At 39.1% G+C, this 288358-nt stretch overlaps 3 protein-coding genes across 8 annotated transcripts; 2 read left to right on the forward strand and 1 right to left on the reverse strand.

Moving 5' to 3' along the window:
• Positions 1-1987: 1987 nt before the first annotated feature.
• LOC121527130 (disco-interacting protein 2 homolog C-like) lies at positions 1988-116309 on the forward strand. Of its 4 annotated transcripts, none has more exons than XM_041813866.1 (38): positions 1988-2378; positions 35796-35867; positions 36419-36523; positions 40842-40967; positions 45093-45389; positions 46285-46407; positions 49769-49915; positions 52912-53031; positions 57892-58089; positions 59029-59120; positions 61719-61829; positions 64341-64464; positions 66711-66820; positions 67647-67749; positions 67835-67899; positions 71100-71193; positions 71331-71450; positions 74815-74929; positions 75522-75661; positions 81339-81475; positions 81602-81810; positions 85253-85367; positions 87543-87744; positions 87846-87946; positions 88698-88778; positions 90551-90674; positions 90788-90909; positions 91222-91333; positions 92238-92347; positions 92662-92792; positions 93968-94136; positions 98737-98907; positions 99146-99207; positions 99295-99352; positions 104478-104552; positions 106107-106281; positions 106367-106490; positions 109356-116309. In XM_041813866.1, the coding sequence occupies exons 1-38, from the start codon at positions 2300-2302 to the stop codon at positions 109606-109608; spliced, it is 4872 nt and encodes a 1623-aa protein (XP_041669800.1). In that variant the 5' UTR covers positions 1988-2299; the 3' UTR covers positions 109609-116309. The 4 variants fall into 4 exon arrangements, with proteins under 4 accessions (XP_041669800.1, XP_041669801.1, XP_041669803.1 ...); XM_041813867.1 differs by having other exon boundaries at positions 45114-45389; XM_041813869.1 differs by lacking the exon at positions 52912-53031.
• A 2257-nt stretch (positions 116310-118566) lies between these two features.
• LOC121527633 (vasoactive intestinal polypeptide receptor 2-like) lies at positions 118567-159357 on the forward strand. Of its 3 annotated transcripts, XM_041814656.1 has the most exons (13): positions 118568-118994; positions 131062-131161; positions 135206-135313; positions 140646-140743; positions 149214-149311; positions 150115-150253; positions 150658-150808; positions 153161-153221; positions 154131-154200; positions 154982-155073; positions 156025-156163; positions 157019-157060; positions 157579-159357. In XM_041814656.1, exons 1-13 carry the CDS (start codon positions 118935-118937, stop codon positions 157750-157752), a joined length of 1332 nt encoding a protein of 443 aa, XP_041670590.1. In that variant the 5' UTR covers positions 118568-118934; the 3' UTR covers positions 157753-159357. The 3 variants fall into 3 exon arrangements, with proteins under 3 accessions (XP_041670591.1, XP_041670592.1, XP_041670590.1); XM_041814657.1 differs by lacking the exon at positions 157019-157060 and having other exon boundaries at positions 118567-118994; XM_041814658.1 differs by lacking the exon at positions 131062-131161 and having other exon boundaries at positions 118567-118994.
• A 24431-nt stretch (positions 159358-183788) lies between these two features.
• Positions 183789-185530, reverse strand: LOC121527336 (putative protein TPRXL). Its single transcript, XM_041814269.1, has 4 exons — positions 185299-185530; positions 185077-185185; positions 184617-184691; positions 183789-184507 (listed from the first exon to the last, which is right to left on the reverse strand). The coding sequence occupies exons 1-4, from the start codon at positions 185375-185377 to the stop codon at positions 184222-184224; spliced, it is 549 nt and encodes a 182-aa protein (XP_041670203.1). The 5' UTR covers positions 185378-185530; the 3' UTR covers positions 183789-184221.
• Positions 185531-288358: the final 102828 nt, after the last annotated feature.

Consider the following 288358-nt stretch of genomic DNA (forward strand, 5'->3'; position numbering starts at 1 on the left):
GCCACTGCCACATTAGGCTTGTTCAATCATACTGGACTTAATTAAAGGCTGCTTGACCCTTAATATTAATCACATTATTGTGTTGAGATTTAGTTTCCACATGCAGATGATGAATAAAGAATGACCACTTTAAAAGGTACAGGCCAGGGCAATGAGAACAACAGGGAATATCACTCCATATAATACGCTGCAGACTGCTGGGCTGCAGAGAGCAAGATAAAAACTTTTGAAATATATAAATAAAAGGCTTAAAATATAACGAGATGAGTTCTGTTTGGTTTAAATGTATTAATCTCAGAAGCATGTAGCAGGAAGATGGACAAACCACAGATAGGACAGAAGATACAAGACTTGTGACTTCAGATATTGTCATTTTTTAGTTTTTAATTGGTTGTTTTTAATATATAGGTCTTTATTTTTGTATCTTTGTGCTCTGAGGTAATAAACAAACTTTTACAAAAATAAGGTTGGGATAAAGTGTTGATAAAGGTCTCAGGTTGTGTCCGAGAGTGAAATTAAGAAAGTCTGTGACCTTTTGGTAAGTTTTCAAACAAGAGAACCATCCTAATTTGAAATAAACACATGATACTTGTGCCCTAATGAAAGGACAAGTGCTCTGTAGAGGAATCCCTACACCCAATTATGCCCTTATTGGCTCCCATAACTCAGCTGTGTAGACTGCCACTGGGCATCTTAATGCCAGGACACCTCCAGGGTTGTCAAGTAGGAACTTCCCCTTACTGGTGCTCCATCCAATTAGTCCCGTGACACCTCAGAGAGGCCAGATTGGGAGCTTTGGTGTCCTCGAGCTGCCATTCTTCATGCTAGCCTTGACCGCCAGTCATACCGAGAGGCAGACAACCTTTAGCTACCCTACCTGACCACATGGCCATCACAGCCCTAACATCACAACCTTCAAGAGACCTAGACGAGCAAAGCAACAAATGTCGCATAATTTTTACAAATATATATGCATTTTAATGTATTTCATGTATTTCAATGTATTTCAACCATAATTGCTTGTAATTTCTGAGTTTTTTTTTTTACTATGGCTAAATTAAATTTACTTGCATTATTTTGTAGTGCTGGACCACACTATTTGGACATTTTTAAGAGAGGAGCCCCCGAGAATTGTATTTTGCTCAATTTGATACAAATTTAAATCTGTTGACCGATTCATTTAGTCACTTTTGATACAATAATGACACTAATTATTTAGAAAAATTACCTAAAAACACACTTCTCATTGTAGGCATATGGATGCCCATTTCTACCACTTAAAAAAGAAAAATGTGGAACCAAGGAAATTTAAAAAAAAAAATCCAAAGTCATAATTATAAGCGTAAAGTTAAAAAAATTTGAGATAAAAATAATCATAATTAAAAGATACAAAGTCGAAATTATGAGATAAAAAAATCATTTAGTCAATTATAAAATTCTGTCATAATTTTGACTTTTTAATTCATTATCTTGACTTTGTATCCCATTATTATAACTTTTTCCCTCTAATTCTGACTTTTTATCTCATAATTATTACTTTTTATCTTATAATTATGACCTTTTGTTTCATAAATATGACTTAGAATTTTTTTCAAGAATTGCTGTACTTACACATTTGTTTCTTTTTTGTTTGACCCAAATGGGCTTCCATACAGGCATCTCGACATGATTTTTAGTAATTTGAATATTCAAAATGTAAACATTTGAAAATGTAATTTTAAAGGTTCGGAGACAAAAAAGTCGTTTTAAATAAAACATTAAGTTATAATTAAATAGGCATTATTTTTAAATCTAAATGTTTTAATATAATTTAATGAATAAGGATTTTTGTACGTAAACTAGTCTGTCACTGTACTGTAGGTGTGGTTGCTCACTGCGCCACCTGCTGGTGATGACCAACACTCCCGCCCCCCTCCCCCTTCTTCATTCGTAGAGTCACGTGATACCAGCGGCAAGAAGCTGCAAACGGCTCTGACTGTGGGGCTGCGCGAGCCTCATCATCATCATCATCATCACTACCACGGATACAACCACCGCAACGGACCGAGCAACCGGGCTCTTTACCGATTCGAGGAGCCGGGCGCCATGGCGGGCCTCCGCTAAAACGAGACCGAGATTTATCCTCTTTGTTCTCCCTCGACGCCTCGTAGTCTTTCCGCGCCTCCGCCGAGGAGGGGCCGCCGAGAAACCGCTCTCCCTTTCCGAGCTCAGGAGGAGGAGGAGGCAGGAGTAGAGACAGCAGCGGCGGAGGAGGCGGCAGCGCTTTAACCGGGGAGCTGTTTTCTATCGCAGGAGACGAATGGCGGACCGTGAGGCGTCGCCGATACCGCTGGAGATCCGAGCCCGGCTGGCGGAGCTGGAGCTGGAACTGTCAGAAGGTAAGAAATGACTCAAATCATGGCGAAAAAAAAGCGCAATCTTCTCCCTCCTCCTCCTCTTGTTTTCCCTCGTTATCCCATTTCCTCATCACCATCATCATCATCATCATCATCTCCATCCACACCGGGAGCCTTCATACTAACGGAATCTAACCGTTCATTCCTGCGGCCCCCTCCTCATCCTCCTCCTCCTTTCGTCTCCTCCCGCTCCTCCCATCCAGATGTTTGTCAGCCAGATACCGGCCTGTCCAGCTCTCTGTAGCCGAGAGAGGATGAGGGCAGAGCGGGAACACACTGCGGGATTGGGCCGCTGCTCTTTGTCTCCGCGGAGCCGCAGCTTTAAAAAAAACAAACACCCGTCACACCGGGCCTGTTCGCCCGATTTGGGTCCGAAATCCAACCCAATGTTTGACCTTGAGATGTTGACACAATCAGCCGAGCCTACCTGAGTGTGTGCGTGGTCTAGGGCTGGGCAATAGACTGAGTTTTTAAGATTTATCTAGACATTTTCATAGGAGAGGCAGGGAAAGGTAATGATGTTTATACTGATGGAGTTTATGTTGGTGTGAATTGAAAAAATAGATGCCAGGTAGGGCTGTACGGTGGCCAGGAGGTCTCATATGAATGCCTATCCAAACTATTTAGTAAAAGGCCAAACAACTGCATTAACAGGCAGGACTAACAGCCACAACACGAGTGTGAAAAGCTGCAACATGAATGCAGAAAACGTACCTAGAATGCAACACAGAAGCAAAAGGATGCAAACGATTGGAACATGAACCAGGACGCCACAACCAAAGTATGACAGATTGACGAATACAAATAGCCACAGCATGAACTCAGGGAACTAAAACACAACTCAAAGCTGCAACAAAAACATAAACAACTGAAACTGAAATCCAGATAACTGCAGCAAGAGTGCAAGAAGTCACATGATAAATGTAAATAGTTACAAGAGAAATAGTTTCAGCGCAAACATAAAAGGCCATAATAGGATTGCATCACAAAGCTAAAGTCAAACAGAGCGACAAATACAAATAGCTAAAACAAACTCAAACAAACCTCTAATAGCTGCAGCAGGATCACAAAAAGCCACAAAGAGAATGAAGGTAGCTGGAACAGCAACATCACTGCTGCCATATAAACCCAAATAATTACAACAAGAATGCAAGAAGTCACATCAGAAATGTAAATAGTTGCAACACAAGTGCAAGAAGCCACACTAGGAATGCAAATTAACAATTGCAGCGCCACACGAACAGAAATAGATGCAACAAAATTGCAACAAATGCAACTTGTCAAAATAAGAAACAAATAGCAGCAAATGATTGCAAAAGGTATAACATTAATACAAATAGCTCAAACAGCTGTAACACAAATTGAAGAAGCTGCTACATTCATGCAAGTAACCAGAAAAAAAAAACGCAAAACGCTACAGCAGGATATCAAATGATGACAATACTGAGCATAGAGCCGCAACATGATTGCAAATAGCTGCAATACTAATGCAAGAAGCTACATCAGAATTGTAAATAGCCACTCCACAATTTCAAATCATGTCTGAAAAACATCCCAAGATGACACAAATCGATGCAACATAAATGCAAGATGCAGCACACTGTGACTAATGCAGATAGCACCAATAAAACCATCTGGGTGCTTAATTCCAGATGGACACATGAAGTCTGAACCAGCCAACTGCTGCTGGTTTTTACAACAGCTGATGTACACAAGAAGAAGACTAAGAAAGTTGTTAAAACATTGTTTATAAAAAATTTACCATAAACAATATCACAACTACCGCTTTGTGATATTCTACTATTAAATAGCGAAATATTCCTCTGTATGATCTTTAAACATATGAAAAGGTTTAGTTACATTTCACATTAAAGAATGGTTTCAGATGGATTAGTTATGGCAAGAACAAACGGCCAATAATGGGTGATTATGATTAATATGTTTTGCCGTGATTTCAAACAGGTTTCTCTGTGGACTTATTTTCACAAGAATCATATCAAAGTTTATAACTCCAGTAATTCAACAACCATTTTAATTTTCTTACCAACAAAAATCTCATTATAAATCAAACACTACCATTCAACTATGAAATATTCTGATTTGATTCAGTCCGTATGACCCAGCCCTAGTCCGACAAGGTTTAATAATAGCATTGCGATGAAACACTGCGTGACAGAGGAGCACAGAGGGGCAGTTTGGCGTTTGATGCCCGTGATCTCAGCCTCCTGCCTTGGTGTTTCTGCGGCCTGCAGAGCAGATGAGGAAGAGGAGGATGCTCTGGAATATTTTATCCCTCTCGTCTCCTTCTGCTCTCTTATTTTCCTCTCTTCCTCTCTACCAACAGACACAAACCCTCCTTCTACGGGCTGTTGAATCTCAATCACAGCAATAAAGCCTGCTGTTATTTCAGCATCTGAGATAGGAACAAGGCATTTCTGCCTTATATAATGGGGAAGGCATATTTTATTCATACAGGCTCGGGAAGGCCTACATTGTGAGGGAGGAAGCCTAGATACATGCTGGATGTGAGCCACCTTGTTGCCTGAAATGTTTCATTTACTGTGGATAAATGTCTGCTAAAGCTATGAGACACACGTGTTGTTGTGATCCTGGAGCTAGGGTTCATAATGTCTCTGCTGTAGGGCTGCTCGACTACAACAGAATCATCATGATTATTTTAACTGATAATGAAACCAGGATTGTTGATGAGGATTAGACACCAGCTCTTCGAAAAACCAGCCAAACCCGTCATGTATCAGACGGATCCATGTCATTCTCACCGCGCTGCTTTAATGTGAACCCAAATGGACAAGGATGTACACCATGGTTCATTAGCTTGAAGCTAACACTTCATGGACATTGCCTTTAAGAGGCTAACAGATTTAGCCTTGGGTAGTGCTAACTTTACCTTAAGAAACAATTTATGCAACAGTTCCCAGTAAACTAGATCCTTGAATGGATGATTTCCTTAATAATGTTGAGTAAACTTAATTGTATCATAAGGGAAGTCATGCTAAATTACTTTCTTAGTATCTCTCCTGTCTTTTTGTTATTTTTGGCAGCTAGTGAACAGCACTAAGGTCCACTACTGCCACTCTCTGGCAGTATTATTACATTAAAACCAGCCACCAGTAAAAAAATAACATAAAAAAAGTGATGTGATAAAAGTGTTGTGAAATCTTCAATCCATAATGAATATTTGGAAATCCTTCCCTATCCATACTAAAAACTAGTGATGTTCTTCGACGAATAATTTCACATCGGATTAAAGGGATACCATAACTGCAATTAGTTAACTAATTTAAAGTAAAAAAAACCACCAAGTAAACAGTCGTAATCTATTAATTTAAGACAAGTCACAGTGTTAAATGGTAGCTTTTCTAGGCATAAAATATGTTATCGTTCATTTTCTGACTAGCACTAAAAGCTATCTGCATTTTGTAAATTATTCACAGAAATATCTTTATAAGATGGCAGTTGAACATGGCAACTTAACACATACATCACACAAGTTCCAGCACATATTTCTTGCATTTCAGTCAGTCCTAAAGGTGTCGAAATGAAGTATCAATCTGTGTTGTAATTTGATCTGGTAGGTATCGGATGTGTTGGTACCGGTATCATATTGGTACCTGATTTCAAGACCCATCCCTACTTATGACCAGCTTAAGCATAAGTTTTTCTCACCAACTAGCTCCACTAATAGTTGATAACGGTAGCCACTGTGTCAAATTCACTCTCTGGAGCGATGCATATCCATGCATGCTGTATCGTATGCTTTGTCTCTCTGACTGACCCATAATGAACGAGACAAAATATTTGTTTCTCCAAAGGTTCTGACTTGCACAGATGGATTTAAGACATGTCCAGTGCTATGTATATGTGAAATTGTCTGGTGTGTCAGGTGAACAGTGGCCACTGCTAGCTGTTAACTGTGGAGCAACTGACTGGGACTGATGGAAAAAAAAAAAAAAGTTTAACTGACTAATAATTCTGTTCCTGACTACCAAGGAGTCAGACTTAACTGTTGTGTTTTCTAAAAGATTCTCTTGGGGCTTTTGCCTTTATTTGGACAGGACAGCTGAAGAGAGACAGGGAATACGGGTAGAGAGAGCTGGGGAAAGACATGCACCAAACAGCGCCAAGACTGGGGAATCAATCCCATGACCAGTGTGCTTAACTACATCCTCTACATATAGGCGCCTGCCCTACCTATCAACTAAACTGGCACCCAGATTTGAACCGTTTAGCCAGCTAATCCAGACACCCCTAAGAGTGTCCTTTTAGTTGAGATGGTTTTGCATCTTTTGTTACCAAATGTCTGCATTTCTATCCCACTCTTCAGCTCTATCACTATCCAAACTAACTGGAGAACATGATTGTGCTCCCTCTGCTCCTCACTTAAATTAAAGTGAGAGCTATTTTGGTGGGAAGGGCAGAGCCCACGCTGTGCTGTAAAGGAAGAGAGTACGTGCTGATAAAACGTCAGGACAAACAATTGTAACACATCATGCCGCAGAGTAATCGTTGGATCTTGATTATCTTGTTTTCATGGTCGAGGGAAGCCATCTGGAATCAAAACTGGATCAATCGCCCAGCTCTGCTTTGCTGTGCAGAGAAAATCAGTCTAACTCATCACTCTCATCAGGTCTGCAGTGAAACCTGCCTCACCTGCAGTGATGTGCAGCTGTAGATACCGTCTCATACCAATGAAGATGAAGCACCGTTTCAGGGTGTAAATTCTGGGGCAAAATCTGAATAAATTAGTGTGAAATTTCTACGTTTAGACAATCAGGAATGTGCAGTTTTAATCCCCTGTAAACATCCGCATGAGCCTTTGAAGCAGTCGACAGATCAAACTGTCCCCTCTCCTTCTGATCTGCCTCATGCTTCATAAAAGCCTTTATTTCCTCCCTCTGCAGTGACACAGACAGGCGTTAAGGTAAAAGTGAGGCAGCTGCAGGCCGATCGGAGCTCCTAATCCAGCTGAGAGTGTTTATCAGAGCAGAACCTGCTGGTGGCAGATGTTATTAATGATGGAGACGGCGGGAGGAAGTGGAGACGTCACGCCCAAGCGTCAGACAGCGTGAGACGCTCTAAACACTCAGCTGTATGAAGTGTTTGTGTGAGTGTTCAGGAGTGTCAGGGTTATTGGTGGATCACAGCAGGATGAAAAGCTGACAGCTCTTCTGACAGCGTGATGGACATGGCCGTGTGTGCGTCTGTCACTGCTGTTCATCTAAAACAGAGGGCCGGACTGGCTCCTCTGCTGTGGGTGTGCTGTTCACTTAAGGAGAGTGTGTGGTCCCTTCAAAATAAGAGCACAGTGTGCAGGAGAAATGGATCCCTTCTTTTATGAGGAAGATTTAAATTTGTCTGTTGAACTTGGTTTACAGTTTTTTATGTATTTAGATAGAGGTATAGATCATCCAAGAATAAGAAAATTCACCTTTTTTGACACTGTTTCCACCAAGTGGTCTGGTTTGGTTTAGTAAATCATGACCCTTCTTATGTTTCTAAGGACATCATCCATCCTGCCTTGCTTTAAGAGAAGGGAATTCTGGCTTTATTTAGAGATCTGAAATGTTTGGCTCAGCTCAGTAGTAAGAGCTGTTCTTTTGGCTCCCAAATGATCCCTTATTTGATAGCATTTAGACTTTTTAACATCTATTAAACAAGAGGAAAAAATGAAAAAGGAAATCTGGTCTTATATGGGAGCCAGCTGCCAGAACTGTCTCCCTTGTAACTTTTCATATTGAATTGTTATTTCATTCTAAACGATGCCCTGCACTATATTGACTTTTTGCTGGTATGCTGAGGTGTTTCAAGCTGCTACTGAAAGCACCACAGTTCCTGATGTGGGCGTTCACAATTACAGCTCTCAAACAAGTTACAAACTGTAAACTTTAATTGTAAAAACTTGCCTGAAATAGAATTTTTGTCAGTTATTTAACTTACCTTTAGCAGAGGTACCAGAGCATATAAAGAGCTACAGTGTTTATAGCGGCTTCTAATCATCATGTCAGCCATGAGTTAAAACACACCTTTAAACAGCTGTTTAAGCCATTATTAAACAAATCATGCAGTGCTGGGCTCAAGATGAATGGAGTTGATCCATTGCAGTCCACAGCTTGTAACCTGACATGCCAGATGGATTTGTTTCACACATCCATCTGGTAAACCTCTCATATACAGCGTTTGGGAAAGGGCAGAGCCTTTGAAAAAAAAAAAACAACTCGGAGAACGTTCTGTCTGTCACATCTTTACGGGCCAATCAGAGCAACAAAACACGTGACGTAGCTGCTACCAAGGTGCGCCCCTACTGAAGGAGTAAACTCCATAGAGAACTGCATAACGTGATCCACGTTGACTGTAGACATGTCAGTACATGACTTTTGTCATTTTTGAAAAGAAAACAACTCAATGCTGTTCTTTGTTCTTCTGTTAATGAAGAAATGTCGTCAAGTTCTGATAAAATGGCCGCTTTAGCGGCATCCACGCTAATGTCTTCCTCCACAACTGCACCAGCCTGTTGCTGCTGCTTGCATACGTCGCGACTCCGCTGTACCGAATCTAATGCCTGTCCTAGTGCCTGTCGCTTTCTAACCGGGCTAAAACGGTTCAGACAGGAGCTTTGCCAGTGAGAAACACAGAAACAGGCGTATCCATATGCTTTGCAAGGTTACACAGCTCATGTTAAAGCTGCAAACAGGCTGACAGACGTTTTGCAAAGTGAGTACACTCACTGCATGTTGCTGTTATTACTAGGGCTGTAGTCAACCAAAGAAAAACTTGTTCGACTAAAATCGCACCAGATCAATTAATCGATTGGTCGTGTGACGGACTCTCCTTTTTAACAAAATCTTGCCTCGCTGCTAACTTTTTTGACATGTTGTCAATTAACAGGAAATGGAGTATAAACACGCTTCACGGGCTTTGCTCTCCTCTAAGGTGGGAGGGTCCTAGTGATGTTGTTTTGACTTTCCAGGTATTTAACCTGTAATTACTTACCATTAAAGGCACAAGTAAATTATATTTGAATAGTTATATTCATAGTTTTTTTTTGTCAGTTCTAGTTTGTAACACTAGATAACTAAAAAAATAAAAACACATGACGTCTCCCTTCTCACCCCTGCAAAAAAATGGATTCTTCCAATTAAAGTAGCACCTGCGATTGTTCGACCAATTGGATTTTGGTCAGACATGAGGTCATCAGCCAATCCACTTGAGTCTGCCAGCCCTAATTATTACAAGGATCAAACATGGAGAGCTGAGAACACATTTGAACTTATTACTCTGCTTCAGTTTAATTACACTGACACAAATGGGTGATGTTTGGCTTGTTACCTGCTTCTCTAGTGTCAGAGTGAAAGAGTCTGATGATTGAACTCTGGCCGATTTAGCCTAAATATCATATCACAGTATTTTTCTTGCCCTTTACAGTAACTGTAATATATTGTCTACCTTGACAGTGGAATCCAGTGATCCGCTAACTAAGTTGAGCAGACTTGGCCTTGAGAATGGGGTGATAGCTTCATGTGGCGTATCTGAGCATGCAGATGAAAGTCAGTCTTTTGCTCCTTGCCATTTTTGTGCCAGTGGTTCAGTAAGACTGTGTGTCTAATGCTGACATGCTCAGGAGAACAGGGACAGGAAGGGTCATCTGCTTGCTATCAGAATGGCAGCTGTGGTTTTAAGGGCACCTGGCTTGCTTTCCTGGGCATACTTGGTGGCTGGTCCAGACACCAGGGGTAGCTGAGTGCGCTGTGGAGGGGTTAGCTGGGAGGTTGCTTGGAGAGATGGGGTATGGGCCTGGTGCTGGTGCCATCAGGAGGCCAGAGCAGGACAGGACCAAAGTTGATACAGCAAAGTGTCGAACCGTCATATGCCCCCATATCTGAGCTACTATACTGTAGTATTACAAATTTAAAACAACCCATTTAAATGCAAATTCAGGTGCTTTATACCCCCTCCTCCTAAAACAAACCTGTGACGGCATACTCAACTCATGTCTGTGCTTAAGATTACAGAAAATTATTTTACTAGTCTCTCTGTGTTCATTTCTTTGACTGGACTCAGACTGAGCTGTCTGTCACACTTTCATTGTCCTGCTTTGATGTTTTTTGATTAAATAACAGGCAAGAAAACATGCGAAGAGAACATAAAAATCAGAAAGCTGTTGGGGAAAAAAGAAGCAAATTTCTACATTTGAATGGCTGCACAGACAGGATTCTGTGATTTTGCTTCAAAAGTGACTTAAATGATTGATTTTTCAGCATCAGAACAAATCATTCATAAGACAGTTCAACCATAAACTCAGGAAAATAAAGACATCATCTCCTACAGATTGACTTCTGTCAGGGACATGTGATGGAGTATTTAAGAAACTTTTTAAACCCAGAAGGTCTCTGACTCTGAAAAAGCCGAGCGTTTGAGGCTCAGCTGTTATTGAAATGCAGAGTGATGAACCTCAGGCAACAATTTCCTGTCAGGTTTGATGAGCAGTGCCGCGGGATGAAACTTTCTCTCCTTCTTCTACGTCTTTGAGAACCTGCGCTCCACCTGTTTATTAGATAAACTCAGCAATCAGCCGAGCTGTGGCAGATAAGCCTCAGCCGCTCCCTCGCTGAGTGTCGCCTAAATCACATCATCCCCGCTGTGTCGCTGTGACCTCCAGGCATTACGCTGCTCTTCTCCAGCGTTTGGCTGCTGCTCTAATGCAGATGGGACAAACAGGGATGTTTGTGGTCGGCGTTTCTGTTACAGGACGGCCTATATGTTGAGCTTTGGCACTGAAAACTGTCCTAGTCAGTTTAAAAATTGACTATAACTACAGAAATGTTCCCTCAAATATTTCCAACAATTTTCAAGGTTATAAGTGTGATGGGACAAATGCAACATGTTGGTCATTGCTATACTGGTTATAACATCAAATGCTCAGTCAAAGATTTATGACTGTCTTACAGCGCTGCAGCTGTGTGACTGATGGTGTTGGCAACAGCTGGTTTTATACCGTATGGCGTATCGTGTGTTTCAGCAACCAATCAGAGCCTCAGCTTGCCTTTGCTCTGCCTATTAGAGGAGATACAAGTACCTCCCTAATTAGTCATCCCTGAGGCCAAATTATGTCAGTAAAAGCCAAGCCAGGGGTCACAGGTCTGAATCGTATCTTCTACTGCTCAATTCAAATCCTATATGTAGATATTTTTTCTTTGAAAATGATAATAATAATAATTATACATTTTATTTATAAGCACCTTTCTGAACACTCAAGGTCACTTTACAGAAAAAAAACAAGTATAGTAAAATAAAAATTGTTGTATAATATTTATTATTACCAATGGTAAGTGCCAGTGGTTCTAACCTGGGATTTTGAAACCTTTTATTAACTGGCACACAAGGGAAAAATGTGTGCCGGATGAACTTGTGCTGTTAAATTCAGCCTGGTGCAACTGGAATTGCAGTTGGGATGACAACCTGTGCTTCGCATAAAAACAGCTGCAGTTATATTTACTTAGCAAATCTTAAAAGGTTTACAGAAATGCCTGCAGAAAGGTAACCTTGCATAGCAGATGGATACGCTCACCCCGTGTTTCTCACTGGCGATCCGCTAAACCGCCAGTTTTATCAGAGCTTGACACAATTTCTTCATTAAAAGAAGGAAAAAGAACAGCATAGAGTTGTTTTTTTTTCCAGAAATGACAAAAGTTGTGCACTGACATGTCTACAGTCGCTATGGTTCATGTTATGCAGTTCCCTTTGGAGTTTAGTCCTCAGCAGGGGCACAGCTTGATAGTGGCTATGTCACGTGTTTTGCTGCTCTGATTGGCCTGTAGAGATGTGACAGAACATTCATCCAATCACCCTCCGAGTTTTTTTCAAAGCCTCTACCCTTTCCCAAATGCTGTGTATGAATGGTTTTCCAGATGGATGTGTGTCCATCTGACATGCTAGGATAGTAGAAAGGCCCTTTAGTCTAAATCAGTGTCAGTAATTTAAAACGCAGCTTTATTTTAAAACAAGGACTTTAAAAAAATATTTTGAAGGCAGAACTGTCAAAACTTCAGGTTTTGTATATTTTATGCTACAGAATAAAGCCTAGCATTAGTGCATGCAGGACACGGTAGTCTTACGCCCAGCCATGATCAGTTGATGGCCAGCTGATCCCAATTATCACCTCCCACAGCCAATCACAGCTCTTTCTCTCAACACAGCCGTCCATTTAAAAATGACATACCTCTCACTAGTCCCAGCTTGCATTAATGCTGATGCACCACACTGCTGCTGCTGGCAAAGATTAACCTCCTCCACCCCAGCCTCCTCCTTCATAGCAAAAAGCTTGTTGCACCCTCATATTGATATTCAAGCTACTGTGAATTAATTTGTTTTGAACTTGTTTTGTTATATTCAGTACATGTTATCACATGAATCTATCCATACGTGGGTTTGTAGTTAAAGCATGCCGCTTGAATAACCCAGTCAAGCACAGAGCCTCCTCCGCCAAGTAAAACTGTAGATCCATTTTGCAATAAAATGGTTAAATTTATGACAAGAGTGTTCCTGACTTTAAAATTTGTATGTTTTGAGTCGAGAAAACACCAGCAAGTAGACTAATGACAACATTTATGTTTTATATCACAATCACAATATTGTCGAGTATAAATGCAATTGCACATTATTACCAAATCATGCAGCTCAATGATGAACTTACAAAAGTAAATTTACATCAGCCTGCAGTAACTACAAAGTCAGCCTTCTCCTATTAAACTTTCTGGCTTTCAGGGAATGTTGTTTACATATCCACCTCATTCCTGGTGGCTTTACTGTAGATATCATTATGAGTGGAACTTCCAGTGAGGAGGATTTGGGAAAGCACTGTTTCATTTTGTAAAACAGAAGCATCCAGTTTAATTACATCAAAAGCTGCAGGTTATAAGTGATATTTTCTGAATTTTCTAGCTCAGGTTCCTGTTTCAAAACTAAAGAGAAAAGATAATGGAAGAAGAAGAAATACAACTCCACATTTTTGTTACCTGGTAAATCAAGTGTGTCTTTTCTGCAGTGAAGCTGTATGCAGGGCAGTAATGCAAGATGGCATGACGGGGAGAAGCATAGCAGCTTTCTGCTACAGACAGAGGCAAAAAGTGCAACATTGAGGCACTGACAGCAACAGTACACAAAGCAGCAAGATCCAAATGTGACAACAGGAAGTGTAAAGTGCATCCCTAAAAAGCATCTAAGGTGCTCACATGATGCATTTGAATGCGCTAAATGTGAATATTAGGGTCAATACCAATTCATCACTTCTTGTGCCTCTTTAGTGTTTGATTCAGCAGCTAGATGTACCAGATGCTGCAAAATTGATGGGACACAACAGTTCAACTTACACTTCTGATATCTGTCCATGCCACCTTATTCTGCTGATGGTCCATGGTTGTAAACAGGATCAGCTGGTGTCAGCCAATACCAATGTAACCTGATGCATCTGCATAGTCTCAGTTGTCATATTAACCCTCTGGTGATTTGCAGTAATAGATATTTTTCTTCATTAGCAGTTCTTGACTTGCACGTATTGCTGTCATTTTTTGGCTGTTCTAGGATCCCCCATGTCCTCCACACCTACTTGGAAAGCATCAAGCAGAAACAGCAAAAGTTCCTGCCTTCATGTGTCTACAAGAAGAGCTTGAGGCAGGGGGAGAAGCAGTAGTACACTCAGAGCAGAGCAAGCAAAAATAAGAACAGAATGACTCTGATTATTCAGAAGCAAAATAAAAGAGGGGCTGGGGTGGAGGAGGACTGCAAAAGCAGCGGGCAGAGAGAACGGCAAAACATTGTCAGGTTAGTGCAGTTTAAATAAGGCAACATGAGTACGATTAAGCAATAGCGTGCTCAGATTGAATCAGCTGGCTGTCAGCTGATGAGGGTTTATGTTGGATCAGCTGATCTCAATCATATTGTAGCGCTTGACTCTATAAAGCTATACACTAGATTTTTGTCCACAAGAGTTCATTTTTTAACCTTTATTTTGTGGTTGTTTTGTCTGTGTTGCTACATATGATTTATTTTTAATATATATACAGAGACTGGATTCCCTAATGCACTGGGTGCTGATCAATTCCCTATCCTGGTGCTGTTTGCAGCCTATCGTCCCCCACTCTCTAATTTAAAAATAAAACTTCTTATTAAAAACCTTGTGAGTTAGTTGTTATCACTGATGGGCCAGTATGGGCCTGTTGGTCTCCAGTTGTCAACCCCTACTTTAGATACAGCTGTTGTTTTGGTTTATTTGGCCAAAAACAGGGTCAGGATTTGTGCGAGGTGTCTAAAGTGTTAAATATTAAACCGTCTGACCAACAGAACAAAGACAAACGGATTTAAAATGTCCACACATGCATTTTTAATCAACAAAGTGCTGCTCAGGTGTGAAAGTAACAGCACATTTCGCTCCTCTGCTGAATATTTCACATCCTATCCAAGCATTTTTATCTTCTGTATGTTGTGTTTCATAAAGAAAAATCACTGGAGATGATTGCAGATGTCTGCATTCATGCAGATTTAGTAAACAGAAATATTGCAGTGTCTGTATTTCCCCCCAACAACACTTGTGTATGTACAGTTTCTGTACTCGTGAGTAAAAACAACAACGTGCAGCTGTTGCCTGAAGCGATGCATTTTAGGTCAGCTTAGCCTTGTTTTTCTGTATCTGCAACGCCTCATGATGCACAGAAATCACCATCATACAGCAGCGGTGTAGATGAGGAATCTCTGATGAAAGATATTAGGTTATGTTTTCGGGTGATTCAACTAAATAAATGTAAGTAAGTGGTTATAAAACTGATTGAAACTGTAGTAGGAAAATTAGAGGACTTACTGTAATGTTAATCTGGAGGCATGCATGGTTTGTATGAGCAGAAATAAACTACAGTCTGAGTAAAGATGGTGTATATCTACAGAAGAGTCAGTAGGGATTTGTCTTAGTGGTTCTCTGCTGTACTTACAAGCAGTATAATGCTCAGAGAACCTGTGGAAGTATTTTTTATGCCAAAAGAGATTCTAAAATCTCACATCTGTGCTGAGTGTTAACCTTTTGAATAGAGCAGTAGCAGACATTTTAATCTTGAAAGATTTGATGCACTAGTGTAAAATGAAGAAATACTCCAAGTTTATTCAAAAGCAACAGCATGGAAGTCCGTAGACTTAACATCCACTCCAGACCTTTCGTTTTCTGAGATTTAAATCTGCATTTAACCATCGGTTGATGGACTACACTTTAGTATGAGTGCCCCAACTAAAGGTCTTTATAAACTGGGTTTGTTATTTTCAGATGCCTTTTTTTAGATCTGTAAACTGAAAATCATACCCATGAACCTTGCACACAGACTCCGTTGCATTTTTATTTGCCTTCACTGTGAAAGTTTGTAGAATGTGGCAAATTGTTTTTTTTACCGTGAGCCTGTGGCTCTAAAATTACTCTGGATCCATCCATCCTGACAGAGAGCTTCATATAGCACATACTCATACGTCATAGCGCTGAGCCGAGCGGGGGCGATATGGAGAACAACTTTTTTAATTCAGTCTCTGTTATGACCTGTGAGTAGGCTACAAACTTCTGCCTTTATCTGTTATATTTTCATGGTTGATATCCACATAATACACTGGCAAAGTACAGTGAGAGAGAGGAGGGTGTTGAGCAGGAGTGAGTGAGCAAGAGAGGAGGAAGCAATCACCATTGGAATGACGGGACCTGATGTAAAAATTCACATAAAATTGAACCTGTACTGACAAAAAAAATGACTAATAAAAAATTTGGCATCAGTGTGCAAACATGATCAGAACAACATGAGATTGATTTTCCTGCAACCCCAAACAGGGTAAGCGGTATAGAAAATGGATGGATGGATGGATGGAGATTGATTTTCTTCTTTAACATGGGAAAAATTCAGATGACATCAACAGACTCGGTGTGCAAAGGCCTTATCTATTTATTAATAGGTCTACAATGATGACCTGATGTCAGAACTCAACCAACAGCCCATTCATCATCTCTGTGTCTCTCTGTGTGTCTTGGTATCTCTGCTGTGTGCAGTGAAGCTGCTGGTGATAAGAATGAATGGGGGTGAATTAGCCTAGCCGAGCCTCTTCAACAACTTTCCCCCCTCATGTTGTCATAAACATATGTTTAAACTTATAAAAGACATTTTGAATTGCTATGTAAATACACTTTGTTTGGTACTGGTTGGACTGAAATGACAAATTTAAAGACGATAAGTAAAAAGTGAAAAAAAGGCAAAATAGTTCTGAATGAAGATCAGTTTTGAAGCCGAAAGACCAGCTCTTATTACAGGGACTGGGTATGGTTTGGGTTTTTTCTGATACTGATGCTAAATCTGTACTTTTCAAACAGTCCCAGGGCCTGAACGATGCCTGAATCAGGACTTTAAACACAAAAACAGCAGATGTATTAAAGCTGTCTCAGCAGATAAGGAAAGGGTGTCACTTCTTTATATAAGAGGCTCAAACAAAACTTGTGTACTAGTGTTGCATCAAATACAAACAAAATAAATTTGTTGGTCAGTGTGACTGTGACCTTGGTGAGAAAAGGCAGAGGACAGACAAGATGATAAAAGATATTCATGCTCTGCTGAAATAAAGCATGAATCACACAATTTCCACAACATACTTGTCGCTTTCATCTAGACAGGCAGGGGGCATGTCTAGGTGAAGTATAAAAGTCTGTGTTGTATTCTGGTCCAGTTGGTATATTACCATGTTAGTACCGGTTTTTGATACTCATCCCTATACATCACTGAGCTCAGACTAATAATTCAGATCTGTAAAAGCAGCCGTGATTCTCATAACTCTGAGCGAGGCTGGGTGGACATGAATGAAGCAAAGTTTTTTGTTTACCAGAGGAATACTGCTGGCCATGTCAGCTGACAGGGTGATCTGTGATGCATGCCTGTATGTGGTTCATCTGTGCAACCAGTCCAGTCCAGTAAAAGACATCCCAGACCACGTCTGTATGCAATCTGAGCTATCAGACACCACACCGTTTTCAGAACACACTGGGGTTCATTCACACAAAGCATTCAGGATTACTACTTGGTATCTGAAGGCCCAAAACAGAAAAATCCCTGTTAGTTCTTTGTATCGAAGGGGGCGAAGATTCATTGTTTAAAGATATATTTTTAAACGTTTTATGCCTTTATTTACAGAGGAGGACAGCAGATGGAGGTAGAAACAGAAATGAGAGAGTGGGGGAGAGATGTGCTGGGAAGGAGCTACGAGCCGGACTTTAAACTGGGCCCCCAGCATACATGGGTTGCAACCTAACCATCAGGCCATCTGCACCCCAGGGATCAAAGATTCTAACCCCTAAATTTTCACTTCCTCTGTCTGTGTGGCGATCTGAACGTGCAGCACTATCACTCCCTCTCGTCTATCTTTCCACTTCCACTGAACATATTCTGGTCTGTCTCAGGTGTGTTCCAGAAAGTGCAACTCCGTTGCTCAAGATACAAACCAGACCTTTTTTCAGCCCCAGCTGAGGCCAAAACGTATCAGTCCAGGCAGAGCAGATCGATCCAAACAGCAGGAAAAATATGCAAAAAATCTAGTCAACTCAAAATACAACACATTACTCAGACTCCAACATAACGTCTCATCCCATGGCACAAGCTGCAAGAATATTTCTGCACAAAGAAATGACTTTCTCAAATATGTGATTCTGGCTTAAAACAGAAAGTTGATTAATAACAAGAACAAACATACGTAAGACAACTGTTTTACCGACTAAAGGAAGTATACAAGACAGTTCATGTTGAGGCATTTATTCCCAGCCTTTACTAAATGACAGTTTTTCGAGTGTTGAGGTTTGATTCCCGCCTTATCGATCACTAATAGATTCTGAATTTGACAGAGACATCCCAGAACAATAGGTGTGTGCGTTTCCGGTTTGGAGCTGGAAACAAACCAGTGACAGCTCACAGAGGCCTGCGTCGGCGTGTTCTCAAAAGAGAGCAGCTGTCAGTCATTTGGTGGAGATGACGTCTGCTTGGCTCCATCTGACTACAATGAGCAGAGCTAAACTGTGGGCTGCTTCAGTGGGTGTGTTGTGTTTTTATGACTAAGAAGACAGAGAACAAAAGATTTCTGATTGACCGAAAATCAATATCATGATTTCACAGTCCTGGATTATAAAACAGAAGCATCATCAAGGCTCCAGAAAAACTGGAACCCTGCTTTACATGTAACATCGACTGAAAAATTCTGTTTTAATAAAGCAAATTAGTAAATTAATGTTTCTGCTTGTTTCAAGATAACGAGTGAAAGTGTTTATTAGATATTTCTCTGGTCATAAGCAAAATTCAGCTGCAGTTGTCAGAAATTGATGCTTTTTAAAAGCATTCTTTTTCATCGTCTCAGAGCAAAGTCACAGTCATGTTCTCTTTGAGTGCAGGTCAGTGGGGGACTGGGAAGGGCATGGTGTGAGGCAACTGGGCCCAGTGTGAGTGTGCCCTACGCCAAGAAATGTCTACTTAAAGGAGCCACCACTTCATACAGTACATTCGGAAAGAATTCAGACCCTCTTCACGTTTTCAGTTTTGTTTTGTTGCAGCATGATTGTTAAAATTGTTTCCCCCCTCATTAATCTACACTCAGTACCCCATCATGACAAGTTAAAACAGAATTTTAGAAATGTTTGAAAATTTCTGAAAAAATTAAAAACTGAAGTATCACATTGGCATAAGTATTCTTAGCCTTCACCAAAACACATGAAATTTCACTCAGGCTCCTCCCATTTCTCTGGTCTTTGCTGTGATGTTTCTACACCTTGATTGGAATCCACCTGTGCTCATTTAAATTGATCATACATGATCTGGAAAGGCACACACCTCTCTGTAGAAGACCTCAAAGCTGACAATGATATCAGAGCAGAAACCAAAGGAACTGCCTGCAGAGCTCAGAGACGGGATTGTTGACAGGAACAGATCTGAGTAAAGCTAGGGTGCAGGCTGCAACACAACCAAACTGAATAAAAAGTGAAGAGGGGTCTAAATACTTTATGAATGCACTGTATGCCTACTATTCACAGCTTTTATGTGATGTTCCACGCTCATGAAACCACCCCCTGCTGGACAACAAGGCTTGCTGCTGCTGAATGCTATGGAGAAGTTGATGGTCTTGGTTGCCACCTGCTTAGCCTGTGTTTTCAAGAAAGAGAGTGGTTTTAATAGAGGAGTAATAAGCACATTAATGCTCATCTGTCCTTTTAGGGTAGTGTCTCTCAGATGCTGTGGCCAGGCTCACTAGTGTGCCTTGAGACTAGTCTTGGTGTGCCATGGGGATTTGTAGAACCATATGTTGTTACTGCAACAACTACAGTAAAAAGGCTGTTTTGTATGGGTTTGTTGTGCCATGAGCTTTTGGCTTGATTTGAGGTTGAAAATCACTGCTCTGACTCATTAGACTCATTCTGATCCTGATATCTATTTAGCTAACTTGGGTAGAATATGACTGTCTTTAACTAACATGACAGCATCAGAACACCGACTGACAGCTGACAGTGATCCTCATGTTGTCATTATGTAACATATTCTGGCTAATGCTAGCTAATTAGCAGTTGCTATGCTTTAATGAGGATGAATTTCTTTCTCTCCATGTACCAAATGACCCAAACACACCATAACTACTAAATTGTCTATGCTTTTGTAGACTTTCATTCTTACGGTGGTGTAAGGAGAAACATTCTCCTCTGCTGTAGATATAGCGCTATGTAAACATCACTCGCTAACTTCTGAGTGGGGCTTTACTGATTTTAGGGATTTAAATAGTGTCTCTGTAAGGTGCAAATCCCCAAAACACACTGGCGGCATCCAATGTGTGTCAAAACTTTCGTTCCCACTATTTTCTGTTAGTAAACCACACTGGCGGCAGCCAGACGCTGCTGCACTTTGGGCCACTGCTCTGTTACCAGTGTTGCTGCCCATGACTGGTGGAATATTTCCCAGAGAGAAGCTCTTTTGTCCATCCATAGGAGCAGCTCTGTTTGAGGTTGTTTGAGGGTACAGGAAATGAAATTTAGCACAGTCTTTTGTTTTAGGTGTAGAAAAGACATGAGGCCTCAGCTGCTGGTGAGATACCACTACTCCTGAGGTGGGGAGGCAATCCTCCAGTGGGCTTTTCTGCTCTGGATTCAAGCACCTGGCCATGCAGTGGTGGGTGAGGAGGTTAACTGTTGCTGCACTGTTGTCAGTGAGTGTTGAAGGGACATTTCAGTATTTTTTAAGTTGAGTTGTATGAGGTACATAGTAGTAGATGTGGCATTAGCCTCCGATGATTTCAGTGAACATTGCTCCTTTAAGAAGGTTGTACCGGCCAGGAAGCTAGGCTATACAGCGTAACAGATGGATACAGTTTCTCTGCAGAATTCAGCGAGTTTTTGGTAAAAATGGGCCACAAAACAATGTTGGCTCAAAGGTACGCACTATCACAAACTTTTTGAAGCATTTTCTGTGTCTTTGTCACTATTTTGCAATGCAAGGGCATGTAACAGTAGCCAAAGCCTGCATTGCACTCAACCTAAAAATACTGATAAATCCCTTTTGAACAGTAATCAAAGCGCGTCAGATGAGGTGACACACCAGTCTGGTGCTGGTGTGTTTCAGGTTTAAGGGTCCAAAGTGAATAAACAAAACTTAACAGTTGAATTTAATAACTCTGTGATGTAAACATGTCGTTTTGAGGAGATGGAGACTAGAAATGAGCAGTTTTGTGGGGGTTTTTTAACTTTTGAAACTGTAATTTAGAAATCCCAGATTAATCTCATTTTAGGCTAATTACCATTTCCTTAAACACATCAGCCCTAATTCCAGCAGCCATTAAGAGCAGAATATAATCAATATGTCAGTAAAAAAGCTGAAAGTAGTCACATTACAATCAGAAACAAGCAGATGTTTGACATGTTCTGCCCTCTGCTCCTCCATGGAGCAGAAGAAACATCTCCTACCTTGATGGACATTATTGTAGCATCTTTACACCTTTAGCTCATTTTCTTTGCTCTAATACAGGTGATAAAGTGATGCACTGTTGTCCTTTTTCCCTTGGCTTGTTTCATGTTCCCTCTGCAGTATTGTAAAGCCAAAGCTCACACTAGTGAAGGGTGCTACATCTAGGCCTGCTTCATCCCACTGTAGAAGTTAACAAGTGCCATGTGTACTAGCTGCACTTTGCATTGAGTGAGAGCGCAGTTGCTGTGTTCACATACGTCCAAATGAAACAGGACAGGGAGGAAACATTACCTTATTTGGAAAATTGGAACAGCTTCTTCAAACAGCCCAGGTGTGACAGCACCCTTTAATGAAATGACATCTTAAAAAATCAACAAAAGCAGAAGCTCAGAAACACTCCTATCCCTTTTGTTTGTTTGTGTCTGCTATAATCTGTCAGTTTAACCTTTTAATGAGATTAAAGCGAGGAGTGGGAGAGATGTGGAGAGAGGTGTCAGGCTGAGGCGCTGAATGGATTAAGTGTTCAACACAAAATTGAGTCTAATTCTGATAATTGATGTACCATTAGTGTCATTTATGGAGTGAAAGCACCAAACCTTCGGCTGTTTTAGCTTCTTCACAGAGGAGAAAGTGGCGTCTCGACGGGCAGAAGAAAAGGAATACTCCAGTTATTGATTGATTAATGAACAGTTCAGCCTTTAAAAAGGCAGTGAATGACAAATCATGATCAGTAATGGAACAGGCTGATAATTTTAATGACAGAAAATCTAAAAGTTCAGAGAGAGCATTTAAACAAGCATGTAGTGGTAAATCTTGTGTTGTTTTTAATCAGTAAGAAAGATTGTTTTTTGTCTGCAGATTTGCAGCTTTAAATGAACAGCAACACACTTTCTCTGTGTGGGTCTATGTCGAATGTATGACATTTGGTTGAAATATTTCTTGTTCTTTTTCCCCTTTTATTCAGTCATTTTTCAAATTTTTATTAAGATAGAAAAGCACAGTAAAAAACACATTAACTGTCAAATCTGGTGTTAATGCTTATTTTTTTATTTAAAAGGTGGCTGCATCCTTTATACTGATGCAACAAACATATCAGTAAAAAAAAGCTGAGACAAGGGCCATTGTGACCTCAAGTGCACCTCACATAATCACCTTTACATGACTGAACCTAACTCCCATTTTGAGTATTGCTAATGACTACTTTATAGCCGCCAACGTGCTGTAATACACAGCCATGCAGATCAGACTGGCAGGAATTGGCACCACTTTTTAGCGTATTTTCTCCCTAATGAGGACATAATCCAGCATCAAAAGGAAGCAGTGGTATGACTGTAAAGTTAATCAATCTTGTGATTTGCTGGCTTTGTTGAAGAGACTCAGTTAAAGACAGGTGATGAGCTGAAATTGGTAGATGGACTCATGGACAGTGAGTCAGTCTCTGCAAGCTGAGAGCTCAGCTACCGTATTATAGCTAATAGATGCACAAACTCCATACGGCAAAAACAGATGGTGCGAGAAGAGTGACACAGCTGCCCAGTAAATGCATGTTTGCTGAATTATTTCGCAACAAAAAGATGAAGTATTATGCAGGGCTGTATGTTAACTTTTTTTGCCCATAGCGCTGGTGCTACAGAGGTTGACAATCTTGTAGCACCAAACAAAAAACCTGTAGCACAATATATAAAATGTTTGTTACATTTCAAAAACCAACATGTAACCAAAATATATGCTTAGTAAGTGAATGTACTTGAAAAACAAAAACAAAACAGCCTAAATTACAGCTCTCATTAATGTCTACCAAAGCAAACAGCCAATCACAGAGAAGAGAGACGCTGATGGTTCATCTCCACATTCAGACACAAAACGAGCAAACTGCTGGAAGCCGACTAACTTTACAGTAGTGTGGTGCTTGAAGATGATTAGAGCAGTGTGATTTAGAAATCAGACCTTGAGATCAGACAGAGGAGAAAATGAGCTCAGTTTGTGCTGCTATTTGCTGCTGGAATCCTTTTGTTTGTATTCATCATTTTTTTTCTACTTTTGGCAGGACCAACAGACAGCTAATGTCTTTTTCTGTGTTCATCCTTATTACTTAAACTTTTGTGTGTTCTAGAAACTGAAGTATGTTTCTTTGTTCATCCTTAAACTGTGTTTCAAGGACTGAAGTGTTAGGTCTAAACTAAATTTATATTAATATATGTAAATTTTTATGTAATGATATTGATATCAGCTGAATTTAATTTGTAAATATCCCCATATTGTGTAAACCCCAATATTGTGCATTCCCAATCAAACTAAGAAATATAGTAAAGTTTTATGTTCTTAATGGGGCCTTTTTTAATGGATTTCTTGCAGACCAATTCAAAAGGACCAAGGGCCACAGTTGGCCCACAGGCCATAGTTTGTACACCCCTTATATATTTACTGATACTCAGAGTAATAGGAAAATATTCCTAACATTAGTAGAGATTAATTAAACACTGTTAGAGTTTGGTCCATATTGTACTATCACACTGGGGTCTGATGTTTATAGAGCTAATGTAAATGAACAGACGCTCTTTTCTCTCTAACAGTGTAATCATAACATCAGTACTATTTAAGTTCAACAGTAATTAAAAAAACTATCTCCAAACCGCATCTTTACCCTAACAATAGGTACACACAAAGTTTATGCAGTGTTGGATGTATTATCTTCTCCTCCGTGCTCCTCTCTCTCTCTCTCTCTCTCTCTCTCTCTCTCTCTCTCTCTCTCTCCCCCTCATCTCTCCCTCATACACTGTTGTCTGTCTGTCTGTGTCATATCAGACATGTATTGTCTTGTTAACCAAACAGCAGCAGCTATGATATTAGTGGAAAAAAATGCATCGTTTTATACATTAGTTTTAATCAGAAGTTAGCGCAGACTGAGAGCTCTGTCCTCTCATTGGCAGCTACTCACTGCGACCGTCGGTGCATAATTGGAAAGGACGAGGCTAATGGAGAAGTAAGCTAGTACAGGTTTAACATCGTCTAGCCTACGTGCTTTAAAATAAAACTGGGAATTATAGCAGCACTCCTCTTCAACATAATGACACCTGTACTGCGTCTGCCCTGAGCCTGCCCCGTCTGTAAGAGCAGCAGTAGGTCCCTCTCACCAGGGGAGAGCGTGGCCTCTCGCGCTCCAGACGCACAGGATTGCACGTGACGAGAGGAAAAAAACATTCCGCTTGAGTCTAAAATGTACCAGAAATAAGAAATAAATGGACTGGGCATGAAATTCAATTCTCAAATCAAAGTGGAGTGAAGTTTTTGGGGCAACAAGTCAAACCTAAAGTCTTATCTTTGCGTCTGGCATTCACACACCTCTCTCACTTTGTCATAGCACCTGTGCTACAAGGAGTGAAAACCTCTTAGCACAGACCATTTTTCTCGTAGCATTTGCGACATATATGTCGCACTGTACAGCCCTGTTATGGTAAATACTTGGAAGTGACACTAGTATGCTTAAAATGTTTCAGGACGTCATGATTTATTTTTACTAGGGCTGTAGGCATTAATGCAGTCTGCAGACACAAACTGACTGCTGCCTCACATCGGCAAGTCATGCAGGCAGTGTGTGAACACGGAGATGTGTATGGCAGGGTCCGTGCAGTCTCTTTACTCTCTGTGGAAAACTTTAAAAAACGTTTTTAACCTTTCGTTACAACACTGCTTCACTATGTCAGTATAATGCTGTAATTGCCATAATGCCACAGACAGTAAGTGCGTACAGCATGTGTACTTTTCAACATCACTGCATTCTCTTTACTGCATGTTACATTATGGCAACAATGAGAGTGCTTGCATTGTGCTCACAAATAATGGTCTGTATAACACAGTACGCCATGTGACACAGCGTGATGTCTGTGCTTAAAACGTGGGCATCTATAGGCATTGATGGATTTGAGCGAAGCCCCGAGGCAGATAATTTCCTTGAGGAATTTTGTAATCAAGAGACTTGAATCACTTGAGGAATCATTTCAGTCGTAGACAGCAGTGACACCAATAATGCTATAGCTGAATGTCACAGTCTGATTTGAATTCTATCTGCAGGGACACCCTACCATCAGATGGTTGCTTTTTATTTGACTTCTTGCCTTCTCACTCTGAAGAACATAACGTGCAAGAGAACCATGGCCTTCAGCCAAAGTTAGTGCTGAAAGCAGAGGGACATGGCACTCTGTGGATATGGGATGGACTTCCCCATTAAAAGTGTTTGAAACAACAGTTTTAGGTGTAAACATTCAAGATTGTTGCTTTAAATATTGTGCTGCTTCTGCTGGAATCTTCTGGAATAACAGCCACGCCTGTTATTTCTGAGAAAAGTCAGAGCTGGTGTGTATACCACAGCTGATGTCATTGTTTTGACCTAAAACATGCCAAAATGAGTTTTTGCACTTTTTCAGACCTTTTGGCTACACACCCTCAGCAGGAGGAAAAAGTCCAATCTGCAGCAGAGCACTATCGATCCCCTCTCAGCTGTGTGCCGTTAAAAAAGCCGAGTGTCAGAGAGCAGAGAGGAGAGGGAGCGACGAGAAGCAGTGGAGTAATTAGGCTGCCAATACAGAGTGGTATAATATACACATCACACACACAAACATATGCACTCATCCTGGCAGGTATCATTAGCCCACTTCTCACATCTGACGCTCCAAATCCAAGATGGCTGTCTCGGCTGCCTTCTGGAGAACCGTTGCTAGGCAACTCCCTCCCTGCTCTGCTGCGCTGCAAGTGGAAGATGGCGTCTCCCTACGGACGAGTGTGTGTTTTTGTATGTGTGTGAGAGAGGAGAGAGAGAGAGAGAACAGGCAGGAATGTTGTTATGCTGCGGTCGATCTGAGAAGGCCTCACTCATATTAAACACAGAGACACGCAGCAGCAGCACAGATGAGCAGATTGGACCCAGATGTTCTGGCCATCCTCCACTGTTAGATTGTGAAAACACGAAATCTGTTCATTCTCACTCTATCTATCTATCTATCTATCTATCTGTCTGTCTGTCTGTCTGTCTGTCTGTCTGTCTGTCTGAATCCAGAAATCCCTTAAATAGAACCTGTCTGACAAAGTGACATAGGCTAAAATACCTCCAACACACCATGCCACCATCTAAAGAAATTAAATAATAGATGAGAAACAAAGTCACTGACATCTGTCAGTCTGAAGGGTTACAGAAACATTTCTAAGACTTAAGGACTCCAGACAACCATGGTGAGGGCCATTACCCACAAATGGGGAAAACTTGGAACAAAGGGCCTCTTTCCCAGAGTGTCCGGCCTACCAAAATGACTCCGAGAGAGCATGGAGGACTCATCTAAGTCACAAAAGAACCCAGAACAACATCTTAAGACCTTCAGGCCTCGCTTGACTCAGTGAAGGTCAGTGTTCATGATTCAACAATAATAAAGAAACTGGGTGAAAATGGCATCATGGGAGAGTTCCAAGGCCAAAACCACTGCTGACAAAAAAGAACATGCTTGACTAAAAACATCCTGATGATCTCCAAGACCTGTGGGGAATATTCTGTGACTGACCAGACAGAAGTGTTAGAAGGTGTCCCATTACTAACACAAGTAATGGGACACCACCGTCAAACATGGTCGTGGCAGTGTGATAGTCTGGGTTTGCTTTGCTGCTTCAGGACCTGGACCATTAATTGGAACTCATGGAACCATGAATTTTGCATTCTTCCAGAAAATCCTGAAGGAGAATGTCCAGCCATCAGTTCATGGCCTCAAGCTCAAGCACACTTGGGTTATACAAAAGGAAAATGATGCCAAACACACCAGCAAGTCCACCTCTGAATGGACTAAAAAGCACAAAGAAGATTTTGGAGTAGGGCTGGGCAACTATTAAACAAAATTATTTCAATATGACCAATATGCAATTATTCAAGTGCCATTTTTTAGAACTGTTAACAAAAATCCTACTTCCTTCATTTTTGTACATTTTTCTTATTAAATATGAGAATTACATAAAATGATCACTTCCTTCAATACAACAATTCATATCCAATTTGCAAAATGAGTCAAATCATCACAATTGGCTATTTTTTCAAACTATTCAGCCCAATTTAATCTCATACCTTGGTGATTATAATATAGAATGATAAATTGCCTGTGCTTGTTGGAAAATAGATAAGATGAGGAACTTGAGAATGATCACATATATCAATATTGGGTAAAAAAATGACAATTTGATTATTTTCCCAAATCATTCAGCCTTATTTGGGAGTGGCCTAATGAAAATCTGGACTTAAATCTGATTGAGATGCTGTGTTATGACCTTAAACAGGCCATTCACGCTGGAAAACCCTCCAATGTGACTGAATTAAAACAGTTATCGCAAATGCTTGCTTTCAGTCGTTGCTGCCAAGGATGGAACAACCAGTCATTAGGTTTCAGGGGTAATGACTTTTTAGGGCCAGGTAGGTTTGGATGGCTTTACTCCCTTCATCCCTCCAATCATCATTTAAAAACTATCTAGTAAAAGCAATAAAATCTGACACTCTTTCCTCCTTTTCTCTGTTTTCCATCATATTTCTTACACTCCTCATTTTTTCCAAACCCTAGCACTCTGCTGCAGACTTGTATTTTGTTCAGTTTAATTATATCACAGCACTGTGTTGCATCCTTTAATTTACAGAAATATTCAGACAGTGGAAAATGGATTGGTAACAGAGCGTTCTCAGTGGAGATTATTGAACATGATTTGCAGTCCAGTGACTGCACAGGGATATTTTGTTTATGAAGCTGACAAAAATATCCTCTCTCTGTCTAAAAATGTCTCTTCCCTGAAACCCGATTATGACAATTTCAGTAGACAGTTGTCAATATTTGTTTACAGTCATATTTGCTCCTATCTGCAGAGCTGCAACTGTTCCCTGGAGCCATGTGCTCACAGAAACAATCTGTGTGCAGACAGCTGAGTTCATCGTTGAGCAAACAGAGTCATTGAGTCAGTGCCCAGGTGTGATAATTCTACTTTAGTGAGAGGAAACAGCCGATTCATACGCAGCCAAACGCCATAAAAACAAATCAAACAGGTGACTGGAGATGTGTCAGAGAAACTGGTGGAAAAAGTCAGCAAATTTCTAACCCTTTGATCAAAGTTTTTCCTGCTTTATGTTCAAAATCCTAAAATAATCTAAAAGAAACTGCATTTTTTAGGCTTAAAAGAGCAAAAGAGTGTTTATTAACTGATAGGGGTGGGGGCTCCTAGGAAAAATGTCTGAGAAACACTGCTCTAAATATGTCCTGTTTGATGATTTCTGTTTCCTTCAGTGAAGTCCAAACCTGACGTTTCTGTGCAGCTGTTGCCCTTTCACCTCTCGTCTTTTTCCCTCCATTACATCTAGAGTGCTCAGGGTCGAATTGCTGCATCCAAAGGAATCAGTTCACTTCTGTCTGTCTGTCTTTAGAGGTCTTTTGTGCACGTCTGCACTGGGAGGAGACCTTGGGATACCCAGAGTTTGTTGGAGGTATTATATTTCTCATCTGGCTGAGGAAGGCCTCAAGATCTCCCAGGAAAGGTTGGAATATGTTGCTAGGTAGAAGGATTTCTAAGTGAAGCTACTTAGCCTGCTGCAACTGCAACCACCCCCTGATGAGTGGATGGAAATGGTTGAGTGTTTTGCATCTTATTAGGTGTAATATGGTAGTTGAGGTCTCAGCTTGTCACCTGTTGTTTTTAACTGAGGAGTCTTTTCAATCAACCAGCACTCTGCAAGCTTTACTTCACAGAAAACTTCTGTTGTCTTTGATGACAAATTATGACCCAATGAGGGTGAAATGGTGATTAGAAAGTGTCCCCAACCTCCAAGTGTTCAGTCTGTGTCACTGTACATCTCATCGCATATAAGCTGCTTTCAATACATGATAATTAGGAGCAACTTTCATCCATGCAAGGATGATGGTGGTGGTTGCACTTGATTGTAATTGGCTAAGATAATTACCCTTCTTATTAAAAATATGAAGGGTATGGGGTCAAGTGGTTTCAAGAGACGTGCCTTGATGCAACTCTTGTGTAGCTTCAGTCTTCAGATTTGAGGGGGATGTTTCTTTGGGGGGGTGTCCTCTCCCAGAACATTTTTTTGGCCTGCCTCTCTATTTCCTGTCTTCTGGAGTGTTTGTATTTGTATTGTACTTATTTATCATGAAAATGTGTTTAATTTTGTAAGGAAAAACACATTTATTTCATTTAAATAATAACCTAGGTGTGCTGCTTTCCCTTCCTCAATAAATTCACAGTCTAATAATAAATGATGTGAAAAAGTATTTGCCCCCTTTCTGATTCCTGAGATTTTAGCATATTTATCACACTTCAGTGTTTTGGATTGTCAAACCAATTTTTATATTTCACAAAGAAACCTCAAGTAAAAAGAAAATGCAGTGTCTGAATGATTATTAATTTTTTTTTTTTTTGGAGGGGGGGGGATCCAAATATATCTGGCCCCTAAATCATGAGTTAACTGTGATTAACCACAGTTTTTGGAAAACTGAGTTCAATTTCACTGGTCACACCCAGGCCGGATTTTTGTTGAACCAAGAAATCACTTCAATAGAAGCTGTCAGACAAAGTGAAGTAGGCTACAATATCTCAGAACGAAACACACCATTCCACAAGCCAAAGAAATTGAAGATCAGATGAGAAACAAAGTGATTAAAATCTATCATTCTGGAAAAGGTTACAAAGACATTTCCAAGGCTTCAGGACTCCAGCCAACCACAGTCAGAGCCATTATCCACAAATTGAGAAAACTGGGAACAGTGGTGAACCTTCCCAGGAGTGGTTGGCCAACCAAAATGACTCCAAGAGTGCAACGATGACTCATCCAGGAGGTCACTGGAGACCCCAGAACAACATCCAAAGAACTGCAGGCCTCACTGGCCTCAGTTAAGGTCAGAGTACATGACTCAACCATCAGAAAAACACTGAGAAAAAAATGGCATCATGGGAGAGTTGAACTTTTTTGAAGGTGGACAGCCTGTAAAATTGGGCGTAAATATAACACAGCATTTGATAAAAAGAACAACATACCAACGGTCAAACATGGTGGTGGCAGTGTGATGGTCTGGGGCTGCTTTGCTGCTTCAGGACCTGGACCACTTGCTGTGATTGATGGAACAATGAATTCTGCTGTCTACCAGAAAATCCTGAAGGCCAATGTCTGGCCATCAGTATGTGCCCTCAAGCTCAAGCACTCTTGGGTTATGCAGCAGGACAATGACCCGAAACATACCAGCAAGTCCACCTCTGAATGGCTCAAAACTAAATGAAGGTTTTGAAGTCCAAGTCAAAGTCTGGACTGAAATCCAATTGATATGCTGTGGTGTGACCTTAAATGGGCAGTTCATGCTGGAAAACCCTCCAATATGGCTGAGTTGAAACAATTCTGTGAAGAATAGTGGGCCAAAATTCCTCTACAGCAATGAGACAGACTCATCACCAGTTATCGCAAACACTTGATTTCAGTTATTACTGCCAAAGGTGGCACAACCAGTTATTAGGTTCAGGGGCAATAACTTTTTCACACAGGGCCAGATAGATTTGGATTTTTTTTCCCTTAAAAAATTATAGAATCATTCAGACTCTGCATTTTCTTTTTACTTGGATTGTCTTTGTGAAATATAAAAATTGGGTTGATGATCTGAAACACTGAAGTGTGATAGATATGCAAAAAATCTCAGGAATCAGAAAGGGGGCAGTTACTTTACGTCTCTGTAGCTGTGACAAAAAAAAAATGACAGAAGAGTTTTCCATGTCACTTTAGAGATTTTAACATGATAAGGAGATCAACCTAAAAAATGTGGTTTTCAGTCAGAGCCAGACAACTCAAATCTATACAAATTATGCATAATGTCCAAATCTCTCAACCATGTTTTCTGTATCACTAATTCTGTAAAATAAAGTTTCTACACAGACACAGACCTGGAAACATAAAAGTACTGAGAATTAGATCAAGGCCAGTATTTGCTGTTGATATTAGCCTCTTTATTAAGATTAAATAAAGAGCAGATCTGTCAGTGACATGGTAAGCCTGGCTGAATATGATGTTTTATAATTAGTCCCATTAATGACTTCATGCATTCAAAGCCTGTTAAACAGCTTCTTCTTTTTTTGCTTTAGAGCCTGCAAAATGATTAATAACACATGGAGAACCTAGACTTTTCACTGAGTTGTTCCATCATCCAAATAAACACAATGCAGCATATATAAACTCCATCCCACATACATCCTCCATCTGCCCCAAATACTCACCAGAGCACCAAATGTGGATTAAAGCACCGCTGAAAATAGACCCAAACAAAATACATTATTGTCTCTACTGAGAAACACAGTGTATGGACATTATCTGGCTTTTTAAACAATATTTATGACCTATGTCTTCTGCTTTTATGGCATTTATGGGAAATAGTTTGATCTCCGGTGTTTTATCATAGCTCTGTGTGTCTGAAAAGAGTTAAAAAACATCTGTTTCTGTGGTTAACACTTCCAGTGGAGCTAATCCCTCCTGCTTGTCTGTTATTTCCCTTTATTTCAAGCAGAATAAAATCTCTCATTGCGTAAAATGATGCACATCTGTCAGCTGTCTTCCTCCTGGCTTATTATCACACCAGCGTGCTACCATGCCCGGCCGTCTTTTGCTGACTTTCTTTCCCCCGTTGTGTTTGATTTATTCCCTGTTGTTGACGAGTTAAATGTCTCTGTGGCATCAAATAATGATCAATAATTAGAAAACCGGTGTGAGGCACTTCAGCAGAATTAAATGGGGATAGACAAGGACGTGTTCGCCAATGTGGAGGAAGCCTGGGGTGCTGTGATTGGCAGGTGGTGGTGGTGATTGTGAGGGGGAGGGGCATCAGTGGGCGCCAAGACAGCAACCCCCCCCCCCCCCCCCAAAGGGACTGTAATGGGCTTGTCTATGACTGAAGCTTCACACTGACTTCTCTGTTTGTCTCTGCTGTCATTGTGTCAAGTTCTGTAGTCATTCTAACTCTTTAGAGTCAAATATTTACATAAAAAACAACACTTAAACTTATTTTTCCTCTTCTGTAATGCAGTTTTGGCGATGTTTGAATTATAGCTTGGTTGGTCTTTGTTAGCAAACTCTGTAAAGAGGAGAGGGGGGATTTTAAAGGATCATTTGATGTAAGAAATAATACACCGTGCCATCACAGATTCCCTATTCATCTTTGGTCAGGACTGCACAGTTTGATAGTTTCATCTGAGTTTCATGACCCTGATGTTTTACTCTGGACAAACTACGTCTTTTATATGTGTTGCTTACAATTCAACTAGCAAGATGAAGGGGAGACTGCTGTTACTGTTGAGAGACAACATCCAATAATAGTCATGCACTGATACCACTTTTAACCCCGAGACCAAGTACAGGTGTTTACATCTGGGTAGTCTCCAACCTGAGTAGATTTTTTTTTTTTTTTTTTTTTTGTTCTGCTGTGCAGTAGGGCTGGGCAATTAATTGCAAATTAGATTAAATCGCAGTATGGCCTACTGCAATTTACAAATTGCAGAAGTTGCAATAGTTCTTGAAATGTGTCAAGATACCAGTATAATAAATCAGTTTTTGCAGAGATTTTATGCACATTATGCAAACATTCAAGTGTCATTTTTTTTATAATGGTTTACAAAAATCCTCCTCTTTCGTGTTTTATATGTTTTTTTAATCAAATTGAGTGACATAAAAATGACAATGTCCCTAAACAAAACAAGACATCACATTTGCAATATGAGCAAAAATAGTTAGCTCATTCTAAATAAAACTGATGAAGCCTAGTGTTACTTCATGAAAGTCATACCTCAGCTGGTAGCCAGAGTCACCTCCCCCACCCTAGCCACCTCCTCTATAGCTTAAAGCTTTTTGCAACCCCATATTCAGATTCATGCTACTATGTTTTAATTGCTTCGGAAATAATTGCATTGCTTTTAAATTTTACATAACTGTAGATTGTGTAACAACAGACAGTGCTCTTTACAGTTTGACTACTGGAAGCATGGCGGCATCACCAGAGGTCGAAATGTGAGATTGTGTCTAAATTCCTTTTTGCAGGTTTTTTATTTGACATATCAAGGCTTCTTGATTTAAAGAACTCTGTCATCATTTTTTAGCATCATTTTAAGACAGAGACAGTGATGCTGCTGCACTTTACACAGCAGATGTTTTCATGACTGTGGTCAAAGTGATGCTGTGGTACCAGGATACCTTATTACTTTACTTTTCCAACCATAGCACTGATCTGATGCTGGTATCAGTGCATCCCTGCTGTTCATAGATGTAAACCAAAGCTAAACTGTTGGATAGATAGAAGTAAAGATTGATCAACTCACTGCAGAGTATGTCCTTTTCTGCACCAGCAGATCGTTTCCTGCAGAAATAGTTTGCCTGTACTTTTAACTGTCTTTATATCAGCGCTTTCTTTTTCATGCGTGCTAGTCAGAGCTTTGTTTGAAGCTCTCTGAGGTCTTTGGTGCTGGTAATAACATGGATTTGGTTCATGGTGTTTTGGGCACGTTTTGCATAAAAATTGGCTTGGAGAGCAGTCTGACTCACTTGCTTCCCTAACCCTCTACATCTGGTTTCTTCTTCCTCTCCCTGGCAACGATGTGACCCTCACTCCAAGCTTGGCTCGCTTGTCCGTCACAGTTCTCCACAAGGTCTGCTCTGCTTTTCAGATATTTATTAGTGTGGAGGAGTCAATCGGCAAAATGGAAGGAACGATGGGCAAGAATTTGTTAAGATGAGAACTTCAGGTTTTTGAGTTGATGTAAAACTGTCTTGTAGAGGATTTTATGCAAATGCTCATCTTGAATTATGAAACATTAACATAAAAACAGACCATGATAGAGATTTATATGGGAGCTGCAGGAGGAGGTGGACTAACCCTAACCATCTACACTACACATACTACATGTTTCTTTATGTCTCTTCATCTCCATCTGTATTCATCACATCTTTTTTATGTTGTTTCAGTTCTGTTTTTTATTTTTGTTTATATTAACAGCCCAGAAAGAGACGTTCAAAGACTGGGAGAGACAGAAAGGTTGGCTGACAGGAGACAAACTGAGGGTGTTGTGCTTAATATGGTGACCGTCCAACAATCCATTGCACCGCCCTTCAAAAAAAACAGACTTAATGAACTAGGGATGCCCTGATCATGTTTTTGTGTTGTGGATCCCAATACTGATCATTTGTGAATGAGGTCATAGGTCATGCAGGTCTATTAAAGCTGCAAGATGTTCTTTCCCTCTGCCCTGAACCAGTACTAAGATGGGGCTTTCTGAACTCTTTGTAAACTCTGCATTTAATTTATCTGTAAAGAGTGATGATGACAGAGCCGGCACACCAAAATTTTAATCTAGGGATGCACAAAATTATCTGCATGATATCAGTCAACAGATATGAAAATTATGCTGTTTTTTACAACTGATATTTTGGCTATTAAAATCTGTCTATATCCGCTGGTGCCTGCCTAAACTGTGTACTTTTAAGTTTCTTGCTAAAACCTAAATTTGCTTAACCTGACACGGCAGATGGATTTGTTTCACGCCCCACCTTTCAGAAAATGTGTGCTGAAACAAGCCATTCTCAGATTTAACCCTCATGTCCTCACATGGGGAGTAAGCAACGCCCCCAGGTTTGGTTGGTCCCTCCCCTCTTGGATGAAAGCTCCACCCTCCTCTCCTGATCCTCCTCTCAGCTGCCAGCTGAGATGCTTGATAGCTCAGTGGGTTAACCTGCCAACTTTGATCTGGGAGATTGATGGTTCAAATCCCAGCTAGGTCCTAAACTTTGGATAAAAGTGTCTGTAACATTGTAACATCACGAGTGCCACATCCATTTCCTGAGAGGGGTGTGGTCAGGAGCGGAGTCAGACCGCTCCTTAACATTTAAAGCCACAGACACAGAAACGGCTCGTTCTGAGAGGGGCTGTCGAAAAATGGACGATGTCACCTGTCTTACTAATTCTGATCTGTTTTATGGTTAAAAAATGTTGGCATTTTGACTCATATTTTTCATACTTGGTGCATCTGTAGAATTTTCAGTGCTGCTTTTTGGCTCAATCCATTGAGCCTCTTTAGTTACACTACAGTCAACACAAAGGGCTTCTCTGAGCCTCAGACACCAGAGTATTAACCACAGGCGGTTGGTTTTGGTGATCAGTAGCTAGAAGCTTTAAAGATCACATATTTTTAAATGAAAATTGGCTGAAAAGGTTCCTGATCAATCGGGGCATCTCTATGTTCACCCATACAACCTGTCTTGTTAATGAATAATTCTCTGACTAAATCAGACCTCAGCCCACACAGCCGTCGCTGGCTCTCTCACTCTCTATCTATCTCTATCTGTTCGCAGGGGACATCACTCAGAAGGGTTATGAGAAGAAGAGAAACAAGCTGATCAGGGCATATGTTCCACATGCTGGAGGTAATTTAGCAACCTCTGACCCCCCTACACACATAGCCCCCCCTCCCTATCTGCTAGAATATTCTCTTATCACTAGGAGGAAATCAATCTGCTATCATGACAAATACAGTATCGCTGATACTCTCCATCGATTCAGTCTTCAGCCGCCGCCATTAGTGAATGTAGGCTAAGACTCCCTGGAGCTCAGCTTGGGCCTGCTCCTCCGTATCTGAGTCTCTCCCCGCCTCCGCACTCACTCATCCAGGCACACCGAGGCCTGGCTGCTGTTACAGCACACTCACATCCATGACAGGATCAGGACTATTCTCCATCACAGGGTTTCAGATACACATCCTTCTACTTTATTTCATGTTGTTTTTTAATTCTTTTCTTTTATGAAGTCAGAAAAATATCATTTTTCTGCCGATTCAATTCATCTCCATGTTTGTTTTCCCTCTTTGCACTCTTCTTATTGCTTTTGTGAAACCGGTGTGTGCATATCTGTGTGTGTCTGTGTGTGTGTCTCTGTATATGTGTGCGTCTGTCCGCCTGCTTGCTGCTTGCCTCTGTAGGTATGGAGGGGCCCATGTCCCATCGGGCTCCACTCGGCCCTCCCTCTGCTGCACGATTCCACCGGCGGCGGACCTCCGGCACCCGAGATGAACGCTACAGATCAGGTACAGAGACTGCACCTTCACAGCCGACATAGGCAGTCATAAATATGTTTAATTTAGCATAAAATGATTATTTTATTGATAAAGAGTTCAAAAACAAGAGTTCACAAATTATTGTACGAAGGAGGCAACAAATGAAATGAGGTACAATGATGATGAGACAGTTTTCTGAAGTTATCAGGGTTAGTTCTAGGAAAAGGGTTTTAAGAAAGAGCCTCAAGTGTGAGTAGTTTTAATGTTATATAGATTGATAACCTTTAATTCAATCAAACTAGACTTCTTTATTACTTATCACTATGGCTGGAGTTAATGCATTAATCACAATTAATTAAGGTCCATGACTAGAGCATTCATTTTTTTAATAACATGTTATATTGTCCTTCTCTCCGCACTTTGGTTAATTCACATCAGCATCTCCCTGCAGCCACAGTGATGTAAAATAAGTCCACCACTGCTCCTTAACGTCTCATTTCACTTTAAAAACACACACACAGCTCAGCGGACAAGTCAAAAGTCGTTTTAACCTTGAGTTATCAAACATTTACCTTTTCACCTTTCCTTATTTCCTTTTCAATCCATAACAAGTTCTTTTTGTGGTAGTTAAGGTCATACCATAATCTTCAGTCTGAAGGTCCTTATTAAAGCAGAGCTGCATCGTAACAGGAAGTCAGTTGTCTGTAGTTTAAGATAGCAGAAAAAAATAAAGAAATTTGTAAATGCAAAATAGTGAATTTCAAAATACAACATAAAGGGGAATTAATCATGTTTAGAACTTTAAATTGTTTAAATATATGGCTATTGGCTATTAATTATGTTTTACTTATATTTAATGTCAAGCCAATCAGTTAGTGTTGTGGGCAGGACATAGAAATAAAGTGCAATTGTGATTATACTGGACAACACAGTTGGAAACAGACACCTGCTAGCAGCCAAATGCCAGTGCTTTTTTGAAGTGGTGTGTGAATTGATTAAACCTACCAGCCCCACTGGCAGGAAAATAAATGCCATACAACAGAGTGATAACTGACAGAAAACAACATCATTTATTTTGCTTGTTCTGTTTTGATTTTAAGAGCATCGCCAAAAACCTCTAACCTTGCAAAGCAGATGGATCTGCCCGTTTCCTTGTTTCTCACTGGCAAATCCATCTTGCAAAGCTGCTGTCTGAACCGTTTGGGCCCGGTTAGAAAGTGACATGACCAAACAGCAATGAGGGGCAGTGCTTTGTGGTGCGGCTGAGATGTGACGTAAGCAAGCAGCAACAAGAGGCCGGTGCAGTTATGGCGGAAGACATTAGCGTGGATGCTGCTAAAGTGCCAGTTTTAACAGAACTTGATGACATTTCTTCATTAAAAGAAGGACAAAGAACAGCACTGAGTTGTTTTCTTTTCTTTATTTTTGGCATTTTTGTGCATTTATTTGACAGAGGAGGACAATGGATAGGACAGGGACAAGAGTTGGGGAGAGACATGCGGTAAAGGGCCTCAGGCCAGATTCGAACTCAGGCTGTCTGCGCACATGGACACGCCCCAAACCACTTGGCCACCAGCACCCCATTGAGTTGTTTTCTATTCAAAAACGACAAAAGTCGGGTACTGACATGTCTACAGTCCATTTATTTATTTTTTTATTTATTCCTCGGTTGTGGTGCACGTGCACCTCGGTAGCGGCTATGACGTCACATTTTTTGTTGCTCTGATTGGCCCATAAAGATGTGACAGACAGAATGTTCATCCAGTCATCTTCTGAGTTTTTTTTTCAAAGGCTCTGCCCTTTCCCAAATGCTGTCTATCAGTGGTTTCCCAGATGGATGTGTGAAACAAATCCATCTGGCATTTCAGGTCAACAAATCTCACTATTTAAGCACATACACTTTGAACTAAGTTCATCATCTTTGGTCTTGGTCTAGGTTTAGTTACAGTTAAAAAAAAAACACATTTTAGGACATAACCATTAAACTAAAACAAGCAAATACTTTTATTTTTTCTGCATTATATGGTAGTAAATGTAAAGTCTTGATTATAATGACATATGTCATTACATTATACTGCCCATTTAAATAAAGTGGCTGGTAAAAAACATGATTGGCTGAAAGGTAAATTTACAACCCTGCTGGACAATATTGTGAGTGGCAATTGTCATTATGATACAAAACATAAATGGTGTTACAAGTCTACATGCTTAGTTATCAAGATTGTGAGGCAACAGCGCTAACCCCTGTGCCACTGTGCAGGCCGGGTTTTTGGATCATTTCTGAAAGTAATATCTGTGTCCAATGAAAGTGTATGAAATGTACACGTTTTGTTAATAAAGATAATCTTCATAGATTAATAATATAAGCATCATATTTGATTCGTAAATGTAACTGATGAAAGTAAAAAGCTAAAGTCATGCTATATTGAACAACAACACGGTCAACTGCGGATATGAGTGAGCAGCAGGCTCAGTTGCCACGCTTGGGGTGATGACGTCACGTATATAGTCCTGACAAACGCTGCAGTCCTTGTTAGCTGTCCTTTAGCAACCACCTGTATTAAGACATGAAAAGATATACAACTCAAAGGTGGGGATTTTTCAGATGTATTTATGTCATAGAATAAAAAATTAAAATCTCTTGAGCTTGTGCCCATTGCAGACCTTATTTTAGGCATTTATCTGAAAATTTAGTCCAAAAAAATCCATAGACTTTCAGACCATGGAAGTGCTAAACTGCTAACTCACTTCCATGTTTTAGGACTCATTCCTGCTCCACTCTATTGCACAGCCTGCTGCAAGATTGCAATTGCAGACACAACTCACTGCGGAGCCACACAGTAAGACTGAACAGTTAAAAGGCTGTAAAAGAATTAGTTATGTTCACTGAAAAAAGCCAAAATAGCTATTTCAGCTCAGTTTTTCTGAGCTGATAGAACATGTTTTTAGTGTTAAGTAAACATTATTCAGTCACTCTATTTTTTGTCACTATGCTCAAATTATTTGAAAATCATCCCTTAATCGGCAGTTTTCCCTGAATGCCTTTGAGCATTAGAGACGTGTGCGTCATGAGTGAAGTTACCCGCTCAGGTAGACAAGTCCCGTCAGCGGGGACCAACTTTAACACAGCAAGGTTGATGTAATGAACTCTGTGGAAGAGCACTTCCTGGGTCAGAGGTCACTTTTCAGTCTTTGTTAGTTGTGATCAATCAAATTATCTTACTTTAGGTGGTGTGATCTTTTTAAGATTTAAAATATGTGAAAGACAAGAAAATTGAAGTGGATGAGAAACATATTAATTCTATATTTTATATACTATACTTGAGTCACACATAAATAATTTATTTCCACTACTTTTACATAATCAATCATGACAAATATTTAGAGAGTTTTCAGCTTGTTCAATTTTACGGTGCAACATAGCACACTTTAATTATTAAGGGAGCATAAAATGCTACTACTTAAAATCAGCTAAATGCTGCATATTGGCTCAGATAATCAGTCAACCCCTAATTTTTGTAAACCATCTTTACTGATCTGTTTTGATACTTGGGCAGAAAAACTAGAAGACCTTGTCACTCATTTATGGTTAATTTGTTGTTTTTAACAACCAAAATGTTGGGAACTTCCTGCTTCAAACATTGACAACAACTTTAATTGAAGTTAAAGTTTATTTGATTGTCATTTGTCCATATCTATTTTGCATAGGTACACCTCCGGTGAACTCATAAGACAACCCAAAAAGTATAGAAATAACATTTTTAAAGTAAAAACAACCCAAGACAAAAAGGGCAAGAAAATAGTACAATCAGTGCAAGAATTAAATTAGGCATTGAAACAAATTCTTCAGATTTTTTTTTTTTTTGTAAACAGATAATCCTCATTTTTTTAATATTCCAAGATATGTTGTCCTTTCTACTTCAGAGTGACATGCATATTTCTGTGTGGTACCTTGACAGATTTTACATCTCATTAACATTACTTCTAATTTTAAATGCCTTCACTACACTGAGCAAACTACTACTCAGTGTGATTTCTTCTTAGCTGTTCTCTTTCTGGTTATTTTTTACTAATCCAACAAATTCAAACCTGCTAAAACTGAGAAACACTGGAAATCCCAGTTAGTGTTTTTATGCTAATTTACTACTGTAATTCATGGCAGCTGCTGTATTTACAGTGTGTGGCTCTACATAACATGATATTTGGCTCCTTCCTTTTAGGTTTAGTTCTGCTTCCAGTCTGTTGATTCAAAGCGTTCAGAAAAAAAATACACACACCTACTACAACAGTAATCTGAGCCAGAAATACTCTTTGTGTGAATGAATCCCTCTGTTTCTCTCTCCGTCAGACGTCCACACCGAGGCAGTGCAGGCCGTGTTGGCGCGACATGTGGAGAGGAAGGTGGCCGTGCCGATGCCTTCAAAGAGACGCTCGCTGGTAGTGCAGACATCCATGGATGCTTACACACCTCCAGGTGACGAGACACACACCAAAAACAAAAACACCTTCATAAAGAGGGACTGTTTTACACCTAGGCCTTGATCTCATATGTGTAAAAGATATAGGTAAATCAGAACTCCTGTACTTTTAAACCTAGGCCTTGTTTTCATGTATTTTGGGTCTAAATCATCAACTGGTACTTAAAGGTTTGAAGTGATCTAGGCCAAGGGGAAATGCACCCTAATTTTGGACACCCTTAAATATTAGATACAAGCATTTATTTCTGCAAGGTTTCTTCACATGGTGTTTTTTTTAAGAGAATGATAGCTAAGTCCTTTGATGTAAAAAAGATGTGTAGAGGAGAAAAAGAAGCAGCAGAAGAAGGGGAACTCATCTCGATTAGGAGCATTTTTTACAGCCTGTCTTGCAACTTTTGGCTGCAGCAGTTAACTGGAGCTATTCCAAACCTTTTTGTTCCTATTAGACATTAAAACCCCCAATTATGTAAAACAAATTGATCGAGGGTCAAAAACAGCAGAGAGGTTTTCCAAAAGTCCGATAATTGTTTTTTAAAAAGGAGGTTATTTTCACTGTATTACTCACTTTTAGAGAACCTTCCTCAAACTCACTGAAGTGAACATTACTTGATTAAAATTTCCTTTGACTCTGAATTAAATGTGCCATTTTAAAAAGCTTTGAAACAGGAAAAGACATGCTCACACAGACATTAGTTATCTGTACTGAACTGGGTTATGCCAAGCCTAAAATTTGCCCCTGGAGAGGCTGCCCTGTGCCCAGACAGGATTAGTTTGTAATGCTGTGGATGGATTTTTATTCTGACACAGAAACACACTCACTTCACCAAAAACTGCAAACACGCACATTTCCTGAGGCATGCATTTACTGACAGATTTACAGTAAAAACAAACCGCAGACAGCCAGTCAGCTGCTGTAAATGTGTCCCATCATGGACAAAGGAAAATAGGGATTATTACCTTTATGTTTTAATGCTTGAGAGCACTCTGGAGCCACAGGACGCTGAGACATGAAGTCATCCTTTACCTCACATCCCGGCTCATTAGAATCACATAATCAAAGCTGAAAACATAATTTTGGATCTGATTGAATCTTAATGAAGGAAATGTAATAACTTTGTTCGCCATCAATTTCCTTGTCAACCTTTGAGGAAAACTTTAATAGAAGTGGGCGCCTCTGCAGAGCTTCACATGGACCTGAAATCAAGTTAGAGATATTTTCAGAAGAGAGACGAGCCGGGTGAACGTCTTTATATAACTTAAGATTTCTGTTTAAATTAGGGTTTATTTAGGCCGCTCAGCCGTGCTCAGATGATTACCTCTTGTTTAAAGAATTAAAATCTGTCTCTGTGGCTCTTTTCTGATGTGCAGCCTGAAGCCAGCTTTAAACCTAATTGCTTCTTGTTGCTCTTCTACGTAAGCTGACTAATTATTGACATTTTGGCTCTGCCAGCTTAAGAGCTGCAGTCTGCCGCTTCTCCTGAAACGTCAGTGTTAGAAGTGTTTAATCATGCTCTGCTGCTGTGCTCTAAATCATCGGTTTATTGACTTAAGACAATAAATGTAGAAATGCATCTTCTTATCATCACAAGGCTCATATGTGAGGCTGCTTGCTCACTGACCAGCCTTTGGAATGTCTGGATTTTAAGGAGGACATTTAATCAGTTTAGTTATATTCTATTACGGACCTTTGTAAATACAATAATCCAAAACAAACTTAAATACTTGAATGTACAACAAATTAAACATCAGTTTGGACATTTGCAAATAGAAAAATCCTCCAAATCCAAACCTTAGAACTATAGTGCTCTAGGTCTGTTAGAGTGAGGAAACAGAGGAAGCGTTTTCATTGTTTAGGTCAAAAAGTGGCAAAAGTGACAGCATAACAGAAATTACCAGCAAAGAAAAAACTAAAGTTGTTGCATTTAGTCTTAACATTTTGGAGGGCTAGTTCTGTTTGAACTGTTTATAAGATATTATGCTGAATGATTTTTTTTAAAGTCATTCATTTAACCAAAAGTCAAATTATGAGCTTAAAAAAAAACGGCCTGTAAACGCTGTATAAGTATCCACCTGTGTCAGCTGTAAATATTAGCCACTAAATTCGTACTTATCAGCTTATAGAAGCAGTACATATCAGACTACTGTATATGAGCTGTAAATATTGGCCTAAATCAGCTGAAAATATCAGCCTATATATCAGCTGTAAATATCAGCAAAAATCAGCTGTAAAGATCAGCATATATCAGCTGTAAATATCAGCATATATCAGCTGTAAATATACGCATATATCAGCTGTAGATATCTGCATATACCAGCTTTAAATATCAGCAAAAATCAGCTGTAAATATCAGCATATATCAGCTTTAAATATTAGCAAAAATCAGCTGTAAATATCAGCATATATCAGCTGTAGATATCAGCATATATCAGCTGTAGATATCAGCATTTATCAGCTGTTAATATCAGCCTAAATCAGCTGTAAATATCAGCATATATCAGCTGTAAATATCAACTTATATCAGCTGTAAATATTGGCCTAAATCAGCTGTAGATATCAGCACATATCAGATGTCAATATCAGCATATATCAGCTGTAAATATCAACCTATATCAGCTGTAAATATTGGCCTAAATCAGCTGTAAATATCAGCATATATCATCTGTAAATATCAACTTATATCAGCTGTAAATATTGGCCTAAATCAGCTGTAAATATCAGCACATATCAGATGTCAATATCAGCATATATCAGCTGTAAATATCAGCATATATCAGCTGTACATATTGGCCTAAATCAACTGTAAATATCAGCCTATATCAACTGTAGATATCAGCAAAACTCAGCTGTAAATATTGGCCTAAATCAGTTGTAAATTATCAGCATACATCAGCTGTAAATATCAGTATATATCAGCTGTAAATATACGCATATATCAGCTGCAAGTATTGGCCTAAATCAGCTGTAAATATCAGCATTTATCAGCTGTAAATATCAGCATATATCAGCTGTAAATATTGGCTTAAATCAGCTGTAAATATAAGCGTATATCAGCTGTAAATATATTTCCCTATATCAGCTGTAAATGTTGGTCTAGATCCCATTAAATATCAGCCTGTATCTGCTATAGATATTGACCTATATCAGTTAATATTGGCCTATATGCACTGTAAGTATTGGCCTTTTTCAGCTGTTAATATAGGCCTATGAAGCTGTAAAAACAGTCTATATCAGGCATAAATACGTGCTTATAAATGTATAAATATCAGCCTGTTTTAGCTGTAAAAATATTTATCTTTATATCTTATAAACGGGCTTATTTCAATTTAAATATTGGCCTTCAACAGCTGTACATATGGGCCTCTAAAGCTATCAATATAAGCCTGTATCAATCAAAGGTATAAGCCTTTATATCAGCTGTAAATATTTGCCTATAATAGCAGTAAATATCTGCTAATACTGCTAATATCATTAGTACATATCTGTATCACCAGAAGTATTTGCCCATATCAGAGTTTGATATCAGCCTATTTCAGCAGTGTTAATAATTTATAAACATCGGCCTATATCAGCAGTGAATATTTTGCATAATCAGCTGTAAATATGGGCCTATAAAGCTCTTAATATCAGCCAATAGCAGCTGTAAATATGAACTTTAAATATAAGCCTATGGAAGCTGTAAATGTCTGCCTCTATCACCAGTAATTATTTGCCTAAATCAGCAGTAAAGATCAGCCTATTTCAGCTGAAAATACCAGTCTATATAAACTGTCAATAAAAGTCAGTATCAGCATTGAAAATCTGCCTATATCAGCTGTAAAGTTGAAGGTCAGAACTACATTATTATTCTGGTTTTGGCTAAATGAAGGTAAAAATAATGTCACATCAGCTCTTGGCTGAAAAAGGAGAAAATATTTCACTCTAGGTGAAACTATCCGCTTAAATAAAGGTTTAGGTAAATGTAGCCTTCTTTAGTCCCTTTTACAGTGTGTTTTATTAGTCATGTCTGAATGTGTCAGCTGAACTGATAGCCCCTTTTTGCCTCCATGCTCAGATTGTGTTGATGTTGTTTTGATGTTGTGCGAATGTTTGACCAATAATGGCTGACACTGACTCTCACTAGGCCTGTCCCCCCTGTGCTCAGACTCGTCGTCGGGCTCAGAGGAGGAGGCGGGGCCAGGCGACGACATGTCAGGCATGGAGCACTGGATGAGCCGCCCTTCCCAGTTAGGCCCCGCCCACCTGGGCTCCACCTCCTCCTCCTCCTCGTCAACGCAGAGCGGAGGCAGCGGCAACGCCGGGCGGTTGGCCGACTCGCTGGCACATGCACACATCTCGCACCTTGCGCACTCACACCTGGCGCACACTCACATGGGCCAGTCCCACCACCAGCAGAGCCACCTGTCCCAGTCACACCACGGTAAGACCAGATCTGGTTCAGTTGTGTTTGGGAGGGTCAGGTTTGTGCGGGGAATATTAAAAAGAGAGAGAAGAACACACTTTGCTCCGTTTTTCTGTTTTGTTATTATTTTTGTTTGTACATATATGTCAGTCTTCTGTCCTTTTTTATTTATAAACCTTAGGTTTACTTAAATTTGGCCTACTATCTGTGGATAAAAATATGGCCTAAGCTGTTTTGCATGTGATGAAAATGTACTAGTAGGAGTTTTTGAAGATACATTCCTAAAACTGTGAATCATGGCAGCTCTAGTTATGCAGCTTTTTTCGCTGCTCAGCAGCATTTTCTGCCATTATTTTAGTCATGCATTGAAAAATATCAGTGTGTGTATTAAGATGATCTTAAATGCCAAAATACAATCAGATGTAACAGGACATTTCTAAAATAATCAGTGTGAAACTTATTTTAGGAGGAACTACCTAACTTTAAAGGATTATAAATCTTTGCAATATGTGATGTAGCCCTGTTAATTCTTTGTGCCATGGTCATTTTTTTAATCATTAAAAAAAAAAAAAAAAAAAAAAAAAAAAAGGAGTATAAAATCATTGATTGGTCTGAGGATTTATAGGCTTACAGCTGCTACAGGTGTCCCATTGTTACTGTTCCGTTTTCAGATTACATAGATTATTGTGGACCACCTTTGGGATTTAAAGAATATTTGACCCAGTAGAACCAAAATACTGGATTACATTACCCACCCTGCCTTTGGATAAAGAGGCTTGCCCTCTTTATCTGCATCTATTCGCCAAGTTTTCCTCATTTTGAGCAGCTGCTTTCAACCTTGTTGTAGTTTTATGTTAAATTCTGACGATGCAAACTGGATTATCACTCGCTTGCTCTGTGTGTGTTCCTACAGGTATCGGCCACCTGTCTCTGAAGAGGAAGGGAGCTCTGAGTGTTGCAGAGAACGGAGGGTCTCTGAGACGATCCTGTGAGTTTGGATCTGACATGCTGTGGCCGCCACCGCTGGAATCAGACGGTATGTTCAACCAAAACAGTGTGCTTTAAACCGAAATGTTTGACCCATTGTAAAAAGTTATTTAAACAACTGGACATGCTGAGAGAGAAAGCAAGCTTATTCGTCTCAAGTAATTTTCATCTTTGGTGTGATAAATTCTGACTTTTTTTGTGCAAAAGCTCATATTGGGATGATGACTATGCAATTTATTGTTCTGACATAATTTAGATCAACATAAGCTTCATACTAAACTACTTATTGTAGTTACTGAATAAAACTGTTTGAGGTTATCAGCTGTTCACCTATTTTCTGCTGTTGACATGTTTAATGCTGGATTATAGGGAAGACACCAGAGCTGTATGGCAAATGCTTTGTGCACAGTGGGCTCTTAAACGTTAACAGCTGCTCGTGCAAGCTCATTGTACTAAATTCACAAAAACCCCAATGTAAATTTAATTACAGCATTCTTTAGTGTACATTGATGCTGTTTTATGTCCCTATTTTAATATGTTAAGAAGCTAAAGCAACTGAAGGTGTTGTTCGCTCGTCTTGTTGTTCAGGATATTTATGTTCAATATACTAAAAATGCTAGTCTCTTGACGTTTTAATCAGATTAGCTTTCAACTAGGTTTGTCAACAATCCTTTGTTTAAAATCCCAGTATCTATACAAAATTGCCTATTCAAAAGATGTTACAGTAAATCGAGCATATAGCATTAGTTCAGGCAGGCCACAGAGTCAGGCACTGCTATATAATTGAGATCAGCTGATCTCACGCAAGCCCTCCTCGGCTGACGACCAGCTGATTTGCTTTTAAGCATGCTGTTGGCTAATCACACTCATGCTGCCATCTTTAAACTGCTCTAACCTGGCTGTGCTCTGCTGCTCCCTCTCCAGGCCACTTTTTACAAACCTCATCCACTCCAGCTCCTCCCTCCCTGAACAGCTACATGTGAATAATGTCGATAATTGCAAATTGACAACTAATTATAAAGAAAAAACATTTAATGACTACAAATCATGTGTGTTTCTTGACTAAGAAGTCCTGACTGTTGTAAAGTTGCTGTAATTATTTATGGTTGTACAAATTGCTACGGCACACCATGACCTGGCTCAGGGCACACCAGTGTGCCTTGCCACACCATTTGAGAGCCACTGAAATAGTGAATCAAATAAAGGCAATGACATGTATGTAATGATGTTGACTAGGTAAGAGGCAGTTTTAAGATGCTTAATCTGTCAAATATACTAGTAAACACTTGTATAGTTAAGAAATATGCAGGAGAGCGTGTACAAAATGACCCATTAACATCCAGTCATCCTTAGTTAATATGATGGCATTTGCACTTTTCAGGTGATCATATTTACTTTCTCTGTGAAAGAACCCTTTTATGGTTTATTTGATTTTTTTTTAACAAATGAAGCAAACCTCCAATTATTTTGAATTTTAAACACACATATACAGTCCTGTGCATAAGTTTTAGGCATGTAGGGCACTAAGGATTCACATCCACATCCACCCCTGATTCTGGGCTAAAGGTGCTAATTTTTTTAAAATTTTGATTTATTTATTTATCTTTTTTTTTTTTACAGACTATTTTCCCATGTCCCTGCTAATATGCAAAGACATTCAGAGCATAACCTGGATTGTGCCTATCCTCCTTCCTACCCAATGTTGCCCTCAGGCAGCTTACCTAACCCTAACCCACTCGCCATCACACGACTTACGTCAGCCTCAGTTTTCGGCCCAAACATGCCTAAAAGTTCTGCACAGTGCTGTATATATTTCAGCAGATATACTGGCTAAAAATGTGTGATGTTCCTTGGCAACTCAATTCAAATCTGATTAAATGCAAATCATAATAGGGCTTAGTTGCCTAGTCTGAGGTTAGGAAGACACTCAGGAAAAAGTCAAAACTACTGCTAAATGAACAGACAGGTTCACAGCAGCAATGGGGGAGGTGTTTGCAGAATGTGGCTAACATTAGCATTAGCATTAACATATCAGCAGCAGCACCACTGGCTTTCAAGCCTCTTTGCAAGTTAACATTCACATTCCTGTGCTGAATGACGCTGTTATATTTGAGCACAATCTAACACAGCTTACACACTTCTTTATGCTCATTTCATGGATCAAATAGTGATATTGGGGCTCTCTGCGGTTAAGTTTGAGGTTAAAGAGTATCAAAGTAGTAGCCCTTAACTGAAGCAACTGTAGCTGCTAATGTCAGGCAGCTGAATTACAATTTTAATCACGGATTTGATCCGGATTGGAGGACAGATATGACTAAAAATTTTAGGAATTATGTTATCAGACTTGTTATTCTGGTGCCAACTACCAGGAGACCAGGCATTCAAGCATTTAGTCAGATTATCATGCCCAAACCTGCTGGGAATATCTACAAATATAGTCACATATCAAAAATGGACGGCAACTCCAAAGCTATTGTCTGCCAATGCAGATATTATGCAGATAAAGTTATGCAACCAAAATTAATTGATTCATGTCAGGTCTTTGTAAAACAATATAACAAAGAGGATGGTCTAGACTTGCTCTTTTTGTAAGTTTCTTGAGATTAAATCTGTCAGGAATTGGTGCCAACAAAGAAAGACTGATTGACTGAATGGAAAAATTTTTCTACATGAATAAAGATTCACTTGACTAGATCTAAATCTGCAACACTGACTCATCCATGAAAAAAGAGCTTGCAATGGACCAAAGAAGTAAATGAAAATAGCCAGATGGAATGGGAAAAAGAGAAATGTTTGACATTACAAGCTGCAGATGTCTTAATGACTTGTCCACTAAGCTATCTGGGAGTTTTTCAAAGTAAAAGGAGACATTGAGGAGCAGTGGTGAACTTATTTTATATCCCCATGAGAGCAGGAAGAAGCTACAGTAAATAGTATACTGATGCTACTCTGCTATTGCAGCTTAAGTAGGTGCATCTCAAAGGAGAAAAGCATGAAATTATGCAATTAAAAAACTAAAGTCTTTAATTTTGGACCTTAAACACATTGTGCAAAATGCTCACAGCCCCATTTTTGAAAAATACTTAAGTTTTGTGCAGAAACTTGACACATTTGATGATAAACAGTGCTTTTATTTTAATGTAGAGCACACAAAGGCAGCATTGTTTATAGCACGTATTGTGTTGAGTAGATATCCCATCGTGTGAGACCTCATTCTCTCTCATGTGTGCCAGGAATGTGACCTAAATTAAAAAGCCACCAAACGTTCATCATAACGTGTTTAATAGTCCGTTATGGCAACAAAACAAAGCACTCGACAAATGTAGCAGTGATGGATCTGAACAATGACTCACCGCTGGCTGTTTGTCTGTTTACATCTCTCTCTCTGTTCTCTCTCCATCTGCCTGCAGAGAACCACTCGGCCCCCCCGGACGTGACGGGCTACTCGTCCGACTCATCCCACTCCCACACGGAGCGTCACCACATGTCTAACATGGGAACCATCGCCAGGAACACACAGAAGTACGGCAATGCAGAGCGCATGGAGACCGGTGATGGTAAGAGTCCTTGCCCCCCGCCACCTCTGTCCTCCTGCTGTTGAACCTTTAGCTGCTCCCAAACGGGGCCCTGTGAATAAAGACGGCAAAGACAGTTGGACAGAAATAGAAACTCCTTAATCAGGAGACGAGCTCAAATTGGACCATCGCCTCAGAGAACGGACCAATTACACCGTGTCTGTTCATGTCACTCCCCTGGATGAACAGATTGGTCTTTTTTATTTTTTTATCCTTTATATTTTTAAGAAAAGCTGAGTGAGCATCTCTCTTCTTTTGCAGCATGCTTCACATTCACGCAGTCACAGCTAGAGGAGTGAGAGCTGATCACACTGATCACAGCCTGTGGTCCATTCAAGCTGAGAATTGAATGAGATGCTTAAGAAACACATGGGCCTCATGCAGGAAGTGATACACCAACACATCTCCTCTTTTTTCTGTTTTTATCCATGATCTTGTCTCGTTTAAAAGCTCTATGTAAACTTCTGAGATCCATGAAAGAAGGACTCAAAAGGAGCAAAAAGAAGAACTCAAACGGTGCAGAATTGTTTGTGTAGTATAGAGAAACGTTGAAATATCTCTATTTATATGGCGCCATTTTAAAGCAAATGTTATCTTAAGACACTTTACAGAAAGAGCAGATCATTATCGTTGTTATATTATTTAAAAAGCCCCAACCAAAAAACATTTTGCAGATTACAATGGCAAGAAACCTCTCTTACCAAGCAGAAAGCAGATGTTGAACAGCCATCTACTGAAGCTTTGTCGGGCTCACAGGAGCAGAAATGGAAAGCCACAAACTAACAGACGCAACAATAACAAATCAAACAGATACAAAGCTACAGTACCGGTAATAACGGTGAAAGTATGTATGCTACTGAGATGGATTTATGCTTCTTCATTAAAGCTAAACTATAGCCTTCCAGCTGGCCCACATATCTCGGAACAATACAGAAAGGCTTACACCTGCAGCCGTTGTGCACCTTTTCAAAAATCTAACCACATGCGGAAATGACGCAAACTGCACACCCTGTAATTGGCCTGCTGGAAAACTGCTAGTGTCTGTGTAATTACAAACATATCATGTACACTCTAGAGCGAGATACAACCACTGAAATCTACTTAACCATATTGATAAAATATCAGATATGCATGTCCTCATCCATGTCTCCCTCAAAGGCTGAATGAGTGTGAAACATTCCCATCCTCTGCCTTAGCTGATTCAGCACCGTACTTTCCATCTCCTCCGATGTCTTCTCTCTTTCTTCTTTAAAATAACTGCAGTAAAATAAACTATTCAATATTTATCAGTTCCGAATCCAACTTAACACTGTGTTTGCATGCGAGTGCAAGATATCGCAACGCATGCATACATGCTCACTGTGCAGGACACTATGGTAAAAAGCTATGACATAGCACTGATTGAAACGAAACTTAAAATTTTAAGTTGAAAGTCAAACCACTGTTTTCAGTTTGGTTTCTTGTGAATTTTTGACTGTACACTATACTTTTTATACTCAGAAATTCTGATTTACAACTCTTTAAACTTAAAAATTCTGAGTCTATTTTCTTCTAATTATATGACTTTACAATCTCAAATTATGTTACTTTCGTAAAATATGTTGCCTTTTCCCCTATAAAATGAGTGGATCCTCCTTATTTCTCAGTCTTCTAAGTGGCAGTAATACACCATCAGTATGTTCCTGATCTTTTTTTTTTTTTTCTTTTTCTCTGAAAATATGTACATCTAATTTTGTCAAATCAGAGCAGTCAGGGCCCCACAGCCCCCCTGAGCAGAAAAGAATCAGCGTCGCCCCCTAGGGGTGCCCAGGGCCAAGGGCCCAGGTTGGGAACCAAAGCTTTAAACATAAATTATCTGAAATTTTTCATTCAGTAGTACTGAAAATATCGAACGTATTGATGTTAAAAACAAATAAATGATGGTCTTTTTAGAGTGAGAGTAACATCACACAGCAATATGTGATCAAAATAAGATTAAATAAAGAGAGGGAGTGCTTTAAGCAGTGATATAGAGAAGCAGAAGGTTATTTTGTGATTTTTTTCCGAGTGGTTAGGCTCTTAAAAGTTTGAAACATGTCGACACCTCCACAAAAACGTGCAGGGAGGTGCAGGATTTCGTTTGATTGCTGCTGAGAAGGCGCCTCTTTCTGCCTGTTGTGTCTGCCCCCTGCTCTGTCCTAGACACTATTAACTGGTGCACAGTGAAGTTTTGTAAAGTCCTTTAAGCATCTTAAATAGATGGAAATGTTAACAGTAGTGTCTGTTTCAGACAGATAGAGAGAGACGAGGAAGACAGGGATGTCTTCTGGTCCCTGCCAAGTTTTTTTCTTCATGCCCCAACGTGCAGACTGATGACAGCAAACACCAAAATCAATAGAATATGCTAGATTAGAAAATAAGAAATAACAAAGAAGAACCACAAATGTAAAAAAAAATTAAAACAAAAAAACAATATTTCTCTGCAGCAGGGCGATCCCAGCCTTTTTGGCTGATTGAACTCACTAACATGCAAAGAGATTAAAGCAGAAGTTTATGTGACCTACAGACTCCTCAGGTGCACCTCGGTGAATTACCATAGGAGTGATTACCAAAAACAAATCAACACCTAAAACCAAACATCCAATAACAGACAATAAACCAAGTACCTTACATTTGTTGGAAAGTAGGGAGGAGTTTGAAGGCAGATAAAAGTTTTTTTGCATCTATAGTTTAACATAAATTTGAGAAAATGAGTGAATTATCACATAATGCTGTTTCATGAGGCCCAGTGTTTCTTAATCATAAATACAAAGCCCAAAGTTCAAGACATTTGGAGAAGAATTTGGGAGACTGTAGCCCAATAAAACCTCAGGTTTGAAGCAATTTTAATTTGTCAGAAGGTAATCAGGACTCTCTTTTGAGCCATCCAGGCCTTCACTCTTCCTCTCAGCCCAAACCTTTATCCTCACGGCGTGTGTATGTGTCTGGGGTTCTTACAGGTGTTCCAGTCAGCAGTCGTGTGTCCGCTAAAATCCAGCAGCTCGTGAACACGCTGAAGCAGCCGCGCAGACCTCCACTCCGGGAGTTCTTTGTCGATGACTTTGACGAACTTCTGGAGGGTTAGAGACCGTCTTTGCTCCTGCATGACTCGTGTTTCTGTCTGTCTGATTATTTGTTTTAAGTTTCACTGTGTTTTTCCAATCTGTCTCTTCATACATGGGAGTCATGAGAGGTTCTCTGAAAGTCTTGTGTTAGACATGGGAGAACCCTGCATGGTCCTTCTGTTCAGGTACTCCGCTTCACTTCACCTCATTGTGTCAAAATGATTCTTTGTTGAGGGAGAAACATCCACTGAAAGCGTTAACTGCATCCATGATTGCAGAAATTTACAGGTTGATTTACTGAATCAATACAGATTTTTTAATTGTAGTTATTTAGATTTTGATTCCAGGTACTTGAACTGTCCATAATCAGCTTCCCTTCACCCTGTTTTCTACTTTAAGATTTTTGCTGCCAAAGAGTTCATTTACTATCCTGTTTTTCTAATGATTTAACCACCTAACCACTTATACAGGTTTATATCAAGATATTTATCTGGCAACAGCCTCATATGCAATAGATTTATGGTGTGCAGCCTTTAAGGGTGCACTTACTCTACGCTACTTCCAAATTATTATGCAAATGATATTTTTCTGTGGTTTTCCTCAATAGTCGATGCAAATGACAGTCTGTATAATTTCCATTTCATCAACCATTAGAACGTAATTCAAATTTTATTGAACAGACCTCCCAATGATAACTATTTTTATTCAAAAATAAAAAAGCATACTATTATTATGCACAATAGAGTTTCAAAACATTTTGTAGGTTGTAAAGAACTGAAAATGGTAATTTGTTGAATTTGCAGCATTAGGAGGTCATATTAACTGAAATCAAAAGCTATTCAATCAAAAACATCTTAACAGGCCAAGTTCCATGTTAAAATAGGAACCCTTCTTTGATATCACTTTCATAATTCTTGCATCCATTGAACTTGTGAGTTTTTGGTGAGTTTCTGCTTAAATTTCTTTGCAAGATGTCAGAATAGCCTCCCAGAGCTGCTGTTCTGATGTGAACTGCCTCCCACCCTCATAGATCTGTTGCTTGAGGATGTTCCAAAGGTTCTCAATAGGGTTAAGGTCAGGGGAGAATGGGGGCCACACCATGAGTTTTTCTCCTGTTATGCCTATAGCAGCCAATGACTCAGAGGTATTCTTTGCAGCATGAGATGGCTCATTGTCATGCATGAAGATAATTTGTCTACAGAAGGCACCGTTCTTCTTTTTGCACCATGGAAGAAAGTGGTCAGTCAGAAACTCTGAAGACTTTGCCGATGTCATTTTCACACCTTCAGAGACCCTAAAGGGGCCTACCAGCTTTCTCCCATAATTCCGGCCCAAACATGACTCTGCCACCTCCTTGCTGACGTCGCAGCCTTGTTGGGACATGGTGGATTGTGGCTTCACTCAATTCCTGGCTCATTTTGAGTCATTTTGGTCAGATATAGCTCTTCAACACTCTGTCTTTGTTAACTATGATTGTGCATGAGCCTCATTCTCTGCTGACGCCACATCTTCCCACTCTGCCAGGGCCAAATAAGGAAGTAAGTGTTCTTGTACCCAAATGTGCCGCTTGAGTGAGGTGTAGCGCTCTCGGCCTTGTCAAACAAAAAGGACACTGAGGGTCAGACGTGCTTGGGTACAGTACAGATTGCCTAGTGTGGATGCGCCCTTAAATATAGCATAAGACAGGCACAATGAATCCAGTTTTTAACACTGTCAGGGTTTTGTCCTTCCCGTGATCAAAGAAACATGATTGACCACGATTATCTAAGTAACAAATGCAAAACTCTACAGAGGCTTCAGATGGAAATTTTTTTACAATTTTACTCCTGTGTATAATCAAGCTGCTTAATCCAAACTTTTTGTGCTCTGTGCCTACATTTGCACCAGGATTGTGCTTCTTCAAGATAGAAAAATATAGACCAACACACCCAGAATGTCTGCCAACCCTACCCTTTAGATAGCATGCTATATGCCATCAAATAGAGCATTATTATAAAACATTCTTAATAAAGAGGAATTATACTTTGCTTGATTATGGATACTTACAACAGGATGATTGTAAGGAGCTAATGTGAATCAAAAACAGCAGATGAAGGTGGTGGTTTAGCTCAGTGGGTAGAGCAGGCATCCATGCACAGAGGCTGTAGTCCTCAACACACTGGTCACAGGATCGATCCCGGTCTCTGTGCTGTTTGGTGCATGTCTCCCCCCTGCAGCTGAAACAGCAACTGAGATTTAATAAATCTTATTCCAACCCCGGTAACCATTGAGTAGCAGTCTGTTTTAAACCAGACAATGCCACTAAAATCCTTAAATAATCAATAAAAAAATCATGATAAATATGTCAGAATAATCAAGGTTGTCATTTTTGTCCAAAACCATGCAGCCCTACCACAGTATTGTATTTTCAGCTTTTGTGGCACCATCAGTTGTCCCTGCAGCAGAGTCCTGTGCACAAAGAGGAAGATTGTGGAGTGGTGATAGCAGATATTTGTCCCCTGGGACTGAAGTCGGAGCCTGCAGGTGGATGCTGGGGAGGCAGAGGGGATGGATAAAGAAAAGAATCAGCATCAATGAAGGTCGCAGAGATATTGCAGCACTTGTTGAGCAGAGGGAGAAAACCTAATCCGGCTGACCAGTACACTCAGGACTTTTGTTGTTCAGGGTTTTCTATTGAAGAAAGGCCAGTTATCTGCTGAGAGAATGTTGATATGTATTATTCTCCATTTGTGTCCTGAACACTTGATTAATATTTAGCCAGACAGCGCTTAAATTTTCATTAAAAAATCATTAACTCTGTAAGTTTTTGTCTTCACACCTTGATAAGTTTCCTTCACATCTGTCTAACACCCCTAATGTCAGAATAAGGAATCACTTTCTTTAAAAATAACTTGAGCTGAGCAAGAGCTGAGTGCTCTATGGAGAACATAAAGTTCCTCTGACTATACTTCTTCAGCTCTGAGACGTCTGCAGATCATCATGTCTGTGTCTTGTTTAATTCCCTCCCACCATCTGGCTGCTTCTTCTATCTTTGTCTTGACTCTTCTTCTGTAGAGAACCTTGTATTTCAGATATGTGCTGTCTCATTGCATGGTATACTACTTCCCAGCACTCTTTTCACATTTTCTGACAATGGCATAAAGTTGACTTCCTCCAAATCTTGACCTTTGGCTGCCTTCTCTCATCATTACCGGGGAATTTGAGTATTTTATTTTGCTTTTGACAGGATGAAATCGAGCATGCATGCATTAAACCTTTAGCGTACAGTGTATACCAGTGTGACAGCTTCAGGGCCACACTTTGCATCAGTAAGAGCTACTGCTCTCATTTAAAGCTTTGAATGTTAGGGGTTGACTGATATCAGTTTTTCAGGGCGGATACCAATTTTTTAAGAAACTGATAACAGATATTTTTCAACTGATATGCATGTATTATGATTTACAAAAGGTATTTGAAGTGTCACAAGTAAAATATTATGTCATAAAATGAAGGAAGTTAAAGAAAGCTGTTGCTCTATTAGCATGAGAATCAGCACAGAGCAACACAGAAGTGATGTTAATTTTGTCGACTGAAACTGTGACTAAAAATGTTTGTGAAACACGTTTTTTTTTCCATGAGTAAGACTGGACTAAGACTAGCCAAAACAGATCTTTGATGAATAAAACTGACAAAAAGTAAGTTCAGTTTTCGTCAAGATGACTAAAACTAGACTAAAATGTAATTTAGCTTTCCCTGGACATTAAAAATCCACGATATTTCTCCACTGTTGGTAATCTGTGAAAATACAATGCATCTGCTGTAGAAAGCAGGGACCCCAGGTTTGGCAGGATGCATAAAACGCATTAAAATGACAAAAGACTAAAATGTAAGGACTTTTTATTGACTAACACTGAGACTAAAATGTTTTTGATTTTTTTTTTACTTAAACTAGACTAAAACTATAAGAGTAGAAATGACTGAAATGTGACTAAAACTTAATGCCATTTAACCTAAAGACTAAAACTGAGACTAAATTTAAAAGTATCTGTCAAAATTAACACTGCACAGTAGCGGCAGGAAAACCAGGCTAAAGTGTTGATTGGCCAGTAGTCATGTGATATCTAGCCAATCAGATTGTGTTGTATACATGACATTTGGTGAGACTGTGGAGAGTGAAAATTAAGCTAGAGGGGAAGACACATTTTAAAGTTAAATCATTCATCCATCCATTTTTTACTCTGCTTTTCCTGTTCGGGGTTGCTGTGGATAAGCGCATAGTGCAATTGTTGATTAATTTACTTTATAAATTATTGGCAAAGTAAAATGCCGATACCGATAATCGGCCAAATGCCAAATATTGCCTCCAATAATGGGGCTCGACTGCTTTGCTGCTGTACTAATGGTGCACTGAATAGCAGTAGCCTAGGATCTGTGGAGGTAAAATAAGACCCAAAGCCTTGTAAAAATGTAGTCCATGACCCCTGGTGCATACTGTACCTTCTCCGTTTACAAGTATGTAGTCAGTTAGATCATGGTAATAATTGTAGATGTTTTCAGTATAATACTTTGAACAGACACTAAACACATAACATCTGTGTTTTTGTGGGTCCTGACCCTGTGGGGGTCATCAGCCTGTAAGGGGGTTTCAGAAACTTGGAAGAATAAGGGAACAAAAATTAAAATAAATTGTGTTATTGTTGACAAAGGTATTTTGATATGTGTTTATGTTTTTATCACTGCATTTCACAGTTTGTGCTCTTTTTTCTATGCCAGTCCTCACATGTTAATGAGTTTTCATGTATTTAATGAGGGTTTTCATGATAATAAATCAAACTGTGAGCTATTAAACGTTTCTGAGTCGGACATTGACAACTTCATCTGTCCTCTGACCTCCAGTCCAACAGCCTGACCCCAATCAGCCGCGGCCGGAGGGGGCAGAGATGATGCCAGTGCGAGGTGAGGCGCTGGGTGTGGTCACCAACTGGCCCCCGTCTCTGGAGGCGGCGCTCCAACGCTGGGGAACCATCTCTCCTAAAGCCCCCTGCCTCACCAGCCTGGATACAGCAGGGAAGCCCCTCTACGTGCTCACATATGGTAACCAGGCACTCCCATAGTTCAGTTCCACTTCATTTCATTTGATTTTAAGGCAATAAAATAAGGTAATTAAGTTTATTCTGCTGTCACACTCACTCTGTCGCTTTAAATGTTTTTACAGGAACAAAGAAGATTTACAGTCGATGTTTGTGCAGTTTAGATTCAAACAAACCTTGTAGAGGCTCAGACTAATTCACTGTTATACAAGAATATCTCTCTGCTGTTGAGGCCTGTTGCCTCACATAAATTCAAATAAACATGTGCATATAATTCTGTCACTATATCATCTGTCAGAAACATTTAAAATGTTGTCATAGCTGATAAATGGACAATAAACTCAACCAGACTTAAAGTCACAGAGACAATAGACATAGCTGTCATTATGGGTCATGTATTTTAAGCAATTAGAAGAGCTTTCCTGGACTTAAACACTGGCTCAAATCTCAAATATATGTGTCAAATCTGACCAGCTATCAGTAAACTCTGCTTCATATATTTTTCTCTGTTAAAGAATGACCTGAAAACAAATGTTTACAATGTAAACAAGTAAATATGAATTGTATTTCTGTCTTTTTCTGAAGGATAATCTGACGCCGCTCTAAGATGATGGTGCTCAGGTGTGCAGGAAAATAAAATCATGCAGAAGAAGAGCTTAGCTCCAGCACACTGTCAGCAGGGAATTAAACACTTTTATTCTGTTTTTCTATAAAAAATATTTCTTGTTCCTCTGCACCTGTCCACCACTAGTGCATTAGGCAGCATTCACTTTTAAGTATAATCCAGGTAAACAAGGCTGCCTCTCCAGGTACCTCTTCTGACTGCTTAAAAGTCTTAAATGTCACTTTAAGAAGCTTTTTTCCCCTCATCGACTGTGTCCTTAAAATAGAAGTCCAGCATCACACACTCACACATTTGTATCCGTTGTCCTTCTCCCTGCAGGGAAGCTGTGGTCTCGCAGCATCAAGCTTGCCTACAACATCCTCCACAAACTGGGCAGTAAGCAGGAGCCGATGGTACGGCCGGGTGATCGGGTGAGTCACGCTCACTCCTCCAAAGAAAAACAACGAAACAAACAAAAAAAAAAACTCAGTTTTTAGTCCCTGAGCTTTACATGGTCATTTCATGGGAAACAGAAATGGATATTGTAAGGTACCCCATGATCTGATACAATACATTTTACAAATTTTCCGGATAAAAATAGGAAACAGTGATTTATAAATCTTTTTCTGTGTTCAGTTTAATACAACACAAAGAAAAGATATTTAATATTCAACATTGATAAACTTTATTTTTTGGAAATAAATACACATTCTGAATCTTATCTGCAATATGTTCCAAAAAAAGTTGCTACAGGAGCATGTTTACCAGTGTGTTACATCGCCTTTTCTTCAAAAAAAACTCTCTGAGCTTCTGAAGGCTGAAGACACTAATTATTAATGTATGAAAGTGGAATTCTTTCTTGTTCTTGCTTTATGTACATGTTTTAGGTTGCTCAACAACAAGTATGGACTGCATGCAGGCCAGTCTAGACCCAGCCCTCTTTTACTATGAAGCCATGCTGTTGTAACTCATGCAGAGTTTTGGCATTGTCTTGCTGAAATAAACAGGGATGTCCCTGAAAAGAAACCCTTTGGATTGAAGCATATGTTGTTCTAAAACCTGTATGTTCCCCTTAGTATCATAGAAGTACAAGGGACCTATGCCTTGGCACTAAAACACCCCCACACCATGACAAATGCTGGCTTTTGTAACTTTGCATTTGTAACGATTTGGATGACCCGATTCCACTTTAGCCTGGAGAACTCAACAGCAATTATTTTAAAGAACTTTTGATGTGGACTTGTCATACCTTACTTAATCTGGCTCATAACCTCCTGCCGGGGTACAGGCTTCTGATGAGATCCCTCTAGCTTTGAGGTTCTTTCACAAACATTTCTATAACATGGCGGATATTACAGAATGGGTTTGTTGGCCCCATGCCAAAGCCCCAACCTGCAGGACCAGAGGGTCACTCTTTGTCTGACCTCTACCCTTTGACCTATCCAGCTTGTGCAGCCCTACCAGGAGTTAAAACTCCTGCCTACATAGCTCTAGGGTCACTGAGGTACACAAGCTCCCTGACCATGACAAGGTGGTGACCCAACCAGAGAGAACTCTTCAGACCACAGCACACTTTTCTACTTTAGGTGGGATCAGCTTTTTGCCTCTTACATGCAGAGATTTCTCTAGATTCTCTGAATCTTTTGATGATATGTACTGTAGATGGTGAAATCTTTATGTTAAGGAATGTTGTTCATTAACAGCTGGACTGTTTGCCAACAGTCTTTCACAAAGTGGAGAACCTCACACAGTTTATTGTGAATGACTGATCCTTTCAGGAGTGCTCCTTTAAGACCCTATCATCATCCCTTCTTTTTTTTTTTTTTTTTCTTGCTCCTGTCCCAACTTTTTTGGAACATGTTGTTGGATTTAGGATTTAGAATATGTGTATTTTTCCAAAACACAAAAAGGTCTATGAGTTTGAACATTAGAAATCTTGTCTCTGAGCTGTTTGCAGGCAAATATAGGTAGAAAACGGTTTGCCAATTATACTTAAGCGCTTCTGCAGCTGTATGGCTTTCGTCCACATTACTGGTATGCTAGCGCCCATGCATTAAATGTCACATTAGTGTAACTCTCGCATACAGCATGTAAGCTGTTGCGTCTGTATGCACAGGGGAAAATTTGCCCCCTTTATATGCTTATTTGAATCATTGTAAAAAGCATCTAACTCACAAACACTGGCATTAACAGAAAGCACACTTAGAGTTAAGTGTGCATTGTAAAGGCTGTGCTGCAGAAACACTGATGAATTCAGCTCTCCAAAGTGGCTGATGGGAGTAAGAGTGGTACCCACATTTGCTAAAATCTACCTGCTATCGTTGGGTTTACAGGTGTCAAACCTTGAACACATTTTTAAAAACAAAATCTTCGTCATGTTTTTGGCTCTATTGAACTGACAATGCTGATACCACTTCAACGTTTGCACATTAGGATAATCACCCCAGTTTAGCTTAGCATAGTGACTGGAAACAGGTGGAAACAGCTGGCCTGGGCTTTCTCCATGTAAATAAACTCGACCAACTTTACAAGCGCTGCTAAAAATCACTTCTTACCTCTCTTTTGTGGTTTAGAAAAAGTAACTATTTCTAGCCCGGATGCTAAGCTTACCTAATCCTCTAATAGCTCCAGATTCATCTTAAATGGGAAGATTTAGAGCTACATAGATCAGTGAATCATCTGCTGTAATGTCTCTGATACATTTATGCAAATAAAGCTATTAAAGTCAATGGGCAAATAAGATTTTGGTGTGGATCTTGTTATCTGACTTCTAAAATGTCAAATGATTTTAACACCTAACAAGTAAAAGTGCACCCTTTTTATTTTATCATTGGCAGTAATTTACAAAGAGAGGGAAGCATGAATGAGTCATCAGGCAGATTAAATAAACACCATCTGGATTTAGCTTTCAGATATGGTAACTCGATAACAACTCCTTCTTGTAGCTTAGTGACTGTTGTGATGAGTTTTGTCTGATCCCCTCACTCTGCATCTCTAACCTTTGTTTCTGCCCCCCCTCCTTCCCTCAGGTGGCACTGGTGTTTCCTAACAACGACCCCGTGGCCTTCATGGTGGCTTTCTATGGCTGTCTGCTGGCCGAGGTGGTTCCTGTTCCCATAGAGGTCCCTCTAAGTCGTAAGGTACGTTTTTAAATCCTTCTCCAGCTGAATATTTTTCACATTGTCTGTCAGCTTATCTGTACCCTACGCTGCTGCTGTCGGTCTTCCTATAGTTTTCAGTCTGACACAGGATTAGTTTCTTTATTCGGGTCGGGTAATTTCATTCTTTTAAAGCCCTGAGGTGCATCGTTAATCCTCTCTGCTTCAGCTACAATCAGTGTTTCACCTCGAAGTCAGGTTCTCCAAACTCCTGCAGTGTTTTATTTCACTTCTGGTCTGTGTCAGGACTTTTCTGTGATAATGGGTATTTCCAGACTGGCTGAGGCTTTTTCATAGTTACTAGAACAATAAAATGACTCTGCCTTTTTACATTACAAGAGAAAGGTACAATCAAGAGTTCTTGCTCATGCTCCATGAACTCAGTGGGTTGTTTTAAAGCACAAGAGACACTTAAAGTGACCATTGGTCTGACCAGTGACTGTATCGTCAAAGCTTTCTGTCCCACTACAGGCCCAGAGGCCTTGAGGATGAAAGGAGCTCAGTAAAGCGACAGCTACCATTCACCACTTTGTGGAGCTGCATCTCTTGTAAACAACACATATTTACTAGGGCTATGAATCTCTCCTTTGCAAGACAATTCGATTTGAGTCTAGATTCACTGGCTAGGATACACGTCAGAAAGCAAGTGATGTTATTTGAGCGCCTTTGTACAAATGCTGCTGATGAAATCTGTCAAAAGAGGAGGAACACACAAAAGATAAACCTACAAAATGAGGTGGGATAGAATGACCCCCTCTGCCACCCTTACTGCCCATTTATCATTCTGTGGGAAACACTGAAGCATGAACAGGGTGTATTACACATTATGCATATTGCACAACTTGATCTGCATGGAGATAGTGATGATAGTGAAATGAAACGAGACACCCTGGGGAGTTCACCATTAGGGCCATTTCTCTTGAAGCTCCAGACAAACTCAGAGTGTTTTGGGTTCAGTCTCAGTTATTTGCTCACATCAAGTATTAAAAAAACTGGTGTCTGAGCAGAGAGCAGAAAAACAAGTCTGAGATCCACGCTGTCCCGCTGCTCTGCCATCACACACAGACTGCTGTCGTCTCTGCGGTCACAGCTCTGGATCTGTGAGTCATCACCTCCTCACACCAGACACGTCTGAAGGGTAGAAGTGCCGACTTTGTCAGAGAGGTTTCTGAAGGCTGGGAAACCAAATTCCTGTTACATTTTTCAGCTGCTGGCTGTACCGCTTGTGCTCACTCCAGAGTCTGGGAGAGACACGGCGGCTCGTCCTTGCAGCGCTGAGAGCACAGGGTCGGCATGGTTACACGGCGATTACTGCTGCAGCAGAAAATGTCTTTTGCTGCACGTTGGTCACCCCTGCATTTCTGCTGCAGGATTTTCCATAAAATATCTCTTTAAGCTGCAGAATGAGAGCAGCAGCTTTGAAGCAAACATCACGTCTCTTACCTACACCTGTGCTGCATGTTTATGTATACTAGTATTTGTTCATTAGAGAGACACTTCAACACTACTGAAGAATTTGAAACAGCACAAAGGAAAGAGTGAATTCATGCTGTCTGTGAAGGTTCATATTTATCCAGGTCATGGTTTTCCAAAGCTTGATCCAAAGAGGTAGCTAGACCTGGGAAGGGTTCTTGATAATGTTCAGTTTCTCTATAAGGGCTTCTTTGATTCTACAAATGACTGGATCCAGGGCCACAGATAGAGCCCCTGTTGACCTTGAGTATTAGAGGGGGAGAATGTCCTAATAGTCATTATTTATAAAGAAAACATTAAAAAGGATCAAATCTGCTTCATTTTTTTTAACAAGGGCTTGGTTGTAAAGCAATAATACCATCAAAGGCTGGCTGTGTAGAACATCTGATTATGGTTTACCAGTCTCTATTTGATATCTAGACCTTACCCAGACTTAAGTACAATATCCAGTCCAGTCTTAAAAGGCATTAGAAAGATATACACTTTTGATGTATCATCCATATTCTAGAAATATGGACATAGTCACAATTAAATCACCTTTGGGTTCTGATGCAGCAGTTCAAAGTCAAATGATAATAGACACAATATTGGGCATGCTCCCTTCACAACTGATGAATCCAGAAGCAGGTGAAGAAGTGGACCTGAGGCAGGCCTTAAGCTTCCTAGCACACAGCTTCAACACCTCCACCTGTCAATCAAGTCATCCACGCCCATCATTATGCATGTGTATCTATTAGTCTTTGTCTTAGTATAGTTCAGACAGATATAGCGTCAGTTTTATTAGTAGCTATGGGTGGAATCTGCCATAAACATGTTTATTTCTGCTTTTTAAAACTTGACATTTTAATATGAGATTAAATCAGGATTCATTTACTTTTGGAGTCAGCTTCAAGTGGCCACTTGGGCCACTTTTAAAGCTTCTTTGGTCAGCATTGAAGGTTGATTTTCTGAACCCTGAAGTAAGAGTCTCTCCCCCCTTCTCTCTTTTTTTTTTTTTTTTTTTTTCTTCTCATCCAATAGGATGCCGGCAGTCAGCAGATTGGTTTCCTGTTGGGCAGCTGTGGTGTTACTGTGGCGCTGACCAGTGATGCCTGCCATAAGGGTCTGCCTAAGAGCGCAACAGGGGAGATCCCTCAGTTCAAAGGTGAGAGAGAAAATCATCAGTCATTGGTGAACTGTGAAGGGCTGATGATGTCTGTGGGGGAGGGGCAGATCACATAGTAAGAACACCAGTATTGCAAAAAGAGTGGGACATGAAGGCATTTATGTTTGGAGACTGTAAAATAATTATTAACAGTACACTGAAAACAGCTAGGAAACAGGACGTTTAGAAAACATCTAACTGTGTTTATGTGTTAATGTTGGCTGTTATAATTAAGGTATTAATTGTTATTTTAATCCTGTGCAATACTATAAAAACCCTGGCTTCTGTTAAGTAATTTAGAGAAACTGAAATATTAAGTATTTCTCGTACAGAGGAAAAGTCTCTGTTTCTATTTTTCACACCAAAACAAACCCTGATTTATACCTCTATGCTGTAGCATAGACTAGATTGACTAATGTGAGTGCACCCTATGTTAGGGCTGCAAAAACCAATTACTTTTTTTATATATTGAGATCACAATTATGAAGCACAATTATCCATTAGTTTAAAAATTTCTGCATCTGTGCATGAATTTCAGATGATCAAACTAATTTGTCTTGGGGGCAGCTACAACCGTGCAAACATTTTGTAATTTAATCTGCATAGTTCCAGGGCTATCTCCTTAAAACCATCCCTATCTTGTTGGTGTCTTAGAGTTGTATAAGTTTTGCACGTAAAGCCCCTGCTAAAATCTTATTTGTATATTAATGTTATTTTGGTGACTTCTGGGGACAAATCAGTGCTTTTTTTGCTGATATTTTCCTTTGAAATAGTTTGTTGTTAGCAAAAACACTCAGTGTCCCTCAGTATCCTTTCAAGAGTCAAATATAAAAGCTTTTCCTGATGTGGGCAGGTTACCTGATCCTGACCCCACTTCAGAGGTAATATAAACATCAATCCTGTCCCTGTTTAATGGTGTTCTGAAGTCTTATGTAAAGTTTTTTGAATTGCCATATGCTGAGATGTGCTGCACAATAAAACAAACTTTGTCTTGCCTTTTGTTGGTAAAAGAAAGACATTAGTATTAATATTAATCTGTTTTGTAAACATGTAAAAAATGCACAGAGATGCTTAAAAATACTACCACATAAAGATTTTAACAGCTGGATCTCTTGCCATATGAATCAGTGGTTCTCATGTGGTCTGGACTCAGAACCCATTACCAACTCCTTAATGAGTAATTGAGACCCACAATGATTGTTTTTAACCAGATTTATTTATTGAAACATAGAGCTGATGGACCACAGACTCTACAGAACTTGGCAGAACAACCAATACTGTCCCAAAGTTTCTGAAAAAATATCATAGAAGATTTTTAAGACTGTCTCAGACACATTCCAGATCATTTTCAAAAAGAGTTTTTAGGAAGGCTCCCAAAATTCCCAAATATTTCCAGTGAAAATTCCTGAAATATTCCTGGAAGCCTCCTGGAAAAGACTTAGGAAAGTTTCTGTTCTAATAATTACTCTTGAAAATTCCAAAAAATCCAGTAGCCTTGTGAAATTTCATCAGATTTAAATAACAATTCCTGGAAAATATCACTGTTGAAAGAATTTATCAGTCAATCTTTATTTATATAGCACTTTTCATACAAGACGATGTAGCACAAAGTGCTTTACAAACAGACAGATAAATTAAAGGAGATAAAAGGAAATGTGACCCTAACCCACTCTCCCCAACCCTCTAACCCCCCAACACTCCATCCCATAATTCATACGAGATATTGGCAAAGTACATCCTAAATAAAAGACACTCTAAGAACAGGAACTTATGGACCAAGTACGTACCAAGGAATACCGTCTTAAAGGTTTAAAATGAGGAAACACTAGAGGTTAGGTAAAGTGTAGAACAAAGTATCATTAAATTAAATACAATAGAATTAAAGGGTGCTGAAATAAGAATAAAAACACTAAAAGGTAACTTAGAAAAAAACTAAGAAAAGAAAAAAAACACTTTAGGAAAACTTAGTGAAATACTATTAAAAAAAAGAGGCTAAAGTAGATAAAAGACAATTCTGAAGATAAACTACAGAAAAAAGAAAGAAAAAATTAAAGCACTTCATAGACTGTCTTACAGTTTTTTCCCCTGGTACATGTTGGTACATGACCCACTGGAAACAACTCTACAAACCGGTTTTGGTGCAGACCCACCAGTTGAGAACCACTGATCTAAACTATCAAAAATAATTCACTTTTTTCCAACCGTCACCTCCTTTCATGTCTTTCATCTCTCCTCTTCCTCTGCAGGCTGGCCTAAGTTGTTGTGGTTTGTCACCGAGTCGAAGCACCTCTCCAAACCTCCCAGAGACTGGTTCCCTCACATCAAAGATGCAAACAACGACACTGCGTACATAGAGGTGAGCACACAGTTATATATGTTGTCCCTATAGAGGATCCTTCAACACAAGCTGGAGCTCTGTTTGAAATTCCTCTGGTTTCCTTATCAACCATCAGGCTGTTCGAGCTGTTTGTGTAAATTGGCGCTGCTGCTTTTTATAGATTTAATGACTAATGCTGCAAAAATACAGAAAGGTAAATGATTATCCTTTTTTGTGTATGCAAAACAAGAGTTTGTTCATTTTTTAGCTGCTTTGTTTTAATTCAAACTGAAATTTGTCATGTTTTCTCAGCATGTAGCCTGCTTTCATCTCACTTTATTTAAACTTATTTAGTAAAGCATCACATATTTTTCAGGAACCTGTAGAGCTAGGCTAGTATTTTTGTCACCGTAAGGCTTTCTACCCCAAAAATCCCATCATTAATATTAATAGATGTTAATATTTGGAGTAAGCTCAAACATTGTCATGGTGTACCCTCCTTATTATTAGTTCATCAGTCTTTTTAATCATTATTACATTTAAGTCATTTCTAAAGCAGAAATGTACCTCTTTTATTTCCAGGCTCACAAACATGAGTATCTGTTGCCATTAGCCGTTTATTCAAGATGTATCTTTTTCTACCGTAGACCATTTTTGGGACAATAACAACACAATTATATCACAAAATGAATGTTTAAAGAACAAAATAACTGGTTGATTGCCAGATGGTAAGAGTAATCCGTAGATGCAACAGGTGTCTGAAATTTTAAGGTTAGTTACAGATGTTCAGCATGTCTGTTCTGTAGAAGTTACAGGATACTAACTGGCCCAAACACCTCTGTCTCCTCTGATGTTTGTGTCTCAGTATAAAACCTGTAAAGATGGCAGCGTGCTGGGAGTCACAGTGACGAGGATCGCTCTGCTCACACACTGCCAGGCCCTCACACAGTCCTGCAGCTACACTGAAGGTAAGAGAACACAGAAAAACACTCAGACAGTTCACTATAGAAGTTATGAAAAAGTGTATAACTCTCTCATCCTTCCTCTTTGTAGCGGAGACCATCGTGAATGTTCTGGACTTTAAGAAGGATGTGGGTCTGTGGCACGGCATCCTGACGGTAAGATTGAGCTGTTGTCTTACAGTTATGGACGAAATTTGGCAACCCTGGAATTTTTCCAGAAAATACTCTATTTCTCCCAGAAATTGTTGCAGTTACAAATGTTTATGGTATACACATGTTTATTTTCTTTATGTGCATTGGAACAACACAAAAAAAGCAGAAGAAAAAAGCCAAAATTGACATAATTTTACACAAAATTTGTATGCACCCTCAAATAATATTTGGTTGTACACCCTTGGGAAAAAATAACTGGAACCAGTTGCTTCCTATAACCATCAACAAGCTTCTTACACCTCTCAACTGGCGTTTTGGACCACTCTTCTTTGGAAAACTGCTCCAGGTCTCTCAGATTTGAAGGGTGCCTTCTTGCAACAGTAATTTTGAGATCTCTCCAAAGATGTTCAATGGGATTTAGATCTGGACTCATTGTTGGACACTTCAGAACTCTCCAGCGCTTTGTCTCCAACCATTTCTTGGTGCTTTTTGAGGTATGTTTCGGGTCGTTGTCCTGCCGGAACACCGATGATCTCTGATGCAGACCCAGCTTTCTGACACTACATTGCAGCCCAAAATCTCCAGATTTCATGATTCCTTGCACCCAGTGCCAGAGGCAGCAAAACAACTCCAAACATCTGTGAACCTCCACCATGTTTGACTGTAGGTACTGTGTTCTTTTCTTTGTAGGCCTCAATTAGTTTTCTGTGAGCAGTAGAATGACGTGCTTTTCCATAAAGCTCTACCTTAGTCTCATCTATCCACAAAATGTTCTCCAAGTTGAGGCTTACTCAGGTACATTTTTACAAACTCCAGTCTGGCTTTTTTATGTCTCTTTGTCAGCAGTGGGGTTTTCCTCGGTCTCCTGCCATAGCGCTTCATCTCATTCAGATGACCATGCATGGTCTGAGCTGGCACTTTTGCACCCCGAGTCTGCAGGACGGCCTGAATTTGTGTGGAAGTTGACTGAGGATGTTTGTCCACCATTCAAACTATCCTGCACTGCATTCTTTTGTCAGTTTTTCTTTTCCATCCATGTCCAGGGAGATTATCCACAGTTCCATGGGTCATAAACTTCTTGATTATATTACGCACAGTGGACAAAGGACTTTCAAGATCTCTGGAGATGGTCTTGTAACCTTGAGATTGTTCATATTTTCCCACAATTTTGCTTCTTAAGTCCTCAGACAATGCTCTGCTCTTCATTCTCTTCTCCATGCTTGGTGTGACAAACACAGGCACACAACACAAAGGTTGAGTCAACTTTGATACATTCTTTCTGGCTTCAGGTGTGATTACTAGATTGCCAGCACCTGTTACTGCCACAGGTGAGTTTAAATGAGCATCACATGCTTGAAATAAAATGATTTACCCACAGTTTTAAAAGGGTGCCAATAATTTTGTCCAGCCCATTTTTGAGTTTTGTGTAAAATTATGTCAATTCTGGCTTTTTTTTCTTCTGTTTTTTTGTGTTGTTCCAATGCACATAAAAGAAATAAACATGTGTACCAAAAACATTTGTAATTGCAGCAATTTCTGGGAGAAATGGTTTATTTTCTGGAAAAATTCATGGGTGCCAGTACTTTCGTCCATGACTGTATGTAGGTAGCAAAGGAGGTTGGTGGGTTGGCTTGGAATTAGGTAGGGGGATAAGAAAGGATGGAGTTTTAAGCTAGGAATGTAGACAGGGAGAGAGGTTAACAGATAGAATGGTCCTGTATGTAGGTAGGTTGGGAGGGGGGTGGGAAGATAAGGATCTAGGAGAGAGGGAGGCAGGGAGGTAAGAATGTCTGGAGGTAAGTTGATAGGAAACAAGTGTGGGCTAGAGGAATGTAGAAAGGTAGGTTGTTATCAAGGAAGAGCCTGTAGGTAGGTAACTTGGATGGGAGGGAGAGGCTAAGGAGGGGTGGAGGTAGGTTTTAAGCTAGGAAAGTAGACAGTTAGGGATGGAGGGAGGAAGGTAGAGTGGTAGAAATTTAGGAAAGGTTGTAGATCGATAGGTAAGTAGGTAAGTGTCTAGGGAGAGAGGGAGGCAGGGAGACTGGAATGTCGGGAGGTTAGTGGATAGGAAAGGAAGCCGGGCCAGAGGAAGGTAGGTAGAAATTTAGGTTGTCAGCAAGGAAGTAAAAGATATCAGGAAGAAAGGTAGATAGGGTGGTAGGTAGGAAGGTTGGGAGGAATGGAGGTAGATAAGAATGTGGGGAAATGAAGGAAGGTAGGTCGGGAGGTAGGGAAGTGGTAGGAAACATAAGAAGGAAGGACAGGCAAGACAGAGTGGAGAGAGGGAGGTAGAAAGGTAATAGGTAAGTTGCTGGTAAGGAAGATAGGTGGGTAGGTAGAGAAGGATGGAAAGAGGTAAGAAGTCAGGAAGGGAGTTAAGGAAGTAGGATGGTAGGAAGGCATTTAGTAAGGAAGATTAGGTAGGGAGGGAAGAATGTAGGTGTGTTTGGGGGTGGACTAGATGGTAGATTGGTATATAGGTTGGTAAGTAAGTAGAATCATCACTCTGAGCACTAATTCAATGACTGCTGAATGATGAACTCAGCTGTCTAATTGTTTCTGAACACATGGCTCCAGGGAACAGTTGCAGCTCTGCAGATATGAGCAAATATGACTGTAAACAAGTACTGACAACTGTCTACCCCAATTTTCATAATCGAGTTTACCGAAAGAGTCATCCTCAAACGCAGAAATGACATTTTTGTCAGCTTCATCAACAAAATGGTCCTGTGATGTCTTTGGACTGTGAGTTATGTTCAATAATCTCCACTGAGCACACTCTGTTACCAATCCATTTTCCACTGTCTGAATATTTCTTCAGAAATCAAACATGCAAATGGTGCAGCAACTGACAGAATTAAGATAAACAATGACAGTGTGGAGACATGTCTGCTGCAGAGTGCTGGGGCACACAATCTGTAAAATAAAATACCAAACGGGTACTCTGGCAATGCAAAGTATCACGCCTAATAAGTGGCCTGCCCAAGGTTAACCCTGAGACATGCATGCATATATGGTTTTAATCTGTTTCCTGTGATAAATTTCTGTTTTTGTTTGTTTGATTTGTCCTGAGAATTTTTAAAATTTTTACACGTTATTATGGGAAAAGTAGCTTTTTTATTTCAGTATAATGAAATAGAAAAGGCATGAACTCTCTAAATGCTGTCTCTCTAAATCTGACTATTTTTGTGTGCTTTGTGCAGAGTGTGATGAACATGATGCACGTGATCAGCGTCCCCTACTCGCTGATGAAGGTGAACCCTCTGTCGTGGATCCAGAAAGTGTGCCAGTACAAAGGTCAGACTCACACTCCACCTGCCACTCCACACCGTCACTTCTCTCCATTCAGCTGTCAGTCAAACAGATTAAATGCTAATGTCTGCTCTCTCTCTCTCTCTCTCTCTCTCTCTCTCCCCCTCCCTCCCTCTCTGCAGCTAAAGTAGCATGTGTGAAGTCCAGAGACATGCACTGGGCTCTGGTGGCCCACAAAGACCAGAAGGACATCAACCTGAGCTCGCTGCGCATGCTGCTGGTGGCTGACGGATCAAACCCCTGTAAGGTCACGCTGAGCCTCCGTGCCTGAATGTTTCTCTAACTGCAGAGTTTAGAGAGGTGTATGAGATAGAGAATGTCAGAGGAATGGATAAACTCTCCAGGGATTCAGCTAACTGGGTCACTTTACAGGAATAGAGCAGAATGTGTCCGACTACGAACATTTGGTACAATAAATGCTTTTCAGCCTGACTGGAGAAGGAAAGGATAAAATATAACCCTGAGAACCCAGGGGATATTTTCCTGTAGTTGTGCATTTTTATCCTAACGTTAACTATGGTTAGAGCTGAGCGATATGGCCGTAATTCTATGACATGGTGGGTGTTTTTGCACTTTTAGTCATGGTCTCATATCCCAGTATTAAAAAATTATAAAGAGTACGAGAGTGCAGATGGTCGAGTGGTTTAAGGCGCTACCCATGTACGCGGGCGGCCTGGGTTCGATCCGGCCTGTGGCCCCTTATCACATGTCTTTCCCCACTCTCTTCCCTGTTTCCAAGTCTATCCACCTTCCTTCCTCTATCAAATAAAGGCATGAAAAGGCCCAAAAATAAATCTAAAAAAAAAAATTTAAAAAATTATGGAGTATGCATTTAAATTCACGTTCAAGCTCTACAACCCTCTCAAATAAACTTGTGATCGTGTACTGAAGTCATGTCTGAGCAGAAAATCACAGAAAGATGTTTCCGTAGCTCTTGTGTGTCCTCATTATGTCATAGCTTGTAACTGAATTAGCCGTTTTGAGTTTCTCTCCTGTTCAGTTTTAAGCTGCTACCAAAAACACCCAACTTCCAGATATGGCTGCTTCAAAACAAACACACTTAAACAATATAACAAGTGGGGACTTTTGTTGTGAAGAACTTGTCGGAAATGACATTTGCCACTACCTCTGTTTTATAATGGCAGTGGTGGCAAATGTATGGACCTATAATAATAATAATAATAATAATAATAATAATAATAATAATAATAGCAATAACTTTATTTGTATAGCACCTTTTAAAACAGAGGTTTACAAAGTGCTTTGACAATAAGCACAATCACAGATAAGACAAAGCATCATAACAAAACATAAGCATAAGAACACAACAAGAAAGACAAAACCCAACAACAGAAGAACCCATGAAAAACTCAGCCAGCATTATCACCCCAACATCATAACAACCCAGGGAGCACATTATAAAAACCAGAAAGACATAATAAAAACTCAGAAACTAAAATTCAGAATTAAAAAAAAAAAAAATTAGAATAACCTAAACAAATCCAGGCAACACAGGAACACAACTACGTTAAAGAGACCTAAGGATCAGAGAAGTAAGAACATAAAAAATATTAAGAAGAGATGGAACAGAATAAAGGTCAAAATAGATTTAAAAAAAAGGCCTACACCTACACCTCCTGCTTTAACCATGATTAGAGCCACAGCCCATTTCTTTAAATCATGGGCTTTTTACTAGAGATGCACTAAATATGAAAGGTTGTGTTAATGCTGATAATGTTAGAAAGTACAGTTCAGCTGATAGCTGATACTGATGTTTTTAATTACATTTATAGGAGTTAAATTCTAACTACCAACATTATTTCTCATGTTTGATCATGAGAAAAGATCAGAGTTGTCCTACAGGTGGCCCTTTTCCACCCTGTAAAGCATTCCTTATTTCACCCAGTTATATTGACCTGATGCCACTAGAGCTGGGGGATATGGCCTGAATCCAATCTATATTGCAGTATGTTTTTTTTAGTATTTTATTGCAGTATTACAAAATTATAAAGAATAATGCATCTAAGTGCATGCTTGGGCTTTACTTGCCGCTTTCCCCCCTTTAAAAAACCCCATGTTGGCATCCTGAATTCATACCTGAGCATAAGATCACAAAAAGATGTTCTGAGTCATTGTACTTCCAGTTCTCAGTTACTGCACCTACTTTACTGAATCACATATTGATCAGAGGTCTTTTTCCGGCTGTAAGTATAGAAAGCAGCAGATGTTAACAAAAATGTAGAATTTTGTTGCCAGAACATGAATTCGACTATTAATTAATTCTTGTAAAATAACCTAAATGGACCTTAAAACAACCCAAGAGCTCCCCAAACCTTCTCCTATCATATAACTCATTTAAACATGCTCACATTAGCTCAATAATTGTTTTGAAGAGCTGTCCCAGTTATGAACGACTCACTGGCTGTAAGCAGCTTTTGAAATGTGAGTACGCTCAACCTGAGCCTGAGTTCAATCCACTGATGGAGAGTGATGCAGAGAAAATCACCTCATGAAGTGGACCCTCCAGTTGAGATTGTTTTTGAGTGCTCACATCATCATAAAGAACACAAATGATATGAAGAGCTACTCACAGGAGGGAAATTATTTAATCAAACTGTGGATGATGGCGGTAAAAACTTCTGGTAGATTCATCAATACAGTTAGCAACTATGCAGTCTAAAAACAGAATAACAGACGTGATAACCTTCACAGTTCTTTATTATGCTCACAATCTGACAATAAACCGGGCAGAGGAATAGAGTTTTACACACAGGCTGTGCGTAATACGGTATGCTTCAAAAACAATACAACACAAGCTTGTGAACTTCTGTTACAACATGAAGTGGTCATCAAAATTTAAGCATTAGGGATTAATTCCAGAGCATAATGCCATTTTTTGCCATCTTAGTGACTCACATAGTTTCATGCAGCTTTGTTTAGCTTCCACTGGCATGAGGCTATCCGCTAATTAGGAAAGGAGAAACAGAGACAATAGTAAAGAAGAAATTGAGTTTACAACATTTTAAATTCAGCAGATGGTCACATTTTGTCTCTGTTTTTGCAAAAATACTAGTATTCAGTCATCACAAATGATAAGTAAAATGTCAAATAAGCCAATGCAGTTCTGTTTATGGTTCGCCTATGTCTAAAAACATGAAATCTGACAGTCTGTTAAGAATTGGTGCATATTGTGATATCAATATGAGTCATTGTAGGAACACTTGCTGCTCACCTGATATCTCCAGCTGTAAATCTCTAGTACACAACTATACTGATGTTGGCACATCCTTGGGAAGAAAGAGGCGGGGTTAGAAGGAGCACATTTGAATTTAAAGAGACATACACTAACACTGAATGTTGTTTAGAGCTGATGTATACAGGGCCAAAAACCTCTCTACTGATGCTTTATCCCTTATGTTTTATTTTAACCAGTACAAATGTTTTATTTAGACCACAAAAGCCTGTGGTAGAAGCCGACATAAAGGGTGTCATCTGTCCCCTTTATAGGCTTTGTGATTTCGGTGAAACGTCAGCAGTTTGAGTGAAAATGAGTCATCACATGAGCTGAACCATTTGTGACAGTTTGTTTGTGTTTCTGTCCGTCAGGGTCCATCTCCTCCTGCGATGCCTTCCTCAACGTCTTTCAGACGAAAGGGCTGAGAGCAGAGGTCATTTGTCCCTGCGCCAGCTCCCCGGAGGCGCTGACGGTGGCCATCAGGAGGTACACGCTCACACGTCCAGGCTCTGAGCTCTGATTTACGTACACTGATTATGCAAACATCTGCACATACACACAGAGAAGTTACACAAATATGCAAACAGACTCATGCACAGACACCTATTCAAACACACCCACAGAAGCTACACACTTTAGGCACACAATCACACATATTCAAATACACACAAAGGACGACAGTCCTGTTTATTCCCTCTGCAGCTTACAGACTGTGATCACAGCACAATAACTCATCGGCCAATCACAGAGCAGGATAATGCTGCTCAATCAAACATGCACAAACATTCATTTACATTCACAGTGTGTGCACAAGTCATCACATAAAGCTGCTCAGTGACAAACATTTAGACAAATATTCATGTTCAGCAGCTCACTGTATGAATGTGCAGGTCTGGACTAGGGATGGGGATATGTCCAGTTTTTGAGAATTATTTTTAAATGAGAACCAGGAGAGGACAAAATAGTTTTTATCGATTTATTTCATTTTTATTTTAATAAAAAGATATTTCAGGCCTGTTTATCAGTATGGTACAGGTTAATCATATTTAGTAAATCTGTGTCTGTGCTTTGTGTTCAGGCCGGTGGAGGACAGCAGTCAGCCTCCGGGCCGAGGCGTTCTGTCCATGCAGGGTCTGTCATACGGGGTCGTGAGGGTCGACACAGAGGAACGCCTCTCAGTGCTCACCGTGCAGGATGTGGGGACTGTCACACCAGGCGGTACGTCTCTTTGGGGTTATGTGTACACTGTGTTGTTGAGGGAAAATGTAGCATGTTTGGACTAGAGTTGGGGATTAAAACCTGGTTCTCCAAGGACCTGGTTCTGCATTTTTATAACCCAAAAGTCGGATGGGGGGGGTAGTGGTAGAGTTAGGTAGCCTGGGAGGTAGGTGAGAAGAAAGAGAAGGGAAGTAGGTAGGTTGGAAGGTAGATAGCAAGTTAGAACATTAGGGAGGTAGATAGGGAGTGAAAGAGGTAGGTAGGAAGGTAGATATGTAGAGTTATTACATCAGGGTGCTGCTAGGGATGGATGATGAAACTCGGGTATGTAAAAACCTGCCTCTGCATTTTTCAAAAGCAGGGAATCAATAACAATTCAGCTTATCTATACTGCTATTAAGTCTAATTTTTCTGTGACACGTCATTTTGTCTTATCACTGTATCAAAAACATACATCAGGTTTTCCATTTTGAAAATCTTTTTAAAAACAGTGTTTAAATTGACAGAATTAAAGTAAGTAGGGACTTAGTGAGCTGATGGAAAGTTATATTATGATGTGTTCAGGGTCAGTTAAGGGAAAATGAATTTTGGGTGGATGTAAATAAAATGTCTTGAAGTGTTCAAGTGTAATATGTTGAAAATACATTTTTTGTTTAGAAACCTGGGTAAATAAAGTTGTAAGGATGGGAAAGTTGTTTTCAGCAGTAAAAGGTAGATGTAACAGATGGAATCATTATATTTTTGACATTTTAACTAAAACTCTGCTCAGTTTTTTAAAAATATATTGTCCTCCCTATACAATCGCTCCACCTTCTACACCACTTATCCTGTCTCGGGTCCCGGTGGCCTGGAGTCTATCCCAGCTGTCATTGAGTGAGAGGTGGGGTACACCCTGGACTGATTGCCAGTCAATCACAGGGCTGATATACAGAGACAAACAACCAGGATGGTCAAATTCACACCTACAGCCAATTTAGAGTCACCAATCAATCTATGAAGCATGGTTTTAGTGGTGGGAGGAAGCTAGAGTACCTGGAGAGAACCTGTGCATGCACGGGGAGAACATGCAAACCAACAACAACAGAAAGACCCTGACTGGGAAGTGAACCAGAAACCCAACACAGTGCAAAACTATCAATCGTGGTATCAAAGCTGTTTGAGCCATAAAACATTCATGCTATTACCAAGGGTCTGATAAATGTGCCTAGATCACAATATTAACTGCATGTAGTGCTGTTACTGTCCAATTATTATTGTTCTGTGGTTTGAAGTTTTATTAAGCCAGTTTTTCTCAGACAAATTCTGATACAGTGATCTGTCAATTAACAGCGGAAATCAACATCAGTTTATTTAATTTTAGCTTAGAAAACCTACAGTTTTTGGGCAAACAGATGGGCCAGCGGTTAGGTTGTACCCCATGGACGTGGGCCACCGGGGTTCAAGTCTGGCCTGTGGCTCCTTTCCGGCATGTTTATCCACTGTCTTCATCTATAAATGTGTTCCATGTCAAACAGTAAGCCCAGCCAAAATGGGCTGATACGAATGTTAAATGAATTGATTTATTTGATGATCTAGATTCAGGATACAGCAAAAGAAAATTGTTCTAGATCAAAAGTTACTTGTTTTATCATAAGTCCATATAACAATCAGAATCAAAGTTTGTATGATAAGCAGAGGTGTGTGTTTTCTGTGTGTTAATGTCATCAGTGACCACCTGCTCTCCCTGCTCCTTAAACCTTCGTCCGTTAGCATTTTCATGCACTGAATAACAAAAAATTCATTAAGTCCATCAAATCGTAAAATTACTTCTAAGGGCGTGTGAATGTGCAGCCTCTCCTTTTTCATCAATGTCCAATTTTAAGAGCGCTCTCTCCTCTTGACCGGGCAAGCTACGTGCCTCAGTGCCTTTAAAAAAAAAAAAAAAAAAAAAGTTCTCAATATGGCTGCCATCTCTCGTAATCGAGGCACAAAGTCACAGCGATAGTTGAAACAAGGTGATAGAGAACATAAAGAAGCTTTTAGGAGGTGATAAATCATCGGATCAGCTCCTAATGAAGATACACAGACAGCAGGGAGAGCATTTATACTGACTGATACAACACAGGGAAGAAGCCCTGGCTGTTAAACAGGCTTTATGCTTAGAAATAGCTCTGTCCTCCTCTATGCTGCTTCCACCTCCACTGAGGATTCACAGCAGATAGACATCACTCACTATTCCCTATTTTTAATATAGGTGTTTACTAAAATAGGTTGGTGTCATACAATGACAAAAAATGCATTTTTTTTTACTTCATTTCAGACATCAAGATTACTGCTCCATTATTCAAAAACATGTTTACACTGCTCTAATGGTTTTGTTTATTCAGTAAAATTATGTAAAGAGAGTAAGAAAATGAGGAAGTCAGAGTCTCTCTTTGACTCTGCAGACAGAAGCGTGCAAACCATCGTGATCAAACTGCTGCAGTGAATCAAACATCACTGTCACAAACTCTGAGCTCTTTTTTCTCCACAACGCTTCATATTTCTGTCAAACTGCACCACCAAGTGTTCAACACAAGAACTGCATCCACTGAAACACCTCAGAGAGTAATCTGTTTGCTCTACTAATCATCCATTATTCAAGATTACATCCATCCTGTAAAAATAGAACTGAAAATCAATTAATTTGCAGCACAAATTCAACCACTTAAAAAATCCTATCTGTACAATAATTATGTACATATTTGAAAGATACGAGGCATGATTGAGTTATTGTAATCCTGAAAGGAATTCAAACGCCTGGTTGCTCCTAAATAACTGTACAACAGTGTTTATTTTGTTAACAAAAACTGTGACGAAAAACGGTCGTTAACAACCTTTTTTCACGACAAAGACGGGACGAAGATGGGCTAAAAATAGATTACTGATGATAAAAGCTCTGACGAAAAGTAGATTACTTTCTGTAACAGATGAGACGAAAATGTAAGTACCAGACTGATGGACGTTCAGATTCTGGGACATTTTCTCCTTTCTGTGTCTGACCTGACAGAGAATGGAGCCGATATGTAGATTAAACATGTTGCTCTTCTCTGTATTCTAGCAGTGATCTTTACAAGAAATTATGCTAAAATGCTGCCAGCCTACTTTTGAATTGTTGAAGCTGTTTAGTAACAGACTCCTAATATTAGCTTCTGTTTCTGTTGTACAGTAATCCTCCTTAGTTTTGGTCAGAGTTGCAGTGATTAAAAAAAGTTTAAATCTGCGTTAAAATCTGTGAGTAAAATGCCAATTAGCGAGCCAAGGAAGGCAACATACTGTTACATTATGATGTGTTTAAAGAAGGCTCAGACTTCTGACAGTTCAAGGAGGATAAAGCTAAAGAGGCTGTAAAGTGAAAATAAATCTGTATTAAGGTTTGTTTGTTGTGTTATGAATCCCCAGGTCAAATTTCAGTCAAATAAAACATCTCTAAGTTTATGAAATTTAACTTCAAAATCATGAAAAATGAGGCAGTAAAATCTGCTCCAGGATGGTGTGGGTGTGTCTGTTGAATAAGCTGAAGCCACGCCCACTCAGGAGAAATACGATCCTCTCAAATAAAAAAAATGCTAAAATCTGAATTTAGGAAAGCACTCACACCTTAGAAGAAGAGACAAAGTCCATATTCTGGCCCAAATCTCTGTTATGATTCTTTAAATGATCCATAGGCCACTGTGACTGATAGATTTGGCAAATTTACCTCACAATGAACAGAGAAACAGCATTTAAATGACTGTTAACTTTCAGTAAAGGCAGTGACATCAGCTAACAACAGACTGTACTGAGATGAACTGCTCTGTGATTTTATATGGTAGTGTTAGAGGGGTGGGGTCATTCCCTACTGTGGACTCATGACATCATGAGCCTACATATTGGCCCCGCCCAAATTAAACCAAGAGGTGTTTCAGTCATATGTAGATCTCAGTGTTTTCACATGTTTACAACAACCATATTCCAACATATCTTGTGTTCAGACACAAATTTTGAATTTTACTTTACAGGGTCTTCAACTTACTGTGATGTGTTCAAAATCCCATGGAGAAAATGGAATTTTAGTTTTTATCAAGACATCTGAATAAATGTGCTTCTTTAAAGGAGAAATGTTTGTTAATCAACAATATAAAATAGATATAAAGCATGAATTCAGTTAAAAACATATCATGTCATTTGTCCGACCCAAATGCACCAATATTCCTATTAATACTAATATTATCAATAAAGACTTTGATATTTAAGATCCACTAATAAGAGTACCATTATCAATAAAAACCTCATCCCAAAAGTCTGTTAGGTTAGCCTATGTAGGCTATTGGTTGTGCAAAATGAGTGTTCATCTACAATTTGGCAAAAGTAAAGACTAAAATGTAAGGACTTTTTATTGACTAAAACTGGACTCAAATGTTTTCAGAGTTTTCGTCGACTAAACCTATGAAGGGTAAACAGGACTAAAATGTGACTTACACTAAAACTGTTTTTGTCTAAGGACTAAAATTAAGACTAAATCTAAAAACGGCTGCTAAATTAACACTGCTGTACAAGAAAGGGAATAATTCAAAAATGCTGAAATATATTAATACAAAAACATAAAGACATTGAAATATAAAAATTAGATGAGGGTTAAAGAGGGTTCCATGTAAAGGGAGAATGCTTTAAATCTCAGTGGTAGGCTGAAATTAACCTTGCAAAGCTGATAGGTGTGTCAAATTCCATGTCTGTCATCTGGCAACACTGGAAGCTAAAACAGTCGTTCCCTGTCAGAGAAGTTTAATGACTGGACCAATCAGCATCATTTCAGGAGAAAGAGGCAGTAACTACAGGTGTGGTAGGTTTAAGCAACTGCAACAATTGGACATTTCTGCATTGATAAATGAGCAGAGAACAACATTGAAAGCTTTATTTTTGGTAAAAATATGTTTTTGATCTTCTCATGACTGGCTTCAGCAAGAGTTTGATTTACCAACTGGCTCCACTAACATGACATGACAGCAGCTGCCTGTTGAGCTTGCATTTTGTAGTTTACTCTTGCCTATTATGTGATATGTTTTCTCACTCTGATTGGCTCATAGTCAATGTGGCAGAAAGAATGTTCATCCAGTCACTCACAAAGTTTTATTTTTAAAGATTCTGCCCTTCCCAAACTCTGTCTTACACCCTGGAGATATAAAACAGTCAATGTGGCGTTTAAAGTTACCTGGAAATTTGACTGAAGTTTAAGTGTAACCAAACCCCAAACTTCTGACTGATGTGCATCAACCCAGTTCATTCAACTCTTCAAAGTTCGCTGAGTCAGATGACGTAGTTTCTCTACAGTTTGGTAAGATCGGTCAACTGAATGATGCAATTTCAAGTGCCAGGATTTGTACCTGGAAGGATCAGCAGCACTGCTAAATAGAAATATACATCACTTTTCATCTAAAAAGGTGATCAGTATATACCCTACTTTTTCAAGTAGCCTGGTTTCGCCTCGACCCAGACATGAGTAGACATTATAACTGGGTCAGAAGATCCTACTTTAAGCTCAGTGACGCTATCTCCACATATTCACTTAAACAGGTGCATGAGGAGATGAGGATGCTGGTCTGTTTCCCCTGTATTTTCTTTGTGTTAACCCTATCTCTCTGTCTTTTCTCTGTCTGTCTCTGTGTCTCTCACCCCTCAGGCCTGGTGTGCGTGGTGAAACCAGAAGGCGTCCCTCAGCTCTGTCAGACGGATGAGATTGGCGAGCTTTGCGTCTGCTCTATCGCCACCGGCACCTCCTACTACGGCCTCACTGGCATGACCAAGAACACCTTTGAGGTGAGGCAGCCTGCTCTTGTGTTTGTCCAGGAACAGCTGTTTTTACATTTTCACATGTGATTCTTTTTGACTTGATTAAGAGCAGCGGTGCATTAAAATACAGATTCTGACTGCGTGTGTTTGCAGGTTTACCCTGTGAGCGCCAGCGGGGGGCTGATCAGCGAGTACGCCTTCGTGCGGACTGGCTTGCTGGGCTTCATCGGCCCTGGTGGCCTCGTCTTCATCACTGGCAAGATGGACGGACTCATCATGGTGAGTGGGCGGAGGCACAACGCCGACGACATCGTGGCCACGGCGCTGGCAGTGGAGCCAATGAAATTCGTCTACAGGGGCAGGTAAGAGGAGGATACTGTTCTCTTTACCCAGGGGAGCGTTCAAGAGTCACACAACGTTTTAATCATTCCCTTCGACAGCAGTTGAAAACCAGCCAGATGTCCAGTACAGGCACATTTACTGTCACAGTGATTAATGAGCAATCCTCCCACACATAATAAATTGAATAAAGTAGAGCAATAGTGGATGAATCCAGAAAGAGTAAAAGAGGAAAGTTTAATTGTGTCCATGACCACCGAGGAGGAAATTCATCTTTTAGCTGACAGTCTGATGACGTTTCCACAAACGTTTATGTAGAAACCATGGACCACCAGAGACTAAGACTCTTTTCTTCCAGCGAATCTAGTTAAGTTTAACTTGGTTTTACACTAAAATACACACATCAGTCCAGAGAGACTTTATTATGATTTTACTATTTTTACTGAACAGTTTTGGAAAGAGATGATGACTTAGCAAAATTTATATTGCAGATTACAAAATTCAAAGGGATAGCTCATTTAGATGCATATTTAGGTGTTACAACCCCTTTTCTCTCTGAAACAAGCCTATGATGGTGTACTCAACTCATATCTGAACATATGATATCAGAAATAGGATTTTAAAAGTCTCTCTGTGTTCACTTCATTGTAACTTCATCTGTAGTTGTAAGTTTCATTTCTGTTGTGCTGAGGTGTGTCAAACTACTGCTGATGTCTCCTAATTTTAGCTTTTCCATTTCCATTTCTCAAAGCAGTTCCTGTCTTCAGTGACACAGAGGGACACATCACAGGCTCTCTGTCTCTCTTTCTCTCCATTATGAGCTATTCAGGCAAAGCATGATGTGACGACAGAACAGGCTGCCATTGGTTGTCATAGCCTGCCACAAAGCATTGTGGGAAACAATATGGCATTTGGCATGCAAGGCTAGCAGCAGAAACAAATTTGATAATCCAAATGGATGAAAAAATAAATGAAATGATGTTCAATATCGGCTTTACTGGTGTGGATTTAATCTTTAAAGACCATGGAACGTCATCCAAGTTCCAAACTCACTAGAAAATCTTCCATAAGGTATTAAGAGATATGGAGAGCATCATTAGAATGGCAAAATAGCAACCTCCAAGAGGGGAAAAAAGTAAGGGGCTACGATGTATGGTTTAAGTTCTCAAAAATGGTGTCACTTCTTGTCTTAAACAACAGCGCTTGTCTCAGAGAGTTTCAAGATGAATTGCTGCAGTGCTGGGCTCAAGACGAATCGAGTCAATCCTTTGTAGCTCACAGCCCGTTTTAAAGCTCCAGACTGGCTGACAGAGATGTTGTGCAAAGCAAGGACACTCACTTCATGTTGCTGTTATTATACAGATTAAACTTGGTGGGGAAAGTACAGATTTTACCTGCTTGCTTTGCTTCATGTTAAATACACTGACACAAGCGGGTGACGTTTGGTTTGATTCCTGGCTGCCCTGTAGTGTCAAAGTGAAACATATAGATGCCTGCACTCAGACTGAGCTGTCGTCTGTATCATATCACTCTTTTACCCTAACAGTGGTATTGATAATGCCTCTACTGTGCACGACAGCACAACACATATGTTTAAAGCAGTGACGTCAGTGTTGCAAAAATCCATTCTGTGGCTGATATTATACCAGTTACTATAATTATCAGTTTACCACCCACTACAATAAGGCTGAAAGCAGCAAGGATGATTCACCAGTGGTACCCTAACATGTGTGTGTCCTGCAGGGCTTTAAGTAAGAATAGGAGTATTGAGCTCTTGGGACAGAGAATTAAGCTAAAGGCATGAAGAGGTATTTCCTTCTGAAGGGGAATCAAAGCCGTAGAAGCTGCATTTGTAGGCGTATTGTTGTGCCAGGATTCCATGTAAATAACAGATCTAAATTTAGAGGTAGTGAAATCAGAATTAACATTTATTTTGTTGACAGAGAGCAGGAAATACCTTCAAATGTAGAGTGTATATAGATAGGCTGACCTGGAAACACAAAAGAATCACATATTTTATCCTAATTCAGCATAAATTATGTTTAAAGACACGATTTAAGATGATCTAAGGGGAATCTGGGTGCCATGGCGGATGTCTCCATGTCATGTATGTTCTTCAAGATTTAAACAGCTAAGAGGCAGCACATCTAAAAATATTCAGTTTTGAAGTTTTAAATCATACTTGAAAAGGATAGCCAGCAAATCATCCACAAATGCTAAACAGAAAGACACTGTTAGCTAAAGTGATGCTAGTCCTCAAACTAACGCTCGATCTGATGTGGTCTCTTAAGGCCAAGTAAAGAGCTGATTGAGGGTATCCTGAAAGACGTCTCGTCTTTGTGCCAAGAGATTCTGGCCCAGCTGTGCAGAAATAGTCTAATACAAAGAGTTTTATCCAGAGCCAAGTTGCTTTGTGTGCAGGCTAATTAAGTTAGCCCTATTGCCCTCCACTCAGCAATAATGTTTTGCTCCCTTCAAGGTTGTCTAAATAATTTAATCTTAAACTATCCATACTTGGACTTTAGGATGGAGCTGGAGGGGATTAAAATGCTAAATTATCAGCTAAAGCTAGCTTGGTGTGTAAAGTACAGAAGCAAATCATAAGTTAAGTATTATGAAGATGATTTTGGACAATAAACAGGCTTTAAACAAAATTTTCTTGCTCAAAACAACAAAAACGAACTCTTCAGAGTGTTTCTAGTCAAGCAAGATATTTTTAAGGATGCTGCAGCAACTTATCAATCACAGGTAGCCACACTGTAAATCACTGTAAATCGCCTGTTTCTCTCATGATTAGACCTAAATTTACAAAAAAACACATCATGCTGTGTTGGAGGATGCTTCAAACAAGACTTTTAGATAATAAAGCTATCTGAAAAATATTTACTGAGATAAAAAGTGGTTTCCTTTAGATTTCCTTTTACAACAAGTGCGTTTGCCCTTTGCCGACCGTTTTAGGAATTTCTACATCAGGTCTGATTCAGAGCTTTAAAGCTGATGTATAACACATTGTGAATCCCAACAACGTTAATAAAATAAAGAAGCTGACAGAGAATAAAGTAGACATCTGCTGTTCAGCCACATTAGTGTACCAGTGTTTGTTTACGATAAAACCAGCCAAGTGTTTGTGATGTGATTGTAATATCCTTCTTCTCTTCACACACACTTCCCGCTACACTGCTGAGCCTGCTGCAGCTCTGTTTTAAGGCAGCATCAATAAAAAAAGTACATTGCAGCCAGTGGAGGAATCAAGGACAACACCTGCATCCTACAAACTCTAATCCCTCTGCAGTGGAGATTTACATCACTGTTATTGATTAATGAAGCTTTAATGAACAAACAACCATCATGATTCTTATTCACCACATGTTTCAGTTGTTAGTTACTCTGATGGGACACCAGGCTCTGTAACCCCGAGGGTCTTTTACTATGTGTATCCTGATGATTTCTCTCTCCGTCCTGCAGGATAGCGGTGTTCTCTGTGACCGTGCTGAGGGACGAGAGGATTGTGGTCGTGGCTGAGCAGAGACCCGACTCCACCGAGGAGGACAGCTTCCAGTGGATGAGCCGTGTGTTACAGGTACTTCATCCAGCGTTCTCAAGGATTCCTTTAAAAGCCATAAAAAATCTTAATTTTACCTGTGAGAAATCTTGAATTTTATAAGGCTTATTGCCTAAGACGTGTCTCTATCCAGTCTGCATTTTCAAGCTACATATTTCTATTCAAATCATTGTTATAGCCCATGTTTGTCCACGTTAAAGTTAACAGCATTTACAGCAGTGCAGGCATAGCCATGTAATTTGACATTTCATAAACAGTGCATTAAATCAGGAAATGTTCATCAATGGTCTGGTGTACCAAGACATCTCACACACACTTTCATTTTTGCTGCACAAAAGGAGTTTTAAATTTTTCTCCTTTCAGATCTTAAAAAGTCTTAAAAAGTCTTAGATCTGATGTTTAAAAGTGTCAAGCAAACATGTTATATTATTCTACATTTTTATGTAGACTCTACAAACAGGTTGCAGTGCCTGTTATCTAACCTCTGAAGATTAACAATGACCCAGATATTCTTCTGACAGCAGAAAAGACCCCTCAGTGGTTAAACTTGAATTTTAGCCTTTACCAGAGTGACGGAAATTTTCTTAAAGTTAGACATTAGGTGCATTTGCTTCAGCAATATCACAGGAGAGGAAGTGCTGAATGTTATCTCTGCAGGCACATGGCTGCTGGCCAAGAGACAAAAATAATCATTGCTTGATAATCTTAGTTGTAAAGATAGAACGTACAGGTACATCTCAAAAAACTAGTATATGAGGTAAAAATTCATTTTTCCTGTGATTTACTTTACAAAAAAATACACTTACACTATCTCAGAGCATTACAATATTATGGAAAAGTCCAGTTTGCAAATGTTGAGCCTTCATTCTCTCACTCTGGTTCAGTACACACAACCACAATTATGGTGAAGACTGCTGACTTTACAAATGTCCAGAAGACAATCATGGACACCCTCCACAAGGAGGGTAAGTAACACAAGATCACTACTGAGAGGTCAGGCTGATCTCGGAGGCTGTTCTCTATCAAAGCATATAAATGGGAAGTTGACTGAAGGGAAAAGTGTGGTAAGAAAAGGTGAACAAGCAACAGGGATGAGCCCAGCCTTCAAAGGATTGTCAAACAAAGCAGATTCAAGAACTTAGGGGAGCTTTCAAAGGAGTGTACTGAGGCAGGAGTCAATGAATCAAGAACCACCACAAGGATGAGTCCAGGAAATGAACTACAAATGTCCTGTTCCTAGTGTCGAGTCAATCGTGAACCACAGAAAACATTGTAAGCATCTCAGCTGGGTTAAGGAAGAAAAGAGCTGGACTGTTGTGATCTCTGTGGTCCTAATCTTTCTCTTAATCTCTTGATACTTCAGTGCTTGAAGTTCAGTGTTTTCAGTCTCTACAGTCAATGATGGTTGATCTGCTGCTGTTGGTCCACTGGTCTTCATTAAGTCCAGGGTCAACACTGTCAGCCGTCTACCAAGAGATCTTAGATGCCTTCATGTTTCCCCTGCTGAGAAGCTTTTTGGGATATTGATTTCCTCTTCACCTGCCCCCAATGAAGCCAAACTACCAGAAACTGGTTTACTGACCCTGGTATTACTGTGTTTGATTGGCCAGCCAACTAGTCTGACCTGAACCCCATGGAGAATCTCTGGAAGATGAGAGACACCAGACTCAACAATTCAAATGAACTTAAGGCTACTATCAGAGCAACCTGGGCTTCATAACACCCCAGCAGTGCCACAGGCTGATCGCCACTTGTACGAGCAAAGTTGCAGGAATTTGTGCAAAAGAAGCTCCAACCAATTACTAAGTGCATCATTTTCTGAAGGTCAACATTTATGTTTTTTATGTCCTTATATTCTAATATTTTGAGATAGTGTTTTTGTGAGCTGTAAGCTATGTATATATAAACACAGTATTGACAGGTATGTTGTAATATAAAAAAAACCACTGAACTTCTTAATTTTAGTTTTTGAGCCCCTGTGATCAGTATTGATGCTGACTGACAGCTGGTTCCTCCACCCAGAACAGATTTAGACCCAAATTTAATAAAGCAGCTTTATTTTAGAGCTTTAGCAAAGGTGGGTCAGGTAAAGTCAACATAAAGGTTAAGCCATAATTTCACGATGATTCCTCATCAGTAGATAATCCCACTGTCTCTGACGGGCCCCCTCCTCTCTCTCTTTCTCTATTTCAGGCTATTGACAGTATCCACGGTGTGGGTGTGTTCTGCCTCGCTCTCGTCCCCGCCAACACTCTGCCCAAGACTCCTCTGGGCGGCATCCACCTGTCAGAGATCAAGCAGCTGTACCTGGAGGGAGGGCTGCACCCCTGCAATGTCCTTATGTGCCCCCACACCTGCGTCACCAACCTGCCCAAACCGCGGCAGAAACAACCAGGTGGGAAACGGGATGTTTACATGTGTTTGTGCATGTTTTTGTTTGTAGCTAATTGCTGTACACAGTTATTAATGTGTTTGTCTGCTGTGTCTGTGCTGCAGAGATCGGCCCTGCCTCTGTGATGGTGGGGAATCTGGTGTCAGGGAAGAGGATCGCTCAGGCCAGCGGCAGAGATTTAGGACAGACTGACGACAATGACCAGGTGAGACTCACACAATCAGTACATCTTTAATATTTGTTACCTTGGCATCTCTGAAAAAATTCAGAGCGTCTGATTTTAGAAATGAACTGAAGGTCATGCCTGTTTTAGTGAACTGCTTACTGAAAATTAGACATTTCAGAGTAAGTTACACCTTTCAATTGTGATTTTATCTGCAGTTTCATAACATTCATGATCAAAAATCCTGGTTTAAACTCCCAGTGATGAAAAGGTTCCCATAAAGTGCTCATAAATTTATCCTTCTGAGGCAATTTGACGCATCAGCAGATCGTTTCCATACTGCTTTGAAATCTCCTTCTCTGATATCGATTTGAACTCTTTAATGTCCTGATAGAAGGCAGAGACTTGCTGCAGCAGTAAAACGTGATGCTCTGTCAGCAGCAAGGCTTTATATGATGGATAAAATAAAGTTTAATTCATACACACATAACCCAGATTCAACCTTACTGTACAAGGAGTTATGCTGCTTTAAAAAGATTATCTGATTCTCAGTTAAACTTGATATTTTTTATTTTTTTAAGACCTCTGCTAGATGCATCTCATTCTCATTTGATTTATTTTCAAGAGGTCACTTTTAAAATACTTTAAATGGTTGTAGATTCTGTTGAATTTTCATATTTTTGTCCAATAAATTGTGTGGACTTCCACAGTCAGTGTAAATGCAAAAATGTGTTACCAGGATGGTAAATTCTGGTGTTTTTGTGTGAACCTGATCTCTGTTTTTGTCTCTCAGTTCCTGTTCCTGTCTGAAGTTTTGCAGTGGAGAGCCCAGACCACTCCAGACCACGTCCTCTATACCCTGCTCAGCTCCAGGGTAACAAAACACACCCGCAATCACTCTCAAAGTTTATGCTAGAGAAGGTCTGTGGTTTAATATGGTGCAGAAAAGTGCCTGAAATGTGTTTTAAAAGCTTGTTTTAAATAGAATCACATGTGATCTATAGTTTTTATATGAATGAGAGCACAAAAGGTCTTAAAGGATGCATGCATGACGTCTGATATGATGATATTTATATATTTATTTTAGCCGATGCCGATTTCAATACAATGTTTAAAAGTAGTTCAGACCTGAATTCTCAGTATTAAAACACATGTCAAAGTTTAAGGAATATGGATGAACAAAGAGAAACAAAGTCGTGGTGGCAGCAGACTTAGTAAGTCAACCCAGATACCTCTCTACCCAGCAACATTTTACAGCCTTTCCTGGGAGATTCTGAGGTGTTCCCAGGCCAGATGAGATAACCCTCCAGCAAGGTCTCGGTCTACCCCAGGGTCTCCTTCCAGTTGGATGTGCCCGGTAAACCTCCACAGGGAGGCAACCAGGAGGCATCCTGATCAGACGCCCAAACCATCTCAGCTGGCCCCTTTCAATGCAAAGGAGCAGCAGTTTTACTTCGAGATCCTTCCAGATGTCCGTGCTCCTCACCCGAACTCAAAGGCTGAGCCCAGACACCCTCCTGAGGGATCTCATTTTGATTGCTTCAACCTGCAATCTTATTTGTTCGGTCATTACCCAGAGTTCATGGCCATAGCAGAGGGTTGGAATGACGATCCACTGGTAATTGAGAGTTTTGCCTTCCGGCTCAGCTCCCTCTTCACCATGACAGTGCGGTACAACATCTACAAAACCGCCTGTCAATATCGTGATACATTCTACCTTCACTTGTGAACAAGATCCTGATGTACTTGAACTCCTTCACTTGGGGCTGAGACACCCTCCCCATCTGGAGGGATCAACCCACAGTTTACCTGCAGAGAGCCATGGCCTTAGACTTGGAGGTGCTGACCGCTTCGCACTCAGTCAGAAACGATCTCAGTGCCTGCTGGTGGTCCCTGGCTGAAGAGGCCAACAGAACCACATCATCTGCAAAAAGCAGAGATGGAATTCTGAGATCACCCAACCAAAACCCTACTGTCCCAGGCTGCTTCTCAAGATCCTGTCAATGAAAATCACAAACAGAATCAGAGACAAGGGGCAGCCCTTGCGGAGGCCAACAGACACAGGGAACATGTGCCTAGGATGCCAACACAACTCTCACTTTTATCTGCCAATACTGATATCATGCAGATTATATTAAGGATCTTGGGAGGGGAGATTCATGGATATTTTTTTAAAACATAAACAATTAAAAAGAAATAATGAAAATTAAATAGATAGAATGCTAATAATGAATTGATAATAATAATAATTAGTCCCGTATGTTATGATAATTGACTAGCAATATATAAATATATATTTTTTTAATTTTTCTAGTTGCATTTTCAAAGATATTCATCACCAAAAGCTTGGGTTTCTTTTGTAAAATGTAGCTCTGATTTCCCATCATAATGTCTTTAAGTAAACTCTAATTTCAGAACATGTCTCACTGTTAGAAGTGATGGCACCATTGAAGTGTCAGTGCCGTTAAAAGAAGTGTGTTCTCACACAGTTGTAACAGTTATGTGTATCTGTTAAGTAGTATAAAACTTTTTCTTGAAGCTTTACCAGTGAATAAAGTAATCAGTGACCTTTCTGCCTGTACTGATGGCTTTCAGGTCTATTTTGTTGCGTTTAAATTTAATCATGCTCTTTCTGTCCTCCTCCAGGGGGCGGTGTCGAGCTCCCTCACCTGCCTGCAGCTCCATAAGAGGGCGGAGCGAGTGGCAGCTCTGCTGATGGAGCGAGCCGGTCTGCAGGAAGGAGACCACGTTGCTCTGGTTTACCCTCCAGGTCAGTCTTAATGCACATTATCGTTTAAAAACGTAGATTTGAGAGAATGTGACGATCTCTCATGCTTCTCCTCAGAGTGTGACCTTAAATGTCGGTGTTTGTTTGTCCTGCAGGTATCGACCTGATTGCAGCCTTTTATGGGTGTCTGTATGCTGGCTGTGTTCCCATCACAGTGCGACCGCCTCACCCTCAGAACATCTCCACCACGCTACCCACCGTCAAGATGATTGTGGAGGTGAAGTGACGCTTTTTGGTGTTTCATTCAGTTATTTATTGGCCAGTTCCACATTTTTGCCACTTTAGTTGAGACACTTTCATAGGATGGCAACGTCTTTGTGTTTGAAGCTAGCTTTCCTTGTAATCTTGAGTTGTATTGTTGGTGTTTTCCTAAAATGTAGCTGCAAACTTTGTTTTTTTGTAGTTTTCTTTTTGTAATACCCTCTGCAAAAATCTGAGCTTATGGAGGGATAAGTAGTGAGAATAATCTGATCTTTAGTTACATTTAGGTGCATATGTAACCAGAGATTCTCCATCTCTGTCTCTGCAGGTCAGTCACTCAGCCTGTGTGATGACCACGGCGGTCATCTGTAAGCTGCTGCGCTCAAAGGAGGCCACGGCCACCGTGGACATAAGGAACTGGCCACCAGTCCTTGACACAGGTAGAGCAGTTTTTCTAACAAATAAACACTGACTTATTTTTTTTTAAACAACAATTGGATTACACATTTACCTTTCTCTCCTAAGTTTCTTTTTCTGTAATGCATTTTGCAGGAATACTGCTTACTTCTAACAGGTGTTGCATGAACCCATCTGCAGCACAGGTTCGCGCTGTGAAACAACAGTGCTAACCTCAGCATTGTCGTGCAGCCAAGCTTCGTTAGTTTGAAGCCATAAAAACACACGAGCAGCCCTTAATATCCAAACACCTCCTCTGAGCTTGTGTGTAAGCCATCACTCACACTGTTGGTGGCTGACTTGAATCCACTCTTAAAAATAACAGCAGTTTTGTCACATGGGTTTCCTGCACAGGTCAGTCATTATTACTGAACTTTAAAGACTTCCTCTGTCTGTTCTTGGTCTCGGGTTTGTGTTGCTTTTCAAGCATTAATTATTTGGCATCTTTTGGATCCAGATGGAAGAGTGCCTGTATTGTGACTGTGTTTACTGTACGCTTTCATGAGTCCTTAATCTGGATGGTGGATGGTTGTAATTGCTGTAAACATTCACTCAGCAGGAGAATTTATCATTTTATGAAGATAAACATGCAGTTTGAGTTCCTTTGTCCCACTAGATCATAAAAGCAAGCTTCCAGCTCTGTCTGCATGCAAATAATGAAAACAGAGTTGATGTCCATGCATGCAAATAAAGTTTCAGCTATATTAAAAAAGGGAAACTTTACTGAGCAGCATATTTTAAATCATTGACTGCTCACAAGCTGCTAAAGCTGCACTGTGGGTTCATCTTCGGGTCAGTGTCTCTGAAATGGATGCAACTCAACAGACTGTCCCCTCTTGAGCGTTATAAGCATATGTGTATGTGCCTGTGTCTGTGTGTGTTCTGCAGATGACCTGCCAAAGAAGAAGCCTCCAGCTCTCTATAAGCCCACCAACCCTGACGGTCTGGCCTATCTGGACTTCAGCGTGTCCACGACCGGCATGCTGGCCGGAGTTCAGGTCAGCTCAGCGCTAATCCTCATCGCATGAGCAAACCGCTAACAGCCTCTTGTTCAGTCGCCCGCACACTTTCCTCCTTATTCCATTTATTCATGACTGTTTTTATTCTGGGGGGAACTTTAAAGAAGCAAGCAAAAATTATATTAGAGCGGCTTAGATCAGTGTTTCTATCAAAGACAGCTCAGGCATGAAAACTGGAATCAGTCTGACGTTTAAAGATTGCATTTTAACAATAATCGTCTGTTTTTCTGCCTTGTTTGTGTTTGTCTTTGTGTGTCTTGTTGTGTCTCTCGTCCTTCCCTCCATTTCCTCAGATGTCCCATAATGCTGTTGGAGCATTCTGCCGGTCAGTGAAGCTGCAGTGTGAGCTGTACCCGTCCAGAGAAGTGGCCATCTGTTTGGATCCGTACTGCGGCCTCGGCTTTGTCCTCTGGTGTCTCTGCAGGTTTGTGTGCCCCTGTATCTACCAATACAACATTAAATATTTATTCTAGTTATCGATCCTTAACCCTTTGATCATTTTAATATAGATTAAGTCATTAAGAACTGTCATGGAAAATAATAGATCATAAGTCAGATTTGCAGAAATACTCAAATCCTGCACATTTACTACAAAAGAGTTTGATTTTCCCGCTGAAACTGTTACGTTCCAGTAAGGGAACGTAACAGTTTCGACCAGATAAGCTGGCTCTCATGACTTGGTTGTATCTCAAGGATGCACGACATTGGTTTGAAGATGGCGGAGTTCAGATACAGGCCAGAGAAGACGCATGATTTTAGAGAGGTGTCGGGGTTGTCATCTGGTGGAACCATCTTTGAAAAGAGGTGGCAGACTGCGGCACTTTTTATCGGCTCCATATAAAGTAGATTTAGATCCAAACTGCACTTTTACACAGGACCACATGGCCTACATTATGCAACCCCAGCAAACCTGGCCCTAGCTAATTTTAGAAATTAAGAAGCCTTTGGATGAGAGCTGAAACTTCTTCAAGATCCCAAACCATGTCCCATTGCTCCTCTGGATCAAGCTTTGGATCTCCAGACATAGTGATGAACCTAAAAAAGAATGATCACCTAGTATCCATGTGTTTTTGGTGCCTTTTCTTTATAAACCCTGGAAAACATGGAAAAACTGCAGCAACCTACCTGCTATATTTCACCCACAGAGCCTGGTGTGTCTCACAGAGTTGAGTTCATCTTACCCTGAAATTCTAATGAACATAAGGAGATTGTCTGGACAGAACAAGAACAGAAAGAAACAGTTATAAAATATTTATCTACCCAGCTCCACCACCATTATCGAATCAGTTTGTTCCCTCTGGTTCCAGCTCTCAGGTCTGCACAGTTTTATATCTTCAGCTCATAAATTGTAAACTCGGCAAGAGCAGAATTCTGCTACTGAGCGTCTAATAAAAAAGATTAACAGCTTATATAGGAATCCCATCCTCTAATAACTTCAGAGCAACAATCGCTCACTTTTGGTTTAATGAATTACTGCTCCAATTTTCACTGGACTATTCATTAAAACATCAAAATGATTTAACAAAGCCTGCATGCTTGTTTTATTGCTTGTAAACTTCCAAAAGGTCTAAAAAGAGTGTGTTTCTGTGTTTTGTTCAGTGTGTATTCAGGCCATCAGTCCATCCTGATCCCTCCGGTGGAGCTGGAGTCGAACCCGGCGCTGTGGCTGCTCGCCGTCAGCCAGCTGAGGGTGCGAGACACCTTCTGCTCGTACAGCGTCATGGAGCTGTGCACCAAAGGACTCGGCCTGCAGACGGAGGCGCTCAAGGTCAGAAGCACGTTGATACACTCCTAGTGAAGCCGTTTTCTGATGTGTTTGATGTATTTTAAAGATATCTTTGCCTTACTTTGAGAGGGAAGTGGGTTAGAGATGCATCAAAGAGCCAAGGCTGGGAGTCAGTAATGTGGCTGATGCTTCAAGGACTGTAGCTTATCTATTTAAAACTCCACTAACTGAGCTCAACCAGCACCCTCAGTTTTGCATTTGCAGTGCACCCAGAAGGTTTTCAGACCCCCTTCATTTTTACAATTTCTTATGTTTCAGCCTACATGAAACATAAGAAATTGCCTACAGTCATTTACATTTTTCTTTCGAAATCCTCTCAAGCCGAGTCAGGTTGGATGAGGACTGTCAGTGGACAGCCGCTTTTAGGTCTCTTCAGAGATGTTTGATAGGGTTCAAGTCAAGGATCTGACTGAGCTCTAGGACATTCAGAGTTGTTTCTAAGCTACTCCTGTGTTGTCTAGGCTTTGGTCTTAGGGTCATTGTCATGTTGGAAGGTGAACCTTCGGCCCAGTCTGGGGTCTTGTTCGATGCAGGAGGGGTTTTCATTGAGGACATCTCTGTACTTTGCTCCATTCAGCTTTCCTAAAACCCTGACCAGTACCCTTGTACCTACTGCTGAAAACACCCCCTCAGCATGGTGCTGCCACCACCATGCTTTACTGTTGGGATGGTATAGGGTGAGTGATGAGTGATGCCTACTTTCCTCCAGACACAACATTAGAAGTGAGGCCAAACAGTTCAATCTTGGTTACATCAGACCAGAGAATCTTGTTTCTCACAGTCTAAGAGTCCCTACAGTGCTTTATTTTACAAACTCCAAGCAGATTTTCATGTGTTTTGCACTAAGGAGAGTCTTCTGTCAAGCCACTCTGCCATAAAGCCAAGATCAGTGGAGGGCTGCAGTGATGGTTGTCCTTCTGGAACTTTGTCCCATCTTTACAGGATCTCTGGAGCTCAGTCAGAGTGACCATCAGGTCCTTGGTCGCCTCTCTTACTAAGGCCCTTCTCCCTCAGTTGCTCTTGGAAGAGTCCTGGTCATGCCAAACCTTTTCAATTTAAGAATTCTGGAGGCCACTCTGCTCTTGGGAACCTTCAGAGCAGCAGAAATGTTTTTGTAGCCTTCCCCAGATCTGTGCCTGTCAACAGTTCTGTCTCTGAGCTCTGCAGCTCCTTTGGCCTTGTGGCTTGGTTTTTTCTCTAATATCATTGTCAGCTGTGAGGCCTTCTATAGAGAGGTGTGTGCCTTTCTAGATCATGTCCAGTCAATTTAATTTACCGCAGGTGGACTCCAATCAAGGAATAGAAACATCTCAGCAAAGTTCCAGAGAAATGGAGAGGAACATGAGCTGTTTTCACTGTGTCATGCTGGGGTATTGGGTGTAGATTAATGGGAATTAAAAGGAATTGAATCGACTGTAAATTAGGCTGCACCATAACAAAACAGGAAAAAAGTAAAAAAGGGGTCTGAGTACTTTGTGGATACACTGTATTTAAAACTCTTAAAGGTCAGAATGTTTTCTATGTAACCAGAAACTTTTATCTGTATTTTAACTGTAGTAACTCAGCTCAAAGATGTTCCTATCCTTACCTCCATGAGACCTTTATCTGCATGCTAGGCCTTAGTTATGAAGTCCCCATTGTCTTTAAATAAGAGTTTGTTCCTCTCTCTTTTCCTGTAACGAAAAATGCTGTTTTTGAGATACTGAAATAGTGTCCCTAAAGTTTTGCTAGGGTTACAGGCAGTGTTATAATAGTTTTGGAGTTTTTATCAGTTTTAATTTTTATTTCGTTTTCACTCTCTGTGTTCAATTTCAGTTTAATTTTAGTTATTTTTTACTGCTGGTTTGTTAGTTTAGTCTATTTTTTTATTCTGCAAAAATGCTTTGTTTTAGTTTATTTTTATTACCGGTAATTTTAGATTCTTTTTTTCAGATACATGTCAGAACTGAAACATCATACATTTTTCAAAACATACTCAAACAGTCTTCTCTTTCACTTATCATTTTATTTATTTAAAGATGATGTTAGAATAAAACTCCAGACAAAAAACTACCACTGTGTGAAATCTTAACCACTCAATACAGGCCATTTTACACTCCTCAGACTTGGGTGAAGGAGCCAGTCAGTATGGTTGTGTCAAAGATTGAAACTAAGGACATTTTTTCTCTAATTTTATTTTACTGTAGTTACTTTTGTAAGCTCACAATACAGTTTTAGTTAGTTTTCATTTCTTGGTAAAGCTTAGTTTTTGTAGTTTCAGTTAACTAAAATGATTTTTCAAATTTCAGTTTTAGTTATTTAGTTAGTTTTAGTTAACTATAATAAAATTGGATACATGATCTTCAAAACTTATATATCTATATAATGTATAGAATAGAACAGCTTTATTGTTATTGCACATTGTACAACTAAATTTTGCTGTGCTTCTCTTAAAGAAAGGAGAAAAAGAAAAGAACAGACAACTCAACTACAGCTTAAAACTTAGATAAATATTTGAGGCAGCATACTGTTTAAAAGAGTCTAAGACAATCAGTGCAATCTGCAGTATTAAGTATGTTATGCAAGGATGCAGATTAAAGTTTTTCATAGTTAAGGTGTATTGCATGTGAAATCTTATTGTACATGTTTCTTTAAGTATTAAAGCATTGCATTGTCAAGTTAGACAACATTTAGTCATTTATTCATTAGAATAAGAAAAGTTATGCTTATTTACTATCTCATTTTTCCATGGTTGTCGTGGTGTAGTGTTTTAAAGAGAGGGAGAGTTTAAGGAGGTAAATCATCCCTGGACCTAAACCCCAATCCTGATTGATGGAGTAGGAACACAGGGATAAATGACAGACTGAGAGTCCCTGAACCAGACTGGAGTCTCTGCAGAAGATTTAATGAACTCACACTCTGTCTCTGTCTGCTCCGCCTCAGGCTCAAGTTAGCAACGCTCTGATTGGTCACTGCGGAGTTAATTTTAGTGGTTTTCTTTCTTTACGTCTCCATGGAAACTGAAAGGACAAACACAGAGTGAAAAGTACAAACAGTCTTAAATCACAAACACTGTTCTTAATCTGTCACTGCCATAAATCAGTCTCCAGCTCGGTATGTCATTCCTAATCCTCTCCTTACCTAACACTCAAACCTCCTCTGGTGTTATCAAAAACAACAAAATGGGAGCTTATTTACTTTGTAAAGAAAAATGATGACAATAGGAGCAGAGTACAGTGTTGAAAGTCTTCTAGGAGACTTGAATTTGTGTGTTTTTGTTTTGTTGCAGTGTCCAAACAAGAGGAATGTCAGATATTCTTTAAACTGATGAAGTAGAACAGACTTCCTGCAGGTTCTTAGAAGTTTTTAAGTTCTATTTATTAAACATAGGGCCATGAAATGTATTAAAAAGTCTGGCTCTACTTGTGAGAGGCCTTAAGCTTGAGATTGCACTTTGACTGAGACATGTCAGAACACTGAATCAGATCTTGACTGCCCCATTAACTCTGCATAATTAAAAAAAAATTTTGAAGTTTGTTTGTATGGTCATTTGATGATATGCAGCATTTATGGCAGCATTTGTCATACATACTCACAAACTGCAAACATAGGCAGGAAAGGCAAAGCGGTTAAGGAAAGCCAAGCTTAAAAAACATTGTATTTAAGATGAAAACAACAGGGAACAGTGGCAGTGGCCAGTAATGATTGTGAGGCAACTTGCAAAACACTTTTAACTTGAGAAAGTGGGAAGCTGTCAAGACCAACACGAAATCACAAAACCGTGCACAGTATGTAGAGCAGAAGTGTTAGTATTTTGTTTTGGTCATAGAAAAGATTCAGAAAGTCTTGAAATTGCCTTTCAAGGTGTGCCGCAACCCTGTAAAAACTAACCTGGCATGCCAGATAGATTTGTTTTACACATCCATCTGGAAAACCACTCAGTGTTTGCAAAAGGGTAGAGCCTTTGAAAAAAAAAAAACTTGGAGGGCGATAGGATGAACATCCTGTCCGTCACATCTTTACGGGCCAATCAGAGCAACAAAACACGTGACATAGCCGCTATCGAGCTGCGCCCCTACCAAGGACTAAACTCCAAAGGGAACATGTCAGTACACGACTTTGTTAAATAGAAACAACTCACTGCTGTTCTTTGTTCTTCTTTTAACGAAGAAATGTTGTCAAGTTCTGCTAAAACTGGCACTTTAGCAGCATCCACGCTAATGTCCTCTGCCATAATTGCACCAGCCCCTTGTCGCTGCTTGCTTACACTGCGCTTGAAAGTACCGCCCCTCGTCGCTGATTGGTCCTGTCACTTTCTAACCGGGCCCAAACTGTATCTGCTTTGCTAGGTCACGTAAAAACCATCACTTGAGAAAATTCCTGAAAATTGCAGTTGACAAAAAGACAACCAGAAATATAAAGCCAGCTGTCGATAACTTTAACAGGATTGACCACTACTTTATTTTTTTCATTAACGTCTGAAGCTACTGCCAGGAGATAGCTGTCTGACAAGGCTTTAGGAAAAGCCTTTTTTTGCACATTTTCAACAGCAAACATGCTGTTAAAGCTGTATTTAATCTCCTCTCTCTCGTCTTTCCTCCAGGCTCGGGGTCTAGATCTGTCCCGGGTGCGGGCGTGTGTCGTTGTGGCGGAGGAGAGACCCCGGATGTCGCTCACTCACTCCTTCTCGAAGCTCTTCAAAGACCTCGGCCTCCACCCGCGGTCTGTCAGCACCGCCTTTGGCTGCAGAGTCAACCTGGCCATCTGCCTGCAGGTGAAGCACAGACGCACGCTCTAAATCATTAATCTGATGGACAGATCTACCACTGTCAGCATGACACATGTCTAAACTGTCATGTTTGTTTTAATTTTTTTATTGAAAGTTACTCAACTCGAGAACAATTAAATAATCCATTTTATTGGGTGTGAAAATAGTTTAACTGTTGACCAAAATGACTCCCAGTTATCACCATCTGACCACATGCTCTGTTCTATATTCTGATTGGCTACAGGGGACTTCAGGACCGGACCCAACGACTGTGTATGTGGATATGAGGGCGCTCCGCCATGACAGGTATAGTATAGACTCTTGACAGCTTTTTATTCTTTAGATTTTTCCTCTGGGAAAAAAGGAGAAATTTAAACCTTTGGTCTGTTTCAGGGTCCGGTTGGTGGAGAGAGGATCTCCTCACAGCCTGCCATTAATGGAGTCTGGAAAGGTGAGCATCACTCTCATTTATGTCATCATTATTAACATTGAGCAGAAGACCACTTAAAATCTTACAGTGGGGTCAAAGACTGCTAAGTTGCATGATGTGTTAAAGTCTCCAGCGCTCTACTGATTCCATAGCTGAAGAGCTCTGAACTTCCTCTGGCATTAATGTATGCACTAAAACTGTGCAGCAGGAGCTTCACGGATGGGTTTCTATGACTGAGCAGCTGCATGTAAACCTCATCACCAAGTCCAATGGCAGGCATCAGATGGAGAGAGTAAAGCACTCAGACACTGGACTGTGCAGCAGGGAAACCATTTTCTGTGGAGTGATCTCTGTTTGGCAGTCAGATGGATGAGTCTGGGTTTGGCTGATAAAGGGTATACTTTATCTGCCTAAGTGCATTGTGCCAGCCTGTGAAGTTTGGAGGAAGAGGGATAATGGTATGGGGCTGTTTTTCATGGTTAGACCTAGGTCCCTTATCTCCAGTGAAGGCCATCCTTCATGCTTCAGCATACCAAGATATTTTGGACAGTTCTTCCAACGGTGTGGCAACAGTTTGGGGAAACTGTGCCCCGGTGCACAAAGAAGGACTATAAAGACATGGTTTGAGTTTAGAGTGGAAGAAGTTGACTGGCCTGCACAGAACCTTGACTTCAACCCCATCCAGCACCTTTAGGATGAACTGGAATGGAGATTGTGAGCCAGGCCCCAGTGCCGGACTTTATAGCTCCACAGAATGATGGCACAAATTTCCACAGAAACACACCAAAATCTTGTGGAAAGCCTGTTGTAGATTCAAATCAGTACAGAAGTAAAAATCAGGCTTTTCTGATTGGATAGTCTTAAGACAGGGAGTTTTGCATGAACGGCATATGTCAGGGTGTGCTTGTGTTGATTGAAAGACCAGTGCATTGTAGCTGTTTGCAAGGGAGGCATAAAACCCACCTAAAGTCCAAAGCCTAATCAATGAAGTAAATTTGTGTTCTGTTAATGAGAAAATAACTTCAAATGTATCCTGTTTATAATTTGGATCCAGAATTTTTCCTGTTTGGATCTTTCAATTATGGAGTCGATAGGATACTTCGCATTTATTCATTTATTTATTTTTTTGCACAGTTTACAGTTACACAGTCAAAGTTTGGTTGCTGCACAAACATAAAGCATCTCTCTCTTGTAGTCAGACAGTCACAATGTTGATGTGTAAATGCAGCAGCTTAAGTAGATCTGGTACCCACTTGCTATTAAAAACTGCAATTTTGTCAAAAAAGCCTCAAACAAAAACAGTTATGTCGATTTAATTTGATTTCTCGGCCTCCTTCTAAAAGCTTTCTGCAGCTATGACTCAGAAGATCAAAATGAGACAAACAGCAATCTTTAAATAACACTTTAATTTTCTAAAAGAGGCTTTTAGAAAGATGTTCACAAAGGAGACAAAATTGAGATGCACCAGAACAGCAGAAGCAAATTATAGATGAGTAGAAGATTGGTTTATTTCTGTTTAAGGCCGCACGTCCTCCCACATTCAGTGAGTCAAAGCAGACAGCAGGTTCTGAGTCCATGACGAGCCCTAAGGCGTCCGTCTTTGCTGTCTGTCTGTGGATGTGTGGGTGCAGGAAGGATCACATCAAATTCATCACATAGGTACATGTCTCCAAACCTGAGAACAGCCAGCGGTGACATCACGGCATCCTGTCACAGCATGAGGTACACCTGGATACGACTGTAGCAAGAAGAGATGCCACAACAACCCAAGGGAATGAAATACAAACATCTCAGAATCAGATTAAGACAACACTACTTTATTCATTAGTGTTTAGGGGCTTTTATTTTAGGGAAGACGGGACACAAATACTTTCCTAATTTTCTAAGATGTCCTAGCAGATGGTGAAGAAAGAAAACCCAACCTGCAGTATGACTCACCCACATTCTGCAGATATTTTCAAGTCTTTCTTTATTTTTAGAGTGCATCCTAAAACAACAAAGCCCACCGTGTGCTGACTTGAATGTGCATGCAACATCTACTTTTCATTACAGCCAGGGGCTATCATGTTTTTGGGTTGTCTGCGCTTTCTTACATCAGTCTCGGCAATTCTTGTGAACACAAAATGTCAATAACTCTGTGAGGGATTGTCTTCACACTTTCAACAAACAGCCGATAAGGTTTTGGAGGTTGTACATTAGAGGTTGGACGGAATGCTCAATACAGGCACATCCTCACACTTTTTCACCTCGTTCAAACCCTTAGAAATCATTCATATATTCACTTGAAAACTCCATTTATACAAAATTCATTTTTTTAAATGATTATTTCACTTATCATGAGAAAAGCTGTCCAAACTTACCTGTATTTGCCCCCCTTGTTAAATCATGAATGAAGTGTGATTAACCACATTTTTTTGGAAAGCTGAGTTTAGTTTCTCTAGCCACACCCCGCTCTGATTACTGCTGAATCCATATATTCCTTAAATAGAACCTGCCTGACAAAGTGAAGTAGGCTACAAAGTCTCAAAAAGCAACACATTATGGCACCATCAAAAAATATTCAAGAACAGATGAGAAACAGAGTCTCTGACATCTATCAGTCTGGAAAGGGTTACTAATTTCTAAGGCTCTGGGACACCAGCGAGCTATTGTCCACAAATGGAGAAAACTAGGAACCCTAGTGAACCTTTCCAGACCTCCCAAAATGACTCCAAGAGTGCATGGACAACTCATCCAGGAGATCCCAAAGAACCCAGAACAACATCTAAGACCTGCAGGCCTTGCTTGACTTATTTAAGGTCAGTGTTCCTAATTCAACAATAAGAAAGAGACTGGGCAAAAATGACATCTATCCATCCTCTCTGTAAAGAAGAGTGGGACAATATTCCTTCACAGTGATGTGAAAGACTTAATTGACATTTATCACAAATGCTTGCTTGCAGTTGGGCTGCCAAGGATGAAACAACGAGTTGTTAGGGTTAGAAGGTAACAACATTTTCCCATAGTTTTAGGTAGGTTTGGATGCCCGGCTTTTTCCCATTAATAAATCCAAAAATCATTTAAAAGCTCTGGTTATCTTAAATGAAAATGTGTTTGATCTGAAACATAAGGTATGATTCAGCATTTTTCACAGCAACCCTTTTTAGCCTTTCAAGCCATTCTCCATTTATTTCAATGGTACAGAATTTTCAGACAGTAGAGTGGGGCACAGAGTCCTAAGAGTGAGGAGGCTCCTGTGAGTAACCTGGAAACTTCATAAACAAATTGCAACTAAAACCACATATTTAACACCACATACCTTAAAAATACTTTAAAATGTAGGTAATCTTGTCATGCTTGTGGTTAACAGGTTGCCTAATCAGTAGAATATACCCATTAGGCAGTAGACTGCCATCTGTCACAGAAAAAAACAACAAGTCCTCCACATACTCTACTGTAATTTTTGGCTGGAATTTCTGGGGGAACACTAGGAAAGAGGTCTTTTTTATATCGCTGCCCTGGCCACAGTTCTTATACTATCAACTTGAAATTAATATGATTGCTTCATCAAAGCCTTGTGACTCTAACAGTGCATCTGTTTAATGATAGCAGTTACAGCCTTGGCACACTGGCAGGAGTTTGAGAGAGGGTTTTCAACTGAAATCTCAGTGAAACCAGCTGAGTCACCCAGCAGTTAAACAGCAGTAACCATCAGCACATGTTAAAAATTAGCTAATACGTGCTCAGTGATACAAACACTGTAATAGTTTTGTTACAAATCCTTCACAGATGGACATTTATTGGCTCATACTGCTTGCAGTTTTCACAGCACGGTTTCTCCAGAACATTCTCTAGTTATCAGGTGAAATTCCTAAATGTTTCCAGTATGATGAAACAGCTACAGTAAGAGTGTATGGAGCTTTCCTGCTTCGAAAAGTATGAAAATTAGATGCAGTCACACAGAGAGAGAGAAAAAGCTTCAGTTTAAACTGAATACTGTGTCCTCTGACCCAGCCTTTTCTCAAAATCTATACTCCTGATAAAAACAGAGAGTGTCCTCAGAAAAGCTTTCTAAATGTTTAACAGGTGAGGAGAAAGTCATGTTTAACAGAAAAAGTCCTTATGCACCTCTCAGAGCCGCTGCTTTAATGCAGAAAATGACATTGTTCTCATCCGATCACTCAGCAGCTCTTTTTCCATTTTTATTACAGATCTCTTAGCAACTCACCGAACTCCATCAGAAAGGTCAGCAGGAGAGCTGGCTGCACAGCACAGACGCTAAATATAACACAGAGAGCCGGAGGGCGAAGAGAGCACGATCTGTGCTAAGTGTTTCAAAACTTTTACAGAACAAGATTTCTGGACAAGAACTTCAGTTAAAGTATCGATCAGAGTTAGAATTTTTCATTCCCTGTGACAAAAAATGTTGATTGACACTGATTTATAGCTGGACAAGGCTTTAAAGAAATAGTGATAGCTGCCAGATCACTATAATGCTATCCTCGATCTTGTGTGGCTGTCAGTAAACAGCCACTAGCAGCATTACAACTGTCATCTGGTGCCTTTACTTCATTACAACCAGGCACTGTGAAAAAATGGTAAAAATATGTTTGTTAGAACAAAATATTTGAATTGATGACTACTCAGATATTCATAAATATGCCTGATCGTTATTTAAAAGATGAAAAGTCAACAGGTAGAAAATAGCCCTTATCTCTGAGGAAATCAAACCCATGTGCTTATGAAGCCACGTTAAATAGACCAATCTTTTCCTGGAGTTTAAAGGCGTTTGTTTCTCTTCTTCCCCCACGCTGACACACAAAGAGAAGACGTCATGTTTGAGCTGCTCATCGATCAGCCTGCTGTTTATTTTGACTCACTGTATGTGGGAGGAGGACCAAAAAAAACATTTGTTTACCAGTCAGACCGTCTTGTGTTTGAGCGCTTCTTGAACTGTTTGAGTGTGTTTCTGTTTGTTGAGTTAAATCTGATATTAAATCTGATAAATCGTGAGGTGTGGTCACAGCTGTACCTCAGAAACTCTGATTTTATTGCTAATGAACACAAGAGGAAGTTCCTCTAAAATGTCGAGGTAAAATCATTTGTTAGAGGTCAAACTGATTTGTTTTTTTGTGGTGTTGATCTGATTTGTTGTTGTTTTTTTTAGATCTTACCTGGAGTCCGTATCATCATCGCCAACCCAGAGACCAAAGGACCTCTGGGAGACTCTCACCTGGGAGAGGTGATTTTGTTATTTGTTTAACTGCCGTATTTACTTTCATTATCCTGTACTCCTTACATTATTGGTTTCCAGCCTGGGGTTCACCAAAGATCATATGAGGAAGAGAGGCTTTGTCTGCACTGAGGTTGTCAAAATTAGATTTGAATACGTATGTTCAACAAAAGCCATTATAAGGAGCTTCAAGGATTGTTTCCAAAGGTCTTTTGGTAAGAACAAGGGTAACCCACTTGATTGGGAATGTATGCATGAAAAAAACACTTAAAATTTGTGATAACTTGACTGCCTAGAGCCGAACAAACTTAAGCTGATGTAGGCCTGATTTTTAGAGCTAATACAGGGCGATATTAAAAGTCAATAACGGCTGATATTTACAGCAAATGTATGTCGATATTTACAACCAGTATAGGCAGATATTTGCAGGCAATCTAGACTAATTTTTACAGCCAATATAGGCCGATATTTACAACACATACAGGCCAATATTTATTGCCAGTATAGGTCGATATTTACAGCCCATATAGGCATAAATTTACTGACAATAAATACCAATATTTAAAGCTGATATAGGCTGATATTTACAGCTGAATAAGACCCATATTTACAGACAATATAGGCCCATATTTGCAGAATATATAGGCACATATTTGCAGCTGATAAAGTTCCAAATTAACAGACGATATAGGTTGATAAAGGCTGATATTTAAAGCCAGTTTAGCCCAATATTTACAGCTAATACAGGCTGATATTTACTGTTTATATAGGCCAATATTTACAGCTGATATAGAATGATACTTACAGGTGACCAAAGCTGATATTTACAGCAAATATAGCTCAATATTTACAGCTGAGATAAACTGATATTTACCGGTTATATAGACTGGTATTTACAGCTGATATAGGTTAATATTTACAGGCAATTGAAGCTGATATTTACAGCAAATACAGGCCAATATTTAAAACACATATAGGCCGATATGTACAGGCAACAAAGGCCCATATTTGCAGATGATATAGGTCGATGTAGGCTGATATTTACAGGTGATATAGGCCTATATTAACAGCCACTGTAGCCCAATATGTACTTCTGATTTAGGCTGATATTTACAACTGATATTGGCTGATATGCACAGGTGATATAAGCTAATATTTACAGCTGATATATCTGATACTTACAGCTGATATAGGCCAATGTTTACAGCAGATATATGCTAATATTTACATAATATATAATATATCATTTGTAAATATTAGCAAAGGTTTTCGTGTATACTGATACCAGTACCATACTACATTGCTGATTTGCATATCCTACTAATATTGAGCATCCCTAAAAACCATAACTGAGATTTAAGTCTGATGATCAGCTCTTTTAGTCTGTATTTGTAGTTTTTATTTGTACTCATCACCCTACAACACTCTACTGCTATATTTTTCTTCCACACATTCCCATACATGCCCAACAGTTAAAACTGTTTTTGCAGCATCATGTCAGTTTAAATACATTTCTTCTGTATCATCAGTAGCTGCTCTGACCCTGTCCTGTTCCTCCTGTAGATCTGGGTGCACAGTGCTCATAACGGCAGCGGTTACTACAGCGGTTACGGTGAGGAGGTCCTCCAGTCGGATCACTTTAACTCCAGGCTCAGCTTTGGAGATACTCAGACGGTCTGGGCCAGGACAGGATACCTGGGCTTCCTCCGCCGCACCGAGCTCACGGACGCCAATGGCGGTAAGCCTTCTCTTTGAGTCTTACATTTCCTCTCCTCTTGTCATGCAAACACCAACCTGTCCTCTCTCTGTGACTCTTAAAACAGAGAGACACGATGCTCTGTTCGTGGTCGGAGCTCTGGAGGAGGCCATGGAGCTGAGGGGAATGAGGTACCATCCTATCGACATCGAGACCTCTGTCATCCGCGCACACAAGAGCATCATGGAGTGGTACATCAAACTCTGATCCTGCTCTTTTTTACCTATCATTTAACCCTCTGAAAAGCTAAAACTTTTCAACATTGCCTGGTGATGTCTTGCATTAGACTTCTTGAAGTGTAAAATGTCAGAGGGGGACCAGCTGTTGTTTGCATAAAATGGTGTAAAAGGATCTAAATTAGAGTAGTAATATTATTAGAATTTTTACAAAACTTGCAGTCTGCAGGTATGGCAGATTAAAACATGAATCAAAGATTCTTGCAATGGCTTTAAGTTAAGCAAAAACCCTAATAATAGACCTTTATTTCTAATTCCCCGAGTTTTCAAATATATTTCATACGTGTTTCGATATTTAGACTTATTTTGATCAGTATGTTTTTTGTGTTAAACTGACTATTTTTCACTAAAGTACCAGAGTATTTTTTTCTTGCATTAATTCAATAATTTCTTAGTTCTTTTCACTGAGGCTGAACAGATTCCAGGGATGTGATTCGTTAAAAAAAACTTCAAGAACATGCATTAGTAAAGCCTAACATGAATGCTCTAGCAGTTAGATTCCTTCTGAAGAGTTTGAAGGGTTAATAATAGTGGGTTGATCTGGAAAAACACAAAGTGAATAAGGTGTTCTTTAAGAGGAAAGAAGTGGGACTTAGAGCCACTCATGAGGGAGATATTTGTGTAAAAGGTATTTTTATTTGTTTAAATCTTGTGGAGTTCTGCTGCCCCCTGATGGTCCAGAAAACTCTAGTCTCAACTATATAAAAACTGATATAATAACCTAAACCCTCACCCTTATAAATGGACGTGTCTCTGACTAGGGATACAGTCAGATCTAATTTTTCCCACAGATGACTTATCCGCCTTTTTGGACACATTGATCCATTTTCTCATTTTTAACATAAAAATAGAGCACTTCCTGCTTGTACACTTTGACGAACAATTTATTCTCTGAAAGGTCTTGATCCATCATTTTCCTCCCTCATTTGTTCTGTTTAACTGGGATTTTTACTCATTTTGGGTGCATTTGGATATGAGGCCGCACACAATCTTTGTATGTTGATACAAATGGATGTTGATGGGAATGGTTGTGGTTATGCTACACATACATGCATCAAAGACCACCCCATTGCAATGGTAAATGGACTTGGCAGAGGAGAATTCAAATGCAATCATTCCCATTTACACATCACCAACAAAGCAGTGGGAGTAAATTGAGGTTAAGTGTCTTGGACAAGGACACATCGACTTTTGAATAAAGGTGCTGGGGATTTGAACTTCAGTCTTCTGATGTACATCGACTGACGTGATCTATGGTATTCTACTAGTAAACAAAAGCAAGCAAGTAAGGCTGATCCCGGCCACCCTTCAGAAAAAACTGTTTTGGCTGCTTGCATCTGCGATTTCATCCTTTCAGTACCCAAGGCTCATGATCATAGGTGAGGGTTGAGAGGCAGATTGACTGGTAAAGTGAAAGCTTTGGCTCCCAGCTCAGCTCCTTCTTCACCACCTTAGAGACAGAGTGAGGAGTTCAGAGATCCGGAGGGGTCTAGATGTAGAGTCGGCTGCTCCTTCACATTGAAAGGATGTGCATCTGATCAGGATGCCTCCTCTGTGCCTCCCTTTGGAGGACTTCCAGGCACGTCCAGCTGGGAGGAGACCTCGGGGAAGACCCAGAATGTGCTGGAGGGATTATATATCCTGTCTGGTCTGGGAACGCCTTGGGATACCCCAGAAGGAGTTGGAAAGATAAATGTCTGGGTTGACTTGCTCAGCCTGCTGCTACATGACCCTGCACTGGATGAGCGGAAGAAGACGGATGGTTTTAGTCTCGTTTAGTTATTGTCAGCTTACAGTTATGGTCAACAAAAGTTTAAAATCCTTGCAGTCTAAAGATAACCACTTTTTGCCGCATAAATCTCAATTTTTTTTTTTTTTTTGGTAATTGCAACTAATAGCATCCTTGTAATTGCATTCTGCTATTTTTCATTCAGAACTGTTTGTGTTATTTTGAATTTTTCTGCTGTTTTAAACTAAAGGTAAAAGACTTCTATTTGGACACAGACCTGCTTTAATAGTTCGATAACAGATAATAACAGGGATTTAACCAAAAAGGAACTTGTTACGGATTTGAGAGGAAATAAGTGAACAGTATAAAGGTAAATGTTTGATATCACAAGATTCATATGACTTTTGACTTGTTCGCTGAGCTGTCTGTGAGTTTTTAAAGTAAAATGTGACATTAGGGAGCAGTGGTTGACTTATTTTACATCAGTGTGGCTGCAGGGAGACACTAATGTGGCTTAACCAAAGTGTGCCAAAGGGACAATAAAACATGCAAGTATTTCAAAAATTAGAGTACTAACTGTGGACCTTAATAGGTTTTTTCAATCATGTCATCCTGAATGCTTGATGGGGGTCAGGAAATGGGGGACAGCCATTAGGAATGAATAGGAACGGAGGTGCTTTACAGCACTAAATGGATCTGTACGCGGAAATTATTAGCGGAACATTTCTACATACGTTGAGTATGATCCCTACATATCACAAAACAGTGATTTTTTTTTTCACAGTTCAACAGATTTGCCTGGTGTTGAGGCAGTCAAAATCATAAATCACTCAGTCCTGCAGACCTTCTTCCATCCAGATGAAAGGAGACAAGAGTCTAGAGGAGTCTAGTGCTGAGCTAAGAGGCTAACTGAGCCCCTTTAACATATAAAAAGTTACAGTGGATTCTGAGGGAATGTTATGATCCTTGTTTCATAAGCAGGTTTTTGACTTGGAGACCTACGGTTGAATGAGTTTCTTCAAACCACTCATTAAGTGTTGGTCTTTAGGGACATCTCTAATAATCTAAATGTGTTATTTCCTCTTCTTCAGTGCCGTGTTCCCCTGGACCAACCTGCTGGTGGTGGTTGTGGAGCTCGAAGGCTCCGAGCAGGAAGCTCTTGACCTGGTTCCCATGGTGACCAAGGCGGTGCTGGAGGAGCACTACCTGATCGTGGGCGTGGTCGTGGTGACGGACATCGGTGTCATCCCCATCAACTCCCGCGGCGAGAAACAGCGCATGCACCTCCGCGACGGCTTCTTACAAGACCAGCTAGACCCCATCTACGTGGCCTACAACATGTAGCCTGAGTGTGCGTGGGAGATCGAGTGTGCGTGTGCGTGAGAGAGAGAGGGCGAGCTAGCATGCGTGTGGATGCCGTGCATATTGCCGTTGTTGTTCCTTTATTTCCCCAAATCAAGATGTACTGTATTTTTGAACCTGCGTACGGTGTGGTCTTAAGTCGTCTGTTTTCTTTCAAGTCGTGTCGTGCCGGTTGGATGATTGATTGGCTTATTGATTGATTGATTGCTCAGTGGTGGTATGATCATTTTTACACCCCGTTCCATCTCGTGACCGTCACCAGGAGCTCGTCACTGTAGAAAGCCTTAGGGGGAACACTGTGTACGGGGCGGCGGCTCCGGTCGTCACACCGCCTGTCGCTTCTTCTTCAGACGTTTTAGGAGGTAAAAGTAGAGCGAGAAAAAAACTAGAGACTCTTTATCCGTCATCATGTTTTACTGGTCGAATAAAAAAAAATCAAATCTGTGGTTTTAACTTGGATTAGAGCAGGGGCAGCCAGAGAAGTGTAAAAATATAAATATTGTACATAGACATAATAATCTATATGGAGAGGAACCTAAAACACATGAGGTGTAGTAGCCCCTATATGCAGCTCTCTCCACCTGCACCCTGTGAGTGAGTGAGTGCGTATCTGTCTGAGTGTGCGTCACTAGTCTGTGTTTATGTGTGACGGGGACGTTTTTACTCTTTTAATGTGATTCATGGAACAGATTTTAAGCTTAAAAGAAGAAATATGAAGAATTTATACAAAGACTTTAAACACTTTAACAGTTAAACATCTTAAAACTGCAGAAAGAGACACAAAAAATCACCAAAAAAGCTAAAACATGTATTTCAGTCTCTCAAGTCTGACTTGGTTTAAGCTCGTCATATGTTACAGGAAAAATACCGGCCTGGTTGGAAACATTTAAACACTTCAATGTGTTTTTTAAACATTTTAGGCTATGCAGCAACAGAATTTTTGGTCTGTACTTGATCAACACTGCCCATATTGACAGTTTGATCTGTTTTGCTGCAGACACTTGCAAAAAAAAAAAAAAAAAAGAAGGATGTGCTGTTTTTATGCCATAGACTGTATTCAAGATGCTGCTTTAGACACAGTTCTGCCACATTTCGGAACTAGTTGAAGCCTGTTTATTATTTTGGGAAAACTAGCCTATTATCCAGCTAAAAGGAAATGAATACATTGAAAACTTGAGAAAAGGCTGAAACTCACTGATCATCACAGGGAAACCTAAAATAAATGTATGGATGTACCATATGTCCGATTAGGACTTCTGTACATCATTGGCCCCCACTGGCTCCCACCAGTTGAGAACCACTGCTCTAGTGAGGAAAGCAAGAGAGTGTGTGGGATGTAAGCTACAAACGCGGTGACACAGGAAAGCATCATTATCTTGTAAATTCTAAGATCAGAACTCACAATATCAACATCAGTATTCAGTCAGGGCAGGTATGAGAGCATATGCTGGTTTGGCACTTCCCTTCATCAACCTTGGTCCTTCTGATCTGGCCTCCTGATGGCCATCCTCCAGGCCTGCATTGAGTATATGCCCCTTCCCTCCAGGTATCCTCCCAGCCCCCCCTTCTATGACCCACGTGATCACCCCCTCTGGACCAGCCCACCGTGTCCTGGGCACCCAGTATACAGTGAACTGGATCAGGGCCTGGAAAAAGCACCAGGTGCCCATGAACTGGAAGCTGTTGTTCCAGTATAAGGCAGCTGACCCTTCCCATCCCTGCTCTCCAGAGCGTGTTATCATTAGATCCATAGTCTTGCCCACATTACCCAATGATGCACCAAGAGAAGTTGTCACATCGGAGTCCAGTCTAGTCCTCCTGAAGAGAGGTCCTGTTCCAGGCGCCAACCCTGAAAGACTGCCTCAAGTTGAGCCAAAACAGTTGGGAGCAGGTTCACAACACCTCAGCACCACCAGCAACGTTCAACCTATCTGATAGATGCTTGTTAGACAGGGGTTTCTTCCCAGGGTCCCAAGGGCTTAGCCCCACCATCTTCATGTGATGTGCAGCTCGTCTAAGGGCTGCAGTGCCAGGTATACTACCCCTGCGTGGATCTTTCATTCGCAGTTTATGTGTAATGTAGTTTAAGGGTATGGGGGTGCAAACCCCATGATTGAGGCATGGATGCTGACCCCTTTCAGCGGCATTAGCAACTGCCATAACCGTAAAACCCTATGAAAATCAATAGTAAAATCAAAAAACTCATATCAATTATCGTTGGTCAGAACATACCATCTGTAATTTGTTTTTACATTAAAAAAACAGTAGAGTCCTCATGAATGTCTTTTTATAATTAGTTCAGAAACAATTAATCCATAGTAGCATGAGTCAGAATATGAGGGTGCAAAAAGCTTGAGCTATAACGAAGGGGGCTGGGGTGGAGGAGGAGAAGCTTTCCCAGAGCAGCACATTTAAATGGACCGCTCTGTCAAGGAAAAGAAGTGTGATTGGCCTTGAGAGCTGGGAGGCAGAAATTAGGATCAGCTGACAATCAGCTGATCAAGGCTGGGCTTATGACGCTTATGTGTCCTGCATGAACTAACGCTAGGCTTCATGTCAGCTATAGAATGCTGTGCCCTAAAGAACACCCAACTTATTGTTCATTTCACCCTAAATGGAAATAGAATCTACAAAATTTGCAACTAAAGATAGAGGCCATAAAGTCAATGAGGACATGTTAACAGAGGGAGTAAATCAACTAAGAAGAGAGGTTGTCACTTTTTCATACACTTCATTAAATTAGTGGGGTCGCCCCCAGGTGGCCAACAGAAAGAAAGCAGCTTTGAAGCACTTCTCAATCGGCTCACTTTATGTCTCAAAGCCTTCTTATTTACAGTCTATGGTTTATGCAAAAATAAATCATTTAAAAGGTCTGTGGTCAAAAAAGCAGCTTTTTGTGACCTCTTTTAAATATTTAAACTTCAAAAAAGCAATTTAAAGATCAACTGAAGTGCAATGTTTATGAATAAAGGAGTGAATTTAAGCTAAAGTGAAGGAAAACTTGAACATGGAGCATTGTTATGTTTCTTTACTAAATTCTTCATAGCTAAGGCGTGAACTCAGCCACCAAAGCATCTCATCGAGCAAAGTGCACTGTGTGAATATGAAAGCGTGAATATTATTTAAAGGGACTTTATAAGGAAGTCAAAGGGAACAGCAGCCTGTTGGTGTTTCTGCAGTTTGCATTTATTCAAACACAAATTAGGGAAGATGGATGATAAAACAGCTGTCACAGTTTAAATGTCTCTAACTGCAGTCACATCTGGCAGCTGTTTGACCAAAGGGAATAAAGTTTACATAAAAAGCTAATATGGTAGCAATGGAGCCCAAGAGGACTTTCTTCACTGCAGGATTTGACTTCATGATAGAAGACCAGAATTAAGAAATGCTGCTTTTGGCAACAGCTGTTGAAAAATGTGTTAGATTTTTCTTTTTGTCTTGTGTTTGTGTCCATACAGATGTACCTAACTGCTCATACAGACAACCCAAACAGCTGTTTCACTCTCTGGGATTATTCTTTAGCACACTGCAGTCCAGAGGGATAACTTTTTGATTCATTTACAGAAAGTTTAAAACTGTATTTTGCCTATCTGAATCACAGAAACCTGCAGGATTCACACAAGGTGTCCCTGCATCAGGCATGATTGTTTTGCACTGTGCACGGATGTGAGTGCACCCCATGCCCTCTCCATCCACATTACTAACAGTGTTCCATACCAGAGGATACTTGCATTCATATTCTGTCGAATACAGTATGTTGCAGTTTGCACATAGTTGGTTTGTGAATCTGGCAGCAAGAAGGGATGGCCATGGCAACTGCTCGTGCCAACATTTATGCTCAGTGCAAGCTGGCTATAATTTAGAGAGTAGAGGTTAACATGCTGCAGGGGGGTTATTTTACAGACCCCAACAAAGACCCTCTTCCTACTTCCACATTTACAGTGCAGCTCAGAGAATGAAACGGGTCTATGTCTCACAGATACGAGGTGTTTAAAATTGCCTTTACAGCTCTACTTGCCAAGTACCTAGTGCACAGAATCTGGCACATTGCCCAGGTACAGAACACTTGTGTTCATATTGAAAATGGAACCAGCCTTTGGGGTCAAGTGCACTTGGATGTAGACTTGGGTCACTAAAATGCCAGGTTCAGTGATGCAGATCACTGAAAAGTCTTAAATGAGGCCATGAAAAGTCTTAAAAAGGCTTATTTTTACATGTGGGAAGTCTTAAATTTTAGCTGGCACATTGACAAAGACATGTCTTTATCTTTTTTGTGTGTTTGGCCAACTTAATACTGTTTTAACTGTTCCTTTTGCATCTATGTTTTGCATATATGTTTAACAGTAATTCCTTTTTCATGATGAAACTGTTTTGTATTGGGTTAGAACACCTAAAAATACATTATGATTGATATCATCGGTAAATTATAAGAATAGAGGCGTTAAATGTACCAGATATTTGAGCATTTATGACACAAAAATGTCATACTGTTTGATATTTTATTAACAGTACATTATCAGGAAATTCATCCCTGGTCTGGTGTTCTGAGAAACTGCACGTGCCTTTATTTTTAATTTTTTGTTTTGCAAAAACCCTGATAGTGAAAACCACCCCCAGACATCTTTGGAAACAGCGGTCGAGATGTGAGTAGCTAAAGAATCATGCTGACTGGCAAAGAATTACACTGGACTTTGTGCAAATATGATTGTTAGCATCTACAGCCCATCGTTGCAAATGTTGCCTGTGAAACCTCTTTTTTCCTCATTCATCCTGCTGCATTATGGCCAGCTTGGCACTGGACTTTAACCTACCGTTTCATGAAGCTCTCTCTGACATGTAAAAGCCTGTCCTACTTTTACTTCCCGCCTGATCACTCTCTTTTTTCTTCTCTTCGCTTCATCTGTAACTGTTGTCTTCTGTCCTTTAGCTTTGGCCATTTTATCAAACAGTATTGAGAGAGGCTAACTGGCTTCTTTTGAGTGGAAGGCTGGTGTTTGAACTAGTGCTGTGAAGTTGTATGCACTTCTTATGAGAGAATGGGCTCACTGTGAGAGTTAGATAGTGCTGAAAGCAGTTACCTAGGGTGCTCTGTGAAAAAAAGGTAGATGCCATTCCTCTTGTTGAAAGTTATTGTATTACTAGCTTTGAAACAGTTTAACGTGGAAATATTGCATATTCATGCTGTAAACACTCGCCAAACCAACCTTTAATTTTTGCATTTCAGCCATGTAACTTGGTAAAAGGACCAAACATTTTTTTCTTAATCAAAGTCAGACTGTTGGTTTTTTTGTGCTCAAAACAAAAATCTTCTTTTTGTTTTATACTCTGAAGATCTAAAGCTATTGTTACCATTTTTGTTAACTGGATTGGATATAGAATAAGCAGACGTTCTAAATTATTTTTGGGCAGAAATATTACCGGACTTGTGCAGTAGCTGAGCTACACTGGCTTCTTCTGTAAACATTATTTCTGGGGCTTTTTTGCCTTTATCTGTACAGGACAGCTTAAGAGTGACAGGAAACATGAGGAGAGAGAGTAGAGTAGGACATGCACCAAACAGCGCCAAGACTGGGAAACGATCCTGCGACTAGGTCATTGAGGACTGTAGCCACCGAATGTGGGCACCCACTCCACCCAGTGAGCTAAACTGGTGCCCATACATATGAACCAATGTTTGTTAGTGTCCGATAGGTTTCTTGGAAGAAGTGAGATTTGAACCTTATTTTTCTTTTATCTTCCCAGGATGTGAGAATTACCTACAGTGGCTTAACTGGCTGTGCCATTGGGGAGTGAACCGGCTTCTTTTAACACTGTTTTTATTTTTTATTTTTTTGGAAGGAATAGCCTTTTTTCCTTTGGTTTATCCCAAGGCTTTTGTCATGGGAAATGCTAACAATGTAGCATTTAAACAGCTAGCAAAAACAACAAATTTATGCAAGCATAGATTAGACTCTTAATGGCATTTAACAACTGGAACTGTAAAAGTCATATCCTGACATTTTACAGTAAAAATGTTAAAAAATCCAGACATTTGTGTCCAAAGTTCTCACATATAGTTCATTTGTTGTATTTTCTTCAATATGACCTAAAAGAATTATAGTAGAATTATATCAATAATCCATGCCAGCTCTTTGAAATGCAGCAAACAAGTAAAAAAAAACACCTGCAGAACATCCCACGATTATATAAACTTAACTTCAGACAATTTTGATCTGCCTTTAGGAGGAAATCAAACTTTTTCCGACTTAAAGAATATATAAAAACAACTCATCAACCCTTATTTTGAATATTTTCATGCATCAGCAGAGAAAGCTTATCTTAAAACTTCAAAATAAAAGATGATTTAAGATATGTTTACAGGAATCCTCATTGAAGAATGTTCTCTGGGCTCTTTGGTTCAACAGTTACCGTCCATCAAGTGCACTGCCTCCAGACTTTTCCTTAAAGTAGTTAAAGTACTAATAACTAAAGATAGATATTTAACTGAAATACAAAGTCTAACCCTTAAACTAGGTGTAGTCACCCTAACATCACAGGATTATCAGCACTGATTGAAGCCTGCAGGTTTTTATTCAGCTTTCTGGATAAATGGAGCCTTGTTTGTTTACACCCCGATGACATCATCTCATCATTCTTTCTTTTTATCGTCTCATCGTCATTCTGTCTTTTTTTTTTTTTTTTTTTTACAAAAAGAAAAGAAAACTTTATGCATATCAGGAGTTTGCTTCTCTTGTTTGGCTGTCATAGCGGTCTGGGTTTGTGGGTAGCAGCGTAGCGGTCATGTTTCAGTCCCTGTGTGCATTTGTGAGTGAGTGAGGTGGAGGACGGTCAACATGAAGGAAAATCCCGTCAGAAGCCGGAGGATGGGAGAGAGACTGCATGGTGTGTGAGTGTGTGAATGTGTGTTAGCTGTGTGTGTATATTGTATGTAAATAGTGTTGATTTTGTACGGTACAAGTGTGTGTGACTTGTTTTGTACACATGATAAAAAGATTAAATGACACTTTTATAAGAGCCTGCTATTGGCTCACCGTCACACTATACAGTGCAATAAAGTGCTTTGATTGGCTAAAACTCAGACTGCTTTTTATTTCATTCTCAATGTTACTTGTATTACTATAATGTGAATGGTTTTATTCCCCCACCTCTCCTTGGCAGCTTTGTCAGCTGCCACATGGTTTTGGAGTATTTCTGTGAGAATTTAACATTTTAACCAATCATTGTTACGGATTCTAGGACAACCAATCTGATTTCAGGGGGCCCTGCCCTGGTCAGCTTCGGCTATCACTAGATCCCCCTGGCCAGGATGAAAATGACTCTGTGGACCAGACACAAAGCAAGAGCAGAAGCTGCCAAACTTTATAGGAGTGTTGCTGCTTGAAGTTGTTTGGAGTGATATGCTTTGAAAATCAGGCCTATAGAAGGAGCAGATAGAGGAGCAAGGGGGTGAACATTCGAGCTATTTGCCGCTGTTAGCCTTTTATCCTTATTTATCAGGATGTTGTGACTTGAGATATCAGTACTTTGGTTGCCAGTGTACCTACAAGGTACATTGTTGTCTCAATTTAGTCTTTTAAAAAAGCGCCTTTAATTCTTCATGTCAAAATATTTCTTTACAGAATCATTACAGCAGCACCACCTAGTGTCCAAACTAAGAAAGACAACACAGTCAAGCACAAGCTGCATGTTTTCATCCAGGCCATAATTAACTTTACTTTGGGTCTTTATTTGTACCTAAAAAGGTTAATTTGTGTTGCAGACCAAAAAAAGCACAGTTCAAGACACAACCAAGGGAAATAAGTGCAAACATTACTGATTAAATCAAGTCATGATAAATTGCTTATAAAGACATCCTCCTAGAATAACACGTATCCGACCAAATACGAATGCACCCTTGACCTGGGCCATAATTGGCCCCCCAGCCATTGATTGCTCATCAACTTTCCGTTTGCATTGTTTTTGGCGGCCCCTGTGGACAAAACAATACATGATTTTTAATGATCTTGTCCTGACTATTGATGCCGAGGGGCAGGGGTTAAAGGATAAGAAAAGGCCACCCGCTGTATGTGGCAAAGTACCAGCACACAAAACACTGTCAAACATTTAAGTGAAATAGTTACAAACCCAGGTTTAGATTGATCATTTTTAGTATGATTGGATACTAAAATCTGGAGGGCACTTTGTCAAATTTTGTCCACTTAAAAATCATCAAAGAGGGCACTTTGTCATGTTTATAAGGATCAGGATAGACTTAATTGTATTGAGGGAAATTTGTCATGGACATAATTGCAAACTAGCTCCTTACAGTCAATACATCAAAAAATGAATAAATAAATAAAAACGGACCATACACAAAACAGACAATTGTCCACAGTGTCACAAGATAAAGGATTAAAGATAAGAAAACTAGAGTTACAGGTTAAAGTTTATATTGTACCTGACCTGCAATATGGAGCTGTCCGCTCTGTAAAAAGCAGATTGAAATATATTGCAAAAACTCGTTGTGTAAGAATGCAATAAGACCGAAAATTAGACATTATAGGAGCATTCAAAAGGGCCCTTTTGTGGGAATTTTCAAAAATGAAGGTACCGGGAATCCACCAGCGTCCTCAATGTGCACAAGTCGTATCCCTTAACTCCTCCTGCTGTCTTTCTGTCTGTCAAACCATTTAAATCTTTGCCGTAGGAAAAGGCATGCAACGATATACATTTTACCTATCTGAAATTTAGATTAAATAAACATAATTCCCCTTCAAAGTTTTTTAATCTTCAAGTTAAGGCTTATTAATGGGAGTACCACACGAGGTCGCTGTTGTTGTTCTTAATGTAAAAGAGGCTCCTTCAGTTCTTTCAACTTTCGGGAGCGCGCATCAGTCCAGGCTGCCCTCAGGAGGCATTGGGTCTCGGGGCCGCGCTCATATTTAGTGAACTGGGAGTGAACCGAACCAGCGCCTCACTGCAGCTCCGTGAACTAGACTCATCACATGGCGCTGTCTGATCCGGATTTACCCCAGGAGCGAATTTACATAGGGCTGTTTCAGATGTGACCGTGGAGTTTGTATTTTTGTTTAATTTGGGATAATTTGTCAAACTTTTGAGAAACTTTCCCTCTTTTTGGAGCCTTACAGGTGGATGACGCGGTGCGTAAAGCTGCAGAACAACGCGCTTAAAGACAGTACTTGTTCGTACGTTTTGCACCGACTTGACATACTGTTCACAGTCTGGAGGTGTTTGAGCGCACGTGCTCCCCGCTGAGGATGTGAGTCTCGAGCTGCTGTGGTTCAGGTGGATGAGATGTGACCCCCGTGATGTTGACCCACAGGCTCACCGTGCTGCTGCTGCTGCTCGGCTTCTGCTCCATCCACACGGTCAGTACATCAGTCACTACTAAACAGATTTCAGTGTGTTGATGGCACGTGCCTCAGGTGCTTTTATTGCATTTTCAAGTATTTCTGCTATATTCCTAGAAAGCTGGCAAATATCCCAGCCTGTTTATCCTGCATAGTTGATTAGTTTGGGTTAAAAGAAAAGAAATAGCTTTGGAATTTTAGATAGTGTCACAATGTAGGTTTATACTGCCCACTTAGAAAATAGATTCTGAATGTATACAAACAATTTGGAACTGTTCCCTTTTTCTTTCTCCACATAACAGTGAAAAATACGATTAGACTTTAACGTAATTTATACAGTAATGCAACAAAACAGGGATTATTGTCTGTATCCTCCAATAATCCAGTTGAGACGCTGATAAATTAACATAAATTCCCAAAAGTTAGGACAAGGTGTAAAACGTGAATAAAATCACAGTACAGGGATATAAAAACCTTCAACATATATTCATTTTCTGCAGCCAAAAGACAAGCTAATTTATGTCAAATTGACTTACTCATAGACTTTTGGGAAATATTCATTCTTCTTGAATTTAAATGCCTGTAATATGTTTGAAAAAGTTGGGACAGTATGGAAGCGTATAGTGATCAATATTTAAATGAAAGTCTCATTTGGAAATAAATATAAAGTAACAGATATGCTTTTGAATTTTCCAATGAGGAATGCATTTAAAAAAAAAAAAAAGGTTTTCAAATTTCATAATGTGTCATTTTTTGACTCAAAAATAAAAATAATATTCAGTTATTTATTCTTAAATTAATTTTTATCTTTAATTTGCAAAAAAATTTTTACACTATCAAAATAAATTGTAATTTATCACTTAAACGAAAAGTCTCATTTGAAGATTAAAAGGTAATAACAGAAGTGCTTTTTAATTTCCAAAATATATGTGCATTTTTTTACTCATAAAAACAATTAATATTCAGTCATTCAATTAGCATTTTAAATTTCATCTTCACTTTGCAGAAAGTATGACATTATTTAAATGAAAAGAGAAAGACATTTAATTTAAAAATTTCAGACAATGCTGTTAAATTTTACTCATTATTTAAAGGGAATAGCTCATTTTAAAATTAAAAGGCATTTTCAGAAATGCTTGATTTTCCAAACGTGTGCACTTTTTGACTCATAATTGAAAATATAATGCAATCTTAGCATTTGTTTTTTTTCATGGCATCTGTCAGTTCGCAAATTTCTCATTACAGTTAAAAAAAAAAGTTCAAGGATTTGAGCTTTCGCTTTTCCCGCTCGCGCTGCTCTAAAGCTCTTACAAGCCTGCACGACTCAAAAATGAAAACAAAAAGTTTGAGGGGGCAGAAGAGCGACATCTTGGCCAGTCTGGCTGTGCCTCATGCCGAGAATGGCTGGTAGCGGTGTGTATTTCTACCACTGCCAGCATGGCATTCTGTTCAGTCCAGCAGCCATGGAGGATCTGCCGGAAGTAGGACTGCTCAATCAGCCCAAACATTCAGCTGCTAAATCTGGTCCAAAAACAAGGAATAAACTTGGATTTTTGGTGCCTTCAGTTGGAGAGCAACACGGAGCTGAGGAGTGGCTTCTGGAAGTGAGTCAGCCTGAAGTTGAAGTAACCCTATCCATCTAAAAAAAACACTCATACACAGCGTCTGGGAAAGGGCAGAGCCTTTAAAAAAAAAAAAAAACTCAGAGTGTGATTGGATGAACGTTCTGTCTGTCACATCTTTACGGGCCAATCAGCACAACATAACACGTTACATGGCCACTATCAAGCTACACAGCTACCGAGGAGTAAACTCCATTTAGAATTGCATAACGCGAACCATGGTGACTTTAGACATGTCAGTACACGACTTTTCTCGTTTTTGAAAAGAAAAGAACTCACTGCTGTTCTTTGTTCTTCTTTTAACAAAGAAATGTCGTAAAGCTCTGATAAAACCGGCCTCTTGTTGCTGCTTACTTACGCCAGGACTCGGCCATGTCTGAAAGTACTGCCCCATGACGCTGATTGGTCCTGTCACTTTCTAACTGGGCCCAAACAGTTCAGACGAGAGCCTTGCAAGATGGATTTGCTAGTGAGAAACATGGAAACAGGTGTATCTATCTGCTTTGCAAGGTTACTATTTATCCAGTCTTTCTCAAAGTGGAGAACCCTGCACCAGTGTTGATTGTAAATGACTGAACCTTTCAGGAGTTCTTCTATTCAAAATCATCACCATCATCTTTTACCAATTAACCCTGAATGTTCAAGTGTTTTTGAGCATTCAACAACTTAGCCACTCTTTCTTGCTCCTGTCCCAACTTTTCTGGAATGTTACACAGGCATCAAACTCAGTAGTGGTGTTTATATCTCAAAAAAGCAATAAAATTTATCAGCTTAAAAGTTAAATATCTTGCCGTTGCACTGTAATCAGTTATACATCTAGAAATTAGGAATGCATATTATCAGCCTGATATCAGTATTGGCAGATATCAAAATTTCTGCTGATATTTACATCCAAGCAGTTTTAGGCTGGACCAACAGACCTGTGTAAGTTAGTTTATTTCTCTTAATTCATCCATTCTTTAAACTTAAAAGTGTGTTTTAAGAAAAAAGTTTGTTTCTTTTTTCATCCTCAAACCTTAAATTGTGTAGAAGGACTGAATTTTTAGTTATGTAAAACATTTGAATATCAGTATCAGCTTCCATGAATCTGTAAATACCGGCATATCGGATATCGGCAAAAATCCAGTCTTGTGCATCCTTACTAGAAATAAAATCACTGTATAGTGTTTTTATTGACATGTTACACAATGTCCCAAATTTTTTGGAATTGAATATTAAGGGTTTTTGCACCTTTAGGCTCTAAAAGTAGATATAAGTGGTGACTAGAAAAGTAAAGGAGTCATGTTTCCCCTAAAAAAGGAAGAAGAAAATGCAAAATAATCTCTCAATAAGGAGCAATACGACCATTTCAGGTACCATTTTATGGTAGTTAAAGTGAATTACAGGCATTTTAAATGGTTTTGGTTGTATTCTTACAGAGTAATCAAATGTTCTGACCTCCTTTGGCACAAAAAATTCAGCTCTGATTGATATAAAGCAAAAGTTAAGCTGTAAAATTGTTAAACTAGCCCCATTTTTACTTAAATTGAGCCTTGTTTAATAATTTCCCTTGTATCACCCACTGAGGCACCTATATACAACATTAAATATGTTTGAGTCCAGGATTTCCTCAGCTTCAGCACATTTAAAGTGTTAAAAGTCATATTTTCCTGCAGGAGTTAAACTTTTTTACTTTTAATGCATTGCTGGAAAGGGATGCTGTATAAAATTCTTCACATTACTTGCTGCTTTTTAGGATCAGCAACAATCAGGTCCATAAATTGTCTCAAACTTTCAAAATAATGCTTATTATGTTTTCTCAAACCTCACCATGATATGGAAACCTTAAAAATTTTCATTCACAATTCTAAATACCAAAGAAATGCACAAAATCTTTGGGTTTGAGACGCTCAAACCAGCAAAAATGTGAGTTTTTTGTTCCCAAAATGATGCATCCATTAAGAAAACATGTGCTGATTGGTTGTTTAATTCTGATAAATCTTTGCCTCTTCTTGGAGTGTAAATCAGCTCCATCATGACCCCGTTATAAACACACAGAAATAAACTTTAGATTGTGCAGCTGCAGCTCACTCTACTTCACGTTATTTCTGTGTGAAAACCTGAATAATGGATTCACTCTCCGCCTGCTGCCGTCGTGGTTAATTTTTAATACTCTGATCGTAGACTCTAAATTTAGACCTTCACTTCTTGTACAGGAAGTTGTCGTCTATTAGAAAGCTTTAAAATCCAGGACTGTCCCTTTGGTGATTCAACAGCAGACAACTCAAGTGGAAGATTAACTCAAATATTTCTGCGGTGGATGCCGCGGAGGTGACGTAAAGGCTTATAAAAGATGCTCAAGTAGAGAAAAAGTGACTCATTTAGGGTTTTACTGAAGATTCAGGACAGTGTAGGAGAAGAGAAGTAACAGAAATGACATGATGTGGGAATTTTTGACTCTTTTAGAAGCATTGATTGTGATTTTCTTCCTTAATGAGGTTAGGTATAGGGGTTGGCGAGAGATTTTTTTAATGCCATTTAATTGTTCATGATACCAACTATGAATAGATAGAACTTGTACGCGTCATTGGTGCTCAGGATTCAGTGCTGATATGCACATGTGACATCCAGCCAATCAGATAGTGTTGGGGGAAATTAGGTGAGAGTGAAAACAGAGCCAGAGGAGAAGACACAGCTCACATCAGAGCCAAAGTAATTCACTTTTTAGCAGATCTAATTTATCAACATTTAGTAAAATAAAACACTGATGGAGATAGATGACCAAATGGTGAATATACCTACTCAGAAGAAAAACTGAAGTGTGTAAAAACAGTAACATGGACAGAGACAGACCTCTTTAAGTGGAGTAAAAATAAAAAGGTGAATAAAACAGTATGTAAAACAGAACAGAAAGTGCATTCATGAATAAATTAAAACATTTATGTCAGTATAAAACAGTAAAACACACATTCAGCATCTATTAAATGAAAGAGGAATATTTTAAAGTCAGACTTTTGCAAACAGAGACATGTCAGCAGTCTGTGTTCATGTGTTACAGTACTGACCTGTACTGTATGTGCTCATACGGTTAATGACTCCTGCTGCGTATTTATCCTTCATATTGATCTTAGTCTAAGGGTAAAGTCCTGCAGCTCTGTGGGTTCACTTCTGGAGGCTGTATGAACGTAAAAATGTAAAGTTTGAGATCAGGTTCAACTGGAACATCAGATGATTTGTTTCATTTGTAAGCGCTACATGAAAACTTTCTGATTTCCCAGTTTGGACATCCTTAACTCTTTCTTTACCTCCACTCCTAGTGACCAAACCCTTCCGTCTGAGATAGGACCAGAAGAGAAAGCAGACGAGGACACAATGTGATCGCTGGCATCTTTTATAAGTCACTAGAGCCAAAAAGATCACTGCAGTAGATTCATCCATTCATTCTTGAAGTGTTTTCTTCAACATCCTCTCTGCCTGCAGCTTCACAAAATGATCTGAAACAAGAGGTGGGATGAAGTATTGAGACAGCATTATTGATAAGAGCAATCCATCTTGGTCTTTGCCCTAACAATGCTGGCCCCGCCCCTTTCTGAGTTAATATCATCCATCTTAATCAGGGGTGTCAAATTCAATCACAGCAGGTACCGAAATCTGAGTTTAGGTTTAACCTGAGGGCCTAGCAAGGTCAACTTTTAACCATAAACTATCAACCTTGTTTTCACATATAATAAATAAAGGGGGGAAAAACTTTGACTGATGATAAATGATTTTGAGATTTAAAAAAAAAAAAAAAAATCAAATGATAAGTTGAAAGGCTCCAAATCTAAGATAAAAAGTCATTTCTATTAGTAATAAAGGTCAAAATGTTAGATAAAAGTCAAAATAGTTTTTAAAAGGCAAATATATGAGATAGAGAGTTATCATCATGAGTTCAAAGGTCAAAATAAGTGATAAAATACAAAATCAAGTGTTTAAAAGGCCAAAATATGACTTAAAGATTAAAACAGTGCCTCTAAAAGGTCAAAGTATGCGATCAAATTCTAGATCATCAGTTTTAAAAATCGAAATATGGGATAAAAAGTCAAAGTTAGGAGTGTAAAAGGTAAAAATATGAGATCACATTTAAAATCATGAGCTTAAAAGGTCAAAATATGATTTAAAAATAAAAACTGTAAGTTCAAAAATGAGAGAAAAGGTCAAAATATGAAATAAAAGTCAAAATCCTAACTTTAAGTCATAATCTTAAGATGCAAATGAAAATATGAAATGAAAAAACTAATTTCTTTCCCTCATTCCTGACTTTTTATCTACGTATTTCTACTCTCTTTTTCACATTTTTATGATTTAACAAGGATATTTTCTATCTTCAAGGTTAAATTTATGTTTTATTCCTGAGGAAATCTGCAGACCTCAGACCTGTGGACCAGTTCTGAATAAAATCTGAAATGATCTTACTGGCAAGGTAAAACTGTACCACAGGCCGGATTTGGCCCCCGAGCCTTGAGTTTGACACCCCTGATCTAAATGAATTATGGTAAACAGGAATGATGGGTCTATGGGGGATTAGAAGCTGAGCATATGAAAACCACATGATGTAACAGTTATTAAATCCAATGACAAGTGAGTTAAATGAATAATTGTGACTTTTCTGTGCAGAAATTGTAAATATAAAATCATAAATGAACAAATTTATAGGTCTATATGTGTGTCTGTCCAGCCTCTCTCCATCAAACAGGTTCAATGAGCTCATCTAGTAAATGGAGATGTCATTAACAGACATCACATACCTGATGTGTGTATTTTAACTAGAGATGTTCTCATACTTTTCCCTTCGATACCAAGTTGTTGGGTATCGGCCGATTCCAAGTACCGATCAGTCACTGGTCTGAACTTTCTGGACTGACTGTGCAGACTAGCAAATTATTTTAGACCTGTATTTGACCCAGAACATGGATCAAAATATAGAATCATAGTGTACGGCATCTCTGTGACCTTGAAGTTGTTTTTCTGCTGATTATTGAGTTTTACTCCTAAATATTAAAATAATAATACAGGAGGCTGCATCACAGGCTCACTCTCCATTCTCTATTCCACTTGATTGACAGACCCTCACAAACAATAAACAATATGACGGTTAGCATTCAAGCATTGGATTGGATAGCATTGGATTAAAATGAATAAAGACATTCAATATCGGGTTTACTGGTGTTGACTTAATCATTACAATCCCGAGAAGTCCAGGCTCACTGAAAATGCTGCCACAAGGGATTTAAAGGCATCAATAGCATCAAAGGGAAGGCACAATGGCTAGCTTCCAGAGGAAAAACAAGCAAGAGGCAACGATTTATGGTTCACAAGTTACTTAACTTTGATAATCTGTGTCACTTCTTGTCATGTACAACAGCGCCAGTCTGGAAGGTATTTTAACGATCACATTCAGAGAAAACATGTCACACAGCCACCATTCTTTGCTGCTGCAGTGGTCCTTTGGTTCTACTTCACTGCTTTAAAAATGGTAGCTTGTGCATGCAGTGTTTCCGACAACAAAGAATAGATTTCCGGTTTATAGCTAACATTTAGCATGGTTAAACTTAGCAAAATATTGAGTTAAACCAAACAGAATTGGATCAGTGCTGAACGTGTGTACTCCCCAATACCAATACCAGCATTTTAAGCAGTGTTGGACATATTTTTGATTCTGGTTTCAGAATTGGATCAACTCTAATTTTAACCATGTTAGATGTGTTGTATCCTAACTTTTGCATATTATCAATGTGTTTGTGAATATATGAACAATATCTAAACATGCAGAGTACAGCTCCTGCTGTCTCAGAGTGATTGCTGGCCTAAAGTCAGCAGAAACACAACACCAGTGCCATTTTTCACCCCTTTACTCTGTTATACTTTCAGCTCAAAGCCACAGAGCTCTTCTCTTATACTCCATCATTTGTGGATAGATTGCAGTGCTACTGCAGATTTCTGATCTGCCATTCAGTCTCAGGACTTGTTTTCATATGGTGGAGAACAGGCTGATGGAATTTGAAGGCAGATTTGGGAATATTTACCATCTGCATTGATCATGTTTGTTCTCCTTCTGTTGCTTGTATCTATTTAAAAAATATTCTTAAATCTTATTTCATGAAAATTTTTTTGAGAAGTAGACTGCAGAAGTAGCGTTAAATTACATTTGTATTTGGGAGCCATAAGTAACTAAAAGTGGCATAATAGAATCAACCTTGTTAACAAAAATGCTCACTGATAGAAGGGGATCAGTACTTGATTCCTTATGAGGTATTTACAGACTTGGTTACTAAATCTAATAGTTATCTAGACTTATCCGCTGAATGTGCCTCCAGCTTGGATCTGAGTTTTTTCTAGTATTAAATGTATGAACTGTGCACAGTGACATAACAATGAACTACAGCTGACTGAAGGCTGAAATCTCATCAGGTTTCATGTACACTGACATGTTTTTACTTCCTCCTAAGCAGCTGAATAACTGAACACAGATGCTTTGCCAAAAACTTGTAGACAGAGTCTTAAAGTCTTAAATGTACCTTGTTTCCTGCTGTTTAATCCGTGCTTACTCTAACATCTGCTGCAGAATGAATCACCACCATATAAAGGTCGGGAACTTTCAAACTTCACTGTGAAAGATTTAAAGAGAAGAAAAAGCCCTTTTACAGATCAACCTTTCCAAGACTCTAAGATTTTGATTTTGTGTCATCTTTTGGCAAAACAAGACATTCTGTTGTTTTATAGCTGAAGTTTAATAAAACAGACTAAAAATTAATGTTTACCGGAGAGACAGTTTTTTATGTTTGGAGTTTAAAGAAGACATGGTACAAAAGTTCATGAGTTGTTTGAAGATTCTGCCAAATTTCAGTGGATGAGGTCTGAAGTTTTCTACCAAAATGTCTTTTTTTATGATTATAACCTCCTAAGACTCTTCATGCAATATGAGAACATTACATTCTGGCTTTCAACAACAGTTATATTTTTTACCTTTAAAGTTTTGGAGAAAATTGGCTGGAATGTTCATTTAAGTTTAAGTAATTCACTGGGAGAATTTGATATGAAAATTTCAGAAATTTTCATGGAATGTTTTGGGAATGTAACTTGGAATTTTCAAAGTATTTTCATGAAAGTTTGGGGATATTTTGGTGTATTTTGGAAAGTTTCCTTGGAAGTTGACAGAGTAATATTTTTGAGCATTTTCATGGGAATTTGGGAAATGTTTTGGGATGTTTAGGGGGATCTTGTGCAAATTTAGGAATATATCTGTAATTTTGGGGGATTTTATTTAAATTTCTGGAATGAATTTGCTTTGAAATTTATAAGTATTTTCAAGGAAACTTAGGAAATACGTTTTTTGGGGGATGGGAATTGGATTGGAAATTTGAAGGGGAGGTACCCTTTGAGACTTCTAGAATTTTATGGAAATTTTAGGGAATTTGTGAGGCTATAAGGTTGAATTCATTTTCATGGAATATTAGGGAATATTTTTGTACGGTTTTGGGTAATTTGCTTGATATTTTTGGGGACTTTTTGAAAAATTTTAGGAATTTATATGGGATTTGTGGGAAAATATTTATCCAAAGTAAGGCTGTATGATAAAGTTTCACAAAAACATAGGAATATTTGATCAAATTTTGGGGTACTTTTAACATACATTTTGGGGAGTTTCTTTGAAATTTTAGGAAATGGTGGTGGATATTTCTCGTTATTCTTGGTCAAAATTTAATTCCTGTTCCTAGAAAGGCTGAGCTTTAACATTTATCAAGTCCTACTGACCCCAAGTAAGTGGGAGAAACTAAAAATGCATTCCAAACAAAAGCTCAGGTCTCAGGAGGTTAATGTAGATTTAGTTTTGGCCTTTCAAACCTTTACTGGTCGAGATAGGACAGTGGAAACAGGAATGAGAGATTAGGGAATGACATGAGGGAAAGGAGTCACATTCCAAATCCAAACCTAAACCACCTGCTCACATGGGGTACGACCCAACCCTCCAGGCCGCTACACCCAGCCAGTGTAGTTCTTTGCTCTTCTTTTAATAAAGAAATGTAGCCCAGTTTTGATAAAACCGCCCTCACAGCTGCATCACATCCATTGTTCACAGGCTTACAGTCATTTTAACTAAACCACACTCAAAGTTACCGCCGCTGCCTCTTTGAATGAAACTGATTGGTCCAACCATTCTCAGACAGAGATCAAGTGTATCAGCTTGAAGCTTGCAAGACAGATCTGCCTGATGGATCTGAATCTGGACAATCCGTCTGCTTTACAAGGTCAAACTTGCCCAGGCCAAATCCCCTGAAACCAAAAATCCAACAATAGATGTACTTCTCTCTCCGTAGATGATTTTCCAGTCAACACAAGGTCATATATATGTTCTTCCTCTGTGCCACAGAGTGCTATTGTTGTCTAAAAACATTGGAACACTTCAAAGAAGCAGACTGTTGCTCTGGTTAAACCTCTACAGACTCAGAGTTCAGGATTTTAGAGAACATTAAATACACACTGATCTTAACTTTTAGCATTTAATGATAGACACTATTATAGATCTAGATTTTCTATTACACAAGTTTTTAGCCTCCTGACCATTACACCAGCGGGGTAATAACATTGTATTCAAATCCATGTACTTTAAAATGGAATCGGCCTCCTTTTGAAGGTATAACAGCCTCAACTCTTCTTGGAAAGCTATACACATAATTTTGGAGTGTTTCTGTGGGAATTTGTGTCCATTCATCCTGAAGAGCACTGATGTTGCACGAGAAGACCTGGCTCACAATCTCTGTTCCAATTCATCCTAAAGGTGCTCGATGGGGTTGAGGTCAGAGCTGGACCAGGTGCCTCTGAACTCTGTCATTTTACATCGTCCACTTCATGAGTTGCTGTTGTTCCTAAACGCTTCCACTTTCTAATAATATCACTGACGGTTGACTGTGGAATATCCAGCAGGGATGAGATTTCGCCAACTGTCTTATTGCAAAGGTGGCATCCATCACAGTCCCATACTTGAAGTCTCTGTGCTCTTCAGGACGACCCATTAGGATCACAAATGTTTGCATGCAATGTTTGATTCTATAGACCTGTGGCAACAGGTCTGATTGAAACACCTGAAGTTAATAGTGAACAGGTGTGGCCAAATACTTTTGTCCATATAATGTTTATTGTATAGTACATTTATTTAACAAACATATACAACCTTAGAAAGTCTTACTGGTGCCCTTAGTGATTGGTCGATCAGCTGTTTGGCTGCAATAGACGGATCAACAGAGAAACTCCTGAAGCTAAAGCTCAGAGACCTCTGTGAGACATAAACTCACTGATGGATCAGAAACGCTGCTAAGAGCGGCGAGATCGCAGAGTAAACAGACCTCTCAGAATCAAGTTGGCACATGGACTCATTTAGTTTGAGCGTTTCTTCTCTATTTTCAAGATTGTTCAAGCTGCTCTTTGTTTACACTTTGTTTGAGTGTGTGTCACCATAGCAACCACCAGCTGTACCAGAACATACAAACTCTCTCTCACTAGGGTTGGGCCGTTTGATATTTTGAAATAACAGTCCTAAATAAATAATAATGGGGGAATTTATTGTTTGTAATTCTAACATTGCTGGGAAACTCCAGCACACTGTCTAAATTGCACAAATGTTGCCAGCATATTTGCGCAATTTGGAAAATGCTCTTTCTTTTAGTAATAAGTGTGACTGAGAATGAAGTTTTTGTACTTTTCAATACCACTGGTAATTAGAATAATGCAGATTTGATCATTTAAAAATGTGGTACTTACTAGGAAATGATCAATATTGTTATTGTTTTTATTTGACTTTAAAAGCTGTTTTGGGGGGTCAAAAATGAAATAATGAGGCCGAGGACTTATTCTGTTGCTTCAGTATCACAGAGGATTCTGTTCCAATGAATTTCACAAACCCCAAACCAAAAAAAGTTGGGACATTGTGTGATTAAAATCATTTTTAACCTTTATTCAGTTAAATATGGCACAATGACGAGATCATGTTCAAACTGATTAACTTTGTAGTTTTTTGTAAATATGCCATATGCACATTCTGGATTTGTATGCCTGCACCATGTTCCAAAAAAGTTGGGACATCATGTTTACTGATGTGATCCATGGGGTGACCGTGGCTTGGGTCATCCTGCAGTTGGAAGGTTGTGGGTTCAATCTCCAGCTTCTGCAGTCACATGTGGATGGCACTGCTTCATATGTGGTGTTTAAGTCTTTGAATGGGATTAGCTAATACTGATGGCCAGGTCTCCACATTTACCTCTGCACTGGCACTGACCTAGCCAGGTGAGCAGATAACAGAAAACATAATCTTAAGCCAAGAGAGCTGAAGCACGTTCTGCTAATACCTGTATGTTCAGCCAGAGTCTGAACTTTTGACCAGAGCTGGGGTTTTGTTCATGTTGGAGATAATATTCATGACATCTTCTCTCTTTCTTTCCTCCTCACAGATTCACGGCAGGTCTCCTCACTGCCAGTTCATATGGGAGATGGAGAGCGCTAAGACAGAGTGTCAGACACAGCTGCAGCAACTGACCCCTATTCACACAGGTGCGTGCACAAATATGAGCACAGCACAGGCATGCATGATGTACATTCAAGCTTTTATACATGCATTCATTTGGAAATTTCCATCAGCTCTGTCTGGAGTGGAAAGTTTAACAGTGACAAACGCTATTGGAATGCAAGGCTGATGAAAAAGAAAAAAGAGACAAATGTGTGTACACTCTGGTTTTCTGAAGTTGTTGGAGCATAAAAGTAAATTGATACATTACTGGGGGCTGCCCTCTTTATGGAGACATGTTATTAAGGTTATGAGTCTAACATTAGGATCTGGTTAGGTCAAGTCTGCATGTGCGCACTTAAAAATTAAATGCACATTTTGTGCACGATTTTTTTTTCTTACACCGTGCAAATGGCTTTCCATTTGGGGTCATGTGTCTTAAGATTTTACGCCCACCTACATGTTAGAGGAGTGGTGATCCATCTTTGAACACCGTATGAACAAAAGTCTTGTTAATTATTGAATTTAGGTGTTTCAATCAGACCTGTTGCACAGCTGTATAAAATCATCACCTAGCCATGCGGCCTACATTCTCAAACATTTGAGAATGTGCCTTTCTGATCAGCTCAGAGAATTCAAGTGTGGGACTGAGACGGATGCCACCTTTGCAATAAGACAGTTTGTGAAATTTCATCGCTGCTGGATATTCCACTGTCAGCTGTCAGTGATATTATTAGAAAGTGGAAGCGTTTAGGAACAACAGCAACTCATGAAGTGGAAGACCATGTAAAATGACAGAGAGGGGTCAACGACTGGTAAGGTGCATGGTGCATAAAAGTCTCCAACACTCTGCTGATTCCATAGCTGAAGAGTTCTGACCTGCCACTGCCATTAATTTAAACACAAAATCTGTGCAGCAAGAGCTGCATGAATGGGTTTACATGGCCAAGCAGATGCATGCAAGCCTCACATCACCAAGTCAGATGCCAAGCATTGGATGGAGTGGTGTAAAGCACTGCATTTGGCAAATGCTTGAGTGTTACCTGCCTGACTGCATTGTTCCAACTGTGAAGTTTAGTGGAGGCCATGGATTAAAAAAACAATGTCATTATATGGTCCCTGTAGGTTTAACGGTCAGGTGGCTGAATACTTTTTTGCATACAGTGTAGCTGAGGATCTATGAGGATCACTATCAGCGGTCAGTCTGTGTTCTGGAGCTGTAATGTTACTGCTCATATTAACACAATATTTGATGTCAAGATTGGTTGGCATTCTGTAGAGGTATAACCCAGGCTTGTCTCATCATCAGTTAGTGCTTTTTGAACAAAAACTTTCTTTCATTCTAAAGAAAAAAGAAACTTAAAACTGGCAAAGACATCTGGGTGGGAACCGAGACCATCAACTTCACTATAGTGTACAACAGTAGGATTCCTTTTCTGTTGACCAGGGGGCGGTTCAGTCAGTGCAGAATCCATCCATCCATTTTCAATACTGCTTATCCCATTTGGGGTCGCGGGGTTGCTGGAGCCTATCCCAGCTGTCGTTAGGCGAGAGTCAGGGTACACCCTGGACTGGTTGCTAGTCAATCACAGGGCTGACATATAGAGACAGAAAACCAGGCACACTCACATTCACACCTACGGCCAATTTAGAGTCAATTAATTAACCAGTTAACCTAACGAGCATGTTTTTGGTGGAGGGAGGAACCCTGAGTACCCAGAGAGAACCCATGAATGCATGGGAGAACTTGCAAACTCAAACAGAAATGCCCTGACTGGGAAGCAAACCAGGGACCATCTTACTGTGAGGCTAACCCCTGCGCCGCCATGCAGCCCCAGTGTAGGATGTTTTGTGAAAGCTATAAATTTGGTACAAAAGTCTTAAATGATAAAGCGTTTTTATGGTGAGGATATGTTTATGGCAAGTTTGTATGTGTTTTACTCAAGTTGTGGAGAGTTTCCGTTTTGGTTTGGGTTAGAGATTGTATGTATGCGTTTCTATGTTTCTCAGGCTCCGGGGGGTTTTGGCCAGAGAGTTGGAGAAATGATTGATAGCAACCGTGTTGCAACACAGGCTGAAACTCTTTCCATAAACGCCCTCTGTTTCATATATCTGACCTCTCTCACCCGTACATACGTTCCATACATGTCAGGCTGAACTGTTCTGTTTTTTCTCCAAGGTCACGCATGTTTGAGTGTTTCCCCATGTTGATTATAAAAGACATTTGTGTTTGTATGGTTTTCAGCTTGTGGACTTTCCTTTTTTTCTCACGCTTGTATATACTCATGTACACGTGTGGGAGTATGTTTCTATGTTTTAACACCCACACAGAAGATATATCTTCACAGGAAAAACAAGCATCCAGTACTCCTCTTCAGACTACATCTGACAGATGTAAGGTTGCAAAACCCAGTAAGAAAGGTTTTAAATTAGGACTTTCAGGGTTAATGTAATATGATTGAGGTCGTAAAGTAACACATTGAGTTTTCGCAGTCACATTACTTACTTCCTATATTGTCCTTTTATGTGCAAAATTATCAAGCTACCACATGCACCTTGTGCTATCAAGCATTTTACTTTTTATCAGTCACTTTAGATACTTATGCTCACTTTTCTATCTGTAGCGAGCTCTTTTTTCAACGGTTTATCAAGTGTCTTTGCAAGAACTAACTACCTTTTAGCAGGTACCTGTAGTTTAAGACACCGCAAATGACAAAATAAAAGCATTTCAGAGGACAGCTTCTCGTGAAAATCTTTAACTCAGTTGTTAACCTTAACTGGGTTGCTTACACAGAGAGACATAACCTCCTGAAAACAATAAATGCCGTTACATTACCCATGCATTGTTGGACATCAGTGAGTCATTTTGTACATGCACTCCTGCATATATCTTCATATTTAATAGTGTTGAATAGTTTATTTGACAGAAAAAACACTCTGAATCTATCTCCTGGCTCTAAGTCATAGTTTTAGACCACACTGTTGTGGCAGAGCAGCACTCATTGAAATAGCCAGTCTAAAAGTCAGCATCATAAAATAAATTTCTTCATTTGATTCTACAATAAAGACACAAGGAGGAATAGATTCAAACTGTCAGTCTTGCCAGTTCAAGACAAATTATCAACATTTGTTTATAATGGGATAGAAAGAAAGAAAGAAAGTATGAACAAAAGATAGAACAAAAGAATGAACAAACAAATGAAAAAAATAAACTAACAAACGAATAAAAGAACAAACAATAACAAAAAAAGAAAGACTGAACAAACGAAGGATGGAAAAAAGAAAGACAGAACGAATGATAGAAAGTAAGAAACAAAGACAGAACGAACGAATGAAAGATAAATGATAGAAAGAATTTCAATAATCCTTTTATTTAAACAATGGCAAACACCCACACAAACACACTTTGTTGCATCAAAAACTTATTTTGTGTCATTTTGAATTGTTCCACTATCTTAAACCCTGGGTAGTTGACTTCCTGTTTAGATACAGACCTGCATGTAAAGGCAGGTTAAAGACTTAAACATGACTGTAACTACAGAGAATGAATTCATCATGGATCTTAAAGGAAATATGTGAACAGCAAAAAAGTTAATATTTAAGAACAAGGTTCAAGTGATGCTTGTCCTGTCCTCTGAGCTGTGTGTGAGTTTTTAAAGTGACATTTAAGAAGCAGTGGTGGACTTATTTAACATCACTGTGGCTGCAGAGACCTAACCAAAGCAGCCCTTGTTTTAAACTTATAACTCCTTTTAATGATATACTTCAGATTTTTTTTTAAATGGGAAGTGCTTTTGAAGTTGTTCTGTTACTGAACTTACAAGGTTATAAATGTTGCTTATTCACTTCTGAATTTAATCTTTCCAATGAAAATCAGTGAGTAGGAGCTTTTTAAGGTGTTAGATTAATGATTTCTCTTCCCCTTTAAACATACAGCAAAGCCAAATGTCAACACTTCAGAGAGCTCTGTGTTGATTTATGTCCTCTCTGTTCATTCCACAGTGGGCTCAGGATCAGTCAGTTTTAAAGAGGAGCTCAGCCAAATAGGAAGCCAAGGGCAGTCTGATTGATACCTCTGTGTGTGTGTTCAGGATGTCATGGCGAATGGGACAATGTCTCCTGTTGGCAGAGCGCCGCCGTCGGAGAGGTGATGACCCTCCCCTGCCCCTCCCCGATCCTGCATCTGTTTGGAAAAAATGGTGAGCCTCAAAACACACAAAAATACACACTCAGGACTGCACACACACATGCAGACTGTTAAAAGTAGTAGTGAGGATGCCCAGACATGTTTTTTTTTTACATAAACACGAACAAGAAAAGTAAGATTTATGTAAACTGTTCTAAAAAAAGGCACTTGAATGTTTGCATAATGTCTTGAGCATAAACATCTGTGCTGCAAAAATGGTATTAAACAGGTATTTTGACAGATTGCAGGTTAAAGTAATATTGCACTGTCTGTGATTTAAACATTAAAGCAGGCCATATTTCAATTTAATCTAATTTATGATTAATTTCCCAGCCCTACTCATGGTCTAAAATGCTTTGAAGTATCATTTGATGTTCTTTGTACTGATTTGAATACGATAGTAGCACTTAAAATGAAGAATTTATTCACTTTACTGAACATTATATCATGACTACACCTTTCAACTGAACCCGCTCCATCTGTATCGACTGACCACGACCTTGGCCAGACGTTTCCTTCACAGCTGATTTCACAAACTCGTCTTTCAGTCGGCTCATTCTGCTCCATCCATCACGGTCACTACCTGCTGTCCCTCTATCTTTGATCCTCCTGACTCGGTCATGTGCAGACGTAGCAGGTCGGCAGGTCTGTCATCCCTCCTCCTCAGCTTCCTTTTCCTCTCCATCAGCTCAGGCTCCCTCTGCTTTAGTGGTAATTTTAACAACAGAAAATAAAATAAAAACATTCATTAATAACCTTTGATCAATGAGGAAGATGAGACTATGAAAAGCTAGAATAGGGATGGGCAATTTTGGTTACAGAGAGTGCCACATTGATTTATTCTCACTAGAGGGCCAGATTGTTACGATGCTATCAGTTTAGCAATTCTCATTATTTATTATTTAACAAAAGGATCAATTAAATAGCTTCATCCTGTAAATGCAGAACAAATTCTTAACACAGAAATTAAACCAATTCAAACAGCTTATGCAATATGAAGACCACCACTTACTGGCTATTTTATTTAGTACTATTTTAGGGGAGAGCCTTCTGGGGCCCAGTCAAAGGGGGGCCCATGGAGGTCAAGAAAATCATGGTCCACTGAAAATGTAATCTGTGATAACCATATTTCATATCTTACCTGAATAATTACCAGTCTTGTCAAAGCAATTAAAAACAATCATTTACTTATTTATGCTGTAGTATTTTTCTAAAAAGTAACCTCTTTCCTTTAAACAAAATTGCCTTTTTTAAATATTAACAATGTGGATGGGCAGACTGATATAAATCATTAGCACAGTAATGTCAGACTTCAAGGCTAAGCTGATGTGTTCAAATGTCAGGATGCCAGAGAATAAAGTAGAATGAGCTAAAATATTTTTATAAAAAAATCATTTCATAATTGCAAAAGGAGACAAATAAAAAAGTGACAAATATTGGCAGAAAAAGTGGTGAAAAGTGGGATATAGGATAAGAGCAACAAAAGTGGGCTGAGGAAGGCAAAAAAGGAGCAGAAACAGGCAGAAAATACGATGAAAAGCAGTTAAAAAGTGGCAATAAGGGGTTACAGAGGCAAAAATATGCAAATAGGGGCAAAAATTGTTTAAAAGTGGCAAAAATGGGATAACGGCAACAAAATGGGCTGTGGAAAGCAAAAAAGGGCAGAAACAGGCACATTTATATGGTGAAAAAGTGCCAACATTTGGTTACAGAGGCAAAACTATGCAAAAAGTTGAAGACCTGATTAAAAGTGTTAAAGAAGTCACAGAATTGGGCGTCTGATGTAGTGAAAGGGGGTTAAAAGTAGCAAAAGTAGGTTGTAAGTGGCAAGAACTGAGTTAGAGTCAAAAATGGGTTAAAAGTTTGAAAAAAAAGGTGTAAAAAATGGCAGAAACATTGACCAAATGGATCTTGAAGTGGCACAAATAAGGAATTCCAACATCGGAACCCATTTATAGATTGACACATTTTAAGCTCCAAAATTAAGTAACTGTTAGCTAGGATGCTAGCACGTATGCTACTGATCAAACACACATGCATTGATATCATCAGTGAATCACAGCTGGGGACAGCCCATTCTCTGGGTTTGTCAGGAGCCCAGCCAATTCTGTGGGTGAGCCAGACTAAGTGTCTTAATCTTTTTTTTTTTTTTTTTTTTTTTTTTTTACAAATGCATTTAATGGTGCATATTAAAGATATTATAGCAACAATTGCATCTGATTGTAGCTGTAATTTCTTGCAAAGAACCACACATATGCCAGTAATCAAACATAGTTAGAGAAAAGTAACATTGGCAGATACCATCATGTTTTTTTCAGGTTTACAATTTCTTGATATCTGAAATTATTTCAGGGCCACACTGTTTAAGGAGGAGAGCCACCCTACCCTAACCGCCAATTGCCCACCACTGAGCTAGAAAATAGACATTTAGAGTAAAGTTTAGTATTTGATAATGAAAGAAGACAAAAATGTCAGTTATGATCTACTGGACATTTAAAATCCACAAGATTTCTCCACTGTGGTTAAAATCACTGTCTAGTTTAAAAACTGGAATAATATTTCTTACTGACTCTACAAAAACAAAACAAATTTGAAAGACTGTCAAGAGGCAATCAAATTTAGTGAAGACTTCCCCATCGTAACCCTTTTGGCTAATTTACCCTCATTCATTTGCACCACCAGCAGTTTCACTTCCTACAGCATGCAGGAAAACCAAACCATGGTAACAGAGCCACAGACATGATGTATGGGCTGTTGTTAGAAAAAGAGGACAAGTGGTATCAGGTCATCACTGAACAATATTGTTGGTGCAATCACTTGTTATCCAAATGCCAAAACAGCTTGTCAATGCAAAAATATAAAATTGGCCTTTCTGAGCCAGAATCAGCTTGATTATCTTGTAGAGTGTGACCCACTTTATCTGAGGGGACAGGACTATAAACTGGCCTCAAATGAAGATGCATCATCAACCTTTATATGCAGTAAATGATTCATATTGTATCAATATTCATAAACATTTTGAAAAGACTGGAAACTTTCCTCAGATGTTAACGCAGCTGTTGTGTCTGTGTTGTTGTGCTTTGAACTCCTCCTCATCCTCATCCTTATCCTTCCTCTGTCTCTGTTTGATCCATCACTCTGTTCAATCTCATCATCACTGAGGTTCCCTCTTCTCCACCCTCCTTCTCCTCTGTCCTTCATCCTACGCCCCTCTTTCAATTAATGAGTCTAGTTATTCTCAGGCCAGCTGACGACATCCAGGCTGGCCGACTTTCTCTACGGTTTCTCCTTCGCAGCATCTGTCAGCGACCCTGCTATATGAAGCTCACCGCCCACTATCTAGAGAAGGAAAGTGTCAGCTCAATGTTAGTTAAAGGATGAGGCATGGAAATTGGCACAACACGTGGACCCAACAACTCAATGGCATGAATCCCTCCTCTGTCGCTGCTGACAACTAACCTGAACACACAGCATTTTAATTCTGCCACCAGGGGGCAGTAATAAAATTATAACAGAAGATGACCAGTGGAGATGCACTGCTCCACCACTTCAGAAACCCAGTCCTGAGACTTTGATTCCAAGGCAGAGAAACTAGTGTTTGTGCTAAGGCATTGTACTGGGCATAAATGGACACAGCAAAGTAAATCAACAACACATAAGCAGAGACCATAAGACTACAAACACAGCATTCAAAAATGTAGATGAAACCCTTCCTACAGCTATTTCTGCCCAGATCAAGGCCTCTTACTTGTGATGACTTATAATTAGAGTCTGATGTTCAACTTGGTCCATTATGGGCAGAGGTATATTCATTAATGTTTCTTCCACGGTTCCAGCAAGTTAAAAGTCTTTTGCAAAAGGGATCAATTTTCTAACAAGAACAAGGCTCCATCATCGTGTTTTTTTTTGGGGGGGGGGGGGCAGCAAATGAGTTCTTCAAATGTCCCTCTTCAGATGGACTGTCTGTAACCCTCATATCTGGTTTCTTGGTGTCGAAGAAAGGAATGAGGGAAGGCAACTCTTGGTAGTCAACCAGGTAGTTGCTGACTGTGCTATAACAGTTGAAGCTAGGAAAACAGGGCGGCACAGTGGAGGGCTGCTGGTGTGCTGCTGGAATGGCGATGGATGAAGGGTCACAGTAGTGTTGTAATCAAGACCACACTATTCAAGACCAAGACTTGCCTGAGACCAGAGTACACCAAGACCAAGACAAGACCAAAACTTTTGGGGGGTGAGACCGAGTCAAGACTGAGACTGAGACAAACCGAGACAGAGACAAGACCAAGACTATGACCAGACCAAGACCATACAAATTAATTAAAAAAAAAAAAAAAACATGACAAGGTTGAACAGTTAAAGAGCATTCTTTCTTTAATTTTAGTTTTCCTTTTATAAATTTGACAGATAAAAACAAGGTGTCTGCAGCTCAAAATGCAAAAATCTCAAATCTTAACAAATGTATTCAACTATAAATCCTTGTATGTTTTTAAAAGCCACTGTCAAGTCCAGAATTATTTCAACTATCTGAAAATTAGATGTTTATCTAGATTTGCCAGGTGAATGAGGCCTAAAATAAGTGTCTAGAAGTATTTCTGACTAGAAATAAGATGGATTTATGTCCGAGTTTTTGCAGGCATAGCTATTTGTTGTTTTAGCAAGTGCTTCTCCTTATAATGAAGTCGAATAATAGCAGATCAGTGCTGGTCTCGACCGGTCTTAATGAAAAAATCCCAAGACCGTCCAGTCCAAGACCAAGACAAGTCCGAGTAAAAATGTTCTCGAGTCCGAGACAAGACCAAGATATTCAAAATATGGTTTTGAGATCGGTCTCAAGATCAAGACCATTCTTAAGTAGAACACTAGGTCACAGGATGTTTTATTACCTGCGCCACATCGGGACCCCGGTGGTTTTTCCTCCGCCTCCTCCACTGAGGAAGATGTCTTCACACCTTGGTGTGATGTGCTACAAGGGCTACTGGGAAGATGAGTCTGTTAGACTCCATGGCTCTTTTTAAGATTATCTTCCAAAATGACTACAACTCAGGCTTCACAACTGCTGAGGCTGAGTCTTTCTTTAATACATGGCTGGTCCCCTACTCCCTCCAGGTTCTTGTTTTGGCTCCAGTTCTCCAGGCTCTGGACCTCTGCTCTTCAGCTTGACTCATTTCTGTTGGTGATTTTGTCCACCATGATGATAATCAATCTATCAATTCAAACTGGGGTTTTATGGTCAAAGATAACATTTAAACACATTTTACACAGATTTACTTCACTGATTGTTTCAGCTTTTTAAGGGACCTTACATTACAAAAAGTTCTCTATCTGTTTTTCTGTCTGTGTTTCAGGTGTCATCAGCAGAAACTGCACAGAGAGAGGCTGGTCTGATGTTTACCCCATCATCACAGTCGCCTGCTGGCCAGACGACACTGATGAGCCCAGCGAGGTGAGAGCAGTGTCTGTGTGGTGTCATGTTGTTCTGCTTATTGATAAAAAATGTTTCTGTGTGTGAGGTTGAGATAATCTTAGCAGAGATCTGTGTGCTCAGTCTCAAATCAGATCATCCGATTGACACTAGTGTGTCTAAAAGTATTATCATAAACTGTAAAAAAAAAAAAAGTAACACGAACAGATGTGTGACCTGTTTGTTCTTCTGCAGCTTTCAAGCATCTAGTTCTGCTTTTAGTATCTTGTAAAGACAAAAACATCACAGACAGCTCAGTGGACAAGTCAAGTCAGCCTTTTTACTGTTCACTTGTTCTCGTTTTAATCCATAACAAGCTCTTTTATGCCATAATCAGTGATATACCCAAAGGTCCTTATTTTCTTTCAGTTTCTCTCACGATGTGACAAAGGTAAAAGAGTTTAATCTTGGTAGATATAGACATAGTTTCTGAGAATAATTCTGAAATAAATCAAGACTGAAAAATTCAAACATTTGACAGCCCCACTTAAGACACTATTTACCCCCCAAAAATCAGTCCCAAGAAAACTAAAGCCGTGTTCAGACCAAAGATTCGACAGTTTTGGACCATCACTGTGTATAGTTGCAGCTGTCTTGTCTGAGCCATCGCAGCTCAAATCATACCGTCTGATGATGGTGACTGTTATTCATCTCAGTAAGTTGTGGACAGCTGACTCGTTGCAAGCAGATTCAAATATAGTTCAGACCTTAAACTATAGTCCTTAATAGTGATAGGTATTAATTATTTTTCAGTGATATTGATACTGGGCTGCACAGTGGCGCAGGGGTTAGTGCTGTTGCCTCACAGCAAGAAGGTCCTTGGTTTGTTTCCTGGTCAGGGCCTTTCTATGCAGAATTTGCATGTGTGGGTTCTTTCCGAGCATTCTAGCTTCCTCCAGCCACCAAAAACATGCTTTTTAGGTTAATTGGTAATTGAGCATGGCTGGTTGTCTGTCTCTATATGTCAGCCCAGTGATTGACTAGCGACCAATTCAGGATGTACCCCACCTCTTGCCCAATGATGGCTGGGATAGGCTCCAGCCCCCCCCAGCAACCCCCTACAGGATAAGCGGTATAGAAAATGGATGGATGATATTGATACCCTTATCAGCACTCCTTTTTGATTGAAGTCCTTATCGTTACCACTATCAATACTTTTCTGTTGTTTGGTTAAAAGACAAAAGGGGGACAAATACAACAGAGGTGGTCTAAACGGGTAGTTCTTGTGTAAAAAGTTATGATTACATCTATATTATATCACTCAAATACAAACACATTCCTCATCATCACAGTTGCTCTTCTTGAACTTATCCTCAAAAATACATTTTAATTTTTGTATGGTAAAAATGATATGTATTATCCTGATGACAAAAACTAAATTATTATTTATCAAAGAACTTAAAGAGACTATTAGTTTTTGGGTCTTTTTTTTTTTTTTAGTTTTTAATGAAAGTACAGCAACCAAAGCTTCAGTGAATATCAGAAGCTTTGTTGCAGATTTTTATCTTTTTTTGTAACTTGTTTTCTGCGTTAAAAATTTTTGAGATAGAATAGAAATATCCAGGGCAGATATAAAACCACAATAATTTCCTTTTGTGCATTTTAACCAGCTTGACAGTTGAGAAAAGTGCTGATTTCATCAGACTTCATATTCAGCCTGTGGTGTAAGCACATTCAGTGTATCGTGGTTTGACCCACTTTGACTGCTTTGCTCAGCCACATATCAAAAACTCAACTGAGTTTCCAAACGCCGTCTATTTCGCTGATCTGATTTTAAGTAAACACAAGATACTAGTGAAAGCATAAGTTATTACCTTAATATTTGTCCCCACAGGTCGAATGTGCAGACCGATGGGAGGCTAGAAGCCAGCCCTTTGCCAGGGATATCCATGTAGGACTCCAGTTAACTGGAGTTTTGTTCAGTTAGTCCCACACCTCAGGCAGGTTGGACTGTGAGCGTTGCACTATCCAGCTCCATACTAGCTCACACCGCCCACAATGCCACATGAAGACACATGAATAAATGCAATTCTTATGATTCATTCAGGCACCAGACTGTTGTTTAAGAGGGACTGGAAACAATGTGGGATGTTTTAAAACTGCAGCTTTTCCTGCAGATGTTAAAATGTGACAACAGACAAGTGAATCATGGCTCTGATAAAATACCAAACAGAGGAATCTCCTCATCTCTGCTGAACACTCGATCAGTTAAGACTCAAACACTGAGCTGAGGTAAAGGTCTGATTTCAGTGTTTATCCATTCAAAGAGGAAGCTCTGGCGTAGATAAACGAGGAGGAAGGTCTAGGTTGAGAGAGGAGATCGGATGTGAGGAAAGAGTGCAGGGAGAGTTTTTGGCTGACAGATCTCTGACCTCCAGCTGATCGCTCGGCTCTGCTCCTCTTTCTCTCTCAGACCACCGTGAAATCTGCCTTTCCTCTCGTCATCTCCTCCTCGCCGTGTTTGTGTTTGTAGAGTTGCAGGAGGAGAGGCTCGTAAATATTTAAAGGGTCAGTTCACCTAAACAGAAAGAAAACAGACTTTTTCTGACTCACATCTTGTTGAATTCAAACATGCAGATGTTAGAAGGTAATTCCAAAATGTAATCCTGGTAGTGCTTAAATAACTGATGGTATATAAAGATGGACAGTATGCTTCTTCCTCTTCTTGATGTACAGAAGTGACACCTCGCCAGCTGCTGCTGATGTATTACATATTTGGGTGTAGTAGAGATTGTCCGTTGAAGCTGCAGTTGTCATCCTGCTGCTTCCTTCAATCAATAAACACAATTCATCGCACATATCAGGTAGTTGTATACATCCTGACCTCTCTAGTGTCCTCTAGAGGTTTCCTCCAATAACATGCATAACATAAAAACACAGCTTGGCGTATGCAATGTTGCAGTGCTGCAATGCAATTTTGCAATGTCATTTAGCAGACACTTTTGTCCAAAGCAGCGTACATCTAAACGATAGGTGTTCATACAAGTGCATGCACAGGTGCATGCATGCACGAGTGTAAAGGGAAACAGCAAGCACAGTGCATTCAGAAAGTATTCAGACCTGCTTCACTTTTTCAGTGTTATGTTACAGACTGAAGCTACAAACAGAAGAAAAAAACAAAACATTTTTATTCTCTTTTCTGAGATGTTTCTGCACCTTGATAGAAGTCAAACTAAATTGATTAGACATGGTTTGGATAGGCACACACCTTTACTGAAGGCCTCACAGCTGACAATGATATCAGAGCAATAACCAAGCCATGAGATCAAAGGAAATGCATGAAGAGCACAGAGACAGGATTGCTGACAGGCACAGATCTGGGGAAGACTGCAGAAACATTTCTGCTGATTTGAAGGTTCCTAAGACCAGGGGTTCTCAACCTTTTCAGCCCACAACCCCCAAAATTAAGGTGCCAGAGACAGGGACCTCCACTGTACCTGAAGGTGGTTGAACACAGCCATGCACATTCAAGAACAGTCATGGGCAGAGAAGGCTGCCCATTAGGGGGGATAAATGGGAGAGCTTTCTGGGGTCCAGCCAAGCTGGGGGTCCATGGAGGTCAACAAAATCATGGTCCACTATAAAATTAAGCTGTGATATCCATACTTTATATTTAACCTGAAAAATAACCACTCTTATCAAAGAACCAAATCTCTTTTTTAATCATTTGTGTATTATATAAACTTTATAAAAATGTAAATCCCTTTTGCTAAAAACAGAATTTAAATGGGTTTAAAACTGCAAAGGTGGGTTAATAATGGCATAAAAAGGTGGAAAAGGAGGTGAAATTGGATTTTAAAAGTAGAAGAAATGGGTGAGAAGTGGCAAAAATGAGATTAAAATTGGAAAAAAAATCATCATAAATAGTGGTAAAAGTAAGTTAAAAAGTGTCTGAAAAGGCTTAAAATGGGCAAAAATGGGTGGAAATTTTGTGAAATGGGATGAAAAATTGATATAGACTGGCAAAAAGTGTGAACTGAGAAAGAAAAATGGCATATATTGGCAGAAACTGGTTATACTGGCAAAAATAGGCATACTAGTGAAATGAAATGATTTGGAAATTCTACTTGTGGGACTAATAAAGGAATGTCTTATCTTATTATATCTTAAATCAGGCTAAAATGGGAAAAATTTGGTGTAAAAAGTGGTAAAATGGGTTAAAATTGGCAATAATGGGTCAACAGAGGCAACATTAGACATAAGTGGTGAGAATTGGTTTAGAAGTGGTGAAAATGGGCAAAAATTAGGTTTTAACTGTCAAAAAAGTGTTAAAATTGGTGGGAAAACATGATGAACATGGGAAAAAAAATTGGCTAAATTTGTGTAAAGGGGAAACAGTGTAATTTTAAAAAATATTCTTAGTTTTTTTTAGGGAATCTGGAGACCCCTTCTCAGTGTCCTGCGACCCCAAGTGGGGTTCTGACCCCAAGGTTGAGAACCACTGCCTAAGCGCACAGTGGCCTCAAGAATTCTCAAATGGAAGAAGTTTGGCACAAACAGGACTCTTAAGAGCTGGTCAGCCAGTCAAACTGAGCAATGAAGGAAGAAGGGCCATAGTAAGAGAGATGACCAGGAACCTGATGGTCAAAGTCTCTTTCTTAGAAAGCCTCTCCCAAGATAAACACAAGAAAGCCTGCTTGGAGTGTGCAAAATGCTTCACATGAAAGCCAAGCTAGCTTTCCTGTGTTTTTCTCAGGAGAGTCTTCCATCCAGCCACTCTGCCATAAAGCCCAGATCAGTGGAGGGTTGCAGTGATGGTTGTCCTTCTGGAGCTCAGTCAGAGTGAACGTCAGGTTTTTAGTCACATTACTGTTGACTTCCACCTAATCAGGAAGTTTTGGATAAAAAATCCATCAAAAAAGGCTGATATTAAAGTGTAAGTGAACCCCTAGCTCAAAGCTGACTCCGCCCACTTCAGTTATTTAAAAAAAATGCACAGAAATTGAGCAGTTTGATCCTGAGAGGAGGGGAAAAGGACAAGGTTTTCCAGATGAAGCAGGAGTAACAGCGACGTCCCCATGCCAGAGAGTGACACAGATAGAGTCCCGCAGTACTGCTGCCTCATAGTGATGGGAGTGGTCTCTGCTGTTAAAGCCAGTTAGAGGCCAGAACATTCTACCTCTTTAGAGAGTTTGTGATGCAGAAACCTTTCGATGGTAGGTTTCTAGTGATTTTTTTTACCAGATTGTTGCTAAAAGCCGATGTTAAACTTGGAGGTTTTCATGTTTTTGTATTGAAATAAGTATATGAAGTTATGAGTTCTTGCCAGAAATTTTGAAGACTTCACAGTAACCTTTGGTAAGACTTTATGATGAAATCTTTCAGTGTAGATTGACATTGGTACAGATTTTAATGACATTCCCTCAAAGTGGGAGGCATGAAAATCAAAGAACAAGACAAGCATGTGGTTTTCAGATCATACAGAATAAAAGCTCGGGATGCTCTGTCAAACCTTGATGTAACCTGTTCGTTTAAATCTCAGAATCAACCGAAATATTCAGGAATGCAGCCGAGGCTACAAGCAATAACTGAGGAGGTCAGAAAATAAGCTCTGTGGCATCACATGGGCCGCCTCAAGGGGATGGGGGCTTAAAATACACAGCAGACGGATGAGTCACCGCTCTGAGAAGAGAAGAGTACAGTACAGGAGGTTTCCTTTCTTTCTACAACCACCTGCACACAGCTCACTGGGTTAAACATTCAGTTGTGTCATCCTGCTCCATAATCCTCTGAGCAGTCAGCCAAAGAGGAACAAACTCCTACAGTTTGTCTTCATCTTGGAAAAAGAAGCCGACACGGGAACAGACGAGGGCGGATTAGAGAGCACCGAGACCAGGAACTGAACCCTTCAACTCAGCTGCAGGAGCTGGAACCAGGCTTCAGAATGACGTCTCAAACTAACTTGTTTGTATCTAAGCGTGGTGGATCTCTAAAGCTGATCCAGCAGATGTTTTCTATTTGCAGTGATTTTTTTTGTGCAGAGGTTGAACCAAATCCTTATTTTACAGAAGTTAAAATGGTTACTCTTCATCCTCAGATGTGTGTAGCTCCTGTAGTGTTGTCCCTTATTGTCACAGGCATTTTATTTCTGTATAAAGGAAAACAGCCCATGTTTAGAACAGAAGAGGTAGAACACTATCTCCTGTAATGAAATCCAAGAACCCAACAGTGTTCAACAAACAAGGATTTTACTTTTAATAACTGTAAAACCTTCAACTGAAATTACACCAGTGTTTAAGTTTTGGGGGAGTCTCCCGTAGAGTAAAGGTTTGAATTGTTTTTCTATGAGACAATTTCCATTCTCATCAGCCATAAAAGTAGCCTCTCTATCACTTTACATAAACTTTAGTTATTCTATAGTTGTGGTAATAATGTATGATTGTAAAAATTCCCACAGTACACAGAGGGTGCGTTCAAAAAGTCCAAAAAATTACCTCCTAAGTCCTTTCCTGTTCACTTTTCCTTAACCCCGACGAGAAACGTCGCAGGGTTAAGGAAAGGTGGGAGTAAGATGGTAGGAAAGGAGAACTGTGGTGAGAAAGGAATCCGACTGCAATTTCCCTAGGCAGATGCTATGGACGTGATGTGTTTTTTTTGTGTAAAAACTACAATTTAACATTGATGGACTACAAAATTCGCAAAACATCAGAGATATGAGCTCATTAAGATTTTTATATCCTATAGTCTCTTCAGGAAGAGGAACTGTGAACATCTAGAACAGCAGAAACCTTTCTCTTAATCTGAACTTTCTACTGAGTCAATACAATGAGATGAATAATGTTCAAGTCCTTTTGTTTCATAACGATATTAAATACTTTTGCTTTATTCCCTACCTAATCATTTTTTTCTTTAATTCTCTCGTCTCTGTTAAATTTATTACAGAGTCTACTCTGGTTTTATCTTCCTTTCAGCTCGTTCTGTGAAAAGCTCTATAAACCGCGTCTTCCCTGCGTAATTATGCTGATAAATATAATAATCACAATATAGCAACATGCCAACTTTATTGCTTTAGTTGGTTCTGATTGACAAACTTAAAACATTTACTTTAATATTTAAAAATAGCAAAACAAATACAGTTTAAAATACTGACTGATCGGTTTACTATTTAAATAAAATGGGAATGAGAAGAAATGAAATCGTGATCATAAGTTGAATGACAAAGTTTTCATGTCTGTAATATTTCTCTGTTCATCCCTACTGCCTTCCGTTTATCACCTGTATTTTACGTTTGTCTGAATTTTACGGTTTAAATCGGGGTTAGTAAAGTTATTCTAGTTATTCAAGTTATTCACTTGTTCTGATGAGTGGTCAACAGGTGCGTCACTTTAAATTAAGTTTACACAAAGCATTGTGGGTCGTCTTTTCATCTCTCCTTTGGTAGAGGATGGTCCAGTGTTTCCTAGGCTAAAGGAGATAATAAAGGAAATAATGAAGCTCCTTTCCTTACCATTTGGAGAATTCGAACAGTCCTTACCATGGCCGACACTTAAATACTTCCGGGTCGTTTCACTCAGTTAGGAACCTTCCTAAGCAAAATGGACTTTTCGAACTCACCCCAAGACATTGAATGTTTTGCCTTCCCACCCACCTCCCTCTTCACCACAACGGTCTGGTACAACGTCTGCAATGCTGCCGATGCTGCACCAATCCACCTGTCAATCTCCATTCTACCCTCACTCCTGAACCTGCGCCAAAAAACACCCTTCCCACCTGAAGGGAGCAATCCCCGGTTTTCTGGCAGAGAACCACGGCCTCACACTTGTAGGTGCTCACCCTCATCCTGGCTGCTTTGCACTCGTCTTCAAATGAGTAGGGATGAGTATCAAAACCTGATTCCAACACATGTGATACCTACTGGACAACACAGACTTGGGACTTTGCCACCCTGGTCTACCTCCCAACCCTCACCTATCACCCCAGAGAGTACAGTCTAGACCTGCCTTCTTGTAAAGTGTCTTGAGATAACTTCAGTTATGAATTGGGGCGATACAAACAATGATTGATTGAAAGAATGAGATCACTGGTTAAAGCGGTTGAAATGAGTTTTCTCAGGAGGGTGTCTGGGCTCAGCTCACTAGAGAGGTCAGAAACTCACTAACTATAGCGACAAAGTTGCTACATTGGAAGCACTGCTCTGGCCTCTTGACCTTTTTTTTTCCTTCACTTAATTAATCTTTTTGTTTTTTTCTTCTTCTCCATATCCATCTTCTCTCTCATCTTAGACTTCTACAAGCCTTTTCTAAGAGATGCCCTGATCTCATTCTTTTTCTCCTCTGGCAAAAACGATATTTGTCTGAGATCAGCTGACATTGACTGATACTGACTGACACATAACCATGTTACTGATTGGAAAGCGGGCCAGTGGGATAGAGGGGGGCAAGTGCACTGAAGCATGGTATGTAACAATTATGACTTAAGTGATCCTGACTGTGACTCCTCTCTGTGTGTTTAGCTGGTTTTCTACAGGATGGTGAGGATATTGTCCACTCTGGGTCACAGCCTGTCCCTTATCACTCTGCTCACCAGCACCTTCATCATCTGTCTCTTCAGGTAAACTTGCGCACTCTTACTCTCTACCTGTGGCGTGTGTTGATTTACAACTTGACACATGTACATAGGCATGTCTGATCATTTCACAAAGGTCCCACACTATGAACACACATGAGGAGAAAGGTTCATTTATGCTGAACGTCTGTCACACATGCAGAAAGGGATCTCCTGGCCCTACCCCTCTCTCAACAAGGTGGTCTTTTTAAATATGACATCTTTCTTACTGTTACAGCTATAGCTGGACCACCCCATCCTCTCCCTATCTAGTCTTAAGCTTTGGTTAACACTGGACTGTGCATTTTCATTAATGTACCAATGTGTATGGGAGATTTCTAGCATTGCATTCAAGCTGCTTGGCTAATCTTTTCAGTAGAGCCCCAAATGGCAATTCATTTATTTGCACAGGAAATTATGAATTTTTTGTTGGGTGTCTACAACTTATGTTTTTATAGCTGTGCTACGATTGATTTTATACCAGAGTTGAATTAAGGTTTAAAAATCTGGCATTATGATTTCCCCACAGTGACCTTCCATGAATCTATCACCATAAAGAGTCTAATGTGGATGAAATGTGTACTGTAAACATACATGTGCGCTCTCTCAGTGTTTTCTAACACATGGAGCGTTAGTTTGTTATATAAATGTGTGAGAGTTGAACACAGCAGCTGGACCAGCTCCAGATGTTCACTGCGCAGCTTCAAGTGTGTTTAGATCCCACATCATTCACTAGATTCACACCCGACGCCCTCTATAAACACTCTGTCCACATTTTTCTCCTCATTTGTGTCTTTGTGTTCATGCAGGAGGCTCCACTGCACCAGGAACTACATCCATCTGAACCTGTTTGTATCGTTCATGCTGCGAGCTGTGGCCGTGCTGACCAAAGACACGCTGCTCTTCTCTGATGATGAGAACACAGACTGCAGCACACAACCTTCACTGGTGACTTCATAAACACAGACAAACACGCTTATTGGATAGGAGCTAAACTATCAATGTGTTTCCAATAGTATGTCTTCACTAAACCCAGCTATATAACAGAGATTTAACCTTGCAAAGCAGATGGATCCGCCCGTTTCCTTGTTTCTCACTGGCGAATCCATCTTGCAAAGTTCTCGTCTGAAGAAATGTGGCTACGTCATGTGTTCTGCTGCTCTTATTGGCCCGCAAAGATGTGACAGACAGAACGTTCATCCAATCACTCTCCAAAATTTTTTTTCAAAGTGTCTGCCCTTTCCTAAGCGCTTAGTATTGAAGGTTTTCCAGATTAATGTGTGAAACACATCCATCTGACGTGTCAGATTAACAGAGATGACTTTTTAAAGCACATTACTGTGTTGTTGTAGGTGGGCTGTAAAGCTAGCCTGGTGTTCTTCAACTACTTCATCATGGCTAACTTCTTCTGGCTGCTGGTGGAGGGTCTCTACTTGCACACCCTGCTGCTGGTCATCCACAACTACACCACCCGCCTCCCTGTCTACATGCTCATCGGCTGGGGTAGGCTGGAACGCAACATGACCATTGCAAATGCCTCTATATGTTTGTGATTTTGATGGACAGGATGTCGAGATGAAGCAAGGGAGAGGAGGGTTTTTGGTTTGGCAACCTCAGGATTGCATCTCTGCTTTATGCAGACGATGCAGTTCTGTTGGTGCAATCAGCCAGAGACCTCCAGCAGGCACTGGGGCAGTTTGCAGCTGAGTCAAGTCAGAGGCCATGGAAACTATTTCTATTGATAATTGTTATAGAGAGGAGGACACTTTAGGGATGCAGGATATTGGATTTTTGCCAATATTTAATATACTGATATTTACAAAGTAATTTCAGCCTATACCATTATGTAAATGTACAACCCCTACTCCAAAAAATTTGGGGCGCTGTATAAAATGTAAATAAAAACAGAACGCAAAGATTTTCAAAACATCATAAGCCCATATTTTTTTACAATAGAACATAAACAACATATCAGATGTTAAAATGGATACTTTTACCATTGCATAAAAAGTATTAGCTCATTTTGAATTTGATGGCAGCAACTCATCTACAAAAAGTAGGGACAGGGCCATGTTTACCATTGTGTAGCATCCCCTCTTCTTATAACAACAGTCTGTAAACATCTGGAAAGTGAGGAGACCAGCTAACTAGTTGAGAAGTTTGGGGAGAGGAATGTTGTCTGATGTAGGACTCTAGCTGCTCAACACTCCTGGATCTTCTTTTCTGGATTTTTCCTTTTTTTGATGCTCCAAATGTTTTCTGTTGGTGAAAGGTCTTGACTGCGGACCACTTCAGGACCAGGACTCTTCTTTTGTGAAGCCATGCTGTTGTGATGGATGTAGAATGTGGTTTAGCATTGTCCTGCTGATATAGTCAAGGCCTTCCCCAAAGGAGATGCTGTCTGGATGGCAGCATATGTTGCTCTAAAACCTCTTTCTACTTTTCAGCATTGATAGTGTCTTTCCAGATGTAACCCCATACCATCAGAGATGCAGGCTTTAGAACCGTCTCTCTCCTCTTTAGTCCACTGGACATGGTGTTCGTGGTTTCCAAAAAGAATTTCAAATTTGGATTCATCTGACCACAGAATAGGGCTGCACTGCAGTGCAGGGGTTAGCGCTGTTGCCTCACAGTAACAAGGTCCCTGGTTTGCTTCCTGGTCAGGGCCTTTCTGTGCGGAGTTTGCATGTTCTCCCCGTGCATGCGTAGGTCCTCTCCAGGTACTCTGGCATGCTCCTACCACCAAATAGCTCATTAGGTTAATCGGTGACTCTAAGCTCAGCCCAGCGATTGACTAGCGACCAGTTAAGGGTGTGCCCCACCTCTCTCCCAGTGACAGCTGGGATAGGCTCCAGCCCCCCCGCGACCCCCAATGGGATAAGCGGTATAGAAAATGGATGGATGGATGACCACAGAACAGTTCTCCATTTTAAATTTGAAGACAGCAACGTTTCTGGATTGTGTTGTCATATGGCTTCTTCTTCGCATGATCCAGATTAATTGCCATTTGTGGATGGCACGACCAACTGTGCAAGGATTGAACTGTGCAATGACTGAATGACAATGATTTCTGGAAGTGTTTCTGAGCCCATGCAGTGATTTCCACAACAGAATCATGCCTGTATGTAATTAAGTTGCCCATTACGGCCCCACAAGATACATACTGACCTTTGTCCTTTTCCCTTGCTCACAGCGATTTCTCCTGATTCTCTGACTCATTAAATGATATTATGGACTGGAGAGGGTGGGATATTAAAAGTCTTTGCAATTTTACAATGAGGAACATCTTTCTGAAATTGTTCCACAATTTTTAAATGCGTTTTTTACAGGTTAGTGACAACCCTCCTATCTTTACTTCTGTGAGACTCTGCCTCTTTAATATTGTTTAATATTTAATATTTTTCATGAAATGGTAAAATGTCTCAGTTTCAACATCTGATATGTTGTTTATGTTTTATTGTGAATAAAATATGGATTTATGAGATTTGAAAATTGTTGCATTCTGTTTTTATTTACATTTTACATGTTTCCCAGCTTTTTGGAAATGTAGTTGTACTTAAATCCTTAAAACAGTTTAAAGTTTCAAGGTAAAGTGGACGTATGTATGTCATTAGAGGTCGAGTCGGAAACATTCTTGTAGCCTCTGCATTCTCTCAGCTCTGTTCTTTTTCAGCTGCTGCCCTGGGACTCTTACTACCACCATCCTTCATCGACCCACATTCTTCTCCTTCCTTATTTATCACCGTTCTGCTCCAGGTGTTTAATGTACATAAGTGGATGTTGTTTTTTCCTGCATGGCACCTTAAAAGGATGTTCGTTTTCACAGCCTCTCTCTCTCCTCTCTGTGTTCCTCAGGAATCCCGTTTGCATTCATGGTTGCGTGGATTGCTTGTAGGATAAACCTGGAAGACACAAGGTGAGCCAGTGCATCCAGACTTTGTATCTAGAGCAGAGTTAATGATAAACCATCAGCATCTAGTGGCCTCTATTGGTACTGCAGGATTAGGAAACATGCAAAAAATATGCAAAGTGAAGATCACTGAGCATTTATTTAAATGATCAAAACATTATTTTAATCTTATTTATCCAAAACTTTTCACTGAGGGCAAAATGAAAAGTATCAGGATGACAGGGCCACTTTGATTTACCTTACCTTTAGTGGATTAAAGAAGGTAAAATCAATTCCATAGAGGTTAAGATATGCTTTATGACTGAATATGATTTAGGAAAAACAGTCTACATCACAGCTTTATGCTGATGTCTGACTAGGCAAATACCCAATCATTATTAAGGATTCTGGGGTGTCCGGTCAGATTTAGGGAGGCCCTGGTCGGCCCCAACTACCACTGGCTCCGCCCCTGGTCGTGATGAGAACCACACTCCATACATCAATAAGACCTTGAACCAGAGCTGATACTGAGCAAAGGAGCACACATTCATGCTGCTTATTGCTGCTGTAATACATCTAGCCTTATAAATCAGGGTGTAATTAATTAAGATATGATTTTTTTTCAGTGTTTACAATGTATGACATTAGTTTAGTCAAACAAAAGCATGTCAGCCTTTTTTTTCCTGTCAAAATGTTTGTTTACAGAATCAACTCAGCAGCTCCACCTAGTGTCGAAAACTAAGAAGTATGCTAAAGTCCAGGACAGTTTTCATGTTCAAATGCAAGCCGTATTTCAGCTTATTTTGAGAATTAAAAATGGCTCACAGACTGTAGTTCTGACACCCCCAATTATTTTAAGCTGTCTCCTAGTAATTAAAAGCTACAAAAAGTAAACAAATCAAAGCTATCAAACTAAAATTTTTTCTTAATTTCCAGGTGTTGGGAGATGAATGAGAACCCGATCCCAAACAGACTGATCAACTGGCCCATCATGGCGTGTGTCATTGTGAGTTTGAACCGACTGATAATCATAATGAGAAGAAAAGTTCAGTAACATTTTCTCTCTTTACTTACAATTACACATATATAGTTTGGAATTTCTTTACAGTTTTTTTTTTTTTTTAATGCACACTCGATTTTATCATCTTAAAGGTGCAGAGTGCAATATTTGGCCTAGTAGCATTTAGCTGAAAAACATGTTAATTTAAACAATATTTGTGAGATGGCCTATCTGTGTTAGTGTCTAATCATCTAAATATGTATAAAAATATCCCCTCCAGGGACCCTGCCATCTTCTTTTTTTGCATGTCTCTAAAGTAGCACAGGAGGGTTAAAATAACAGATATTCATCTTTAAATTCCACTGGATGCCACGGTCACCCCCAGAAATGAGAATTGCAATCCAGAAACAGGCTGATTGATGTTTCTATTATCATCAGTTTTACACACTGGACCTTAAAATGCTTATTTAGGTCTGTTTTTCATGTTTTTAGTTTCAGAACTTTGCAGATGAATTTCACAGTGTGAAAGGAAACTGGAAAATTAGCTCACAAGTTTGGAAATTTTCCAGTTCATTTCTTAAAATCGTTATGAGCCTTCACTGAAATTGCACAACTTTGAAAATGTAACACTGTTTTATCTCTGACGAAATATCTTTAATAACTTATCTAAAAGCTTCTGTCATGCAAACATGTTATCATGGGTGTTTCGCAAGTTTGGTCTTTCTGTTTTTACAGAACAGATTTCAACAGAAAGGTCTAAATCTCTGTTTTTGTGTTTCTCTACAAGATCAACTTCATATTGTTCATCAGTATCATTCGCATTCTGGTGCAGAAGCTGCGCTGCACTGACGTCGGAGGAAACAACCGATCCCAGTACAGGTAAACTCCCAGAACTACAGGAAAGTTTATACATCAGCACCAGCAAAAGCCGGTTTTTGGATTGTCTGGTTTCTTCAAGTGTTCACTCTGATTCAAGGATAAACTGATTAGATTTTGTGGGTACAGTCAAGGCCATCTTAACTTCAAATCATGTGTACACAATACTTTGAGAATGCATTGAAGGTTTTATGAGAAATTTGGCACAAACCTGCCCTTGGATTAGAAGCTAAACTGATAAGATTTTGGAGTTAAAAAGGCCATCTTGAATATTATGACATTGCAGTGACCATATACTGTACCATATCATAGCCTCTTAAGAGCTTTACCCTTTCTATGCATTTGAGCATGCACAAGTAAGTCTATTTTTTTTTACTGCTCTAACAACAATATTGCAAGGTTAGGTTAGCAAAAGGATGTAACTACTTGACGATACTTCTAGAGGCATCTGATGCAGACCTCTACTATTGGGCAACCTTGAACCTAACTCTTGTTGGGTTTTTCCTTAGTTTGTGGTATGTTACTTTCTATTTTAGCCCCTTCCCCCTTCCCTAACCTCTGGGGCTCAGGTGCCTAACCCTAACCCACTGGATTTTGCTTAGTTTGTGGTGTGTTAAATTTAGATTTATCCTCCCTCAGGAACTTTATTTTTCTTCATAAATTTCTTCTGTTGTAAAAAATATCCACTTAAAATAACCTCTGACAGTAAACGGAAAAAATAAGTCATGCAGTACTTCATTCTGGTTCCGTCTTGGGTGATGCATGTCACTTCTCACCTCCCCATGGTCGAGGATCACCCCATTGTAGAGGTCTGTAATAAATGAGCCCAAAACGGCCCACCATGGAAGTCCGCAGCCAGATCCACTATGGTGGAATTGAAAAGAAAATATACTGTACTTGATCTTTAAATTGGTCCCTAACTGATCATGGCATATCTGTGTTTATGTGTTTTAGTCGTCTGGCTAAGTCCACCCTCCTGCTGATCCCTCTGTTCGGGGTGAACTACATGGTGTTTGTGTACCTGATGGAGTCGGCTGACAAAAGCATGAAGAAAGTTAAAATCTTCTTTGACCTCGGCCTTGGATCCTTCCAGGTAAAACTGACAAGTTTCATTTAGTCTGTTTACACAGATGTTCAGATGGATACTGATGAGTTTCTATCCTGATGAACTAATGGGGAAACTGGCTTGTGATCCCAAGAAGGGACTTTCATTTGTCAATCCAGGAAGTGACCAGAATGTGGCCTAGAATGGTGATGATGTAAGGAGTGGCAGGTGGGAAAATTAATGTTGCATAGATGGAAGTATGCAGACAGAGTAGCTTTATTAATGTGAGATATGAGCAAAAGAGTGTTGTTGGTGATGACACCAAGACTTACAGTTCAGGGGAAGAAAGAAACAGAGGAGTCATTGATTGTGAGGGGAAAACATCTACATTTCGCTAAAGTTGTTTTAGTGCCAATAAGGAGAACCTGGGTTTTATGAATGTTGAGAAACCATCCATCTTTAACCTTTAACATGACCAAATCTACCCATGAGTCTGACTTTAACCTTTAGCAGCACAGAGGTTGAAATTTTTAGTCTGTGACCTTGTATGATTCAACAGTATTTTGTTGACTTTTGACCACTTTTCAGTATTCAAATCAAATTTCTTTCATTATAATGATCAACCTCCCTGTCCTATACAGTCTTTTTCAACTCAACTTGGTGACTGAATTTGCAGTTTATTTAATTTTCTTTAAAATCAGATATGGGCATTTCCTAAATATATTAAAAAGCCTGATGTAAAAAAGCTAAATTACTCCATTTTGATTTACCAAGGCCCCCTGAAATAGTATGTTTTGTCATTCTGTAAGGACTGTGTATTTACTCTTCTCCTAATCGATTGCCTTTAAAATAAATTGTAAAATTATGTTGAGTCAGTAAAAGTTGTGTATGCTTGTGTTTTAGGGTCTCATTGTTGCCATCCTCTATTGTTTCCTCAACAGCGAGGTGAGTCTAAACACAGACAAAGCTTTATCCAAAAAGGGGAGAAACCCAGACATTACAGACACAAAAATAGTAAGAATGAGGAAGGAAATTTAAAAAGCCTTTATTGTAATGGCCACACCATTTTAAAAAAGCCAACATGTTCCTGCCCGTCATTGGCTGTATAGAGATGTGACCATACTACAATTGCTTGTTAGCCCTTATGAAGACCGATCTGATTGAAACATGTTGGCTTTTTTATGATTTGGTCATTACAATAAAAGCTTTTTAAAGTAGTTCCTTCCTCATTGTTACTTTTTTCTGTGTTTGGAGTGCCTGGGTTTCTTCTTTTTTTTGGGGGGGGGGGGGGTATTTCTTTCCCCTTGTTCTCCAAGAGCACCCAACTTTGGTTTATTACTGAAGCACCACAGTCAGACTGAGCAGCCAGTCAGCCCCCCTCCTTTGTTCTCTACAAACAAAGCTTTATCAATGAAATCTTCAGCTTTAAATCACTGAATTCCTCTTTGTTGGTCTATAAACAGGTGCAGAGCGAGCTGAGGAGGACTTGGAGGAGTTTATCTCTGAAGCGTTACGTGGGGCGGGACTACAGGCCACACGCCATGTCAGTCAGCAGAAATGGGAACGAGAACTCTTCTAATTTCCCCAGGAACTCCCGAGCCCCATCCATCCTACAGACCGAGACCACCATGCTCTGATGGAGAACGGAGACACAGGCGTGGAGAGCTGGTGCTCGTTTTTTAAGAGTGACTCCATACAGCACAGAGACGAGGTTATACTCTAGGACGCTTTCATGGAAGAATCGCCTGCTGCTGCAGGGACCAGAATCTTTACTCTGAAGTTTTTCTGTGGAGAGGGAACATTTTATTGCATGTTTTCCTCTTGAAGACTTATTCTACTTGTGTTAATGGCCCACATAAAAACAGATCCTGCAGATATGATGCAGAACAGAAACCTGCATCAGATCATGGTCTTTTTATATGATCAGTTTTATGAGAAGCAGATGTTGCAAAAGACCATAATCTGTCCAAAGAACTGCAGTTGTGACATTTCCTGGAGACAATGTTTCATTATCTGTGTAAATGAAGACTGCTTCTTACAATACATTCTGGCTTCACTGAAGCCAATTTTTTATACAGGTACATATTATTTTTTATGTATTTTCATGCAAATGTGTTGGCCATGTGCATATCTTCTTTTTGTGAGGTTATTGCCCCAGATTTCCACACAGTAACTGTGATCCAGTTATCTAAGAGAACATCAAGGATCATCATTACTTTTTGGGTAAACAAACTTTGCATAAAACAATTTCAAATGAATCTTTATCTCACACCATGTCCTGACAGCATCGGGCCTTGGAGACTGCATTGCTTCACACAGTGTTGCATGCTTGCAAAAAAATGTAATTCTCGTCCCTTATACAAAGTGTGGCATGAAGCACTTTTATTTGAATGCAGAGGAACAGAAGTTAGGCACTTTGTATTGACGAACCTTTGACTGCTTTGAGCTGAATAGTTTTACCTCCTTGTTGACACAAGTCAGAGCATACTAGATTCTAAACACAGATATGGGTATTATTTAGCCACAACTATCTCCACTTTGCAAAACATGCTCTGCTGAGGGAGAAATGTGATAAAATATCAAGAGAATGTTTCCTTCAAACACTCCTGATACCTTGTCATCTCCATCTTTCCTAGTTCCTCTCAAGAGACAGAGAAGAAATTTAAGATGGGGCAACAAGGGGAAAATGCTGCACTGCATTGCTCCTTTGCTGTCAGAATACTGCATCAGTGAATCATACTGAATCAGTGTAATCAAACAGATTTTGTCGCTGACGTTAACTCGAGTCATGTGTAGTTAGAATACAATGCTATCTGGCAGGGTTTCATCTTTACTTACAAAGATAACAGACCAAAAAGCACACTTTGCCTTTAACAGCAAAGGAATGTTTTTCTATTTGTTTCTTTTTACTATTTTAAACAGTTGTGTATTTAAATTTTGGTAACAATCAATGGTGTAGTGCATGACAGGTACTGTATATGGAGTATACCCACCTATTTTTCATTCTCCATAGAGCAGTGGTCATTAATTAAAATTCTCAGAAGTCCAGTTCACAAAATTTCTGTCATTGAAGGTCTGGAATATAAATTCATCTAACCTGTAAAATCACCCGTTCTAGTTTATAACAAAAAAATACAAACACCAATATTTCATGATCTGGAAGTACTAATGAAATTATAAAGGTGAAGTGTTGGTTTCCCTCTGTCTTTTTTTCTAGATTTTACATTTTAAAGGCATTAAAAAATCTCAATGCATTTCAGTCTGCTCACTTTTAATGTGTTTTTCTCTTTTCTTCTTCCCACTCTCAAACTTTTCTCATATTGAGAGGAAAGATCATCCTGTTATGTTTTAAATCTGTTTCACCAAACTTGTCCTTTAAGGACATATTTCTACAGAGGAGGACTGAGATTATGATGAAGCAGCTAGGCTTCTGATATTTGTTTTGTATTAGAAAGAGTTATGTATTTAACCTCTGCAGCAATCTCAAAACCATGTTTAAAGCTTGGTAGAAAAACCAGATTCAGATCCTTTTCTCTCCTTATCGCTCCTTTCTGTTTGTGTTTCCATCGGCCAAACGTAAACCCTTCCCTGCTGTGTTTATCTGCACTTGACAGCTGGCACTGACCCGTGCTATCGGAGGTCAGAGGTCACTGAGAGAGACAGAGAGTGGTGCTCCACTGATGGAGTGAAACTGGTTTATTTTTAGAAGACTTTCCTTCTCAAGGGAGTCATATGTACTTTGGATTATGAAGTATTTGGCAGATTTCAGATATGCAGGCATTTCCGTGAGTCAGTAGTCAGCAGAACAAGAAATTTTGATACTTTAATAACAAATAAATTATCTGAGGTACATCAGCATATATAAAGATGGGCTTCTCAGACATGACAGCTGAGGGGTGTATTTGTCTGATCAGCGATACAAAGACGCCATTCTAAGGAACATCAATCATCTATGACTGCAGGTGGGGCCAGGAAATACAGAGAGTTTTAAAGATCTGTCAGTCTATTTTTAAATAGATATAAGTTATCCTTAGGTAAGACAGTATTGTTTGCCTTAATATAGTTAATGTTGATTTAAAAAGGAATGGCATGTCTAATGCTATTAACAACAGTAATATAGCCAATATTTAGAATATTAAGAAACCTTTACCTGCAATTTCCACATAGGATGACTGTGCTGCGCACCGAAGTGCTGTGGGTTTGCTCCAACCGAAGGAGAGCGACCTCGCCTACTGGAAGCGAGTCTAGAGAGTCTAACATCAAGTTCACGCAGGAATAGTATATGAACAGCAGACTATTTTACCCTTTGGGGTTAATTTATTGTCCTTTCCGGTGTAAGTCCATGACATTATTGCTTCCACTACTATGTAAAATTCTTTGGCTAAATGCCCTCAGAAATGAACTTTTCCTCGTCAGTGGTGCTGTTGTAGCTTTGTGACCCAATGACCCCTTGCTTTCGCTGCAGGATGTGACGTAATGTTGATATAGTGACGATTTATGACCGGGAGTCCGTGCATTGTGTTGTATTTTGAAAGAAGCGGATACTCTACACTTGTGACTTCCTTTTGGGGCTTTCTGATTGACGGGTATTGACGCGGTCGGCACGGAAAATAGACCTGCAGCTCTATTTGTAGGTTGACTTGTTCATACTAGAGACGGTAAGCACGGTGTTTAATGTTGCTGTTTGTAGATGAGACCTTTTCTGATATATATTGGTCACAACTGTACTGACATATCTTTCAAACACAATAACCTATATTACCTCACCACATTAAGGTAATTGGTAAAAGGTCATTGCTCCAAAAAAAGGATCAGCTAAGTTTAAGATTCAAGCACAAGAGCACTCGACCACTCACTATCTTCTAATTGATTCACACTCACACGAAGTGCACTCACCTAAGAAAACAGGCATATGTCCTTTTCTTTCTTTTCTTCCACTTCACATCTGTCTTCTCAGTTAGCCTCCTGAGAGTCTGCTTCTCATCTGTCCCTCGTCTTCTTATATCAGTCTGCACCCTTTCATGATTGCTCTTCTCCTTAATCTCCTCCCCAGCTTTCCATCCCTCATTTCAACCCCAGATGGGGAACAATGAGCTTTAAATGTTTGGCATTCTGCCTCAAAAGGTTTCAGTCAAGAGAACTTAATTACTGCAAAGGACTAGATTTAAAGAACCTCAGTTGGATTGGCTGAAATCCGCCTGATTTGCAGATGTTGTTACAGTCATTGGTTAAAGCAGTTCTCAAAATACTGATCATACTATGTTTTTTTTTTAAACTTTATGACAGAGGCACACCTGACTTCAAGCCAAAATCTGAAGACACACCTTATTCCTATCCATGCAAAACAGCCTCAGTAATACGTGTAACAGTATCTTTAGCTGTTGTATTGTTGAAGTAATTTGTGTTTGTACAAACTCCCATAGCACACCTTGACTTGCCTCAAGGTACAATGTGCCTCAGCACGCTATTTGAGAACCACTGGTTCGGAGGTATTATTTCAGTGGGAGTTGTTGTGACTAGGGGTGGAGCGATTATAGGCCTGAAAGATTATTAATGCAGATATTTGGCCAATTATTGGTATAGGCATTTTATTTTACCAATAATCAATAAAGTTAATTAATCAAAAGTTGCGCTACTTTAGTTTCACTTCAAATTTTGTTTTCCTCTCTGGCGTTATTTTCAATCTCCACAGTTTTAACATATGTCTGTTCTACAACACAATCTGATTAGCTAAATGCCACGAGTTTTAGCCAATCAACGTTCAAGCCCGGGTACCACTGACTCAGTGAGCATATGGCATTACTTCCTGTTTTCGTGCTTCTAATGTGTTGCTTAGTGTCTCATGCTGATAGAGCAAGGCCTAAATAGTTTTTTCCCCACATCATAAGTTAATATTTGTTACAATTATCAGTTTTCAGTTTCATGAACTTCAAGTAATTGGTATTGGTACTGGCCCTAAAAAAACTAATACGGGCCGGTCAGTTGTGACTTTTGTAGTTGTTTTGTTGTTGGTAACTTAAGGCCGGCCACACACTAGATGATTTTTTAATCTGAAATCAATTTTGAAACTGTGGGAGACCACAAACTTCAGGACAATTTCCAAAGATTTTTCACCTTTAATCTTCTGAATGCACACATTAGACGACTCAGCCAGACTGTCAGATCACTGAAGACCACACACCTGCCAACCTGCCTATGACCTTGCGTGATCACATGACTTCAGAAAAAAAAAAAACTGTCGATATCGTCTCGCTGTCTCTCCACAACAGGCTGTCCTGGCATGCGTCACAGGTGAAGCAAAAATCATAAAACAAGGGAAAGACTCGGGATGAAATCATGGCTGAAATTAAGTTGAAGCTGTGTTGATGGTTGTGAGTGGTGAAAGTACATATGATCTGGCTGTGACGCTACCAGGTCTGCTCCTTTCCCATGACCTTCCCCACTCTCTCACGAGTGTACTACTCTGTCCACTGTCCTAGCAAAATAAAGGCTAAAAGCCCAAAATAAGAAGTTATCTGCCTACATCTAAGAGATTGTTTTCAGCCTTTTATCATAACACCAAATATTTGTTGCATATTTAGACCAGAGGTGGAAAAATAACAAGTGATATTAAAGTTACTTTGGTTAAAACTTATTTAAATAGAAGTAAAATTAGGAGTAAATCCATGACAAGATTTGCAAATAAGTTTGCAGTGGATTTTCTCTGTAGCGATTGACTCTGCAGAAAGTTGGTGACCTCTGCGCACTATGCGCCTCAGCATCCGCTGACCCCGCTTGGTCATTTTACGTGGCCTACCACTTTGTGGCTGAGTTGCTGTCACTCCCAATCACTGAGCTCCTGAGAGCGACCCATTCTTCCACAAATGTTTGTAGAAACAGTCTGCATGCCTAAGTGCTTGATTTTATACACCTGTGGCCATGGAAGTGATTGGAACACCTGATTTTAATTATTTGGACAGGTGAGTGAATACTTTTGGCAATATAGTGTATGTTTTATTTTTCACCAATTGTTCTACTAAATGCCACTAGTTTAATAGTAAATACACTCAAAAATGACTGTCATAGGTATTAGATGAACAAATTTGCTTGATTTTACTCAAACATATTTCCAACCTTTAGTTATTCTAAATAGATAAAACCGATGTGATTCTTAAGTTTGAGTGAATTCAAATAAAACATTAAAGCTGCAAGCAGCGATAATGGGCCCTACCGACATGTCGAGGTGTTACGCGAAAGCGGATACATAGAAACCGTTGCATGCCAGCAACAAGGCGCGCTGCACCCATGGGTTATGTGAGCTTTGCAACACTCACACTGTGGCAGTAAAACTAATAAGAAGGAGGCATGCATCCTGAAAATTTTGAATGCAGCTCCAAATTATGAACAAATCACTGTATTGTCATTTTCACAGCTCTTTCTGCTCTGCTTGGCTCAGCCACTGTTTCTGTCTTTCTCTCCTGCATGCTTTCAGCCTCACTCCCTCTCCCTCATGTGCGCGCTCACTCCACAGGAGAAAAATGACCGGGAGGCTAAAAGCATTAACTGAATGTTCCAATCATTGATGATGAAGATTGACCAGAGGAGCAAATAGAGAGCTCAAGATGTGTACAAGTTTGTCTCATCATTGTCGTCAATGCTTTTATATCTATTTATATCTTCTCTCAAGTATGAAAATGGTCTTCAGCAGCAAAGATCATCACTCATGGAAATGTGCAACTCAAGATGTGAAAATGGTCTCCAGCAGCAAAGATTGTGGATTGTAGAGATGTTCTACTCCAGATGTGAAGTCTCAGAGAAACTGCAGCTAGCTTTAGCCTGTGTGTTAGCTCAGGTGGACAGGTAACTGCCCTGGAATCATGAGGTTGTTGGTTCAAATCTTCTGTGGATTTTTAAAGCTGCTGGTGTAAATCACTGACTCAGGAGTAAAGAGGACTGCCAAAGAGTTGGAAGGTTGTGGGTTTGATACTTGGTGCATTTTTAAGTCCAGTCCCCAAAAGCAGAGATCAGATCCTCTGAGAAACATGAACAGGTGTGTGTCTCAGTGGATTAGTGGAAAAGACAACTGACTGTGAATCAGGAGTTTACAGGTTCAAATCTTACCATGGGTTTGTCTATTTTAAAAGTCTGAGTCCAAATCTAGACTTCAGAAGACCTGGACAAGAGTTGGCCTTTCAAATCTAACCATGTCTTTAAGTTTTCAAGATTTGAGTCCAGATTAGATTAAGAAGGAAAAGCCCCTCTGAGGCCCTGCTGCATGTCTGGATCTGTAGCCTAAAGAGATAGTGGACTGACTCAGAGTCTGGAGGTTCCAGGTTCGACCCCCATCTTGGCCTCAGTGAATTTTAAAGCCACATCCTGAAGAAAGAGGATAAATGCGCCAGGAGAAGAGATGGTAGTGTGAAAGGTATGGCGGCGGTGGCACAGAGGACTGGACTAGACCAGTTCTGCAGGGGATGCTGGGGTTCAAACCCCACTGTGGCCGGTACCTGGATCAAGGCATGCCTGATGGAGAAGGGGGGATGCGGTGCGGCGCCCCCCTGGGGATCCGTCAGAGATGTAAGTAGGGGGTTATGCAACAAAAACGCAGATACAGCTGGAGTTTAACAGGATGAAGTCTTTATTTGTATGCATGGATGATCACTGAGCCCCTCATGGGGACTTCATCTCCTCCGCTGTAGAAACAGGAAATACTTACCACACTCTCCTCCAGGGTCAGGGTGCCAAAGTATCATTTATTTTGAAAGGGCATTTGAACGTATACAAATCAAGAAAACGGACAACTTCACTCGTTTTTCGATTCTGGACACAAATGGAAAAACGAATGAAGTTGTCCGTTTTCTTGATTTCCATAAGTTCAAATACCCTTTCAAAATAAATGATACTTTGGCACCCTGAACCTCCAGGCCCTTTAGGTCCTCTCTGGCCTGCTCCCTCTGCTCATTCAGCAGCCTGCAAACAAAAACCACATGAACTCACATTCCACATAAATAAAAGTACAGATGAGTCCTTTACTCACATGAGTTTCTGCAGCTTGGTGTCCTTCTTCTACTCTTCAGTCTTCAGTTTGTCGTAGTCTGACATCAGCCTCTCCTGCTCCAGCAGCAGACCCTGGTTCAGACTGAGAGGAGATGCTCGCTAAGCTCTGATTGGGCACTTTTTAACGGCAGAGTAACTGTAGAAATGTCAATAGACCACATCAACATAGATTCATTTTGTTCATCTGGTTTCTGGAAATTTCTCCAGTTATTTGGCTTCAAAAATGGTACAAGGCAGAACATTTCTGAAATGATAGACCTTTACATCAGTGGGTCCCAACCTTTTTTCTTTGGGGTCCCTCTACTCTAAACACCCTAAAGCCCCCCAGGACAATCTCTGAGAAATTAAACATCATTTTTAAATGTTTTATTGACTAAATCCCAGCATAAACAAGTTCTTAAAAATATCTGCGTATAAACTATCCATCATTACAATGGCATTTAGAGCCACTATAAGAGCACCAAAATGAGAAGGTTCAGTCAGTTTTTAAATAAAATCTCAAACATTTCTAATTTAACAAGTCATAAATTTACCAAATTAAGAAAACTGGAAATTTATGTCAACTAAAAGGTAGAATTGTTTGTTATTATAAATCCAAAAGAGCCATGGAAAAATAAAATTACAAGAGAAGAAGCTGTTTTCCTTCCAGAAGTCCTACAGTTGATCGTCTGATCAGGAGATTTTTCTTAGTAGGATTGATCAGTGAGGAAATGATCCAAGAATGATCACATTATCGTTATTCCCCAGACTCTGAAGAGACATTTCTATTCACTGTTTTCACTTTGGATCCTTGTAAATTCACTAGTTTAGAAAGTTCAATTCTGACATTAAAAACTTGAAATTTTAAAGTGCATGATGAAATAATTTAGGACTTTTGAACTAGAAAATTCTGAGTTCAGGTTCTTGAAAAATATGACTTTATCATCTCAAAAATGTACTTTTAAATGTCACCTTTTCCAAGAAAGGTACAGATCCTCTTTATTTTGTTGGACCTTTTAGAGGGCTCTAATACTTCCTCTTACATTTTCAACCATGACTCTATAAATAAAAGTTCATTATAGGCGTCCCCCCTAGGGGTGCCCGAACCCCAGGTAGGGAACCTTCACATGACAACAATGTAACAGGTGCGTGTAGACTTTCAGAGCCAGTGTAAAGCCAGACTACAGTGATATGCAGCTAAAAGTTCCTGACTCAGTAGAGGAGTGGTTTGAAAAAACAATAAAAAACAAACTTTAGGATCATTTAAACCAGCATAAAGTGGTTCAGTGAGAACCAATCAAATCTGTGGAAATATCCTAGATCTAAAAAACATCAAACATGAATAGGTTTGATGATTTTTCTACTGTTTCATTCGCCTCTGTGGACTTGAAGTCAAAATTTTAGGCCCAGTTTAGACAGTTTTAGACTAAATTCCAGATCCAGTTCAAGTCTTGTCACAAACAGTTATTAGTCTAAATGAGTAATACTCAACGTGTGGCTTCATTGGGATGGTTTGTGGCTCTTTTATGTCTTCATTTCAAATATTTTTTCCCCAGAAAACCTTAAAAAAAAAAAACTTTCCCCTCAGGAATTATCCATATCAAGTCACATTAATAAGTTTGTTTCCCACTCTTATGCAGGAGGCTTTAATTGTCAACCTTTATTTTTTCTCTTAGTTTTTTTCATCACCCTTATTTCTAATTCTTCTCCCTTTTTGACACTTTTAATCCATTTTTGCCTCTTTTAGCCATTTTGTGCCACTTTTTCTTGCCAGTTTTGTAGTTTTTGCCACTTTCATCCTGCTTTTTGCTGTTTGCAGTTCTTTCCCCTTTTTGGCAATTTTTTTTTTTGCCACTTTTCACCCAATTTAAGCTGCTTTTTGACATTGAATGACACTTTGTACTTTTTTATCACTCAGCATTTTGCCCATTTAGTCACTTTTCAACAATAATTTATCACATTTTTGCCACTTTTTGACTATTTAACTCAATTTTCACCATTTTTTACCACATTTCTGTTGCTTTTTACAATTTAAGTCACTTTTCACATCATTTTTTTGGCCCATTTTGCCACTTTTTGCCCCTTTCAGTCACTTTTCACTATTATCTTACCACATTTTTGCCACTTTCTGACCATTTTTAGTCATCTGTAACTCCTTTTTTATGTTGCTTCCTACCCATTGTTGCTGCTGTTCACATAGTTTTTGCCATTTAATGCCTATTTTTTGCCTATTCACCATTTTTTTTGCTGCTTTTAGCCATTTTAGTCACTCTTCACTATTTTTTTTACCATATTTTTGCCACTTTTTGACCACTTTAGTCACTTTTCATTAATTTTTGCTACATTTTTTGCCACTTTCTGACCATTTTTATCATCTTTAACTCCTTTCTTAATGTCACTTCTCACCCATTTTTGCCCCTTTTTACCTGTTTTTTTTTTTTGCCATTTTATTCCAATTTTGCACTTTTTTCCCATTTTTGCTACCTTTGGTTGTTTTAATCACTGTTCATTCGTTTTTACCATATTTCTGCATCTTTTTGCCCTTTTCAGTCGCCATCCACTATTTTTTAACCACATTTTTTCAACTTTTTGCCATTTTAGTCACTTCTGACTATTTTGTACCACATTTTTGCAGCTTTTTGACCATTTTAGTCACTTTTCATTAATCTTTACCAATTTTTTTGTTGCTTTTTGCCCATTTTAGTCACTTTTCATTAATTTTTTCCACATTTTTGCAGCTTCTGACTATTTTTATCACCTATAACTCCTTTTTTATATCACTTTTCCCCAATTTTTGCTACTTGTCACCTAGTTTTTGCAATTTAATGCCTATTTTTTTTTGCTTTTTCACCAATTCTGTTTCTGCTTTTTGGTCATTTTAGTCACTTTTCACTATTTTTAGCACTTTTTTTTTACTGCTTTCTGACCATTGTTGTTATCTTTAACTCCTTTTTTGACACTTTACACCCAGTTTTTGCCATTTTATTCCAATTTTGAACCTTTTTACAATTTTTTTTTGCTTTTCGATCATTTATGCCTTTTTTAATCCATTTTGCCACATTTCACCACTTTAAATTTGGCTATTGCAAAGGTATTTTTCAACAATTTGGCTCTTTTGTTGAGCAGTTTTCAGTAACACTGGTCTAAATAATTAGTAGACTTATTTTACTGCAGACTTTGATTCAAATATCTCATGCTATGTGTTTCTTCTTATGTCTCTACTCTCTAACATCTTTAAAAATGTAGTTTGATTTAAAACAGTCAGACTTACTCTGTGAACTTGTCCAGCATCCTCTGCTTGTCTTGGATCTGGTCTCTCAGTGGGCTCAGCTGTTTGTGGTGAGCCTCTCTGTGGTTCTCCAGCTGCTCCTCCAGAGTTTTCTGTGCCACACAGACACAAAAACATTCAGCTATTTCACATTTCCGTAACAGAGATTCTCAGTGACGTGTTTCCTCCTCACTTTATGTCCCCGTCCCCATCGTGTCTGCCGATGTCCTCCTTCTCCTCTCCTGACATCCCGTGTCTTTTCTCTGATGAAAAACAAAGAGGAAAATTCCATCAAGTAAGACTGTTTTTACTTGAGCTAAGATGGTTTAATGGTTAATATAAATGTGAGAACTGTGAGCCTGCAGCTTAGCGAGCTCCTCAGTCAGAGCGTCCTGGCTCTCCTCCAGCTGTCTCTTCTTCTGCTCCATGTTCTGCATGTAGTCCGTCAGAGACTTGATCTTGGCCTGGTGCCGCACAGACCACACAAAAATGTGCTGTTTGTTTGTGCTGCTCACTTCCTGCCAACATTTATATGTTCCCACTTTTTAAATATCTATTTAACTGTCACTAGGGAGCAACCTGACTTGATCTGTCCACACAGACATTTGTGTGTCAGCCATGTTTGTCTGTTGACACCACCAGGAGGAAGGATAGGTGTGCATGCATGTGTTTCATTGTCAGTCACACTGCCAACTACTGGCCTGGCATGCATACTACAGCAGTTTCAGGCACATTAGTGGATCTGATTGACAATTAAACACCAAACCTTAAAAAAAACAAAAAAAAAAAAAAAACAAAAACATAAACAAAGAAGAAAAGGGATTCTGTTCTCAGAGGATAGTTTTTGTGTTTTTCATGAGACCGGATGTACATGCAAAGTTTCCCGCAAATTCAGAAATGTTAAGGGCCTCAAAAGTCCATGCAATGATGGCAAATGTAAAAGTAAAATATACCTAGCAAACACAATTGGGTCCTCGCACCACTCGGTTCTTGGGCCCTAATTAAAACAAATGAGATTTGTTTACGTAACGGTTCAGTCAGTGGGTAGCAGTATGTGTCTGTAATGTTGTACTGTGGTCTGCAGGTAAGACCAAAGAAGAAGAATAGTTGGGGGGTTTTTTGGAGGCATGTTGACTCCTTGTTTGGAACTTTTGTTTCTGTTCAACCTGGTCTTCTCTGTGTTGGTCAGAATGTGAACATTGAAGAAATGGGGGAGGGACTTTCCTCAGACCACCATGGGGATCTATGTGATCAGAAAAGAAGAGTCAGAAGAGGAGCCCGAGGATGTGGGAGTTTTGATTGAGGGGGTGTAAGTTCTTGCTGGCCTGAAAAGCATCACTCGTGGATGTGCCATGCTATTTGGATTGATCTATGCACTGAACTTAAGCTACCTACAGGTATGAATATGCACATTTGAAGTGTTCCAGAAGATACTGATGAACCTGGATGGAAAGAAGCTCTCACCCAAAGCTAAGTGATTTAAAATCAAGATGAGCGGCACATCCGTTCTCCATGGTGACCACGTTGGTCTCCTTGGTGTGGATCTGAGACAGAATCGGTGTGGGATGTTTAAAAACCAACACTAACAGCTTATTAACCAATCAGAGAGCTCTGTCTGCCTTACAGTTGTGGGCGCTGAGGTACTTAAAGTGTCCAAAGCAGACGTGGGACAACCACACCACGATGGTGACCACCAGAACCACGAAGGTGAACATGGAGGTTGGCATCTCGAAACCTGAGACCAAATACACCACCATGTGGTTAAGAGTTAACCGAACATTTCATCTTTAACAGAATTACAATACAAAGGAAATTACAAAACCAATTCCAAAAAAATTAGGGCACTGTGTAAAATATCCCTTTTCAGATGAGTAAGCTGCCCACGCCATAGACACCAATGCAACTCCATACCATCAGAGATGCAGGCTTCAGAATTGAGCTAGAAGAACAAGCTGGATGCTTTCTCTCCTCTTTAGTTCACAGGACACATGGTTTCATCTGACAACAGAACAGTTTTCTATGTCTCCTCTGTCCATGTTAAATGAGCTTTGGTCCAGAGAAGACGGTGTTGTTTCTGGATCCTGTTCAAATATGGCTTCTTCTCCCCATGATCCAGCTTTAACTGTAATTTGCTGATGGCATGACCAACTGTGTTGACAGAAAAGGATTTTTGGAAATGTTCCTGAACCCATGCAGTGATTTCAATTCAGAATCATGCCTGTTTTTAATGCAGTGGCCCCTGAGGGCCCCTTCAGCCTTATCCCATGCTCACAGAGATTTCTCCAGATTCTCTGAATCTTTGATATTATGGACTGTAGATGGAGGGAGATTCAATTTCTGAGGAATATTTAATATATTTATCCTCGGTCGAGGCTGAAAACTAAAGGAGACAGGGCTTTTGCTGTCAGGGCTCCTCGACTTTGGAACGACCTGCCTAAGGAGATAAGGCGGCAGATTCAGTGACATCTTTTAAATCACTCCTTAAAACTCACTTTTATAGACTTGCTTTTATGTGATGTCCCTTCTAACTATTTATCTATGTTATTACTTCTCTTTTATTTACACTACTATTCTTATTCTTTTTATAATTTTATACTCTTCTTTCTTATCTCACGTTCATTTTCTTTCTTATCTCGTGTTTACCTACCTAAATTTTACTTATCTGTTCTCATTTCTACTACATTTCTGTCTTGAGTCTTATCTTTGTTTTATCCCCACTGATGTGATGTTGTCATTATCTTCATGTATTTGTTTGGTTGTTTGTTTAAATATATGTATTTAACTCTCTCCTCCTCCCACATCCTACCATATCTTTCGTAATATTATCATATGAATCATTATTTTTCACTGACTCCATTATATTTTAGATTTAATAATCTTCTTCTGGAACTCTCATTCAAGATCTACTTGTGTCATTTTAATTTTAATTTTTCCTCTATGTCCACATTATGTTCTTCCCTTCCTTTTTGATTTCACAGAGCTCCTATTCTGCTCTGATTGTTGAGGTTTATTTTTTCCCTGAGTTTTTGCTCTTGCTGTGTGTAAAGCACTTAGTAAACAACTGTTTTTAAAAGTGCTATATAAATAAAGTTAATTTTTATTATTATAATTTCACTGATAACTGATCAAAATGTAGCATATTTTCTCAAAAAATTAAAAATAATTATAGATTAAAAAAAAGTTTGTCTTAAATGGCTAAATAATATTCATTTTTGTGTGTATTTTAACTTATTTTTGCATAAAGATGATGGTCTCATGTTTCGTAATCCTCACAGGGGGAAAAGGTTACTCCGTTTTGAATCCTTAACATTTTCTTACAGATTATATACTTTGGTTAAAACCACCAGACAAAAAAGTATATGAAAAAGAAGTTATATATATATGTTCCTGTGCTCCTCTCATTTGTCCGTTATATTTGAGACATAGACTGTAGAGAGAATTAGACAAACCCCGTCAGTCGTCTGCTTACAATAGGCGGGCTAAAACAGCACGACGACCGTGGTACAAAAAAATTCACCCCCGTACAGTGGGAGCACAATAAGACTCTAGCTAATGAGACACATTTGGTGTTTGGAACCAGGCTATAAGCCTGTTTTGTGTGTCAAAACCAGCTGTTTAACATGTGTGCAGATGGAACTTCCAGTGTTCCTGCAGCCAGCCTCAAGTGGACATTCATGGTATAGCAGTTTTTGGCACTTCCGCATTGGCTTCATTTTTCAGGACCGGAGGTTGCCGCTTGGTTTGAGAGCAGCAGCCGCGATGCACAATGGTAAATTTTGCTGGGCTAGTTACCATCGGCTGTTCACTACTTTTCAAAATGCATTTTGGGATAGAATGAGTGCACTATATAGTGAATAACAATGCTCACTCAGAATTCAGACACCGTTACAAAATTTCGTATTCACTATATAGTGCACTATGTAGTGAGTGGGTGAGTGAGTGTTTAGATTTACATCCCGATTTAAAAAATAGAGAGAGCAGACACAGATATGTAGCGCTCACAAATCCATAGGCCACCACGTCGTTTCTACGATTATTGGATGTTTCAGACTGGGTGTGTGTTGGCTGTGTGACAGCTTTGACATGTCAGCTCTTTCGCAGTTTTCATACCAGGTGGAGAGGGGTCCAGCTGCAGACCTCCACTCTCATTTGTCTTGTGGGAATTTATTTGTGAAATTGTTTTTAGTCTGTAATGTTTCTGGTATTATTTCATGAGTATAAACTTTTTGTATGTGTAATAGGATGGTAAAGAAGTTTGCATTTTATCCACTGGATATTTTATAGTTCTACTGTTTTGGTGAACTCAAATGTACATGTTTTATGTTGTTTTCTTATGTTTCTGACATTGTTAAGTCACTGAATGGAGAATTAAATTGTAAATGGACATCCACAGGTAGTTACTCATTATGGTCACTAGGTGGCAGCATCTAGTGGCAAAAACATCACTCCGCCAAGTGCATCATGGTCTTTTCTCCTCCTGTTTCCATGCACATGCGACAACCTGCACTGTGTCCACTCACCACAACCACTCACTCCCTTCTCCCTATCCACTCTATAGTGAGCAGCATATAGTGGGCTATATAGTGGACTCAACTGCAAAACACAAAACATGATTTCGGACACTACTCCAGCCCCGGGCGATGGCGTCTTCGCCGTCTCACAATTAAAACATTTAGCAGCAACAGCTTATAGATTTCCTTGACAATGGCTGAGAATTGAAAGTAAGGGTAGAATTTCAATGAAAACTGTTACAAAATGTAATGTATTTTTACAAAATATAAATATACTAATAGATAAGAAAGTTGTCTATATAGTGACAAAATAATATACAATTTTTGTGTGTATTATTATCACTTATTTTTGCATAAAAATGATGGTCCCATGTGTTGTAATCACCATAGGGGGAAAAAGTTACTCCGTTTTGAACCCTTAATATTTTCTTACAGATTTGGTAAAACCAACAAACAAAAAAGCATTTTAAAAAGTTTTTTTATATGTGTTCCTGTACTCCTCTTGTTCGTCCGTCATGTTTGAGAGCAGCAACCACAATGCATTATGGTAAATATTGCCGGGCTAGTGACCATTGGTTGTTTACTGCTTCTCACAATTCATTGTGGGATAGAATAAGCGCACTATATAGTGAATAACAATGCTCACTCAGAATTCAGACGCCACTACAAAATGGCGTATTCATATAGTGCACTATATAGTGAATAGGGAGTGATTTCGGACACAGCCATGGCGCTTTACTGCAGTGGATGCACTGTTTTCTGTGCTTAAAAGAAGTTAAAAATGGAGTAAACATAGACATCTTTTTTGATATCAAAACATTTTCTCTCAATATTGTAGCAAGATAGTGAGCTTTAGGCTCTACTGAAGTTGATGTTATTGGATTGTCTGCGCCATCCGAGAAAATTGTTTGCATTTGCAAGGTAATGTTAACTAGCTCAAGCCGCATATGTGACTTTGTAATGTGTAAAAGAGGACATGTGTTACAATTGTTTCATTTTTATTTCAAAGGTACTGTAATCTCCAGGGAGTTTCATACTCAGCTTTATGAACCGTGTTGAAATGTAAGTGTACTACTTGTTGTCAGAAATAAAATCCCAGCTACAAGAACCTTGTAGTTACTGTGTCCTGTGTGGCAATCTAATTCCACAGGTTACATATGCATAAAGTTGAATTTAAAAAAATATAAATATGTTATACAGGCAAATTACAGCACTCCCTTTCTGAGATATAGGGGTCTCAGATGTGAGACACTAGAGTGGCTGTCCAAAATATCCTTTCTGCAGGCCCCTCTGGCTTTTCATCATTTTATCAAGTTTATTTGCGCAGTCATCAAGTCCCATCCAGGTCTCTGTATAGGTGCAGACACCCCTGGGAAATCCCAAAACCCCTTTAAAACCTACCAACTTCCTTTTTTTCTTCAAAAAAGTGGCATTTGATTGGTAAGGGTTAGTTTTGATATCAATTAAGCACTGGAATTCACTTCATAAAAGGACTGTGATTGATAGAAAAAAAAAATACATCCATGAATTTAGTAAACAATAATGCAAAAAATCAGTCTTTATAGTTTGGAAACTATTTAATACATTTCTTTCTGCAGATATGCTACATATGTGTGTGCTCAGTTGCAAGAAATGAATGAGCAGAAGAGGAGAATTTTTAAAGTGAGCATAGAAGCATTACTGCTAGGGATACACAATACTTAATTTTTGCAGGTAGCTAATATGCTGACAAAGTCTTTCAAGCTTACAACAATACTGGGGGCAAAAAATCCACCCTTTTCATTGTTAAGAAACAATCTTTTCTTAAATATACTTGTTATTCCATTGATAAAATCTATTTGATCGTGAGCAGGTATAAAAAAAATTGATTGTACCGTAAAACATAAATGTATTCTTTGCAAATACAGGAATTCTTCTTTAGAGCTAAAACAACGCTATGTAGAGGTAGAGCAGAAAATAAAGATATGCCTCTTATACTAACAAATTAAATTTTAGTTCTTCTGATACACATTCAATTTAAGTAAAGAGGAAAAAAATGAAAATTTCCTCAGCTACGCTAGTTTTGTTTGGTTCTGCTCAAGTCTCCACAAACTCAGTGCTTCAACCTGTAAGGTGAAGCACTATGGGACATTCAATCTGAAATATTTAAGGCTGATATGTCAACTTAAATATGGGCAGACATTTTCATATCTGATGCTACTGATAATCAACTTTATAAACTATACACTAATACCAATATCATGCTGATAATATCATGCTTCACTTGTTGCTGTGTGTGTGTGTGTGTGGGTGTGCGTGTGTGTGTGTGTGTGTGTGAGAGGGGGCTTGAAAATGGTTTGTTCAGATCGATGGCCAATCTTCACATCTTCGTCATGCTGGCAGTGACTAGAGATCAGGAAAGAGAGAAGAAAATTCATCAGCGTTCATTTTTGTGTAGAAATCGCTTCATGTTCTGTGTGTATTTGGTGCATGTAAATGTCTAAACATCTTACGATTCTTGGCCCATTCTTCATTGGGATCAATGCAGACCTTTCCCTCTGGTATGCTGAAACTGACAAAAAAATAAATAAATACAATTTTTGAGAGCTGATGTGTTTATTTTTCTGTGTTTTGGGGCTTTCTTTAACTTACATGAAAGCCCTCACACATGGAGGATTAGCCCGTTGTTCACGATACGTGTCCCCAACCACCTCTTCACTGACATCTGCTTTGTAATACTTGGTGCAGCATGGAGGTGGACGATGCAATCTTGAAGGACTGCGCACTGAAAAAACACATAAAAACCTTAGTGATCAATGGGAAATGCAGTTTTAATTTTGTTTTAGTATATTAATTTAAGCAGAAAGTTCATTTAAGGAAAGAAACATGATCAGACTAGAGGCAACCAGGATTGTCTTCTTTTCTCAGGTTGTGAAGTTTGTCCATGCGTATGAAAATAATAGAACCTCTGTTATTTGATTGATGGATAGTGTTGAAAAGTACCTTAAACTTAATCAGTTTTGCAAGTTGTGTGTAAGAGAGAACTGAATTCATCAAAAACTGCAAAAAAACAACTGCACACTGTATAGAACAGAGATTCCCAACCTGTGGGCCGTGAAGGTATTGCAAGTGGGCCACCGAATTATTTCCAAAATAGTATGATTTTTGTCGGGGGAGGGGAAATGTAATTATATAAAAATAAAAATATACAGAATAGTGTTTTAAATGTTAAAACTCAGTTAAGTTTCAAAGTATATTAAAAATGTTCAAATATTCTTTTCATTAATTTGTTTTTTCTCCTTCAAGTATTAGACATGGGACAAGCAAATGAGAGATAGGAACTTTTGTTGTTATCTAGAGGTTATTGTGTGGGAAGCTCCTTGAAAACTGTAATATTGAAGGTGTTGCAACATTTTACAGATGCTGTGTTAGCGACTGTGGAGCTTTCAACATGTTTCTCCTGTATTCAGTTCAGTCCTTTATGTTCAATCTTCAATAAAAAAAAAAAAGTGCTCTGAGAACGCATTATATGGCCGCCGTATTTATGGGGTCAGAGGTGGGCCGCGAAAATTTTTGAGACTTAAAAGTGGGCCCTGAGTTGGAAAAGGTTGGGAACCACTGGTATAGAACAAATACACTGGAAATTTTATGGTATCTGTTGCAAATATTTTTGTACAGCTTAGAGCAGGGGTGTCAAACTCAAGGCCTGGGGAGCCAAATCCGGGCCATGGAAAGATTATATCTGGCCCGCAAGATCATATCATATTTGTATTATAACTGGCCCACCAGTATGAGGTCTGCAGATTTCCTGCAGTATAAGTTGTTAAGCCAGAAAATCTGAAAAAGTAAAGTAAGAAAGATTTCATGAAAAGTCAAGAGTGTGGGGAAAGAAATTAAGTTGTTTTTATTTCATATTTTTAATTTTGCATCTCAAGATCATGACTCAAACTTATTACTAATTTGGACTTTATATATCACATTTTTATCTTTTAGATTCCCAATTTTAAATTTCAAGTCATATTTTGACCCTTTCAACTCCTTTCTTTGGCTTTTTAATCCCATGTTTTGATGTGCAAACTCATGATTTCAATTTTTCTTCTCATATTTTAACATTTTAAAAAAGTATTTTTAACTTTTTTTGATCATATTTTGACCTTTTAAACTCCCAATTTTAAATTTGTCATATTTTTAACTTTTAAAGTCATTATTTTTAATTATAGCTCATATTTTGGCATTTTCAACTCCTAATTTTTGCTTTTTAATCCCATATTTTGACCTATCAGCTCACAATTTAAAATTTTAAGTCATGTTTTGACTTTTAAACTCATTCAAATCCGATTTTATATTTTGACCTTCCAAACTTGTGATTTCATCCTTTTCCTCATAGTTGCTCTTTAAAAACATTATTTTTCTATTTTCAATATTGTGTTCTGATCCTTTGAACTAATAAGTTGGAATTTTTTTCGGTATTGGGTTCTTCTGTCAGGGTTTCCACAGATCCTTGAAAAGTCTTAAAAATTCTCTAATTGGAATTTTGAAATTTTTTGGCTGTAAAAGTCTTTAAAAGTTGGATTTTTACTGATGAGAAGTCTTAAATTTGAGATGGCACTTTGACTTAGAAGTGCCTTCACCCAGTCTTTGTTTTTGAACTAAATGTATTTGGTTTTTGTTATTCTTTTTGTGTATGCTTGTTCACTGAAAACATCACGACATGCTGATGATAACCCAAGTCACATAGAAATGAAGAAGTCCTTCCTCTGTATTTTTGCTCATCTTAAGGCAATAAGAGGATTTTTAAATGACCTCATAAAATCTTCCAGAGGAAGCAGCTCAGCACATCTGCTAAAATATGATAAATATAAATATCTGCTATATTTATAGAAACATTCAAGTGTGAACATCTTAGAATAAGTTACCAAAAAATCCTGCTTTCCTTGTTCTTGTACAGTGGTCTTAAAAACCAAATCATTATTCTGTTCAGTGCAACAGTTCATATTGAAATGTAATGGACCAACATAATTGTGATTTGATTTTTTTTTTTTTTTCAAAATAGTTCAGCTTTAAGGCCATAGTGCACTAAATACATCTTTTTTTTTCTTGTGAATAATTCACAGTTTTTTTTTCTTTTTTCAAGCTTGTAGAAAGTCAAGGTAAGCTTTCACACGCAGTACTATTTTTGAACCATGTCAAAGTTGCGTTTCAGCACACACATCTGACCAATCAACACACGTGTTGATGATGGTAGAAGTTTTTATAGGCGCAAAACCAGTGTCAATTTTGGCAGCTATTTTTGATTTTAGTCTTAGTTTTAGGCTTTAAATGCATTTTAGTTTTAGTCAAATTTTAGTTATTTTATCCTTTTCAGTTTTAATCTAGTTTAGTCGATGAAAACTCAAAAACATTTTAGTCCAGGTTTAGTCCATAAAAAATCCTCACATTTTAGTTTTTACTTTTAGTTCGAGCATTTATTCTCTTGCCTAAGTCTGGTACCAAATCCTGGTAGTGTATTCTCTGCACCCTGCCAAACCTGGGATTCTTGCTTTTTACAGTTGAGAGGCAGAACAGATACAGCTGCATTGTTTTTTGACAGATTTACCCACAGTGGCGAAATATCATGGATTTCGAATGTCAGCCGAAAACGAAATTATATTTTAATCTAGTTCTTGTCAACATGTCGACAAAATTAACACTGCACAAAACCTTCTCCTCTTTTCTTCTTTCCATGTAATTTTTTTGTCTCTAGCCAAAATTGGCCTCAGATCCGTCCATCCATCCATCCAATCAATCAATCACAATTACATTAAAAGCTCATCACACCAACAAAATCAGCCCTGGTCTGGTGTACTGAGAACTTTTACAAGCTTTTCATTTTGGACTGTTTATTGCACAAAAATGGTTTTCATTTTTTTCTGTTCAGGTCATAAAAAGGTCTTAAAAACATCTTAAATCTGAGTTTTAAAGTAAAAAACCCTGTTCTATTTTGTTGCTGTGGTATAAAAACATGTATGGACATTGTTTGGTTTCATTAGAATCATATTGAAATAAAAAATTCTGGTGTAAGTGCACCTTCTTGCTTTGAAAAATCGCCCACAAGACACTCAGCCATCATCTATTAAAGAGTATCTACACCGCGACAAAGATCAAAAATAGGCAGCAAAGAGACCACACACAGCAAACAAGAAGACAAGTTGACTGCAAAAGGGAACAGAAAGACAGTATTGTAGCATTAGCTGGATAAAGAAAACAGTCATAACAGAAATATGGTCATGAAATAGAATTTCCAGACAGGGATTGAAAAAAAGATAGTCAAATATGTGTTTTATAGAAGCCAGATGTGAGAACTGGCTCAGTAAAGTATTTTGATGGTAGCTCTGTACTCACAAGAGTGCCCTTGTTTCCCCTCACATGACTGGCAGTACACGAAGAGGAGAAGGAGAGTGAGGGACAGGATCTTCATGGACATTTTGACTGGCACGCAGGCTGGTGGACGATTGACTGAACAATTTGACAGATGTTTATCAGTAAGTGCTCAGTGTTGCTCATGGAACCACAGCTATTGATCATCTAAGGGGAGGAGGGTTGGTTGAGGGCAGTACTGATGACGTGTTTTGATTGTATTTTGTATCCTGTGTTTATATTTTCATACTTTGACACCTCCTCCCTATATCATAGAGTCAGCATCTTTACACCATCAACACTTATAGGACATTTCTGAGAAACAACCCGCTGCATGGTGACTGATACTGACACTTAAAGCACACACACAGTTAAGTGTGAAATGATGCACAGCTTTGCGGGTGTTGAAACATTCTGTGACATCATGAGGGAGACATAAAGATGTTCTTGTCTCATAATTACATATCATTTCTTTCTGAAGCATTTGAAAAAGTTGAAGCAACACAAAAGTTGTGATAATTCTGTGGAAATAGCTCAGAGGAATGTGTGATGGCAATTCTGAAGATTTCACATAGTGTGTTTAAGTTCCTCTTACGTCATCTCTACATGTAAAACTGACCAACAGTCTGCAGCTCTGTTGTAGTTTCATCGTCTAATATCATAAAAAGGGAAGTAAAGTCAAATGTGCATGCATTAAGTAGAGAAAAATCCCCTTCATTATTTTTAGTAGACCAAAATAAAAACCTCAGTGTTTATTAAACTCCTCCATCTCCTTAAGCATGAACTCTCTTGTTTTTCTACTGTATCATTTTTCCTATTAATATATATGCCCTTAAATATAATAATTAACCCTCTAAGCCCTAAGCTATCTTTGTAACCATTGTGTCTCCCCTGGACTTTTTGTCTTTAAAAGCTTGTAAAAATCAACCTGTGGTGCACAGTTAAGCTCTAAACATCCTTTATTTCAGGACAACAAGGACAACAAGTGACTTTGCTGCAGCAATGTCACTTGAATTTAAAACATTATGGGACCAAATCTGAAATTTAAACTCAAAGAAGAATAAAGATAAAGATTTTTATGTATTAATTCATTGAGTGCCATTGACTTATATATACGTCATTTAAAAACCAATGCTTGAGTGCCATTGACGTATATATATAAATATATATATCACAGTGTTTTTTCGGTGGCTGGCACAAAGGGGCACTCTCACACTCCCTGTGAGTAATTTTGGGGCTTGTGGGATACATAGTTGGAACACTACAGTTGGAAGTGATGGTAGATCAAACATCAGAGGTGGAGACCCTGGGGTCAAAGAGCAGAGCTATCGTTATGGAGGTAATCTAAGCTAAAAGTTCTAACTTAGATGCTGGAAGAAACTTTAAACTTTTGCCTGAGAAATTGCTTACTCACTGAAACTGACACTGAACTTAACGACAACAAATCCAGGGATCGGCGCTTTCATTGATCTGCCTTGGCCGGCCAAGAGGCTAAGGAATGCCGCAAGGTCTCCCCCGTACGTCGGAGAAATAAGGCAGCCTCTCACCAGCTGGATGCATACAGCAACAAGCAGGAGAGGACGTGGGCGTATAGGGGGGTCCCGTGGAGGGTGTCCAGTTCCAGAGTGTGAATGGCATGACAGTGACTGGAAGCATTGATGTTTATTTTACAATAAAATAATATTTGTAATACAATTTTCAGATGTCTTTTATGTTATTGAAGGCAAAAATTATAACATTCAAATCACTGTTCTGCTTGACAGACTCTCTTTCACAAAAATGCATTTTTCTCAGCTTTCTAGAAAAAAAGTGGTCTTTTTGGTGAAACTAGCCTCTATTCAACTTAAGATAAATCAAGAACGGAACAAGCTACAAACAAACGGTTTTCCCATGATGAAATGGAGAGTTTCTTCTTTCCTTTGAGCTATTTGGTGTTTTCAGAATTATAGTACAAAATATTCTGTGGGTCTTGAAAGATGACTCAAAATGGCCAAAAACGCTGGCACAAGCCACTTTCCATTTTATGAAAGGGCTGGCACTCAATGAGTTGAACACATATTGGTTTATAATTGTGTATAACAGTTTGATCTCTTCCTCTGACTAGGAGAATTAGAAAGGCCAGTTTCTAAATCTTGGGGATTTTATTTTCACTAAAAGTGAGATTGAACATGTGACACAGTGGTTCAGCAATAAAATCTGTGGCAAGCTTTGATGATGAAAGAAATTTATTTCGGTTCACTTGCACAACTAAAGCAGTTTACGGGGGTCAAGGTGCAAAATCTAAGTTTCCGAGCAAACCGAAAGGGTGTAGGCAGAAGCTAAAGCTTATTAACGCCTACCCCTCTTATTTTACAAACAACAGAACCATCATAGAAATAAGTGCGTGGCAAGCTTTCAAAAGAAGGGCTCCAAATTATGGAGCTCTTTTACAGGGGTGTTGTTTGAAGCTGAGGCATAAAGAACATGAGCTTCAGCCTACACCTTTTGAGATAGCTCAGTCCCTCTCATTGTATTATGTTTGTGGTTAAGGTACATTCCCCACGTACATTGTGGAGGATGCATTTGAAATTACTGCTATTATGTTAATTGTATTTAATCAGCTTGTCGCCTTCACCTGCAAAGAATAGTTTAAGAATGTAATAAAATTAGATGATAGAGTTTTTACATTTGCTAGTGAAACACAAAACATGGGGGTGCATGTTTACAGATAACAGCTCAAAAAGTCTATCATAGGTGCTGGCAAAAATGTTCATACACTATGTTGCCAAAAGTATTCACTCACCAATCCAAATAATTGAAATCAGGTGTTCAAATCACTTCCATGGCCACAGGTGTATAAAGTCAAGCACCTAAGCATGCAGACTGTTTCTACAAACATTTGTGAAAGAACGGCTCGCTCTCAGGAGCTCTGTGAATTCCAGAATGGTGCTGTGATAGGATGCCACCTGTGCAACAAGTCCAGTGGTGAAATTTCCTCTCTCCTAAATATTCCACAGTCAACTGTCAGTGGTATTATAACAAAGTGGAAGTGATTGGGAATGACAGCAACTCAGCCATGAAGTGGTAGGCCACGTAAAATGATGGAGCAGGGTCAGCGGATGCTGAGGCACATAGTGCGCAGAGGTCGCAAACTTTCTGCAGAGTCAATCGTTGTGGCCTTCAGATTAGCTCAAAAACAGTGTGTAGAGAGCTTCATGGAATGGGTTTCCATGGCCGAGCAGCTGCATCCAAGCCATACATCACCAAATGCAATGCAAAGCGTCAGATGCAGTGGTGTAAAACACGCCACCACTGGACTCTACAGCAGTGGAGATGTGTTCTCTGGAGTGACGAATTGCGCTTCTCCATCTGGCAATCTGATGGATGAGTCTGGGTTTGGTGGTTGCCAGGACAACAGTACTTGTCTGACTGCATTGTGCCAAGTGTAAAGTTTGGTGGAGGCGGGATTATGGTGTGGGCTTGTTTTTCGGGAGCTGGGCTTGGCCCCTTAGTTCCAGTGAAAGGAACTCTGAATGCTTCAGCATACCAAGAGATTTTGGACGATTCCATGCTCCCAATTTTGTGGGAACAGTTTGGGGACGGCCCCTTCCTGTTCCAACATGACTGTGCATCAGTGCACAAAGCAAGGTCCATAAAGACATGGATGAGAGAGTTCGGTGTGGATGAACTTGACTGGCCTGCACAGAGTCCTGACCTCAACCTAATAAAACACCTTTGGGATGAATTAGAGCAGAGACTGAGAGCCAGGCCTTCTCCTCCAACATCAGTGTATGACCTCAAAAATGTGCTTCTGGAAGAATGGTCAAAAATTCCCATGAACACACTCCTAAACCTTGTGGAAAGCCTTCCCAGAAGAGCTGAAACTGTTATAGCTGCAATGGGTGGACTGATGTCTTATTAAATCCTATGGATTAAGATAGGATGTCACTTAAATTAATACGCTAGTCAAGGCAGGTGAGTGAATACTTTACATCTGCTGATGTTTACAGCCAATATATCCGTTTATATCCGTCTAGAATTGGTAGAATAGAAAAAAATTAATCAATGAACTTAAGCAGAAAGATTATGATGCATTTAAGGCCCTTTTAGTAAAAATTACAATTTGACTTATGTAAGTAAAACATCAAGATATTCCCAAATATACCATCAAGAAAACCAAATTTACGTTTTTGACATCAATCAATGCAGTTGTAAAGATGAGGAATCTGTTTTTCAGCAATATATAATTCATATGGTATAGATAAGGACTCTCGGATCAATAAGGAGTCTTTATAAGTGTATCATTGTAAATAAAAATGAACTATCTCCATCCCTAATCTACAATACAGCTAGTCTTAAATACAGCAAGTTTTCTATACTAAAGAAACTAGAACAGTTAATTTCAGCAGTGGATCAGTTCTAGCACAGGACAGATACGGTGTTCTACGAAAATAATGTGTTTATATCCTTACTGGAATTGTTACTGGTGAAAGTTAATAAAATGAAAAATACTCTCAGATGAAACCTGGATGTATTACATTTATTTGTTTTTTTATTCCAATGTCTCCTTAAGAACACAAATGAGCACAGGATTTTAAATAAATAAAACACAATATCTTTTGTTTGACAATTCCATAGCTCAGAGCTATTTCTTTAACATTTGCCAAAATTTTGTACAGTAACTTCTAAAAATAATAGAAAAATACCGGGCAATAAATACATAAATACTAAATGTAAGGACTTTTCAAGTAAATTAATCTAATAAATAAATCCAACTCAAATTTCTTTAAAGAAAGTACATAGTCAACACAAAATAATCTAACAGAATGACATTCTTCAAGTGCTATTGCAATATTTGAGTATAATTTTAGCTTGTATTGGTTTTGAGGTCATAATCATAAACGTATCCAAGATTTCTGTCTTCATTTTCATCGGCTGGAGGTGCAAAAGATGCAGAGTCACTCATCCGTGTCCCCTGAAGATGTTTCATCAGCCGGCATCTCAGATGTTGGGGTGAAGGAGGGAGAGGAGGAGGAAGGAAAAGAAGATGAGGAGGAAGGAGAAGAAGAGGAGGAAGGAGAGGAAGAAAGGGAAGAGGTGGAGGAAGAAAGAGAAGAAGAGGAAGGAGAAGAAGAAAGGGAAGAGGAGGAGGGAGAAGTGGAGGTGGTGGAGGTGATCATGGAGAGGAGGGAGGCTGTAGATGAGGGGGCTACATATGAAGGGGTCGCCTGAGCTTTAGCTTTCCTGTTAAAAAGATTTTTTAAAATTAGACCATAAGTTTGAATTTAATTATTCATAATTGGTTTAGAAAGAAACTATCAGTATGAGCTGATAAAAAAAAAAAAAAACTCACTCGAATGCAACGATCTTGCGCTGAACCCAGGGTTCAGTCAGCTGACTGCAGTACAAACCGCTGTTTGTCTGAAAGCTGTGAGATGAGCAAACAAAAGAATACAATATCAGTCATTTTAATTCATTGTTTTTCTCTTAGAAATACAAAAAAAAAAAAAAAACTTGACTGGGTTGGTTATCATTGCCAGTTTCATTTGCCGTGCAATTTCTCTTTAATTAGTCATTGATTCAACTGTTAAATGATTAGTTCACTGATTCATGCATTTAGCTGCTAAGTTTGAACTCTTTTTTTCACCTAATAGCTTTGATAAATGTAAATAGGCAAATTTATCATTCATCCTTTTTTTGTTTTTTTTTTCTTAAACTAAAAGTGATTTTAGGCATGTTTTATGTTCATGAGATGCCATATTGCCATCTTTAGATTTAATTTGTACATGTGTAGCATTGGTTGTCATACTTACATGACTGCAAGGACACACGGAGGGTTTGGTCTCTGGACCATGTATCCTGTGATTGGTTCAAATATCTCCTGCTTGCTGACGGTCTTACAGCAGGATGCAAACTTCTCAACTAAAACAAACATACAAGAATTGCATACATTTTTATAAACTTTCACTTTTAACTGCTCACAGGAAAAAATTTCCTGAAAGTCATAAAACTTGTCTATTCAAAGTAAATCTCACCTGCTGATGCAGACTGAACCAACGCCACCAGGACCAGGGCAACAAGGGCGCTCTTCATCATTTCTCCACTGACTGCCATTTTCAGATAAAACTTTGAGCTACAGGTGAAGTTGAATTTAGTTGAAGTAGTTTCTGTTCACCTCAAAGAGAGCTTGCTCCACTGACGGATTTCTGGAAGCACAGTACTTAAAGGCCTAAAAAGCAGAAGTACCCTCTCCAGACAGTCGTCTTCTTGTTCTCTTTCCCTTCCTCGTCTTAAACGCAGCGACACAGTGATGACGGGGGGGTTTCCATGAAGTGACCAAACAGGAAGCACTTTTCATCATAACAGAAAATTAAGTCACATTTTCCTGATTGTGTGATCACGGGGGTGTTAGGGATCCCTCCCAGGCTGAAGGTCATCCTTATGCCAAGATATTTTTAATCAGCACTTTTAATGACACATTCAAAAAAAAAAAAAAGAGGAAGAGAAAGGAAAGAAAAGCAAAGAATGAGACTGCAAACCTAAATCAAACTAATGGCTGTTCAGAGTACGTGTTGTCCTTACTGTCAGACATGAACATATTTTAACTTTCAACAATGGGAACAGTTACTTTTAAGGTTTATTAAAAGATATATATTTTTATTTTGAGAGAGGCACTTCTGCAGTTTTCATGTTATCAGGAAGTGGGCAGGAAGTGGTCCTCGGTCATAATGCACTTCAGCTATTGTGACACACGAACATGTCACAACATGAGCCTCTTAGTTTCCATTTGTTTTTAATTCTCAGAACTGATTCTAAGAATGGAGTGAACAATGTAAAACGTGATAACAGAGAATAAAAGGGTCAACTTCCAAAGTAAATGGCGCTTCATGGTTTTCAGTGAAATATGAAATGTAAAAAATTCTTCTGCTCATGCCAAGGATGGGTAATGCAGTGCCATAATGGTGAACTGTCTTATCAAGTTTTGAATTAGGGATGCTCAGATGTATCTTTCAGTTTAGCATGTATGTGGCATGAACAGATATCAGTGTTTATCTGTTGTGTCTGGTCAGTTTTGTGCTGGCATCTCTTCTATCTATCTCCTGAATCAACAGGTAGGGAGTAACAATTATCTGCAAATTACAGTTGAGTAACTTGTTTTGTGTACTTGTACTTTTTTGAATAGAATCTATAATTTTTCTTCCACTTAATTATATTTTGGGGAAGTATTGTACTTCATTACATTTTAAAATGGAAGTGCGAGATTTCTGTCAACATCAAATCCCAAAACAGCTGTTGTATTTCACTTATTTATAGAGGTGTGACTTTGCCTGAACAGTCTCGTTGGAGATCTGTATTCTCATGTTATTATTGCCAAGAGGGCGAGATTTTATTTTACTGTACACTATTACTCTGTACTTTAAGTAAACTTTAAATTAAATACTTTTTACTTTGAAGTGACCAGTTAGACAAACTGTGATCTGTTTTTATGGTCAAATGTGAGAGAAAATGTTGGCATACTAGAAGTCTTGAACCAAAATAAAAGGATGACACACAATATTCACAATTTTCTTTTCTGAAATACACTATGTTGCCAAAAGTATTCACTCACCAATCCAAATAATTTGAAATCAGGTGTTCCAATCACTTCCATGGCCACAGGTGTATAAAGTCAAGCACCTAGGAATGAAGACTGTTTCTACAAACATTGCTGAAAGAACGGGTTGCTCTCAGGAGCTCAGGGAATTCCAGTGTGGTACTGTGATAGGATGCCACCTGTGCAACAAGTCCAGTGGTGAAATTTCCTCTCTCCTAAATATTCCACAGTCAACTGTCAGTAGTATTACAACAAAGTGAAAGCGATCGGGAATGACAGCAACTCAGCCATGAAGTGGTAGGCCACGTAAAATGATGGAGCGGGGTCAGTGGATGCTGAGGCGCATAGTGCGCAGAGGTCGCCAACTTTCTGCAGAATCAATCGCGACAGACCTCCAAACTTCATGTGGCCTTCAGATTAGCTCAAGAACAGCATGTAGAGAGCTTCATGGAATGGGTTTCCATGGCTGAGCAGCTGCATCCAAGCCATACATCACCAAGTGCAATGCAAAGTGTCAGATGCAGTGGTGTAAAGCACGCTGCCTCTGGACTCTACAGCAGTGGAGACGCGTTCTCTGGAGTGACGAATCAGGATTCTCCATCTGGCAATCTGATGGACAGTCTGGGTTTGGTGGTTGCCAGGAGAATGGTACTTGTCTGACTGCATTGTGCCAAGTGTAAAGTTTGGTGGAGGGGGGATTATGGTGTGGGCTTGTTTTTCAGGAGCTGGGCTTGGCCCCTTAGTTCCAGTGAAAGGAACTCTGAATGCTCCAGCATACCAAGAGATTTTGGACAATTCCATGCTCCCAATTTTGTGGGAACAGTTTGGGGACGGCCCCTTCCTGTTCCAACATGACTGTGCATCAGTGCACAAAGCAAGGTCCATAAAGACATGGATGAGAGAGTTTGGTGTGGATGAACTTGACAGGCCTGCACAGAGTCCTGACCTCAACCTGATAGAACACCTTTGGGATGAATTAGAGCAGAGACTGAGAGCCAGGCCTTCTCCTCCAACATCAGTGTGTGACCTCAAAATTGTGCTTCTGGAAGAATGGTCAAAAATTCCCATAAAAACACTCCCAAACCTTGTGGAAAGCCTTCCCAGAAGAGTTGAAGCTGTTATAGCTGCAAAGGGTGGACCAATGTCATATTAAACCCTGTGGATTAAAAATGGGATGTCACTTTAGTTCATATGAGAGTCAAGGCAGGTGAGTGAATACTTTTGTCAATATAGTGTATACCAGTATTTTCTAATGCGATAATGGTTAAGACAGTGTCATTTATGTTGACATGGTTTCTGTTGATGTGGATTTAAAAAAATAGATGCCAGGCCTAGTGGTAGATGGAAAATGGACTTGAGCTACAAGTGCTTTTCTCATCATCAGACTGACCAACACACTGTCACACGGCAGGATTGCTTCCAAAGATTTGTAGTACTCTTTAATGTAATTAGAATAAAATGTCTATCCTATCCTAATAGGCACACATACCCATTCACACCACATTCAGACACTGATGGCTATGACTATGAGTTTGCTATGGAGAACTGGCCATCAGTATAAACTAATCCCATTAAAACCAATTTACACGCCACCAACAAAGCAGTGGGAGCAAATTGGGGCTAAGTGTCTTAGCTTGGGTTTGAACCCACATGCTTCTGATTGTGGGACAACCAACTCTAACTACTGATCCACAGTCATCCCAACTCAGTAAAAAAATTATTTACAGTAAGAATGACCAACAGTGACGTGCATCGACAAGAAGGGCAAAAATGTACATTTTAAAGTTGAAAGCATCAGTCTTAGGCACTTTTTAAGTAAAATTAAGGAGCTGAATCTGAAAAACCTTTTCTTCAAAGAAACAGTAATTTTCAGCAAAAGATTCTTTGTATCAAATCTTTAGTGGATGTTCAATTCTATGTTCATTGTAAGACTCAATGCTAATTTTCTAAAAAAAAAAAAAAAATCTTTAATGCTACAAGCAGGTCACATGACCACCGCTTATTTTAACTCAAGCTGATTTCCACTGGAGCACTGTGTATCACAGAATTCATTTCCTGTGTTATTGTTTACTTTTATTCCATGATTTATGCTATAAAATGCTTTAGATTTGCTGAGCAAAACAAAAAAGTATTTAAAATCTATTTATTATGAAGAGTTAATTTCTGTGTTAACTTCACATTTTAGAAATATTCAGTTGCAACACTCTTTTTGACACTAATTGTTTAATGAATTAAATCAAATCATAGAAACAGAGAAGTACTGCTTTATTCTCTTAAGCTGTATTTTTTCTAAGTCCTAGAGAAATTTTTAATTAACCAACAAATATCTCAAATGAGTGACTTTTTTTTTCCACCTGCCTCATTTCTCACTTCTCCAGTGAACAGTATATGCAGTTGCAAAGAATTTTAGTCATCTTATGGTCAGTCATCATTCTAATTTTCCTAAAAACAGCACATTTGACCTCAGCTCATTCTTTTGAATCACACACTTGCTCATCATTTGTGTCCCACTGTAACCAACCGTCATTAACAGGATATTAAATCATGTATTAACATCGTGCCATCTACTCTAGATTTTGCACAACATGGCACTATTCTTATTGCTGACTCAAAGTAGTTCATCAATTTCGATATTTCTATATTTAGTCTTATAACTCTTAAGTTGGCACATTGCTAGTGAGTGATCTGAACTCCACCCTTCTGTGAAACACTTACAGAAAGCAGAGAAGAGAGGCAAAGTGCCTGTAAATGACATACTAACATAGCAGTGTCAGAGGTTTTATATGCACAAACTGTATGCTGCTGGGAAAGCAAGAAAAACTAGAAACTGAGTCAAGGTTCTGGCAGTTTTAGAAATATTCCACATTTTTCTGCCGGTTCAGTTTGTGTTTTCTGCAGTGTTGAAATCACAAAGCCTAACATATTGTGTTGTATGGTTGTTAGGAAAGCTGTCTACTGTCTTATTTAGATGAAGCCAGGCTAGTAAACTCTTCTCTACTGAATTAGTTTAAAACTTTTTATTTATAATGTTTGAAAGCTTTATTGGTGGACATTTTGGCTTTATCTGATTGGACATTGGATAGAATGTGAAAACGTTTATAGGCTGACCAGATGCTACAGTTGAACTTGACCAAATGTTGTGTATTTTTCAACATAGTCTCCGTTGTGGTCCACATGTTTCTTCCATCAGTGCTGCAGCACTTGGAATCCAGTGGTATTAAAGCTCCCATCCTGATGCTCAACAAAGTCCTCAACAGCAGATATGACCTTATCATTGGTCTGATAGTTCTTCCCAGCCACGTGTTTTTTTATGTTGGGAAACAGAAAATAGCCATGCACAGCAGCCATTGCAACCACAGACTTGTGTGCAGGAGCATTACCCCAGTGAAACACAACCCTTCTGTCAGTTTTCTGGGCCGTTTTGACTTGATTGCCTTTTGAAGCTGCCTCAGCAAGTTGGCATAATAGTTGATAGTTTGGCCTTTCTGCAGGTAGTCAATGAACACAATGCCCTTTGCATCCCAGAAGACAGTGGCCATCACCTTCTCTGCTGATGACGCCATCTTGGTATTCTTTGGAGAGGGAGAGGACGGGTGCAATCAGCTTAGGTAAGGAAACGTTCAAGAAAACCAGCTGGATCTATTTCAAAAAGTGCCAAGTTCTCCTGTGACAGAACCAGCCTGGTGTACTTTCGATCAGGCATCAAAAGTTGTCACACCCACTGAGTGGACACCGGTGACGTGCCAAGTTTGTTGTGCAGAATGTTCTCTACTTGTTCACGGGAGATACCTACAGCATTAGCTAACTGATTAACAGTTAAACATCTATCATTCATCACCATGTGGTGAACACGGTCGATGTTTTCTTGGTTGGTGGCTGTGGCAGGACGCCCAGACTTTGGGTCAACTTCAAGGCTCTGCCTACACCTCTTGAATTCAGCTGCTACATTCAGAGTTCCTGAGGTTTTAAATCATGTGATTTGTGTTTTAAATGAGTTTAGTCCAGTTTTCTAACCTCTGTCCTGCAAAGTTGTCCACTTAAAAATTTCACAGCCACCTTTTCTTTGGACGGGTCTCCACTGACAAAAAGTGTAATTCACCCTTTCATAATTAACAGTTTAGAATAACCCCAACACCCCTGCTAAAATGAGTTATAAATATCACTATATATTGCTTTACTTAGTTTATAATTTGTTCCAGACCCAGAGGTCCATACCAGTGTCCGTAAAACGTACAGTAGAAAACAACCAAGGATAAAATCTCAGTTCACAAATGATCAGTCACTGAAACAGAGACATTTATACCAGTGTTTCCTGTGATAAGATGAGAACCTTGTGTCATTTATTGTGGGTTGAGTAAGCGCCATTATCATTTCATTCTCTGTATAGGTTAATTGACACATAAATTTATACATAACATACATAACGAAATGTGGAGACATTAGTGGTATGTAGCTTGCACTTGTCCATCTTGCTAATTTAAGAAATATTCTAAATACGTCAGTATACGCTACCTGTAACTTTTTCATTTTTGCACCTTTTTTCATTTAGTTGTACCATAAATGAGCAGTGTAAAGTCAGGTACAGTAAGCTCTAAAATGCTCTATTTTAACAGTGTCTGTACTAAGGATATTCCTGAGCGTCTATTTCCGTATTCAGCTAAACACTCATTTAAATTTTGTTTAACCAAGTAAAACATTCCTTACAGGGTCATTGTGTCAGTGGGTGTGACGTCAGCCTGTTATACTCTCTACAGCGTGGCTAACATTACAAGCTAGCGCCGCCAGCCTTTGTTCCTCTTTGCAGATTAATACCGTGCTTTGAGATGTGGCCTCTTTTCATTTCGGGTGGAACATATGTGAGTTCAACCCTCAACAGTCTACATACTACTTAATTTCCATTTACTACTTTAAAAAAACTGTGATACCTCACTGTTCCCATACATGCTAACTGCTAAGCCACCGCTGAGCTTCTCATGTTTACATCCGTGAGGTGTCAGACAGGAAAGCAGCGGCCATTAACTAAAGCTACAGCAGTCTGCTGATTGCCCTTAGGACTGGGCAATTAATCAGAACTTAGATGAAATGACAACATGGGCAACAGAAATTTTCAGGAAGTACCAGTCTAATACTTTTTTCTTTCAGATTTATTTTTGAGGTTTTGGTTGCTAATTTATAGAGAAATACTTGAGATGAGGAACTTAAAATTATCCCAATATTGAGAGGAAAAGATGCATTTAGATTATTTTCCCAAATTGTTCAGCCCTAGTCTGTACACATTTAAAATTAGCTTGATAGCATTTTAGCTTGTGCATACAGTTTGCAGCACTGATGCTAAACATCATAACTGATCATTTTTCTGTTGCTAGAAAAGAGACATTAAATACATTAAGATACAAGAAATCAGCAAATTTGTGTCTATAACCAAAAAATATATTTTTCCAATATCATTTAATTCATAAACACTATTAAATCAGAACATTTGGTCGGTTATACCAAGAAATCTCACATCCTTTATTTGTTGCCGTGCAAGATGTGGTGTTAATTTTTCCTCTGTTCAGGTATTTAAAAGTTATTAAAAAGTCTCAGATTTGTTTTTTAAAGTGGGTAGGAATCCTGAAAACTGATTGTGTATTCTTAATGAAAACTCAGTGATAATGATCAGTTCCTGATCGATCAGGGCATTTATCTGTGAAACCTCTTTCTAATAACAGGACACGTGTCAGAATTTAATGTTATCACTCTTCAGATAAGGCGGCAAACATAGTTTTATATCCAGGTTATCAACACATCATTGAATCATAAAGATTCAGAGTATAAAATCAAAATTCACAGCTTTTTCTTTTGCATGTCTGATTTATCAGCCTGATCTAAGGTCAAACAGAAACACTGCATGCAAGATCACCTTTGAAACATTTTATTTCCAACCAGACTTTAGATCAAATGTTACAAGAAGTCTTTGAATAAGAACTAACAAAACACAGCAATTTCAAATTATAAAGTTGTCAGACAATATGCAAAGTAATAAAAGTCTGACTAATTATTAAACGTAATAATCTAAATTAGAAACATCTATAAATACATTTTGGAAATAAATATAAAAATTAAGTGCTGTTTATTTAAATTAGAATAATAAATAATATTAACCTATCACGGAAGAATGAATTGAAAAAAAAGACAAATTCAACATTAATTCAACAAAAATCTTAAAGTACTACTTTTAGCATCATTGCAGCTATTTTCATTAGTTTCTTCATGAATTTGTTTTTGTTGGATGACGACAGAAGATGCAGATTTACTCGTCTTTATCTTCTGAAATTGATTCACCAGATGGCATCTCAGAGGAGGAAGCGAAGGAAGGAAAAGGGGAGGAAGAAGGAGGAAGAGAAGAGGCAGTGGATGTGATGATGGAGAGGAGGGAGACTCTGGTGGAGGGGGCGGCTGGTAACAGATTCTCCTGAGCTTTTGCTTTCCTGTTAAAAGGATCAAACATACAAATTTAAATTAGACCACAAGTTTGGGCTTAAATGGTTCAATGATAGTGTGTTATAATAACAGATGGAGTGTGTGTGGTTGAATAAATGATAATAAACTTACCTGAATGCAGAAATCTTAGGGAGAACCCATTTAGCCTCCAGCTGGCAGCAGTAAAGACCGGACTTTGTTTGGAAGCTGTAGGAATGAAAAACAAATCCAACATAAGTACTAATCCAACAATTTGTGCTTAAACTAACTGAACAAATACATAAAGCATTACACCTCTTACTTACATGACTGCTCGGACACATGGAGGGTCAGCTCTTTGGACCAAATACCCCAGGATTGGCTCTTTTATCTCCTCGCTGCTGACAGTCTTACAGCACGTCGCCAGCTTCTGGCCTCCAGACAGACCTAAGATATAAGATCATAGTTAGTTCTATTGAATAATACATTTTTATCTGCTCTGATGAAAGGAAAGCTCTTGTATTTGGTAAATTCAAAGCTTAATCTTACTTGCTTCTCCAGGCTGAACCACAGCTGCGACGAAAATGGCGACCAGCACAGTCACACACAGGCTACCACAGTTTTCCATTTTACAAAGTTGAAGTGGTCAAAGATTGATGCGGTGATATCTGTTGCTTTCTCCTCGTCGCTCCTCTCCAGAGAGTCTGGTTTCAGTGCAGATGTCTGGACACTTCCCATACTTATGGCCAAAAAAAGAAGAAGTGGTATCTCCGGTTAGTCATCGTCCAACGTTTGTTCTTTTCCGCTTCTCTCTCTTTTTCTGAATGAGTGACTGGATGATGACTGGGGTTTCCATGAAGTGGTCGTCAGAAGGACTTTCATCAGATTGTTTCGTTTGGAAAATGTAGTCACAGCTAGAGAGAAACGAATCCCTCACAACCAAAGGGTCAATATCATGCTAACGTGTTTTGTCACCCTTATAATTGAAGAATTAATGGAAAAGTTTTTGCTCCCTTCTGGATTTTTAAAAATATTTTTTTATGCTTAACTGTTTCAGATCATCAAACAAATTTTAGTGGGTAGTAGATAAAACTAAGTAGACAAAGATAACCCTAGTAAATACAAAATACAGTTTTTAAATGATAATTTTGATAATTTCATTCATTAATGGAAAAAAGCCATCTAAGCCTACCTGGTCCTGTGAGAATGTCTATCAGTTTGTGATCTCAAGCTCAAGCACACTTGGGCTATACAGCAGAAGAATGATCTCTCACACACTAGCAAGTCCCCGTCAGAATGGCTTAAATAAAACATAATACAGGTTTTGGAGTGGTCTACTAAGACTTAACATTTATTTCCTCCTGTTTGTGTTGTTCTGGCTTTCAGATGTAGAAGCTAATCTTCTGAAGGGACATTACAGGTTCTTTTCTCATTCCTGACTCTCTCTACTTCATGTCCTCCACTGTCCACTGTCCCTTCCTCTCTGTTTAAGGCAAAACACAACTCTACTTTCAACTATAACTTTTGCTTAATGAAATGCTGTAATTGTAGGAGAACAATTTCAATCAGCTTTTTTCAATCAAAAATACTGATCATAAAGATGTACTGTTTTCCACAGTTTTCATTCTCAACTTAAGGATATTTATTAGAAGTCATAAAGAATTAAGCAATCACTTGAGGCAGGACTCTCAACTTGGTCATAATGGGCGCCAGCCCAGTGACACACAGACATGTCACAACATGAAACAAGATGTCATACAGAGTCAGAGTTCAGCTGCATTTCATCCAAAGGTCATCATAGTGGATTCTACGGAAGTAGAATTTATCCTAACATTCTGTAGTTCCTTGGAGACGGTATTGCTGAATTGGGTTTGATATTTAGATCACAGTGATTAAACAGAATTATTCATTTCTTTGACACCATCTGCATCACATGAACTTACAGTAATCACTGCAACATTTACCACACATGAGAGAACCAAATGGACAACAGAGCTGGAATTGATTATTTCCCAAGCACTGTTTTCTGTACAACTGGAGGAGGGTGCTTATATGTGTATCACATTAGTACAGGGCTGTTGAAACACAGCAGCATCATGCTTAAACAGTTAATACCACAGAAAACATATTCATGTGTTGGCCCATTGGTCCTCTTCAGGTTATGTTTTTAGTCCTTCATGTGTTTGCACATATGAAATGGAACGTGTTCTTCAGTAAATCTGATCTTGAGATCATACTATTGGGAAGCTGAATGTGACAACATGCTGCTCCTTCACCTTAAATGAAAGAGAAAACCACAGAGGAGACAGGAACTGACTTGTAACTGAATCTGAGTCAGAGCAGAACTTTACATTCATCTCAGACTTTCAGTTTGTTCTGATCTCATAGGATTACAAAGTAAAAGTAAAACTTTACAAGAGAAAACATTCACTAAGCAGAAATTAAGTCAGGCTAGAATCTCGAACCTTTGGTTGAACTCCAAGTGATTTTAAGCTGGTGTTGACCCTAACCCTCATTCACAGAGCCATTTCAAAGCATGATATTTAGGCATGATGGTGCAGAAATGCACTTTGAATCACCTTTGTTACCTGAGAAACATACTGAAATTAGCTGTAGTATTTTGTTGGTGTTTGGTGATTACAACGACAAAGTAGATATAATCCTCTGGCCCTCAACCTTTTCTCTTGGAGCCCTCCTTACTTTAATTCAAGAAAAGCTGATGCCACACCAGAACCACACAGTTGCACAAAAAGGTATGCATAGTTACCTATAGTTACATAAAGGTCACATATTATGCAAAATAAATGTTTTCAGGCTTTTCTAGCAGAAATCTGTGCCTCTGGCCTGTCCACAATCACCACAAGAATCACAACCCACAACCCCACAACAACCTCTTTCTCCACCTTTCAGAAAATGTGTGCTGAAACAAGCCGTTCTCAGATTTTCCCCTCCTGATGTCATGTGGGGAGTTGGCACCGCCCCGGGGTTCAGCTGGCCCTCCCCGCTTGGAAGAAAGTTCCACCCTCCCCTCCTGATTCTCCTCTCAGATCAGGAGAGTCACATTCATTAAGGCAATGGTTCTCAACCTTTTCAGACCGTGACCCCCAAAATACAGGTGCCTGAGACTGGGGACCCCCACTGTACCTGAAGGCGATTGAATACAGCCATGCACAATCAGGAGTAGTCATGTGCAGACAGCGCTGCCCATAAGGGGGGAGAAATGGGAGGACTTTTTGGGACCCAGCCAAACTGGGGCACCATGGAGGGCAGGAGAATCAGGGTACATTGTAAAGTTAGCTAGATACCCATATCCATATTTTATATTTAACCAGAATATTAACCACTCTTAACACAGCAACAGATATCTTTTAAGTCATTCGTGCCATAGTATATAGTCATCTTAAAAATGTAAATCCTTTTTCTTAAAAACAGAATTAAAATAGTAAAAAAAAATGTCCAAAAGGGTGGTGGGAAAGGTGGTTAAATGGGATTTTAGAAGTAGCAGAAATGGGTTAGAAGTGGTATAAATTTGATAACAGTGGCGAAAAGAGCAATAAATGGTAAAAATGGGTAGAAGTGGCAAAAACAGGCACAAAAATTGGTAAAAGGGGATTAAAAAGTAACAGAAACTGGTTTAAACTGACAAAAATGGGTTAACCCGGCAGATAAGTGGTCAAAATGGTCATATCAAACAGTGAAATGTGGTTGAAATTGGCAAAAATGGGCTTAAAATGTGATAAATGCAAGGTTGTGGTAGTAATGTGTCAGCAGAGCCAACAATATATAGCAATTGGCAAGAATTGCTTTAGAAGTGGCAAAACAGGCAGTAAAAATGTGGTGAAAGGGTTGAAAATTGATAAAAATGGGGTTAAGAGGCAAAAATGTTTTAAAATGAGAAAAAAATGTTGGTAAAAAGGGACAAAAATGGGTTAAAATTTGGCAGAAACGTAGTAAACTGGCAAAAATGGGTCCAAATTGTGCAAAATTGATGAAAAAAATCATGTCCAAAGTATTCTCCTTTTTTTAAGGCATCTGGCAACCCCTTCTTAGTGTTTTGTGACCCCCAATGGGGTCCTGACCTCCAGGTTGAGAACCACTGCATTAAAGCAAGGCAAGTTTATTTGTAGAGAACATTTCAGCAACAAGGCAATTCAAAGTTCTTCACACAGGACATTAAAATACAATGACAAAGAGAAAAAGAAACACAATGGAAACAATTTAAAAGAAAAATGTAAAAGGTAATAAAAACAGCAAATAAAATCCAAAAAATATTTAAAAAAGAGATATTAAAGTAAAAGTTACAGTGCAGAATTAGAGTGAAAATAGAAAATTTAAAAAGTGATAGTTTTTTAGTCAAAGGCAGCAGTGAACAGGTGCGTCTTCAACCTTGATTTAAAAGAACTCAAACTCTTAGTAGAACTGATGTTTTCTGGGAGTTTGTTCCAGATTTACGGAGCACAGAAACTGAACACTGATTCTCCATGTTTGGTTCTGACTCTAGGGACACAGAGCAGACCTGCACCAGACAACCTTAGCGGTCTCCCCTTCTAGTCAGTCTTGACAATGCCACTGTGCCCATCTCTGGCAGATACCAGAAGCACCACTCAGCTTCAGATACACGCCAGGTCCATGTTTGGTCATGGCTAAACTGCTTCAACTCCAACAGAGCAGATCTATCCAAACAACAGGAAAAAAAAAAAAAAGCGTCAACTTCAAAATACAACACAAAGCATGGACAAACATGGATAGCATATGGTGGCACAGACTACAGGTCACCAGATAGTCAGTAGTTTACAGAGCTACTACAGCACCACTGATGAAGACAGATAATCTGAAGACAGATAAACTTTTGTAGTTGAAAACCACAGAATTTTACATGTAACCACACATCCTTTGTAGCAAACAAACAATTTCGTTTCATAGTGTGCTCACCCATGGTGAAAGCAAAAAAATATATTAGGATTATCAAAATGAAGAGCAAATCAATCCTAGAGCAAAAAAAAAAACAAAACAGTTCTCTACATACTCTCCCTGCATGAACTTGTAGTTCTCCTGTGAGTCTCAAGCTCAGTGCTGCACTCAGGGAACTTTCAGTGGAAGATACTGTATGGCATTGCATGGAGCAGAGCACTGCAGGGAGTTTGTGGAATTTGGGAGTCACTACCTGCAATTGCTCTGCCCTCTCCTGTCTCACTTGTTGCCTTTGCTACAAAGTGTTCTCAGTCAAGTTAATGCTCCATATGATTTATTTGCTTAGCAGCGTACTTCCTGTTTTCTGTAAATGCACAGTTATGACATCACAAGGGGAAAACAGATCAGAAGTGGCCCTATCCCCCAACAGAGTGCTTTATGTCGGTATATACTAGAACATTCTGAGCAATGAAGCTGAGGCAGCTGCTTCCAGACATAGTGAACGGGCTGAATTTTCATCTGTATTAGGTTTTGTACATCATTTGACTGTGGCAGCTGCACACACGTATATGAATAAAATTGTTTTTTTTTAAGCCGGACACGTCTGTCAGTTTTAATTTGGCATCATCATGGATGGAGATTTTAAGCTTGACAAGCAGATAAATGCCATGGTTAAATCCAGTTTTTATCACCTTAGGCTTTTATCTAGACTCAAATCAGATTTATCTTTTAGTGACCTGGAGCGGGTGATCCATGCGTTTATCTCTACACGTCTTGACGACTGTAATGCACTGTACACTGGTATCAGCACAAGCTAGCTTGTCACGCTTACAGTTGGTCCAAAATTTCGCGGCACGTCTTTTAACCGGCACATGTGGTAGAGAACACATTACACCTATTTTATCCTCGTTGCATTGGCTCCCCGTTCGTTTTAGAGTTGATTTTAAAATTTTAAATTATTAGGTTTGTTTTAAAGCACTTCATGGACTGGCCCCCCCAACATAAAGACAGCCCCTTCAGTTGATGTTTTTAAGTCTTGTTTAAAAACACACTTTTACTCACTGGCATTTAACCGGCATGAGAATTGTGTGGTCCTCTGACTGTCTTTTATTGATTTTTTAATTTTTAAGTGTTTTTTATTTGATTGGCTTTTTATTGTGTTTTATATTTTTATTATGTTTATAATTTTTTATTTTGTGCGTGCTTTATTCTGTTCTGCCTGTTTCAGTATTCTGTGCAGCACTTTGGAGACTTTGTTTTGGTAAAATGTGCTATACAAATAAAGTTTGATTGGATTGGATGTTACATGTCTCAGCACTTATATATTGGTCACCCTGGTATGTAAGCAAACATTTTAGATTGAAACATAGTAATTAAAAGTAGAGGTGCACTGATTGTGAGAGTTAGGGCCGATGCCGATACCATGTTAAACTGATGCATCTATACATAAAATTGTTGGATTTTGCCGTAATTTGTGCAGATCCAATATTGACAACCTCAGAGTGGACAAAGCTTGCCCCCCTTCTCTGGTGACCAGGGAGTCCTGGACCCCCTGATGGGACCAAATGGTATAACAGCCAACATGGTGTTAAAACCTACATGGCAGTGCTGTAGTACTTGAGAACAGTCTTGATCTTGAGACACACACTACCACATTTTGAATGTCTTGGTCTTTACTCAGGACTCAAGAGCATTTCCACCCAGTCTCGTCTCGGACTGGCTGGACGCAGGATTTTCCATCAAGACCAGCCAAGACCAGCCCTGATCTGCTATTCTTCAACTTCATTAATGTGATAATAAGGAGAAGCACTTACTAAAACAACAAATAGCAACACCTGCAAAAACTCAGACATCAGTCCATCTAATTTCTAGTCAGAAATACTCCGAACACTTACTTTAGGCCTTATTCACCAGACAAATCTACATAAACATCTTATTTTCAGATATTTAAAAGAATTCCAGACACTGTCAGTTGCTTTTAAATACATACAGGGATTTATTTTTACAAGAAGTTAGTTGAAAAAATGTGTTAAATTTGATATTTTTGCATGTTGTGCTTTGAAAGAGCTGCAGACACCTTGTTTTATCTAATTTATGAAAAAGAAAACTAAAATTAAAGAGAGAATGCTCTTTAACTGTTTAACCTTGTCATGTTTTATTTAAATTGATTTTTATGGTCTTGGTCTTGTCTCGGTCTCGGCTTGTCTTGGTCTCGACCCCCAAAAGTCTTGGTCTTGTCTTGGTCTCTGTGCACTCTGGTCTCAGGCAAGTCTTGGTCTAGTATAGTGTGGTCTTGAGTACAACACTATGACATGGTTGTCATTTTGGGCCTGGGAGTCATAATTTTATGCTAAAAGCATCGTGTGTAGTCTTTTCTACCCTAGAAACGTGTGAATTAAACTGTCACCGTTGTCTCTGCTGAAGGTGTGAAGACTACGCTTGATTCTCGTTACACAGACGTATGAGAAATCCTTCACACATCGAGAGCTCAGGGGAGGGGTCCTACACTCGATCACTTTTAAATCCGCTTAAAAGCCTTATATGTCACATACATCAAAACTATAAATAATCTTATGGAAACAGCATTTATTGTGTGGATATGACATACAACTGTTGACTTGTTTGCATATCTACAAAACTCCTAAAGGTGCTGGTCATCCAGATGTTTCTGGGTGACCTGCATTTGGAACATAAACAACCCAATATGTCTTACAGATATTTCCTAGAACTTTTCTTCTCAGCTCTCTTGTCTATTTCCTGTGTGAAGTCAGGATTAGCTGATGTGTCAGCTCAGCAGGAAATACCCAGAAATTTTCATCTTGTAGTGCGAAACCACAGACTGAATAGCACCAGCCCAGAACGATCTCCTTGCATTTAATGAAACTGCTTCAGTTTTCTCTTCACCAGGATGTTCTCCTAGGATCTTTTTCTGATATTGCGATTGTGTGAAACTACACAAAGCATGATATAAAAGCACAAAAACCTCATCATAGTGTGGTACAGCAGCCTCTGATGCTTCATCCACCACATCTTCATTGTTTTACCTCGTGCCGTGTCTCCTCAGATCAATTCTATCACAAACTTAGGTTCCATTTTCTTCATCAGTATTTTATTCTAAATGCTTTAATTTGTAGCTCACCAGAAAGAAAACAGGTTAAGGAAGTGATGATTTGAGGGAAGTATTTGAGGTTAGGTTCCCCATTATCCATTGCTGTGCTTAATGGAAGCTAAAAATACACAGAACTTCCTTCCCTTTCTTTTTGCCCTGCTTTTCATTCTTGGTTTCAAAACTCCCTGTGATTCTCTCAGGGATTCACATGCTGAATAGGTTTATTCTTGAACGTTTAGAGTTCCCCCCCGCACAAAATAACACTTAAAGAAAACAACAGGCTTTGCCATGTTTTCCAAAAAATGTCTGAAATAAGTTTTGCCTAGACACTCAGCGTTGTGAAAGAAAGGAGTAAATCACAAGATGAGTTGCGTTATTCAAAGTGTGTTCTTCAGTCTGTGCTTGCATAAACGCTCAGTATGACTGGTTATACCGAGATGATTTCATCTCATACCTGAGATAAACACTAAATAAAGAATGTGACGTGACGTGAACGTGCATTTGAATCAACTTGAACAGCTTTGTCATGTTGATGCAAAAGATTACAAAGATTAGCTCATGAGCAGCAATTTATTTATTAGCTGATAATTTGAATGATTTGCTGCATTGTCTCTGAACTGGAAACATTTCCCTGGTTTAAATTTTAATCTTAGTCAACCTTCTCATTAAAACTGAAGGCAGGAAATAAACATCACAGCTCAGTAGATAATTAAAGGTTATCAGAGTGAGATCAACACCCTGTGAGCTTTTACCATTGTATATTTTGACACCTCATGCCTGTCTTTCCTCTGTTCACATCTTCTGCGTGAGATCAAAAACCACTTCCTTTTCTGTATTTTTACACGTTGAGAAGCCAAACTGATTAGACAGGCATTTTGAAAACTAAGACTGATCTGTTCAAATGTCATTTATATTATACTTTTCAAACTGATCAACAACCCCATTCTTAAGTATGACTGCTCCATGTTTTGTAGCTTTTGCATCCAGTGAAATTGTGCAAAGGAGTCAAAAGACACCATTTGATTTGCAAAAGGTCAAATGCAGCCTACTATGCTTCAGAGCAAACAGCATCTGTGCCTCTTTGCAAAAAGCATTCGATTAACAGACGCTGAGGCTAACAGATACTTGTGTAGGAGTGAAAATGAGTAAAAATGATTGTGTGCTGGGATTTGGTGGTAAATGTGCCGCAGTATTTAGTAAGTATTAAGTTAGGTGTCACACTCAAACTTTACAGTGATCAGAAAAAAGTCTTAGAAATGAATGATCAGTAAATAAGAGTCTGTCAGTGTGGCCTTGATATTACATCCATTCATTTTCTATACTGCTTATCCTGTTGCAGTGTTAATTTTGGCGGCTACTTTTTATTTTAGTTTTAGTCTTTAAATGAAATGCATTTTAGTTTTAGTCCCATTTTAGTAATTACCACCTTTTTTAGTTTTAATCTAGTTTTAGTCGATGAAAACTTAAAACATTTTAGTCCAGTTTTAGTCCATAAAATATCCTCACTTTTTTGTCTTTGTTTTTAGTCCAAGCATCTATTTTCCTGCCTAAATCTGGTACTAAATCATGGTAGTGTGTTCTATGCACCGTGCCAAACCTGGGGTCCCTGCTTTCTACAGCTGGGAGACAAAATACGTACAGCTGCATTGTGTTTTGACAGATTTACCCACAGTGGAGAAATATCACACATTTTCAATGTCTGACGAAAACTGAATTACATTGTAGTCTAGTTTTAGTCATCACAGATCTATTTTAGTTAGTTTTAGTCTAGTTTTTGTCATGGAAAAAAAGGCTGTTGACGAATAGTTTTAGTCATAGTTTTAGTCAACAAAATTAACACTGTCTCGTTGGGGGTCGTGCAGGGCTGGAGCCTATCCCAGCTGTCATTGGGCGAGAGGTGGGGTACACCCTGGACTGGTTGTCAGTCAATCAGAGGGCTGACATATAAAGACAAACAACCAGGCACACTCATGCCTACGGTCAATTTAGAGTCACCAATTAACCTAACAAGCATGTCTTTGGTGGTGGGAGGAAACCAGAGTACCCTGAGAACCCACGCATGCACTGGGAACTCCGCACAGAAAGGCCCTGACGGGGGAGCAAGCCAGGGACCTTCTTAGTGTGAGGCAACAGCGCTAACCCCTGCGCTGTCAAGCAGTTGAGGGTTAAAGGGATATTTTGGAATTTTTTAAGTCAGTTTTATAAGATATTTTGCAATGGAAGTAACATTAGCCTCCACAGATTTCAGTGTGAATTGCCCCTTTAAGGAGAGTGTGCTGGGATCACCGACAAGAAAGTTAGGCTACACAGCACTGCAGATGGGGTGCAGTTTCTCTGTGTAATTTAGCAAATTATAGGTAAAAATAGGCCAAAAAAAATGTTTTTTTTTATTAGACATATTTTTAGGGGTTGTATGCCTTTATTCAGAGAAGACAGTGGATAGAGTCATAAAAAGGGATGGAAGAGTGGGGAAGAGACATGTAGAAAAGGAGCAACAGGCCAGATTTGTTCCTGGGTATGTGGGGTGCAACCTAACCACTAGGCCATCTGCACCCTGCCAAAAACAATGTTTACTCAGATCTGCATTTGAAAAATTTGAAGCATTTTACTTACCCCCCTAAACACCTCTGTGCTTGGCATTATTTTGCCAAGCAACTTTTAGACACGTGTTCTTCATCTAGGGTATTGTCATTGTCCAGTCAGCTTTTTTGGTATGTCGGCTTTAACAGAGACTTCAATAACACACTAAACTAAAAGTAGTTTTCCTGTATGGAGTACATTTGAGCCAGTGGTTTTTTTTTTATCAGCATTAAATTTTGGCCCATTTTTACCTGAAACTTGTTAAATTGCATGAAGCAAATCTACCCATCTACAGTGCTGTGCATCCTAGAACAGGTGCAACACAGTGAAATCTCTGAAGGCTAAAGCCACTTCTGTTACCAAGTACCTGATACAAAATATCAGAGATATCCCTTTGAGTCAGTCTGGGCTGTTAGAAGCTCCACATTTCATCTACATGTATGGAGACTGTCAGAAGCTGATATCATGACAAAGATGTGAGTAGTGTGTGTTTTTTGTAGTTCTTTCTTGTCCTATTCATAGTCATATTCTTTGATCTAGTGGGCGAAACAAATTGTCATACTTGGAGCTTAACTCATTAATGTTGTCATTTATTCCTCTGAATGCAGTTTGTTGTTCTGAATTTTTACCATATATGGTCAAAATTTGTGAGGGTACAGGCAGGATATACCTGTATGACACATAGATGACAAACACTGTGGGAGTTGGTGTAAATGGTCTGATGTCTATCAGGCGGGGGAGGGACTAAGAACACTGTCTCATGTAAGGCTCTAGTTCACTGATCATCAACTGGCGGCCCGAGGGCCAAATCAGACCCTCCAAAGATTCCTGTCCAGCCCCCAGAAGATCATTAGATTTAGAAAAAGGAGAGGTTGTGGTTTTAAGAGTATCTTTTGGCTTTAAATGTCTACAGCTGTTAAATCCACCCCAAAAACAATTGATGTAGAAATAGTTATAAAATGACTTAACTGATTTGTTTTTACAGAAATTCAATTGTCAGACATTATGAGTAAATATTTAAAAAATGGACTAGACTGAGGGGACAAAATTGGCAGGAAAAGTGGTGGAAAGAGGTCAAATGTGGCAAAAATTCATAAAGAGGAAAAAGGGGCAAAAAGTTGTAAAAAAAAAAAAACTGGGTAAAAGTGGCAAAAATGGTGAAATAAAAGCTATGAAAAGGGGTTAAAAATTGGAAAAAAAAAAAAGGTGAAAGTGGCCAAGATTATCAAAATTGGATTGAGAGTGGCTAAAATGTTGCAGATATAGCCGCATGAAGTGGTGAAAGTGGTTAAAAAGTGTCAAAAAAGAGTAAATACTGGTGCTTGATTTAAAATTGGGCAGGGCCCCTTCTCTGGGATTTTTAGGGGCCCAGCCAATTCTGTGGGTAGGCCGCCTTGTGGCCTGCTGCATTATAGATTAAAGGGGATAGATCTCACTGGTAATGCCTAAAAACTTCCTGCGTTTTGAAAGTAAATATTAATACAATAATATATTAATCAGACCAAAATATTTGTTTAATATTTGTTTGTTTGTTTGGAAGTCTGGCCCCTTGAGTCTCTGTCAAGTCTAAATCTGGCCCTTGTGCAAATGGACTTGATGACCCCTGCTCTAGTTGGATCTCAGTTAGTTTGGTTGAGTATGGTACTTGCATTTCCCCAGTCATAATTTCTAAGTGATTATACAATCCTACTTTTGTGGCAACCTTCTGTTGGACTACTAAACATACCTATATGCTGAAGTCCACTGATGGGTTGCAAAACTTTTGACTCCCCATGGTGTGACTGGCTTAGAAGGTAGAGTCCTGTAATTGGAAGGTAGTGCTATCGAGCCCCAGCCTCTGCAGTCATATGTGGTGTGTCCTTGGGCAAGACACTTAACCCCAATTTGCTGTATGGGTATGAAAGCATATGAATGAGCTAAGCTAATACTGATGGCCACTTCTTCATAGCAACTTCTGCCATCAGTGAACGACTGGTTAGATGTGACCTGTGGTGTAAAAGTGCTTTGAGTTTTTGATCATTTAAGAATTAATTGCATACAAGACTTTAATAAAGTCAGACAAATAAAGAGCCAACACAATGTTTTGATTAAAAGTTTTTGAATAAATAGCCTTTTACTTTGGAAATTGTTACTTCATTGTTTCCACATATGACTTGGTAAAATATTTCCTTGTAGCTGTTGAATGACTTCCTTCCTCTGCTTAAATTTGCTTGAACTTGAAAAAAAGGCAGAAAAGGGGAAGTATTTATGCCAAATAAGAGTTTCATGAAGGATGACTGGGTCATGTGGTGCATCAATCATACCTCCGTTGATAAACCTCCAATGTCTTACTGAGACTTTGAGCATAAATGCACAGTTTTTCATCAGCTGCTTTGTCATGCCCATCATACGCCTGTTCTACAGGATGTGACTGTTGCTAGCAACATGTTGGCAAATCCTTCAAACAGTCGTCCATCTTTTCTGCAACCGGTTGTTAAACTAGCATCTGAATGTGGTTAGAACAGCCAGTAGATTCACTGAGAACCAAACACATCAGCATGTTTCACATTTCACTCAGTTCAGATCAGTCACATGCTCATTTTATAGAATTAAACTATATTTGTATCTTATGATATGAAGATTTAACACAGTGAGTGACTTTTTAACAGTCCACTGTATTTATACACTGAGACAGAGATCTTAAAACTAGTAGAGTTAGTAAAAAGACTGTTCTTTGGAAAAGGGCAGGAACAAATGTGGAAAATATCTCAGAAACCAGGGCACTCGTGTTTACATAAATTACTGTGTTTTTATGGACTTGAGTATCCTGGTTTCTGTTCGTGCATATATGCCTTGTCAGAAACTGGGATATGCCAGGATCCCGGTTTAAGAAGCCAGGTTATGATACCTTTAGAACTCAAAAAAAAAAAAAAAAAAAAAAAAAAAAAAACAGGATACGGTGCATACATGGCAGTGTATCCCATTTTCAGACTACTTGCACGGGTGCAACTTTAACAGTTTTAATCCCAAATCTTTGAAATATTGCGGATAAGTGGTGGAGGGGCCACTGGTCCGCTTCTGCCCAGATAGGGTGAGTGACAACCAGGCTGTGGTGTCTGCAGCAGATCAGTCAGCGGATCTGTGTGACCTGACTGCAGTTTTGTCTGTAAAAACACTCATACTTAGATGGATAGTGCACTGAACAGTTTGTTTTTCAGCCATTGATGAAACGTGACAGTAGTTTAGGCTACTTTGGAGATAAGGAAAGACCACTCACAGCACGAGTTTAGAGCTCCGTGAGCCGAAGTCAAGCATGTTACTGTGATGGATGCCATCTTTGCGATGAGACGGTTCTTGACATTTCATCCCTGCTACTCCACAGTCAACAGTGAGTGATATTAGAAAGTGGAAGCATTTAGGAACAACAGCAACTCAGCCACAGTGCTGAAGACCACAAAAAAATCACAAAACCAGGTCAATGAAGTCAACTGGACTATGGAGGGGTGGAAATGTCCTCTGTAGAGCAGTAATCATCAACTGGAAGCCCGGGGGCCACATCAGGCCCCCCACATCTGAGAGGTTGGAGACCTCTACGCTGGGGCGAAACCTCTACGCTGGGGTGAAACCTTTACGCTGGGGTGTGACGTATATTGCCCGAGCCGGCAGACCTCTACGCTGGGGCGTGACGTATATTACCCGCGACGAAATTTCAGCTCTATCCGCTTGCCGAAAGGCTGACCCTAAACCTAACCAGTTGGATTTAAATGCTTAAACCGAACCAGTCAGGGTTTAATAGCGTAGACCCCAGCGTAGGGGTCGGGGTGTGTTGCTGCACCCCCAAATATAGCCCCTTACGCTGAGGCAAAGCCCCAGCGTAAGGGGCTATGCTAATGTGTCATAAGCACAGCGTTGTAGTCATGCTAACAACAGCTAACATGCTGCATGCCTTAGCGTAGGCTTGGGCAATGATGTCACGCCCCAGCGAAGAGGTTTCGCCCCAGCGTAGAGGTTCCGCCCTAGCGTAGAGGTCTCCAACAGAACGCCCCAGCAGAGAGTTTTGCTCGAAGGCTGCAGCCAGACCCTTTTGCCACATCTTCTCATCTGGCCCCCAGAACCATGATCAAATTCAGAACACGTGCCGAGGAAACATACCTTGTGCTATTTTTGGTGTTTCTTTTTTCATAAACTCTCTACAGCTATTCAACTGCAAAAAACAACTGAAACCGTTTCATTAGAAGATCCACCAGCTCCATGTCAGCTGTTTGTAGCATTTATAATTCATGTTAAACATGTATTGATCAGTCCATTCATGATAAAAAAAAAAAAAAAAAAAACCTCACATTTTCTGTGGAAACTTACGGCTTTGGGCGTTTTGGGAGTGTAATCTTCCTACTTTGGGTTTTCACTCATCACTACACAGCATATAAGCATCAAATCCAATAACAGACAAATGACAGCCATAGAAATATTCTGCTAGAGTATCTCAGTTGCCCCCCTCTGGCTGGCTGTGATATAGGGACCAATCTCATTGTTAGAGCCTAAAAATTACAAATATTTGAAAGGAAATAAAAAAATATCTCAACGAAAATATGTTAAGTAGACTATTTTAAGAAATTTCTTTAGTTTGTGTGGAAGTTCGGCCCCCAAAGTGCCTGTTTAGGGAAAAACTGGCCCCTGTACAAATGTAGTTGATGACCCCTGCTGTAGAGTGACCAACCATGCTTCTATGTTTGGCAGTCAGATGGGCCAGTCTGGGTTTGGCAGATGCCAGGAGAATGTTACCTGCCTTACTGCATTGTTCCAACTGTGAAGTTTGGTGGAGGAAGGAGAATGGTATGAGGCTGTCTTTAAGAGTTTGGGCTAGGCCTCTTATTCTCAGTGATGGCCAGTCTTAATGTTTCAGCATACTAAGACATTTTGGACAATGCTATACTTCCAACTATGTGGCAACAGTTTGGGGATGGCCCTTTTTTATTCCAACATGACTGTGCCCCAGTGCACAAAGAAAGGACTATAAAGACATTATTTGAAGAGTTGGCAATGGAAGAGCTTGACTGGCCCACACAGAGCCCTGACCTCAACCCCACTGAGCACCTTTGGGATGAACTGGAATGGAGATTGTGAGCCAGGCTTTCTCATCCCACTAACCCTCATAAATGCTCTACAGAATGAATGGGTGCAAATTCCCACAGAAATGCACCACAATCTTATGGAAGCATTCCAAGAGGAGTGGAGGCTGTTAAATCTGCAAAGGGGAGTAACTCCATAATAAAGTACATGTATTGGAATAAAATGTTATTACCGTTTTTGTTGGTGTAATGTTCAGGCGGCTGAATACTTTTACCCATATATTGTAAATGTGACTTCAACTCCAAAGGACCTGAGAAATGTTAATACACACTGGGAAAGTCCCGCTGTCACTCTCTCTGACTTGCAGCAGCTTTTAGTTTCATACTTAACTTAAAATACAAATTATCTTTACTTGAAGCTGTAGTGGCCTGTTGCATCATTTCTTGTTGTTCTGGTGTGAAGTCCATACTAAGCCCTATGTTTTAGACTGGTTAGTTTGTAAAGTTGTGCCACTGATTGGCTACCATAGGGATGTATGATACAACTTAACTACTAGAGCGTAATATCCAAACTAACCAAAACATTGTCACAGATATGACGTTTCCCTTTCATTGACGATTAAGTGAAAAACCTTTATCTTGAATCAGTTTTTGTTACACTGCTTCCTAACTCGTGCTACCTGTGGTTCAGCAACAAACAGACAGAAAGTGTATGCAAAATATGATTAACTACAGCCTGTGGCCTTAAGGTACAGCCAATCTGGTGACATCCTCAGCAACATTATTAGATAATTTAACAGTACTATATGGAGTAAATGAGCTCTGCTAAAGGAAAACCAATGCAAAAGTAAAGTCAAATCCATCTTTCAGAGGGATGTTATTAACAGCAAAAAACTCCAAAGAGCTGCTAAACCCCACAGCTCCTATTCAGTTATCCCAGCTTTCAGAAGCCTCATCTTTACAACAGTGCTTTATAGATGACCTAATACTTGATTCTACATGTTTGTTTTCCACTGTAGACAATAATTACCTGTATGTTATAATTATAATTACTATGGATGTTATTGTAAAATCCAACCAAATATTTACTGTTTTTTATGAATTTTCATTCTCTTCTAGCAGGGAAAAACACCTGTTCCAGCTTTTGATTTCTTCTTTCTACAGCACTAAAACACCAGCATCGATGGATGAAAGTTGCAGAACGGTGTCTCCATCTAGCGGGTGACTATAGAGTATGCAGCTACAGACAAAGAGGAAGAATGCATTTTTCTAAGGAAATGTCATTACAAGCCTCTACTTCACACAGAATTTAGTCATATCAAGGCTTCTAACCGGTGAAGGAGTTGAAAAAAATCCATGCAGTTTTTCTGCAGAAGATCAATTTCTGATCTGGATGGCATCTTGTCTTATGATAATTGCTTTAATTAACATATTAAAGCTGTGGTTCTCAACTGGACAAACATCAAGATACACCACCACCTCCTTAAGTGACCAAAATGCTTTAAAATGTCAATGCATTCAAATTTATTGAGTTAAAAATGTTGCAGTTTGGACCTCACATGGATTAAAACATGATTGAACAAAGAGATAACCCAAACATGTTTTAAAGCAAACCATTGCAGGGGGACATGCATGCATACATCTGATTTTACTCCCATTTTCAGGAGACAGCATGGAAATGTCATCATCTGAGGAAAACCAGCTTTGTTCTGCAAAGACAAAGAGATAAGTAATTAGAAACCTCAAACCTCGAGAAATGCTAAAAATCAACTCAAAATCATAGGAAAAAAAAAATACATGTATGAACTTACTGGATGCACACCTAGGACTTTCATTCATAGAGTTTTTGCCACGTTTGTTTCCTGGCACACATTCATAACCCACTGGAAAGAGCTTCACAGGCCATTTTTGGGTCCCAACCCACCAGTTGAGAAGCACTGTCTTTAAAAGGAACCCTGCACGATCAGAAAAGTTCATCTTGTTGGATAGATATTTGTATATCTTGTATGTACAGTGCTTAACAAATTTATTAGACCACCACCCAAAGTAAGGTTTATGCCACAGTTGCCCTAAATTACCAGCATTGGTAATTACCAAAATCATTTTTTATGTTTCTGCAATAGTTTATACACTAATATGTAGAAGCTCTTTAACCAAAATGATATTTTAATGCTAAAATATAATTATTATTGTTATCCATGAATTTTCACATTTACTGATTTCCAAAAAAACTGAAAAAATAGTAAAGCACATTATAATTTCTTGATTAATATGTCAAGTTATAGTTATTTACTTGCATTCTTGAACAGAAAAATGAGTTTTAGTGGTTGAATGTTATGCTTGATTAATTTCTGACTTCTCAGAGAAGCCCAGTGAGCAGGCTCAAATTTGGGTGAATTCAGTTTGAAATTCCTCATTCCTGTTCAAAATGGTAACCTTTAGTCCAATGATGTTATTTTATATCTGACAAAACTAGACGGTACTCTCCTGGCCTTGATGAAGACTCTTAAAAAACACAGTACTGTCTCAGGGTATAAGTTGAACATGCAAAAATGTGAGGCAATCAGCCTAAGAGCCTCCTTTCCCCTGAGATAAAAAATAAATATCCTTGGAAATGAGACAGACAGAAAGTGAAATATCTGGGAATCGAATTACCTAGGAATTTGGATCATCTTTACAAATACAATTTTGATCAACTTGAAGAAAAAAATTAAACAAGACTTGAATAGGTGGAAATTGGACTCTTTGTCCTTGCACGGAAGAATCGATACCATCAGAATGAATATCCTCCCTAGATTTTTACTCTTGTGTAAGGCCCTACCCCTAAATATTAATTCAAGCACATTCAGGCTCTGGGATAGAATGTTACTTAAGTTCATATGGGTTAACAAAAAAACAAGAATTAAGATGAAAACACTCAAACTTGCTAAAAGTTTTGGTGGTCTAGCTCTCCCTAATCTCCAGAATTATTACAATGCAGCTCATACCCAGACAATACAAACATGGCTGACTGAGAAACAGACAAAGTGGAAGTTGATAGAGCTAGCCCCATACAGAGGTATGGAGAAAACCTTGCCATTTCTTGACTCAAAGTTATAGTTAAAATAGACAACAATTGGTTCCAAAACACTCTTTGTGTCTGGAACAAAGTAAGAAAGGACCTAAATATTCATAACGACCTAGATAGCAAAAAGGCATTGAATCAACATTGCGATACTGTCAGGCTGAAGATTGCAATCAACATTGATGTCAGACATTGAAAAACATATTTAAAGTGCTCGCTATGATCAACATGGAAATAACATTAAATTTCCAATCAATTCTGACAATGAATCAACCTCGATTTAACTATGATATGATCAACATTGAAAGACTGTAGAATTGCATCAACATTGATTCAGCTATATATATGCATCGCATTATACATTGAAACAATGTTATTATTAAAGGGACATTTCAACACTTTTCAACCTTCCTCTATGTTTTTAATATGCCCCATTAAAAAAAAAATCACTTTATTACTCTATTTATGGTATAGTTCAACAAGGAGCATTCCAAGGTAGTCTACTTGTCAGTGATATCTGGAGTGTGGTGGATTGTTGGACCCAAAAGGCAGAATTAGACTGACGGAGTTTTAACAGATTTATTGTTGAACAGAATCTTTTTCCACAGTGAAGGGAGGGAGTCCAGTGAGGGGGAATAATGAGGGCTCTGGAGTGAGGGTGCTGAGGCTGGGCTGTGGTCAGGCAAACGAGTGAGGCACTGGAAAGAAGAACAAAGGCAGGGTTAGAAGCGAGGTCACAAAAAAATACTTAAGAATATCTTCACAAGAAAACCACTGATGGTGAGAGAGCCGAGGACCAATGTTACCACAAGGAGTAGACGGAAATTCTCTGGCGCTGAGGAGAGTCTCTGCAGGCTTCTTAAAGGGATCTTGATCACTGATTAGAGACAGGTGTGTCCAATCATCCTCAGCGCCACAAGGGGGGAAGGGAGAAGCCCCAGAGGAAACACGGTGAAGTTAGTAATCACCACCACCAACCAGGAACTGGAAATGGTACCTGAATGGGATAATAAATTATATTTCATAACGACTTACCAGGTTGTCTCACACAGAGAAGGATGAAGTATTGTTTCTCTGCCGTTCTGTGCCCACTTGCCACAAATGCCCAAATGCCTGCCACAGTTTGAACTCAAAGTCCCGTGCGATCTCGCTGGTACTGTGAGCTGACCATGGGTGTGTAACTTACGGGTGACAGTTACTTAAGGTTACATTCTAGAGTCTTACAAAGTAATAATGGAAGAATATGACAGTTATATTTTCCATTCTAACCCTGTGTCGTTTTAGGTCGACTAAAATAGCTTTATAACAGTCTCTCATTTTCTCACTTCTTCCTAAAATTCCGTTCAGACTCCAAGGTTGTTCTAATTCATGAATTGTTTTTAATGCATTTCTTTCTGTTTCATATTTTCTACACTTTAAAACAATGTGTTCAAAGTTTTTTTTAACTCAAGTCCCGTGAGATCTCGCTGGTCTCGTGAGCTGCTTGTCCCCGCCCACCCAATATGACTGGCAGCCCTCTCACTTCTTTAGATACCTACAAGTAAGAAGCTACATAGAGAATAATAATATAAAGGAAAAAAAAGCTCACAGACCTACATGACTTAACACAGTTTTTGGTTAAAAATTATAATAGTTGGATTTCAGACATCATATCTCATCCTTATATAGTATCCTAGAAGGTGATAATAACAAAGGATTTGAGAGAAAAAAACAAGATGGCAAGATGAACTTGATTTTACAATACCTCAGACTAAATGGGAAAATGCTTGTCTTTTCGCACATAAGACAACAGCATCTCAGTGTTGGCGGGAGTATCCATGGAAATTCCAAATGAGATACTTCATGACACCTATTCAGCAAGTAAAATTTCAACAATCAGTGACCTCATCTGGCTGGAGAGAGTGTGGAGAAAACCACGCAAAGTACAGCCACATTTTCTGGTTCTGCCCCTGCTACTTTTTGTTTTACTTTGTATGTGGTTTATTTATTGTCAGTTTATTTATTTTTTTATTTTAAATGTATTCATGTCAATGTATTTTCATCTGTTAGCTTGGTCTTTTTGCTTTTTGGTCTGCTGTAAATATAAGTTGTGTTTCACAGTGGTGACTCACATTTTGAAAAAATAAAGTTATAAAGAAAAAAGGTTCTGGCAATTTTAGAAATATACCACATTTTTCTGTCAGTTCAGTTTGTGTTTTCTGCAGTGTTGAAATCAAAAGAATTAACAGGTTGTGTTGTATAGTTGTTAGGAAAACTGTCTACTGTCTTATTTACATGAAGTCAGGCTAGTAAACTCTTCTCTACTGCAGTGGTTCTCAACCTTGGGGTCGGGACCCCCTTGGGGTCGCGAGACACTAAGAGGGGGTCTCCAGATTCCCCCCAAAAAACTAAGATTATTTTGTTGCCACTTTACACCAATTCTGCCAAAATGTAACCAGTTTTCATCCTTTTTACCCACAAATTTTAACACATTTTTGCTGTTAAACACCTGTTTTTGCCATTTTAAACCCTTTCCGCCACTTTTTTCTGCCTGTTGTTGACCCTTCTAAAACAATACTTGCTACATAATATTATTCTTGCATCTGTTGACCCATTATTGCCACTATTTACCCCATTTTACCCCTTTCAATGCCCAATTTTTCCCATTTTAACCACATTTCACTCTCTGATATGCCCATTTTTGCCAGTCTGACAAATTTCTGCCAATATCTGCCTATTTTTTCTTTCAGATAGCACTATTTTGCCAGTTTATATTGGTTTTTCTTCCCATTTCACTAGTTTTCCACTCATTTTTTGCCAGTTTAAAGACTTACAGACACTTTTAAATTGCCTTTTACCACCATTTATTCCAATTTTAGCCACTGTAACCCTTTTTTGCCATTTTTTGGTAATTTTTTTGCCATTCTCATATAATTTTTGCCACTTCTAGCCCATTTCTGCTACTTTAAAGATCCAATTTCACCACCTTTTCTACTTTTTTTTTTTTACAATTTTAAACCCATTTTAATTATTATTATTATTATTATTATTATTATTATTATTATTATTATTTATTTATTTATTTATTTATTTATTTATTTTTTTAACAAAATATAGGTATCACAGCTTAACTTTACAATGGACCATGATTTTGTTGACCTCCATGGCCCCCAGTTTGGCTGGGCCCCAGAAAGCTCTCCCTTTTATACCCCCTTTTGGACGGCCTTGTCTGCACATGACTATTCTTGAATGTGCATGGCTGTGTTCAACCACCCTCAGGTACAGTGGGGTTCTCATTCTCTGGCATCTTTATTGGGGTCACGGGCTGAAAGGGTTGAGAACCACTGCTCTACTGAATTAGTTTTAAATTATTTATTTATAATGTTTTAAAGCTTTTTAGGTGGACATTTTGGCTTTATTCGATTGGAAATTGAATAGAGTGTGAAAACGTTTATAGGCTGACAAGATGCTACGGTTAAATTTGACCAAATGTTGTGTATTTTTCAACATAGTCTCCGCTGTGGTCCACACGTTTCTTCCATCAGTGTTGCAGCGCTTGGATTCCTGTGGTAATAAAGGTCTCATCCTGATGCTCAATAAAGTCCTCAGCAGCAGATACAACCTTATCATTGGTCTAATAGTTCTTCCCAGCAAAGCTTTTGTTCATGTTGGGAAACAGAAAATAGTAAGATGGTGCCAAATCAGGAGAATATGGAGGGGTATCAACCACTTTAAAGCCACAGTCATGCACAGCAGCCATTGCAACCCACAGACTTCTGTGCAGGAGCATTACCCTGGCAAGACAAGACCCCCTTTGTCGGTTTTCTGGGCCGTTTTGACTTGATTGCCTTTTGAAGCTGCCTCAGCAAGTTGGCATAATAGTTGATAGTTTGGCCTTTCTGCAGGTAGTCAATGAACACAATGCCCTTTGCATCCCAGAAGACAGAGGCCATCACCTTCCCTGCTGATGACGCCATCTTGGCTTTCTTTGGAGGGGGAGAAGACGGGTTGTTTCTACTGCATGAACTGCCATTTCATCTCTGGCTCAAAGTGGTAGACCCAACAATCATTTTGGGTGAGGAAACATTCAAGAAAACCAGCTGGATCTGTTTTTCTTTTGTCTTTTGTCACACCCACCAAGCAGAAACCTTTGACATGCCAAGTTCATGGTGCAGAATGTTCTCTACTTGTTCACGAGAGATACCTACAGCATACGCTATCTGATTAACAGTTAAACATCTGTCATCCTTCACCATGTGGTGAACACAGTCGATGTTTTCTAGGTTGGTGGCTGTGGCAGGACGTCCAGACTTAGGGTCATCTTCAAGGCTCTGCCTACACCTCTTGAATTCAGCTGCCCATTTTTGCACAGTTGTTAAAGCTGGAGCATCATCCCCTGACATACCAACTATGTCAGCATGAATGTCCTTGAGGGCATAAACCCTTTTTCTGAAGATATTTGATAAGACCATGGTTCCAAATTCGATCCATATTCACAAAATGTCTCTTGTGCTGCTTTTCAAGCCCTGAATTACTTCTTCAGAGGGAGGAAACAATGCAGTTAGCATCAGGAAAAGTTGGATTTAATGATTGCCAAGTTTCACGGCTGTGGCATAGCTCCTTCTCGGTCAACCTTTGAACTTTTCAGCCTACCCTCATATGTTCATACTCACTCCCTGATGTCTGCATTACTTTCTCTATGTAGAGCCATATGCCTAGAATTCCCTTTTGATTGATTGATTGATTGTACTTTATTTACATGTCATGCACAAAAAGTGCCCAACCCTCATGGGTTTATAAGACACCAGAAATACAGTTGCAGTGTTTTACAAAAAGATAAAAAAAAAAAAAAAAATTACAAAGTTCCCTGATCTTTTCCCAGCTCAGTAGTAAACAATACACTCTGCCTTTTCTCCCAGACATTGCAGATAAAATCTGCTATAACAAAGGTACCTTTTCTGAGACAGAACTCAAGTTCTGTTCCTTTTAAATTGATATTTAGCATCCTGTCTCTTTAAGCACCCTGACTTGTTAGGCTTTAGAGAAAAAAATTAACTCACACTGACAAATGAGCATTTTAACACGCTACAGCATAGCACCTCATGCATTATAGACCAGTTAATGTAAACAGTAACCTCTGTCCTGCAAAGTTGTCCACTTAAAAAATTTTATAGCCACCTTTTATTTTGAAGATTTCCCTTGACGAAAAGTGTAATTCACCCTTTCATCATTAACAGTATAGAATAACCACAGCACCCCTGCTAAAGGGGTCCATATCAGTGTCCATCAATGTACAGTAGAAAACAACAAAGGATAACATCTCAGTTCACAAATGATCAGTCACTGAAACACAGAGACATTTATGGCACTGTTTCCTGTGACAAGATGAGAACCTTGTGTCACTCACTGTGGGGTGAGTAAGCGCCACCATTTCATTTTCAGAATCAGTTAATTGATTCATAAATTTATACATAAAATTTCTCAGCATGAAATGTGGAGACATTAGTGGTATGTAGCTTGTACTTGTCCATCTTGCTAATTTAAGACATATTCTAAATACATAAGTATACACTACCTGTAGCTTTTTCATTTTTGCTTTAGTTGCACCATAAATGAGCAGTGTAAAGCCAGGTACAGTAAGCTCAAAAAAGATATATTTTACATTGTCTGTACTAGGACTGGGCAATTAATCAGAAGTTAGATGAAATCACTGCATGACCAACAGGAATTTTCAAAAAATACCATTTTGAGATTTATTTTTGGGGTTTTGTTGCCTCTGTTCATTAGAGGAGGACAGTGGATAGAATGGGAAACAGGGGTGAGAGAGTTGGGGAGAGAATATAGGATGCTTGTTTGTGGAGAAATACTTGAGATGAGGAACTTAAAAATAATCGCAATATTGGGAGGAAAAAGACGCAATTAGATTATTTCCCAAATCGTTCAGTACGAGTCTGTACACATTTGAAATTTGTTTGATAGTATTTGAGCTTGCACATACAATTTGCAGCACTGATGGTAAACATCATAACTGATAATTATTGTATTGCTAGAATAGAGACATTAAATACGTTTAGATACAAGAAATCATCAAATTTGTGTGTCTAAAACCAAAAATGTATTTATCCCATATCATTTGATAATTCATAAACACTATTAAATCAGAACATTTAGCCTTGGTCCATTGTACCAAGAAATCTCACATACTTTTATTTGTTGCTGTGCAACAAATAAAAGTATAAAAGTATGTGTCTAGGTATTTAACAGTTATAAAAAAGTCTCAGATTTGATTTTTGAAAGTGGGTAGGAATCCTTAAAACTCATTGTGTATTCTTAATGAAAACCCAGGGATAATGATCAGTTCCTCTGTTTTTATATGCACTAATTCCAGTGAACCCTCTTTCTAATAACAAGACTCGTGTCAGAATTTAATGTGATCACTCTTCAGATAAGGCGGCAAACATAGTTTTATATACAGATTTTTATAAATATATATATTAAGTGCTGTTTATTTAAAGTGAAATAATAAATTATATCAACCTATCAGAAAGGAATGAATTGAAATACATGACAAATTCAACATTAATTCAACATGACAAAATTTTTCAACATCATCATTTTATTTTCAACATTAATGTAGCTGTTTCCATTAGTTTCTTCATGAATTTGTTTTTGTCGAATGACAACAGAAGATGCAGATTTACTTATCTTTATCTTCTGAAATTGATTCACCAGATGGCATCTCCGAGGAGGAAATGAAGGAAGGAAAAGGGGAGGAAGAAGGAGGAAGAGAAGAGGCAGTGGATGTGATGATGGAGAGGAGGGAGACTCTGGTGGAGGGGGCGGCTGATTACAGATTCTCCTGAGCTTTTGCTTTTCTGTAAGAAGGATCAAACATACAAATTTAAATTAGACCACAAGTTTGGGCTTAAATGGTTAGATGATAGTGTGTTATAATAACAGATGGAGTGTGTGTGGTTGAAAAATTGATAATAAACTTACATGAATGCAGAAATCTTAGGGAGAATCCATGGAGCGGTCAGCTTGCTGCAGTGAAGACCAGATGCTGTTTGGAAGCTGCAGGAATGTAAAACAAATCAAACATAAGTACTAATCCAACAATTTGTGCTTAAACTAACTGAACAAACACATAAAGCATTACACCTCTGACTTACATGACTGCTCGGACACATGGAGGGTCAGCTCTTTGGACCAAATACCCCAGGATTGGCTCTTCTATCTCTCTACTGCTGACAGTCATACAGCATGTTGCCGGCGTCTGGCGTCCAAGCGGATCTAAGATATAAGATCATAGTTAGTTCTATTGAATAATACATTTTTATCTGCTCTGATGAAAGGAAAGCTCTTGTATTTGGTGAATTCAAAGCTTAATCTTACTTGCTTCTCCAGGCTGAACCACAGCTGCGACGAAAATGGCGACCAGCACAGTCACACACAGGCTACCACAGTTTTCCATTTTACAAAGTTGAAGTGGTCAAAGATTGATGCGGTGATATCTGTTGCTTTCTCCTCGTCGTTCCTCTCCAGAGAGTCTGGTTTCAGTGCAGATGTCTGGACACTTCCCATACTTATGGCCAAAAAAAGAAGAAGTGGTATCTCTGGTTAGTCATCGTCCAATGTTTTTCTTTTCCGCTTCTCTCTCTTTTTTTGAATGAGTGACTGGATGATGACTGGGGTTTCCATGAAGTGGTCTTCAGAAGGACTTTCATCAAATAGTTTGGTTTGGGAAATGTAGTCACAGCTAGAGAGAAACAAATCCCTCACAACCAGGAGGTCAATATCATGCTAACGTGTTTTGTCACCCTTATAATTGAAGAAGTAATGAAAGAATTGAGATTCAGCCTAATTAAGTCACTACATTGCAGTAGTTTTTGCTACCTTCCTGATTTTTAAACATATTTTTATGCTTAAATGTTTCAGATCATCAAACAAATTTTAATAGTAGACAAAGATAACCCTAGCAAAAACAAAATGCAGTTGTCAAATGATAATTTCATTTTTTATTGCAAAAAAGCCATCTAAGCCTACCTGGTCCTATGTGCCCCCTGCCCCAGGCTTTGGGGCTGCAGTGAACATGGTGAAAGCTATTTTCTGCAAATGGGGAAAACTTGGAACAATGGTGAACCTTTCCAGAAGTGGCTGGCCTACCAAAACTACTCCAAGAGCACATGGACAACTCATCCAGGAGGTCACAAAAGAACCCAGAAAATCTAAAGACCTTGTTTTTTGTCGTAACGGCATTTCATCCACACGGAAAATGCGTTTCAGGTGACGGTAAACGATCCTTTTTGAGAACGGGTCCCAGAGTGCACAAATCCGTAAGCGACTGCCGTTCATCTCCGTGTGGATGGCAAACCGCATATTTCTTCAAACGATTGCATCACACATAGCATAGCTCTCTTAAGATGCCTGCGTGGGTCCGGCCAAAACAACAATGGCTGACTACATAGCTTTGCCAGCTCCTGCGCTGATTGTTGCCAAGATGGGGACGTGTATGCCTTAATATGTGCCTTTTGCGCTTCGCTGGGCGCTCGTGAGCAACGTGTTGGGAATGCTGTTGTCAAGTTGCGGACAGCCGAGATAATTTGTTTGTATAACGATTTCTTTTCATGACTTCTTTTCATGTATTTATGTTGGGTTTCAGTAGTTAACATTGTATTTCTGTTTCAGATTGCCACTGCTTTAGCCTCGTTTAGCCTTTCTTTAGCCTTGTTTAGCCTTTCTTTAGCCTTGTTTAGCTTTGCTTTAGCTTGTTTAGCTTTGCTTTAGCTTGTTTAGCTTTGCTTTAGCTTGTTTAGCTTTGCTTTAGCTTGTTTAGCTTTGCTTTAACTTGTTTAGCCTTGCTTTAACTTGCTCTACTTTGCTTTATTTTGCCTTATTGCTCTTTATTTTTACCTCAGCTTGAGTCTCAGTTTTGTTGTTGTTCCATTTATGACTTAGTTAACAGTATTTTCTGTTGTCTTTAGTTAAAACTTATTTTTGGAGAGCTAAGGTCATGCTGTACTTTCATTTAGATTACGTTGTGCTCTGCTCAGTAACGTGGTGAATCATTTGTGCTCTGTTCAATAACATTGTTGGTTAGTTAGGCTCAATGTGTACTGGTGATTTCACTTTTTGAGGATATGTGGCTTTGTACCACCAGGGTGACTGTTAGCCTTTTTGCTAGTTTGTTGTGGTGGTTTGTTTTTTTGGTATCATTATTTTTCCATTTATTTGTTTATTTGCGTAACGGTTTCATAATCATGTAGTGGCGCTAAGCGGCGCCCTCCCCAAAGTGTGTGTACCAGACTTACCTTTGATGCTCAATTTGTCAGAAGAAATTAATAAAGATGTGAGTGATTTTAAATAACAATTTTTGCTAAAAAAAAAAAAAAAAGAGGAAAAATAAAGATTATATCTATCATCTATCTATCTATATTGTATACACGTTCTTTGTATTCATTTGTGGACTTAATTGTGTGTGCTTACTCAAAGGGGAAACCTTCTGTTGTCAGGATAAAGTAAATTACTCAATATTCTTTGGGTGTGAGTCCCAAGGTGGCGTTGTAGGGCGGTTGGTTTAATCAGAGTTCTCTTCAGACCTAACTCGGTTACACATCCTCCAAACCCTAACCATTCAGAAAAGTCCACAAGATGCAGTTTCAGTGCAGCTCTGTCACTCTTCTAGTACCATCTGCTTTCACCATTTGGAGTCTGTGCTTCTACTAGCTACAGCATGCACACTTGTCTATGAAATTCAACATTCTGGAACATGTGTTCTTCTGGAAATGTGAGAAAATGCTGCCAGGAAGCTGAATGAAAAAACATGCTGCTCATTCACCTAAAATTAAAGAGAAAACCACAGAGGAGACAGGAACTGACTTGTAACTGAATCTGAGTCAGAGCAGAGCTTTACATTCATCTCAGACTTTCAGTTTGTTCTGATCTCATAAGATTACAAAGTAGAAGTAAAACTTTACCAGAGAAAACAGATATTAAACAAAAATTAAGTCCGGCTAGAATATTGACCTTTGGTTTTACTCCAGGTGATTTTGAGCAGGTGTTGACCCTAACCCTCATTCACAGAGCCATTTCAAGGTATGATATTTAGACATGATGGTGCAGAAATGCATCCATCGTTACTTGAGAAACGTACTGAAATTAGCTATAGTATTTTTGTTGTATTTGGTGATTACTAGACAAAGTAGATATAATCCTCTGACCCCCAACCTTTTCTCTTGGAGCCCTCCTTTTATTTAAGAAAAGCCGATGCCACACCAGAACCACACACTTATACAAAAAGGTATGTATAGCTACCTACAGTTAAAGGTCACATACTATGCAAAATAAATGTTTTCAGACTTTTCAAGCAGAAATCTATGCCCCTGGCCTGTCCACAATCCCCACAAGAATCACAACCCCACAACAACCCCTTTCTCCACCTTTCAGAAAATGTGTGCTTCTCAGATTTTCCCCTCATGATGTCATGTGGGGAGTTGGCACCGCCCCCCCAGGTTCAGTTGGCCCTCCCTGCTTGGAAGAAAGTTCCACCCTCCTCTCCTGCTTCTCCTCTCAGATCAGGAGAGTCACGTCCATTAAGCCACATCCATTTCCTGAGAGGGGTGGAGTCAGACCGCTCAGTAACATTTAAAGCTACAGACACAGAAACAGCTCGTTCTGAGCAGGGCTGAAACAGAGGGGTTTTCAGACATGCAAAAATCCAATACTGGAGTGCTTTTTCAGCAACAAACTTCACAGGCATGTTTTAGGACCTCTGAGACGAATATAAATATGTCTTAAAGGGGTAAAATATTTGGCCTTTAAGGGGAAAAAAGGCTTTAACCATCCTTCAAACCCTAACCATTCAGAAAAGTCCACAAGAAGCAGTTTCAGTGCAGCTATGTCACTCCTCTAATACATCTGCTTTCACCATTTGGATTTTGTACTTCTACAAGCTACAGTATGCTGACATACAGAGACAAACAACCAGGCACACTCACACCTACAACCAACTTAGAGTCACCAAGTAACCTAACAAGCATGTCTTTGGTGGTGGGAGGAAACCAGAGTACCCTGAGAACCCACGCATGCACTGGGAACTCCTCACAAAAAGTCCCTGATGGAGGAGCAAACATGGGACCTTCTTGCTGTGAGGCAACAGCGCTAACCCCTACGCTGTCATGCAGTTCAGGCTTAACCTATTAAAGCCTGAAAGCACAAATTATAGCCAGAAAATTCTTCTTTTTTGGGGGGGGGGGGGGGCTGATATTATTCATTAACTCTATACTGAAATCCAAAAAAAAAATCAAAATTTCCGTTACATGTAACATATATATTTGTGTATCTCATTTGATATATTAGGTGTTTTTGGTAACTGATAACCCACTTGGGGGCATTTTTTTAACCATTTATCAGATTGTATTCAGAAGTTTTTTTTTTTGTAATTTATTGATCATATTGAGTCGATGGAGGTATAATAAAAGTATGTATCAAATATGATACAACATGCTTTAAGGGGTTAAAGGGATATTCTGGAATTTTTGAGGTTGGTTTTATAAGATATTCGGCAATGGTAGTAGCATTAACCTCCAGAGATTTCGGTGTGAATTGCCCCTTTAAGGAGAGTGTGCTGGAGTTACCGACAAAGAAGTTAGGCTACACAGCACTGCAGATGAGGACATATTTTTGGGGCGTTTTATGCCTTTATACAAAGAAGACAGTGCATAGAGTCAGAAATAGGGATGAAAGAGTGGGGAAAAGACACGGAGAAAAGGAGCAACAGGCCAGATTTGTTCCTGGGTATGTGGGGTGCAACCTAACCTCCAGGCCATCTGTGCCCTGCCAACAACAATGTTTACTCAGATCTGCACTATTTGAAAAAATTTGAAGCATTTTACTTTAGCCCTAAAAGCCTCTGTGCTTGGCATTATTTTGCCAAGCAACCATTGGATACATGTTCTTCCATCTTAGGGTATTGTCATTGACCGGTCAGCTTTTTGGTATGTCAGCTTTAAACAGAGACTTCAATAACACACTAAACTAGAATGGCCGTCTGAGGCGGCAGACCCACGCCGAAGCAGTGCCACCGTGGAAGTCATGCTCCCATTGATTACTATGATGTTCAAAATTGGACATCTGAGAAAAACCGAACAGGTGCGCAGATCATCACCAAAATCTAATCGATTCTTCCCTGTCACTATCTCAACATTCTCTGAAAGTTTGGTGAGGATCCGACTTTCCGTTGTTGAGTTATCTTGTACATATACAAACAAACAAACAAACAAAGATAGAAAGATACAGAACCCTTTACATAACCCCCTGCCGATTTTATCAGCATGGGTAATTAAAAGTAGTTTTCATGCATGGGTTACATTTTAGCCAATGTTCTTTTATCAGCATTAAATTTTGGCCCATTTTTACCTGTTTTTTTTTTTATATTCTTATAGAATTGTACACCATAGAACAGTGGTTCTAAAATTGTTTTCATGTCAGGGATTGGGTGTAGAAAATACACCATCAGGGACCCCCAAATGATACAGTACTGTATTTGGTTGATACTGTATTGTTAGAATGTTTTAAATGTTTCAAAAAAATTTAGGGCACAGTTTATTTGTAATATATACTCTGCTGCTAAGAATGCACCACATAAGATGGGTGATTTCTCAATCAGATACATTTATTTTTTTTAATATTATTCTTATTTTTACATGGTGCTGTTTTTGTTTTATACAGTGCTAAGTATGCACAGCAGAACATGTGTCAGGCATGGCTGCACTAAATGCATTTAATTTTCAATAAACAAGTAAAAAAAGGCATGGAAATTTCTGTATTTTTGTATCGTAAAAGTATCGAAAAACGTATTGAACCAAACCGTGAATTTTGTGTATCGTTGCACCCCTAATATATGGGTGTGTCCTTGGGCAAGACACTTAACTCCAATTTACTGTATGGGTATGGAAGCATATGAATGCGCTAAGTTAATACTGATGGCCACTTCTTCATAGCAACTTCTGCCATCAGTGAATGAATGGGTAGATGTGACCTGTGGTGTAAAAGTGCTTTGAGTTTTACATAATTTAAGAATTAATTGCATACAAGACTTTAATAAACTAATGTTGGACAAAAGAAAGAGCCGCCACAAAGTTTTGATTAAAAGTTTTGGAATAAATAGCCTTTTACTTTGGAAATTTGTTACTTCGTTGTTTCCACGTATGACTTGGTAAAATCTTTCCTTGTAGCTTTGAATGACTTCCTTCTTCTGCTTAAATTTGCTTGAAGTTGAAAAAAGGCAGAAAAGGGGAAGTATTTATGCCAAATAAGAGTTTCATGAAGGATGACTGAGTCATGTGGTGCATCAATCATACCTCTGTTGATAAACCTCCAATGTCTTACTGAGACTTTCAGCATAAATGCAAAGTTTTTCATCGGCTGCTTTGCTATGCCTATCATACAGGATGTGACTATCGCTAGCAACATGTTGGCAAATCCTTCAAACAGTCGTCCATCTTTTCTGCAACTGGTTGTTAAACTAGCATCTGGATGTGGTTAGAACAGCCAGTAGATTCACTGAGAACCAAACACATCAGCATGTTTCACATTTCACTCAGTTCAGATCAGTCACATGCTCATTTTATAGAATTAAACTATATTTGTATCTTATGATATAAAGATTTAACACAAAGAGTGACTATTTAACAGTCCACTGTATTTATACACTGAACCAGAGATCTTAAAACTAGTGGAGTTAGTAAAAAGACTGTTCTTTGGAAAAGGGCAGGAACGAATGTGGAAAATATCTCAGAAACCAGGGCACTCGTGTTTACATAAATTACTGTGTTTTTATGGACTTGAGTATCCTGGTTTCTGTTCATGCATGTATGCCTTGTCAGAAACTGGGATATGCCAGGATCCCAGTTTAAGGAAGCCGATTTTTGCTACCTTTAGAACTCCAAAAGAAAACAGGATACGGTGTATACATGGAAGTGTATCCCATTTTCAGACTACCTGCACAGTTGCAACTTTAACAGTTTTACTCCTATTGAGGATAAATGGTGGAGGGGCCACTGATCTGCTTCTGCTCAGATAGGGTGAGTGACAACCAGGCTGTGTTGTCTGCAGCAGATCAGTCAGCGGATCTGTGTGACCTGACTGCAGTGTTGTGTCTAAAAACGCTCATATTTAGATGGATAGTGCACTGAGCAGTTTGTTTTTCAGCCATTGATGAAGTTGAAGCCATTGAAGAGTTTAGAGCTTTGTGAGCCTCAGTAAGCGCCCTACTTATGCTGCGTTCCATTTACCTCCAAGGTTGGAACTGGGAATGATGTCACATTTGTCTGAAAAAATGGATTTCCCAGTTGTTTGCGTTCGATTTGTCACAACCACGACAAGTTGGAAAAATGATGGATGCCATTCTTGCATTAGCCAGTCATTATTTTTTAGCAACATTGACCAGTTAATAGCCAATGAGCCTTTAAAACAACACATCGTGTTGCTGCACACTACATGCAACCACAGGGTTGTGCTGTGTCTACAATTTCTAAAAATGCATTAAGAAAAGGAAAACATTCTGATAACAGGTCAAAATCACAGCTTTTACTATACATAATGCTTTGTGCCACCATGTTATATACAGTGCCTAACAAATTTATTAGACCACCTGTCATATTTGTCTCAGAGACCATCCAGCATCATGAAGTGCTTTAATGCGATCTCTTTCATTCTCAGTCAGCTTTCCACATTTTACCATTTAGAACAGGAATGAGGAATTTCAAACTGAATTCACCTTTTTATACCCAAGTTTGAGCCGGCTCACTGGGCTTCTCTGAGAAGTCAGAAATGAATCAAGCATAACATGCAATCACTAAAACTCATTTTTCTGATCAGGAATGCAAGTAAATAACTATAATTTGACATATTAATCAAGAAATAAAAAATGTTCTTTATTATTTTTTCAGTTTTTTGTAAATCAGTACATTTGAAAATTCATGGATAATAATAATTATGTTCTAGCATTAAAAATATCATTTGGGTTAAAGAGCTTCTACATGTTGATGTATAAACCATTGCAGGAACATAAATGATTTAGGTAATTACCGATGCTGTTAAGTTAGGGCAGCTGTGGCATAAACCTTACTTTGGTTAGGGTTAGGGTGGTCTAATGAATTTGTAAAGCACTGTAGTCGAGGTCAAGGTGCTCTGTGAAAGAACGAGTTCACGAGTTGTAAATACAACTTGGGGAGATGCTCCATTTGTTACTTCTGGTTGGAATTAGGAAAAACAATTTGGAATAAGAGTTACGATGACAAAAGGAATGCAGCATAAGGCCGGCCACACAGTACATGATTTTTAAATCTGAAACGATTTTAAAACCGTGTGAGACCACAGATATGAGGACAATTTCAAAAGAATTTTCATCTTTAATCCTCTGAACGCACACACTAGACGACTCAGCCAGACTGTCACATCAGTGGAAACCACACACCTGCTGACCCGCCAACGACCTCAATGATCACGTGACTTCAGAAAAACAAAAAAATACCAAACAAACCCGGATGTCTGTCGATACCCTTTTGCTGTCCCTCCACAACAGGCTGCCCTGGCATGCATTACAGGTGAAGCAAAAATCATTAAACACTGGAAAGACTTTGGAGGAAAATCCTGGCTGGAAATATGTTGTGTTTATAGAATTGTAAATATCGATTTGGGATTTTGGAGGCTACGACACGATTTGGAGCAGTAAAACAATCATATAGACAACACACACAAGGATTATTCAGGCAGTCATTTGCGATGAGGCTCCTCTCGCCCACGATTTTTGGGGGAAGCAAATATTGCCCCAAATCAGGCTTAAAATCCTGTAGTGTGTGGCCGGTCTAAGTCTGTCAAGACATCCCAGGCCTGAAATGTAGATACGAAAGCTCTTCTGATGTTCTTTTCAAAAAAGCTTGAGCTACTTAGCCTGTCTTGGAGTCTTGGCTGAACTTTCTAAGTGATTATAATTGTAATATTTTTCTCATATCTTCAATGTGATGATGGTATTTAGTAGTGTTAAGCCCAAAATAATTCACAGTGCTCTTTTTTTCTCAGATTTAAAACATTCCACTGTTTGTGTTGTAAAAGTAAAAATCACAGACACCAGCACAGATTTGATTCAGTGCTTGGAAACCAGGATACTAGTATTTCTCATATATACAGGAATATGAACAACCAGGTTTCTCTGTGCTCATTTATATACAGTATCCTGAATATGGTCAAAACCCGGATATGGATCATACTGAAGTGCCATGGATTTATCATATTTTTCCTGTTTTGCCCCCCGCTTCATCAGACAGTAATGTTCTGTTCACCAAAAATTGTGCAATTTCTTTTTTTTATTAGCAAAAATGCAAACACACTTCTTTACATTGTCTAAATTGCAAAAAGTGTAACTTGACATTTTTTGACACTGTTACCTCCCCTGCTCTTTGCTTGTTTGTGAGACATGTACTATGCAAGCAAATGTTTTTACTCACAACTGTTAATTATTAAATTTAGGTGTTTCAATCAGACCTGTTTCCACAGGTTTATAAAGTCAAGCACCTACCCAAGCAGTCTCCATTTTGGGTAGGGTTAGGGTTAGGGTTACACTGGTGATGGGCCGTTCTGAAGAGCTCAGTGACTTCAAGCATGTTACTGTGATGGATGCCACCTTTGCGATGAGACAGTTCTTGACATTTCATCCTTGCTACTCCACAGTCAACGGTGAGTGATATTAGAAAGTGGAAGCATTTAGGAACAACAGCAACACAGCCACAGTGCTGAAGACCACAAAAAATCACAAAACCAGGTTGAATGAGGTCAACTGGACTATGGAGCGGTGGAAATGTCTTCTGTAGAGGAGGGATCATCAGCTGGCAGCCCGGGGGCCACATCAGGTCCCCCACATCTTCCCATCCGGCCCCCAGAACCATGATCAAATTCAGAACACGTGCCGAGGAAACATACCTTGTGCTATTTTGGGTGTTTCTTTTTTTATAAACTCTCTACAGCTATTCAACTGCAAAAAACAACTGAAACCGTTTCATTAGAAGATCCACCAGCTCCATGTCAGCTGTTTGTAGCATTTATAATTCATGTTTAACATGTATTGATCAGTCCATTCATGATTAAAAAAACCCTCACATTTTCTGTGGAAACTTATGGCTTATAAAAATATTCTGCTAGAGTATCTCAGTTGCCCCCCAGTGGCTGGCTGTGATATAGGGACCAATCTCATTGTTAGAGCCTAAAAATTACAAATATTTGAAAGAAAATAAAAAATATCTCAACAAAAATATGTTAAGTAGACTATTTTAGAAATTTCTTTAGTTTGTGTGGAAGTTCGGCCCCCAAAGTGCCTGTTTAGGGAAAAACTGGCCCCTGTACAAATGTAGTTGATGACCCCTGCTGTAGAGTGACCAACCATGCTTCTATGTTTGGCAGTCAGATGGGCCAGTCTGGGTTTGGCAGATGCCAGGAGAATGTTACCTGCCTTACTGCATTGTTCCAACTGTGAAGTTTGGTGGAGGAAGGAGAATGGTATGAGGCTGTTTTTAAGGGTTTGGGCTAGGCCTCTTATCTCAGTGATGGCCAGTCTTAATGTTTCAGCATACTAAGACATTTTGGACAATGCTATACTTCCAACTATGTAGCAACAGTTTGGGGATGGCCCTTTTTTATTCCAACATGACTGTGCCCCAGTGCACAAAGAAAGGACTATAAAGACATTATTTGAAGAGTTGGCAATGGAAGAGCTTGACTGGCCCACACAGAGCCCTGACCTCAACCCCACTGAGCACCGGTTTTCTCATCCCACTAACCCTCATAAATGCTCTACAGAATGAATCGGTGCAAATTCCTACAGAAATGCACCACAATCTTATGGAAGCATTCCAAGAGGAGTGGAGGCTGTTAAATAATAAATAATAATAAAGTACATGTATTGGAATAAAATGTTATTACAGTTTCTGTTGGTGTAATGTTCAGGCGGCTGAATACTTTTACCCATATATTGTAAACGTGACTTCAACTCCAAAGGACCTGAGAAATGTTAATACACACTGGGAAAGTCCCGCTGTCACTCACTCTTGCTTGCAGCAGCTTTTAGTTTCATACTTAACTTAAAATACAAATGATCTTTACTTGAAGCTGTAGTGGCCTGTTACATCATTTCTTGTTGTTCTGGTGTGAAGTCCACACTAAGCCGTACGTTTTAGACTGGTTAGTTTGTAAAGTTGTGCCACTGATTGGCTACCATAGGGATGTATGATACAACTTAACTACTAGAGCATAATATCCAAACTAACCAAAACATTGTCACAGATATGTTTCCCTTTCATTGACCATAAAGTGAAAAACCTTTATCTTGAATCAGTTTTTGTTACACTGCTTCCTCTTATGTGTTTTCTCTGAACAGACTAGTGGTTGAAATAACTCGTCCTACCTGTGGTTCAGCAACAAACAGACAGAAAGTGTACGCAAAATATGATTAACTACAGCCTGTGGCCTTAAGGTACAGCCAATCTGGTGACATCCTCAACAACATTATTAGATAATTTAACAGTACTATATGGAGTAAATGAGCTCTGCTAAAGGAAAACCAATGCAGATAGTCAAATTAATCTTTCAGAGGGATGTTATTAACTGCAAAAACCACACCAAGGAGCTGCTAAAACCCACAGCTCCTATTCAGTTATCCCACCTTTCAGAAGCCTCATCTTTACAATAGTGCTTTATAGATGACCTAATACTTGATTCTACATGTTTGTTTTCCACTGTAGACAATAATTACCTGTGTGTTATAATTATAATTACTATGGATGTTATTGTAAAATCCAACCAAATATTTACTGTTTTTATGAAAGTGTCATTCTCTTCTAGCAGGGAAAAACACCTGTTCCAGCTTTTGATTTCTTGTTTCTACAGCACTAAAACACCAGCATCGATGGATGAAAGTTTCAGAACGGTGTCTCCATCTAGCGGTGACTATAGAGTATGCAGCTACAGACAAAGAGGAAGAATGCATTTTTCTAAGGAAATGCCATTACAAGCCTCTATTTCACACAGAATTTAGTCATATCAAGGCTTCTAACTGGTGAAGGAGCTGAAAACCCCCCGTAACCCTTTTATGAACTTTTACATTGTGTTTTTTGTTGTTGTTCAAAATCTATGCAGTTTTTAATTTCCTGATCTGGATGGCATCTTGTCTTATGATAATTGCTTTAATTAACATTTTAAAGCTGTGGTCCTCAACTGGACAAGCATCAAGATACACCACCACCTCCACTTTTTTTTTTTGGGGGGGGGGTCCCAACTCACCAGTTGAGAAGCACTGTCTTTAAAAGGAACCCTGCATGATCAGACAAGTTCATCTTGTTGGATAGATATTTGTATCTCTCGTATGTATATTGTACTAAAAAACTTACTAGATATCTGCATTTTGAGTAAATTTGAGCTCATAAACTCACTGGGAGGCCGTCATGTTTTGGTCCGTGTTGGTAGTGTGACGTCAACAGTTCTGCACCGCTCCCTATGAGCTCCTCACCGTTGCCAACAGTAACCGTTTTTCAGATGGTTTTGCTGCTTGCAGCTGTTGCTGACACAAGTTTGCTGCGTGTTGGTTTTGTCTCCCTGCTGTCAAAGCTCTGTCAGTCCTCCTATGTTTTACCTCAGTATGACTCCCCACAAGTGACTGGATTCAGTGTATAGTGGAAGTGTGACGCGAGCTTTTCAAAATAAAAGCATTATGTACATATGAAGGGAGTTTCTCCCAAAATAAATTTAAAAAAAGCTAAAGTGGACTTTTATTTTGAAAAGCGCAAACTGGAACTGTTTTCAGACTGTGTTTATCTTTACCTGAACTGTGTGGAAACAGAAAGCTTTATAAAAAGAAGAAATTTGGGGAACAACTTTATTTAACAGATGCATTTTAGCTTGTGGTTTTCATCTGGTTCATCAAGAAACGGATTTCAAACATATTCTACAGATGTGGATTTAAATATTTGATACAAGGTAAATATGCCACTGCACGTGGTGCAAATAAAAAATGGAAGAGACCTCAAATTTTAAACTTCTCCGTGTGTGAGACGTGCTGCGTTTCTGAGATGCAGACCTAACACCGGCTGCCAGTCTGATACAGGTTACAGCATAGAAATGGTGAGGAGCGCTGCAGAACTGTGATGTCACAGGGCCAGCATGGACCAAAACATGGCCGCCACCTGGTGAGTTTATAAACTCAAATTCCTCAAAATGTAGTTATGTAGTGAGTTTTTCAGTTCAATATACATACAAGAAATAAAAAAATCCATCCAACAAGAGGAACTTGTCTGATCATGCAGGGTTCCTTTTTAAGAAGTTCAAAGGTTCAGCTCAGTGTAAAATCATCTGCAGAACATTACACTACAACATTGATGCAATCCAAAATACTGAATGCAAAAAAACCTGAAATATGAAGTGGTGTACAGCATTTCACGTGTTGAATGACAGGATTGTCATGTTTTTGTGGTGTATCTGACTTAAACATGGATGATTTTCAACCTTACCACAAAGTCTTGAGAAAAAGCTTTAAGATGATGTAACTACCTCTTCCCTTTCTTTACGGTTGCTTCATTGTTTCCCTATGACTCGACAGTAAGCTTTTAACAGCTCATGCAGTAACATGGTAACCTGCTTCTCCTTTTCTAGTCCCATTTGAAGGTCAAAGAAAACTGCAGAAAACCGTATTACAGGAAAAAAAAAATTGCAATAGAAAGGATCAAAAGCCATGTACAGTTTATTGGCAGGATTGCCCTGAGTTCCTGCATCACATCTGCTGCTCCACATTGGTTTTCATTTTTCAAATTCTGGACGACAGCAGATTTTTCTCTAAAGAGAGGGGAAGGAAGAGAAAAGAAAGATTACATTCTCTTACTGGTAATTCTCCTGCCTAAGCATCTTGAGCTGCCAAAAGGGTGTCGAAAAGTAGGATTGTATGGGTCAGTTCTTTGGGACCCTTTCCAACTTCTGATAATGAAAAAACATATAAATGTGTGCTATGCTGTACCATACTGAACCTTACAGCTCAGTGGAAACAAGCCTTTTTAATCATCTCCAACCTCATATTTAGTTTTCACTCACTTGACCGTACTTTTGATAAACTGATTTAAACAGGTTTTATGCATGAGTTTAACTCTGAATATGAGATCATTTGGAATTTAAGAGAGATTAAGAGGTGGGAAGACTCTTCTGCAGCATTTTTGCATACATTTTCCACAAGTAAAGCTTCACGCAGTAGCTGGTATGTTTTAAAGGGCTGATTCTCACCATCCGTATCTGCCACTGCATCCACCGTGATTTTGAGCTGATACAGTACCATTTTCCACTCTGAACTCTGACCCTGGAAGCAGCAGAGACAGAATAAAAAAAGCCATTAGACATTTTCATTAACTCAGTTTTACTTGTTTTTTGCTTGTTACCACATCTCAGTTCTCCTCAGCTGCAGGTTTCCTGATTTTTATTTTATTATTTTTTTTATTAACTTTATTTGATAAGGGACAATGCAACTTACATAGTGCAACTTCAGCCTGTTACAAACAAGCTAAAAGTAACTGATGTTTCACATACAGAGATTACAGCTTTTGCTATAGTTTCCATCTCCTGTCCCTTAGAAAATGAACAAAGGTAAAAGTAGAGATATCAAGTTTGCATAGAAATTGCATAAAGACAGTTACACTTCATTAAAAAAACAAAATTAAAAGACAAAATAGTAAAATTTTACATCATAGTTACATAAAATTACAGTTTGCCGTTTAAAAGTTTACATAACATTTTTGGTGCTGAATTTTGTAAACATTTAAAAAACAGTTTCAAACAGGAGAATCTTATAAAATTATCCAAGCTGAGCAAATGATACTGCTTTAGTATGTGACAGTGGTGCCACCTCCTGGGTTTTTTATCCATTATTTTTAATGTTTGGTCATACAAAGATGAAACAGGCCTAATCATGGTCAGAGAGGCTTGGCTCCACACTGTGACACAATTCCTAGGATTTTTTTTTTTTTTTTAAATCAAAGATTTATTATTTAAACGAGCTTCTTTTGAAATCAAATGAGAGCCAAGAGAAGTTTCAAGACTCCGCCTTGGAGTGTAGGCGGTCTTGTGTAGTGTTTAACCACACAAACATCTAAATATGAAAATGATAAGGTCTGACAAAGAGAAGATTTTTATATTTTTATGAACAATATAAAGGCTGAGAAACAGGCAAATATGATCATGAAAAACTTGGCCATTATGTAGCACGGTTGGGGATCCCTCTTGTTGCCAAAATTTGCTTTTTCTTTTACTATTTCCCACATGTAAATACAGCTTATACTATGTTCTTATGAGTTTTTTATTTAGATTGAGGCACACATTACTTACACGTAGTTATTTGAGTTGCAGTCCCTTCGTGGTTGTTGTTTAATGCAGTCTATGATTGCTTGGCCAATGAAACGGCCAGCACTGTAACAGCAGGGTGTACCTACTTGAGCCTCCACTGTGACACACAAACACAGATACACACGGTCATTATTCAGCAGACTACTTACATTAAAGGTACACTACATTAAATGTTCACACCAAAATGCTTACTTTAATTAATTTGATGGCAGCAACACATCAAAACAGTAGGGATGGGGCAACAAAAGGCTGGAAACATAAGTGGTATGAATAAAAAACAGCTGGAGGAGTATTTTGCAACTAATAGGTTAATGGGCAACAGGCTAGTAACAATACTGAGTATAAAAGGAGCATTTTAGAGAGGCAGAGTCTCTCAGAAGAAAAGATGGGCAGAGGTTTAACAATCTACAAAAAAAAAATAGGTCTAAAAATTGCGGATAATTTCATAAAAATGATCCTCAAGGTCAAATTGCAATGGCTTTTTACATCCCACCATCTACAATCTATTAAAAACAGGCATGACTGTACTGGAAATCTCTTCCAGAAATCACTATCTGTCGACACAGTTGGCCATACCATCCACAAATGTAAGTTAAAGCTGGATCATACATGTATATCTGAACAGGATTCTGAAACACTACTGTCCTCTCTTGGACTGGGGCAAAATGGAAAACTGTTCTGTGGTCAGATGAATCACAATTTGAAATTGTGTTTGGAAACCATGGAAACCAAAATTATCCAGCTTGTTATCAGCGCACAGTTCAAAGGCCTGCATCTCTGATGGTATGGGTTTGCATTAGTGCCTATGGTGTGGGCAGCGTACACATCTGCAAAGGTACGAGCAATACTGAAAAGTAGATCAAGGTTTTAGAGAAACATATGCTCCATCCAGATGTCTCTTTCAGGGAAGGCCTTGACTATTTCAGCCAGACAAATCTAAACCGCATAACACATCCATCACAACAGCATGGCTTCACAGGAGAAGAGTTCTGGCACTGAACTGACCTTCCTGCAGTCCAGACTTTTCACCAGTAGAAAACATTTGGAGCATCAGACAATGAAGAACCCAGCAAAGAAGATCCAGGACTTTTGAGCTGCTAGAATCCCACATTAGAAAAGAATGGGACAACACTGCTCTCCCAAAACTCCACCAGCTGGTCTCCTCACTTCCCAGAAGTTTACAAACTGTTGCTCAGAGAAGTGGGGATGCTACACGTTGTCCCTACTTTTTTGAGATGTGCTGCTGCCATAAAATCAAAATGAGCTAATGTTTTTCATGAAATGGTAAAATGTCTCAGTTTCAACACCTCACATGTTGTTCATAATCTATTATGAATCGAACAATGCGTGACAATGCAGTGGAATAACTAGTCTTTTCAGGTTTGTATGTCAAATTATTTAAATATCAGATGTTTCTAGTCTGTTTTAATGCAATGCTCACTTGCTCTTCTTTGCATTTGAGGATTTTTTTAACAGATACTCTTGCTGTGCTGCAGCTATGGAAATTAAAGAAAGAATAATTTGCTTTAAAAAAGTAATAGTAGTATTAATTTCTTTTGGGTTCATGTTGCCCTAATTTCAGTAAGTTTAAAAGGGTGAAAAAATATTGCAAGTACTTAGACTACAAGAGAAAACTGTAGTTTAACTACTGCACTATACAGCTTTAAATACGTTTACTGCTGTCATTGATACATTTATATTCTGACTCTGTTTACCTTTTGACACAGAGATGAGCATCACAGCAACCAGGGCGGTCACACAGATCCAGCGGCCCGCAGACAGAGTCTTCCACATCTTCTAGTGTTGCACGGAGTGTGAATCTCAGCTGAGAACAGCTTTAACACTCACGTTCAGACCTCTCAGCTCCCTCAAGTCTAATGGTTGGAGAGGTGGAGTCTTCTAAACTGCAGCTTCACACCAAAAGAGGAACTACTGATGTCTACGCAAGGTTCCTGTTGATCATGCACTTTAAGGTATGTAATGTAGTCTCTATCAAGGATCACCATCATGTTAATGAACACTAAAAGGCTTACTAGTAAGGGTGTGACTAGACACTTAGGTCATGAGACAAGATTTTGAAAGAAAGATATAAAATACAAAGATTTCAGTACCATTTTGGAAAGTTTTACCTATTAATCCTCATGCACTGAATATTACTGCTTGCATATAGTCTGTCTTAGCAAGCCATGACTCAAACATGCATCTCAGTCAGTCAACTTAAGTTGTCATTGTTGGCAGCAGATCATGTCTGGCGTCAGGCTCCAACTTTATCGCTCCTCACAGATTTATTTTACTTTCAGAATTTAAGGAGTGATAGAATTACATCTTAAACCCCTATCGGAGCCTAAAGGTGGATGCTGGGGTGGAGGAGGGTTGATAGCAAGAGTGCAGTGCTGATTTAGGGCAAAGCTTGCGAATGCAGAGCAGAGGAAGAGGCCAGTAATCCTACAGCTTAAATAGACCACTGATTTAGTACGGGGGGGAGTGTCATGTGATTTGATTATGATGTATGTCAGGTGTGAATCATTGGCTTGAGTTGAAAGCCTGAACTGGCTTGCGGGCTGTGCTTCTTTTAACAGCACTTCAAATCAGATATGAATGCATTTAACATCCTCATTAGTTCAATTCCTGTTGCTACAGTTCCAACAAAAATAAGGAAAGACTGATAGAAGTACTTTGATAAGCCAGAATTATTTTTAGATTTTAAAAAATCGGGTTTGAGATTGTTGAGTTCAGGTATGTTAATCAGACCTATTGCCACCTGTATATAACAAACATCAAGCACCCAGTCATGCAGTCTCCATTTACAAACATTTATGAACCTTACATGTCATTCTGAAGAGCTCAGTGACTTCAAGCCTGTTGCGGTGATGGATGCCACCTCTACAATAGGACAGTTCCTGAAGTTTTATCACTGTTGGATATTCCACATTCAACTGTCAGTGATATTTTTAGAAAGTGGAAGTGTTGAGGAACAACAGCAACGCAGCCACAAAGTGGAGGACCACGAAAAATCACAGAGGATCAACGACTTCAAATGTGTGTGTGTTAAAGTGGCCAGTGTGCTGCTAATTCCATACCTGCAGAGTTTTACGGCCCCGTCCACAAGGAGATGAATTCAGGAGTATACGCAAAAGTTTTTTTGTCTTATCGGCGTTTCATCCACACAGTAAGGTCATTTTGAGTGACTGTAAATAATAGTTTTTGAAACCGGGTCCCAGAGAGCACAAATCCATAAACGACTATCGTTTCGTCTCTGTGTGGATGGCCAACTGCATCTTTCTTGAAATGATTAAGTCACATATAGCGTAGCTCTCTTATGATGCCTGGGTCCAGCCAAAACAACAATGGCGGATAACAGGGTTGTGTTCGTGCTACAGAAGCTACTGAGCTTGTTATGGCTTTACAGCAAAATCTGATGCTCCTTTACCATCACCGCAAAACGCACACACCACATGTTCTTAAATCCAACATGGAGAACAACCAGAAGGACAACTAAACTTAAAACAAAAAGGAAGGCAATTTGTGTTGGGTACATTATTTCTTTGTTGTAACAATGCTTCTTGGTAATAAATCTTATACTGTTGGAAAGCCTGCTTATTACCCTTTCAAATGATGCCACATTTGTAAGGATCATGCATTTGTGGGATGAGCAGCAGAGCTGAGTATGTGGGCTGCGCCCATGAAAAATGTGACAAATCTTCTCTGCCAGTGCTAAACAGCTGATTCTGCCATTGACTCTTGTTTGGTGTTTGGTGGATTGGATGATTGAAGTTTGAAGAAACAAGACATATTGACAATGTAACAATTTATTCATATAACAAACAGGAGCCTCAGTAGTGTGTGGAAGAACCATACACAGCCACAACAGCCTGGCTCCTCCTCATGCTGGTCACCAGCCTGGTCACACACTGCTGTGGGATGGTATCCCATTCTTCAACCAGCATTTGTCGCAAGTCAGCCAACGTGGTTGTGTTGGTCAGTCTGGCACGAGAAGATTTGTCACATTTTTCATGGGCGCAACTCACATTCTCAGCTCTGCTGCTCATCCCACAAATGCATGATCCTTACAAATGTGGCCTCATTTAAAAGAGTAATAAACAGGCTTTCCAATGGTATAAGATTTACTACCAAGAGGCATTGTTACAACAAAGAAATAATGAAACAAACACAAATTGCCTGAATTTTTGTTTTAAGTTTAGATGAAAGTTTGTGTGGGTTTTCTGGGATCTTCTTCTCTCGTGGCGTTACAGCGCCACGTAAGGCTTGGCATATATTCTACAGTATTTTCAGTCATTTTCAGTGGATCTGTGCTTACACAGATATTTCCTGAAACGATCCCTTCTTTACGGAAAACTTTTTAAAAACGAAACAGCAATATATCGGTTTCATGTGGACGGGGCCTAAACTTCCACTGACATTAATGTAAACACAAAATCTGTGGTGGGAGCTTCACGAATGGGTTTCCATGGCCAAGCAGCTGCATACAAGCCTCACATTGCCAAGTCCAATGCAAGCATCAGATTGATTCAGCGCACCAAGACATCTTGGACAATGCTATGCTTCCAACTTTGTGGCAACAGTTTGGCAAAGGCCCTTTTCTATTCCAACATGATTTTGCACAATGCAAGTACTATAAAAACATGTTTTGATGAGTTCAGTGTGGAAGAACATATCAACTAAGAGTTACTTTATATTAACAACACTTAAGAAAATACTGACATAACCCAAATGATCTCTCACCTCATCTCCGCCAGTGTATTGTCAATTTATTTTGACAGTGGAGAAATATCTTGGATTTTTCAATGCACTAACAGTTTAGTCTGGTCTAAGTATCTTTGACTTAAACTAAACTTTAGTTAATTAACACTGCTGCCAACAGCTGGGAGAATCTTAATGTTAGCATTTTGATTAGATTTAATTCAATATGGAATAAGACTCTTGTGGCCTTTTGATAGATAACCCTTGTTTTTACAGAGAGCATGTTACTAAACTCCAAAGAAATCAAAGTTCATTTTAAATGATTTATTTTAAGGTTGATTATAAAAACAAAACATGTTTCTAACAGCTGCTTTTACTATAAAAAGCATGCTGAGGAATAGATGAGGATTGAAGAAAGATAAATACTGTGGTCCCAGCATCAGAAATGTTCTCTGTGTTTTTGCTTCTCCACATCGATTCTCACGCTGTTTTTAAACACGTCCAGGATGACGGTGGACTTTTCCCTGTGGAGGAGAGAGGCAGAGTGGAAAGGACAATTAAAGAAATGAAATTTGTTTCTCTTTTTGTTTCTTTTCAGGTTTCTCAAAAGGAACACTCTTTTTCATGGATACATGTTACTCTTAAATCAGCACTCATGGTTGACTTTGTAGGTTTTATATTAAGTTGCTGAACATAGTTGTCATCATACTCTACCTAATGAACATTACCATGTAATCACTGTCAGTTCAAGCATAAACGTAAGAATTAGGTTTTATCTCAAGTAGAGCCTAAAGAGGAGGCTGCACACAAGTTTTAACAGTTGTTATTCTCACCGTCTGCATCTGCGCTTTCATCCACTTTGAGTCAAACGTGATACAGCACCATTTTCCACTTAAAACTTTGACGCTCGAAAGAAGAAAAAAGAACAAAAACCCAGACTTTTTCATTCTAAAGACTACTAAACTTTTTTTTTTTTAAATTGAGTAAACATTAAAATGACGCTGCACTTACGCATAGTTCTTTGATGGGCACGTCTGGCTGGGTTCCTCTCTAATACAATCTATGATTGTTTCACACGTGGCAAGGCCGGCTTCCATACAGCAGGGTGCCTGTGACATGCCAGTCACTGTGGAGGACAAACACAGGTACACAGAGAGATGTGGTCATCAAAATAAACTACACCTTTACTATTGAAGTTTTGGTGACTTTATTCTTTAAACAATGTCTTAGTTTGCCAACGAGACAGGTAGTGGTATTCAACAGTATCTATCTGTTATTTTAATGTTTGATGCTACAGATAGAAACAACAGACAAACCACTATACAAGCTCAAACCATTATTTATTATCACACCACAAGGCACTTACAAACATACACACAGACATAATTATTGATACCCTTCCCTTAAAGAAAGAAACCCAACAGTGGTCACTGAAATGATAAATAAAAAATGGACTGAAAATTAACTAATGAAAATCAGACATTGATTTTGAATTGTGGTTCAAGAGACTCATTAAAAAAAACTAACTACTGAAACTGTCCTGGACTTAAATGATGGTACCCCTAGAAAAGATGTAAAATAATTTGACAATAGGGACGTGTTAAACCAGTGGTTCCCAACCTTTTATTTCATTGACCCCCCCTCCACATATCTAAGAAGAGCTGTTGCCCCTCCACGAAAAAGAAAGCAACACTGCTGTCAAAAATACACATCAATTTGAATTGTTTTGATCATTTAAAGCCAAACACAACAGCCAAAAACACGAGTGTTATCACCAAAAGACTTATAAATGAACCATTCATGCTTTTAATCGTGATTTTAGATCATTTAAATGACTCGGAGCAGACAGACCCCTGCACCCCCCTGAAATCTTGGAATAAAAGTAAAGACTGAAATGTGAAGACTTTTATGGACTAAGACTAGACTAAATTGACTTCAGTGATTTTTAACCACTGTGCCGTGGAACACTACCGTGAGAGATGGCCAGGTGTGCCGTCGGAAATTATCCAACTTCACTTAATAAGTTAAAAAAATCAATTTTTTAGTCACTGCACGTAACCTGTGCCAGGAATGTGGTAGCTGGTAAGCGTAATATTCGTTCATGTCAGTGGGTGGCAGTAGGGAGCGCAGTAATGACCTTATTCATTTAAGACAACAGAATTAGTGATGCATGAGAAATGTGGCAGTGACAAGAAGTGCGACAGCAATGGATGTACATTTGAGTTCGAGGCAGTGCAGCAAAATTTGCCTTTCATTTGGATTTACTGTAACCAGAGATCCGACAGTACCGACTCTGTTATGCTTGTGTGTGGGGAGAAGCTATCTAACAGTGCCATGGTCCTAAGCAAGCTTAAATGCCATCTCCAAACAAAACATTTGTCACTTCAATACAAGAACATGGACTATTTTGTGCAGGAACAAACTGAGAAACAGGCAACTTTAATGAGAGAAACCACAAAGGTGTCTGAGGGAGCTCTAAAAGCTAGCTACTAAGTAGCTCAACTCGTAATGTGTCATTTTTTAACATTTTTAGCATGTGGTGTGCCTCAGGATTTTTCTTAATCAAAAAATGTGCCTTTCCTCAAAAAAGGTTGAGAAACACTGGTCTAACTCTAGACTAAAACTATAAAGGGTAGAAATCACTAAAATGTGCCTGATACTAAAAGGCGTTTATTCTAGAGACCAAGACTGAGACTAAAAATAAAAATATCTGTCAAAATTAACACAGCAAGGAAGACTCCACTGTTGCAAGCAAATCATAAAACAAGCCAGACTGGAATTTGCCAAAATGCATATTGACAAGCCACCAAGCTTCTGGGAGATTGTCCTTTGGATAGATGAGACAAAACGGGAGCTTTTTGTCAAGTTACATATTAGCTCTGTGGTCACAGACGCAAAAAAATGAAGCTTACAAAGAAAACACTGTACCGACTGTGAAACATGGAGGAGGCTAAGGCATGTTCTGGGGCTGCTTTTCTGCATGTGGCACATGGTGTCTTTAAAGACCCTATAAAGAGAAATCCAAAGTTTTTGTCTTAACACTCCAGATATGTTGGAATATGGTCGCTGTAACGTGAAAACACTGAGATCTACATGTGACTGACTTCTGGATTTAGGCAATTTCACCTCTTTGCTGGCTTGGTTTCATGTGGGCGGGGCCAACATTTGGACTCATGATGTCATGAGCCCACAGTAGACCCCACCCCTCTAACACTACAATATTGTGGAAGGAAGCAGTCACCTGGAGCAGGGACTTCTGGGATTATTTTGTGCAAAGGAATCCACTCTTGTACCGTTCTATAATGTTCCTGTTTCATTGCAAAGTTTTAGTTATGCATGTTTTGTTTATTGGTTCATGTTTTTCCAAGTATGACACCATGAGTGAGGGGGTTAATGCTACGGAGTAGGCTGCCTGTATGTGTCTTTATGTGTGGTTCTAAATAAAAGATAGCTGCTTATGCTTACTGTGTGAGGGCTTGTTAGACTCATTCAAATTCTCTATGAGCCACCCCTCATCAGTTTGCCACAGTCTAAAATCACAGAGCAGTTCATCTCAGAGGGGCCATAGTGGTCTATGGATCATTTAAAGCATCATAGCAGAGATTTGAACAGACTTTGTCTCTTCTTCTAAGGTCAACAAAAGGTCAAGAGACAGGCTAATGGCGTAAGTGCTCTCCTCCATTCAGATTGTAACATCTTTAAAACCTGAGAGGATCAAGTTTTCTGTGTGGGCGTGGCTTCAGCTCATTCAACAGACACGCCCACACCTTCCTGAAGCAGATTTTACTGCCTTATTTTTCATGATTTGAAGCTTATTTTAATAAACTTGGAGATGCTTTATTTGACCGAAATTTGACCTGGGGGTTCATAACACAGTGACCTATAATATGACAAACCTAAATACAGATTTATTTTTACTTTACAGGGTCTTTAATCTGTCCAGGGTCCTATGAAATGTCAAGACTATCAAGGTATTCCTAAAGAGGGGGTATTATACTTTTCCAATTTTTAAAACATAAATATAAAGTCACAATGTTGGGTGTCCATACTCCAGGTATGCAAATTTTCAAACCGCAAGATAAACGTATGTGGCAGTAATCTTGGAATTAGCGTGTAAACTGATAAAAACGGTTCGTTGAAAATCTCTCTGAGATTCTAACGAGACGAGATTTCGATGGAGCGAACAGGGAGCAAACTGATGAGGTCATCCCAGTATTATCTCCTGACTGGTTTGTGGTTCGTCTATGCAGCCGGCAAAGCGGAACAGACCGCCCCCAAAAGGCCTCTCAGCCATTTAGCCATTGAGTAACACAGTAATTAAACACTTACCAAACAGATACGTCCTACTCTATCCTTCGCTGCAGCTGGTTTTCTTTCCCATCTCTCTCCAAACTATCAGGGTCAGACTCTGGGTCTAACACGTATGGACATATATCAAAATTCGCCATATTTTACTCAGTTGGACCGGTTCATTCAAAGTTTTCAACTACTAGCATAACAACATTAGCCACATTAGAGGGGGTGGGCACAAAACATTGAGTCCTGCCGCCGGCCAGCCTCTGGAAAATCAGCCAGTTGGAGGAAAGCAGGTCCGTGGAGTGGGGTGGGGTGTTAAATAGACAGCAGTGAAAACGAAGCATTTCAGACGGAGGTTAAAATAAGTTTTTTTCAGGACGCCAGTGTGAAAAACATGAGTTTTTGAGCTGTTAAACATGTAATGCTACTACATGGGTATCAGAGAGATGGTGTAAAGCCTTGAAAAAAGGCATAATACCCCCACTTTAAGTGAAATGTGCTGCCCAGTGTCAGAAGGCTTGGTCTCAGTCACAGGTCACTGGTCCTCCTACAGGTTAATGAGCCAAAACACAGAGCTTAAAAAAGTCAAGAAAGGCTAAGAACAAAGCATTGGACTATTCTGAAGAGGCCTTCTATGAGGCCTGATCTAAATCCTATTGAACACCTGTGAAAGAAGCTGAAACATGCAGTCTAGAGAACGTACCCTTCAAACCTGAGACAGGATGGGGTTAGGGTTAGGTTGGCAGCAGCAGTAAAATACCTGTAGACAGGTGCAGAAGTCTCATTGAGAGTTACAGGAATCACTTGATTGCAGTGTTCCCCTCAAAAGGTTGTGCAACAAAATATAAAGTTAAGTGTACCATCATTTTTGTCCAGGCCAGTTTCAATAGTTTGTTGATTCTGTTGAACCACAACTCTAAAGCAATGTCAGATTTTTATTAGTTAATTTTAGTGCATTTTTATGTATTATCAACTTTATTAGTTTACAGTTATTTCAGTGACCATTGTTGGGTTTTCTTTCTTTAACGGAAAAGTACCAACAATGTCGTCCACACGTTTACAAAACCTTGATTATAAAACCATGAAGAAAAGGAAAAACTGCCATTAGAGAGGCCAGAGCTGTGCATTTCAGGACATTTACAAATGTTTCAGATTCAAATTCAAAAACATCGTTACCTAAAACCTTTTTAGAATAAAACTATTTTTCATGCTCTGAAGTACACAACAACAAAGTGACTCACTGAACTACTTTGACTACTACTTAAACAAAAAATGAATGTAGCAGAACCAACAGCAGGCAACTGGATTATGTCATTTAAAAAGTAGTATATTACACGGTAGTTTTCTACTCCAATACACTGATGATTATAATGTTCTTACGAGTTTGGAGTTTTGATACAGTGACAAATGCCACTGCAGTCAGGAAGAGCAGACAGATCCACTGGCCTTTAGAGAGAGAAGTCCACATCTTCAAACCCTGCCTAGCACCAAAGCAGACTCTGGATCTCTGATGAAAACAGCTTCAGTGTTCAGTTTTTAACTGCCTGAATCACTTAAGTTTGATAAGCGGGGAGATGGGAGAGGTAAAAACCTGTCGCTTCACTCTGAAAGAGGAACTATTTTTGTAAAAGGTTCAGAACAAGGCAAACACTCTGTAGAAAGTAGAGTTTATTCATAAAAATGTTCAGGTGTGTTGTGTTTTTTAAAATTATTATTATATTTTATTATTATGATAATCAACCTTGGTGCAATTTTGGATGTGTTGCAACCGCAGGAGTGTGGGAATGACCCTGTGCTGCAGCAGAGTGCAAGAAAGCATGTTGATCCTCCTGAGACTGTTATTTAAAAAAGGCAGAGTCCGGGTGTTCTGGGTGGTGAAAAAAAGGAAACAGAATCTGAACCAGGAACTTTTCGCTGTGGTAACTGAAGAGTTTTAAACCCATCTGTGATTGTTGATGTTTTTGATAGATAACTCTTGTTTTTTACAGGGAGAATGTTTCTAAACTCCAAAGAAATCAAAATTCAGATGTTCTCAAAACATTTGAAATGATTTATTTTAAGGATGATTCTTAAAACAAAACATAGATGTGTGTTGTCGTCTTTAATCAGAAATCTTTTGTGTCTTTGTGGCTCCACATCGATCCCCACGTATGTTTTAAACCCATGGATGACAGCTGACTTTTCCCTGTGGAGAGAGGCAGAAGAGAAAGGATTGTAAAATAGATACATTTGTTTTATTCTTTATATTGTTTTTTTGTTTGTTTGTTTGTTTGTTTGTTTTAAAAATTTCCAAATTAATTGTAGTTGATACCAGTATTGATTCAGATATTTGACTGTAGCTCAAACCTTGAACTTTAGACTTTAAAACTCTTTAAAGTTAAAGGAAGGAGGATGATGGTATGTAGGCCTGTTGTTCCTGCCTATAACTCAAATTTATTCATACATACAGTCAATATTCAAAGCTGGTATCAGCTGATATTTACAGCTGATATATCAGTTGTAAATATTGTCAGAAATGTTCATATCTGCTGACGTCTTTATCTTGAGTAGAGCCCCACAGAGGAGGTTACAGAAGTTTTAATGGTTGTGATTCTCACCTTCTTTATCTGCTGATTCATCCACTTTGAGTCAAACGAGATACAGCGCCATTTTCCACCTGAAACTTTGACACTGGAGAGAAGGAAAAGTAACTGTTAATTCTCCATTTGACTGCAGCTTGTTTCTTAATCTTCAAATACTGAGGAGTTGTTTATCAGACATTATTGTGTCAGTGAGGCCACTCTGCAATCAAACCAGAGCTAGAGAGGATAAATCAGGTTTTCATATTTCCAAACAGCTAGAGGAGAATATGTTTTCATTCTTCTTGTTAGGATTGGCCAGTGCTTGTCTTTAATACAGTTAAACCTCCTGATAATGTTCCCCTGGTGTACGGTATTACTGCCAGTTAAACCACATTTTAAATTGTGAGTCTTAATGGTCAAAATATGACATCAGAGTTTTAATTATGAGACTTAAAGGTCACATATTATGCAAAATTGACTTTTTCAGGCAAACAGTAAAACAAAAATATGTGTCTTTGGTCTCTCCACAATCCCCCCAAGATTCAGAAAAATCTCATTTTGCTTTTAAAAACATTAACAGTAAAACAAATCCCAAGAGAGATGTGTGTTTGTTTTGCTGAACAGCAGAAAGCCTCTGGGCCAATCACTGTGGAGCAAAGCAATGATAGAAAACTTTGATGGTGAAGCCCGATGTTCCTTCTTTGACAGTTGTGAGTACTATCAGTGAGATTTACAGAGCTGTGAAAAAGTATTTGCCCAACTATTTAGATTTTTTTTCCCCCTTAAAACTGAAATAATTATTCAGACACTGCATTTTCTATTTACTTGGGTTGTCTTTGTGAGATATAAAAATTAATTTGATGATCCAAAACCTTTAAGTGTGATAAATATGCCAAAAGAAATCACGAATCAGAAAGGGGGCAAATACTTTTTCATGCCACTGTAAGATGCTGATGCATAGCCTGTGTAATAATTCAGAACCATGAATGGACAGTATTAGTGTAAGAGACAATCTGTAGCCAATCACAGTAGAGTATTCAGTCAGACCATGGTAGATTTATCTGTAGCATCAAGTTTTTTTCAGCATGAAATAAAGTTAAAGAAGCTAAAAGGCTGCCACTCAGTAGGGCTCTGTTACCACGTTAATGTTCTTGAATTTGGATCTAACACAGATAGACTAAAACATTTAATATTCAAGATCTAGTAAACACGTCAAAATGATGCTGTACGTACGCGTAGTTCTTTGAAGGGCAGGACTGGCTGGGTTCCTGTTTGATGCAATCTACGATTGTTTCAGGTGTGTAAGGACCGGCCGTCATACAACAGGATGGCAGTAACATGCCAGAAACTGTGCAGGACAAACAGGCACAGAGAGAGACAGGATCATCAAAATAAATTACAGCTTTACTGCTGAAGACAGAAACAGAAAACACTGACAGTTTCCAAATCTATAAAGTCTTTGTGCGCCAACAAAATGCACAGTGATATTTAACAATAAATATGTTATTTTGATGTTTGATAGCACAGGAAAGTGCAAGAGAAAGAAACAACAGAAAAAACATAGAATAAAGAATACGTTTGAGCTTGTATAGTACTTTGTCTGGCTACTCAAAGCTCTTTAACACCACAGAACACTTAGAAAATTACAAGAATGAAATACCAAAACCATGAAGAAAAGAACAAACTGTCATTACAGGAGTCAGAGCTGTGTAGTTCAAGACATTTTCAAATGTTTCAGATTCAAATTCTCATTTCAGGTCTTTCCTAATACATCACCAAAAAACATTTTTGAATTAAACATCTTTTCAAGCTCAGAAGTAAACAAAAAAGATGAAGAGACTCATTTAAACACTAAAATTACAACAAAAGATGAATGTATCTGGACCAACAGCAGGCTGCTGCATTATGTAGTCAGAAAAATAGTTTAAAACAAGTTAGCTTTCTGTTCTAATGCACTGTTGCTAATAATGTTCTTACAGCCTTGTCTTCTTGATGGAGGGTCAAACGCCACTGCAGTCAGGAAGAGCAGACAGATCAGACAGCCTGTAGAGAGAGACGTCCACATCTTAACGCTACCTAGCACCAAACTGGACTCTGGATCCCTGATGAAAACAGCTTCCTTGTTCAGTTTCTGATCGCTTGAATCACTCAAGTTTGATAAGCGGGGAGATAGGAGAGGTAAAAAAAACTGCCGCCTCACGCTGAAAGAGGAACTACTTTTTTGTGAAAGGTTCAAAATGAGCCGAACACTCTGTAGAAAGTCTGGAAGGAGTTTATCGTAAATGTTCAGGTGTGTTGTGTTTTTTTATAACAAGGTCTAACTTCATGAACAGGCCCCCCCCACCAGCAGAGCTAAAGGGCCCTTGCACCTCGGCGCAATTCAGGGTGTGTTGCAGCCGCAGGAGTGTGGGGATGACTGGGTGGTGTAATAACCCTGTGCTGCAGCAGAGCACAGAAAGCATGTTGATCCTCCTTCGACGATAATTTAAAAAAGACAGAGTCTGTGAAAGATCACTGAAATGAAAATGCAGTCATGAACTTTATCCATTCTGAAGCAGCCATCACCATCATCAAAGTGTATGCAAATGTTTTTGACAACAAATCTCTGCCTGAATGCTGCATCAATATTTTAGATAGGACGGTAGATAGAGCTGGAAACAGGGAGTGAGGAATGACATGCAGTCAAAGAGGCAAGGGCTGGACCTGAACCCGGTCTGTTCCTGCAAATGGGGGGGTTCAGCCATCTGCACATGGATAAATACCTCAAGAAGTCCAGGCCTATTTATTCATATTCATTTATTTTCCTCCTTATATTAATTAAGTCTATTAAATCACCACTACTTATGCCATTGACATTATTTTTAACACATTTTATAAAGCAAATAGGCCTATTATTATATGGTAAAACACAGTGGATGGCTATGCAGCCTCAATTTAAACATGAGGGCTTTTATTTTTAAATGTACACCTTTTTTAATGGTCACGATTTCCTTTTCCTCAAGTATTTTATTTAAACAAGAAAACAAAATAACAGAATTGAAAAAAACAAAACAAAACAAAACTTAGACCACTTTTCTAAAATGTAACTTGATTCTCCGTTTTTATGACCAAAATGAAAAAACAAGGAAATGGAGGGATTTTCTGTTTTTACATTTTTTTCCCTCAAAATTGAAACGTTTTTTTTTTTTTTTCCTTTTTTTTTTTGATGCATTCTCTGTCAAAGAACAGCACAGGAGTTTCTCCTGCTGTCTGAGGCTGGTTTCAACCAGGAAAAGGAACTGCCAGAAAATTCATTGACCCTACAGTCCTTAATTTGATCAAAGGGTTCAGAAAATCTGGAGAAATCTCTGTGTGGTCACTGCTGAGCTCTGCTGATCATCTGAAAGAAACTCAAATGGGCATTTAGTTTTAGACAGTATTTTTTTGAGCTTCAATCACAACCGGATTTTTCTGCTTAAAGCTCAGAGGTCACTGTTGATGCTGATTTTCTTGCTGTAGATAGTGAGTGTGTGGACACAGACAAAGACAGGATGACTTAAAGGGAACATATTATGCAAAAATCCCTTTTTCTGGTTTTTCTAACCATTGATTGTTGATGTTTTTGATAGATAACCCTTGTTTTTTATAGGGAGAATGTTTCTAAACTCCAATGAAATCAAAATTCAGATGCTCTCAAAACATTTGAAATGATTTATTTTAAGGATGATTCTTAAAACAAAACATAGATCTATGTTGTCGTCTTTAATCAGAAATCTTTTGTGTCTTTGTGGCTCCACATCGATTCCCACGTATGTTTTAAACCTATGGATGACAGCTGACTATTCCCTGTGGAGAGAGGCAGAGGAGAAAGAATTGTAAAATAGATACATTTGTTTTATTCTTTATATTGTTTTTTTTTTGTTTGTTTGTTTGTTTGTTTTAAAAATTTCCAAATTAATTGTAGTTGATACCAGTATTGATTCAGATATTTGACTGTAGCTCAAACCTTGAACTTTAGACTTTAAAACTCTTTAAAGTTAAAGGAAGGAGGATGATGGTATGTAGGCCTGTTGTTCCTGCCTATAACTCAAATTTATTCATACATACAGTCAATATTCAAAGCTGGTATCAGCTGATATTTACAGCTGATATATCAGTTGTAAATATTGTCAGAAATGTTCATATCTGCTGACGTCTTTATCTTGAGTAGAGCCCCACAGAGGAGGTTACAGAAGTTTTAATGGTTGTGATTCTCACCTTCTTTATCTGCTGATTCATCCACTTTGAGTCAAACGAGATACAGCGCCATTTTCCACCTGAAACTTTGACACTGGAGAGAGGGAAAAGTAACTGTTAATTCTCCATTTGACTGCAGCTTGTTTCTTAATCTTCAAATACTGAGGAGTTGTTTATCAGACATTATTGTGTCAGTGAGGCCACTCTGCAATCAAACCAGAGCTAGAGAGGATAAATCAGGTTTTCATATTTCCAAACAGCTAGAGGAGAATATGTTTTCATTCTTCTTGTTAGGATTGGCCAGTGCTTGTCTTTAATACAGTTAAACCTCCTGATAATGTTCCCCTGGTGTACGGTATTACTGCCAGTTAAACCACATTTTAAATTGTGAGTCTTAATGGTCAAAATATGACATCAGAGTTTTAATTATGAGACTTAAAGGTCACATATTATGCAAAATAGACTTTTTCAGGCAAACAGTAAAACAAAAATATGTGTCTTTGGTCTGTCCACAATCCCCCCAAGATTCAGAAAAATCTCATTTTGCTTTTAAAAACATTAACAGTAAAACAAATCCCAAGAGAGATGTGTGTTTGTTTTGCTGAACAGCAGAAAGCCTCTGGGCCAATCACTGTGGAGCAAAGCAATGATAGAAAACTTTGATTGTGAAGCCCGATGTTCCTTCTTTGACAGTTGTGAGTACTATCAGTGAGATTTACAGAGCTGTGAAAAAGTATTTGCCCAAGTATTCAGATTTTTTTCCCCCTTAAAAACTGAAATAATTATTCAGAAACTGCATTTTCTATTTACTTGGGTTGTCTTTGTGAAATATAAAAATTAATTTGATGATCCAAAACCTTTAAGTGTGATAAATATGCCAAAAGAAATCAGGAATCAGAAAGGGGGGAAATACTTTTTCACAGCACCGTAAGATACTGATGCATAGCCTGTGTAATAATTCAGAACCATGAATGGACAGTATTAGTGTAAGAGACAATCTGTAGCCAATCACAGTAGAGTATTCAGTCAGACCATGGTAGATTTATCTGTAGCATCAAGTTTTTTTATCAGCATGAAATAAAGTTAAAGAAGCTAAAAGGCTGCCACTCAGTAGGGCTCTGTTACCACGTTAATGTTCTTGAATTTGGATCTAACACAGATAGACTAAAACATTTAATATTCAAGATCTAGTAAACACGTCAAAATGATGCTGTACGTACGCGTAGTTCTTTGAAGGGCAGGACTGGCTGGGTTCCTGTTTGATGCAATCTACGATTGTTTCACGTGTGTAAGGACCGGCCGTCATACAACAGGGTGGCAGTAACATGCCAGAAACTGTGCAGGACAAACAGGCACAGAGAGAGACAGGATCATCAAAATAAATTACAGCTTTACTGCTGAAGACAGAAACAGAAAACACTGACAGTTTCCAAATCTATAAAGTCTTTGTGTGCCAACAAAATGCACAGTGATATTTAACAATAAATATGTTATTTTGATGTTTGATAGCACAGGAAAGTGCAAGAGAAAGAAACAACAGAAAAAACATAGAATAAAGAATACGTTTGAGCTTGTATAGTACTTTGTCTGGCTACTCAAAGCTCTTTAACACCACAGAACACTTAGAAAATTATAAGAATGAAATACCAAAACCATGAAGAAAAGAACAAACTGTCATTACAGGAGTCAGAGCTGTGTAGTTCAAGACATTTTCAAATGTTTCAGATTCAAATTCTCATTTCAGGTCTTTCCTAATACATCACTGAAAACCATTTTTGAATTAAACATCTTTTCAAGCTCAGAAGTAAACAAAAAAGATGAAGAGACTCATTTAAACACTAAAATTACAACAAAAGATGAATGTATCTGGACCAACAGCAGGCTGCTGCATTATGTAGTCAGAAAAATAGTTTAAAACATGTTAGCTTTCTGTTCTAATGCACTGTTGATAATAATGTTCTTACAGCCTTGTCTTCTTGATGGAGGGTCAGACGCCACTGCAGTCAGGAAGAGCAGACAGATCAGCCAGCCTGTAGAGAGAGACGTCCACATCTTAACGCTACCTAGCACCAAACTGGACTCTGGATCCCTGATGAAAACAGCTTCCTTGTTCAGTTTCTAATCACTTGAATCACTCAAGTTTGATAAGCGGGGAGATAGGAGAGGTAAAAAAAAAAATGCTGCTTCACAGTGAATGAGGAACTCCTTTTTTGTGAAAGGTTCAAAATGAGCCGAACACTCTGTAGAAAGTCTGGAAGGAGTTTATCATAAATGTTCAGGTGTGTTGTGTTTTTTTATAACAAGGTCTAACTTCATGAACAGGCCCCCCCCACCAGCAGAGCTAAAGGGCCCTTGCACCTCGGCGCAATTCAGGGTGTGTTGCAGCCGCAGGAGTGTGGGGATGACTGGGTGGTGTAATAACCCTGTGCTGCAGCAGAGCACAGAAAGCATGTTGATCCTCCTCCGACTGTAATTTAAAAAAGACAGAGTCTGTGAAAGATCACTGAAATGAAAATGCAGTCATAAACTTTATCCAGGCTTATTTATTCATATTCATTTATTTTCCTCCTTATATTAATGTAGTCCATTAAATCACCACTACTTATTCCATTGACATTATTTTTAACACATTTTATGAAGCAAATAGGCCTATTATTATATGGTAAAACACAGTGGATGGCTATTCAGGCTTCAATTTAAACACGAGGGCTTTTATTTTGAAATGTACACCTTTTTTAATGGTCACGATTTCCTTTTCCTCAAGTATTTTATTTAAACGAGAAAACAAAATAACAGAATTGAAAAAAAATACATAAAAAACTAAAATTAGACCGCTTTTCTAAAATGTAACTTGATTCTCTGTTTTTATGACCAAAATGAAAAAACAAGGAAATGGAGGGAATTTCTGTTTTTACATTTTTTTCCCTCAAAATTGAAACATGTCTTTTTTTTTTTTTGTTGCATTCTCTGTCAAAGAACAGCACAGGAGTTTCTCCTGCTGTCTGAGGCTGGTTTCAACCAGGAAAAGGAACTGCCAGGAAATTCATTGACCCTACAGTCCTTAATTTGATCAAAGGGTTCAGAGAATCTGGAGAAATCTCTGTGTGGTCACTGCTGAGCTCTGCTGATCATCTGAAAGAAACTCAAATGGGCATTTAGTTTTAGACAGTATTTTAGGAGCTTCAATCACAACTGGATTTTTCTGCTTAAAGCTCAGAGGTCACTGTTGATGCTGATTTTCTTGCTGTAGATAGTGAGTGTGTGGACACAGACAAAGACAGGATGACTTAAAGGGAACATATTATGCAAAAATCCCTTTTTCTGGTTTTTCTAACCATTGATTATTGATGTTTTTGATAGATAACCCTTGTTTTTTACAGGGAGAATGTTTCTAAACTCCAATGAAACCAAAATTCAGATGCTCTCAAAACATTTGAAATGATTTATTTTAAGGATGATTCTTAAAACAAAACATAGATGTATGTTGTCGTCTTTAATCAGAAATCTTTTGTGTCTTTAAGGGTTCACATCGATTCCCACATGTGTTTTAAGCCCATTGATGACAGCTGACTATTCCCTGTGGAGAGAGGCAGAGAAAGGATTACAAAATAAATACATTTTTTTTATTCCTCTAAATTGTTTTTTATTTATTTTTTATTTTTACACCATTTTCCAAATTAATTGTAGTTGATACCAGTATTGATTCAGATATTTGACTGTAGCTCAAACCTTGAACTTTAGAGCTTAAAACTCTTTAAAGTATAAGGAAGGAGGATGATGGTATGTACGCCTGTTGTTCCTGCCTAAAACTCAAATTTATTCATACATACAGTCAATATTCAAAGCTGGTATCAGCTGATATTTACAGCTGATATATCAGTTGTAAATATTGTCAGAAATGTTCATATCTGCTGACGTCTTTATCTTGAGTAGAGCCCCACAGAGGAGGTTACAGACGTTTTAATGGTTGTGATTCTCACCTTCTTTATCTGCGCTTTCATCCACTTTGAGTCAGACGTGATACAGCGCCATTTTCCACCTGAAACTTTGACACTGGAGAGAAGGAAAAGTAACTGTTAATTCTCCATTTGACTGCAGCTTGTTTCTTAATCTTCAAATACTGAGGAGTTGTTTGTCAGACATTAGTGTGTCAGTGAGGCCACTCTGCAATCAAACCAGAGCTAGAGAGGATAAATTAGGTTTTCATATTTCCAAACTGCTAGAGAAGAATATGTTTTCATATTTTATTAGGATTGGCCAGTGCTTGTCTTTAACCCTCCTAGGTCCCTAAAGGTATTTTTTACCCTTTTGGACTTTATTTTGTGGATAACTTTGGTTGTGTTGATGCATATGGCATAAATTTTGCTGAGGGTGTGTATTTTGTGTATTTTTGTATTTTGTTTGAAAAAATAAGCATTTGTAGCTGTCTACACACACACACTCACGCACAAACACACCCCCACACACCCACTGAACTCCCTTTCACACTGACACGCATGCACACACACACACACAAACCACACCATCTTAAAAATCATGCAAACATGGTAAAATAGGGTTCGTCATATCACATTGTACTGGCCATGATTTTAGTGGCTGTGTTTGGGCTTCACACACATACACACACATATCAATTCCTCAACACACACTTTCACTCCACACTATGGCATCCCTAGAACACACCCAAATAAGTTTTGTTCTAAATATTTATTTTATTTGCCTGCAGTGCTTGATATTATATGATAATGTAAAAATGCTGACATGGCCTCTGAATGGTGGCTGAACAGCATATGATAAAATATCACCACCTAGTAAAAAACAATTAAAAATAAAAATCTGAAGGGATTTCAACACCAAGGAATGAAAAAAATAAAAATAAAAATAAATCAAACTGCAATGGCAGCATATTCAAAGAAAAATGTGTTTATAATGGGAGTAGATGGGGTAAAAAATACCCTTAGGGTCTCAGGTGTGACTATTTTTACACAGTGAATTGAAGACTTAACAAACATTTTTTCCCTGTATTACCATAATTCATCCCAAAATACACACCCTCAGCAAAATTTATGCCATATGCATTAACACAACCAAAGTTATCCACAAAATAAAGTCCAAAAGGGTAAAAAATGCCCTTAGGGACCTAAGAGGTTTGAAATGTTATGATGTACTAATCACAAAAACTGGCATTTAAGGGGTTAAAATTTTGAAACATAATGAATATTTATTATGAATGGTGATGGCTGAAGTGACTTAAAATATTTATACAAAAAACATTAGAATTATACATTAATACATGTATCTTTTATGGCAGAGGGTATTTTTTACCCTTAGGGATCTGGGTGTCGCACTTTTTATACAAGCGGTCACTATGAAAATATTAAAAATGGTTAAAAATCAATCTTGATGCCAATCTTTGACCCTCCTGGGCCCAGATAATTCCTCCCAAAAAAATCAGTTTTTTATGTATGTGATGGAAAATAATTCACTTTTTGTGTTTTTTCTTTTAACAAAAAATCAAGTTCTCATCACAAAAACTGGCATTTAAAGGGTTAAAATTAAAAAAAAATCAATAATTTCCATTATACTTGGTAAGGACTGAAGTTACTTAAGGTATGTATGCAAAAAAAAAAAAATATATATATATATATATGGAATGATACATTAATACATAATTTTTATGGCACTCTTTATTAGGGGGTATTTTTTACCCTTAGGGATCTGGGTGTTGCACTTTTTATACAAGCGGTCACTATGAAAATATTAAAAATGGTTAAAAGTCAATCTTGATGCCAATTTTTGATACTCCTGGGCCCAGATAATTCCTCCCAAAAAAGTCAATTTTTTATGTATGTGATGTAAAATAATTCACTTTTTGTGTTTTTTCTTTTAACAAAAAATCAAGTTCTCATCACAAAAACTGGCATTTAAGGGGTTAAACTTTTGATACTCAAATAATTTTCATTATACTTGGTGAGGACTGAAGTTACCTAAGGTATTTATGCAAAAAAAATTGGAATGATACATTAATACATAATTATTTTATGGCACTCTTTATTGGGGGGGTATTTTTTAGTCTTAGGGACCTGGGTGTCACACTTTTTTTAGGGACCTAGGAGGGTTAAGACAGTTAAACCTCCTGATAATGTTCCCCTGGTGTACGGTATTACTGCGAGTTAAACCACATTTTAAATTGTGAGACTTAACGGTAAAAACATGACATCAGAGTTTAAATTGTGAGACTAAAAGGTTACAAATTATGCAAAATACACTTTTCTGGCTTTTCTAACAAAAGTATGTGCCCTTGGCCTGTCCACAATCCCCCCAAGATTTAGAATAATCTCATTTTCTTTTTTAAAACATTAACACTAAAACAAATCCCAAGAGCGATAGACTCAGAAACAGGGAAAAGAGTAGGGACAGACATGTGGTAAAGGGCCAAAGGTCAGGTTCGAACCTGAGCTGCCCGTGTACATGGGTAGCGCCCCAAACCACTTGACCATCTGCGTGCATGATATGTAACATTTAAGTGTGATCAATATGCAAAAAATCAGGAATCAAAAAGGGGGCCAATACTTTTCATGCCACTGTAAGATGCTGATGATGTAATAATTCAGAACCATGAATGGACAGTATTAGTGTAAGAGACAACCTGTAGCCAATCACAGTAGAGTATTCAGTCAGACCATGGTAGATTTATCTGTAGCATCAAGTTTTTAATTCAGCATGAAATAAAGCAAAGAAGGTACAATGCTGCCACTCAGCAGAGCTCTGTTACCACGTTAACGTTCTTGAATTTGGATCTAACACAGATGGACTAAAACATTTGATATTCAAGACCTAGTAAACACGTCAAAATGATGCTGTGCGTACGCGTAGTTCTTTGAAGGGCAGAACTGGCTGGGTTCCTGTTTGATGCAATCTATGATTGCTTCACGTGTATAAGGACCGGCCGTCATACAACAGGGTCGCTCTCCCATGGCCCCTGTGCAGGACAAAACAAACAGGCAGAGAGAGACAGGGTCATCAAAATAAGTTACACCTTTACTAGTGAAGACAGAAACAGAAAACACTGACAGTTTCCAAATCTTGAGAGGATCTAACATTTTGGTTGGTTTTAAACAGTTTTGGAGATAAAGTCTTTGGGTGCCAACAAACTGCACACACAGGTGTCAAGTAAAGACATACAAATACTTTGTTACCTTACTTAAGTAGAAATTTTGGGTATCTAAACTTTTCTGGAGTAATTATTTTTCAGCCGACTTTATACTTCTACTCCTTACATTGTAAAAATAGCCTCGCTACTCCTGTATCATTTCAGCTTGTTTACATTCTGGCCTGTCATCATTTCAAAAATACAAATTAAAAAAAAAAAAAAAACCTATCCAGATAAATCAGACCATCCACCCGATTTGTTTGTACGCAGGGCTTGACATCGACACCCGCCAACTAGCCAAATGCGGGTGGATTTCAGCCGTGGCGGGCAGCAGCGTGACTCTAACTAGCCATGATGGCGGGTTGAATTTATCAGTGTCACAACTTGTGCTTCACTCTGAAAGTGCTTGTCAGTTAGCCCGTATGGTTTAGGCTTGTTACAGAGAGGCTGTTCAGCACATAAAAGCTCAAATTTCCCTCCAAAACAACTGAATGGTGGCTGGTCTCTTCATCCATTCGTGCGTATTTTACGCAGCGTCAAGGGCTTTGATGCTGTATGACACACACACAAACGCGACACTCACAGACATATACGGACACACACACTGACATGTTGGTTAGACTGAAGGCTTCTATCTGTTTAGGGAAAATGTTTCAGAATTTGCAGGATAAACTCAGACCTGAACTTTCTCTTTCTGCGTTAAAGTGCCTCTCTGTCCATGTGCATCAGCGCCATTTATGTGTGTGTGCTCTCCAGCTGTGTGTCTCTGTCGCTCATGTGAGCCAGGGCGGGCGGTGTGTCTAAATATTGTTTAATTAATACTCCATCTATATTCTTTGTTTGTTGAGGGCGATCTAAATGATAAAAACCTCCGCAAAGGTGCGCATACTTTAAATGTCATTTGAACTTTTAAACGTTTGTATATTCAGGGTTAATTATAAATTTGCCATAAATTGATAATTAATGGTTATAAAAGACGAGAGAAACTCCGAAACTTTAAATCAGTTCACTGAGGCAGTGAGAAACAGAGGCAGAAGGATAAAAGTCTGTAACTGATCCCTTAGGAGTCCAAGGGAATTCAACTAAATGGTGATTTTTTTTTCTTCTTATATTATACATCAGTTGTTTGTTCTCCAAATGTGAGCTTCACCACCAAATGTAAGTTACCTATTATTTGAAGAGCTATTTTAATTAGTATTAGACACACTTATGAAAACATATGTGGTGCAGATTCGTCAAAGTGAAAATTAGAGATGTTCTTGTCATCTGCTGTAGTTTTTTCTAATAAACAGCCAGTTAACAGTATTTTAATTTTAGCATAAACTTGATACCCATTAAAAAAATAAAAAATCTAAGAGTTTTGACTCTTAGATGACTGTCTCTAACAGTCTGACCCATATCTTAGTATTGTGCTGTTTCATATGTACAGGGAGAAGTGCTTTATTAAGAGGAGAGCTGATATTGATCATATTGGTGGGGGAAAGTAGAGCACGTGTGTCATATCATACCCTTTGAACCAAATTTGGCATATAGCTGAGAGTTACCAAACACCAAAGTTGTGGCTAGTGGAAATACTGAGTGGCTAGTAAGTTTGCAGAACCACTAGCCACCGTGGCTGGTGAGCAAAAAAGTTAATGTCAAGCCCTGTTTGTACGTGATCCATTGCACATGTGCACCACACAAATCACGTCACACTCCAGCAAGGAAATAGCAGATGTATGTAGCCTCGTACGAAGATGTCTGTGGTAGAGACTCAAGAGAACTCGAACGAAATGTCCCAACCAAGCACCAGCGAGGAGGTTGGTAGTACACATTTATGGTTCTTGAATGTATTTGCATTGTACTAAAAAGTGTTCATTTTCAATGGGCATAAATGCGGCTGTATCAGGTGCATCCCAAATTTTTTAACAGTAACATTTCAATATAACATTACAGTCATTATGGCCTTTAGAAAAATGTTGTTTGGGGTGGTGGGGTAGTGCACTATAGGCCCCGTGGCGTGCCCTAAGCTTTTGTCCTTAATGGCATTTTTTCCCCTTACATTACTTTTACTTTTATACTTTAAGTAGTTTTGAAACCAGTACTTTTACACTTTTACTTGAGGAAAAAGCTTGAGTTGATACTTCAGCTTCTACAGAAGTCTTTTTAAACCCTAGTATCTATGCTTCTACCTGAGTAATGAATGTGAATACTTTTGACACCTCTGGATATTTAACAATAAATATGTTATTTTGATGTTTGATAGCACAGAAAAGTGCAAGAGAAAGAAACAACAGAAAAACATAGAATAAAGAATAAGTTTGAGCTTGTGTAGTACTTTGTCTGGCTACTCAAAGCTCTTTAACACCACAGGACACTTAGAAAATTACAAGAATGAAATACCAAAACCATGATGAAAAGAACAAACTGTCATTACAGGAATCAGAGCTGTGTATTTCAAGACATTTTCAAATGTTTCAGATTCAAATTCTGATTTCAGGTCTTTCCTAATACATCACTGAAAACCATTTTTGAATTAAACATCTTTTCAAGCTCAGAAGTAAACAAAAAAGATGAAGAGACTCATTGAAACACTTAAATTACAACAAAAAAAGAATTTATCTGAACCAAAAGCAGGCTGCTGATTTATGCAGTCAGAAAAATAGTTTAAAACATGTTAGCTTTCTGTTCTAATGCACTGTAGATTATAATGTTCTTACTGGTTTGGAGGTTTGATGCAGCGACAAACGTCACTGCAGTCAGGAAGAGCAGACAGATCCACTGGCCTTTAAAGAGAGACGTCCACATCTTAACGCTGCGCAGAACCAAAGCAGACTCTGGATTTCTGATGAAAACAGCTTCAGTATTAAGTTTTTAACTGCTTGAGTCACTCAAGTTTGATAAGCAGGGAGATGGAGGAGGTAAAAAAAAACTGCCGCTTCACACTGAAAGAGGAACTACATGTTTTTGTGAAAGGTTCAGAACGAGGCGAACAGTCTGTAGAAAGTGGAGTTTATTTATCAAAAATGTGCAGGTGTGTTGTGTTTGTTCATAACAAGGTCTAATATCATGATAATCAACAGCCCCCCGCCCCCGAGCAGCGCTAAAGGGCCCTTGCACCTCAGCGCAATTTGGGGTGTGTTGCAACAGCAGGAGTGTGGTAATGATTGGATGGTGTAATCACTCAAGTCTGATGAGTGTGGAGATAGGAGAGGTAAAAAAAACTGCCGCTTCACACTAAAAGAGGTACTACAAGGCACTCACTCCTTTGAAAGTCTGGAAAGAGTTTATCATAAATGTTCAGGTGTTTTTTTTTTTTTATAACAAGGTCTAACTTCATGAACAGCCCTCCCCCCACCATCAGAGCTAAAGGGCCCTTGTACCTTGGCGTAATTCAGGGTGTGTTGCAACTGCAGAATGCGGGAATGATTGGGTGGTCTAATAACCCTGTGCTGCAGCAGAGCACAGAAAACATGTTGATCCTCCTCCGACTGTAATTTAAAAAAGACAGTCTGTGAAAGATCATTGAAATGAAAATGCAGTCATGAAATGTTTTTGACAACAAATCTCTGCCTGAATGCTGCATCAATATTTTAGATAGGACGGTAGATAGAGCTGGAAACAGGGAGTGAGGAATGACATGCAGTCAAAGAGGCAAGGGCTGGACCTGAACCCGGTCTGCTCCTGCAGCGGGGGGGGGGGGGTCAGCCATCTTGTAAACAATAGTTACGCAACATCCACCCTGTTGTTCTTCATAGCACAAAAGTGTGCAGATTGAAACCTACTAAAATTTCTGTTTTTGATCCTGCTCTAATACAACGTGAAGATCATGCATTATCTTCTTTTTCTGCTTCATTTGAAGCCTGTGACTGCAAGGTTTGTGTTTGCGTTTCCCTTCCTGACAACGTCATTTCTCAAATTTCACAACAGGAGCAAGTTTCTGCTTCTACCACCGTATGTAGCCATTGCAGACTTTTCCCACCCCTGTCCCTGAGCTAAGTCTTAGACATTAGGTTTGCACTGGCATGAAAGCCAGTGTGTCTGTGAATGAAATCAATATGTATTTGAGTCTAACAGCGTGCACATTGCTGCGTTATCACAGATGTGGCACCGGTGAATAAAGGCACAGGTAGCTTTGAAGAAACACCTACTCTACATCTTCAGTTTCATGTGTTATTTTTTTCTGCCAACATTCAAAGCACGTTGATGCTTTATATTATGAAATATGTAAAATAAAGAAAAACACGGGTCCCCGCACAGCTTTGACACTTACCGAAACTTACCTTCCCAAACACGTAAACGTTAGCCACAAAAAAAGACTTTGACTTTGATCACACACCTGCAGGTGCAGCACAGCAAGCACATCACTGCATTAGGATAGCTCCTCATTTCACTTTGAGATAGAGATGGAGAGATATAGCACGGAGAGAGCCCTGGCCATGATTATGGAATCTGATCTGGAGCCAATAGAATCGGACCCGAGGTCCGATATCGACGAGGCCGCGGATGCAACTTCCTCAGCTGAGGAGGAATGGATGCTGCAGGCTACAAGCACCTCTGATTCATCAACCGAGGGAGAGGAGGAAAGTGCAGACCGGCCTTGGATGTCAAGTGACAGAGAGATTTCCTGGAGCCCGACTCACGACAACACCCTGCAGTACATCCTCACTGGAACAGGGCTTACTGCAGGACCAACCCGCTATGCCGTGGCCCGGATTAAGGGAAAGTTGAAAAGAAATTTGAAGAGAGAGTTTAAGAGAGCGTGAAACCGTTGAGAGGTAAACAGGTAAGGTCCGCGCAGTCCGCCGGTGGTTAAGGGACAGCCGCTTGGTGTGTGGGGATCCCCTTGCGGAACCCCTCCCTGATAGCTGGCTGGCCTCCGCCAGGCGTGTTTCGTCCACGGCAGTGCGTTGCGACCGGCTCCGGGTCAGCTTGGAAAGGCTCAAGGGTGTAACCTGACATGCCAGATGGATGTGTTTCACACATCTATCTGGGAAAGCTTCAACAGGAAACGTTTGAGAAAAGGCAGAGAATTTGAAAAAAACTCGGAGTGTGATTGGATGAATGTTCTATCACATCTCTATGGGCCAATAAGAGCAACAAACACTTGACATAGCTGCTATCAGGCTGTGCAGCTACTGAGGAATAACGCAAAACATGGCGACTATAGACATGTAAGTACTTGACTTTTGTTGTTTTTGAAAAGAAAACAACTCACCGCTGTTCTTTGTTCTTCTTTTAATGAAAAAAATGTCATCAAGTTCTGATAAAACTGGCGCTTTAGCAGCATCCACGCTAATCTCTTCCTCCATAACTGCACCAGCTCTTGCTACTGCTTGTTTATGTTACGACTCTGCTGGCCTAAACGGTTCAGATGGGAGCTTTACAAGATGGATTCGCCAGTGAGAAACACGGAAACAGGCGTATCTATCTGCTTTGCAAGGTTATCAAGGGTGAAGGTGGTTCGAGGTTCTGGCTGTGAGCTTTACAAAAATTGCTATTTGATCAAAAGCCAATAATGCATAATAAATATATTGATGCTAATCTTTCACATACACCAGTCCTCAATAACTGAACAAAACAAAAAAAGTTTACATCAGGTTTATTGGAAATATGTCATTCATTGTGTTAAGGCCATAAAATGGAGCTACATCATGACAGAAACTCGGCAATGTAAGGGTTGAAAATGTGAATAAATCATGAATATTTGGTATCAATAACTAGGGCATAGGCTGGTTAACAGGACTGTCAAAAAAAATCTTTTATAATATTTTTTATAGCTTTTTTTTTTCTCAACACACACTAGTGTGTTATGTAGGCATAATGTGAGTATTTTATTAAATATGCCAGTGAAAAAAATAAAGAAAAAAAATGTTTCATAGAAATATTGATGCTAATCTTTCACATATACCAGTCCTCAATAACTGAATCAGAAAAAAATCAAGTTTACACCAGTTTTATTGAAAATATATCAATTATTGTTGAGTTGAGGTAGGATCAAAGGACTGTAATTTCTGGTTTGTGGGATGGGCATTCACTGTGGTACATCGGTCAGAATGTAGAGGGCAGGACCCCAGGGTACATTTACTGCTCTTTATTTGCTCCAATTGTAGGTACAGCAACTCACAAGGCACTTTTTTGGACAGTTACATTTATTATCATGTGGTTCTGTAAGCATAAATAGAAAAACGTACACAAGCATTGAAGAAATGAGGACACCCTACAGGTAGGTGTTCAACAGCTGAGTGGGTATGCTAAATTTACAATAAATATTTACATTAAAACTAAACATATAGTCTGGCTTCCTGAAATGGTTGCACTATGCCTTCACAAAGCTTGCTCTTATTCAATAAAGCACTAAAGCTGCACCTTTATAACAAGCATTGAATCAACACTTCTGCCCACAGAGATGAAATAAATCCTTGTAATCTTCAGCTCTATCCCACTAGGCAAGAGCACCATCTAGTGGCGGAGAGCTAATGATAATAATGTTAAATGAACACTGAAACGTGCATACCACAAACTCTAAACAGTGAACTTGAACTACTAAATAGGAAATAATATGAACCACAGATAGGTGCTGCTAATTAACATAAGAAGTAATTTAACACTTAGTAAGCACACAATACAAGGCTTAGCAAAGCAGGGGAGCAATGTACATGGCATAAGCATATTATAACCTTTACCAACTCAAACCAAGAAACTCTATAACATCAATGAAACTGCTGTACTTACTTTAGTTTGGACGCACATTAACACAAATAAAGTCCACACTGGCTCAGCTACAAGACTATGCACCGGAGTCCACACGATGCTGTCGCTTCTCCTTAGAGGCAACTCCCACACTGCTCTGCAGCTGTGACATCACAGTCTGTTGTAGGAGGCATGGCTTACAATCCTGGGCCTTTTCTACCATTGTGATAGGCCATAAAATATGGCTGCATCATGACAGAAACTTGGCAATTAAGATAGATAGAAACCTTTATTGTCATTGCATAAATACAACGAGATTGCACATGCCCTCCCAACAATAAACTACAAAGAACCTGTAAATAAATCATCAGGTTTCCGTTTTAATTGGGGAACCAGAGGGTTAAAGGGAACATATTATGCAAAAATCCCTTTTTCTGTTTTTTTTACCAAAATATATGCCCCTGTCCACACTCCCCCACAGGACCAGAGCCCCCCCCCCACACACACACACACCTTTCAGAAAATGTGTGCTGAAACAAGCCGTTGTCAGATTTTCCTCTCATGATGTCATGTGTGGAGTTAGCGCTGCCCCCAGGTGTCGTTGGCCCTTCTTGCTTGGAAGAAAGTTTCACCCTTCTCTCCTTAGCAACATCAACCAATATAAACTTGTCTGAAAGGGGTAAAATATGTCACCTTTAAAAAAAACACCATTTATACAATTTTCTGGCAGGCGAGAAAAAAGAAAGAGAATCTGAACCAGGAACTTTTTAAACTAAAAGAATTTTAAACCCATCTGTGATTGTTGATTTTTTTGATAGATAACCCTTGTTTTTTTTTACAGGGAGAATGTTTCTAAACTCCAAAGAAATCAAAATTCAGATGCTCTCAAAACATTTGAAATGATTTATTTTAAGGATGATTCTTAAAACAAAACATAGATCTATGTTGTTGTCTTTAATCAGAAATCTTTTGTGTCTTTGTGGCTCCACATCGATTCCCACGTATGTTTTAAACCTATGGATGACAGCTGACTATTCCCTGTGGAGAGAGGCAGAGGAGAAAGAATTGTAAAATAGATACATTTGTTTTATTCTTTAAACTGGTTTTTGCTTTTTTTTTTTTTTTTTTTTTTTACAAAATTTCCAAATTATTTTTAGTTGATACCAGTATTGATTCAGATATTTGACTGTAGCTCAAACCTTGAACTTAAGACTTTAAAACTCTTTAAAGTTTAAGGAAGGAGGATGATGGTATGTACGCCTGTTGTTCCTGCCTATAACTCAAATTTATTGATACACACAGTCAATATTCAAAGCTGGTATCAGCTGATATTTACAGCTGATATATCAGTTGTAAATATTGTCAGAAATGTTCATGCATGCTGACGTCTTTATCTTGAGTAGAGCCCCACAGAGGAGGTTACAGAAGTTTTAATGGTTGTGATTCTCACCTTCTTTATCTGCTGATTCATCCACTTTGAGTCAAACGTGATACAGCGCCATTTTCCACCTGAAACTTTGACACTGGAGAGAAGGAAAAATGGAGAGAAGGAAAAATGACACTGAGGAGTTGTTTATCAGACATTATTGTGTCAGTGAGGCCACTCTGCAATCAAACCAGAGCTAGAGAGGATAAATCAGGTTTTCATATTTCCAAACAGCTAGAGGAGAATATGTTTTCATTCTTCTTATTAGGATTGGCCAGTGCTCGTCTTTAATACAGTTAAACCTCCTGATAATGTTCCCCTGGTGTACAGTATTACTGCCAGTTAAACCACATTTTAGATTGTGAGTCTTAACGGTCAAAATATGACATCAAAGTTTAAATTATGAGACTGAAAGTTCACATATTATGCAAAATAGACTTTTTCAGGCAAACAGTAAAACAAAAATATGTGTCTTTGGTCTGTCCACAATTCCCCTAAGATTCGCCCCCCTTGTTAAACCATCAGTTAACTGTGATTAACCACAGTTCTTGGAAAGCTGAGTTTAATTTCACTGGTCACACCCAGATTTATTGAATCAAGAAATCACTTAAATAGAAGCTGTCAGACAAAGTGATTGAAATCTATCGGTCTGGAAAAGGTTACACAGACATTTCCAAGGCTTTGGAATTCCAGCCAACCACAGTCAGAGCCATTATCCACAAATTTAGAAAACTGTGAACAGTGGTGAACCTTCCCAGGAGTGATCAGCCAACCAAAATGACTCCAAGAGTGCAACGACGACTCATCCAGGAGGTCACTAAAGAACCCAGAACCACATCCAAAGACCTGCAGGCCTCACTGGCCTCAGTTAAGGTCAGAGTTTATGACTCAAAGACACTGGGCTAAAATGGCATCATGGGAGAGTTCCAAGGCCAAAACCACTGCTGACAAAAAAAAGAACACAAAGGCTCGTCTCATATTTGACTATAAACGTCTTGATGATCCCCAAGACTTTTGGAGAAATATTCTCTGGGCTGACAAGACAAAAGTTGAACTTTTTGGAAGGTGTGCGGCCCGTTACATCTGGTGTAAAAATAACATAGAATTTGATAAAAAGAAAATCATCCCAACAGTCAAACATGGTGGTGGCAGTGTGATGGTCTGGGGCTGCTTTGCTGCTTCAGGACCTGGACCACTTGCTGTGATTGATGGAACAATGAATTCTGCTGTCTACCAGAAAATCCTGAAGGCCAACGTCCGGCCATCAGTTCATGCCCTCAAGCTCAAGCGCTCTTGGGTTATGCAGCAGGACACAACCTGAAACATACCAGCAAGTCCACCTCTGAATGGCTCAAAATAAACTAAATTAAGGTTTTGGGGTGGCCAAGTCAAAGTCCAGACTTACATCCAATTGACATGCAGTGGTGTGACCTGAAACAGGCAGTTCATGCTCAAAAACCCTCCAATATGACTGAGTTAAAACAATTCTGTGAACAAGAGTGGGCCAAAATTCCTCCACAGTGATGCAAGACTCATCGCCATCACCTCGTCACAAAGGCTTGATTTCAGTTATTGCTGCCAATGGTGGCACAACCAGTTATTAGGTTCAGGGGGCAATTACTTTTTCACACAGGGCCAGATAGGTTTGGATTTTTCTCCCCCCTTAAAAAATTTAAGTGTAAGTGAACCCCCAGCTCAGAGCTCACTTCAAGATTTCAAAAAATGCAAAGAAAGTGAGCAGTTTGGTACTGGGAGGAGGGAGGGGAAAAGGACGCCTTTTTTTTTTGTTTGTTTTTTAAAGGACAGGGTTTTCCAGATGAAGCAGAGGTGACAGTGTCCCCCTTGCCAGAAAAGTGGCACAGAGTCCCGCAGCACTGCTGCCTCAGAGCGATCTTTTGAGGTGGAGGATTTTTCCCCTCCAGAGTCCCCTGAAGCAGGCTGTGGAGTGGTGGTGGAGTGTGGTGGTCCTAAGCACTACCTGTTTGGGCTGTTTGCTCCAGCGCCAGTGTTACTAAAGCTCATGGAGTGGTTGTTTTGCTGAGCAGCAGAAAGCCTCAGAGCCAATCACTGTGGAGAAAAGCAATGATAGAAAACTGTGATGGTGAAGCCCCATGTTCTTTCTTTGACAGTTGTGAGGGCTATCAGTGAGAGATTTAAGATGCTGATGCATAGCCTGTGTAATAATTCAGAACCATGAATGGACAGTATAAGTGTAAAATATAACTTGTAGCCAGTCACAGTAGAGTATTCAGTCAGACCATGGTAGATTTATCTGTAGCATCAAGTTTTTAATTCAGCATGAAATAAAGCAAAGGAGGTACAATGCTGCCACTCAGTAGGGCTCTGTTACCACGTTAATGTTCTTGAATTTGGATCTAACACAGACTAAAGCATTTTATATTCAAGATCTAGTAAACACGTCAAAATGATGCTGTACGTACGCGTAGTTCTTTGAAGGGCAGGACTGGCTGGGTTCCCGTTTGATGCAATCTACGATTGCTTCACGTGTGTAAGGACCGGCCGTCATACAACAGGGTTGCAGTGTCATGTCAGAGACTGTGCAGGACAAACAGGCACAGAGAGAGACGGGGTCATCAAAATAAATTACAACTTTACCATTGAAGACAGAAACAGAAAACACTGACAGTTTCCAAATCTATAAAGTCTTTGTGTGCCAACAAAATGCACGGTGATACTTAACAATAATTATGTTATTTTGATGTTTGATAGCACAGAAAAGTGCAAGAGAAAGAAACAACAGAAAAGCCATAGAATTTAGAATAAGTTTGAGCTTGTATAGTACTTTGTCTGGCTACTCAAAGCTCTTTAACACCACAGGACACTTAGAAAATTACAAGAATGAAATACCAAAACCATGAAGAAAAGAACAAACTGTCATTACAGGAGTCAGAGCTGTGTATTTCAAGACATTCTCAAATGTTTCAGATTCAAATTCTCTTTTCAGGTCTTTCCTAATACATCACCAAAAAACATTGTTGAATTAAACATCTTTTCAAGCTCAGAAGTAAACAAAAAGATGAAGAGACTCATTTAAACACTTAAATTACAGCAAAAAATGAATTTATCTGAACCAACAGCAGGCTGCTGCATTATGTAGTCAGAAAAATTGTTTAATACATGTTAGCTTCCTGTTCTAATGCACCGTTGATTATAATGTTCTTACAGCCTCTAGGATTTGCTGGAGGGTCAAACGCCACTGCAGTCTGGAAGAGCAGACAGATCCACCAGCCTGTAGAGAGAGACCTCCACATCTTCAAATGCTGTGCAGCACCTAAGTGGACTCTGGATCTCTGATGAAAACAGCTTCCTTGTTCAATTTCTGACTGCTTGAATCGCTCAAGTTTGATAAGCGGGGAGATAGGAGAGGTAAAAACCTGCAGCTTCACACTGAATGAGGAACTACTTTTTTGTGAAAGGTTCTGAACAAGGCAAACACTGTAGAAAGTAGAGTTTATTTATTGAAGTTCAGGTGTGTTGTGTTTTTTTTATAACAGCCCCCCCCATCAGCGCTAAAGAGCCCTTGCACCTTGGTGCAATGTGGGGTGTTTTGCAACCGCAGGAGTGTGGGAATGAATGGGTGGTGTAATAACCCTGTGCTGCAGCAGAGCACAGAAAGCATGTTGATCCTCCTCCAGCTGTAATTTAAAAAAAACAGACTGTGAAAGATAACTGTGATGAAAATGCAGTCATAAACTTTATCCATTCTGAAACAGCCATCACCATCATCATACTGCAGCATTCATATTTTAGATTGGGGGGGGGGTTCAGCCATCTGTACATGGATAAATACCTCAAGAAGTCCAGGCTTATTTATTCATATTCATTTATTTTCCTCCTTATATTAATGTAGTCCATTAAATCACCACTACTTATTCCATTGACATTATTTTTAACACATTTTATGAAGCAAATAGGCCTATTATTATATGGTAAAACACAGTGGATGGCTATGCAGGCTTCAATTTAAACACGAGGGCTTTTATTTTGAAATGTACACCTTTTTTAATGGTCACGATTTCCTTTTCCTCAAGTATTTTATTTAAACAAGAAAACAAAATAACAGAATTGAAAAAAAAAAAAAAAATGAGACCCCTTTTCTAAAATGTAACTTCATTCCCGTTTTTATGACCAAAATGAAAAAACAAGGAAATGGAGGGATTTTCTGTTTGTTACTTTTTTTTTTCATCAAAATTGAAACATGTCTTTTTTTTTTTTTAATGCATTCTCTGTCAAAGAACAGCACAGGAGTTTCTCCTGCTGTCTGAGGCTGGTTTCAACCAGGAAAAGGAACTGCCAGAAAATTCATTGACCCTACAGTCCTTAATTTGATCAAAGGGTTCAGAGAATCCGGAGAAATCTCTGTGTGGTCACTGCTGAGCTCTGCTGATCATCTGAAAGAAACTCAAATGGGCATTTAGTTTTAGACAGTATTTTAGGAGCTTCAATCACAACTGGATTTTTCTGCTTAAAGCTCAGAGGTCACTGTTGATGCTGATTTTCTTGCTGTAGATAGTGAGTGTGTGGACACAGACAAAGACAGGATGACTTAAAGGGAACATATTATGCAAAAATCCCTTTTTCTGGCTTTTCTAACCATTGATTGTTGATGTTTTTGATAGATAACTCTTGTTTTTTACAGGGAGAATGTTTCTAAACTCCAAAGAAATCAAAATTCAGATGCTCTCAAAACATTTGAAATGATTTATTTTAATGATGATTCTTAAAACAAAACATAGATCTATGTTGTCGTCTTTAATCAGAAATCTTTTGTGTCTTTGTGGCTCCACATCGATCCCCACGTATGTTTTAAACCTATGGATGACAGCTGACTATTCCCTGTGGAGAGAGGCAGAGGAGAAAGAATTGTAAAATAGATACATTTGTTTTATTCTTTAAATTGTTTTTTTTTTGTTTTTACAAATTTTACAAATTAATTGTAGTTGATACCAGTATTGATTCAGATATTTGACTGTAGCTCAAACCTTGAACTTTAGACCTTAAAACTCTTTAAAGTTTAAGGAAGGAGGATGATGGTATGTAGGCCTGTTGTTCCTGCCTATAACTCAAATTTATTCATACATACAGTCAATATTCAAAGCTGGTATCAGCTGATATTTACAGCTGATATATCAGCTGTAAATATTGTCAGAAATGTTCATATCTGCTGACGTCTTTATCTTGAGTAGAGCCCCACAGAGGAGGTTACAGAAGTTTTAATGGTTGTGATTCTCACCTTCTTTATCTGCTGATTCATCCACTTTGAGTCAAACGAGATACAGCGCCATTTTCCACCTGAAACTTTGACACTGGAGAGAAGGAAAAATGACTCTTAATCCTCCATTTGACTGCAGCTTGTTTCTTAATCTTCAAATACTGAGGAGTTGTTTATCAGACATTATTGTGTCAGTGAGGCCACTCTGCAATCAAACCAGAGCTAGAGAGGATAAATCAGGTTTTCATATTTCCAAACAGCTAGAGAAGAATATGTTTTCATTCTTCTTATTAGGATTGGCCAGTGCTTGTCTTTAATACAGTTAAACCTCCTGATAATGTTCCCCTGGTGTACGGTATTACTGCCAGTTAAACAACATTTTAGATTGTGAGTCTTAATGGTCAAAATATGACATCAAAGTTTAAATTATGAGACTTAATGCAAAATAGACTTTTTCAGGCAAACAGTAAAACAAAAATATGTGTCTTTGGTCTGTCCACAATTCCCCTAAGATTCAGAAAAATCTCATTTTGCTTTTAAAACATTAACAGTAAAACAAATCCCAAGAGATATGTGTGTTTGTTCTGCTGTTGCAGCAGAAAGCCTCTGGGCCAATCACTGTGGAGCAAAGCAATGATAGAAAACTTTGATGGTTAAGCTTGATGTTCCTTCTTTGACAGTTGTGAGTACTATCAGTGAGATTTACAGTGCTGTGAAAAAGTATTTGCCCAAGTTTTCAGATTTTTCCCCCCTTAAAAACTGAAATAATCACTCAGACACTGCATTTTCTATTTACTTGGGTTGTCTTTGTGAGATATAAAAATTGCTTTGATGATCCAAAACATTTAATGATTTATTTTTGGGCCTTTTCTTGCCTTTATTAGATAGAGAAAAGACAGTGGATAGACTCAGAAACAGGGAAAAGAGTAGCGAGAGACATGCGGTTAAGGGCCACAGGTCGGATTCGAACCTTGGCCGCCTGTGTTTGTGGGTAACGCCCCAAACCACTCAACCATCTGCATGCACGACCTATAACATTTAAGCGTGATAAATATGCAAAAAATCAGGAATCAGAAAGGGGGCAAATACTTTTTCACGCCACTGTAAGATGCTGATTCATAGCCTGTGTAATAATTCAGAACCATGAATGGACAGTATTAGTGTAAGAGACAATCTGTAGCCAATCACAGTAGAGTATTCAGTCAGACCATGGTAGATTTATCTGTAGCATTCAGTTTTTTCAGCATGAAATAAAGTTAAAGAAGCTAAAAGGCTGCCACTCAGTAGGGCTCTGTTACCACGTTAATGTTCTTGAATTTGGATCTAACACAGATAGACTAAAACATTTGATATTCAAGATCTAGTAAACACGTCCAAATGATGCTGTACGTACGCGTAGTTCTTTGACAGGCAGGACTGGCTGGATTCCTGTTTGATGCAATCTACGATTGCTTCACGTGTGTAAGGACCGGCCTCCATACAACAGGGTGGCAGTAACATGCCAGGCACTGTGCAGGACAAACAGGCACAGAGAGAGACAGGGTCATCAAAATAAGTTACACCTTTACTAGTGAAGACAGAAACAGAAAACACTGACAGTTTCCAAATCTTGAGAGGATCTAACATTTTGGTTGGTTTTAGACAGTTTTGGAGATAAAGTCTTTGTGTGCCAACAAAACGCACAAAGAGGTGTCAAGAAAAGATGTATAAATACTTTTTTACCTTACTTAAGTAGAAATTTTGGGTATCTATACTTTACTGGAGTAATGATTTTTCTTGGTTCTTGAATGTATTTGCATTGTACTAAAAATGCATTTAGTTTCAATGGGCATAAATGCGGCTGTATCAGGTGCATCCCAAATATTTTAACAGTAACATTTCAATATAACATTACAGTCATTATGGCCTTTAGAAAAATGTTTTTTGGGGTGGTGGGGTAGTGCACTATAGGCCCCCGTGGCGTGCCCTAAGCTTTTGTCCTTAATGGCATTTTTTCCCCTTACATTACTTTTACTTTTATACTTTAAGTAGTTTTGAAACCAGTACTTTTACACTTTTACTTGAGGAAAAACCTTGAGTTGATACTTCAGCTTCTACAGAAGTCTTTTTAAACCCTAGTATCTATGCTTCTACCTGAGTAATGGATGTGAATACTTTTGACACCTCTGGATATTTAACAATAAATATGTTATTTTGATGTTTGATAGCACAGAAAAGTACAAGAGAAAGAAACAACAGAAAAACATAGAATAAAGAATAAGTTTGAGCTTGTGTAGTACTTTGTCTGGCTACTCAAAGCTCTTTAACACCACAGGACACTTAGAAAATTACAAGAATGAAATACCAAAACCATGAAGAAAAGAACAAACTGTCATTACAGGAATCAGAGCTGTGTATTTCAAGACATTCTCAAATGTTTCAGATTCAAATTCTGATTTCAGGTCTTTCCTAATACATCACTGAAAACCATTTTTGAATTAAACATCTTTTCAAGCTCAGAAGTAAACAAAAAAGATGAAGAGACTCATTTAAACACTTAAATTACAGCAAAAAAAAAAAAAAAGAATTTATCTGAACCAAAAGCAGGCTGCTGATTTATGCAGTCAGAAAAATAGTTTAAAACATGTTAGCTTTCTGTTCTAATGCACTGTAGATTATAATGTTCTTACTGGATTGGAGGTTTGATGCAGGGACAAACGTCACTGCAGTCAGGAAGAGCAGACAGATCCACTGGCCTTTAAAGAGAGACGTCCACATCTTAACGCTGCGCAGAACCAAAGCAGATTCTGGATTTCTGATGAAAACAGCTTCAGTATTAAGTTTTTAACTGCTTGAGTCACTCAAGTTTGATAAGCAGGGAGATGGAGGAGGTAAAAAACTGCCGCTTCACACTGAAAGAGGAACTACATTTTTGTGAAAGGTGTTTGTGAAAGGTGAACACTCTGTAGAAAGTGGAGTTTATTTATCAAAAATGTTCAGGTGTGTTGTGTTTTTTTATAACAAGGTCTAATATCATGATAATCCACAACCCCACCCCCCGAGCAGCGCTAAAGGGCCCTTGCACCTCGGTGCAATTTGGGGTGTGTTGCAACAGCAGGAGTGTGGTAATGATTGGATGGTGTATTCACTCAAGTCTGATGAGTGTGGAGATAGGAGAGGTAAAAAAAACTGCTGCTTCACACTAAAAGAGGTACAACTTTTTTGAGAAAGGCTCAGAATGAGGCATACACTCCTTTGAAAGTCTGGAAAGAGTTTATCATAAATGTTCAGGTTTTTTTTTTATAACAAGGTCTAACTTCATGAACAGCCCCCCCCCATTCAGGGGTGTGTTGCAACCACAGGAGTGTGGGAATGACTGGACAGTGTAAAAACCCTGTACTGCAGCAGAGCACAGAAAGCATGTTGATCCTCCTCCAACTGTTAAAAAAGACAGAGTCTGAAAGATAATTGAAATGAAAATGCAGTCATAAACTTTATCCATTCTGAAACAGCCATCACCATCATCATACTGTATGCAAATGTTTTTGGTAACAAATCTCTGCCTGAATGTTGCATCAAGGGTTAAAAATGTAAATAAATCATGACTATTTGGTATCAGTAATTAAGGCAGAATAGCTTGTTTTTTGTCAACACCCACTTGTGTACAAATGTACGCTTAACGTCTCTTTTTAATTGAAGAACCAGAGGGTTAAAGGGAACATATTATGCAAAAATCCCTTTTTCTGGCTTTTCTAACCAAAATATGTGCCCCTGTCCACACTCCCCCAAAGTACCAGACCCCCCTCCCCCCTTCAGAAAATGTGTGCTGAAACAAGCTGTTCTCAGATTTTCTCCTCATGATGTCATGTAGGGAGTTAGTGCCGCCCCCAGGTGTCGTTGGCCCTTCCTGCTTGGAAGAAAGTTTCACCCTCCTCTCCTTAGCAACATCGACCAATATAAACTTGTCTAAAAGGGGTAAAAGATGTCACCTTTAAAAAAACACCATTTATACAATTTTCTGGCTGGACAGAAAAAGGAAACAGAATCTGAACCAGGAACCTTTTGCTGTGGTAACTGAAGAGTTTTAAACCCATCTGTGATGTTGATGTTTTTGATAGATAACTCTTGTTTTTTACAGGGAGAATGTTTCTAAACTCCAAAGAAATCAAAATTCAGATGTTCTCAAAACATTTGAAACGATTTATTTTAATGATGATTCTTAAAACAAAACATAGATCTATGTTGTTGTCTTTAATCAGAAATCTTTTGTGTCTTTGTGGCTTCACATCGATTCCCACGTATGTTTTAAACCTATGGATGACAGCTGACTTTTCCCTGTGGAGAGAGGCAGAGGAGAAAGGATTGTAAAATAGATACATTTGTTTTATTCTTTTAAATTTTTTTTTTTGTTTTTTTACAAATTTTCCAAATTAATTGTAGTTGATACAAGTATTGATTCAGATATTTTACTATTGCTCAAACCTTGAACTTTAGACCTTAAAACTCTTTAAAGTATAAGGAAGGAGGATGATGGTATGTACGCCTGTTGTTCCTGCCTAAAACTCAAATTTATTCATACATACAGTCAATATTCAAAGCTGGTATCAGCTGATATTTACAGCTGATATATCAGTTGTAAATATTGTCAGAAATGTTCATATCTGCTGACGTCTTTATCTTGAGTAGAGCCCCACAGAGGAGGTTACAGAAATTTTAATGGTTGTGATTCTCACCTTCTTTATCTGCTGATTCATCCACTTTGAGTCAAATGTGATACAGCGCCATTTTCCACCTGAAACTTTGACACTGAAGAGAAGGAAAAATGACTCTTAATTCTCCATTTGACTGCAGCTTGTTTCTTAATCTTGATCTTAATCTGCAATCAAACCAGAGCTAGAGAGGATAAATCAGGTTTTCTCATTTCCAAACAGCTAGAGAAGAATATGTTTTCATTCTTCTTGTTTTCTAACAACAATATGTGCCCTTGGCCTGTCCACAATTCCCCCAAAGATTCAGAAAAATCTCATTTTCTTTTTTAAAACATTAACAGTAAAACAAATCCCAAGAGAGATGTGTGTTTGTTTTGCTGAGCAGCAGAAAGCCTCTGGGCCAATCACTGTGGAGCAAAGCAATGATAGAAAACTTTGATGGTGAACCCCGATGTTCTTTCTTTGGCAGTTGTGAGCGCTATCAGTGAGATTTACGGTGCTGTGAAAAGGTATTTGCCCCCTTTGTGATTTCAGTTTTTGCATATTTATCACACTTAAATTACTCTGATTACCACCAGATTTGTTGAATCAAGAAATCACTTCAATGGAACCTGTCAGACAAAGTGAAGTAGGCTACAAGATCTCAAAAAGAATTGCATCATGCCACTAACCAAAGAATTCCAAGCACAAATGAGAAACAAACTGATTGAAATCTATCAGTCTGGAAAAGGTTACAAAGACATTTCCAAGGCTTTGGGACTCCAGCGAACCACGGTCAAAGCCATTATCCACAAATGGCGAAAACTGGGAACGGTGGTGAACCTTCCAAGGAGTGATCAGCCAACCAAAATGACTCCAAGAGTGCAACAATGACTCATCCAGGAGGTCACTAAAGAAGGATGACATCCAAAGACCTGCAGGCCTCACTGGCCTCAGTTAAAGTCAGAGTTCATGACTCAAAGACACTGGGCAAAAATGGCATCATGGGAGAGTTCCAAGGCCAAAACCACTGCTGACAAAAAAAAAGAACTCAAAGCCTCATCTCACATTTGACTATAAACATCTTGATGATCCCCAAGACTTTTGGAGAAATATTCTCTGGGCTGATGAGACAAAAGTTGAACTTTTTGGAAGGTGTGCGGCCCGTTACATCTGGTGTAAAAATAACATAGAATTTGATAAAAAGAACATCATGCCAACAGTCAAACATGGTGGTGGCAGTGTGATGGTCTGGGGCTGCTTTGCTGCTTCAGGACCTGGACCACTTGCTGTGATTGATGGAACAATGAATTCTGCTGTCTACCAGAAAATCCTGAAGGCCAACGTCTGGCCATCAGTTCATGCCCTCAAGCTCAAGCGCTCTTGGGTTATGCAGCAGTACACAACCTGAAACATACCAGCAAGTCCACCTCTGAATGGCTCAAAATAAACTAAATTAAGGTTTTGGAGTGGCCAAGTCAAAGTCCAGACTTACATCCAATTGACATGCAGTGGTGTGACCTGAAACAGGCAGTTCATGCTCAAAAACCCTCCAATATGACTGAGTTAAAACAATTCTGTGAACAAGAGTGGGCCAAAATTCCTCCACAGTGATGCAAGACTCATTGCCATCACCTCGTCACAGAGGCTTGATTTCAGTTATTGCTGCCAATGGTGGCACAACCAGTTATTAGGTTCAGGGGGCAATTACTTTTTCACACAGGGCCAGATAGGTTTGGATTTTTCTCCCCCCTTAAAAAATGTAAGTGTAAGTGAACCCCCAGCTCAGAGCTCACTTCAAGATTTCAAAAAATGCAAAGAAAGTGAGCAGTTTGGTACTGAGAGGAGGGAGGGGAACGGATATTTTTTTTTGTTTTGTTTTGTTTTTTTTGTTTGTTTTTTTGTTTTTTAAAGGACAGGGTTTTCCAGATGAAGCAGAGGTGACAGTGTCCCCCTTGCCAGAAAAGTGGCACAGAGTCCCGCAGCACTGCTGCCTCAGAGCGATCTTTTGAGGTGAAGGATTTTTTTCCCCTCCAGAGTCCCCTGAAGCAGGCTGTGGAGTGGTGGTGGAGCATGGTGGTCCTGAGCACTACCTGTTTGGGCTGTTTGCTCCAGCGCCAGCGTTACTAAAGCTCACGGAGCGGTTTTGCTGAGCAGCAGAAAGCGTCAGGGCCAATCACTGTGGAGAAAAGCAATGATAGAAAACTTTGATGGTGAAGCCCCATGTTCTTTCTTTGATAGTTGTGAGGGCTATCAGTGAGAGATTTAAGATGCTGATGCATAGCCTGTGTCATAATTCAGAACCATGAATGGACAGTATTAGTGTAAAAGATAACCTGTAGCCAATCACAGTAGAGTATTCAGTCAGACCATGGGAGTTTTACCTGTAGCATCAACCTTTTATTTTTTCTCAACATGAAATAAAGCAAAGGAGGTACAATGCTGCCACTCAGTAGGGCTCTGTTACCACGTTAATGTTCTTGAATTTGGATCTAACACAGACAGACTAAAACATTTGATATTCAAGATCTAGTAAAAACATTAAAATCATGCTGTACGTACGTGTAGTTCTTTGACGGGCAGGACTGGCTGGGTTCCCGTTTGATGCAATCTACGATTGCTTCACGTGTGTAAGGACCGGCCTCCATACAACAGGGTGGCAGTGTCAAGCCAGAAACTGTGCAGGACAAACAGGCACAGAGAGAGACAGGATCATCAAAATAAATTACAACTTTACCATTGAAGACAGAAACAGAAAACACTGACAGTTTCCAAATCTTGAGAGGATCTAACATTTTGGTTGGTTTTCAGTTTTGGAGATAAAGTCTTTGTGTGCCATCAAAATGCACAGAGATATTCAACAATACATATGTTTTTATGTTTGATAGCACAGAAAAGTACAAGAAAAAGAAACAACAGAAAAACTATAAAATATATAATAAGATTGCGCTTGTCTAGTACTTTGGCTACTCAAAGCTCTTTAACACCACAGTCAGAAAAATATTTTAATACATGTTAGCTATCTATTCTCATTCACTGTTGATTATAATGTTCTTACGGCTTCTGGGATTTGATGGGGTGAGAAACGCCACTGCAGTCAGGAAGAGCAGACAGATCCACCAGCCTGTAGAGAGGGACCCCCACATCTTCAAACACTGCACAGCACCAAAGTGGACTCTGGATCTCTGATGAAAACAGCTTCCTTGTTCAGTTTCTAACTGCTTGAATCACTCAAGTCTGATGAGAGAGGAGATGGGAGAGGTAAAAACCTGCAGCTTCACTCTGAAAGAGGAACTACTTTTTTGTGAAAGGTTCTCAGCACAAGGCACACACTCCCTAGAGTTTATCATAAATGTTCAGGTGTTCTTTTTATTTTAATCTCATAACAAGGTTTCATATCATGATAATCAGGGCAGAAGAATGCAGAGGGTCCTGGGCACAAAATCTGTGAGGACACACACGTGCATGCAATTAGGCCTGTCACGATAACAAATTTTGCTGGACAATAATTGTCCTAGAAATTATTGCCGATAAACGATATTATTGTCAACATTATTTTGAGACCACTTTTTCATTAATGTAATGATAATATATGGCATAATAATGCGAGTACACTACATCAAATGCAATAAACTTTAATTTCTCAAGAGTATTTAACATTGTAATTGGAATGTCAAGAGCTTTTAAATAAAACAAACAAACAAACAAACAACATAATAAATCAAACAAACAAAAAAAGACAAAAAAAAAAACAATGAAAATAGAATGGACTCTCAGTCTCTTTTAGCAAAAACTGCGCTTAAATAAAAATCACAATTAGCTGGGAAAACTGGACAGGATGGTTGTGTCTGAGGTGTGCATGCAAGTTGGTCGTATTCCCCTTCTTCGTCGCCACAACTCTTGAACAAATGCGACATATCGGCTCGTCGGTGTTCATGGGCTCACCTTGTTCATTCTGTTTAAAACCGAAATATTCCCACACTGGGGCTGTGGCATTCGGCTTAGAAACCATCTCTTTCGTGCCTTCATTCATATTTGCGTTTGCTTGCTTGTAACTCCTCATGACGCTCACTTGCAGCACTCTGTGTGTGCAGGCGCTAGAGGCCCCGCCTCTCCCTACTGGGACAAAGATTGAATGAATGACAGGAGGGTTCACTCACTCCGTTCATTCCGCTGTAGAACCAACGCGCCCACGTGTTGAGACAGATGCAAAGAGTGAACCCTCTTGTCATCCAGCCTGTCTGGTAGAGAGAGAGGAGGAAAACAGACACGCATGCACATGACAGTATATCGCGGCCGGCAAAATTATCCAGTTCGTTTTTATTTATTGCGCGGTTAATTGATTTATTGATTATCGTGACAGGCCTACATGCAATCAAGGCTTCAAATTATAATTAAATTATAAATGGGTGGTGGAGCTGGCATGGAGGGGGGTGGCTCTGGGATGCTGGAGATCACGTTCAGCCCTCTGGAGGGAGCGTGGGATAAATTGAACGACACGCAGGTAAAATTCCGACCTGACAACCCTGGCGAAGTGCAGACTTCTTGCTACCCGTCAGTCTGCATGGTTAAGTTGTGGAGGGTTAGGGATTTCTTCATGTGCACTGATGCTCTTTGTGGGGCACAAGTAACCTGTGTTTACTCAGAATCTTTAACTAGTTTTGCTAGTGACTGCTGTGAACAGGGCAGCTGACAACTAGGGAAAGACCCATGTCAGCAACATGGCAGCTGTTAACAGTCTTGCCACAGCCAACCGGGACAAGCATTCATACAAGAAGTTACCCTTTCCCTCTTAACTATCACAAAGTCATGTCGAAGCAGGTCAGAAGATGAGTGAAAAAATCTTTCCCAACAGGAAAAGCTTATAGGGGTTGATAAGAGTGTTTATTATTCAGGTTAAATATAAAATACCACAGCTTAACTTTACAATGGACCATGATTTTGCTCACCCCCGAGTTTGGCTGGGCCCCAGAAAGCTCTTCCATTTTTCCCAGTGGTGTTTTCTCAGTGCTTTTACAGAACCTTGTAAGTCTCTGAAACCATCTAATGATGTACTGACTTACATGTAGAACCACACTGCTACAAAACGTCTATAAAAACACCTATAAAAACTTCACCATAAAAATGCAATCAAAAACAATAAGGATAACTATTGTCATTTAATTTATGATGATATGAATCATTCTCAAACATCGAGCTGAGATATGGCCATGGGTGCGCTGGTTTTTAAGCTTGAGTTTCTCCTGCCATCTCCATTGCTGAATTCCATGAAATCAATCTGAGCTTTAAAATGCTGCACTGCACTGGTAACCTGACACGCCAGATAGATGTTTCACACATCCATCTGCAAAACCACTCATACACAGCATTTGGGAAAGGGTAGAGGCTTTGAAAAAATCCTCGGAGGGTGATTGAATGAATGTTCTGTCTGTCACATCTTTACGGGCCAATCAGAGCAACAAAACATGACGTAGCCGCTACAGAGTAGTAAATCCATAGGGAAATGCACAACGCGCACAGTGTTGCCAGACACTGTTGCTGCCTGCTTACATCACGACCCCGCTGCGCCCAAAAGTACTGCCCCTCATCACTGATTGGTCCTGTCACTTTCTAACCGGGCCCAAATGGTTCAGACGGGAGCTTTGAAAGTTGGATTCACCAGTGAGAAACATGGACGGGCGTATCCATCTGCTTTGCAAGATTACTGCACTGGTAAAATCCAAAGAAATCAAAATTCAGATGTTCTCAAAACATTTGAAATGATTTATTTTAAGGATGATTCTTAAAACAAAACATGTTTCTAAGAGCTTTTTTTAAAGCTTCATAAAACCACGCTGAGGAATAGACTAGGTTAGAAGAAAGATGTATGTTGTTGTCTTTAATCAGAAATCTTTTGTGTCTTTGTGGCTCCACATCGATTCCCACATTTGCTTTGAGCCCATCAACGACAGCTGACTTTTCCCTGGGGAGAGAGGCAGAGGAGAAAGGATTGTAAAATAAATATATTCGTTTTATTCTTTGAAATTGGTTTTAATTTGATTTTTTACATTTTCAAATGAATTTTAGTTGATACCAGTATTGATTCAGATATTTGACTGTAGCTCAAACCTTGAACTTTAGACCTTAAAACTCTTTAAAGTTTAAGGAAGGAGGATGATGGTATGTAGGCCTGTTGTTCCTGCCTAAAACTCAAATTTATTCATACATACAGTCAATATTCAAAGCTGGTATCAGCTGATATTTACAGCTGATATATCAGTTGTAAATATTGTCAGAAATGTTCATATCTGCTGACGTCTTTATCTTGAGTAGAGCCCCACAGAGGAGGTTACAGAAGTTTTAATGGTTGTGATTCTCACCTTCTTTATCTGCTGATTCATCCACTTTGAGTCAGACGAGATACAGCGCCATTTTCCACCTGAAACTTTGACACTGGAGAGAAGGAAAAGTAACTGTTAATTCTCCATTTGACTGCAGCTTGTTTCTTAATCTTCAAATACTGAGGAGTTGTTTATCAGACATTATTGTGTCAGTGAGGCCACTCTGCAATCAAACCAGAGCTAGAGAGGATAAATCAGGTTTTCATATTTGCAAACAGCTAGAGGAGAATATGTTTTCATTCTTCTTATTAGGATTGGCCAGTGCTCGTCTTTAATACAGTTAAACCTCCTGATAGTGTTCCCCTGGTGTACGGTATTACTGCCAGTTAAACAACATTTTAAATTGTGAGACTAAAAGGTCACATATTATGCAAAATACACTTTTTCAGGCTTTTCTGACAAAAATATGTGCCCTTGGCCTGTCCACAATCCCCCCCAAGATTCAGAAAAATCTCATTTTGCTTTTAAAAACATTAACAGTAAAACAAATCCCAAGTGTGTTTTGCTGAGCAGCAGAAAGCTTACCTGACATGCCAGATGGATATGTTTCACACATCCATCTGGGAAAGCTTCAGTAGGAAACGTTTGAGAAAAGGCAGAGGGTTTGAAAAAAAAAAACAGAGTTTAATTGGATGAATGTTCTGTCTGTCACATCTCTACGGGCCAATCAGAGCAGCAAAACAAGTGATGTAGCTGCTATCGAGCTCCACATGCGCAGCCAGTGAAAAAATATCGTGAAACATGGCGACTATAGACATGTAAGTACTCGACTTTTATCCTTTTTGAAAAGAAAACAACTCACTGCTGTTCTTTGTTCTTCTTTTCATGAAGACGTCATAAAGTTCTGATAAAACTGGCGCTTAACCAGCATCCACGCTAATCTCTTCCTCCATAACTGCATCAGCTCCTGCTGCTGTTTGTTTACGTAGCGACACTGCCGTGCCTGAAAGTACTGCCCCTCGTCGCTGATTGGTCCTGTCACTGTCTAACTGGGCGCAAACGGTTCAGACGGGAGCTTAACAAGATGGATTTGCCAGTGAAAAACAAGGAAACGGGTGTATCCATCTGCTTTGCAAGGTTAGCAGAAAGCCTCTGGGCCAATCACTGTGGAGCAAAGCAATGATAGAAAACTGTGATGGTGAAGCCCCATGTTCTTTCTTTGACAGTTGTGAGGGCTATCAGTGAGAGATTTAAGATGCTGATACATAGCCTGTGTAATAATTCAGAAGCATGAATGGACAGTATAAGTGTAAAAGATAACCTGTAGCTAATCACAGTAGAGTGTTCAGTCAGACTATGGTAGATTTATTTGTAACATCAAGGGTTTTTTTTTTTCTATTAGCATGAAATAAAGCAAAGGAGGTACAATGCTGCCACTCAGTAGGGCTCTGTTACCACGTTAATGTTCTTGAATTTGGATCTAACACAGACAGACTAAAACATTTGATATTCAAGATCTAGTAAACACGTCAAAATGATGCTGTACGTACGCGTAGTTCTTTGACGGGCAAGACTGGGTGGGTTTCTCTTTGAAGCAATCTACGATTGCTTCACGTGTGTAAGGACCGGCCTCCAAACAACAGGGTGGCTGTGTCGCATCAGAAACTGTGCAGGACAAACAGGCACAGAGAGAGACAGGTCTTCAATATAAATTACAACTTTACTATTGAAGACAGAAACAGAAAACACTGACAGTTTCCAAATCTTGAGAGGATCTAACATTTTGTTGGTTTTAGACAGTCTTGGAGATAAAGTCTTTGTGTGCCAACAGAATCCACAGTGATATTTAACAATGAATATGTTATTTTGATGTTTGATAGCACAGAAAAGTGCAAGAGAAAGAAACAACAGAAAAATCAAAGAATAAATAATAAATTTGAGCTTGTATAGTACTTTGTCTGGCTACTCAAAGCTCTTTAACACCACAGGACACTTAGAAAATTACAAGAAGGAAATACCAAAACCATGAAGAAAAGAACAAACTGTCATTACAGGAGTCAGAGCTGTGTAGTTCAAGACATTTTCAAATGTTTCAGATTCAAACTCTCATTTCAGGTCTTTCCAAATACATCACTGAAACCATTTTTGAAAAATACATCTTTTCAAGCTCAGAAGTAAATAAAAAGATGAAGAGACTCATTCAACTGCTTAACCAACAGCAGGCTGCTGCATTATGTAGTCAAAAAATAGTTTAAAACATGTTAGCTTTCTGTTCTAATGCACTGTAGATTATAATGTTCTTACTGAATTAGAAGTGTGATGCAGGGACAAACGCCACTGCAGTCAGGAAGAGCAGACAGATCCACTGGCCTTTAGAGAGAGACGTCCACATCTTAACACTGCGCAGAACCAAAGCGGACTCTGGATCTCTGATGAAAACAGCTTCAGTATTAAGTTTTTAACTGCTTGAGTCACTCAAGTTTGATAAGCAGGGAGATGGGAGAGGTACAAAACTACAGCTTCACACTGAAAGAGGAACCACTTTTTTGAGAAAGGCTCAGAACAAGGCAAACACTCTGTAGAAAGTGGAGTTTATTTATTGAAGTTCAGGTGTGTTGTTTTTTTTTTTTTTTTGAACAAGGTCTAATATCATGATAATCCACAGCCCCCCGCCCCCCCCCAGCAGCGCTAAAGAGACCTTGCACCTTGGCGCAATGTGGGGTGTGTTGCAACAGCAGGAGTGTGGGAATGATTGGGTGGTGTATTCACTCAAGTTTGATTCAGTTTGATACACGAGGAGAGGTAAAAGAAAACTGCCGCTTCACACTAAAAGAGGAATTACTTTCTGTGAAAGGTTCAGAACGAGGCACACACTCCTTTGAAAGTGTGGAAAGAGTTTATTTATCATAAATGCATAAATGTTCAGGTGTGTTGTGTTTTTTTATAACAAGGTCTAATATGATAATCCACAGCCCCCCACCCTGAGCAGCGCCAAAGGGCCCTTGCACCTTGGTGCAATTCAGGGTGTGTTGCAACCACAGGAGTGTGGGAATAATTAGGTGGTGTAATAACCCTGTGCTGCAGCTGTTGTATACTTGGAGGTTATCTTACAACTTATAAATAAACACCAGAATCTGGAGGACCGTGGACAACGTGCATTTCTCGTTTCAGCAAACTACGGAGAGAGAGCTGTGACATAAGCATGTACACACATAAGGGTACCGTGACAGTATACAATAAGGGACAAACTTAAAGTGCTAATACATAACAGCAGTAGAGCACAGAAAGCATTTTTAACCTCCCCTGACTGTTATTTAAAAAATACAGAGTCTGTGAACGATAATTGAAATGAAAATGCAGTCATAAACTTTATCCATTCTGAAGCAGCCATCACCATCATCATACTATATGCAAATGTTTTTGACAACAAATCTCTGCCTGAATGCTGCAACAATATTTTAGATAGGACGGTAGATAGAGCTGGAAACAGGGAGTGAGGAATTACATGCAGTCAAAGAGGCGAGGGCTGGACCTGAACCCAGTCTGTTCCTGCAAATGGGGGGGAATTTCGGCCATCTGCACATGGATAAATACCTCAAGAAGTCCAGGCTTATTTATTCACATTAATTTATTTTTCTCATTATATTAATGTAGTCCATTAGCTCACCAGTACTTATGCCATTGACATTATTTTTAACACACTGTATAGAGCAAATAGGCCTATTATTTTATGGTAAAACACAGTGGATGGCTATGCAGGCTTCAATTTAAACATGAGGGCTTTTATTTTGTAATGTACACCTTTTCAGATGGTCACAATTTCATTTTCCTCAAGTATTTTGTCGAAACAAGAAAACAAAATAATGGAGTTGAAAAAAAAGGACCCTTTTTCTAAAATGTAATTTGTTTCCCGTTCTGTGACCAAAATGAAAAAAACAGGGAACCTGAAGGATTTCCTGTTTTTTCCATTTTTTTCCTCAAAATTGAAAAAATTGCCCTTTTTTTGCATTTTCTGTCAAAGAACAGCATAAGAGAGTTTCTCCTGCTGTCTGAGGCTGGTTTCAACCAGGAAAAGGAACTGCCAGAAAATTCATTGACCCTACAGTCCTTAATTTGATCAAAGGGTTCAGAGAATCCGGAGAAATCTCTGTGTGGTCACTGCTGAGCTCTGCTGATCATCTGAAAGAAACTCAAATGGGCATTTAGTTTTAGACAGTATTTTAGGAGCTTCAATCACAACTGGATTTTTCTGCTTAAAGCTCAGAGGTCACTGTTGATGCTGATTTTCTTGCTGTAGATAGTGAGTGTGTGGACACAGACAAAGACAGGATGACTTAAAGGGAACATATTATGCAAAAATCCCTTTTTCTGGCTTTTCTAACCAAAATATGTGCCCCTGTCCACAATCCCCCAAAGTACCAGACCCCCACCCCTTCTCCATCTTTCAGAAAATGTGTGCTGAAACAAGCTGTTCTCAGATTTTCTCCTCATGATGTCATGTAGGGAGTTAGCGCCGCCCCCAGGTTTCGTTGGCCCTTACCGCTTGGAAGAATGATTCACCCTCCTCTCCTTAGCCATACCAATATAAACTTTTTTAAAATTGGCAAAATATGTCACCTTTAAAAAAAACAGCATTAATGCAACTTTCTGGCTGCCCAGAAAAAGGAAACAGAATCTGAACCAGGAACCTTTTGCTGTGGTAATGTGAGAGTTTTAACCCATCTATGATTGTTGATGTTTTTGATAGATAACCCTTGTTTTTTACAGGGAGAATGTTTCTAAACTCCAAAGAAATCAAAATTCAGATGCTCTCAAAACATTTGAAATGATTTATTTTAAGGATGATTCTTAAAACAGAGAGATTCCCAAGGAACCGTTTTCATCAGTTTACAGTCGACCCTAACCCTAATTCCAAGATAACTGCTGCATACGTTTGTCTTGCGGTTTGAAAAATTACATGTGAAATATGGACACCCAACATTGTGACTTTCTTTTTATGTTTTAAAAATAAGAAAAGTATAATACCCCCTCTTTAAAGCTTCATAATACCACGCTGAGGAATAGACTAGGCTAGAAGAAAGATGTATGTTGTTGTCTTTAATCAGAAATCTTTTGTGTCTTTGTGGCTCCACATCGATTCCCACGTATGTTTTAAACCCATGGATGACAGCTGACTTTTCCCTGTGGAGAGAGGCAGAGGAGAAAGGATTGTAAAATAGATACATTTGTTTTATTCTTTGAAATTGGTTTTTGTTTGGTTTTTTTTTTACAAAATTTCCATATATGACTGTAGCTCAAACCTTGAACTTAAGACCTTAAAACTCTTTAAAGTTTAAGGAAGGAGGATGATGGTATGTAGGCCTGTTGTTCCTGCCTAAAACTAAAAATTTATTCATACATACAGTCAATATTCACAGCTGGTATCAGCTGATATTTACAGCTGATATATCAGTTGTAAATATTGTCAGAAATGTTCATGTATGCTGACGTCTTTATCTTGAGTAGAGCCCCACAGAGGAGGTTACAGAAGTTTTAATGGTTGTGATTCTCACCTTCTTTATCTGCGCTTTCATCCACTTTGAGTCAGACGAGATACAGCGCCATTTTCCACCTGAAACTTTGACACTGGAGAGAAGGAAAAGTAACTGTTAATTCTCCATTTGACTGCAGCTTGTTTCTTAATCTTCAAATACTGAGGAGTTGTTTATCAGACATTATTGTGTCAGTGAGGCCACTCTGCAATCAAACCAGAGCTAGAGAGGATAAATTAGGTTTTCATATTTGCAAACAGCCAGAGAAGAATATGTTTTCATTCTTCTTGTTAGGATTGGGGAGTGTTCTTCTTTAATACAGTTAAACCTCCTGATAATGTTCCCCTGGTGAACAGTATTACTGCCAGTAAAACCACATTTTAATATGTGAGTCTAAAAGGTCACGTATTATGTAAAATACACTTTTCAGGCAAACAGTAAAAGAAAAACATGTCCCCTTGGCCTGTCCACAATCTGCCTAAGGTTCAGAAAAATCTCATTTTGCTTTTTAAAACTTTAACAGTAAAACAAATCCCAAGAGAGATGTGTGTTTGTTTTGCTGAGTAGCAGAAAGCCTCTGGGCCAATCACTGTGGAGCAAAGCAACGATAGAAAACTCTGACGGTGAAGCCCCATGTTCTTTCTTTGACAGTTGTGAGGGCTATCAGCGAGAGATTTAAGATGCTGATGCATAACCTGTGTAATAATTCAGAACCATGAATGGACAGTATTAGTGTAAAAGACAACCTGTAGCCAATTACAGTAGAGTATTCAGTCGGACCATGGTAGATTTATTTGTAACATCAGGTTCTTTTTTGCTCAGCATGAAATAAAGCAAAGAAGCTACAATGCTGCCACTCAGTCGGGCTTTGTTACCATGCTAGTGTTTGGATCCAACACAGGTAGACTAAAACATTTGATATTCAAGATCTAGTAAACACCTCAAAATGATGCTCTACGTACGCGTAGTTCTTTGACGGGCAGAATGGGTTGGGTTCCTGTTTGATGCAATCTACGATTGCTTCACATGTGTAAGGACCGGCCTTCATACAACAGGGTGGCAGTACCATGCCAGCCGCTGTGCAGGACAAACAGGCACAGAGAGAGACAGGGTCATCAAAATAAACTTCAACTTTACTTCTGAAGACAGAAACAGAAAACACTGAC

The sequence above is a fragment of the Cheilinus undulatus genome, linkage group 19, assembly GCF_018320785.1.
Source record: "Cheilinus undulatus linkage group 19, ASM1832078v1, whole genome shotgun sequence".
Lineage (NCBI taxonomy): Eukaryota > Metazoa > Chordata > Actinopteri > Labriformes > Labridae > Cheilinus > Cheilinus undulatus.

Bases quoted from the DNA above. Each gene is read 5' to 3' on its own strand.
- LOC121527336 (XM_041814269.1), bottom strand. From the start codon at position 185,377: ATGGCAGTCAGTGGAGAAATGATGAAGAGCGCCCTTGTTGCCCTGGTC. The intron at 184,692-185,076 runs GTAAGTATGACA...CTCATCTCACAG, and splicing joins CCGTGTGTCCTTGCAGTCAT to CTTTCAGACAAACAGCGGTT. The intron at 184,508-184,616 runs GTGAGTTTTTTT...TCTTTTTAACAG, and splicing joins CGCAAGATCGTTGCATTCGA to GAAAGCTAAAGCTCAGGCGA.
- LOC121527633 (XM_041814656.1), top strand. From the start codon at position 118,935: ATGTTGACCCACAGGCTCACCGTGCTGCTGCTGCTGCTCGGCTTCTGC. The intron at 149,312-150,114 runs GTAAACTTGCGC...GTGTTCATGCAG, and splicing joins TTCATCATCTGTCTCTTCAG to GAGGCTCCACTGCACCAGGA. The intron at 156,164-157,018 runs GTAAAACTGACA...CTTGTGTTTTAG, and splicing joins TCGGCCTTGGATCCTTCCAG to GGTCTCATTGTTGCCATCCT.
- LOC121527130 (XM_041813866.1), top strand. From the start codon at position 2,300: ATGGCGGACCGTGAGGCGTCGCCGATACCGCTGGAGATCCGAGCCCGG. The intron at 35,868-36,418 runs GTAATTTAGCAA...TTGCCTCTGTAG, and splicing joins ATATGTTCCACATGCTGGAG to GTATGGAGGGGCCCATGTCC. The intron at 87,947-88,697 runs GTGAGACTCACA...TTTGTCTCTCAG, and splicing joins AGACTGACGACAATGACCAG to TTCCTGTTCCTGTCTGAAGT.